Here is a 288,358-nt window from a genome sequence, read left to right on the forward strand (position 1 = left end):
TTCAAATAACATAGCTGAATAAACCTTCACCATGACAGAGGAAGAGTAAGCATGGCTTAAAAACATGCAGTGTTGGCCTTGCCATGCCCTTGCTGACATGAAATGTCTCTCCTTCCATGGCGCTGCAGTGGACCATTGCATAGAAGATGAGCGTTAGCAGCAACAGCACCAGGGAGCCCCTGTTGGTGCTTTGGAAAACTCTAGTGATGCTGCTGTAGGTATGTGCCAGTCAGTTACTCCTAAAGCAGCTGTGATGAGGCAAGACAGGTTGTCTTAAATGCTGGAGGGCTGAAAGATCTGCAGTATTTGCAGTCCCTCCTCAACAGTGCATGAGGTAGCAGTCTGATGGTGTCCTTGGTGATGCTTCAAGATCTGTAGGTAATCCACTTGTACAGTGCTAAATACAAAATAATTCTTTTGCTAGGGCTGTGAAATTGCTTTTCAACTCTGTTATTAGCTCAGTGTTTACCATTTGACCAGAACAAAACTAAGAGCAATAAACTACTGTTGAAGTTCAGTACAAGTTTGCAGTTAACTTTGGTTTCAGTGAGCTCTTTACTTGTGGGGAAATCTTAAATGAGTATCTCTTACCTCCACAGCTATTGTGAGCAGATTGTTCCTTCACCTGTTATTCTGTGGAGACATGCTCTTTAGTACGATGCTTTTATGGAGTTGTATGGACTGAGAAAGGCCCAGTGTGGGCTTAAATCTAGAGTGAACAGGACGTGAGACACACACAATGCTTTGTTAGACTTGACTTTATTTGTTTTGTGAGATTCTCCAGTGCATATTACTTTGCTGGCTTGCTTATATGCTTTTTAAAAATAAAGGTTCAGAAGGAGCTAGTTCTTTTCTGAGATGAGAGGTAGGGCTCTGTAGAAAAATATGGCAGGGACTCCCTGAGGCTTTCTGAATTTCTGAGGCTTTCAGTAAAAACAGGTTTGAACCTAACCAAGCTGGGGCTTGGTGGGCTTCTCTTTCTGTGAAACGGCAGTTTCTCTTTAAGTCAGAAAAGGAAGCCGCCTTGTGCTGAGATTTCTGGCAGTTCATCATGGTTCCAAGTTGATGTTGCAAAGCTAATGTAAGAGTTGCTTCAAATGCACTCCATATCTGGAGATTATTGTGAGGGTGAGAGGAAGATAATGTTTCCTAATATAGATGTACTCAAACTTTTGTTACTTTTTGTAAAGTCTTGAAAAGTGGTCTGCAAAATTAAAACAAGAGACCACATTAAAACAACTACATTGTCCCTGTTTTCAGTGTGCCACACTGCAGTGGAGAGGGAAAGGATGAAGCTTCTTTAATGCTATATCAAAGTTGTCTTGATGCTTCTCCAGATCAAAGTAAAGGCACTTGCTTTTGTGTGAGATATTGTTTCTTCCTCCAAGATGAGCGCTGCCAGGAGATAATTAAGTTTTCTGAGACATACAGAAGTTATTTTTAATATATACCTATTCTCACCAAATGTGTCAAAGCATGCTCCATTATTTCAGTATTATATAAATCTGGGAATCTTTTGGTCATTGTAATTGCTCTCTAATTATGCCCATATTGCAATTCCTTATTATTTTGTCAGTGCTGCTTCAATCTTCCTCTGAAATAAGTCTTCAGTAGCTTCCTAATTGTAAATGGAGTTGCCAGTTTCACTTGTTCATTGGTTTGTTTCTTCCTTTAGCAATGTTAAATCCACAAGGAATTCATAAGCGCTTCACCCTCCAGGTGACTAGAAAAGCAATAATCTCTTTCCTGGATGAGAGTTTGTTTTACTCCTGTTTTGAAGAGTTAAGGAAGGTTGCACTACTGCCAAATGCTTTCATTGTCAACAAAGATTTGTCTTTCACTGTAGAGGTGGGTCATCTTGAGTGCATCTCACCTGATAATTTCCTTCTCTTCCCAGTCATCTTGATCATCTCCATTACCTGTGGTGGCTAGGTGCTTTATTCTAAACAGTATTTAGAGTATCCAGTGGGAATCTGTCAGACTAAAATGCAGAGGCCATTGGACTAAACAACATATCAGTGATCCAGTTAAATTCTCTAAAATATTCCAAAGACAGATTGTCTTGATACTTAGGCATATAACAGCGCAGATAAACACCAAGGAGTATTTTCAGCAACACAGAAGAGTAAGTGTATTGTCACCAGTGCAATCAATAGGTGTTAAGTGCCTAAAACCCCTAGAAATCTGTCTTTTCACGTGGGATTTAAAGCCACAGTAGGAGAAACTGTTACAAATGAAGTGGAGCACTTACTGCAGCCTTCCTATCCAAGAAATATGGTCCCTGTACAGGTTATCTATTGAAGTTAGTCTGAAGCGTCTGGGTGCAAAACACACATATAGGTTCATTTGGCTTTTGTTGCCTGTCCCCAGTTCCTTGTGGAAGTAAAAGAAGGTGGATAGGAAGATTTTCAATTTACTGAGACAGCATACCTGTCATCAAGTAACTGAAATAATATTTCATTTTACTTATGGCTTAAACCTTTTTTTTTTAAAAAAAAAAAAAACAAAACACAAACATCTTTATGTTTTGGAAGGTTTTATTCCTGGAACCATGGAATATTTTAGGTTGAAAGGGTGGTCATCAAGTCCAACCTCCTGCTTCAAGCAGGGTAACTTCAACATTTTGAAGCTCTCTACAGATGAAGATTGCGCAGCCTGTCTGGGCCCCTGTTTCTGTGCTTCACCAATCTCACTGAAAACTTTGCCTGCTGCGACTTGTGTCTGTTGCTTCTCATCCATTCTCTGTGCACCTCTGAGACAAGTCTAGCTCTACCTTCTGCATATCCCCCTTCCATGCATAGAGGAATATTAAACAGAAGCAAGCAGATATTGAATGGGAATAATCCTCAGCTTAGAGCGATTAGACATTTCTTTGATTTAAACAGAAACTGAATGCTACAACATTCATACTAATATCACAAATGTGTTTGAAGTTAACAGATTGAGGAAGTGCATTTGGTGAATTCCCAATGTTCTTCTCCTAAAAGCATCTGCTGCCAAACACTGTCAGGTGTGCTATACACGAGGTAGTGGGCCTCTGATCTGACTACTTTTAGCACTTTTCATGTTCCTAAATGTACATGATGGAATGATGTAAAAGGCATCAAGAAGCTGGGGGGTTGCTTTAAATTTCCCTCAGCTCCCACCCTGCCACCTGTGACCAAAATTTATTGTTGAAATATGGACGTTACCCTAGTTGGTGAAGAATGTCTCTGGTTTCAGACCTTCAGTTAATAGTGTTTCCTGCAGAAGAAAAATCAGTTTGCTTATAAATAAGGAAATGTAGAGAGCGAGATGGATTCTTTGGTAAAACTGCAGTTCTTTATGCTAAGGTAGTAAAAAATTGTAAATAAAACTTCACTGACAGATAGTTAGTAGAGGAAGTGTACTTCTACTATTATCATTGTGCTTTCTTCATAACTCACCACAATTCTTCCTAAGTGACAGAATAGAAAAAACATAGAGAATCCAGCAGGATCTACATGACCACATTGATGAAAAATATTAGCTATATGTACTTTTAAAAGTAACATTAGAAAGACTGTATAGGATTAATGTTATAAACATCTTGCCTTAACTGATTTATTAAGATGTGTTCTCATTTTGTAATCACGCTTTGTAAAGCTGATGTCAGCTGATGATTTTTTTTGTTTGTTTGTTTGTTTTTCCCCACAACCCTTAAAAATAAGCATATGAGGATCCCTTTAAAATGCAGGATGCGCTTCTCAAAGCAGCTCTTGCACATAGATCTGGCAGCAGCTGAGTGGGTCTCCCTGAGAAGCAGAACAGTGCAGTGAAAAGACTACTGACGTCTAGATGAGATGCATAAAGCCAGCTGGTGAAGGATTCATGCTGAGTTATCAACAGTAAGGAAGAAAATATTCTTTTTTAACAATAAAATATGAAAGTCTAGCTGTCTAGGAGCCAGAGTACATATTCAAGCCCTCTGAAACCTCAGGGCAGGTTATTACATCCACCGGCAGAGATCAGAATTTCAAAATGTGGTCCCAACACTTGTGGAAAGGCAAAGATGGTTCCTCATGTTAAAAGCAGTAACGTGTGACCGTCACTCGGCAGGCACGCTTGCTGCGGCTCAGCCTGAAGCCTAGGGTTGCTGGAGTGGGAGAGGGCTTGGTCCAGGCAGGCGATAGGTGTTGCAGTGCCATGTTGCCATCAGCAAACAGTTGCATCCCATGAAATTGCTTTTGATGTGTGGTGGGTAGGCTGGAGCAGGAGCATCCCATTCAGAGGCATCCATGGGTGTTGAAACAGGAGCACCAGTCATCTGCAGCTTGAGATGAGTAAAATGGACCAGGATGAGGTACAGGAACGCAAAAGAGGCAGAGAAAGGAGAGCAGCTCTGTTGAAGAGCAGGTGTTATGACAAAGGTTACAGTGCCAGCGAGTTCAGAGCACTCTAACCAGTGAGTCGCAAAGGTAGAATAAAGGAATTTGATTTTTTTTTTTTAGGTAAACTTTGTGTGATTATTAAAGAGCTGAAGGTAGCAGTAAGATGTTCGGAGGGGAAAAAAATGGTCTATGAAAGTAAGATGTAGAAAGCATGACAACTTAAAAACTTAAATATTTGTTGTAGCATATAAATGATTTCTCCCTAAAGACAGCAAAATATCTTATATTGAAGGAAATTACTCTGATGTCATGTTTTGACTACATACACTTTTCTTTAACATGCCCTAATGGCCTAAAAAGTATATCCTGAAATTTTTGCCTACTGCTTTGGTGTTTCACCATGCTAGCAGCCATCTATTCCTTCATGGACAAAACAAAGATGCACTGAACTGTAATAGTGCAGCTAATTTTGATGCAACGTTGGCATTGATTAGATTTGTTCAACATGCTGCCTGCCTAGGCACACATAGCTTGGGTTGTAATTTGAGGTGCATTTGGTTATAGCATCAGATAATTTTGAAGGTGTTTGTGGCCAAGGGGAAAATACAGTGGGTGTTTTGGCGGTCATCTTGGGAACTGGCTGTGCTGGCTTGCAAGCCTGAGAGAGATGAGAAGGAAAAAATGGACTGAGCCCTCAATTCAACTGAGTGTTCAATGGCTCTGGGTAGGGGGAGTTTATTTGCTTGTTTTTCAAATATGCCTGAGTCATGGGTGAACTTGGTTCTTTTAGATTTTGCTCTTTCAGGTTAGATTTGGGTAAGTTTAAATAAAATTTCTGTAGAGAAAAATGTTGTGAAGGTCTGGTTACCTGTCTTGATTATAAAAGCACGTCAGTACTGGAACAGAAATGGCCTCAGAAAACATGCCTCTATTATCTTGCTTTAAAACTTTTAGGTCTTGGAATTAAAATGTGTTATAATAACTTGGATTAAGGCAGGGGAAAAATCATGCTTGTTACGTGCAAAACATGCCTCCCCACAAAAACAAGAGAGCAAGTAACATGGAGTCCTTCCCAAGGCCGGGTTGTGCAGGCACACTCGCAGTGTGCAGATAGTGCTCAAGCTGCAACACAAGCCAGCTTGTTGGTTTTCTGCTGGGCTGATTTTTTTGTTGTTGCTCTCTTTTCTTTTTTTTTCTTCTTTTTTTCTGTACTTGGAGAAGAAAATGTGTCTCTTGTGACTGATTTCAGTGGTGTGGCTGGGGATGTACATAGAAAGTGACATCCATGTGCTTTCCAGAATAGACTTTACTTTTTAAAGTAAAGAGTAAATAGACTTTACTTTTACTCGGTCTCCAGAAAGATGAAAATATGCCCTTAGGTAGCTTTGTAACAAGCAGACAGATATTAAAACTTCACTTGTTTTCACTTTTATTGTTTACATCTGATTGTTGTATTATTCTCGTGTGAATCATTTTTATATCATGTCAAATTATAAAACATAGGAATTATTAATACCTCTTGCTTACATTGACTTATAAGGCTGGACATGTAGACACCTCGGTTTGCCTATCTTGTTGAGTATCTAACTGGTTTATTCTCATGATATTGAGAACTTGATCAGGTTTTGATGGTTTTCTCTTTAAGGTTTTTTAAGATTTTTTTCTATCTCCCCAACCATGTGCCATCCGATTGCTTGCAACTATGAGAAAGAGTTTAAGCACAGATATTGAGGACTTGAAAGAAAGTATCTTGTCAAAGCAGGGGATATGCTAAACATGAGATCTTAGGGATATATGCCCCGAACGAGTCTTGAAGTAAAATATTAATTTATTTTTTTTCAACTGACTGTCCAGTTCAGTAACAGCCCAGAAGCACTTGCTGGAATTGAATTAATTAGGTATATGTTTTATCATACAAAAAATTCTCAGGATTTTTAAGCAAACTTATCTTAATCTGGATAAATACCTGTCTAGGTCTGGAGCGGATGCCTGACTTTGGTACCCGACTGTGTTTGCTGTTTGTTGTACGCAATACTGGCAGTTCCTATTCTTATTTGTCACTTTTGGATGAACTGCATCAAATTCACAGTTCAGTTTGCTAAACCAATTGTCTTCTTGATTAAATGTGTGCTAGAAATACGTGTTTGAGTGCTCTTGGCTTTGGCATGTGAACTGATTGGAACAAGCTGCAGAAGAAGTGTGCCACTTGGAGACTGATAAGAAAAGCAAATTTTCCATTTGATTTGACTTTGAGAACCAAATTAATCTATATTTACTGCGTGGTGTTGTAATGCAGTACAGTTAACCAGAACAAGCAAAGTTGGGGTTTTTTTTGATATTAATATTTTCTGTAAGTATTAATTTTAAATACATCATATTTTGAAAAATATCTGACCATCACTAGCTCCACCATAGTTGCCACATAGCAATGGTCTTCTGTTTGCTGATTCAAGAGCTCATATGTACGAGATAGTCATTAAGCCCCCAATTTTGTTGTAATTTCAAACCAGATGGTGCTTCACACTGAAATTACCTCTTGCATTGACCGCCAGTGAAATTACAAGGAACTTGGCAAGTAGTTCAATGAACTGCTTCAAAAACATCTGCAGACTGGCACATGTGGACCACTCCTATCTCACCATACTGAAACATTGTTTGTTGGTTTTAGTCAAAATTTCCAGGCATGACTGTATAGACTTAATTTTTTTTGTACAGTGAAATCAAACATCTGCTTTGTGAATCCACATAACAGGTCAGCACAGGGAGGCTGCTATGCTGTTAATTCACTCCCTGGTTAGTGCACGTTAATCCCCCATGTAAGCAAGCCCGCACTTAAGCTCATTTCAATGTAAATCGTTTCCACAAGATGAGCTTGCATCCGAGACCAAAATCAGAGCATAAACAAGGCTTTAGATACTCTTATATCCACCTAATGCCAATAATACCATCATTTCTGAATTTGATCCATTATTTTCTACCCCTTCCCATTGAACAAGACCTGCCCTTGCCCTCCTGGTTTTTGACCACGATTTTTTGTTTCTGCATTGGAATTTTTATTAATCTCACCAGCTGGAAAGCAGAAACAGATGTCTCTAATTATTTGGACATTGTCTTATCACTAAAAATCAAATTATAAAAGTTTTCGTAGAATAACTTTCCTCCTCTGCTAAGTTTTCCATCTTTATTTTGGGAGCAATATGCCCAGTTTAATTTTATGTCTGGTGCCTGCTTCCTTTGGAAGCCAGTTGAGGGACAGCTGTTAATTGTTTATTCTCCATTTGCCTGTAGATCTGTTAGTTACCCTGCCAGGAAAGCCCTCCAAGCAGCCACATAGGCGACAGTATTTTAATGTTGTATTCATATCACATATAAGGGTAAGGCCACATCATGGCTTATGTGAGTTGTCAGGTCCAACATCTCACAGGGTCAAAACGCAAGGGATTGTAGGATTAATCCAGAAGGAGCCAAACAAAGCGAGTACAGGATAGGCAAGTATGCCAGAAGCTGGCCCTGCTGCAATTACTGGCATCTTCACAGGCTGCTCGTTTACATTTCTATCTTTGAGTGAAACAATCAGATTGTTCTGAAGGGTGCCTTTAAAATATTCACTTAGGAAACAGATGTGTTTGCAGCAGAGTGCTTGGCATTCTGTCCCAGGACCACAAAGGGAGGGAGGCTAAGCCAGCCTGGGGGAAAAATGGACAGGTGAACACATCTCATGTGAGCCCTTGAAAACTCACTTCACCCATTACAGATGCAATATATTTGTTGAATAAAATGTAATGTCTTCCTTCATTATCTTAAATCACATCATTAAAGAGAAGGAGCCAGGCTGTAGCTTATACACAACAGGCTTTTCATTCTACATTGTGTCTGCAATGATACTGAGCACCCATAAACACGATTTATGGAGACAGATGTGCTGAATCCAGGGCAGCGTGCATCACCATGGCAGCGTGAAACAGCTGGAGCTGGTGGAGCATCTCGCAACACGACTTTTAACTTCGTAAGGTTTCCGATTGCATTCTCAGGGACTCTAAGTTTACTGCTAATAAAACGGAAATGAATAGCTTCAAGTATAACTGCACAGTGTATTCTAACAGTTAGAGACCAGTGGCATGAGATGGATACAAATCCATGCTTTGCTATTCCTAAAAGACAAGACCCTTCCACTAGTATAAACTGATTTTTTGCTGATTCATACCAGCAGTCATTGACCATCCGTCATTTTGGTGCTAAAAGAGGCTAATACAGATGTAACCCAGTAAGACACAACAGTGACTATACCAAGTGCATCCTGCTGTACTTAGCTCTGTCCTGGTTGCCAAGTCATCAGTAAAGATTTGTAACAGTTTTATGGGTTTTCTTGAGTCAGAAAGAAACACAGCAACTTGAAATATTCTCCTGTAGTTTGATTTTATTCTTATTACTCGAGAGAAACTAAAAGTAAGAAAATACGCATAGAGCAGTAACAGCTTTTGAGAATATGAGCAAAACACAACTTCTCATCAGAGTTTGTCACCAATCTTATAATTTTTTTTCTTATTTCTAGTCCTCATCTTCAACTACAATAAAATATTTACATTATCAAGTATTTAGCTTGTTAATTGAAATTACCAAAAAAAGCTAGCTTCTCAGAGGTGGTATGAGAAGAAAAGAGAAAAAGCTTATATTCTGTGAAGGGCATAAAGCCTTGATGATATTGTTTGCCTCCAATTGAGTGTTATTCTGTTCTCAGAAAGGATCTGTGTTAGAAAAGCAGCATTTGTTCAACAGAGCAGATCTTAAATCCTCAATCTTAAGAGTATTTAAATCTTTCTTCAAGTTTTCTATTGTGAAATTATGCCAAATTAGTGAAATTGATTATGTAACTAAAATGAAGCATAAAAATGTCTTTGATTACCTTGCAGCCATTTGTACTGGTTTAGCCTATTTTATTTAGAAAATTCCCACTAGTTTAATGAAAAAAAATATAAATTGAGATATTCTGTTGAAATACATACACACACACGTAGATCTGAACATTTGTTGTCTTAGATCCAAATTACAGCATTATAAATGGTTTTCTGTCTTTATCAGCTTGCCACATTTCATACAGCCGGATGCCTGCTACATCCTCCTGTCTCAGGGTAACACCAACAGAATGAATAAGTAGCTGTCTTTTCTTTCAGATCTTAGAGTTATTCTTACTGCTGTTAACATCGCAGCAAAAGTGGCCGTGGTATTTTATGAACTCCCCTAGAGGCAAGATCCTTTCTTCAAAGCCTGTGTAATCTAAACATCCTTCACTTGAGCTTCTTGCTGAGATTGTAGGCTCTGTGTAATACCCAGTATTTATTGCCTTCCAAATTCCACTCTGTAAGCATCAATACTTTATATTTCACCCAGTTTTGCCAGAAAACTGTAATCTGAGTTTACAAATGTGTCACGTGAGACATTTTTCAGCTTTTGACACAGCTTACCACCTGTAACCCAATAAACGAGGCCAAAACGTCCAAGACAGCTTCTCTTCAGCGGAGAGATAAGGCAAGATACCTTTGGGTGTGAAATTCATAGTCCATTTCTCAAATGAGTTTCAGCAACAGTGAGTTCCCATATGATGAAGTAGAGCATAATGCTTATGACAGGCAAGTACTACTTGCCCTGAATTACAACATCTATATGATACTCCTCCTCCATAGAATAACCCTCTATATAGGGGTAACTCCTGAGCATGCCTAACAGATAAACTGGAAAGGAAGAAAAAAAAGCCTCCTTTTCCTTTCTCCTCAGTTTAGCCTCATTGGTATGCATTGCCAGAAACGAGGCAGGATTCCAATTTAGTGCATGTATGCTGTTAAGAATATTAGGTTTGGGAAGAGGAAAGGAGTTTATTGCGGCTAATTTGCGTGCCCAGGCAGCCCCTCTCTGGAGGCACGGCGTGTCAGTGCCTGGTGCCACCGAACAGCCACGTGGTGTTGCTTTGCTGTGCCACCTTCTCATGCGCTGCCTGCTCTTACGCTGCCTTTCACAGCTTCTTCAAGGGTAAATGCTTCTCAGGGTGATGTTTTTTCTTACTGCCTAATCACTGGGAATGGCAGTGACAGCCCCCTGGTGCAGCCAGTACCAGCAGACTCTCCCTTTCCTTTCTTTCTACTTTCGCAAGGATGTTATGTTTGGTGAAGTGTCACATTGGCGGTAGCCATCCTATCACAGGTAAAGCCTGTCAGGCTACGGAGAAAGCTTGAAAAAAACTTTTCACCTCGAAGCCGTAGATTTTATGTCATTTACAACATCACTTCAAGCCCAGGAGCTTTGCTGTCACCATTTCTGCTCCTGACCTGCTCTTTTGCGGGTGCTGCAGGCATGCTGTGCATCTCGCCGGGCACTCTCTATTGCCAAACACCACCGGCCCCGGGGAGTACCCCAGTGGGATTGCAAGGGTAAGGGGATAATGCCCACAGCCAGGCCTGTTCTACAAGGGAGGAGCTGTATTGCGTGCACTTCTAGATGAGCGAGGAATAACAGAAGATGGAAAGGAGAAGCAGCAGTATGGAAGATTAGGAGCTAGCAACAGGGGAGTGGTGGGGAAAGACTGTTCTCATCATTTTCAAATAGCCACTTAAATGCTACCACTGGGGCAAGAGTTATCGTCTTGAACCTGTTCTGTCACCCAGCTCCTCTCCCACAGGCCAAAATCAGCCCTGTCCCACACCCTGCACATCACTGAGCGTCGCAGCGGCGAAGCGTGGCGATGAGGAGCAGGTCCTCAGCGGTGACAAGGTGCCATACCTTTGACTGACCTGTCCTGATCTGACCGCGTGTGTGAGCACTCTGCGTGGCTGCTGCTGACTTGGTAAATAAGAAACTCCATCGGGCACTTTGGATTCTTCTCGTTGATAACGCTAATGAGAGCTGAGTGGATTAGCTGTAGGCTGTCCTGCTGCTGAATTTAGCCAGTGATAAATCTGAATTTATTTAAAAAAAAAAAAAAAGTAGAGAATTGGTGGGGTTTTATTCATGTGCTGAAGATAAAGGGCAGTGAAAGAGGTCAAGGCTATTTAATGTATTGGTGCCTATACAGGCAATGCTCCTGCTGCTCCTCTGGTCTCCTACCTTTTCCAGGGGGAATTCCAAGGTTTTGCAGCACTGTAAGTCAATGGATAGGGAGCTTGGGGAGACCTGGGGTATTTCATGTGGTATCTGTGCTCCTAATAAAACCAAAGTATGATGGGCTATTCCTTGTTGAACTTAAGTTTGTGTTGTCAGCTAGCTCTGCACCCCAAAGTGCAGTAGTTACCCAGCGCAAGTTTCGTGCTAGCACATCTTTGCCTTTTCCACATCACCATTGTAACTCCCTTAATATTTTTTCTAGTTTTTCTTCATTGTTTGGTTGTTCGTTTGCTTGGGTTTTTTTTAATACAACCCTGTACTGTTAAATAAAGTAATGAAGGCTGTTTGGGGGAAACTTGATAGCAGAGGATATGAAAAGAGTGCAGAGATGTGTATTTGATTTGCATGAACGGTGGAAGCAAGTGCTGTGCCTTCCTTCAATAGGCTGAGCATGTGTCCCCATGTGATAAGCATCCTGAATAGGCTAAGTTCTCTTTTTTCTCTATTTTCCATGCAGAATTTGAACATGGGCACCCAACTGCACGCTGTGACCAAGGCAGAGATCCCCGACTACGTCCTTTACACCGTAGGAACGTGTGTGCTCATCATCGGCTCCATTGGCATCATCGGAAACCTCCTAGTTCTCTATGCGTTTTACAGGTACAAAAATTAATTTTACAGTTCATCTGACTGGCCTTGAGGTTCACGTGTGCCTGTGTGCAGATGTTCTGCACTTGTTTCCTCTTGGATTAAACCTCCAATTAAAGGCTGATAGCAACAAATGAGAGGAGAAGTGCAACCCCCCCCACATGCATTCACGCACATCACTGGTAACCTCAGTGTAAATTCCTCATGTTTTAAGGAATGAAAGAAAAGAGGAAAATAAATACCTTGTTCTGTAAACAATTCCACTTGAAAGTTTAAAGAAGAGTTTAATACTTTTAAAATAGATAGAAACCACAGTCTCCCTCTTGCAGACTTCTTCACTAACCTTGTAGAATTTGCAGAAATACTTGACAAAAACTGACGTTCTTCCCAGCAACCCAGATGTCCTGGAAGGACCAAGAAAGCAATGAGCTACATGAAATGAGCTCATGCCATCAGTGTATTCCCTGCTTCAGGCAGATCACAGGATTTGTCAGTTTGTGTGCTCTCTTGGCCTCTGTCAGTGTAATAGACAGCTAAAGCTACTGCACGTAGAGTACGCAAAAATCTCATGGAAAAAAAATAAATAGCCACCTTCTGCTCCACATTGTGATGCTGGATTTCTGAATCCTCTTGCTCACTGCTTGCTGTCATCATGCATGGTGACGCAGAGGAGGGGGCTAACAGTGCTAGAAGCACTGGTGGGGTAATGAACCACGTGTTAGTTTCTTATTCTTAAACATTTAAGATGAATAAATTAGTTTAGTTGTTTTGAATAACTAAACTGAATTAACTGGCTTTTAATATGAGACACTGAATTCCCTGCAGCTGTAGATACCTTCATGATTTTTGAAATGCAGTGCAAGCTCTCCATTTTTATTGAAATTTGTTTGGTTTAGTTGATGTAATAAAAGCACTAAATTGTCGAAGTAGGAAAATCTCTGTAGGCAGATAAGCACCTGTGAAGGTGTGAACTCTGCAGCCCCTCTCACCCAGCTGTTGCAGGCAGTTATGATACTCAAGATTTTGTTTGAATTGCAGCAGCATTGAGATTAATTTCTCAATTTCTTTGTCAGTATTTATTAATATGAAGAATGAAATTCATGTTAGCTGCAAGTAACTCAGAGAAGCTTAGAAGGTCAACTTTCTACACTGAAGGAAGCATTTGGGTGAAAAGAAACAACTACTTCAAACTATTGAGAGTTACTGTATTCAGGTTCCAAGAACAAAGCTATTCATAAAATCCTGCTCCCTTCCCATGACTCACAGAGAGTGCCAAGTCATCTCTTTTTGTATTATATGTACCTGACACTGTGAAAAGCCCTGAATTCAAACTCCATCAAAGCTGTTTACTTGGCCACGCAACCAATACAGTGGTTTACATTGAGGGACCACTAGTTCAGTGTTACACCTTCTGAGTATAGCCCTCAAAAGTGGCAGTAAATTTGGGTCAGCTGACCTCACAAATTATTGTAATTTTCCTAGTGGGACATAAGCTTTGATAGGAGTAACAAAGGCATGTTCTACAAAAAAAAAAACCCCAAACAAAACAAAACAGTAAAAGTGAGAGGCCCTTTATCATGTTACCAGTATCTTTATTTCTCTTAGCCAGAGCCAAGCGTAGTCTTGAATACCAGCTGAAAGTTTCCGAGAGGTTGAAATGCCAGATACCCCTAAGAAGTGAGACTACGTTAGGTGGTGAGATGCGGGGGGAAAAAAACCTGAAAGTGATGTTTGTTTTCTTCAGATAAACTTTGCTTGCAGACTGGTGGCTGCTTTCACCCTCCTTGTTGCGATGTTTAACGTTGCCTGTTCATCGGCAGCTGAGTGCTTTTGTTCTCTCTTACGAGGTGTATATGAACAAAAGTATTGTTTTCAAATCTCTGTGTGTGCTCTGCTTGTGCCGTAGCGCTTTGCAAAGGATCATTTTGTTAGTGGTAATATGTGGTGACTCTTCAGATCAGCAGCTTTTAAAAATTCACCAAAAGCAGGTCCTTCGGCTCTGTAACCTGCTTCAGATCCTGGTCTTGTGTAGCGCAGGACACGCTCAGTGTTACTGCTCTTATAGGCAACTGCTCTTCTCCTGAACAAATCCATATTTTTCAAGACAGCTGGAATTCTCCTAAGTTTGAAGAGGAAACAATCCCTTTTATCCCCCTGCCGTTGTCAGTCACCATTTTGAAATGACTACATGTGTAGCTGCAGTAATTGACTGATGATTTGCAATCGATTGACTGTAAGTAACCACTGATTCCAACCTGGATAGTATTTGTTTATAGTAGTAAGCGAAGTTATAAATATAACTGTTCACTTTGTCTATTTAAAATCACATATTTCTCATGTTTTTAAGCAACAAGAAGTTGAGGACACCTCAAAACTACTTTATAATGAATTTGGCTGTGAGTGACTTCCTGATGTCGGCTTCTCAGGCACCCATGTGCTTTGTCAACAGCTTGCACAGAGAGTGGATACTTGGAGATATAGGTACTTTTCAACACCAATTCCTACCTCACCAACTCTACACTGTCTGCAGCCTATTTTAGCAGAAACAGTCTTGGCTTATGCCCTGGAGACAGCAGCACAAGACTCTTGAGCAACAACCCAGGTTCTTGACATCATTAGTTAGCATGATGGCATATGTTTTTGTGTTATAGGTTTGATTCTTTCATCTGGCTTATTTTGGAAAGAAAGGAGTCAACATCAGCATGTAATCATGTAACCCTTTAGCTTGTAAGGTCAGATGCTATGGCTGAAGATGGGTAGAAAAGTTTTATTACATCGTAAATATTTTTTTCTGTGTTAGTTAGAGGGAGTTAATGTTTTTATTTAGAAATGCATGTTGATATCCGTTAGCATGTTTCTAAGAATCTTGTATTTAATTAAGAGATTTAAATAACGATAGTCAGTTGAGGACTCTGCAAATCTAAGCTCCTTTCTCTCCCACTGCAAGAAATAAAAACTGATGCATGCTCCAACTATAGCTGAAATGTGAGTATAGCAAGTTCCTTGGAAAGCTCAATGCTCTGCTTGGTACTGCTCATCAGATCATTGGGTGAAAATTTGCGCCAAGTAGCGGTTGTGTATTGGTGGAGCAAGCCCAGAGACCATGTATTATTTAGCAGCACAGAAGGGGCTCTTCTTTAGTTTGAGGATGTTTTTAGTCTTGCTCATCCCCTTAGATAAAATCAGTGTAGATTATCATGCTGCCACAAATGAAGCAATTGAATTGGGTTGAGTGGGATTTGGTCCTTAATTGCAGGTTACTTGTAAAGACTCTAGAAGAAATCTGCTTTAAGGTTGAATCTGGTATTTCGACTGCCTCCCGTTTCCAGTGGGCTGTTGTCTATAACTGCATGGGGTGATGCAAGATCTCAGAAAATGAACGATCATTTGACACAGGTTTCTGAATCAAAATAGGGACAGTGTAACTCTGCAAATTCTCATCTGCTAGCACAGGCCTGAATGCAAAGAGGGGGGAGAAAAGAAAAAACTCTTTCATGTAAAAACTGTCAGAATTTCTAAAGTGCTGCTGCTAAATACAGGAGCTGGAGCTATGTTTTACAGCTGGTCTTTTAACCATCAAATTTAAATGACTCCAACATTTTTAAGCCACATAAACCAAAAAGTAATTTTTCAAAACATCCATTTGTCATTAGCAGACGGATGTCTGCTGCAGCCTGTTAAGATCAATATATCGGGCAACAGTCCAGGAAAATGTAACTTTAATTAGATTGAATTTTCTTTGAGGCAGTTTTCCATTGACAAAAGGTTCCCAATTGCAGCCTGCAATGGAGAGTAGGATTTGTTAAATACATGTGTTTGTGTTTTGTCAATATTTGTGGGGTTTTTTTTTCTAATAAATTCTTAACAATTACGAAATAGGCTAAGAAAATCCTTAATTCTCTTAATAGCAGAGAAGTCCTGAGCTAGGAAAAAATAGGAGGTTCATTATGTCAGGCTCTGAGAGAAAATGTGCGTCTTTTAAGAAAATCCCTGACTTTGCCATTTTCTGCTTTAGGCTGTGACTTGTATGCTTTCTGTGGGGCACTTTTCGGAATAACCTCCATGATGACTTTATTAGCTATTTCTGTTGACCGTTACCTTGTGATCACTAAGCCCCTACGATCCATACAGTGGACTTCAAAGAAACGCACCATGCAGATCATCGCTGTCGTGTGGCTGTACTCGCTGGGATGGAGTGTGGCTCCACTCCTCGGGTGGAGTATGTTGTCTACTTTCTCTCTTCTTACGTTCCCTACATAGTCTGCTTTTGCCTTGTTTAGGGTATGAAAAAGTGAGTCATTTGATAAGTTCTCAGTTTGATAAGTTCTCTAGCCACCAGCTGACGACTTGTTGTCACACTGTATATCTGCACTTATTGTAGTGCAGATACCCTCTTCCTCCCTACTCCCAGGTTGTATTAGAATCATAGAATCATAGAATCGTTAGGGCTGGAAGGGACCTTCAAAGGTCATCTAGTCCAACCCCCCTGCAAGGAACAGGGATATCTCCAACTAGATCAGGTTGCTCAGGGCCTCATCCAACCGGGCCTTGAACGTCTCCAGGGATGGAGCATCCACCACCTCTCTGGGCAACCTGTTCCAGTGTTCTACAACTCTCATGGTAAAAAATTTTTTCCTAATATCCAACCTGAATCTACCTCGCTCTATTTTAAAACCATTACCCCTTGTCCTATCACAACTGGCCCTCCTGAACAGCCTCTCCCCATCTTTCTTGTAGGCCCCCTTGAGGTACTGGAAGACCGCTATAAGGTCACCCCGGAGCCTCCTCTTCTCCAGGCTGAACAGCCCCAACTCTTTCAGCCTGTCCTCATAGGAAAGGTGCTCCAGCCCTCTTATCATCTTTGTGGCCCTCCTCTGGACCCTCTCCAACTGGTCCATGTCCTTCTTATGTTGGGGACTCCAGAACTGGACGCAATACTCCAAGTGAGGTCTCACGAGGGCAGAGTAGAGGGGGAGAATCACCTCCCTCGACCTGCTGGCCACGCTCCTCTTGATGCAGCCCAGGACGCGGTTGGCTTTCTGGGCCGCAAGAGCACATTGCCGGCTCATATTGAGCTTCTCGTCCACCAGTACTCCCAAGTCCTTCTCCTCAGGGCTGCTCACGATCCATTCTCCACCCAGTCTGTAATTGTGCCTGGGATTGCCATGACCCAGATGTAGGACCTTGCACTTGGCCTGGTTAAACTTCATGAGGTTGGTACGGGCCCACCTCTCCAGCCTGTCGAGGTCCCTCTGGATGGCATCCCTCCCTTCCAGCGTGTCGACGGCACCACACAGCTTGGTGTCATCGGCGAACTTGCTGAGGGTGCACTCCATGCCACTGTCCACGTCACCGACAAAGATGTTGAAGAGGGCCGGGCCCAACACTGACCCCTGAGGGACGCCACTCGTGACCGGTCTCCACATGGACATCGAGCCGTTGACCACTACTCTCTGAGTACGGCCATTGAGCCAATTCCTTATCCACCGAGTGGTTCATCCATCAAACCCATGCCTCTCTAGTTTAGAGAGAAGAATGTCGTGCGGAAACATATTGTAGATGTAGTATTAGCTGGTTTTGAGAGTCTGGCAGTCAAGACCTCCTCTCCACATGTGCACTCGCTTTCTCAGACCACAAGTATAATATGGCCAGCATAGCTCTTGAAGACTATATATACAGTACGGGGTTTATTTTAAGTGCTTAGTTGTTGAATCAGCAGCTGTGCAATCTTTAGGTGTATGTGTAAATAAAGCATTCCATGTATTTTGCAGGTTCCTATGTGCCTGAGGGCTTGATGATATCCTGTACATGGGACTACGTAACCTACTCCCCTGCAAACAGAAGTTACACCATGATTTTATGTTGCTCTGTTTTTTTTATTCCCCTGATAATAATATTCCATTGCTATTTATTTATGTTCCTGGCCATAAGACGTACTGGCAGGTAAGTAATGGAGTTGAAATACAAAAATCTCTCTTTTCTAGTATTAGAAGGTTTTCTCAATTTCTTCAGCTGCAGAAAAATCTGAATCAAAAATTAATCTGAATTGAAATTGGAGATAAAGTGGCAGTTCATTAATAACTGTAACTGGAGAAATATTTTTCCAATATAAAAACTGGAATGGATGTATGCATTTTGGAGTAGGGAAAGAAGTCTCTGGTGGGTCTAATCTTATCCCAGAGTGTGGTAATTAATAGTTTATCAGATAATTTGATAGTTTGGATTACTCATGTGTCAGACTTGCAATACCAGGAACACGGTCCCTGTGCATTCGTTTCAGCACAATTTTCAGCACCAAGGGGTGACAAATAGCCTGTAGCAATGGAGGCATCATCTGCCTTTGAACTGCTCTGTAAACATAGCAGTCCTCATATTTTTCGACAGTTTTGTTTAAGGCAGGCATCCCAGAAAACCTTGCGGTTCACTCAAGCATCACAATTTCACACACAATATCTGACTATGCTTATTAGGACACTTTTTTTCCCAAATTCTTGCTCTATATTTGAAATAAAAAATCAGCAGGGTGTTAGATCTGTGAAGTAATTTCATTCTGTCAGTTATTCTTCTCCTAATGAGCACGACTTATCTTTGGTCTGATCCAACACCAGCCGGAGCTGTGAGTCCTTCCTGCTGCTCGCAGTGTCATCAGCTCCGATGACTTTACACTGCACCAACCTGCAGGCACTTGTTGAAGTAATTTGGCTTTGCAAGGCTAAATTCTGGTCTTACAAGCATATTTAGCTGTATGCCTAAATTGAAGTTCTGACTGAACTCTGTTCTTGGTTCTCACTATGCTTTGTGTATGGCCACAAGATTTTTCTATGCCTTTTGCTCACTAATACTGTAAACTCATTTTATGAGTGTGTTCACAGAGCACCTGGAAGCAATTTGTTACCCTCCTGGCTGGTAATTTCTGTCTTCAGCCTGAAATATATCTTAATTTACACTGATATGTGAATATTGTTACTTCTATGCTAAACTATGTAAAATGCTAGACCATATAAAACTGTTTTTTGAATAAATTGTGGGGTGTTTGTCTGATGTGAGAAGAGAATTTGATGGGACGTTTATTAACAAAAGTATTAGAACTGCCTGTTGTACTCTCCCTTTAAAAAAAACTCTTATCCAGTGAATAAATCTTCAAGGGGAAAAAAAAGTCCCTGTAAGCGTTTGGGGCCAGGTTCCTCAGAACAGTCAGGGTATTCCAGTACGTATTATCTTGTGAGCTGGAATTTCTGCAAACTGTTTCTCCCTTGAAAAGGAAAAGGCATCAGATTTGAGTTTGCATCCAGCTGTGCCTTTGCTTGCTGCACCTCTGAGAACAACAAAGGGCAGAGGACACCAATTTCTTCACGCTTCAAACCCGAAACACTCCTCCTGTCAGGATAAGGACATGGTGGTCCTGTCCCATAGTCCCAGGAGTTCTTCTGTCTCAATCCCACAGGCAGATGAAGCTCAAACCAAAGCGTCTGGGACCATTTTACTACATTAATTACCTTTTAGAGTTTCCAAATATCAGAGGACAAAAGAACAGTTAGAGCAGAGAAAGATGAAATCTGCTTCATTTTGCATGTTGCTGAGAATGCATTGCTCTTTCACCCTCCTGCTGACATATCTGTATTTTTAACACCTCACAGAGATGTTCAAAAACTGGGGTCCTGCAGCCGGAAATCCTATCTCTCTCAGTCCATGAAGAATGAGTGGAAACTGGCAAAAATTGCTTTTGTGGTCATCATTGTGTTTGTCTTGTCCTGGTCTCCATATGCTTGTGTCACCTTGATTGCCTGGGCAGGGTAGGTAGAAACATAATCTAAAAAGCATGGATTATTCTGAAATATAAATATGTGTTATTTTTACCCACAAGAAACAGATCTCCCTTTTGAAAGGCTTTTAAATAGTTATTACAATAGAAGTGATATTGTTTGCTTCACTATATCCTTGTGGATAAATCCAGGAAAGGGATTATTCGTCCATGTGTTTTAAAATTATTATGACTTTCTATCTGCATTTTTGGTATACATTGTTTCCTCATTGTTGCTTCCTCCATACACTGCTGCCTCTGACAGAGGGCAGAAAAGAGGTTAAATTCCCACATCTCCACCCCTGAGCTCCTGTCTTCCTGCAACCACTCTCCGCTCCAAAGGGACCTGTTGTCTTCTCATTACATGTTCTTGATTCCAAGGTCAGGTTGGGCAGGGCTTTGAGCAACCTCACCTAGTGAAAGACGTCTCTGCCCATGGCAGGGGAGGTTGGATTAGACGATCTTTAAAGGTCCATTCTGACTCAAATCATTCTGTGATTCTATGATATTGGTTATGATTATCCTGCACAACGTTGATCACGTGTGCAGGATAATGTGACTGTGGGACCTTAAGAGGAAAATATTGATTTCAAACCACTTCCAGTCCTCTCTTCCTTCTGCAGCATTTGCAACTGAGTCATTGACATGGCTGTTGCTGCTGAAAGATTTTTAGGTTCAATTCTGATTTCTTTTTTATCATCATTCCATTTTTCAAGATGGTTACAAATGGAATTGTTTTGGGTTTTTTTTGCCTAGCATAGAAACAGAGAAGGTGGCTCTTTGTGTTCCTGGTCATGCTCAAATAGATAACTAATTAATTGCATGTTTTTCATCTTCTCCAAATGAATGAAACCAAGTACACACTGCCAAATGCAAGCCTTTCATCAGAGCAAAGACTGCATTTGAATGAATTAACATTTCAGGGGTATTTCTTATCAAGAGATCACAGCACAAAAACAGTCAAAAAGAGTAATATGCTTTAGTAATTGAGTATTAATGCATGGCATAACTGCATGTAATGTTTTTGCTTTGTTTTAGTCGAGGCAACACCCTAACACCATATTCTAAATCTGTGCCAGCAGTTATTGCCAAAGCTTCTGCAATCTACAACCCCATCATCTATGCAATAATTCACCCAAGATACAGGTACAGTAAACTTATAGGTATGTGTATAACTGTTCATGCAAATGTGTTTTTTACAATGGACAAACCACCCCCATTCCTTCAGGCTCACCTTGTGCAGCGCGTGCTTGTGCCCTGACCGCCCCGTGATGGAATCCAGGTGGTCAGACCCAGCACTGTGTCCACCTGGTACAGGGCAGCCCAAACTGCACGTGGAGCTCCAGAAGTGGCCTCAGGGGTGGCCAACAGAGGGGAATGGTCCTTCCCTTCACTTTCCTTTCCCCTTACAACCCAGTTCTGTCTTGTGGAGCCTCACAACACTGTGACTGACCATAGGAGGAGACAGTGCTCAGGGTTATCTTTTGCCATATCAGGGTCATTTGCTAAATAGTGCTCTCTGATTAATAGACCCCATCCAGCGAGGCTCAAAAATCGCATCATCACCAATTTCAGAAGCTATACATGCGTATGTTTGAAGTTTGGTTTTCTGAAGCACTTAAGTTATTCTCTTCAGTACTAATGTAAACAAGTTGCGGGTCTTTGAGAGAAGTTCTGTGAGGAGTAAACAGCATTTTCATAGAAGTTCTGTGCACAGCAAGAGCTGTAGAAAGCCATAATCGAGACAGAGATCCCTGCAAATGAGAGAGGTTTTCCAATACTGCTTTTTCAGTAGCAGGCTTGCTAACTTGGGTCAACGAGTTTTTGCCTTCAAAAAATACAGCAGATGCTTCTGAAATACTCTGAGTAAAGAAGTCTCTTCTGAAGGTTGTTTTCATATTTGTTTCATTTAGTCATTTCAGGGAAAAGACTTTCCATTCTCTACCTTTTTAAAAAATATTATCTTTGACTTAAGTTTGACACTACACTAACAGGGTTCATTTGGCAAAATGTAATGTTGATCACTTCTCTGAAACTGCAGATATGAAATATTTCTGAACCTATGCCTTCATAAGCAAATTATACTACGCTTTAATTCTATTTGTTATTACAGATGTTAATTACTGTGCATTTTAAAACAGAACACTGTGGCAACCCAGCAGAATTTCACTAACAAAATCTCAAACATTATTCAGTCTCAATAAGCTGCATGGTTAGCCGATCTTTGGTGCCTTTTTATTTCCTTCTCAAGTCTCTCACAGCCAGTGAATGAGTTTCTGAGCTGAAAGGTATGAATTCTGCTTTATATCTTGGCCCTCTGACTGCAGTAAGGTAAGGGGTAGAGAGCATAAAGATAACTTGTTCCCAACGAGTAGATGATTAGAAAGGTAACAATGTGTTGCACAAAAAGATTTCCATACTGTCGCGCTGATGAGAAACCTACAACACTAAGTGAATATAATGATAATCTAATATACCATAATAGACACTTCTTCAAAGAATCAGAAACATTTCCTTCTGCAGAAGAAGGTCCATTATCATCTCCTTTAATAACTTCTTTGAAGCATCCTTATTGGTCTCCAGAGACCAGCTCAGCCTTCCCCAACATTTAGGAACTCACAGCAGTATACTTGAAAGAACCTATACCTCGCGCAGAAGATACAGCTCAGAGCTTGTAATTTCCTCGTGTACCTGTAGATGTGTTTTTGAAACATTAGCATTGAAAAATACTTTATTATATAAAAGAAGACATGCCTGTTACAGAACTGCTATTCAGCATATCTCTAGATTTTTGTGCAAGTCTTTCAAAGCATATCTACCACAAAGGGACGCTATGTCAAAAGTTTGGACGAAACACAGGGATGCTGTGGTGATAAATATGATAAATGTATAAATGCCACTAGATGGCAGCGTTAGGCGTCAGTATGAGGTTTGTCTCACCCAAAAAGTGGAAAAGCTGCTAAACTACATTGTCTGAAAACTAGGATTTGGGAGCTGGAAATTGAATTCGTTGTTTGAATGTCTGATAAATGATGATGTGATTGTAAGAATAGTTGAAGTTTCTCAGAAGGCTGGTGGAAATACACCCAGAAATGGTGAAAACGTGTATTTTGTTTGAAAATGTCTGCTATCGTAAGCAATACCGTTTTGCATCCTTAAAAACCTTGAGTCCATTTTATTTTTTGAAGGTTGCAGAGCATTTTAATTTAGAATAGGAGAATGACTAGTCTCTGATGGCTGGCAGAAGTTGAACGAGAAGTTTTGCATGGCTGGCTGACACATTATCAACATGGTGTTTTTTTCTGATCCAAAGCCACTGTGTTCAGTGATTTCTTATATTATTTTTGCAAGGTCAAGTGAGTGTTTTCAAAGCAGATACTATATAGTGAGCTGCTTTGATTAATCTTTTTCTTAACAACATCGGCTTTTCTAAGTAAAACTGTACTAAGAAAAAGGCTGGAGTCCACAACAAGATTTCAGACACTCTCTTAAAAAGTGTTTTGTTTTATTTTTCCCCTGCTTCCTCATTTGTATTTCTAGACATATCAACAGGAGAAGTGTTTATGGAGTTGTTGTGAAGACATTTAATAGACTTGGGAGTCATCCAGTCAGGAAAAGAAGTAATATTGGGTCCCTCATGATGAATCAAGCGTGCAGTTTTAAAACTGAAAAAGCAGCTACAGTACACTAGCAAGTCAGCTGGTGAAAATATGTTGGCCGAATCAATTTTGCTTGAAGAGTGAATAATGAATATGTATGTAAAGATAGGTTTTCTGGATAATTTCCAAATCTTCTAATAATTCAAGTTATGCCTTGAAAGTAATATATTCAATGACGGATAAACGGGCCAGCCTGTTCAGGCCCAAGACTTAAGGGTTTAGGCAGGGGATTAATTGCCATTTTGTATTGGAACTACTGAACCAAGTTAAATCTAAGTTATTTTCCAAATCTTTATAGAAAGAGGCGTGTAGATATCAGGATGTAAAGAGTTCAGATATGGCTCAAACCAGTGATGTACCACTACCATAGCAAGATGCTTTTTCGCACAGAGAGTTGCTGTCACTGCGTCTTAACACCCCAGCAAATCAGATCAGTCTTTTTGTGGGATTTCGTTACCTTAAGCAATGAAAAAGTAAAAAGGTGCATTACAATGATTGTAAATGAAAATATTATGTTGTGGTTTAGTCCAGCTGGCAACTAAGCACCACACAGTCGCTTACTCACTCCTACCCCTTGGTGGGCTGGAGAGGAGAAAATACAGCAAAAGGCTCAAGGGTCAAGACAAGGACAAGGAGGGATCGCCCACCAATTATGGTCACAGGCAAAACAGGCTCCACTTGAGGACAAATCAGTTCAATTTGTTACCAATCATATCAGAGAGGATAATGAGAAAAAATGCCAGGTTTTAAGAACACCTTCATCGACCCCTTCCCTCCTTCCCAGGCTCAGCTTTTCTCCTGATTTATCTACCTCCTCCCCCAGCAGCATAGGGGGACAGGAATGGGGGTTGCAGTCAGTTGGTCACACGCTGTTCCGGCCGCTCCTTTTTCCTCAGGGAGAGGACTCTTCACACTCTTCCCCTGCTCCAGCGTGGTGTTCCTTCCCACGGGAGACGGGTCTCCACGAACTTCTCTGACATGAGTCCCTCCCACAGGCTGCAGTTCTTCACGAACCACTCCAGCGTGGGTCCCTCTTTTTGGCAGCTGCTTTTTCAGCACCAGCCTGAGGTCTTCAATATGAAAACAAACTTACAGGGGCTTGGTATTTTCTCATGCCCTGTAAATTCTTGCCGATCCTCAAAACTTTTCATTTTCTTCACAACATTAGTGTTTTTGGTTTTGTTTTTTTTTTTTTTTTTATCCAATACTATGCAGGCAGCCTCCTGCACTCCTAAGGAGCTCTGTGGGGCTCTGCCAGCTCAGCGGCAGGCATCTCAGCAAAATCAGGAATGATGGTGTGGGCAGAAAGCTTTCTTCAGTCCTTGTCTCCACTGTAGGCACAGAGCTGCTTGTTTGGTAGTCTTTGAAATTAGAGAGGAAAGACATGCAGAAGTCTGGTATTCTGAGAGTGGTGATGGTGCCAGATCTTGGGGGTTGGTGGTGGTGAGTTGGGGTTTTTTGATTGTTTTTTCTCGTTTGTTTGTTTGGATTGGCAAACTAGTAAGCCCATCTTGCAGTTCCAGAACCAGGTTTCTGAGATTTTAACATATGTGATCTTTTCTGAGAACAGAAATGATGATTTAAAACGTACTAGTTATTCAACAAACCTGGTAACTATAGGAGCAAAGATTTTGCAATATACATACACTTGACTTGCACCTCAGTGTAAAGTCAATATACTACCGTCATCCACTGATCCGTAGGTCTCGCCTATCAGTTGTTCTCCATACATCTTGTTGCTACCTCGCTTGTTGACTTCTTCATTTAGTTTTGTGCCAGTATTAGCTTCATCTGCTGGGATGAAATAATGGATTTGGAGGCAGTGGGGAGGTGTTATACCAAATGCATCACCCTGCCACTCCTTGGTGGCAGTGAGAAGCAGACCAGCTGGCATCGTTCAAGGGAGGCTCTTGGGGACTTCTGCTTCATGGCGGGGCAGGGCTGGGGCCAGAAATAAGGGACTCACACAACCTTTACTGAGATTATTATTTAATGAATAAGGCAGGTTTTAAGTTCTTTGGGGTCTGGATCACCCTTCTCCTCTGTACTTGTACAGGGTGTTAATTTCCGATAGGAATTTACAGGAGCTGCTGCGATACAAATAAACAGCAATATCTGATTCTTCTAGCCCTCTCCTCCTTCCTTTTTTCCACTCTTCCTGCGCCTTTGCACAGAGAAGGCCTGAAAGTTTTCTGTGTCAACTTTTTAATTAAATCAAAAGCAACTGTGCTCTTCAAGATGTTTTCAATTCTTACTACTTTTCCATGCAGCTCATCCATATGTGTTTTGATTCGAGGCCCAGAAGCCACCTGCTATTTTCCTTTCAGCCTGTTAAGTAGTTTCCACTAGATGCACCATGCTGTTTCCATGTAGTCTTTAAGACCTCCTCAATCAAAACGGAAGGCGTGCTGAGGTTATGGAAAGAGACAGTACTTTCACCACATGATTTTCAAAGCCGCGTCATCAATGTGCCATTTGTTTTTTCTTCGCCATTTTTCTTTCAGAAAAACCATCCACAATGCTGTTCCCTGCTTGAGGTTCCTAATACGAATATCGAAGAACGACCTCCTGAGAGGCTCCATAAATGAATCGTCCTTCAGGACCTCTCTCTCCAGCCATCAGTCTCTCACTGGCAGGACCAAGAGCACTTGCGTTTCGTCAGTTTCCACTGGAGAAGTTGTAAGTCTTTTCTTGTTTCCATGAAGAAGAGTGAGTATAATGTTTCTCTGACTCCCAAGATAAGTGTCTCTATAAATACATATTAAAAATTAGAGAATGAAAAAGAGGGGGGAGGTAGCTAAATTTTTGGGGGTCATGCGAGGTCGTTTCTGCAAAACCTTTCTGAGACATCATGCACGATGATGTCTGATCAGAAAAAGCATCTGGACCAGCATATCTGCATGATTCAGATGCTTATTGGAACATGAATGTTCAGGTTAAGTCTTTAATGTGAACTAAAAAGAGTCATTGTCAGGCATTTCCTATGTGCTGTATATAATACCCACCCTTTGCTACATAATTCAGTTTCTGGTGGAGCCTGGATGACAGGAAAACAGTCTCCCATCCAGAGTTTTCTAACCTATCCAAAGCTGTCTTATTATTCCAAAAGGAAGTCCATTTTCTGTAAGACAGGAGAGTTTTTGATTTGTTTCCGTGGATTTTAACCATGAGGAGTGGAAGACTCCTGCACCTGGAGTGAGGTGGGGTGTTTTGTAAGCAACATACCCCAAGTCTCGGTAAGGCTGGTGGTCGGACTGACGCATAGTGTGAAGAAGCACTTGCCTACAGCATGGAGTCTTTTCCTAGGGAAACGTCACAGGTTAGAAACTGGAGACATGTAACCTACCGGTTTGTGTTATGTTCGAGGTGAAAAAAGGTGAAGTGAGCCCTTTCTCTCCTTCCCAACCAAGCAGAATTAAATGGAAATCAGGTCTCATGGCAGTAGGATTGAGGGAGTCAGAAATAAAAAAATCCCTTGGGACTCTTCACAGCCCCTCTCGGCATGACCTTGCCTGCTCTCTAAGTCACAAGAAGCCAGCGTTGCCTGCAGAGGTGCGGGGAAGGCAGCTCCTGGGGCAGGGATGGCAGGATGGCAGGGGCTGGGCTGGGGCTGGCCCTCCTGGCGACAGCTTGGGTATATGACACCTCCCAGAGTGACGGCTGCCATTGGTAACCTTTCACGAAGGTATAAATCACTGTGACAGACTGAGTGGCAAACATTTGGCTCTTCTCCTGAGCCAGGTGGCAGGGATCTGAGCAAGGATGGCGCTCGATTATTTGCATGCTGTAACCTGCAGGCTGCTTTCAGGGTGCTGTCGCTTAGAGTTGGGCCAGGGAGCTCAGTTTCAATGAAATTGTAACTGCATTGAGTGTTTTTTGGGAAGACTGGGGCCCTTGATTTGGAAATGAATCTAGGACCACCAGGAAAACCAGCACGAGCAGTGCGCCATTCTTGAACAACGTAATTTTGCACTGAAGTTTCTGCTGGAGAATGGAAGTTGTTCCTTTCAGACAACAGCACCAGGGAGACGTCTGAACTCTTTCGTGGCAGACAGACAGTGAAGCAAACACACCTGAGCGAAAAATGCACTGTTCACTGGGAAACCAAGCAGTCCCAGCCAATGCTAGCACAGGGCCCAGGGTACTGACACAAAATTCAGACCTTCTGGCTGTGACATCAAAAAACAGAACAAAAAACCCACTCTAAGCGCCCGAGGGGAAGGCTCACTGCCTGATCCCTAAGGAAACAAAAATTATTCCATTACAAAAGACGGGTTACTTTGCCTCTATTTTGCATTAACTATGCAGCTGCATCAGGTAGACTTCCAGTTCAAATGACTAATTGTTCGTTACTGGGGAGCTTCAACCATACAGCTTGTGAAGTTGTGAACTGTCTGGGGACAAGGATCCTCTTCCACTTGTGACTGTGTATCAAGTATCCCAGCAGCATTCCCACCTACCAGTAGACAGCCTACAGGTTACTGTATTACAGACAAGTAATAATTATGACAATTAAAGATCATGAAATCACTTAAATGAGGCGTGTTTTGTCATTCAAAATTAGCAGATGTTTAAATACTATGCAATGGAAAAGCTACTTTTCAGGAGAGACCTGGTCTAGAAGTGACAAGCTTTTTCTATAGTGTTTCGTAAAATATGTCTAGCATGGAATTTCTTTTAAAATAAAACAATAAATAGAAGAGTGAAAGGCCTCAGCCTAGGCGAAGCCTTTTTTAGCTTACTGTTGTTCAGATTTGAGCCCAGGTGAGTTTGAAGTGTGTGGTGGGACTCTTGTGGAGTGTGCCACTGCTATAACACACCACATAGCATGAGGATTCCCAGATTTGCTTGCCTAGGCTCTCATAGTCTTCAGGGTGTGGGGGACACTTTCATGTTTATCTGGTTGCTGCTGTATTAGGGCAAAAGACCTTAATGAGATAGGGGAAAAAAAGAGTGACTCACTTTGTGCGGGCTATGAAATTTAGCGTTTGTCTTGACGCTTGAAGATACAAATAAATGCATAAATATTTCTGTTGCAATGTAAATGAAAATGAGATAATCTATCCTGCTGATTTAATTCCATTCACAGACCACTGATTACTCAATGATGCATGAAAATATCAACTCTGATGATTTCATAAACTGTAAAATACCCAGATCATCCTTGCAATATGAGGTTAGTATATGCAACATGTCTATATCTTATCGTTAAAAAAAAAAAAAAGTATATTTTATTTGGAATTTCTTAATAGCTTGAGCAAACAGCACACCCACACATATCTGTATCCCCCTTGAGATGATGGGGAGGACTACTTGTCTGCTTATGCTGTGCTTCATTCACTGGTTGTAGATGGCTTGTGTAGCGATGTGGAAATAGATTGACATAGTTTAAAATGGGGAGGCTCCTCATTTACTTATTTCCTACCTTTTTTGCCCCTTTTACCCTTTAATTTTCCTTGACTTAAAGTTTATTCCTAAATTCTCTCCTCATTACTCCTTTGTTTGATGTCAAATTAGATAATTTCTGCTGAATCACCCATCCTTTTCCAAGCAGCTTTCTGTTCTTCACTGTTGGTCACTACTTGGTTTTGGTTCATTGGGGTTAGCAGGTTATTGTGTGTGTGTGATTGGGATTGCTGTTTAAAGAGATGGGATAATGCAGATAAAAGGCTTCAGTCTTTGGCACAACTTCGGCTTAGGATTCTCAAATAAAACACCTGCTGTTGGCAATGCTCAGCACCGTGTTGTGCTGGGTTGATGCAGCCAAAGGTACTTGTTCTTGGGGCCACTGACAGCTCAGTGCAGCTGTACAGATTTTAGCTGAAACAGCAGGTGCTGAAATAAAAGCTAAGCACGATGACTCTCGCATGACAGCAGCACTGAGTGAAATTTTGGAATGCTCCAATAAAGTACAAACGAGCAAGAATGACACCATCAACACTGTAAAAGATGCGTCTGTTGCCACCAACGTTTTCTTCTATGTGTTATGTACATGTTAGTGTAGGGAGCCAGCAAATTCATGACTCACATAAAGTTGTATTTACAGTATAATTCTACAAGGGAGGAGAAATAGACAGGTGGCAAGATATAGATGTATGAGCAAGGTGATGCAGTGGAATTATGCGCTAGCTTCCCACTTGTGTGGAGCCCTACCTATCTATCTATCTGTATCTAAAAGCTGGTATGGAAAATCGCGGAATGATCTCATCACTGATACTCAATCAAAAAGTCACCACAAAGTTAGGGATGATGGATGGCCGCTGCCCAAGTCTGTAAATGGAATGGCATGGTTGCAATGCTGTGATTGTACTCCATTACTGGCATGCTCTTGGAAAACTAGTGTGGAGTCCACCCATTGCCTCCCATCCACTGTTGACAGTTCGGAGAAGCAGCAAGATCATGGGGCTTGAGAAGCCCCTGGTGTCCTAAGTATCCAGCTGGGATGTATACAAATGTGGGTTTGGGCCTGTGCATGTCCATGTTTTTGTACCAACTGATGGTCTCACAGAATGCTGTAAGCCATATTAAACATGTTGGTTGTACTTGCTCCCATCTTGAGACTTCAGGTACTATGCAGCTATAAGCATTGCACAAGCAATGAGATAAAAAAAGTGAAAAATATCTTGGTGAAAAGAGATTAAACAATTTTTCATTATTTCAAACATTTTTTCATTCAGAAAAATATTCCAGGGTAAGTGACAAGTTTAAAATTCAAGCCTCTCCCCAGGAAAGTTTTGAGTGTGAGACCTGTGTTGTAACAGCTCTAGTTTTCTGTAAGCGTGCATGGTTTCTTCTACAGTTTGAGAACTTTGAGAATTTGAGAAAGGATATAACTTTGTGTAATCCTTCATCATTTGTGATTAGACCTGGAGTGATGTAGATCTTGACCCTGTAGAGCCAGCTCATAAGAAACTGCAGCCTCGCCGAAGTCATTCTTTCTCAACAAGTGTGAAACAAGAGAAGAGAGACCTGCTCCCAAAGACTTGCAGCTATGATGCAGCAACTGCAGAAAAGGTAAGGAAAAAGTCACTGCTGGGAGCTCTCCATTTTATTGTTAATCTTGCTACAGTATGTCATCTCTGGAATAATAATTCAGCCTTTATACTGATCTCTTTCATCTGTAGGCTTTATTTATACTGATTCCAATGTCCTCTTCAGCCTTGCTGTTCTTTCTTTTTTTTTTTTTTTGTGACTAATTAGAATGTCAATAATGCCTTACAAACTTTTTTTACTGATTTGTTGCCTGTTTTTGGAAAGCCAGCATCCGCCCATAGCTCTAAAGCTGCATTAAAGCAGTCAGTAGCATCAAATGTAAGAAGTTGACTTGTTTGCATGTTTGTCTACCCCAGCTCCGGTTCCTCCCATCCTGACCCTCGTGTCTACATTGTGGCAGCCTCCTTTTATTAAAAAGTCAGGGCTGCAAAATGGAGTTCGACGTGATAGAAGCCACCCTTTTTTATCTTTTCAGTGTATATTAAAATGTTTTATTTTTGTTGAGGGGGAAGACGAGAAAGAAACTCCTATTTCTCCCTAAGTGTGGGAGAATCTGGCAGCTGCCACCCTTCCCCCACTGAAAGAGGAGATGGTGAGTACTCAGCGCATCTTCTGTGGATGCATCACAGTCCTTGCCCAAACCCCTGAGGTTTGGTGTCATGTGGCTGAAGAGCACTCAGTTCCCTGAGGAACTGCTGAGGGTGGGAGCAGTAGGTGACCCATGAGCCAGCTTCTGCCAGATCCGCATCAGCAGTTTCAAAACAAATATTTGTACGAGTGGCACTATGTCAAGCATTTATTGGTGTTGCATTTTCAAGAAAAGAAAGGACTTGCAACCCCCTGCCTGTGGCTGGACTGAGTAGTACCCACTTTTTGATGGAGGCACCTTTTCATGGGGTTACTCTAGTGTGTGTAACCAAACACGCACACCTTGGGCAGCTACAGCATCTGCTTCTGTCCCCTGTGCTCCCTTCCAGCTCTGAGGCTAATTGTCTAGAGACATCATAGTTTAAAGCAGGAGCTGTTCTGGAAATTTCCAGCCATCCGATGACCTGGCTCCTGCATGCATCTGCCCTGTCTTCTTTCATGTGTGTCTTCTTAAGATGAAGTCCTAAGCAACGTTGATCTTTTCCTATAACTGCTGTGAATAATATTGAGGGAAAAATAATGGCTTCAAACATAGTGTCAGGCAACATGGGCTCAAATGTACTACCCACCTCTGCTGCCCTCCATCAGTAGCCCAGTGTGTTCAAAGTTGTAGGTGAGTGGAAAAGGCAACAGATTGTCTCCAGGTGCTGGAGAACCACCGGCTTTTGATCTCACAAGGAAGTAGAAGGAAAATAAATCTAAGGTAGTTGCATAAAAGTGTTCAGCAATACAATAAATATTTCTGAATTCTGCAATTTAGTAACTCTGTAGCCCCAAAAAAAGCTCAGACACTATACTTCATCTTTGAAAGATGTCTGTTGGATTATTTTTGTAAACGACCTTTAAACAGAGTACCTTCATGTGGAGACTTTCAGTGGTGTTCACTGAGATGTGTGGAGTTTATTTACATTGAGTATTCAAAGCCTTATTTGCCTTTCTCAATGTTTTGAGCAAAGATTCCTGTGTGATGTGAAGCTCCTTCATGTGTTAGCTAAACGCATGAATATTCATTCTATCAGAATAAATATTTATTTGTCAAGCTCAATTAGAGTGCTTCACTATAAGGCCACCCATTTATCCTTAAAAAAAAACCCAACCAATGCTAAAGAAACCCCACTGCATTTTTAGATATTTATAATAAGGTTTTAATAACATTACTGGATTGTGTATGACTGCATTCCAGTTACGGCACTTTCAAAAATGCTCGTTTATGGAAATGCAAGTGTGAATTTGGTGAAGGATCATGTAATTTTTTGATTTAACAAAATATTTTTTTTTAGGAAAAGAATCTTACACTTCTTTTGCTTTCTTTAAGACGACAATCTCAACAACATCTGAAAAATTTATGTACCTCTAAATTCTTTTCACTGGCTGAGAACAGGTCTGCTTAATGCACAGTTGCAGATGGGTTGTCAAAAAAGAAAAATCATCCCTCTAGTGAAAGTAAAAAAGCCAATCAGTGTCCTGGGCTCGGTGCTTTCCAGAGTGTAGAAACACACAGGAGTTTTCTGTGCTGCGATGAAGTGATGATCTAGCCCCACGACTTATTGCAGCTAGTTAGAATGGTAATAGACTTGGTGTAGACTGACACCTGGAAACCTGCTGTGGCAGTGAAGAGGTCTTTTTGGAAGCTTTAAAATGTAGGCACATATTATGAGAATAAGATAGGTTTCAAAGGACAGTTGCCAAGTGGGCTCTGTGCATCCAGGTTTTGTCAAGGGAATTACCCGGCATGAAAACTACAAAAGAAACCCAACTTGGAAGTGGTGTCCTACCCTCTAAGCCATATCCAAAAGAAACTTGTTCTTCCGCTGTGCTAAAAACAGCACTTGAAGCGGGGAGAAGTGGTTTTAGGTTTTGGGGTTTTTTTGTTTTATTTTTGTCGTTGTCTTGGAAGAACACACTTTTCTTCTCTGTCAGGTTGATTTAAACCACTTTTTTTTTTTTTTTAGCACGTTGTGCTTCCCTCCACTTGAGTAGGTACAGCAGCTGGAGAAATCACTATCAATAGGGGTTGGTAAATAATTCCTCTTTATGGAATAGAATTACACAACGCTTCAATATATTCTACTATCTAATTTTAAACCCAGACTGACAGAGAGGGGAATAGGAGGAGAGAGAGAGACTAAAAATTCAGATTTTTAATTAAAAAAAAAATGCGAGAAATAAACATTTGGGGTTGTTTTTCTGTAAAATTCGACTAGACCTGCGATATGCAATAACATCTTCTGCCAAGCTACTTGCTAAGACTGAGATGACCCCTAAATCTTAAAAAAAAAAAAAACAAAACATAAAAAAATAAAAATATCTTCCCTATTTGAGTTAAGGAACCATTTAATTTGTTAGGCAATATCACAGGCTACAGACAAGGTAGAGACAAAGGGAGACAAGATTTCAGCCCCTGCTGGGTTGTAATCGTGCTAGAATCTGGTCTAATGTTTTTAAAAGATATTTCAGCACCAAACCCCTATAAATCCATGGGAATTATACCTGAATGCTTGAAGAAGACTAAAGTTGAATTAATGAGGTTAATGACTAGAACAGGAATATCTGCAATAGAGGAAAAATTTTACAACGCTACTACGGGAAACTCAAGCTATGGAGAGACTCAGTGTAACTAATTCATACACTTTACAACCGTATTAAGAGAAATATATAGAACTATAACTCAGAAAGATGTGTTATAGCAATAAAGCTTAGTCGTACCCTGAGCTCCATTAGGTTTCATGGGAATACACATAATAATGAAGTAAAAACTGTATTTTACTTTAATTGTGGATTTTTTTCCCCCCAGGAAGGAGAGACTTCTAACTTCTCTCTATATCTGGCACAGTGATTTTATAACCTTAACTGTCATTTTCTAAAGCAAGCTGAAATTGATTGCTCGTGCCTTCCATTGCAGCTGTATTTAAATATTAACTAACACTTTCAAAGCTTTTACTTCATTTACTCTGGTTATGGAAAGGTCACAGGGGAGTTGCCATCAGGGTCAAGTTAGAAATCAGATTTCACTCAAAATAGGCAGATGGGAAATGGTTAACAAAGCAAAAGCACAGCCACTGTTTTTACCTTCTTTCTTGGTGGAAGTACTGTCCAAACTATGAAAGCAAAGCCGCCCACTACCCTGAGGCAGTATCAGGAGCCATTTAGAGACACCATGATAGAGATTGTCACAAGGATGATGAAATTTTAGGCAAAGAAAGAATACAGTGTGCTGGAGTCTTATCTGAGATCTTTTCCATGAGAGAGAGAGAAGTACAATTATCCAGTACCTTGAGATATGTTAAAAGTGGAGGTTTGTGGGTTTTTTTAAACATAAAATAAGTCAGATACAGGAATGGGTTTTTCTTTGCTGCTTTTTTCCTTTTGGTGTCTGCTGATATTTGAGCATGTCTTCTTTCGCTTCATCTAACATCCTGCTTTCCAAACTGTAGATGTTAACACATCCTGGTTTTCCCTCTTTCTAGTCAGTGATTCAACTGTTTAGAAAATATGACTGGTGACTCAAAGAGTGACTTGTGGTAGTGAATATTTCAAATACTGGTTTCCATAGTCCTATGCTGTATGACACTAAAGCTTATGTCTCTGCTCCAGGTTTCGCTTTCCTCCAGCTGTTTGGAGAAGGTGCTTGGGCAGTCAGTCCCACACAATCCCCCGGCAACACTCGTGGCCAGCTCCCTAAAAGCAGCTTCTCTGCCTGTTGGTTTGAATAACAGCTGTGTCAGCAGAGGAGGAAACTCAGATTCATCGCAGACTGCAACTCAAGAAGGTCATGTTAATGGAGTCCTGGGCTCTGTTATTAGCAATATAGTCCCTCGCATCATCATCATTCCTACCTCAGAGACTGACCTATTTCGAGAGGAACTTGAAGAGGAAGAGACTGAATTATTCCACTTTCGTGACAAAAAAGGCAATCTGCTGGACTTGGAAGGGCTTAGCTCGTCCACAGAGTTCCTTGAAGCTGTTGAGAAATTTCTATCATAAGTTTGTCAAAACAAAAACTTTCCGGTAATTATTTTCTTGGCATCCGCTCCACTTAATTATACCAAATAACCGAAGCCTTGTGGGTTAGATCATCAGACTTTTTTGTATGTTCATACAGTAGTCACTAGGCAGGCTTCAGATTTATCTTTGTCCAGACCAGCTCGGGCATGGAAACAGGCATTCAGATTGTGCTGCAGGAAATGAGCAGTGGAAGATCTGGCAGCACGATTGAGTGGCATCAGTTGAGTCGGCTGCCTGCTTCGTGAGGCCGATTTGTAACCACAGATGGAGATGCCAGCAGAAGGAAAAATGACTGAGCGACATCAGAGGCAGCTGCTGAATGTTTCTGCTACCTGTGCGTGAAATGGCATTCCTTTTTTGGCAGATTTTCTTCTTGATTGCCACAAGGCCACAGCTTCCCCCAGCTCTGACAGTAACGCGGACGGCTAGATGATACAAACTAACTTTTAATCTAATTATTTTCGGTGTTGGTTTTGGTTTTTCCATGTTTTGTTGTTTGTTTTTGTTTTTTTTTTAAATAGGCAGCTTGCTAAAAGTAAATAGACAAACTGATGGTGTAACTGGGAAGTGACTGCTTGCTTTTAAAGTTTAGTGCTAAAAGTCTGGATTTTACCTCAGCTTTAGTACAATCACCTGAATGTCAAATGCAAGGTGCTGTACGCTAGAACATATATTGCTACCTGTAAAAGCACTTAGAGCACCTTCAGAGCTACAGTCTTGGTTATACATGTATGGACCCTAACGAGTCTGTGATTAAAATCGTGAACTTTCACAGTTGGCTCGACAAGTCTTTGATAAAAATAAAACCTTGGCTGCTGTCTTGCTGTCACTTGTCTCTTCGGAAGAGATTGTTCTCCCCTCCTCCTCTAAAATGACCAAGCAAATGTCTTCTCTTACAGATCACTTACCGGAGGCCTTCGGAGCACGTAAAACATTATCTTGGGGAGAAAACTCCACTGTATTGTGCTGTGGGCTACAGAACCTGCAGTCACATTGTTATCTGTGGTTACTGATTGCGCGTATTTTATCTGTGCCTCGCATTATGGCTCAGGCTCGCAAGACCGTCCTAGAATTTTATTCCTAACTGCATTCTTCCTTTCATTACCCATTTTCCTTTTTTGTAACATGTTCTCCTCCACATCCTCCCTTTCAGTCTCTGACCTTCAAATGTAGACAACCAGTTGAACTATATTGTTCTCCACATAATACCAGTATATCCCAGTAGAAAGCAGGAATTTCTCTGGATATAATAGTTAAAATATGTGGTCCGTTGAGTCTAGTCGCATTCAGACATCCAACAAGCATCTGGACGTGAGAGTTTATGTTCATCGTCTTGGTTTATTCTCTTGACTGTATCCTAGATTGTGCAGAGACCACTGAGAGCATTTCCAAGCTTTGTGCATATGCTGGCTGATCTTGAGAAATAATTTCTCTTTTCCTGTTTTCCTGATGCAAAAAACAGATGGAAAGATGGAAAGCATAGAAGTAATTTTTTTTATTAGTTTTTTATTACAAAAGAAAATAACACAATCTTGTTTGCCACAAACTAGACAGGAACACCACTAAAGAACAAGCTAAAACCCAAAGCAGCACAGGAGAGAGAGACGAATGCCTCCAAACTTGCAGACCTGAGGCTTTGCAGGGTGTCAGTGTGGCAGACCTTTGAGAGGACTGAGACACCTGCTTTTGGTATAGGCTATGCTCTTTTTAGGAAAAAAACAACTCTGGTGAATCTGCTGAGACAGGCTGCCTGTTGCAATGCTAACACTCTTAATGCTGCTATTATTTGAGGCACTCTGCAGTCTAGAGACCATCAGAAACAAGGTCAACATACCTCCTTACCTTGTAGGGAAAGAGGGGAAAGGGGTGACGAAGCCACATCATGCAGGTGGTTGTTTGCAAGCAGCCCTGGTGCTGGGGGCTGGTGCTCAGTCGGGGCAGTGCCACGCTGCGGTACGCACAGCCGGGCTGCCGAAGGCTGCAACCCACCAGGTGCCAGGTTTTCTGCCAGGGCCAGTCATTATGCCAAGGTCATCTGCAATCGGCTCGATGTTTCCAAAGGCAATTCCTCCATTCGAGGACTGGCGCGTTGAGCAGGCAGGATGGGTAGCTGCTGGGGACTGGGACGGGGACGTGCTCGCCTGCAGCTCCTCAGTGCCAGGCTTTCATCCAGTGCGTGGTTTTGGCCACACTGAGTAATCAAATGTTAATTAAATACAACATTTATGGAAAATGAGGGAGGTTTAACCCTAGGCTAAACATACTATCTTGCCATCTCTGGTTCTTTTCTTTTTTTTTTTTTCTGAACCTGTCCTCTCTAATTTAGTGTTTTGTTGGGTTTTTTTCCTTCTGTTAACGCTGCAGTCAGTGACTTTACTTCTTGCATTTAATATCCTCAGCTGGTGTATATCTTTTTTTCTTGAGCCAGATGTTGGGAAGTAACTGTTCTTGTAAGTCTTCCAAGAATATACCTGACTTTTACCGTTGTAATTACTCTAAATAACAATAGGAAAATGCATTTGGTGTTCCAAGATATAAAAGCATGCCCTGGAGTGGATTTGCACTCAGATGTTGACAGACTTGTACTAATAAGACTGTAGACAGGATATTGCCATAGTTTCCAATGGGATGAAGAAAGTAAGACCTAAAGTAAGTCAACAAACTCTTCTGTATCCAGATAAAGTTTTGTCTTCTACTTGTTAGCCTACAAGATGACTTTCCAGTGATCTCTTGCATATGTCCTGGTACTAATAAAGTGTCTCATAAAACTAGTGGTCTTGAGGTATGTGCAGAGAAGTGTTTCACTTTTATACTGTTGGTGTAACATATTATTAGTACCATTGCTTCTGAAGCTAATGTCAAGATTACTGTTTACTTCAACTGATGTAAGCTAGAATGCCAAATGAGATAGCGGTAGAGAGATAAAACAAACGTTTATGAAATAGCAGCTAGACTTATTACATTCACTGTGAGATTTTTGCAGACACATCAGTGTCAGAGTAAATGAATCTTAAACTGACTACCACAATGCAGAAAAATTTTGCAAACTTCTCTGTTGCCACGTTAGAATAGATGGCACATAAAAATATACAATATTAACTGTTGCTTCCCATTTCACAAAGGAGTGTATTAGTTCACTCGAATGGAATAAAAAATTCTCAGGAGTTAAACTGAACTATTCATTGTTTGTTTTTCTTACTTAATCATTAATCCCCAGAGCCAGGAGGAGGAATGAAAAAGTTGAGTTAAAGCTTTTGAAACCTGTGCTCTGATCCCGTGGATTATAAGGTACATATATAACTTTATTTACATGAGCTGGTCCTTTCAAGTTGTTTAGACTGTGCACGTGCAACCAAGCACTTGCCCACTTGAGTGCAGAGCATCTGAAATTAGAGTTCACCCACTCAGTAAATCTGAAGTTGCTCAGCAACTTTTGAAACAGGATCACTTCAACTGGGATGTCAGGAATCAGCTCAGCAAAATTGAAAAAAAAAATAACTAAAGTCAATACATTAAAACTGTGGCAGAAGTCTTTGATCTTTGTCCTAAATCTGAATGGCAGTTAACCAGCAATTGTTTATTTCTGCTAAATCTTTGTATAGCACAGTTACAGGATATGTACCAGTTTTCATGAGTAACAGAAAGCTCAGACCACAAGTGTAAACATTTTCTTTTACCATGAACAATGAATCTCTGTTTTACGGTTAAATCAACGGTTAGATAAAGGTCTCAAATAAGAAGGAAAAAATACTTGAATCTTAATGAATCTTGCTGCCTTGAGTTGTTATGAAGCAGGACCTATACCACTTTCTTCCAGAAAGCTCATTCAGTCCCCAGACATCCACCCATTTTCCTCCTTTCAGGAGACACCCCTGAACAAGAAAACCTTCCACTCTCCTGTCTGAAAAGCGTTTGTGTTCTAATGTGACAGGTGATGCACAAAACTGGAAAATATTTGGAGATAAATATCGTCTTTTTTTTAAATTTCCTTACTCTCTCTCTCCTCTCCTCTTTTTTTACAGCTGCTCTTTACTGATTCCTTCTGTAGATTATCCTTGCTATTTTTTGTCTGGTTCTTTCACAAATACATGAAAGCCATGCAAGCTAGTGGGGGGCTGTGTATTATGCAATGTTTTAAGTGTGGACTCCTTTCTCACATAGGAGTAGATCAAAATTGACTGTGGTGCTTCAGTTCAGCAAGTGCATGTACCAGGTAAACTGCAGGATAAGTTTGGACAAGGTGGAAGCAGCTGAGATGTAGCTATCCCTCCTGGATCATCTCAACACAAGCTGGTGGTTATTTCTTGCTTTTCATCTCACCCATAGCCTCAGTCTATACATCAGTGTTCTGGGTGCACACCTGGAATGGACAAGTATTTAAGTTTCTGGTGCTGGGATGCTTTTATTGTGCCTGTCACATTTACCTGTGTATTAACATATACTACAGCTTACTAAGATTTTGAATGCCTGTCCATATATTTCACTTCCTCTATGACATGTCTGGGTTGCACTCATGTCTGCACTCTGGTTGCACTTGTTAGTGCTGCAGGTGGTAGCAGGACATGAAAAGCTAACTGCAAAATGTCAAAGTCAAGTGTAAATCCACTGTTACTAATTCTCCCTTGTGCCAGCATGGGGATATATCTGCTTGTCAGCAATCCTAATGCTAATATGTCATGGTAAAATTTCCAGAGAGGAAATTTTGGTTTGAGTCTTATACAATACACTGAAATCTTAATTCTGAAATTTTCACTTTTTATTTGTGGTTGTGTATTATGTAGACATTTTATTTAAAATGTTAGATGTCTTCTTCACCTTAGACCAAAGCTTCATAAGACCTTTGTCATCTTCAGGACCTTGTGCTGGACTGAACAAGCCAAAGACATAGGCAATAGCACGTGAGGAGATGGGCTGCTGCTGTTACGAGCAGTGCATGGTCCTTAGTGTGATGAGCCCCAGTTCTTTTCCTCCATGTCAAGGAGCAGGTTTGATCCCCGTGGAACAATCAGACACGTGTGCTAGTGGGTGCAAGTGCAAATGTTTTTTTCCAGAAATTTATAGGCAACTAAGTGTGGGTAGGTTTTCATGGGGACAGTAGAAGATATCTCCCTAGAGTTTCTCCTTGCCAAATTTCAGGTTCCTTTCCACTCTAAGCAGGTGGTAAAGCTCTTGAAAGAAACAGATGGATGTATTTAACGTTAACAAGTAATTTTCCACGGGTGTGCTCTTGGAAACAAATGATTCCTATTTCCTGAGATGGAGAAAAAAAAATCCAGCCCAGAGCAGACTATAAGTGTGGAAAATGTGAGACTGAACACATTCGAGTTCGGTAAATGTAAAATGAATTAAACCAGCAGCTTATAGTGAAAATTGTTGAGCCACCAGGAGTGCAGCACAACGGCCAACTCTGTCTTCATAAAAGATGTAAAAAGCTGTATCCAACCAGCTAATACACCCCAGTCTTTTTTGTCTGTCCCTATCTACAGACAACCCAACAAAAAGGAAGTTGGAGCCACTGGTAGCTTTGTCACTCTTGGGTCACTGTCACCAGACTTGACCATCTGGGCACCAGCATGTGGAGGAAAGGGGGATGAAAAGTTTCTGTTATGAGAGCAAACTTAATTCGCCTTGGTAAATCCAGCAGAAGAAGACTGAAGGGGATACGACTGCTATCTTTACACGTCTGGGGAGGAAAATGGACTGTTCAAGTGAAGTGTCAATTTTGGCACAGGAATAAGTTAGCATAAACTATCTGTGAATTAATGAATTCTCAAAAGTACATGTTCGGGGTATTTTTGAGCCTGGGGCATGTGCGTTGTGGGGAGACAAAAGAAACAACTGTGTTTTTTCCTGAGTTTGAGCATCATACAAGCCAGGCCGGCCGGTTGTAGCCCCAGTGGCAGCCGTCAGCGGCCAGTCTCAGACACCAATTGCATCATGAGAATAATAATAAATTTTTTGAAAGCGTAAATACCAACAGAAACAAATCCTGGTATTAAGAATGTCTTTAAATGACTAATTTGCTGACAGTTTAAAACAGGCTGGGGTTGTTTTGAGTGTTAGCACATGGTGACTGTCAGGAGAGTGCACAAGGCAGGAGTCCTGCAGAAATGCAGCAAATTTCCTGATGATGTACAGACTCCGAGCAAGTAACTGCTTCCAATTTGCCGAGGGGAAAAATTGCCGAGCTACCAGTAGGATCTCTGTCATCCTTTTTGCAGACTTTAGTGGAAAAATTGCCTGTCCCCTAAGGTATTTTGCAATATGGAAATAACTTGAGCTTCAGCTGCCTGGAAGGGCTGAGCCTGCGCTTTGTTGTATTTCCCTCCTTGCCGTCATGCTGCCTAAAAGCCACACGCTTTTCTGGGGCTGGGAGTTGAGCTGGTTTGGCCTTCTCCTCCTGGCCCCAAATTGTGTTTACAATTGCAGTGTAGCTTAAGACCTTATTTTGCAATATTGGAGAGTCCAGCAGCAAGTGCAGAACTCCCTGACAGGTTCTCAGGGCTCTCTGCTGTGTGCCTTGTCCTCCCAGCCTCTAGTCTACCAGATGTGCCAGTCTGCGAGGCCACCGGAAATGGGCAAGTAAAAAGAAGCCTTCTGTGGTTTTCGTGGTTGCGCTATGTTGCCTATTTTGGGAGTGACTGGTTGTTTTTTAATTTCTTTCTTTCTTTTTTTCTTGTGGACGCCTTGGCACGCATCCCTGCTGGCATAGGATGCTCCCTCAGAAAGCCTTTGTTTTTGTGCTACTCTGGATTTATTTTCCCTGCTTGATGATTTTTCCTGGAACAGCTTCTGAGCAATGCTGAAGGTGCCTGGCAGACGGTCGTTCACGGCTGGGTTGTCGTGCCACACTCTGGTGCTGCTGATGCACCGAGACATTTGCTTTTGGGTGAAGCTCTTTCTGTCCAGCAAGAATTAGCAACTAAGATTTCCAGAGGAGAAACTCCCATGGCACGTTTCCTTTTCGACTGAGGTGCTGTTTTCAAACTTGTGGAAGAGAAGGGCTGAAAATGGAAAATTTGGAGGGTGGTTTCAACCACCTCACAAAGTCTGCTGGTTTGAATCTCTCTTCTCAACATGCTTCTGTTTCAGAAAAGGCTCTTGTGCACTGCTGGAATGTCATCGGTGTTAAAATACAGAAAACTCTGATACCACAGGCTACAGAGAAATCACCGGTTTCATTAAACCAAGAAAAAAAAAAAAGAAGAAAACCAGTTTGTAGGTGGGAATCAATAGACATGTCAAGATAAAGTGCAGGTAGTAAAGAAGTTTCCTCTGTGGTACTCCTAAAGTCCTGGCCTGGACTCCGACAGACACACAGAAGCTCAGGATGGGTGATAGCAATCACTCAAACAAGCCAGACTCTAGAATAATCATGAAACTGGGTAAAAAGCAGAGGACTACCATAGTGAATTTTCATGAGTCTTGACCTCTTTTTAAGCCTTGTTCTCCAGTCTGAATAGACAGAAACACATTTTTTTTGGACAGAAAAATGAAAAAAAAAAAATCATACAGACTCAGACCGTGGGTCCAGTTGACTTAATATCCTGTCTCCAGCAGTAACCAGCAACTGGTGTCCAGGAAGAGAAGCAAAACAGGTACCGACAGTTTCCTGATATGCTCTCCCAGCCTTCAGCAGTTCTATGCCAGAAATTGTATTTAATAAGCCTTCATAGACCTTTCTTTCTTCCACAGATTTATTGAATTGCTTGTGGGGCTCATGAGAAAGCCTAACTACCAAAACATCTAGTGGGCTCTGTGGTTTAATTGTGATTTACATGAAACAGAGCCTCCCTTTGCTTGTTTTGAAGCAATGCCTGGTAACTGCATTCGGTGCCATCCAGTTCTCGTAGGGTATAAGAGAGTAGATGATCGCTGCCTGGTGGGCACCTTCCCTGGAGCCCCACTGGGGTTACATCATCTCCACTGATGGTCCCCTCTCCCAGCTGGAGGGTCCCACTCCATTCACCTGAACCCAGGAGCTCCATCCCATCAGCACAGCAGCATAGTGAAGCCACTGGATATCACGGGCCAACTGCAAAGCTGCTTTGGTTGCTCATCCCAGGAGGAGGTCCTGGGTCATTTGTCCTTGCCCCTGGACACCCTGGTCTGGACCCTTGCCCGCTCCTCTATCACCTTGGTGTGCCCCTTTCCTCTGCTTGCTCTTCCGACAACATTGCTGAGAAGTTGGGAAAAAGTCTGAAAAACTTGGAGAGGAGATGTGATGTGCTTGCAGTTAAAGAGCATATACAAAATATTTACAGACTATTTAAGCAGTTGGCAAGCACTTAGGGGAATAACTTATCAACAGGCTGTCTCCCAGCTCTTCTGGGAGAGAGTAAGACGTAATTATTCTCATTTAACATCAGCAGAGGCTGGGGAGTAGCATGAGCATGTGCCCAGACGATAGCAGCACTGTGGCAGTCTCCTCCTCTCCCCAGCCCAAGCCCAGACGCTAGACCTTTCACCTTCCGTGACTGCAGCACATGGTCAAAATCACTAAAATACTTGGGTTTCAGCTGTAGGTGTTACATCGAAAATCCAAACCAAACCCCGAGGTCCAAACAATGCAACAACCGTGAAGTTGGATCTCAACTGGAATCCAAATTTGGCCATTTAATATTTCTACCTCTATAATACGGTGGATTTCAATCATGGATTCAAACACACAGCTGGAATTGTCACCAACGTGTAAGCCTGGGACGCACTTTAGGACATATGACTAAATAGCAGGCACTGGATTAATATTATCCTCACTCCTTCATCTGGTATGCCTCATGGTAGTAGCCAGAAAATAATATAAAAATGGTATTTCTAAGGGCAAGCTTTCCAAGCCTTCTCTCCCAAAGAATATAACTTTTTTTAATAACCCCTTTGGAAAAAGTGTTGCCCACACTTCCTTTCCAGCCTGTAGGATGTTTTTCTTTTTTGCATAGTAACTGAACTTTCTAGTCTCAATGCTATAAAACATTGGCAATGACAGTGAAAGTCCCAGCATCTTGTGAGCATGCTGCATGGGATGTCCTGTTACAAAACCAGTATTACACTGATACTGTCTTTGAAACGAAACAGCTGGGGGTGGTGAAAGGATGAGGACACGCAGCACGTCTGCATGAGTGTCCTCAAACTGCCCTGGCAAAGCAGGAGAAACGTTGTCATCCCCAGTGCCTGTCCTGCCTCCACCAGCGTGGTGTGCCCTGCCAGAGCCACCACTGCAGGCAAGCGTCCCCTCCCTTAGGGTCACAAACAGGTGGATGAAGAAAAGCCTGGGTCTATTTTTGGTGCAGCAAACCCCCAAAATACAAAAGGTAAGCGGCTATAAGCCCTGGCTGGTTTTGTGCAGCCCGGAGCGGCTGGGAGCATGGGATGCTTCGGCAGAAGGAGTTTGTCTCCCCAGAGCTGGGACACGGAGCAGTGACTTTCCAGGGGCAGCCTCTGGTCCATTCCTTTTGACTAATAACTTCTGAAATTATTTTCTCTGTCTTTCTGCTGCAGCCCATGGAGAAACCAGCATTGCTTCATCATGCGTGACCCTTGCTTCCCTTTGCTGATGGGGCTCGCAGGGCTCACCCAAACATAAGCGGGTCAGTCAAGTCTTTCCTCCCGCAGCCTGGACGGGGAGAAAGGCAGGGGGAGGCAGCTCTATTTTTAGCTGCCTGAGACATGCAGACCTCATGGTGATGGGGGGCAGAAAATTACATAATAAGTCACACTAAGATTTGCTATTTAAGTCTATCTGGTCTCTTCCTTATCTCAAGTGCTGTACTAGCAGTTCCCTCTCCGAATGCCCGTGATCAAAATATAACACGTTTTCCAGGAATTCATTACATGAAGTAATGGCCTATTTAATGAACGGCTCTTCTCCATACGCTGTTCTCCCCTGGCTAATGCTTCTAGCTAATACTTCCAGAGGCTGCTGTGGTGGGTATATTAATGTCACCCAGATCCATCACAGCCCCACAACCTAAACCATGAGATGAGCAAAAGAGAGTCATTAAGCACTAGGAAAGGGGTCTTGCCTTTGAGCAGATGGTTTGTTTGCAATTGGTTATTGCATCCACCCCGGTGCTGCCACCCCGAGCGAGGGACAATGTTTTACATCAAAAATGCACCTTAAAAATCCTTTCAGTCGATAACTTCAGCTTCTGTAGCCAATATGTCCTGGGTGCTTTCATGCTGCTATGACCCAAAAGGCACCCACCTGTGCATCATGTGGCTGCCTGCAAAGGCAGCCTGGGGAGGCAGGACCTTGGGCTTAGTCTCTTCCCTTCCACAACAAGGGTATTTCAGGTATTTTCAAATTTTCTTATGATCAGTTTAGGGATTTTGTATCATGCCTAAACCCCTGGCTATGTCCCACTGAGCCCCTCTCTTCACAAAGTTTGTCATGGGTATCTCCACACCTACTTCATGGGGGTTTTTTTGCCAGTAAGAACACCTTTTCCCAGTTACACTGACAGCAAAAGAAGGGAGCAGTGAAAGCAAGGAGGCTGTTTTCTAGAAAAAGGAGAAGGGAAGCTGTAAGACCCTTTCGTGGCATTATCCAGAGAAAAGCCACATACGTTCCTGTAATTTGAAGCAGCAATATCTTATAAAAATATAGCCTTTTACTCTCGTGCTGCTCTAAAGCAGTCAGAGGAAACAAGCTGATTAAAACCAAGGCAGCGGCCTGCAGCTCCCAGGAATGTCCTCTGGCACATGCCACAGGGGTGCTCTTGGATTTCGGGTGACGCAGAGGCTATATCCAGCTCCCGGGGAACCGGGGTGAATGGAAACACTTCTCGGCGCATTAGTAACGAAGGGCTAGGCTCCAGTCACCTGAAGGCGAGCAGTTGGTTGGCAGTTTGGGGAGAAACCAGAAACGCTCGCTGCAAAGGTGTCTGTTGTGTTACACATGAACCGCGATAGATTTCCAAAGAAGTGGACGAAAGGTCTATCTATTTTTACATAGCGGAGTGACAGTGTTAGGTGTCTGCGGCAATATTTAGTCCAAAGGAAAGTGAAATTGAATCTGAATGACATAATGCGAAAGTGGCTGGCAAAGCCCGGTCCAGAGGGAAAGCAGGAGGGTCATTGCCTTCTAAAATTTAATTTTTAAGATGAACATGCAACGGAACTGAAAGCTATGATATCGCTAAAACCTACTGCATAGTGGAGGCACGCTGTTTTGAGGGGAGACGTGCATTTTGAAGCATGAAATGTATGAAGCAAGAAGTGAGAGAGAAAATTTTCGTGGTGTGAGCTGAAATTTGGAAAAGTTGCATAGAAGAGAGCAGCAAGTGGGAACACATTGGAAAGAAGCAAGTGCAGAATAAAGGGAGGCAGTGTGAAAACTGCCTAAAACTGGCACAGCAGGGTAACTTAGAAAATAACTCACAGTCGGTTTCAGCTCTTGAGCCTTTCTTTCAGATACTTCTCTGCTACAGCTCTGCCACTGTGGCAGGTGTCTTGAGTTAACATCAGGCAACACCAGAGTGATTTTGCTCCCCCTTACAAATTGGGGCTGGGAGGGACACTCCTGCAAAGAAAGAGTTTGAGGAAATGGCTCTGAGTCAGGTAATGTGTCTTTTTATTCCTCTGAGTTCCTATGAGAAATAAGTAATGGAATATTTCAATGTGAACAAAATAAGATGTGACAAGTGAGAAATGCTTCAAGTATACTGCAAAGAAAGATCCAAAAGAAGACATAAATTCGAGGGAGCAGGTAATGGGATTGCAGACAGCATCCCTTCAGCAGATAGTAGTCTAAGGACGTGCCTGCCAGTGTGGCCTTTAAACGCTGTGCACGTATATAAACATATATATATATGCTTAACTGATGCAATAAGGGAGAATTTGTTGGAGGGGTTGATTTCTCCATGGTACTCTGTCTGGCTGAGCAGCACAATGTACGTCACTTTTCCCATGGACTGGTGGTTGTCACAGCCCTGCCACCCCTGGCAACCCCTTTGTGATGGCCCAATGCAGGCAGCAAGGGGAGCCCAGAGGCATGGGAACCTCTGCCGTTCCCCTGCTTACCCAGGCTCTGATTTGTGCTGTGTCTCACACCTTCCTCCTCCCAGCATGGGTTTATTTCCCCAAGGCCCAGCAAAAATGATGCTAATATGTTAAAGGGCTATTTTCCCAGGAGAAAATCTTCAGTACATGTCTGTAGTTAAGCCCCTTGTCTGTTGTACAAGAGGCATCTATGGGATTTCTCAGCTGGTTTTATTAGTGTTGGAAATACTGAAGAAGTGTAGTGCTTTTTTCAGTCTCGGAAACTCATAAGCCACAACTATGAGGCCTGGAAAAAAACCCTCTAGCACTGTTTCCCAGTCTATCCTTGCAGCCCTTGCTACTTTGTTACACCTGGATGTTATTTATTTACATCCAGATTCGAAAATGCTTGCTGTTTGTTACCAGATGAAAATAAAATAGTCAATTACTGGAGATGCAAGTGATCGGTGAATTTAATTTCTTCTACAAAAATCACTGCTGATGCTAACTTTTGCTGCAGCCAGCAAGAAGTACAGAACCGGCTTCTAACAACCTTGTTGGTACAAAGCAGCTTGGGAGAAAATTATAATGAAAATTATTAAATCCTATAAATAAGGAAAAATACATTTTTTCTGTTGTAGCTTTGAAAGTTTGCCTTTGAAATACTAATAGTAATACAGGAAGACACTAACAGGTCCATAACTGTGAGATGTACAGGCAAATTAACCTTTAATCAAGACACTCCTTGCTTGTCGTGCTCTGCACTTCAGCAATCGATGCGCTTTGCCAAGGCTGCCTTGGCACTTACGGTGCTGTTACCGTGTTATAGCTGGTGTTAGCACATGGTTGCAATGGTACCAATGGGAAGCATGCTGGCAGTGATGAGGAGGTGACAAAGGGCAGGTAAATGAGATAGACAAAATGTATAAGAAGATAGAAAGGATATTCTGCTGCTCCATTTGTCTGCTATCAAGAGCTGATTCTTCAGTGCATTAAAAATTCCCAGTCTGATCAGTATTCATGGCCACTCATCATGCTGCTAGAAGATAATGGATGAGATAGCAGCAGGAGCTGCTATTAAAACAGTAGGTGTAGAAAATGTAACCATTAATAATAGTTACTCACTTTTCCACTGATTGCTTTCGGAGTCTTTTCTGGGAGATACTGCAGATCACCATTAGCTGTCTTCAGAGATACAAGGGAGTTTATCAAAAGAAGAGCTATCTGCTAATCGAAGAGCATTCAGTCTTCTCAAAACATGTTTTTTAAGTAGTGCTTGTCACTCTACTCCTAGTTTCCTGTGCTCTGACCTGCAGAATCATAGAATGGTTTGGGTTGGAAGAGACCTCAAAGGTCGTCTCGTTCCAAACCCCCTGCCATGGGCAGGGAAACCCTCCACTATACCAGGTTGCCCAAAGCCTCATCCAACCTGGCCTTGAACACCTCCAGGGATGGGGCATCTACAGCTTCTCTGGGAACCTGCTCCAGTGCCTCACCACCCCCTGAGTGAAAAATTTCTTCTTTATATCCAATATAAATCTGCCCTCTTTCAGTTTAAAGCCATCGCCCCTTGTCCTATCACTACATGCCCTTGTGAAAAGTCCCTCTCCAGCTTTCCTGTAGGCCCCCTTCAGGTATTGGAAGGCTGCAATAAGATCACCCCGGAGCCTTCTCTTCTCCAGGATGAACAGCCTCAACTCTCTCAGCCTGTCTTCAGAGCAGAAGTGTTCCAGCCCTCGGATCATCTTCGTGGCCCTCCTCTGGACCCGCTCCAGCAGCTCCATGTCCTTCTTGTGTTGGGGACTCCAGAGCTGAACACAGTATTCCAGGTGGGGTCTCACGAGAGCAGAGTAGAGGGGCAGAATCACCTCCCTCGACCTGCTGGCCACGCATCTTTTGATGCAGCCCAGGATACGGTTGGCTTTCTGGGCTGCCAGCGCACATTGCCAGCTCATGTTGAGCTTCTCATCCACCAGCACTCCCAAGTCCTTTTCCTCAGGGCTGCTCTCAATCCATCCTCCGCCCAGCCTGTACTTGTGCTTGGGATTGCCCCGACCCACGTGCAGGACCTTGCACTTGGCCTTGTTGAACTTCATGAGGTTCTCACAGGCCCACCTCTCCAGCCTGTCAAGGTCCCTCTGGATGGCATCCCTTCCCTCCAGCGTGTCCACAACACCACACAACTTGGTGTCATCTGCAAACTTGCTGAGGGTGCACTCGATCCCACTGTCCATGTGACCAACAAAGATGCTAAATAGCACTGGTCCCAGTACTGACACCTGAGGAACGCCACTCGTCACTGGCCTCCACTTGGACATTGAACTGTTGACCACAAGTCTTTGAGTGTGACCATCCAGTCAATTCCTTATCCACCGAGTGGTCCATCCATCAAAACCATTTCTTTCCAGTTTAGAGACAAGGATGTCATGTGGGACAGTATCAAATGCTTTGGATAAATCCAGGTAGACTATGTCAGTTGCTCTTCCCCTATCCATCAACGCTGTAACCTCATCATAGAAGGCCACCAAATTAGGCAGGATTTGCCCTTAGTGAAGCCATGTTGGCTGTCACCAATCACCTCCTTATTTTCTCTGTGCCTTAGCACAGTCGCCAGGAGGATCTGCTCCATGATGTTGCCGGGCACAGAGGTGAGACTGACTGGCCTGTAGTTCCCTGGGTCTTCTTTTTTCCCCTTTTTAAAGATGGGGGATATATTTCCCCTTTTCTAGTCACTGGGAACTTCACCAGATTGCCACGAATTCTCAAATATGATGGATAGTGGCTTAGCAACTTCATCTGCCATTTCCCTCAGGACCCGCGAATGCATCTCATCAGGTCCCATGGACTTGTCCACCTTCAGGTTCTTTAGATGGTCTCAAACCTGATCTTCTCCTACAGTGGGTGGTTCTTCATTCTCCCAGTCCCTGTCTTTGCCTTCTGTGACTTGGGCTGTGCCACTGGAGCTATTGCCAGTGAAGACTGAGGCAAAGAAGTCATCACCGATGAAGAACCGATAGCTGCTGTGCACCCTAAATGCAAATAGAGCACAAGCAAGAAAAAGTTGGAATCAAATTGCTGATTCTGTGCTGTGGTCTTTCAGGATGATTTTTTTTTTTTTTTTTTTTTTTAATATAAGCTATTATTCAAGCATGTTGCCCAAAGAGAAGCAATGTTTCCTTGGGGATTACCAAAGCCCCCTTCTTTTCCATTTTTAACTGGTAAAAATGGAAACATTGCTCCGTGAGTGTCTCAGTATCCCATCTGTTACCTAAAGCTGAGAGATGGAGGAACTGGAGGTCAAAGTTTGAGTTCAGCTTCCTGTGAGAAAGCAGAGCCGAGATTCCTTAAACATGTTAAAGCTTTGCTTTATATGGATTGTTTGTATCCCAGTTCTCATGAAATACTTCTAAAGGAACTATTTACATCTTAAAAGCGTTCTTCCTTGGTTTCCATGCTTCCTTACTGAAGGTAACAGAGTCAACTCCATCTATGGCTTGGCAGTTCTCCCTTTTTCTCGTTTTTCCTTTTGCTGTTTTCCAATGCTTTCCTAAAGATAGCCAAATTTTGAAAAGCTGCAGCATAACAAAGCAAACTGATGGAGAAGGATCTCTGGGCCGCATAGCAGAGTGAAGGGGGTGAGCAGGAGGAAAGAATGCAATAGAAAATCCAGCCTTTTCTGCTTTGATGGAAAACAAAGACGAAGAATCTCTTCAGAATAGAGTTTTCTCCATTCCTTTTTTTTTTTTTTTTGGTGAAAAAATGGAATAAAAGAAGAAACCTAAAAATTAAATTCTGTGGCCAGCTCTGGTCCTGGTCCATAACATCTCAGCCTCCTTAGAGATTGATCAAGAGCAAATTGAGGGGCAGTCTTAAAATGTTGATGGCCTTGCATGATTCAAGCAGCTGAACTAAGCTGCCTGGTTATGTTTTTGCAATATATTACATACAGCATTGAATACTCAATGGCTATTTGCCTAATGAAAAGAAAATGGAGAACACATGGACCAGATTAATGGGGAAAAAAATGGGCTGTTTTTTCTTTTTCTTCTACTGGCTTGGTTCCACCTATTTTGATGGAGGTATTAATAATTTATGTTACCACGCAACACATGTAGCTAGCAGAGTAAGACTAAGGTAAAAGAACAATGGTCTTTTCAAGTGTACAGGACAGTTTTCGGCAGGAAGGAGAGCTTAAGAAAATAGTAGAGGGGAATGCATTCACTAAAATTGTGCCTAAAGTTTGCTTTTCTCTGCAATACGAAAGAAATGAGCAGGTACAGCATCCCCATCTCGCTCCTCTGCTATCTAGGAGGTGAGACCCTGGAGCCTCTCCTCTTCAGAGAAGGGCTCCAGGGTACCTGGCTGCCAAGGAGGAGCTGTACATTGCAGGGATGGGAGCTCTGGAGGGAGGTATTTCTTTCATTTAAATGGCAAAAATAGAAAAGCTACACTGAACCTTTCAGTTTTGGTTTGCTCAGCTATGAAAAAAGACAGAGCATGACTCATGGGTTGTTAATTGCCATTGATGGGTAAACAAGAAAGAACCCAATCTGGCTGAGTTATTCGCAATTATTTTTTTTCTTCTCAGTTCACTTGATCTGGAAATCAGTGAGACTCAATAAATAGAAAGCCATGAGGTTATCATTCACAGAGTTGCTTTTCCTGGTAGAACTACGCTTTAAATCAGCAGGACTGTCAACCCCCTGACACGGCCAGGCTGTAAATACTCAGTCATCGCTTCACTCAGGGTGCAAGGGAGTGGTGAGAAAGGAATGACCAAAAGCTTTCCCAGAAATATGCTGCCCTGAGGATTCATTTGTTAAATAGAGGCTGTGCCAATGCCTTGCTCTGCCAGTCTTGTACCTCTATTGAAATGTCTCTGCTGATTTATTCTCAGCATCTGCATTCCCTCGTGTGAATTCTGTATCTTTCTTCATTTGCCTATAGACCTAGGCAGAATTTTACAGGATGTTGTGTGCAACGGTGCAAGGCAAAGACAAATTTGCTCTCTCCCCTTTTCAGCTAGTCTCAGTGCTCTTCTCTTATGCTCTAAAAACATGTTGGCTTCTGTGGGTTTATTTTTTTTTATTTTTAAAAAAGTTTGTAAAGCTTTATCCACTGCCTGTAACTCTGCAGGAATCAGTCCGGGTACTGGTCTTTTGCGATGCATGTGACTGGTCCTGTTTGTTTGGGCTGGCATCTGAGGATTAAGAGATTTGGGAAAACTTGTTCACTCTTTCATTCTTTCATGATCCTCTTAGTCACTTTGGCTGGTTTTCTGCCTGCCCGAAGGAGGGAGATGGAAACAAAGATGTGTGACTTGTTACACTGTGCTCCTCATAACCAGCAAAACCTTCCACTTGTCACTCAACAGGAACCAGCAGGACTCCTGTATGACAGGCTCGCACCCCATCTGGATTTTTCCTAGCTGTGCTTTTGGACTTCATATCATAATATTGATGTTGAGTACTTCACATCAGCTGAAAAGTCTGACTCCAGATTTTTTTCTACTGCGCTATCATACAGCTGCTAAATCAGCCCTGTCAGGAAACACAGTTGTATACCTGCTGCTAAAAATGGTCACTGCTAATTTCATTATAGCTGCTTCTTCAAACCAGTAAAAAGAGAAGTTCCTATTCTCAGGCTCATTATACACCTACAGTCAGAAGTCCATTCCTCCTGTTGAAGACCAGTAGAAACCACTTCTTGCACCTCCAGTGGTTTTTATCATCTGATGTTGTTACGGGTTTACAGCAAACATAGTCAACTTGGAAGTTGTGTGGTACTGTATCTCAGGCTGCGACGTGCTTTTAATGCAAATAAACCTCCTTGCACAAACATCCTCTAGAAGAATCAGTTAGCAGGTTGCTGTGACAGTGGCAAAGCCTGTAACCGATGGGGTTTTGCGTTTTGTCAACAGATGTGAATTTCTTGAGGTTCGGTCTCCTTCCTGCTGACACGACGGCAGCGAAGTGTTTTGAGTAGCTATTCTTCATGAACATAGCTGTGGAAAAGGGAGCCCTTAGGCCTCAACCACAGCTTCACCCATGGATGGGTTCTCCTCCCAAGGCCACCCGTGGGAGGAAAGGCTTCTTGGGTACCCGTTAAAGAAGTCTTCTCAACTGTTTTTTGGGAAAACACTAGGTGTCATCAGTGAGGTTTCTTTTTCCAGCAGTAACAACTGCATTTGAGAACCCACAGCAATGCTGTTGACAGAGGAGTTGCCCAGGATCTTGATGCGTTTTTACCGGAAAGCCAGGAAGAGTCTCCGAAATCCCCGTCTCAGACAAGTCTAGCCAAGAGTTCAGGTTGTCCAGTAAAAACCATGTCAGGATTAGGTTTGATTTTTAAGTGCATAGAAGGCTATTTTTTAAAGCCTACTTTTACGAAGAATGAAAACATTATTAAAATACCAAGTGAAATAAAATTTTTCCTTTATTTGCTTTTCAGTTATCAGTTAGATCTTATTGAGGTGCTTTTTTTTTTTTTTCTGTTTCTCTCTGTTGCTCTGTCTTTTTTCTGCACGAATCTCTCCCTGTTGCAGTACTGTGTCCCTAAAATAAAATGGAAATTACCTTGTCATTCAGAGAGGCTATTTTCTGTCATTGAGACGTGAACAGCAGTGCATCTGCACAGCTCAGCCTCCTGGTCTGAGAGGAACTTTCTGTCCCCAGAGAAGGCAGGAACTCACTAAAAAACTGATAAAAAAAAAACAAACAAAAAAACCCATAAAAATCACAAGGAGAACAGAGACAAATGTGAGGAGCTGAAGCTGCCCCAACAACTTTCAAAGAGGTTAAAACTCCTCAGGCAGGAAAAAAAATCTCGTCTTGTCTCTGCTGTGAGTTCACTGTCCCCTGCTGAGTCTTCCAAAGCTCAGAGAAATAAAAAGGCTTTTTATGACCACAAGGAGGAGGCTGCTTTTTTAATTCTCGATAATGATCCTTCCTCTTTTTCTTTCCCTCCTGGTCACCTCTGGTGCTAAGAGTACAAGGATGGAGGTGGCAGCCAGAAAGAAACAAACTCCAGAAAGACAAAAGTCATTTTATCTCTTTTCCACTTCTTTTCCTAGACATGTATGTATGTTATTCATACTAAATAGAAGAGGTTTTTTTAGTACACTCTAGGTAGCTAGGATTTTTATTTTCTTTTTTTGAGATCCACTCTCTGAGCTGCTAGGAATGAGAGAGTTTCATCTGTTTGTGTTTAGGGATTAAACTCACCACAGATGCTCCAAATCCTCAATTAAATTATTGCAGGTGTCAGCTGTAGTGGCACTAGAGACTTCCAAATCCTGGCACCCACGCAGTCTAGCCATAATTTAGGTTCGAAAACCTCTGTAACATCACACTCCACAAGAGACCTGGTGCTCTGGGCTAGAAGAAAATCCTTTTGCCTCCCCTACCAGCTTTGGCAATATCTCAGACGCCCTCCACAAAAGGAGTGTGGCTCAAGTGGTAGCACCTATAAAACTAAGATCTATACTTATGCTAGATACATTTTAGCTTCTATGAAATTAACACAGACTCTCTTCACAGAGCCTGAAAAGTAACCTATGGCCTCGTCCAGTTCCCCTTAGCTGACTGGCACAAATCCTGGATTAGACAGTAAGAATACACTTAACTCACGAAAAAAAACAAGAAGCCATTCAGGAAATTGCAGCACATGAGGAATTAGCCGTAAGTAGAGGAGATGGCAGCATCTGTGGGAGAGAATGCTGCCATAAATAGAAACTGGCAAAATAAAGCTTAGAGAGTTGCAAATGATAAAATAGCTTTCTGTTACAGCTAAGCAGAGAAGCCGGTTTTGAGTTGACCCCATTAGGAAAAGGACCGCCATGTAGAACAGTGCTAGCTAACATGACCCTGTGTCACGCTCTGCAGTTAGCATCCAGTTTCCGCAGCTACATCCAAACTAAAATGGTTTCCAAACAGCAGTTTTTCCTCCCCATTTGAGTACATTTTGGGAGAAGGTCAGTGGATTCTCCTACTGGCGAAGGAGAGATTGGAAAAAATCATGCTTCGCTGTTCACATTTTGTCCTCTGTTGTAGAGCTGGCCATTTTTCCAGTTCTCTGCTTCTGATTCAGCTCTCAAAATAGTCCTTAACTAACAATGTGCCTCATGAATCACTCTTAAAACAAGAGATGCACAAAAACTGCTGTGGACCTATACGGGATGCATTAGCTCAGCCCTTTCTCAGCTGCTTTTTTTTCTTTTAATTTAGCTGGAATAAACTTTTTTTGAATTTCTATTGCTCTGAACTCTCTGTCTACAGGGATGACAGGGTTGCCTCTCACTTCGGTGCCCCAGCTGGAGAACAACAGACAGTGGAGTGAATTCAACAAATCACCTACAAACCCCATGATATCTTCTCCTTCAACTTCTCATTCAGCACTAGGTTTAGAGGCTTTGTTTCTCTGATTTTCATCTGCTTCCCCATCTTCAGCCTATTTCCCTTTCTCCCCTCTATGTTGTTTCCATCCTTGTGAAACTGCCTCCTCTAGCATTTAAAAACAAAAGAGAAAAAGCTAAAAGCCCTGTGGCATGATCCTTCTCCTTTCTTGCCATTTTTCTGGTAAGCAATTCCTACTTCTAAAGAAGGAAGTGTTCATATTCACTCCTTTGCCGTTGTTCTTCTGCTCCTGCTGAGATATGCTGAGGTTGTTCCTTTAGGTGCAGCTTTACTCATCTGCAGAGGAAAGAAGGCAGTCAGCTACCTTTAAAGGTGCTCAAGATCCATTTTTGAGGAACACTTATGGGGAAAAGAGAGGATTTTGTTCAATCCTTTTTTCACCAGACCCTAGGGCTAATGGTGAGACCTTAGGAAGAGATCATTGTCCTTTGGAAGAGGGCTCATAACTTCATGTCAGCAGAGTAACTCTACTGAGTCCCCTTCATATCTTAAAATGAATATTTTCCTTGCTTTTACTGTAACCCTCAGGAAATTTATGGATATACACATCCATGGCCTAAACATACTTTTGAGTGGAATTGAAAGATGAGGGCGGGCAAAGGGATAAACACTCAGACCCCAGGAGATGTTTTTTAAAGCACCGAGGCTCTACAACTATCTTTCCATCAAACTCCTTTCGTCACTTGGATAGGCTATTATTAGAATAAAGGTACACAAATTCTTCTGGGTCTGTTACGTAAAGGCTGCTAATAAATCTTGTTGAGTTCCTTGCTGGCCAAAGCCATTTCTCAGCAGAGCAATATCATTATTGACCTGGTGGTTGTTGACTAGGTGTCTGGCAGTCTGAAGTGGGAGTAAAATGCTGCCCTTCTGCTGTGGGATGATTTGCCATTTGCTGTGGGGATGTGTCCAAATGAACGTGCGAGCAGCAAATGGAGACTCACACCCCCTGCCTACGCACGAGCTTAGATCAAGGAGCAAAACTACCCCCAGTTTGTATATAAATAGAATTGTATATAAAAACCCAACACCGTTAGCTTACACAAATTGTGTATGCCAATCATTCTAAAAATTCTTTCCAAGCAAGCAAATCCTCCATAATTCTGAGAGATAATCAAATACAATGTCTTGTGGTCACTTTACACCTTTGATGACCTCATTAAAGCATGCCAGTGCTTTGCCAAAATCCATGACTCTGTTTGCAAACTTTAGCTCTTGCAGAAAGTTTGTGCACCTGATGTAATGTTACTTTTATTAAAACTCCTCCTTGTCTTAGTTCCTCCTCTTAATTTAGCTAGGGTCAAGCCAGGTTTCTAGCCATTGGAATAAAGTTGAATGTGAAGAATGATCACTGCTGGAACGAGATGTATACTGCATCTTGTTCTTAGCTAAAGAAAGTGATACTTCCCAAAGATATGGGGAAAAAGAAAAGTCATAAAGTAATACTCTATGCCTGATATTTCCAGTGTTTCAAGGATTAAAGATTATGTTCAATATCACAAATTTTTAAGGCAAAGTAAAAATATAAAATTATTCAAGGCCATTCCCCTCTGAAAATAGCTGTCCTCCAAAACCAATTTAAGTGTATAAAGGGCAAGTGTGTATTATTATTCCTGATAATGGATGCAATAGGTTGTAGTTTTATCGATGCCTGCAATCTGAATGGTACCAAAGCATTTCACACGGTATTTGTCAGACTTTTTGTCTTAGCCTTAACAATCCGAATTCACCGATGAGTAACCGCGAGTTTCTGCTGGGAAGTTACAAGGCTGTGTGGACAGAGGCACTCCTGGTTTTGCTTCTAAAGAGCAAACCCGCATCACAACTGGTAGTAGACTCCAACACTCTGTCAATGTCAACATGTGAAGGGAGATGTTTAAGGGAGCGAAACGCTCCCTAAGGCCAAAGGGACCAAGTCACAGTTCACAAGCCACATCCAGCCATGAAGAGGCTGGCCAGCATCACTAAAGGCGCAGGCTGAAACAAACAGCCAAAACTGTTTCACAGATTCAGTAGTTTTTCTTTCTGATTGAGAATGAGGAGGTAGCAGTAAGTTTGACGGGTCAGGCTGCTTTTATCTGGAGGAAACTGAAGATGTTTCAGAAACTACACTTAAGTCAAGAATTTCATCTGAGGGTGAGAAGAGGATCTACCTATATTCAAGCAGGTGGAGAACTTCCAATGCATTTTCTTTAAATTTGATTTCTCCTACAGCAAGCCAGCTTATGTTACACAGCCTTGTCCACCGCTTTCGTATTCTGCTCATACCACATAGTCTTTTGCAAACAGACCAAATGCTATCCAGAAAAATCAGTGAGGTTGCCTTGTCCCAGCTGCTCTGAAGTTTGCTCCAGGATGTTAGTCCTCTGCTGGCTGCAAGGCTGCCAATGTCCAGCCTTAATTTATTCCGCCCTCTCACTGGGTTAAGAATACCCCCCCTAGTTATTTATCATCGAAAAGAAGAAAACAGATTTTCTGCATTAGCACAGCCAATGAGATGTGTACTACTTTCCATTTCAAAACTTGCCCTGAGTAACTCCGCACAAAGCCCTCCTGCAGCCCCATACGGACATTCTCAATGCTGTTACAAAGACTCGTGTGCTTCTTTGAAATTTTCCATTTGGGAGTTTCTTACCAACTTTCCGTTTTTTGTAGACATCCCCATTTCCTGCAGTTTGTTTAACAGCTTCCCAAGCAGTCCTAGATCTGATGCTTTCCTGAAGCACTGGGAGAGAAAATCTACTTCATTTCTGTAGTCTAGCAAAAGGAACTCTTCAATCCAGAAGAGCTAGGGAGCAAGTCCTACAGCACCTATTTTTAGCCAACATGCTTCATTTTGTCCTGTCTTTCATTGACATCTGTATCTGCCTCCATTGTACGAAAAACTTCTTTACAGTCCTACATAATTCTGGGCTTGCAATAACTATACGTGGCTGTTAAGCTTACCTTTTCCCCCACACATTTGCTCTTAAGTCAGACCTTACTAACATGATCTCAAGCGACTGATTACAATCCCAGCCTGCTAGAGATGCCCACAATTTTGGTAGTCACAGTTTGGTGTGCCCACCTCGCCCAAGGCTGCTTCAGCCCCAGCAGCCGTCTCTGGTGATGAGAGCTGTCCAGGATGATGTGGGGACCTGCCTCTGGGATCAGTGGTGCAACTATGCAGGGATTAAGACATTCCTAAACCAGCTGATTTCCTAGTAAATCACTCATCAGGTTAGCCAGAACACGTAAGTTGTGCAGATGAGCTGCCTAAATTGTTGCAGAGATAAGCAAGGCAGGGTGAGTGAAGTTATGCAAAAGTCTGGCTAGACAGACCCAAAAAAAGAAAAAAAACATAAGCCCACACCCTCTGTCTGGTGATCGTGATGGCTGAACAACAATGGAAACGCGTTTATTTGCCAAAAAAGAGCTTCTCTCCTCCTTACAAGGAGCTGTGTACATTCATCCTTGTCTTTGTGGTCCTCTCAGGCACTTGCATCTCCTGTGACTGGAATGAAAGGCTGGTCAAAATTCGTCACTGGAATGAAATGCGAGTTTCCTGCCATTACTTGTCCTTTACCTCTTCCTTTCTCCCTGAAAAGGTAAGGAGGTGGTTCACTGCAGAAGGGTTTGTTTGCTTTATGAGGCGTTTCAAGCAGAGCGCCCGAGGCTGTCAGGGTAACGCTGCTGCGGATTGTTCTCAGCAGTCAAGTTCTGATTTGTGCAAGAAGGAAAAAAGTAATTTCTCATGCTGTTTTCCTTCTTCTAAATAGAGCTGGTTAGAAGCTTTTTTTTTTTTTTTTTTTTTTTGCGAAAGCTTTGGTAAGACATGGAAAACATGCTCTGTTCTCTCTGTTTGTAATTGACTCCTCTCATTTTTTTCTTCTAACAGCAGCTGTTTTGAAGTAAGTCTGATTAGCCCGCTCCTAGAACATATTTTGGCTTATGACATTTTAAAGTTTTCTATGGTATGTATGTACTGCATCCACGATGCATTATTTTCTTAAATCTATCATAAATTTTTTTTCTTCTGCCCTTCCTGTCAACTAAACAGAGATAACTGAATCTGGATGTAAATTTTATGGGTGGAGAGGGAAGGAAAAGAGGAGGTGGAGGGGGAAGGAGCAGCAAATTGTTTTGCAAAAAGCCTCTGGGCAGGAGCCATGCTTTTGTTTGAAAACAGAGATATATACCCAGTGACTGCTAGTGTTAAAAATAACATAATGGTAACAATCTATGAGAAGGCCTAAGTTATAGGTCACATAACTAGTAAGGCAAAGCTCTTATGGCTCCTAAGTGCTCTTTCCAACATGTTTGGTTCATGCTGTCTCAGTTCACACACTTTGTGGGATGGGGGAAACAAGCCTATAGAGGCTCATCTGGTAATTCTTGTATGTTTTTCTCTTTCCCCCAAAAATTGTCACGAATACACTGGATAGTCCACTGAGAATCAGGAATTGAGGTTAGGTGAGCATTGCTGCCCTGCTGGAGCCAGCCTGGGAGCAGGCTGGGGTGAGAATGGGAGAGCAACCCACCTTGGAGAGGGCTCCGCACTGAGGGTCTGGGTCGTGCCCAGCGGAGCAAAGCTTTTCGAGGAGATTGTTCCCTGCTAGGCTAGAAGAGGTGGAAACTCTGCCCACAAAAGAGAGGTGTAACTATTTTTATAAGTGCTTGTGCTTGCACTTCCCTGGATTATTCAGATACTGCAACGATGAATGCGGTAACGCAAGTTACTCCGCTACTCCAGTGTTGCAAGCTATGTGAGGTAATACAGAAATATTTCATTCATTTCCAGGGACCAGTTTGCTGGCCCTTTTCCAGCTGTACTGTAAACTTGCAAAACTGATGGATCAGTTTCCCAAGAGTCTTTATTACCAAGACTTCTGACTTCTCAGCAACTGGAACAGCCTTGTAAACTATTCAGACCATGCAAGATGCTTAAAATAATCTTACAATTAGTGTTCCCTAGGGTTTTGTGCTGGGTATCTTTTCCCAAAGACTCTTTTCTGTCATATTTAGCACAGGAGAATTGGATGTGACTCTCCTGGGGCTTATCTCTGTCAACAGGAAAAGGGCACTTTTGAATGAAATTAAGTGCTACCACTCCCTTCCTCAAAGGCAAAAAGCGCTGTAATGAGTGGAGCACAAGTTATGTCTCGGGTCCATTTGACAAATCCCAACCTATGGGATGACTTGGATCTGCTTCCGATGAGGCTTAGCATAAATATGTGTATAACTGAGTTTCAAACATAGTTCTGCTTATGAATTAAACTATACGAAACACTGTTAATTTGACTTTTGTCATAGAAAATCCAAACTGGTGAGTGCTTCATGTCTCTCTCAGCTGTTCTGCTTTGCTGTCCCTGGCCCTCTGTGTCATTCAGACAACCGGTTCCTGAGTGAGGCAGTCTTCTGTTTGATGGTGTGCAGAGCACAAACCAGGTACATCATCATTACACATGGGATACAGGATTTTTTTTTTTTTAAAAAGGGTTATGTTTAGAGTGATTCTGGTTTTGAAAGTTGAAACAATATGTAGACATATAATAATAATATGTATATAACATTAATGCTCTACTTATAACTTCTTTTTTAACCAAAAAGTAAAAAAAAAACCCAACAAACATTGCCCGTGCATGCTTCTGGATGATAAAAGCTATGTCCTTCCCCTTCAGTTTCAGCCAAATAAAAATAAAATGGGAGCAAAAGAGCCACTTTGTTCCCCAGCCCTGCCCCCGGGTGTATAAATAGCAGACGTCCCTGCACCCGGGTGGCTGCTGAAGTGCCTCTCATTCCAGAGATCTTTGGCCACCCTCTTATCAAAACAGAAAGGCTGACTTCACTCCCGCTCTCCGCTGATTGATTTCATGCTGGAAACAGGTAACAGGACAGCTTCCATTGTCCTTGAATTAGCCACCTACTTCCAGAGGTCAAATAAACATGCTGAAGGTCCAGGAACTCACTTCAGCTAATTGCTGCCAAAAATTCCTTCTCCACGAAATAAGCAGGAGCTGGAGCGGTCCTGGGTGACAAATGTTCTCCAGAGAGGCGGACAGAAACCATCCCGGGCAGGCTAACAAGGGGTATCGAGCTACAGGGCTGGGGAAGAGGTGAAATGAGAGACAAAGCCCAGTGCCAATTTTAAACTTAGGAACTGGAGCCACAGAAAGTTTCTACTTGATTTTAATAGGAGTTTCAGTCATGCTGGACTTGGTGGAGCTGAGCAGCAGCATCAGGATAAGGCTGATTCAATCTCAGTGCTCAGGAGGCCCAGCTTTACACTGGGCACTGGCACGGCCCTTTACTTGCTGAAAGTTTTCTATCAGCATCAACATTTGCTATTGGCTTTCTGCTTTTGTATTTTTCAGAAATAATACGAGTTTAGAGGCAATGGGCAGTGGCTAAAACTTTTCACTCTTCCCCTTTCCATTTACTTTTTTTTTTCCTTCCATTTTCCTTCTAGCTGTTGCTTTAATCAGTCTATAATATATGTTCATATCACGTAGCACAGACACCGCGGCTACTGCTGTGCACCCTGGGTCACGCATTTGACATGTACGCCGTGCCGAAGATGATTGATGCCACCCTCCTGTCACTGTCATATTTTCTTCAAAATGAAAGCTTAGAGAACGAGGGGATTGTATTGCTGTGTTTTAGAGGATTGTCCTCATACAAAGCAAAGGAAAGTGCAGGCCAGTGCCCGGCTAATAGATTGTGGACACTTCACACTCCTCCAAAGTACTGTCAGCCCCTCTTTATCCCTGGATTGATTAATCTGACTACATGTCCCACCTGTAGCTGCACAGATGCTGCAGACTGCACGAGGCGGCACATAAAGCCAACTGCATTAGGTCCTGCTTCACTTGCAGTTGTTTATATATTGTCTGTCCTGTACAGGAACTGCCTTATATGTTTTTCCATAGGTGGATACAGTAAATAAGGTCTTGGAAAACAACCCAGATACCCACAGTTTGGATTTATCCATGTTAGGCCACCACCTTGCTGATGAGAAGCATGGATGAGACTTATTTGCCTCCCAACAACAGCTTTTTCTTTCTTTGTCTCTTTCCTTAATCTGTGTAAGAGAATTTTTTAGCCTTGCTTTAACAAACCTAAAAAAAAGGTCTAAAATTCTGTTTTCCCCATCTTTCTTTTGTTTCCTGTCCTGTTTTGGAACAAACTGCCATTAAGACGGCCGAGTTCTCTGCTTCTGCTGCCTCGCCAACATTGGCATGGTAACGTTTTGTATCTAAGACTTGGTGAAACTTCTCTAGATTTTAATACTGGCGCTCTCCGTTTCCTTCTTCACTCAGAACTCTGAGTGGCCTTTGGCTCCTGCTGGCTTCGGCCCGAGCATCACTACAGATAGCGCTTGCAGCACTTCTGCACTTTCCTCCCAGCACTCCCGGCTTCTTGGGCTTGCCAAGGGCAGCTCGTGTCAGACCGACCTCACAGCTTTCTTCATCACTGCAATTATAAACTATAGGAATGTGTCAGATCCCACTTGTCTGGGCTTTAGGACAGCATCTGAAGTCCCACTCAAATCCTTATGCTGCTGAAGGCCATCATTTTTATGCAAGGTGAGCAGGAAGACCACAGCAGCTAATACTGCCACAAAAAGTTCTAGGCAGAAAGGTAGTTAATGGAATTTATGGTCATACATATATATAATTATATAAATAGATGGTTATAAAATTAAAACATCTTAGAATTATTCTGCTTAATGTTTTCATCAGTAAACTAGGCACAAAGACTACAAGTCTGCTGATGACATTTGTGGATGACAAAAAGTTGGGAGGCGCTATCAGGAGGGAGGAAGATCTGAAAACTGTTATGGGAAGAACAAAAATGCAATGAAGTCAAATTCAGAAGCATATATGACAAAAGCACATATATGGAGATTACTTATTGGTAAGCTGAAAACGCAAGAAAAGTAGTAAAAAAATAATCAACTGGGCAGCTCTCTGATACCTCCAGAGCAGTGGTATGATTTTTTTTGGAGAAGAAGGAAATGTCATTCTGGGACATGTCAAACGAGATGGAAACACTAAGTCCATTACAGAAGATGACATTGGTAAGGTGTCCTCAGGACGCTATGTATGATTTTGATGTCTCATGTCCAAGGAAAATACAAATCTGAACAGGTGTAAAGAAGGGCTACTGAGATCACCAGGAGTGCCACAATCTTTCCTTACAAATGGAGGCAAGGCAAGGAAAATGAAGGTTGACAGGGGATATGGTTTCCATCTAAAAATACCCGGGAGTGAAACAGAGGGGAGGGAGAAAACTATTTAAACTTGTTTGTGACTAAACTTAGTCTGGAAATAAGATGCAGGTTGCTGGCCACTAAAACAAATAGAGGCGAGGACAGCCTTCCGATGGGAACAGCTGGGACCAGAAAAGCGCAAGCGCTTTTGAGATGTGAATTCGATTGGGAAGAAACACTATAGCACCTCGAGAGGGAAAGGCTTGAGCTTGGTGACACTTCATGTTTGTGTGACGCCTGGATCCACCCAGGGAGTGCACAGAGAGGTGACAGCTTCTGACTGCCAACTAGGAGATGCAGGATGCTCTTAGGTGCCTACGATCCCTTCCGTCTCTCCTGCTCTTCTTGATTTACGTAGGGTGTTTCAGTCAAAAACACTGGCACAGCACGGGTTTCGTTCTTCTGCTGGCAACATCAGATCTATGTGGCAACCAGCCTTGCAAAGCCAACAAGGAACTGGCATTTTCACAAACAGCAAGGGGGATATAAATCATGGTAACGTAATTCACACATAAATACACCGCTGCTGTATGTAAATTTGGTCCAAATTCTTAAAATGTATAAATATGGGCTTCTCTGGTGGTGTGGTTTTTTTTTCTCCCCCTTCTCCTCCGTCAGTAAAGATTAGATGTATTTTATTTACTGTGGGAATAGCTATTAGTTGCTTTAACATTTTTTGTGGGCAGCAGCTAAAATACGATCTCCTTGGCTTGTTCTCAGATCTTACTGCTCTCATGGCTGATTTCATTATTATTATTTTTTCCTGCAGAAGTATAACTTTAGAGGTGGTTACAAAGGCCTACCATGGTTTCTCTGCATGCAGAGGTTTTCATATGGATTTACCTAAATAGTTACAAAATCCAGGTCAGTTAAGTCAACACAACAGGAAACCTGTGTTTATTTATTTTTTAAATGCTTGTAAATGTATCGTTAGACCTGTCGATGCCCCGGAATTTCACTCGTTTGGACTACCCTGATTTTTGTATCGGTTCAGTTACGTGAACTGCTGAAGTGATTTGACCTGAAGGTGCCACAGGGTCGGGGTGGCCGAGCCCTGAACGGCATCTACCGAGTGCCTCTGCCCGAGCTGCAGAACAGCCCTGTCTTGTGAAAAGGCTGTGTGGATGAGCCGTGCCTGTGTGAATTCGTGGTGCCGGTAGGAATAACACGGGGGAACTGCTTTCTCTCCTCCTGCAACGTCTGCCCAGACCCGTGTGCCGGGCTGCTCCCGACCCGCCAGGCAAAGCACTCCTCGTGCCACAGCTTGCACCCGCTCCCTCCCTGGCTAAGGCAATATATTACATAAAAGATTATAGGTGAAGCTGCGCCTCCTCTCCTGTGACATTAATTAATATAAATAACTGCAAGGATCACTCTGAAAGTTTGGCCGTTTACCTGCCAAACCCTGCTTAATTGGTGTTCGCGGTGTATGTCAAATGTAGCTCAAAGACATCACTGGGCAAGCCCTTCCTGTGCAGATGATGGGCTGTGATTAAACCACACCAACCCACAGATTTCTGCATTAACCGTTCCCTGCCGTTAAGGAAAAGGAAATTTAAGCAGGCGGCCTGCTTCAAGAGGTAAGAGCACGGATGATTGAAGGTGTTACTCTTGTAACATGCTTGGCTCTGTCAAGAATGGGAAATACGAAGTCTGATTATTTTTTATTATTATTTTTACTTCCCATGCATTGCTGTGGTTGAAGAAGCAGAAAGGGCTATGTCAGGCCAGGCTAGGGTAATCCGGTAGTTAGGAGCTGCACAGGAATTTGGAAGAACTGGTTTCAATTCTTTATCTGACAGTTGGTTCCTCGCACGTATAAATGTTTATTGCTGCTGGTCACCATCTGTAAAATGAGGCTAATGCTTCACAGCAGGGCTGAGGATGAAGCTGTCCAGGCTGTGATGTACTGAGAAGCTTCAGATTGGTTTCTGTCTCTAAACCAGACCATGTTTAATGTGATAAGTATGTAACCTGGAGTTCCTCAAAAGGCTTCTCGTGTTCTCTTGAATTAAAAGATTTATTTGCTGTTTCATCGATTTAAACTCATGGGGAGGAAATGTTTAACCTGTAGAACAGGTGGTGGCCTCCACATAGGTGGTCTTTCTTTTACCTGAGAAGGAGAGAATAAACCAGATTTGCCTAGTTTACAGCTCCTTGATGAATGACCAGGCTCCAGATGGGTCTGCTAGGTCGCTACAAAGGAGTCCAGTCATAACATATACTTATTTCCTTTGTTTACACAATTTACCAAGATTCTGGAGGACATCATAAATAAGGAGTATTTTATCAGTAAACATAACTTTTTCTTTAAAAAGAAGAGTACTAATAAAGAAAAATTAGAGGAGGCTTGATAAGATAAAATGAAGAATAAATCAGGATACAAAAAAAAAGACCATAAATCCATTTATAAAATTGAGAGCTTTAACGGCTAACTATCTACAATGAGAAGACCAACGCTGTTAACATTTCAATCTGATGAAAGCCACAGGCTTAAAAACCAGCCTGACTACCGGCACGGGAAGTGAATTGCAGGCAGGGAGGACGACAGCTACAGAATTGAGGAGCAGTAATGAGAGAAAATGTGCTTGGTGGAAAAAATAGGCTGATGAAAAGTGAAGATGGCAGCAGAGCCAGAGGAAGAACAGGGCTCTAAGAGGAGAAAAAAAAAGGAGATGACAAGTGAGAGTAAACTTGACTATGTAGATTTTATGGCTGGCGAAGCTGACCTGAAATGAATCAAGCAGGCATAGGTGCCCATCTGGCCAGATCCTGACCCCTGGCCAGCTGCTTTATGCCCCACCACCGGCTCCTTTCCCCCGAGGATGTCTTTCGGCTCACTGGAGTTATTGTGGTGGGTAGAATGTATGCGAGAGGATGTAATTCAGCACTTCGTATCTTTCCAAACCAGGGACAGGAAACAGAATAAAAAAACACAAACACAACACAAAACACAAAACAAAAAGAAAAAGAAAAGCGCTCTGTGATACAGTTCAAGGCAATTTGGGCTTCACTGTGACCTGAGCATAACAGCTTATGCTCTGTAGCTGTCGAAAGCCGACTGCAGCCCCTGCTTCTCAGAAACTCCTAGAACACATCTAATTAATTTTCTTATTTGGCCAGAGAGTTACCTTGGTACAGGAAATAAGCTGCGAGGCTATAGACAGCATTCACGTTAACCTCTTTAGATAGAGGATTACTTTATGCTGAACTCCAGCGACAAGCTGACTGTAAATAAACATTTGCATTAGTTTTACCTCTGGAAGAAAAGCAGAAGCAAAAGTAGTGCAGTAAAAGCACAGCTCAGCAGTTCAGTGCCTTGGCACACTGAAAGCTGATGTTAGATTAACTGCTGCTTAATTGAGAATCATTTTACTGTGCGTTGTTAATCTGTTCATAATTTATGGGCTGCTTTTTCAATTTACGAGTGCCTTTTTTGCACTTCAGGACCGCAGGTGATATTCTGTGTCAGAGTTTTGCAGTGCCCATTATCTGGCACCTAAGGCATTTCATTAGCATTTAAACAAGACCTAAGCGCCTGAGTAATTTTCAGATAGGCTGTATCTGCATGGCTTGCTGACTACCACATTTAATTAATTTCCAGACTTCTACCTTGCTTGTTCAGAGGGAAAAATGCAAGCTCTGTCTAAAATACAGTGATGGTAAGAAGAACAGGTGGGCCACAGTCCTGGCTGCTGCTGAGCTTTCTTGCTATCTCTTATTCCCCTATTCAGCTCTAATGAAAAGATTTTTCTCAAAGAGGAAAATATTTAAAAAGTGACCAAGAATGGAGAGATCTCGAACTAATGAGTGGCCTCTAATTTCTGTGCTCTGTCTCTGGAGGCAAAGACAAACAGATTGATTTGTCACAAACTGATCACGCTGCAGAAAAGCGACGATGGACTTAAAAGACGAGACCATCAGCTTGGAACTGGCCTGGGTGCAATGGGTGAGTATGGTGCAGAGCACAGGCGTTCTCCTCAAGGGTGAAACTTACTGCAACACCTACCAGCAAAAGTCTCTCTGCAAGTTCTCTTTCAGTCCTGATGAATGAACATAACGTGGTCTTGAGACGCTGCATGTGCAGATAGCTCAGGCAAGCTACTCCTCCAGCAAGAAAAGCTGAAGGCTTTTGGAGAACTGAAGCTGAAAAGGATGTCTTTCACTAACGTGGCTAGCCAGCATTCTGGGCTAAGGCCGCAGGCTGTGCGCTCTGGCGAGCTGAGAGCAGATCGCTACCCAAGCAGTGAGCACAGGGACACGCTGACCTTGGAGATGTCACGTGAGTCACGCTGGGGAGTGGGGTCCTGGAGCTTTTTCTACTCTAATAAATAAAACAGCATGGGAGTGACCTAAGGCCCTTGTGACACAATGAAAAATCCTTGTGTTGGGGAGTTTTTACCTTCATGAATTAAAATCATGTGAGAGAGTCTGTGTGTTCAATGGGGATTTTTAGTTTTGCCTGATTAGAGATACTTAATGGGAAAAGAGAGGAGTAAAGAAGAAAGTTTTCTGAAAGAGTCGTTTGGCTACATTAATGCAGGGTTTAAATGCTTTTATTTTTGAGATGCATTTGGCCTAGTCACAGCAACTGAGAACACAGCTCAGCAGGACGATGTTAAAATACCCCTATTAAAGTTCACGTAACTAGTACTCGCAAGACTGGGCTGGCCCCAGTTTCATGCACACCCATGCACCTGGAACTTGGGTCTCCTGCCCCAGCATCACCTTCAGCCTGGGGGGCTCCCGTTCGGGGGTGCCTGGGTGAGCACAGGCACAGCGGGGCTGTACTTCGGCTCAGGGCCTGTTTAGGTGACAACTGAAGTGAGGGACAGTCCAGGACACTCCTAAATGTGGACAGAGGCACTAGGCAGGGCCATCCATGATAAGGACTGCGCGTTTTGTCTGCTGGTGATAAGAATTTAAAGCTTTCTTCTGCACTCTTTCTCTACTGGAAATCTATGCTTGAAGATGGGAGTGATCCTTCGAACCGTAGCGCTAACGGTACTGTTAATTGGATGCACGTTTCTTTCACAGCCACTTCTATTTGCACTGACTCCTAACGAATGTGAAGCATGCCAGGAACCTCCAGCCTCACCTGGCTGTGCGGTGCAGCTGAACGCCAAACCGAAGCGCTATCGCTTCCCCCTTGCCCCGTCCCCCCCGGCTGCGGGCAGCGGCAGCGCCGGGCGCTGCCCCCCGCCAGACCGGCCCGCTTCGCACGCAGCGAGCTGCGGGATCGCCAAACTCGTCGTCTCCGTGTTAAATAAGCATTCTACCCGCAGGCGAGCGTACCGTATAACGCGCGCTCATCAAGCGCCTCCTTAGAACCAGTTTGATTTCTTGCACCCACTCCTACGGAAAGGCTGTGCCAGAAACCTCCCTTTCCTCCTTACCGGACCCTTATTAATTCCTGAGCTGAATTTATTCACAGTCACTTTACAGCCATTTGTTCTCGTGCCAGCGCTGTTTTTTAGCTTGAACGGCTCTTCTGCTTCACTGGTGTTCCTCGCTTCGTTGTCAGGAGGCGACTATCTCCCTGCCACTCCGCATGCTACTCCACGCTAAATAAACCAAACTCCTTCTCTTTTGGTAAGGTCCAGCTCTGCCGCAGGCGGCCCCTGCAGCCGTAGCAGCGTAGGTGGGGCTGTATGGAAGAGATCGTACATTTGATACAGTGGGGGCTGCCTGGGGGGCACCCTTTTTGGGGCCGGGCCCCTTTGCTTCCCCCTTCCCTCCCCTCCCGTCCGGCACAGCAGCCCCTTCCCTCAGGCAGCGGCACACGGAGACCCGGCGCCCCCTCCCCGCTCGCCCTTGCGTTTCACAGGTGCGCCTTGATTATTTCTGCGTAAAGCAAAGCGGGGAAAAGGGTGCATTTCTCTAGTACAAAAAAATAAATAAAAAAAAAATCCGTCCGGGTTCCCGGAACCGTCCGGGAACGGTGCTTTTGAGTCTTTTCAGCTCCTGCTCCGCGCTCCGCGCCGCACCCCCATCCCGACCGGATCCGTCCCGTCCCGTGGCTGCCGGGCTGGGCTGGGCCGGGCCAGGGGAGGAGGGGCGGCGGCGGACGGAAGTGAAAACAAGACCGGGGGGACGGGGCCGCCGCCTCGCAGACGCTCCGCGGGTGTCCTCGCCTCTCTGCGCCGCACCGCCGGGGTGAGTGGCTGCCCAGCTGCGGCGTGGAGGGAGGGGGGGGGGGGGGGGGGAAGCGTAAAAAAAAAAAAAAAGGGGGGAGAGGGGAGCAAAAAGTCAATAAGTCGGGCGGGGTTTTTTAAAGCTTTATAGTGCTTTTCTTTTTTTTTTTTTTTTTTTTTTTTTTTTTTTTTTTTAAGCGGAGAGTGCGGTTTGTCGTGGTCTGGGCAGGGTAGGGCCGGGGCTGTCGGCGGTGCCCCGCTGGTCGGGGGCAGCTCGGGGCCCGGGTGTCGCGGCGGGCAGTGCCCGGCGGCGGGGGCAGCGCCTCGGGGCGCCCGTGAGGCGCCTCGTCCCTTGGCTTGCAGGGCACCTGTGGGGCTCCCTGTCCTGGGCCGAGCGTGCTGGGGGCCTGCGGAGCTCCTCGGGCACGGGGCTCGGAGGTGCCTTTGTCCCCAGGCTGTGCGGCACCCGTGGGGCTGCGCAGCGGGCTGCCCGTGGGCCTCCCTGAGGCTGGGTCTGGGGGGTGCCTTGGACTGGGACGGTGTGGGGCTGTTCTCCCGGCCAGCGGTAGCCGTGGGGCTCCTTGTCCTGGGGGCGCTTAGAGGGTGTCGGTGGAGGAGCTGGGCAAAGGGGGTGCTGGGGGGTACGGGGTCCTGTGTTGGCGCTGCCCCCCTTCCCCAGGCACAGCCACCTCTCCCGGGGGGCAGGAGGGCCCCGCTAGCCACCCCGGGCCCCTGGGGCTCTGTGCGCTGGTGGGAGTGGTAAAGGCGAGCGCTTCTGCCTGGATTTTGAAATTCCCCTTTCCAGAAGTAGATCCACCAAGCTTTTGATCATCTAACAGCAAGTTGCACAATTTCACCCTTAGCTGGTTTGCTTGCGCAACGTTCCCCACATGAAGCAGGGTTGGTGGGTTGCAGTACTTTCTCTTAGCTGTTGCTCTAGCATATTTTAAGAAAACTGTCAAATTACACTTTGAAGAGACCTTCTTTGTCTGCTCTTCCTCCCTGGTGTATCTGTAAGTCTGGAGATGCAGACACGGCAGAATCGAGTGGATGAGAAAGGAAAGATGAGTGATGCTGGGAGTGATGGATGGCATTTCAGCACGCAGTCTCTTCTCTGTTTGTAGTTGTTACAAAGGAAAAAGAACAGTATCCTTTTCTGATATAATATAATCTTTTCGTAGATCTGTTATTGTAACTAGCTGTTGGTTTTAAAAAAAAACAAACCCAGAAGTGCTACACAAGTGCTTCAGTTTTAGCTGGTAGGTAAAGCCTTCTGCCTGTGCTGAGACCTGCGTGTGTGCTGGTTGCTAGATGTGGTTTGCTTTTCTGCAGTCTCTAATTTATAGTGACCTGTCATGGCGGTGGGTTTCATTTAGAAGGAATGGCAAGAATTCACATCTTTACACGGCAAGAAATCTGTGACTAATTAAATCCTCTTTTTATAAGGAATTCAGTGCACAGAACCATTAGACAAATTGTAGTTCTTGCTTTAGTGGTGAGTCCTGCAAGAGTCCCAGCTCAACTCAGTGGAGGCTTTTTCTCTTTTTTTTTTTTTTTCCTTTTTTTTTCTCTTAATCCACATGAAAGCTCAGTGCTGTGAGCTTCTCCCTCTGTACTTTGGTGCTTGCTGAGAATTTTAAGGGTGGGTTGGGGCAGAGCTGCCCCTTAGCTGATGCCAACAGGCAGGGGCACGTCAGGAACTGCCCAGGCCCCTGTTACTAGCTCCGAATTCTGCTTCCTAATATATGTCTTGTCCTGTCCTGCCCAGTGCCAGCAGCCCCGTTGTGGTTACCTGAGTGGCCGTTGGTGTCAGTAAAAGTTTGCGATTTGATGTAGATTTCAGGTCTGAGCAGCGGATCTCTGTGGCTTGGGAAGGTGAACCCAGAAAGGTGTGTGTTACTGATGGCTTTCTCGGGAAGTGACAATAAATGTCCTGTTCTACCCCACTTTGAAGAGCTGCAAGACTGGGTGACTTTCACCAAAATCTGCCACTTCCAAAAAAAAAAAAACCAAAAAAACCCCCACGCATTTCACTGCAGTGTATGAACAGGTAAAAGCCAGCTTTGCGGAGAGCTTGCTGGGGTTGCAGCCCACTTGCTTCTGCTGGGTTGAAGGTCCACCTTAAATGTCCCTATAGGAGCGTGGAATCCGGCTGTGCCCCGGTGTAGTCTTACAGCAGCCCGCCCGGGTGTGCTCCTGCCTGGCTGCAGCCGTACAAAAATAGACAGGACCCACTACCTAAGATGTCATTGTAACGTCACTTATCTGAGGTGAAACTGAAGCCCTTGTCTTTGACACTGAACGGCGATTAAGTGCCTCGGTTGCCTTTTAAAGGTAATTTGTTGACCGTGTTTGTGGGGAGGGGAGGGAGGTGCTGGGGTTTTGCTGCCTCAGCCTCAAGTCGTGGCCCCGGGTGTTTCGCTGTAGTTCACAGCTTTCGTCTGGGGGTTGGTTTTAAGATCTGTTTCGTCTGTAGCATTGTTCTACCGATATGAAGTTATAGTATAAAAATAAAGATGTCACAGGGATTTCATTTTCTTCCGATTAACTTCGAAATTGTGATGATTTGACATCGTTTTGAAACTGTCAAGACATAATGGGTTTAGAAACAATCTTTGAGCTGATGACATGATGGCATATGATATTCATTTTGTTAAAAAGGAATGTGCCAGTAGTGCTAATTCCTTCCATACTTGGATTTAAGGGATGCTATCAATTCATGCTTGTCTCAACATTGACTTTTTTTAAGATGAGCTTTAATGCTGGTTGGTGGTTTGTTTTTTTTTTTTTGTCAAACATCTCAGCACCGGAAGTTTTCCAAGTCCCAAGTCCATGTTACCAGTTCCCTAGTCATGTTTCTTCCTAAACTATGGAGAAAAACAACAAGCGAGGAATAAAAGCACAAGTAATGACAGACCTGGTGTGGGTTTGTTTGTTTGTTTGTTTTTTTTCTATTTTTATACTATGGAGGAGAAGACAGACAAAGAAGGATTTCAGAATGGTAGACAGTGCCTTTTGTTTTTACCATCTTTAAATTAAAACTCTAATCCTCTTCTGCAGGCATCGGCTCTTGGATTTGATCCTTAAACACTAAACATCATGAGCAACTACAGCGTGTCTTTGGTTGGCCCAGCTCCTTGGGGTTTCAGACTTCAAGGGGGCAAGGATTTCAACATGCCCCTGTCTATCTCTCGGGTAAGTGCATCTGCCTCTTTGCTTGCATGTGGCTATCTCTTGTGCTGTGGCCAACCTGCAACCTTCAGACATGAGTATGCACAGATTACATTAATTACAGAGGCTGGGGCTCAACATGCCCTGTGGCGAGGAGAGCTGTTTGGAGGGAGGCAGCTGGGAAGATATATCTTCTTTGTTATCTGAAGACTTGGACAAAATTGTCTTAGGAAGGATGCGTTTGTTCGAAATGTTTTTATCTGCATTTATTTATGTGACAAGCAAAAGAAACTACCCTTGAATTCCCCTGCCTGCTTCTGCCCAGAAAATAGAGATGCAGAGGTTGGAGGCTGGCAGGAAACAGGCAATTTTCTGTGCAGGGCTGAGCCTGTGCAGCTCAAAGGGGAGGTGGTGGGGAAAAGTCACTCATGTTACCCTTGTTTATTCAGCAGCTCTTAGCAGCTTGAGGATCCTCTGGTGTCTGTTCTTGCAAATCCCACTAAAAAGGCACTTAAACGACAGTAGTTGTAGCCTGAGTGAACGTACCACTTTGTTGTGAGCTTTTTATAGAGTATGTGCTCTGAACTGATATTCCAAGGATTTCAGGAACTAAGTCAAAACAAATGTGATCTTTGTACCCAGGCACGATCTAACTAGTTTCCTACTTTGAAACCACATTTTCAGGGAAGACTTTTCTTTCAACATGGGCCAAGTTTCAAAGCCTTCCTCAGATGGATAAAGCACTTCATATATATATGTCCTTATATATAAAATATAGGGACAAACTTTGCAGTATTGGCTTTATAGGAGCATTGGAATCTCTGTATGAAGAAACTGGCCTTGATGGCTCTGTACCCCGGCACCTTTAAATTTGATTTGCAGCATTGGAGGCATTTATGTACAAATGACACCTTCTCTGTTGACAGCTCTCCTCCCCCTCCTGCATATTCATGTAGTTTAGTGACAAAGATGAATTATTTTTTACACCTGTTGGGATCGCAGAATTGATACTGCCCTGGGAGACAGAGCAGGTTTCTATTTGGGTTTATGCATCATGGCAATATTTTTAGCTGATCTCAACTAGCGATTCAAACTCTGCCAGTTCATTTAGACTTGGCTTATCCTATTCATCTGTGGATTTTGCTGGTGAAGTTAAAATACAGTTTGGCTCTGCAAAATTATTTTTGTATGGCTAAAACGGACTGGAGAGCTGTAGAAATGCCTGTGTACAGATGTAATAGCTAATACCTGAGCAAAAAAAGAGTTGAGAAGCAGTTTGTTCCCAAATTCGGGGGATTTTCAAGCTCAGCTGTAATTCAGTTTCTTGTGCAGGAGTAACCAGCTACTGAACTATTGAGAAATTTGAACTGGGGATGCGATAGTGCTCTTCTGATTTGACAGTGGAAGTCTTCTCGTGACAAGGATTTGCAAAAGCATAGGCTCTTGCCTGCATAGCGTGCCTGCCCATGGTACTGATGAGCAATTAAGTTTTGTAGGCTGTAAACTGTAGTAAACAACCAATTTTAGGAAACAGTAGCACTTTTGTGTAGGGGCCTCTGCTGTCTTGGAGATCTAGAGTGCAGCCCTGCTGTAAGCAGGGCTTCCCATCTAAAAGTTTCTAAAGAGAAAACATATGTTGAAATTATCCTAGACTACTACTTTATCACAGGAATCAAATATGCTGTCACACAGGGTAGCCTAGGGAAATTGGCCTAAATAGTTAGGTATAAAAGCCTCAGTTATGGGATTTGCTAATGACAAATGTCAGCACCCACAAGAGCAGAGCATAATAAAAGATGAGTGGGTTTAGAAATTTAATTTGTGCATGGGAGGGGGAAGCACAATATCCAATCCACATGTTGTACCTCAGCACTGCTGCTGAACTGCTGCTTCTTTCTTATTTGCAGTTAAGAGTATGCAAATATTAGACTGCCTGGTGCTTTTTTTTTTTTTTCCTTTGGATCAAAAAAGTGCTTAGTTCTGGTATGCCAATCAAGCTTTGGCCCATAGCTCGAAGAATTCAACGCCGTGTTCCTGGTATTCTAGAACAGCATGTACCATTCACCACCAGCTCCCACCCCACCCTTTCTTTTCCTGATGAAGCATAAATGCCTTCCTCTATCTGAAGACTGCTAATTAAATTATTTTAACAAAACAGTAATGAGACAGCAGAATTATGTTCTTTGGCAAGGAGGACTTTTTTTGGGTTTGTTTTGTTTGTAATTTGTCCTCTAGATGCTTGGGATGAATCTGGCTGCTTTGCTGAGGGCTAATTTCCTGCTGTAGTTTAAACTCCTTGAAATTAAGTTCAAATAAAGTACAGTTTATGAAGCACAGAAAATACACTGGTTTCTAAAGCTGTTTATCTGACAAACTGATCTCTCTTGCTAATGGTTTGAGCAAATTAAGAGCTCGTGTGGTTCCTTGGAGAAAGTTTTTACTAAGTCATTTGACTTCGTACAGAATACAGTTTAAATGGGTGTATTTCTTGTTGCCTCTATGAGGTAAAATGGGCCTGTTTTGTCTTCTTCAGCTAAATTCTTAATGTCAGTCAGTGCAAAGGTGCAACAAGTTGACATCAACACAGGAGTAAAAGTAACATTTGATTTTTATAAACTTGTGTGCTAGTTGCAACATCATAACCAATAGCAATGGTTATTGCAGGGTTATGTCAGTCACTTAATGTCTCTTTCTCAGTGCTTTAAAGTTGCTGCATGTACTTAACTTACGCAGCTGCACACATCTTGTGGTGAGTAAGGTATGTGACATTGGGAATACAGCTGTGTAGTTAGTGGTGTGGATCAGTACAACAGAAACACGTGCAATACTTGCGGTTACGTGTGCTTGTGTCTGGCTGGGTTTCGGCAGGGTGGCTCTTAGCCATCCTCTGTACCCTGCGAAGGCGCCTGCTGTTACAGGGGTCAGGAACTCAGCACCGGGAAGGTGATGCGTGGGGTGGGAGCGGTGACGGGAGCGCGGCGGTGGGGTATGGCTCCCTTGCCAAAGAAGGGTCAGTGGGGAGGAAGCTGCTCTAAAAGTAAAACAACTTGATCATTGCCCTTCAGCTGAGAATAAAGGGTGGGTTGAGGTGGTAGATCTACATCTTCTATTGACAACCAGCTGTTAAAGTGGCTCAGGCCACCACATATAACTTCACTGTAGGGCTTCCAGGCAGCTAATTCTGTAGCGGTACTTGTATAACAAGAGACTGCAGACTGTAACCGGTTAGCCTGCTGTGAAGAAGGTAGAAATTACTGGTGTGGATGTATGCAAGCATAGATTATTGCGAGATGCTGTTCTTACTTTTTCCTCACGGCATTGTACTTCAGTTAAAGAAGCAACTATTCTTATGCCTTCAAGAGCTATATTGTGATGCAAAACTGAAAAATGGAAAGCTAAAGCAAGTAAGAACAAATTACTGATATGCAAGGTTAATTACTTACTGGTAGCTGTAAAGTAGCTGTTGTAGGGAATGACTAAGATTCAGACTTTTTCCATATAGAAGAAGCAGCTTCCTGTCTGTCATATATGGAGACATGTGAAATGATATTTGCCATAATGCGGTTGTCTTCATATGAATGAACGGATTGCTTCTGAATCAACATAGACTACTGAAAAGGTAACTACTTGATAGGCATCTCCATCTCCACCTTGTAGATTTGAGAAGCATTGTCCAACCGCTTTGAGTGTTGGCTATGCTGCAAGAATTATATCATAGGTCCTGCTTACTTCTCAATTATTTCCAAATAAAATTTGTTTCCCAGTTGCAGGATGTTCTGCTAAACACCAACTGGGTCAAAAAAGTCTATTGAGCCAAAATAATTGAAGCTGAACTGTTTTGGTTTTAATTATGATTGCCAATAATATGGGATCTGGTGTTGCTGATATCCATGTAGGTGTATGGTGTTGGATAAATCCTACTGCTGCTTGTGATAAGTCCAGTTTGGGAGTAACATTGGTCTATATTCATTAGATCTTTGCCTTCTAGATTTGTTTGTGCAAGAGTGTTTCTTCCAATGGATTAGAATAAAGAAGTGCAGTTTGGGAGATAAAGTAATCCAAACACGCTGCTAGGTAGGATTCCTGGAGCAGCTTTTGGGCATGCTAAGTATTATATTTACAGAATTCGAGGTTACCGATATCTACAACATGTTGTTTACTTGCAACACAGCTTTTAAAACAATACGCACATCTTTAGAGTTTGAATTAACGTTATGTTTGTGTTACTTTTTTGGCAGTTGGTTAGTTCCCAATGCTTAATTAACATAAGGAGAATAAACTCGATAAGTATGACTGTAGCATTAGTAAGCATGACTGTAGCATTAGCAAAACTGCTCTCCTCTGCAGATTGAAATAAATTTGATTTTTGTACTGACAATTTAATCGTTATATTGTGATGATCTCTGAGAGGTTTAGACGTTTGTTCTGAATATATGCTTGAAATGTTTGTAGCCTATCAAAAGTTTTGTGGTGCGATCTCTAAACAGTGCTCATCTCTGTTTTAAGGCAGTATTTATCACTAGAAACAAGGAAATACTGAAGGGAAACTAGTTTGAACAGTAATGTGTAGCCTATGTGCAATAGGTACCCTTCCACCTAATGCAAAAACATAGGATATTTTTTTGTATTTAGAAGAAGTTTTATGTTCAATCCTGGTGGCAACTCTAGCCATTTTCCTTCAGAAGATGTTTCACTATTTGTCTTTCTCCTCCTGTAAGAATTGAGTGGAATATTGTCTTCTTCAAATGCTTGACCGGACTGATAGCTTTGTTTTTCTACTGTAACTTTCAATGTGTTCCTCCCCAAGCTTCTTCCTGCTTCACTGGTCACTTTGCCTCTTCAAAAAAACCCAAACCCAAAACAACCAACCAAAAAACAAACCCTCTTAGAAATGGCCCTTTCTTTTTGCAGTTCTTCAGTTTTCATTATTTTATCTGTTTCAATTATGTCTTTGTGTTGTTGTTGCAAGCTTATAGTTGGTGGGAGACTCATGATAATGAATGTCAGCAAGCAGTACACACAGGGAGTAGATGGAAGAGGAGCCTGCCTTGGGATGCAGTAGGGAATACATGTGCAGCACATCAGCTGCTTGATATTCATCCCACGTGAGCATACTGACATTCCTCATGCTGGTATCGGTAGGTCATTATCAGAAGAGCTGTCTCTTCTGCTCTCCTACTTTCCTTCCTTCCTCCCTTCCTGCCCAGGTACATAGGTGGTTGCCCAGCAAGTTGTCCAGGTGGATGGAACATGTGTGATTGGTTTTGCACAGTATTTGCTTATTCAGAGGTTTGGTCTTTAACCTTGTTCATATTTGGAAGCAAGCTATTTTAAAGTCATTAGCACCTGAGAAAATAATGAGAAGAGAATAAAGCAAAAATGATGCTTTGAATGGGCCGAGAGTACGTCAGCTTTGACTAGAGTCTGTCTGAGCCTTTTGCCCTTGTGTTTGTGTGAATTATTTTATTAAGCCCTATGTGTCGTTTTCAGTAAAATTAAATTTTGTGTAAGTATGAGCTAAGTTGTTGTAGTGGGAGACTGAGGAGATGGTCTTTCAAGCAGGCATGTGAAATAGGCGAGAAACACTGTCACAACTGCTGGCCTGGCCAGTGATAATTGTGTCGGTAACTTTATGCTTCATCCTGGAAGCTACTGAGAGCTACTAACTAAGCCCTAACTGGCAGCTGCTGGCATTGCTGTGCTGGTTTGATTTGCTACCGAGTTGTGATGATTTGCACAAAATACAGCTGAAGATGTATTTCCGCTGCTGGAACTTCCTGCGGCGGGGTCGGAGATACCGGCGAAGGTCACAGCGCTTACCTGCTGCTCCTGGGGCAATAAATGCTGCGTTTTACAGGAGCTGTCAGTGCTTATGAAATGAATGGGGTTAGCCAAGGCATGAAACAAGAAGTGTAAACTCTGTTCTGTTTAATTCTGTTTACAAGATGTGGTTCACTGAAAAAAAATACTGAGAATGACAAATGAGCTACCAGTGCCAAAGTCTGTGTGCTCTCTGCAGAGTCCTGAAGGAACAGAGGACTCAGTTCTTTAAGAACCAAGGGGAATACGGACTCCTAGATGCACAAGTGGTTTAATATGAGCAAGTTTTCTGAAAGTCCTAAGAGTGCTGGTTAGTGCTTCAGAGTTTGCACGGTTGCCTGCAGGCAACATCCTCCTTTAGAGAGCTCCTCAGTTGAACTTGGAGATGGAAAGAGGTCGGTTGTTACAGACGTAATTTCCCGATTGCCTCTTTTCCCACTGCTGTTTAACTTCTTTGTGCTGAAAATTGGGAAACAGGCTATGTTTCCGCTGACCATTTGTTTTCCTTCCCTTGTCTATTCTGCTATGTGGTTTAGAGCAAGGCAGACCATCACAGGAGTGGGATTGGGAAGAAGGGAGGATGTGGGGGAGATGAGGCAGAAGAAAAGGATCTGCATCTCATCTGTTCATGACCTTATTTGTCAGACAACCTCCTCAGACCAAGTAGGAAGCTAACTTATTTTAAAGTAGTTCCTCTACTGATGTCATTCCCCCAGAAGTGAAGCTGTCAATACTGGGGAAAAAAAGAACCAAAGAGCTTGTAGCTGAGGGTTATCTGATGTAATGTGTGAACATATTTTTTTTTTACGTTAAAAAATGCTAGTAACACTTTTTCCCCCTCATAAGTGACAGTTTAGTTATAGTATGAGGAATACAAGTGAAATATTTCATGATGGAAAAACTAAAGTATTTGTTTGCAGTGTCTGCTTCTCAAAGACAGATGTAGTGAAAAAATAAACTCTGATTAGATGTTTGGAGCAGATGCAAAATTGGCAATCCTTCCAGGGGCCAAAAAGCAGGACCATTTATTGAATACTGACTGAAAAAAAATTAGGCATGTTTTCTTTGCAAGTATCTAGCCCTGGAGGCCTGACAACTTCTGTCAACTTCCCCACCATTTGGAGATGCTATTTTTAGTGTAACTGTTTTTCTCATTATTCATTGGCCGATGGCTATCAGAAGGCATTGTGAGAAGAGACATGGTGGTGAAAGGTTTGTTTGTTTGGCTTTGGTATGGAGCCAGGAGATAACATTGTTGGCTTTTTTTTTTTTTTCATTTGTTTTGACTATTTAAGAATAGATTTCTTATGTTATCAATATAAGGGAAAGTGTGAGAGAAAACTGTTTTGTGTGCCTAAAGCAGTGGAAATATGGGAAAGGTGATATTCCTCCTGCCAGTGGTCAAAAATAAAAGAAATTGAGGCTGAGGTTTGTTTGAACAAATATGAGAAATAGAAATATGTTTCCTTCCATAGGCAGCTGTTACAAGAATAAGAGACAGCAGGAAAGGAGGCCACCGCTAAGACCGATGTTACATGAGTCTCTTACTGCCCTGAAGACTTGAGTCAGTCAAAGTAGAGAAAACATGATGAAAGTATCTGTTCAGGTTCCCTTACTATAAGAGGTCCTCAAGCTGGATTTGTGGAGAGAGGTACTATCTTTTCTTAGAAGAGTTGACATGAGTGGAAGAAACTGGCCACGAACTTTGAGCACAGGGTCCTTTTGAGGTGTGAGTAGCTTCAGTTACCCTGTTGACTTAAAGCCTTGCTTGTGTTAAGGAGTTTGTACTGTCCTGCTGCTCTGATGCGTGGTGCTGAAGACAGAGCTGATGGATAAGAGGCTGATCGTCACTAACTCCGCTGACCTGGTTTAAATGCAGACAAGCTACTGCTGTAAGTATCTTGATAGATGATTGTGGGCTATACAGGTCTAGATTAGGGCAATGATGGTCTTCTCAGACAAGTTTGCTGGTAGATCAGGTTTGTAATTATGTTCGCTTCCAGAAACTGTGCTTGAAAGAGTTTTCTTCAGGAGCATGGTCATGCTGATAATGCTGTGCTGTGACAATTCAGTCTCATCTTCTTAAAAGGAGGAAAAGAAAAAGATGATGTTAGGAGCTTGTGCTATGTTTGTTCTGCAAGAGCAGCCTCTCTGATGACTTGCTTAAAGCTAGATATATGTGGAAATGAAGTTCAGGGAAAAGTAGAAAAAGGCAACAGAGGAGGAGAGAAACAAAACGTGGATGCTGTTAGGTTTGGTACAGCTGTGAGGAGGGGCAGATGCTACTCCATGACTGGCTGCTACTCAAGCATCAGCCAGCTGCATATGCCTGTGGTCACTGAACACTTTTGCAGAACAGATGTAAGGTTTCAAGTTGGAGAATGAAGGACACCCTTACCAGACAGGCTGTAAAAAAAGTCTGGTTTAAATGACTTGCGTAACACTGCACAGGGGTATTACCACCCTCTTTTTCCGTTTCTCTGCTTCATTCATCACTCACCTTTCACACTGTCAGTTAATGGGATGATGTCCTCCACACAGTAGCTATTCACTTTTTGTTGCTTCAGGATACCGGTGCAATTCCCACCACATAGCCTTGTGTGTACCCAAGTAGAGAGGTAGTAGGCAGACAAAATAGCACGTTATAAATTGAAGACCATATGATGACGCGCACACTCAAAGTAGATGAGTAAGTGCCACACCAATGGGATATACTTAGTAATTTTGGTGTAAAGTATAGTTAGCAGCCACAGAGCACAAAGAGACTTCTGCTGTCAGTGCCTTGTTTTTACTTCACAGGGAAAATCATAGTCTTCAGTGTTTTACAATCCAGAGAACTTGGAGTGAAATTAATAATTCTGTGACACCTGGGTGACTGTTCTGCCTATATACTATCAAGCTTCAAGATGTACCAAGTGTTGAGTTCCTCAAACAGGCACTCAAAACAGGAAGATGCAATGTGTTCCTTAAAAGATTGGTGTTTTTTATTTTAATGTAGGGCAGGAAATTTCAAGTAGACTGTTCCATGACATTTTTCTATTATGCATTATTATTATTATTATTGTAATTTCTATCTCATTCTGAGTTAGTCTTGCATTAGAAACTTCAGCTTAAACAGTTAAGCTTAGTAGAAGTAAAAGCAAGAAAAAATGGCATCTGATAGTTGAAAGTATTTGAAAATATGAACTCTCGCAATCGTTGTCAGCTGTGCCTGTAACAAAGCCCTGAAGTAAGATGGAATGCCTTGTGTGAAGTCCCATAGGCTAGAAAGTGGATCTTGCCAGGTCTTTAGTGGTCCTGTTGGAAAGGTCAAATGGTTTGCATGTTAATTGGATATGAAAGAAATTTGGCTTACGCTGATCTATATTAAGGGATGACCTAATGCGGTATCTAGTTCTTTTCCTAACAAGCAATCGAACAATGTGAAGTACTTGCCACTTCAACAGAAGGCAACAGAAACATTTATTTTTGTGTTAATTATTTTGTTGTCCTTTTGAAGACTTAAATAGTGATTTAGATGCTAAACCTAGAATAATGTAGAGTGTATCAATTTCAGGACAGTAGAACTGTTTGTTAAGCTTTTGTGTTTATGAACCTAATTCGTTCATCTTTAGATATTCTTACACCCAAAATTTATTAAACCTGAGGAGAAAATGATCAAAGTGTCTCTGTTAAGTGTGATGTTGTATTGGTAGGAATAGCATTTAAGATTTTTGAAAAGAAATTCTGTAGAGCAAAGGCAAAATGCTGTAAACATGAAAAATGCAGGCATAAATAAAGATGTATTTTTGCTATTAAAAAAGATTCTATCACCTTGGTGGAAACTCTGGCTATGGAACATTTTTTTAAAAGTTCTAGTCAAAAAAGGCAGCTTTGCTGTGCAAACGCTTTGTCTGCTAGACAAGACCAGCTTTATCTCAAAGTTTGTAGTACATCTGCTACTAAAGCTTTTTCCTTCTAATGTACATCTTGTACATGACAAGCCAGGCATAGTTCTGAGTCCAATGCATCTAATGAGTGAAACTTTTCTTTCTTTCCGGTGAAGTAGAGGCCAAAATTACTGAGCTTTTTTTGAGAGGAGGGAGAGGCTCCCTTGCCAGTGATTTCTACCTCTTCTCTTTGCAGTTCTAGACTTAGCTTGGTGTTGTGAATGACATGGATAGGTAGAGTAATGGGATTGCTTGTCTCCAACTCACTCATGTATGTAAGCAATTCCTTCTGTACTGTTCTGTTTGTCATTACCCAATGTCTTTAAAAGGAGCGGGGGAGGAAAAAAAGCGAAACCAAAAAACAGTGGAGATCTACAAGCCAGAGAGCCTGTGGAAGTTGGGCTGGGCTTGCTTTTATTAGACTGATAGGAAAATGGAAGGCTTGTAAAGCTTTAAACATCAAAGACGTCTTGGTAGAGTAAATCCTCTTGTTTCCTGTTGGCTTTCTGCAGCTCCTCATTTCAGGAATGAAAAGGCATCCACCCAAATATGTATTCTGACAAGTAGAGTGTATTCAGCCCTCAGGGCACTGACTGGTTCTTTGTGAGAGACTGATCGTCATGGCTTGATCAAATGTAATGTAGATTGTGAAGGATCAGCCTCGTAAAGGAAGCAGCAGTCAGTGGTTGGAGAGCAGGAAACACTGCATCCTATCTGGCAGCCTGAGTTCCTGTCCTTTTTAAATTGTTTCTTAATGCACTGAGATGTGAGGGCAGAAAGAACCCCAAAACATTGGCAGTTCACTAAAATAGGAATAAGCTCGTGTAATACCTAATGCTTTTTTTTTTGTATGTGAATTATCTCCCACCCCTCTGTCAGTGGTAATCACTGGCTGAAGAATCACAGAATGTTAGGGATTGGAAGGGACCTCAAAGGATCATCTAGTCCAATCCCCCTGCTGGAGCAGGACCACCTAGATCAGTTCACACAAGAACGTGTCCAGGTGGGTTTTGAACATCTCCAGAGAAGGAGACTCCACAACCTCTCTGGGCAGCCTGTTCCAGTGTTCTGTTACCCTTACTGGGAAGAAGTTCTTCCTCATGTTTAAACAGAACCCCCTATGTTCCAGCTTAAATCCATTTCCCCTTGTCCTGTGATTGGATGCCACTGAGAAGAGCCTGGCTTCATTCTCATGGCAGTCACCATTTGCATATTTATAAACATTAATGACGTCCCCCTCAGTCTCCTCTTCTCCAAGCTAAAGAGACCCAGCTCCCTCAGCCTTTACTCATAAGGGAGATGCTCCACTCCCTTAATCATCTTCGTGGCCCTGCGCTGGACTTTCTCAAGCAGTTCCTTGTCCTTCTTGAACTGAGGGGCCCAGAACTGGACACGATATTCCAGATGCGGCCTCACCAGGGCAGAGTAGAGGGGGGGGGAGAACCTCTCTCGACCTTCTAACCACACCCCTTCTAATACACCCCAGGATGCCATTGGCCTACTTGGCCACAAGGGCACATTGCTGGCTCATGGTCATCCTGCTGTTCACCAGGACCCCCAGGTCCCTTTCCCCTGTGCTGTTCCCCAACAGTTCAGTCCCCTACTTGTACTGGTATATGGGGTTAACAAGGGTTAACAACAATAAGTTAACAACAAGAAGGTTGACAGAAGAAAACCTGTGCTTGCGTCTCCACGTTGGAGCTCCAAGTGAATTCCATGGATAAAACTCTTCTTCCATCAGTGCCCTAAGCAGGGATGGTAGGTGGGGCTGGTGCAGTGGAGGCTTGCTTAGCCCAGCTGGCTCAGCCGCGGGAGCTGGGGCCGCTGGCACAACGATGGGGGCAGGTACCTGGAGACAATACAGTCTAGAAGTGCCGATGCCAGACTTGCTAGGACATGTCTGTCAGTGCACTAAGCTGTGAAAACTGCCACTGAACGCTTATTAAATTACAGCTTTTGTCAGCTATGGATACAGTCTTATTCTCTCCCCTTTCCAGCTGTCATATTTTGGCAGGTGGCTATAAGCAAAAGTCATTGTATCAGGGGCTTATGCGAATCTCCTTTGAGAGGATATTCAATTTGTAAATTAAATTACTTTGCTGTTGTGCAGATTGAGTGTAATCCTGTAAGAACCCAAGCCTTGGTGCTGCAAAAACACTTGAGCAAATGTGTAGTTTTAGGAATATACGTTGTCTTCATAAGATGATTCTTGCTTAAGACTCAGCCTATGTTGATATGCTTTGCTGCTCAGCACCTTGCAGCGTTGGGTCTTCAGACTGTTACCAGAAGGAAGGAAACATTGACTTGCTTGGAGGAGTGTGTGGTTTAGCCCAGCCAGCAACTAAATGCCACACAGCTGCTTGCTCATCCTCCCCCACCCCTGGGGAATGGGGAAGAGAATTAAAGGGGAACAGGGAAGGAGACTGGTGAGTTGAGATAAGAACAACTTCGTAATAACATAAAATTAAAAGTAATAATGATAAAATAATAATATTATATGAATATATATGAAATGATAATAATACAGACAAACAAGAAATGCACAGTGTAATTGCTCACCACCTGGTCATCAACGCCTGTCCTGTTCTGGCAAATGATTCTGAAACAGATAAGCCCTGACACCACAATCCCAGATGAGTGAGAGGCCTGAAAGGGGAACAAGAGAGAGAGAGCACTCCGAGTCTGAGAGAGCCCTTCGAAGAGAGTCCCTGGACGAGCAAGAGCCCTCAGAAGAGCAAGAACTTCTTCCCAATCAAACCTCATCTATATACTGGGCATGACATTGCATGATATGGAATGCTCCATTGGCCAATTTGGCCCTCAATCCTAGTCTAAGTTCAAATCATAAGAGGAGTTGTGGATCCCTTGTCCCAGCCATGCTCCTCCCCAGCCTGTTGTGCTCCAGCACGCTGGCAAAAACACGGAAAGCTGAAAGGTTCTTACTGTCTCAGTACCAACTACAAACACCAGTGCACTATCAACTTTCTTCTCATAACAAATCCCATACTAAATCCAAATACAGAACTCTTCTAGCTGCTAAAAAGAAAAACTAACTCCATCCCAGTCAAAACCAGGACAAGGAAACAATTGACCTTTCCCAGCTAACTTTCTGCTTTCTCTCAAAGATGCATTAGCCCATGATTGTTAGCTATAGGAGAACTGGCTAGCAGAAATGTTTGTATGACATCCTGAGAGCTAGATTAGAAACAGACCTTTGACCAGCCACTCAATCTCCATCATTAAAACCAGAGGGCTAAATAAAGTGATTTAGTAGAATTTGGGGGTGAAGAGCCTTTATGTATTAGGTATGTGGTGGTGTTTTACTACCCCTTGCTCTGGACTTGCTGTAGAGATGTTCTTTGCAGCATGCAATTATTGCACTCTTAAGCTAGAGATTAGTACCTCAGAGCAGGTCCTTTTTTGAGTAGTTTTGTAAAACTCTCTTCTGAACTATTGACTAAAATAATTGAGCTTATGAACAAAGAATAGATGAGTTTTTTTCGACTGAAAGAATAAACTTTGTAAATATGTCCAGAAGTGCAAGTAATTATCAATGTGAAAACTTTGAGGTGGTTTCCTTGAGGTGTGCACTTAAGTCTTGGAGATGAATTCTTGCAATATCTCTCCAGATAAAAGTATCGCCATCCCTCGTATGCCCAAGGGAACGTGATGCTCTCTGGCTGGTTGAGCAACTCCTCTGTGAGAGCATTTTCTTCCATTGACACTTCTACACTTGAACTTTAAAATGTAGAAACTGCTGATTATTAAAACTTCAAATGACATTAATTTGTTTTGATACCTGACCCGATGAAAACTGCTGCCATTGCAGTTGACGGCCCAGATCAGTTTATAACTCTGTCCTGGATGGTGTGGGATTAAATAACTGGAAATTGCTCACAGGAAACTCTGATTACAGCAGTCAAAGCAAGGATTTAGGGCAAACCAGTCGGTGTTGATGCTTTACTTTGCAGCCTCCTGCTGTTGGAGCAGGCTAAACTGCTGGGGCTTTCCGCCCCCTCCCCCGCTTCCTCCTTGCAAATGTAAGGCACGCTTTTGGCATGGCGATGGAGACAGATGGGTGTAAGTACACGATTTTGGACGCTGTAGCCATTGACGTCAACTGGTTCCTGACCTCCAGGATGGAGTGCCTTGAGTGCTTTTGGTAAGTTCCAGTGCCTCCTCTGTCACTCCCTCACTGTGTGCACAACTCCTGTACTTGGTTTTATTGCATATCCTGATCTACGCCTGTTCAGTCAGCTCCGTAATTACCCCATTCCTGCTCCCTGACTTCTGTTGCTCTCTTTAGCAAAGAATGTTATCTCCAGGGTACCAAACAAGGTTTTGTAGAGATTCTCCTGTCCTACTTTGCCCTCATGATGATTATGTAGTACAAGTCAACCTTTATCCTACAGCATGGACTCATTCCCTTGAAAGAAACTCCATATGACTTGGAGGGGGGACTGAATATGGGGGAGACGTGAGACCTCAGTCCCTTATGAAGGAAAATATTATCCAGAATAAAGGGATAAAGATGAACTTTGTGGAATGCATAAGTGCTGTGCTTCAAGGGAAGCATACACTTGAGAGGGGTGGCATGCAAATAGTTTAGACTTAAATGCAATGACGTTTATGTAATATTAATATCAATTCTGGGAAACGTAATGCATAACAATGGTCATTATGAGTTAAGAAATACTGCACTTCATCATTTAAGATTGCTAACCACTCAAATTGAATCAGAGTTGGTTTTCTACTACTGATTTTTGAGTTTCTGCCAAATAGGCTTGAATCTTTCAATTTGTCACCTGTTTTTCTTTTAGCATGAAGAGGAAGGTGGTTTTGCAAGAACACAATTTGTATTGCCTTCAGTTTTTCCCCCTTACTTTCCTTCACCTGAGGACATCTGTCTTATTGCTGAAATAAGTCTACCAGGTGTTTTTGCTGTTAGTTGTCATTTAAGAGAAATGCTGTTCAGAAGCCATTATTATTTGTGGCATTACCAGGGTTTAGGGTTCAGAAAAGTGTATGATGGGATAAGAATGAAGGGAATAATAAGAGCTAGGTATCACACGCATGTGCACCCCCTCCCCCCTAAGCCCCACAAAACTATTAAAATCAAATATATAGAATATTTGCCAGGAAGCTCCAAATGACAAACAATGAAAGCTTTGGACTCTGTATACCAGATGGTATGAGTATTTACAAGGATATCTTGCCCTTGTTTTGAATTGCACAAGCATTGCATTGTAAGTCTATAACTATCCTTTTCCTTCCAGTTATTCCTTACTGTGCCAGTCCTTGCCAGACTGTAGTATGTCCTGGCTTTACTGTGCCGAGCACTGGGTTTCTGTTTAATCAGAAAAGCAAGGCTGTATGGCCTTACTGTACCTTATTGGTACAGTTGCAGGAAATGCTTCAGTATCAAGAAACAAGCTGCTCTTTTGTGCAGCAGAGAGCACTTGAGTAGCTCTGAGTTCTTGAGCAAGCATAGACACTGTCAGCAGCACAAGCATGCTTTGGGTTGCCAACTCAAAAAGCACAGCTGGCTTCTTCAGGAAAAATTCTGTAGCTGTTGTTACGTGGGAGGTGGTAAGATGGATCTAGAGGTGGCTTCTGGCTTTCAGTCTCCTGGCAGACACGTGACAACCCTGGGCATGTGGACTCAACTACAGTTTCTTGCTGCCTCATGTGTGGGGCTATCTTTTGGAGCCTGCCACAAGATCCCTGCTGCTCTCCCACCTTCATGGCAATGGGCCATTCTGATGAAGAAGAGTGCAGAAGAGCTTCGGTGTCACTTGCCCATGAAGCTGTTACAATGTGATAGGGCTAAACTGCTTTGTGAAGAAAGTAGCAACTTGCTCCGGTTGGTCTCTGTTTAGCAAAGTGCAGTCTAAAAGCGAAGTGTTGGTTAAAAACCACATAGAAGATACCATTTCGGCCATCCCCATCCCTTTTCTTCACACTGAGAGGAAGAGTAAAGGTTGAGTTGTTGTTGAAAGGCTTGAACTGAAATAGAGCCAAAATCCAAGTCATCAGAGGGGCCACACTGCAGTACAACAGAGCTGAGTCTGTTTTGCCAGTTGTCCCATAAGGAGGAGGAAGTGCTTTGAGAGCCTCCCCAATAACTCCAGCTGGACATTACTCAGGACCACCCGTAGCTGTCTTTGACCTCTTTTGCTGTCTTCCTGCATGCTGGAGTGATACTCCTAAAGCATCCCTTCCAAAGGGGCGTCCATGGGAAGATTGCTCTGGTCAAGATTATAGAGGAACCCAGAGTTGCTGTTGCTGGTGTTCTTTGAGTGTCACAGTAACAGTGAACTTTTGGGAGGGGTGTGGTAGGGGGTGCTGTTAAGCTCCCAGACCTTTGCATTGATGCGCTTTTATTGAAATCTGCATTCAATTTGAATCATTGAAATAATCCCTCAGTGTTGCATTGGAGATTCAAGAAAAGTTGAAAAACTCAGCGAAACCTCAGAGTCTATCTTGGCATTAAAATCGTGAGATTAAAAAACACTCCTTATTTCTAGGGCCTGACTCATGGGTTTTGAATGTGTGAGGGTGGCAGTGTTAGTTAGCTCCTATGGTCAAGTAGCATTATAAATATTTCAGGACTTTAGGGCACAGAGCTGTGCCAAATATTTTTCTTGTGTTTGTGGTTTGATTTTTTTTTTTTTTCCCTAATTCCCGAAACAAATTTTTGCATGTGTCTTATAACCTGGGTTGTGTGTGTAATTAAACAGACCTGTTAAGTCTCCAAGTTTATGAAAATGGTGCATCAAATCCAAGTATTTAAATTAATTATGTAGTGACCGAAGTGTTGCTGACTGTCTAAAAGCTGTTTTATTGGGCCATAGCATATGCAGTTTCATGTATTTGTGGTAGAAGAAAGTGAATTGCAGAGCAGCTGGCTTGCTAGAGGCCATCAGAAATAAATGGTACGTGGCATGTGTAGTAGAATTTGACCCTGTTAGGAAAACGAGTAGGGCAAAGTGGCTGGTTATTAATGGTGGCTCTAGCTTCTGGTGGCAGCACAGGCAAAGCAGAAAAAATGGGAGGGGGGAATCAAGTGGGATTTGAATAATTCTTCCTGCCTGCCAGGAAGTCCTCAGTGCTCTGAAACTCATTCAGCCAAGCCATAAATGAATTCTTCTCTGACAGATTGCACTCTGGGGGAGGTAATTTTCTATTAGCTTTCACGAGGCATTGCAAGTTGCTGCCAGCCCCGAGTGTTAAAGGGTGGAGGGGACTTTCAGTGGAGGTGTGTGGGAATGTCTTGCTTGGGACTTCATCAGACACTGGTGTTGCTCACCAGCCTGGGCTGCGGCACCAAGGATGCTGTTGCATCTTCCGCAGCCAGGAGGAAATGGCCTGCCTCTTGTAGGCAGGATCGGTACCTTGAGTTGATTAGTAATTAGTTCATTATATTCAACTCAATCCAGCTGGGTAATAATGACTGGATGCCATACACTGGGATGCAGGATGCTGTAGGCAAGAAGCAGGCATGTCACCTGCTGTGCTCTGGCATCACCTCTGGCAGTGTGGGGAGGAGTGGGTGGCTGGGAGCATTGGCCTCCTGAATTTCTTGGACGTGACTTGCCAGAAATGCTGAAAGAGGTCCCTCTGTGCTTTAGGATGAGAACCGAACTGCTGATTTGCTTTCTCTGATTACCGAATGTGCGCGTGTGAACAAGCTGCCCAGTGCCCTGTTCTGTGCTGTGCTGAAATAACGAGGTTGAGCGCTGTGGATGGCAAGTGATGTGTGGTGGATCTCTTCTGCCTGCAATATATCCAGATGCAAAAGATGGAAGATGAATACATACACTTATTTCTGTAATTTGGCCATCATGATCCATCACCATCCCGATATCTGTTGGAGGGACAACACAGCAGTGCATAAGCAGTCCAGGAGGTTCTTGGAATGCATTAATGATAACTTCCTTCTCCAAGTGATAGAGCAACCAACAAGGAGAGCTGCTATGCTGGACCTTGTTCTCACCAACTAGAAGGAGCTGGTGGGGAACGTGAAGCACAAGGGCAGCCGTGGTTGTAGTGACCATGAAATGGTGGAGGTCAAGATCCTTATGGAGAAGGAAGCACAGCAAGCTCACTACCCTGGATTTCAGGAGAGCAGACTTTGGCCTCCTCAGGGATCTGTTCAGTAGAGTACCATGGGAGAAAGCCTCGGAGGGAAGAGAGGCCCAGGAAAGGGGGCTAATGTTCAGGGATCACCTCCTCCAAGCTCAGAAGCGATACATCCCAACAAAGTAGTAGTCAGGCAAGCAAAAACACTAGGAGGCCTTCATGGTGCTCCTGGACAAACTCAAACACAAAATGGAAGCCTACAGACAATGGAAGCAAGGACGGGTAGCCTGGGAGGAATACAGAGAAATTGTCCAAGCAGCCAGAGGTCAGGTTAGGAAAGCTAAAGCCCTGATAGAGTTAAATCTGGCCAGAGACATTGAGTGCGACAAGAAAAGCTTCTATAGGTATGTCAGTCATAAGAGGAGGACTAGGGAAAACGTGGGCCCTCTCCGGAAGGCAAGGGGAGACCTGGTTACCCAGGATATGAAGAAGGCTGAGGTACTCCATAACTTCTTTGCCTCAGTCTTCACTGGCAAGTGCTCCAGCTGCACAGCCCGAGTCACAGAGTGCAAAGGCAGGGACTGGGAGAATGAAGAACCACCCACTGTAGGAGAAGATCAGGTTTGAGACTGTTTAAGGAACCTGAAGGGGCACAAGTCCATGGGACCTGATGAGATGCATCCGCGGGTCCTGAGGGAACAGGCAGATGAAGTTGCTAAACCGTTATCCATTGTATTTGAGAATTCGTGGCAGTCTGGTGAAGTTCTCACTGACTGGAAAAGAGGAAACATCTTTAAAAAAGGAAAAAAAGAAGATCCAGAGAACTACAGGCCAGTCAGTCTCACCTCTGTGCCCGGCAAGATCATGGAGCAGATCTTCCTGGAAACTATGTTAACACACATGGAAAATAAGGAGGTGATTGGTGACAGCCAACATGGCTTTGCTAAGGGCAAGTCATGCCTGACAAATTTGGTGGCCTTTTATGATGGGATTACAGCATTGGTGGATAAGGGAAGAGCAACTGACATCGTCTACTTGAACTTGTCTAAAGCATTTGACATTGTCTCGCACGACATCCTTGTCTCCAATTTAGAGATACATGAATTTTATGGATGGACCACTCAGTGGATAAGGAATTGGGTGAATGGTTACACTCAAAGAATTGCAGTCAATGGTTCATCCAGAGGGACCTTGACAGGCTGGAGAGGTGGGCCTGTGAGAACCTCATGAAGTTCAACAAGGCCAAGTGCAAGGTCGGGACAATCCCGAGCAGAAGTACAAGCTTGGCAGAGAATGGATTGAGAGCAGCCCTGAGGAGAAGGACTTGAGGGTGTTGGTGGATGAGAAGCTCAACATGAGCCGGCAATGTGCGCTGGCAGCCCAGAAAGCCAACCGTTTCCTGGGCTGCATCAAAAGGAGCGTGGCCAGCAGGTCGAGGGAGGTAATTCTGCCCCTCTACTCTGCTCTCATGAGACCCCACCTGGAATACTGCGTTCAGCTTTGGGGCCCCCAACACAAGAAGGACATGGAGCTATTGGAGCGGGTACAGAGGAGGGCCGCAAAGATAATCCAAAGGCTGGAGGACCTCTGCTATGAAGACAGGCTGAGAGAGTTGGGGTTGTTTGGCCTGGAGAAGAGAAGGCTCTGGGAAGACATCAGAGTGGTCTTCCAGTACTTAAAGGGAGCCTACAAGAAAGCTGGAGAGGGACTTTTTACAAGGGCATGTAGTGATAGGACAAGGGACAATGGATTTAAACTGAAAGAGGGCAGATTTAGATTGGATATAAGGAAGAAATTTTTCACTCAGAGGGTGGTGAGGCACTGGAGCAGGTTGCCCAGAGAAGTTGTAGATGCACCATCCCTGGAAGTGTTCAAGGCCAGGTTGGATGATGCTTCGAGCAACCTGGTGTAGTGGAAGGTTTCCCTGCCCCTGGCAGGGAAGTTGGAACTAGATGATCTTTGAGGTCCCTTCCAACCCTAACCATTCTATGATTCTGTGAGTGTACTGAATCCAAACTGCTGTACTATGTGGAATAAGCCTTTTAGTGAATAAAGCTTTGGGCTTCCTTTGTCCTTCAAGAGTTCCTGGACCAGCTTCACTGGTTTCTTCTGTCTTGAGGGAGAAAAGTCTTTAGCTAGTGAAAAACGTATATTACTCCAGAAAGCTTTTTTGCTTGTTGTTTTTGCTGCTTTTTCAACAAGTATGTGTTATGTGTGGGAAATCCTTGGAAGTAGGGGATGGCGCATGGCAGGCAAGATCTCGAGGAAATGTTGGAATAAGCAGATATGCGGTTAGTCGTAACCTGAACCTCTCTGGAAGACATATAGGAAATATACTGCTTGATTTATAAATTTGTAATACTTTTAAAAGGCATTAAATGTGCCTTTTAAAAGATGCTGGAAGAAGGTATGGAAAAGGTCTATATCATGTCGCATAAATATCTGGGCTGGGCCCAGTCGTTGTAAACTGTGTGGGATTGTAATGTAGGTAAACTCAACGATTTCTCTTCTGCAAAGGAGAAAGAATGATGTTTACAATATGTACCTTACATCTCCGTATGCTGTTGTTTAAAATGAGGAAACTGAGAGCAGAACGTAACTACTATGTAAGCACAGTACTCCACGGTTATCACTGGGACATAATTTCGGTTGTCTGTCTGTGTGTTCAACGCATTTACCTTGAAAACTGAATCTCAGTGTAAGAATGAGCTTTATATCATAAGTTAAACTAGCTTTTGGATTTCTAACCCTTTGTGGAAAAAAATGGAATTAATACATTCCCCTCGAGTGAAACTCTAACCTTAATGTCTTTTCCTTTCTTCATTTGGTTTGCTGTCTATATACAGGAATACGACAGCTGGCACGACGTCTCCTATTTGAATTGTGCCGTTTAGCGTTTCTGCAGCTGGATACGTGTGGAAAGCTGCACAGTGACAAGTCTGTTTCTCATACCTTTTGTAGTCTGTTTTTCATCAGATAGAAAAATGTTAATACCCCCTCAACTTTCCTCCTTTGGCTCACCCGGACAGTAATTTACTTGAGCATTTCCTGTATGTTGTCTCTGGGCACGGAACTCGTGCTTTACGTTGCAGATCTTCACCGGGGTGCTGCCTCACCCCCAAACTTCTTGGGACATTTCCTAGGACGCCCCACACTTGCATTCTGCAGCTAATTGGGATGGTGCAAACATGTGGAAGGGAATTTATCCTTAATCCAAAAGGGGATCTGAAGCGAAACTTGAAAGAATGCTTCACTTAGTGTTTTTATTGCAACGCTGTTAATGTTTCCTGTGTATTTTAGCAGAGTTTTATAAATTTCCTGGTCAAACAGAAGTCTGCTTGCAAAGAGTTACTGCTTAGAAAAGAAAAGCTTAGACAGTCGCGTTTTTTTCCACATGTTAAAATGCATTTTGATGCTAGTAAATGAATATTTTCATAAGTGATGAATAGAACTTTTGTTTTCAAGAGAATTTTCCTCACTTTTTTATGTGCTTTGGCTTCAGAAACCTACAGACAAATGAAGAATATGGCATAAAGCTGATTTGGCTGTTGAGTGAATATTTTGTATTTCTTCAGGCTGCATGAGGAATTCTGTATTGTTTGTGGGCAAATACCTGATTCTGGTCAACTCAGCTCATCGTGCTGTAGTATCTAAGCAGGTGCTGAATTTTGAGCTCTCAGACATGCAGGTATTGAGATCCGTTTGCACGGTCTGGAGAGGTCGCCTGCTGTAAGCAATCACTGTAATGATTTTACCTTCTACTCCATTTCTTCTTCACTTGGGCACTTAATGCTAACTCTGCAAGCATAAATAGTTCAGCTCAACAGATACAATTACAGCTTTCTCAGTGTGCCAACAGGCAGATTTGCTGCAATACAAAGAGGTTTTTTTGAGACGGAGCAGTGAGAAGCGCTGAAATGCTCCTTGGAGGTCCCACCTTCTGCAGATGGATGGGCACTGTCGTGATGATGGTGCCTGGAGGAAAAGAATGGAAACCTTCTTTTCTGATAGCAGATGGAGAGTCTTGTCTGAAAGTTTTACTTGGCTAAGGTGCTTTAACTGTTTATTTATTAAAAACATGCAGTGTTGAGTCCAGAACATCAACATTTTGCTGGTTTTTACTCAGTAAGAGTTTTTCTACTGAAGCCACATGTTGGGGTTTTTTAATATATTTTTATCTCTTCTTGCTTGAAAAGCTACTCTTTTTTTTTTTCCTTCCTTTATAGCAAAGCTGAAATAAGGAGGTTTTATCCTTGCAAATGCGCCTTGCCCTTCAATTTAACTGCTGGTTTTGAATGCTGCTGAAGCTGTAATTTGTTCCTGCTCTTGTCTCCTCTCCTCCAGTTCTTCTAAGACTTGGAGCTCTCCTCAGACCTCAAATATTTTCACATTGGGGAAAAAAATAAAATCTTTGACTATTTGAGCCAGCTACAAAAAAATAATAAAAATATGCAAGGACCAAAATACAAATGGCCACACCCCTGCGGGAGGATGAGGTGGTGTATTTCAACAAGTGCTTCTTCATTAGCAGTTCACTGAAAAAAAATTTACTTTGGTCCTCCTTAGAAAATGTTTTGAGTTATTAATGGACTGTGAAACTTTATTTAGGGCACTAATTTCTTTTGTCAAGAATGTCTTGAAGTTCTTCAAAAGCTAATTTGTAAGTTATTCTAAGGATTAAACAGACTCATGTTGATATAAGTAGGCTTTTATGTTTATTATGTTTTAATGTAGACATCAAAAATGTGTATGTCTCTCTGCATGTTTTATTTTAGTGCTGCAGAACGAGGAGGAGAGAGATGTTGCAACACTGAGTTTTTGTTCAAAATACAAGCTGACCTGCTGCCAGCAGGCTCTGGAAAGCTGTCATGCAAGGCTGAAAGGGAAATCAGTGATGGTTTCCTTAGTACAACTTTTTACTGATGCATACCAGCCCTGAAACAGAGATGGTAACAGATCTGCAGGGGTAATGCCTTTAAAAGATTTTCAGTGCAGCACTGTTACCAAAATCTTCAGGAGCAGTATATATTTATATTGTTCCTGAAGATTTGTGTGTGTGTGTATATATAAAGTGTGGGTTTGGTTTTGTTTTGTTTTGTGTTTTTTAAGGCAGAGCTGCTCAGTTTGGGGCAGATTCAGTTTCTGCAAGCATCCACTGCAACCCTTGGTCCATGATCAAAAAATTACCCCCAAGAAAAGCACTATCTGTGCTGGCACCTTCCTGGGGAGGGAGTAAGCTGTGACTCAGATCATATCCAGTAGGGCAGCTTCATTCGTGCAGCCATTTACTACGGTCTGACCCTTCTCCTTCCTGGTGGCATCGCAAAAAGTGGCAATTGCTAAATTGTCCCTGAATTTACTGGGAAAACCAACCTGGTTTGTGTGTTTTCAAGACCCTCTCTCACTGGGCTCTCAAACAAGGAGTGATAAGTTTCATTGCCAAATTAAATGCCACTTACAAATGAGTGGCAAAGGTCCCCTTTTCCTTTTCTCCCTTTGGTTGTTAACATTGTACATACCTGATGGGAGGCACAGTGTTTGTTATCTACCGGGTGAACCAGGGGTGGTCTGCAGCGTTTCGGTGTTTTGTTCTGTCTTCGTGTTGCCCTTTAACACGAAGCTCGTGTGCGGGTAATGCCATTGCTGTGGGACAGCCTGTCCCTCGTCCTGCCTGACCCGGGTTTATGTGCACGCCGCTGCTATGGGTGTCCCCAGCCCCTGGCACAGTGCCGGTGCTCTCCCTGCCCTACCTCTTCTGCCCTCTTGCATTTTCTTGTATCGCTGGCTGGAGCCCTTTGGGCTAAGTGTAGTTCAGGTGGATATCTGGATGCTTTTCTTATTTCTGCGTTGAAACGGGACGTCTGTTCATGGTTAGAAAGTAGTGAAGACTGAAGCTGTGAATCAGATGCAGAGTCTGTAAATCATAGTTAAATTCAGTTACAAGCTCAGTTTGTTTCACTTATTCACTGTAAATTTTATCCCTGTTCAGTCTGAGACCCTTTGCCAAGTACCTATGGCATTTTTCACTGCTGCGGGATACGGATTTGGCAGAAGCATTAACTAAATCTCGTAATTCTTAAAATTCTGAAGCTGCCTCTGTCTGCTCCGTTTCAGTAGAGGGCTGGAGATGAAGCAAAAGGTTCATTATAAAGCACAGCTGTAACATAATCTATAGGAAGCGTATTAAAGCGACGTGCCAGCTCGATGTGCCTTGGTTTTAAATAACTTGCATTCGTCTCCCCTGAGTACTAGATGAAAGTTTAGCCCCTCACTGAGCAGCCCACACTGCAGTTGGAGCTTGCTGTTCAACACGTAGGCTCTGGGGTGTCTGTGTCCATTTTTGGAGGCTTTCCCCTGTCACTCGCTCCTCCATTTCTTGTTTTTAATCAGACTCGTGTTTTGTTTTTTAAAACCAAACTAAAGTCACAACTCTGGAGACAAAGCTCTCCTTTCCTATGCCATATCTATCTGTAGATAAATAACCGTGAGCCTTTTCATTCCTGTTACTTACCACCCTACTGTCTTTGGTATCACTAAATTAGGCAAGAGTGGTTTTTATTTTTACTTCAAGGTGTTTCATCAAACAAAAGTTGGTATTGCCCCAACACTGCCATGCCCCTGACCTCATATACCACCCCCAGCCCCTATGCTACCGCCACTGTTCTTCCATTAGTGTGCTATGCTAAAACAGCAGAAAAATAGACTTTGTTTTCATTTTTGCTGGATAATACTGTCAGTTTTTCAAGTAGTGTTAGAGGTATGTGTATGCTAAAAATCAAGTTTCTGGGACAGCTACCTGGAATCACAGGGCTTTGTGTTATTAAATTGTCAAGTTTAATTATATAAGCTGCAATTCTTGTTTTGTTTTGGTGAGTTTTGCCTAATTCCACCCCAGGAACATAAGAGTTTCTGCAGCACCTGTGCTGGGAAATTAACTTTCACTTGTTACTGGCCCAAGTTAGATTCTGTGATACAAAGGATGATGCTGTGCAGCGCATCTGACTAGTAAGGCTTCACTCAACGGGTATTTACTTCTTCTCATACCTTCCTTTTCTTCATCTTCCTGTGCATCCTTTTGTATGCAGTGATCTGGGTTGCCCTCTCCTCTCAGAGCTGTGATTAACAGACTCTGATGAATGTGACAGGTTATGTTGTTTTCCAGCAGATTGCACTTGATTGCTGTTGTTCCAACCTGCCCCTTCTGCTGTTGAGTTGCTACATCAGCCTCATACTGCTCAAGATGATGAAAACCAGCCTGCCTGTGTCTGCTCTGCAACAGGGGGAGGAGTGGCAGCTACTTTATGCTCAGTGTGCACTGTGTGTTTAGGAAGCGCATGTGACAGTAATGGAGAAGACAGGAGGTCTGGTGTAACCTCAGGCAGGTTAATCACTATACGTGTCGACATTTGAAGGCAAGCTTTCAGCTGCGTCGGGATTTTCATACGTCTGCTTGATATTTGTTTTAGTTTTTGTTTGCATTAGTATCTTGGTCTAGTCTGGAAAAAAAAGAAAGATCATGTTCTGCTTTTAGCTTTGTTTATTCAGAAAAGATGTCTCTTCCTCCTTAATTTAATAGGAATGTGGAAGAAACTCTCCCCTGGTGCATGTTATGCTTCTGTCATTTTTATTTGAATTTTATATGCTTTCAATTCTCAAAGGCTTGAGCTTCCTCCATTCCATTTAAGCACTTTAGATTGAAGGAGTGAACTCAGTTTGCTCATGCATCTATCTGAAGGGCTTGAAATGTAACTTCTTCAGCAGTTGACTTAGTGGTATTGTGCTCTTCAATATGAGTCATTGCTACAAGATATTTTGCTGCCAGTGCTGGTCTTTCCCTTGGCACATTTTAGTTTGTTTAGTTAATGAGAGAAGTACTTCGAGGTAATTAAATGCTTTGTGAACTTCATGTTGGTGAGAATTTTCCATAAATGGGAGGCCGAAGTCCTCCAGGTGCTCCAGGGCGGCAAAATACCCAGAGGCACCGAGAGTGGCTGGGCTGTTAGCTTCTGGGGACGCCATCTGAATCTGGAAGTTAGCGGGGCAAACACCTGGGACAGAGACTTGGAAGTCACCAGGTGACTGGTCCTAATGTGAGATGGTAATTACTTTTGTGACTGACGCAGAGTTGCATTTGGCCAGCAACTCCTGCTCAGGCTGACAAATATCCATTCATTGCTACATAAGTGACTTCTTACACTAGTGGTAGTAGTGGAAGCTCACCCACATGCACACACAGACAAGGGAGGGTAGGACTGACCCAGTTACTGCTGCTCTTGTCAATGAGCATCCTAGTGAGGGTGCTGAAGTACCCATATCTGTCATCCTCCTCTTTGTCTGCTTACCAAGTTCATGTGTTTATTCGGAAATGTTTGCAAGACTCTGACTTCTCCCCTTCCCACAAGTCCTGGTTTGGATGCTGCTATTTCCCAGTCGTTAGGAATACATGCTGCAACATGCTGCTCTCGGTGTGTGGCCCTGGAGGAGACTATTTTGCCTTCTGCTTTACTGGTATGAACACTGAGCCTTTTGTATTGAACTCTTCAGGAGTGCAGTTATTAGTGCAGTCACTGTCTCTAGACTATGGTGTGAGGTAGAAGAATTTTAGGGGATTCTTGCATTGTGGGGGAGGGTTAAGTATTAAATTAATTGGTCTTGCTAATATCGGGCCCAAACTTTGCATAACATCAACTGTTTTATCATAAATTTTTTCATAGAATCATAGAATGGTTTGGCTTGGAAGGGACCTTAAAGATCATCTAGTTCCAGCTCCCTTGCTGTGGGCAGGGACACCTTCCACTACATCAGGTTGCTCAAAATCCAACAAATTCATGTCTCTTCAATTTAGAGACAAGGATGTCATGCAGGACAGTGTCAAGTGCTTTTATGTGGTAAGGAACTGAATTCCAGGTTAAAACGGCAAATGCTGTGTTAGTTCATGCTTCAAGTAATATACATATTCGAAGAAGGAACTTCAATATCTTCATTTGACCTAATTGCCTCACCAGGTCACAGGTGTCCTTATGTGAATGGGAAAAGAGAAAAACCTGTAAAGCCATACTGACCTAGTGTTCCTCTCACCTCGTTTGTGAGTGGGAATGAAGGTATGTTTCTGATAAGATATTTTAGTTCCAAGGTTTCCAGCTTTATTCATTTTCCTGCTTTGATCATGCCTGTTGTCCCCTCTCACTTGTATAGTTTGCTTTCGTTCTTCATCTCTACTCTCAAACAGCAGAAAAATAGGTACTTTTGTAATCTGCAAGACAACTTGAATGCCAAGTCTCTTCTAAGAGAGGCTGTATTTTATCTATGGTGAAATATTGGCCCTGTTGAACTACTAAATAGTAACTTTGTTGGTGCATTCTTTGGTTTTGGTCAAGAAGAGATTGTGGAAGATGTTCGTCTACTTCTTCAGTTCTTAAGCTCACATGACTGTTGTTTGAGTTGGTGACTTGTAGCAAGGTGCATAGAGATCAGAATACAACGGTGTACAAAAAGGTATTATGTCCTTCTCCAGCTGGTGCCTGAAGGGTTTTAAATACAACCTTACTGGAAGGCTGGAGGAAAAAGAAAACGTGTCTCCAACGATATTGCAGGCCTTTCTTGTTCAGGATTCAGTTCTCACTCCAAGAAGTTGCAAGACTCCTACTGATATTAGTAGGAGTTTAGCTTGCATGTGATTGTTCCAGGTTAGCTTGACTTATTTTATGTAAGTGAAAAAAAACTTCAAAGTGAGAATTTATGCATATTAAAATCATCTCAGTATCCAATTCTAGTAAGGATATGTCTTCGTATTTTTTGTTGCCATGTCAGTGCTAATGCCTTTCTTCAAAATTCTTATCACAGTGTGCTCTTGTTCTTATTAATGTATAAAACCACTATATTCTCAGCATACCCAAACCCAGACTTTGGCTGCTATAATTGTGCTAAGTTGCCGTTTAAATCTAGCAGCTTAGAAGACAGAAAAAACATCCCTGTGCACCCTGGAAAAGCAAACCTTTTAGTGGATTAGAGATATGGGCTGTAACTGAGCACTAGGGAGATGTGTGAAATGCTTCCAGACTGCTCGGGGAACTCGGAGACATATGCTGTAAATCTAGGGCCTCCCTTTGGTAGGCCACGTAATTTTAAGACATCTGATGCCTTCTAATAGGTGGCTAGAGAGGAATGTATGAAGCTGTTAATTTCAAGAAAGGCAGGATGGATGGCTGTGTGAAGAGCTCGGGTCCTTCTGTAGCTTTTTCATTGTCCCACTGAACCCATTTGGCTTTTAGAAACCGGTTCAATAAAAATGATGTATTTATGAGGAAAAAGCTTTCCCCTAAAATTGGTTTGTTAAATGGGCAGTAAATATGTAAATGGTGCATTTTAAGATCGGAGTGACGTGACCCTTGATGTCACCAGCTTGTATGACATGAGGACATTGCTTGCCAAAGGTTGCTGGCTGCACATTAAGTCTCACTTTCTGCTTCTCCGAGTGTGGTTATTCCTGCCTTCCGCCTGCAGAAGCAAGACCGGGGATGATATTGCTGTTTGGTGATTGACGAAGTGCACCCTGAAGGGTGATCTTGGTGGGAAGCCATCGAATCCTTCTGGTTCTGGCCAGCTTGGTTCTACAATAGCCTTTGAGTAACACATCTTATCCTGCCTGGTGATGTTTAGGGAGAAGGCAAATGGACAGGACTGAAATATTTCTACCTTTTTTTTTTTTTTACGTTCCCATAAACTAAAGGTGGAGCCTCAGCAATTTTGGAAACTGTTTGCGTTCCCTGTCTCACCTCAGTGTATAGGGATGGTTTTTCTCAGTTGGGTTCCTCCCTGCACCCCGAGATTTGCAGCTAAAAGTTGGTTTCTTTTGTCTTGAAGAGCTGTTTTGCAAACATTGTGCACTGCTACTCAACAGAGTCTTATATCCCACTGAAGTGAGTTACGTGCTCGTGTGTCTTGTTAAATCATGGTTTTGAACGTTAGTCACAGCTGATGGATGCATCTTGCTGCTAGCTGTGGGGAAGGAGCGGATGCTGCGGAGGCTTGCAATGAAGGCTTGCTCTGCCATCCTCCCCATGTTGGGCAACCAGGCGCTGACGACATCTGCGTGGCAGCACTGCACTTGCCAGCAGACCCAGCTGTGGTAAGCCTCCAAGCAGGAAGAAATGAGAAGGCAGAGTAACTCTGCCAGGACAGTTCTCCTGCCCTGCTTTCCAAGACATTTCTTAGATGTTCTTGTTTTTTTTTTTTTTCTAGATAGATGAAGAGATATTTGTTACTTTTGAGAGGCTGTGTTAGTTGAGTAATTTTTATTGGATTCGTACTGATGTGGAGAATCTCTTGTGAGGATAAGCTTTCAGCAGTGAACATACCTGATGATTTATTCTGAATGCCTTTTCAATTTGAAAATATCTTTCCCATCTTTCTTCTGCCAAAGGGTATGTAATCACTCTCCCAGCTTTCACCAGAGCTTTGCTAGTGAGTGGCCTGCACAAACTTGAGGAATACAAAATTCAGTAACATGTAGGGTAGTACAGTGAGACAGAAAGAACAAGTCATTGTGGCTGTCATCAAAGTAGTGGTCAAAAATTGTATTATTATAAGGGCCAGAAACTTTGCTCTTCATTTGGTATAGTTGATGCAGAATTCAAGCAAAAACAACCTGAAAAAAAACAATCTGATTTTAATTTACTTATTTATAAAACTCTTCCAAGTGTTATTTCCACCAGTTTTAGAAATAATAAAATTACTTATAGAATCTGTTTGAAATCTAGCAGGAATCTTCCTACAGTAAGATTTTTTTTTTCTTGTTGTTGTCAAATACTCAATAAAAAACGCTGAAGTGACATGCTTAAGAAGAAATTGCATGGATTTAGCAGGCGTGAACGTAGGCTCTATCATAATGTTTATCAAAAGCCTCCTGCTTGTGTGACAGTCAGGCTTTTATTCCTAAATAGCTTCGGAGGTATTCAAGAGGCTGTATGTGGGTCTTAGAGGTTATGGGAAGAGTGTAAATCACGTGGAGGTCAGTGACTCCTATGTGAGTGATCAATATTTTGTACTGTTATCAGCAATAATAAAAACAAACAAATAAAAAACCCAAACCTGCAGTCTTTCTGTACTGTCTGTCTTGGATTAAGTTGGAGAAATGAATGGATACTGGGTTTTGGTGTTGCACTGTTTAACCTGGAATTGTTTTCTGGTTTTGTCTGTAACCAACAGTGCATATTGGATTTTTTTTCAGAATGCTAAAGCAGTCTTGTTTGTAGTCCTAAAGTTTAAGACCCAGCTGTGGTAAACGATTTAAGTTTTTATTTCCTTAGATGTGATAATAATGAGGTAGAGTAGAGTTTACAATGAATATTTAGGGTGGATTTCTTTTTCTGTGTCTTAATTTTGAAATGCTCTGGGTGTAGTTTTGGTAGTTTAGAGCTCAGAGATCAAGACATGCAAATTTGGGGGAAGGGGAGAGAAAAAAAAGGGATTTTTTTTTTTTTTTTTTTTTAAATAAAAGCTCACCAGAGAGCTAACTTGCCTATCAGGCTGTATTTTATGGGATTTCTCTGAAAGCCCAGGCTTTGAACAGCCGGACACCTAACCACTGTGCAGTGATAGACTGAGAGCAAGTGACAGACTGTTGCGGAGAGTAAATCTGAAAGATTGAGTTTTCTTCATTGGTTTTTCTAAGCTATTTGATGATCAGCTGTATTCTTTGTTTAGTTGTGTGTGTAACTTTTGGGTATCCAGACGTCCAAGTAAGAAAACACATGTTGTGGCATAACTCAGACTGTAGATTATTCTGATTAGCTATTGCTATACAACTCTCAGCAGCGAAGCTCAGAAGACACTTAAAATACAGGAGCAAGGAACTCAGATGAAGTTCATAGTGACAACAAGGACACTAGCATTTTCCTCTCTGGAGCTTTAGTAAGGAAGTTTCATGTGGGTTTACATTTAGTTTTAAATGTCTGCAATGCATTTGGCAATTGAATGGTAAAGAGAATTTACTTAAAATGAGGGTCTTCATTTTGCAGTGAAAGTATTTGTCCTGAATAGATTGCAATTTTCTCTGGACAAGTCCTTTTGTCATGTGCTGCCTAAAAAAATGCCGATAATCTTCATGTGGTCTTGTCATACAGGTCCCCAGCAGAGAGGACGAATGCATTTTTATTTATATAGATCTGTGTGTGTGTGTAAAATATTTACACATAAATATTTACTTAAAGTATATATGTGTATAACATCATCTGTAGTAATACATCCAGTGTTTTAAATACATATATAAATAAATTTTTATATAAAACACCCACACCTGGAACTGTGTAAACAAATAATCTGAAAATCAAGTAAACTAAACCAATGCCATGAGTGTATATATATATGTAATTTAGAAATGGAAAATTAAATTTGAAGTTGTTATATTCTCATGAGCTTTATTAGCTTGCAACAAAGATTTTTGTATCTTAGCTATAAACAGCTGGTATGAATTTATTAAACAATGTACAACTGCTTTAAAATATGTTTCTTGTTTTCTCAGAGTTTTTTATTGGGCTTTTTTCTGCAGTATTTTATGCTTTGGGGTTTTAGCCAATAAGTGTCTGGCTTAAAATAAATGTCTGCTGTAATATTCCCTTGACGTATAAAAGGCAAGATATCCACTAGGATTTACTCATGTCTCCTGTGTCTGTTTTATTTCTTTGTGCTAGAAGTTTGCATTGCACTAATCCTGAGGAGTTCTCTCTCCATTGCATTGAATGAAGGCACATACATACAGTTCTGTGCTTTCGTTGATCTGGAGTGGGTCTCAGCACATCAATGTATTAGCCGTACTTGGTTTAATTGTTACTTTCCGTGCACTTCAGAGCATGCTTATTTATCTGAGCTGAGCTGTTGTCTTTCACATGTGTAAGGTTGCCTTTTTCTTCCACATTACCAAAAGAACGTGCCATAAGCATTAGGGCCCTTATACTTCAAATGAGAACCCTCCATTGATGAAGCACAGTTGAGTTGGAGAAGCTTCTGCACCTTTATGCATTTCTTCTGCACTCTCTCCTTGGGTGGTGAGCTGCATGGTCAAAGGAGAGCTGGCAGAAGCGTAGCTCTGAGTCCTCAGCCTTTTAGGCTGCTGGTTATAATGCTAACAGAATTTGTTCACTTTTTTTCTTTTAATATTCGACTCCTAAATGTGGCAAAACTTTCTGTGGGGAGTGGATGTGGTGGGATCCCATTGCTACACTTGGGTTTCACCTCGAAACTGGACTTTTGCTACAGCTTTTGCAGAGTGCCAGTTTGGGATAGCATTCAGGTGAGCTTTGCTCCCTGGACCGATGACTTGTGCCAAAAGCAATACTCGCAGTGCCTGAACTTGCCTCCATTTTCCTCTTTACTTATGTGGTGCAGCTTATCATTATCTCAGTTCTTTGAAGCAAGCAGGTTGTTTCCTACATGTTTATGCATGCCTAGTTTGTTTCTGGGTAGAAGAAAGTGAAACAACGGCTGGTATATCATGAGAGATTCAATTTGTAGTAGCGTTCTCTTGTCACTGGCTGTTAGTTTTTGTCAGATGAGTTTTTGGTTCACGCTTCCCCACTTAAGTCTTTGTAGCTTTCACATGCAGAATTGCTTCATTAGTTGCATTTCCTTCTTACTGCTGTCATGTACAAGGCTCTTCTTTTTCCTGTGAGAGTAACTCTAAGGCAAAAATAATCAGTACCTTCCAATTATACAGCGTAACATATTATTCTATTTGTATTCCTAAATGGGATGTTCTGGAAAGCATGGGATGACTGCATCACGTTTGATGCAGGAAAGGCATTTCGTATTAAGAGGAACTAAATCATAGACCATGAAAACCTTACGAAAAGAAAATGACACCTATTTGGCCACTAAGGTTATTAAGGAGATGGATGTTCAGTTGGTGGAATTAATTTTATCATCTGTAAATGAATAAAAATAATCCAGTTTGGAAAGAGGGAAAGTACATCATTATATGCCCTGCAGACATCTTCGTATGTATGGCCTTTACAGTATGGAAATGAATTTCTTTGGAAGAAGCTGAGCTGAGTCCCTTTTGCCACTTCACACTGAAGCGCCATTAGAGAAAACTCACTCTTTGTTTTGGGTTAGTTCAGGAGACCTAGTGATAAAACTTGCTAACTTTTGAAACTGTCTATTCCAAAAGAGACAGACATTTAAACTTCTGTTCTGATGCAAATCACGTGGCTCCTAAGGTGATGCCTCCCCATCAGTCCCAAGTATTTGCGTGCTTTGGGTGTGGAGTTAATTGGTGTTGGCCATTAAAATAAATCCAACCCTGTGACTGGAAGAGAGACTCTACTGACTTGCAGCTCCCAAGAGCTAAAGCAGCTGTACAAAGTTTATGTTGTGTTCCTAGCTACATTTTCATTCTGTTTCCTCTTTCTGTCTCTCTGAGAAATTAAGTAGGCAGTAATTTTTACCCACTGGCATATAGTCTCCCAGGGAGAAATCTGGATTAGTTCTGTAAACTCTCTGAACAGAAGAATAATCTTCAGAGAGAAGACAGCCAGTTAAAATAAATAGGGCTCTAAGGCACGCCGGCAGCTCGAGAACACGGCTGAGCTCCTTGAGAGCAGGCTTAGTGAAAGCTACTAATTTAAGGTCTTAAATATCTGCAGACATTCTGGCACTCGACTGTAAATTATTTTCCATCACTTAAGTATTTGGAAAACATTTTCTTTTTGAATTGCCACGTTCTTCTTGCAAATGTGATTTTTAGCCACAATGTCTGAATTATTTTGCCTTAGTCCTTTTGACAACTCGTTTTTTGATATTCTGACTTTATTTCTTCTCCAAATCAGAACATTAGTCATCTATGCATCTATCTAATTAGTCATTAGAGTATGCATTGTCCAATCTTGGTGACAATCTTTTCTCTTCTTTCTCTTCAATCCTTCAAGTGGCCTGGAAAAGCAAGAGCAGATGTTTAGGCTTGTTAGATGCCAATAGAGGTACACTTGCATGGAGTGGTTTCTTTATTCCTCCTGCAAAGTGAGCGTGAATTTTGACTCATCTTAATAATCCTTTGAATTCCAATTTTAACTTGTATGTCAGTACATGAAAAAAGTTTAAGCTACAAGTAAAATATATCAAATGTATCAGAATTTATTGCTGCGTGTGTGGTTAACTGCTTCCATTCCGTATGGGCAAGTTCAAAAACAGTGATCATCCCTTCTACCAACTGCCACTGGATTTGCAGTGATGATGCTCTATTGATGTTATGTCAAAAATTAAAGCTGAAGGCACCTTTTGTGAAGTTGTTTGTCTCTGCTTCCTTATGTCCTGCAGGGGTTGGGCTGTCACAAGGGAAGGGGGAGAGGTAGCAGAGATGAAACCTGCTCATGGAAGAGTAGAGCTGCAAGGAAACCATGATAGTCAAACTGTGACAAGTGAGAGATGGCACCAGCTAATAACCCTTCTGGCATCAGCAGGTGGAAACTGTTCCTGCTTATTAACAACCTTATTAGCCTGCATCAGCCCAATTGTGTGTAAGAGTAACTAACACTGCGTAGTGCTTCACTTCTGCTTTTAGCAGCTAATGTCCTCTCATGCTCCTCTGTAGGTGCATAGCTCCGTGTTTGGTGCATGCAGGGATGGATAGTGTGATGGATGTGTGTGTAACGCTTTACTTAAAGTGCAAAAGCAAGTTAAAATTTTTTCTTTGTGGAGGCCATTAGATAAATATTAAGAGCTGAAATACAGTAAGAGAAAAATGTTAAGAAGAAAAGAGACTGTTGAAATTGTGTATTTTTTTCCTAAAAGCTGTGAACCCACAGGCATGCTCAGCCATGTTTGTGCAGAGGGAAAGCTCAAACTTTGTGTTGGGCTTTGTTTGGTATAATTTCTGAATGTGGGGCTACAGGGATATGTGGTACAATTGCATTAAAATGGATGTTGTTGTCAGGGTTAGTGCTGAGAATAAGTAGCAGAACTGAGAATGAAATGCAAGAGATGGTTTTGTGGGTTCTTCGCTGGTGAAATGCCTGAATGCCTGTGGGCTTTCCCCATCCTTTTCCCGTGGGCTGCGATGAGTCAAAGGGCTGATTTGGGTCTGCTGCAGCCAAGCCACTGCTGCACCGCAGCGAGGGAGCTGCTGTGTGGAGGGAAAGGGATGAAACAAAGCTGGAGGACAGGCTGGGAGGTGTAGGTAGCCCTCTGGCTGGGGCTAGTATGGTATCTGCTGTTGGGGTCCACTGCCAGACTGAAGTACGGTGGGTTGATACTTTGCCTTATACTTTTTTTTTTTCCCTCCTTAAATGTTATCTTTAATAATTATTGGCATGCTGTGCACATCTTAGATTACAGCTTTATAGATCAATCTGGTAGCACCTTTAAAGCTATGGGGAGAAAAAGAGTTATTGGAGAAAAGTTATTGGGCTCTCCTTCTGTGGAGATGTTCAAAACCCGCCTGGATGCGTTCTTGTGTGATCTGATCTAGGTGGTCCTGCTCAGGCAGGGGGATTGGACTAGATGATCCTTTGAGGTCCCTTCCAATCCCTAACATTCTGTGATTCTGTGAAAAGGAGGGAAATGAAAATTTACAGGAGCATGTGGGAGTATGGCCTCGCAGAGTGAGGTGAGGGCGGAGTTTCCTATTGGTGATATGTAGCAAAATACTCTGGTAATCAAAAGGACTTTTTGACCTAAGCTAATTTTGATCCCTGCTTGGTTTGGGGAGAACCTTCAACTTATTTGCAGGACTGCCTCATAATCCCTTTTATAGCTGATTGTGTCAGCGGTTTCCACTGCAAACGCTGCATTAGGGTTCTTATAACTCAGCTGTATAAATTTGATCTGGACTTTAAAATTGGCATGTACGTTCTTGATTTGGAAGCAAGTATCGTGGCTGGATGGCTAATCTGTTGGCTATGCGAATAATATTGCTGTAGTAAAGGCTATGAGGAATATGATACAGCTCTCAGTTTCCATTGAGCACAGAGGAAGCTGCTTTGCCACAAAGAGCAGGTGTTCTTGTGTCTCTTTTTCTTTTTTTTTTTTTTTTTTTTTTCCATGCAGAAGTGGTAAGCTAGATCCCAAGTGTCCCAAACCTGTGAACAGTGCAGAGCCTAAGTTGGGTTTTTGCTTCCTCTTGGCAGGGAAGGAGGTGAGGGAGGGCTCTGGCGAGCTGCCCTGTTAGGTAGGGTGCAGTGGAGCACAGTGATACCATATTTGAGCTCGTGGTGTTCCCATGTCAGAGCCGAGTATGTCGTGCCACTGCCTCTGCGGGTCGCGTGGTGCTGGGGCCACCCCTCTGGAGGCAGGTCAGACACGCATGATTCGTGTGATGTACAGAGCATAAGTGTGCCTCTCCTTGTGTTTCGGGGCGAGGTTGTGTTCTCCAAAAATACAGTAAGGGCTGCTTCTCCAAGCTTGCAGCAACTCACTGAAGGGATGTTTTCTAGCGTACTTTGAGCTCTACGTGTGTTTGAGAGGATGCTGTTAATACTGGCTGTTGGTGCAAGGTGGTACTTTGGTCAGGTGAAATGAGGCTAGGCATAAACAAGCTGGCAACAGATAATGAGTGTTAATATTTGCAGAAGAGGTATTATAGCAGGGAGGCGAAGTCCTTGTGGATTGAACATCTGTGTGAAAAGGCAGAGCATTGTTTGATAAAAGAGAGGTTGCCTGATTGCTTGTTTTGTGATTCTGCAAAGTTCTCCTGTGATGTTCTTTCTGTATGCAGGTGTGTTGTGTTTTGTTTTTTTTCGTTATTTAAAAAACTTAAATACAGGAAAGGATGTAGACTGAAAGAGAAGCGACAGTGGTAGGCATACAAAGATCATTGTTTGGTTGACTTCTGCTTTGATTATGCATGTCTTTAACCCGAATTGCTATAGCCAACCATGTATCAGAAATGCTCGAGGGGTAAAAATCAAGCTGAAGGGATTTCACATAGCCCAGGGAGTTTTAAATTAGCAGCCATGAATTATGCTCTGAGAGAAAGTTGCAGATGACATTGAAGGATGCTTGTGTGCTGGGGGGACCATTATTTACTGTCAGACTATGAAACAGTTTCTTTGGAAGAGTGGTTGTGAGGCACTATCGTGCAAGTCAGTTGCAGCTAAGATTCGTTCAAGGCAGGCGACATGGAAAAGATAAAAGGCAGCTTCCATCTCTAGTCAGAGACCTTTGTCTTATGAGTAACTGCAATTTAACTACCTCATTTATTCCTGCATAAAGGCTAAATAATGGCGTTTCAGAGAGGAGATGCTTGTCAAATTTTCTCCTCAGTCATGTGAAGAAAAATAGATGGTTATATGTTAATTAGAAATGAGTTAAGCTACAAATTACATTGATTCAGAGATAGACGCATATGTATGTGCACACATGCAGTTTTCCTGGAAAGGAGCCTTTAAAATATCTCATTACAGCTTGATAGTAAATAGTAAAAAAAGCTATTTTTCTTGCTATTTTTTAAAATGTTGATTATTGCAAAATTGAAATAATAGGCTGGCTAAAATTTACCTCAAGAAAACAGTTGTATTCGAGTGTGTTTTGGGCTGTTTCCTTTTAAAAACCTGAGGCATAGAACTATGTTGAGATCACTTGTTATGCTGCTGCTTTTGAAGTTCATCCTGGATCAAGAACTGGTTTACTTTTGTTTTATCTCCATTTGGAACGTATATTAGAACAATATTTGCAGTTTTAGAATCCTAGTGTTTAAAACAAGAAAAACAAAATTTTTTTTTATCAAACCAAACTGAAATCTAATATTAGATGGGTGATTTTATTTATGTTTATTAGAAAGCTTCCTGAGCATCTCTGGATGGCATAGGCTAGCTTTTGGCTTTCAGCCATGAAGCTGGGTGCTGCTGAGGGGCCGAAAAGAGGTTTGCTGCTGGGGGCTGTGGGAGTGATTGGCCTCAGCAGGTGCCTGATCATGAAATGTCTCTCCTGCTTGCCTCCCCCTCTGTCTCCAAATGAGCTACCCAGAGTATAGAGACATGGAACTTAGTAGGAGGAAACATTTCTGGTTTGGCCATTTTATAACTTTAAAGTCTGCTGGTTAACATCGGGGGGCAAAAAAAGTCCCACTTTTTATAGCTATATTTCATGCTTGATTTTAAAAACTTGCCTCATACTGTAAACACAGAATTAGATCTATCAAGGATTTGAAGAATATTTGTGATGCTTAGAAGTTAGTTGGATTCATGGGTAGACAGTTTTGTAATTTTAATGCTATACTCTTCTGTGCATGTCTTGTTGCATTGATTCCAATTGTTTGTGTGTGTATGTTTAACAAAAGTATGTTTTAAGGATATACTTTTTTCTACTAGGAAAATAAAAATGTTAGGAGGGTTTTTTTGTCCGTCAGTTTACTAGTCGTTTGTTATTTAGGTATAGGTAATACTGTAGTTCATCAGTGACTGAGGCCAGATAATTTTACTAAGCTAAGGTTAAATTTGCAGTTAAAGAATGAAATCACTCGTATAGGACAAAAAAAGAAGTATAAAAGTAGTGATGATTTATAAATACAATTTCAAAATTTCCTATATATTAGCACCTACATATTTTTATGTTTTCTACATCTGTCGAATTTTTCAAAATCTAGGTGAAAAAGTGAAATAAATGGAGCTAGTTTCCATTGTGACAAGGAATATGGGGAACATTTCTTTCAGTTTTGGTTTGAATATGTACACGGTTTTGCATACATAATTCCAAGTATGTATATGAATTTATTTTTTTGTAATGGTAATGCATAGAGTTTAAATATTGTCAAAATTGAGGCTTCTGGAGTATAAATATGTCTGAAATAGGGAAGAGATCCTTAATTATTTCAAGTGTTCTAATTTCTCCTGCTGTATTCAGTGTAGATGTTTGTTCTTATATGACTCTTCTTGTGATTATATTTTTCTTCCATCTGTGGTAAAACTCTGCCTTTGCAGCTTCAGTCCCACTTCGTTCCGGGAGCTTCACAAGCCAAGGTTGCTGGCTGATGCTCTCAGGGAAGACTAGTGTTCCGTCTGAGTTTTCCTACAATTACCAACCTCACTTCTCTTCGTTAGATCTCTTATCCGAAATCAGTGTTACTTGGAAGTCTTACTCACTGTATCTAGGTGAGGAGATTACTGTTCTGGCATCCCTCTGCACGTGCAGGTCTTCACACTCTTGTCCAGTAATTCGTTCGTTCAGATCTGCCTGTGACACCCTCTCTCTAAGGCAGATTCAGTCCTCTGCCTGTGTGACAGGTCTGGTGGACATAGCCAGGGACTCATCACGCTTCTCGGGACCTGCCTGCTTTTTACCTCTGTCTCCAGGGTGCATTTTCCAGCCATATTTTTCAGGCATTTTCAGCTGAAATGATTTTACAGCTGTCTTCCATGTGTACTCACAAAGAGTTTCATCCCCAGTAGGCAACAGTTTGAGTGACTTCTTCAAAGTCAGGTGATTACTTGTGGATTGTTGTGTGTTGGCCACTGGAATCAAACAAAAAAGTGATATTTTTTTTGTTGGTTTTAATTAATTTGTTTTATTTTATACTTCTTTGGATGGTAAGGCCCTTCCATGAAAGTAGTCACCCTGCAGCCTGCTTTTGAAGTCTTACTGCTGAATGTATATACGTTGCTTTTTTTGGTCATGAATTACAATGCGTGAACATCGTGAGCTTTTGCGTACATTCGGGGAAAGCTAGATTTTTATTCACTTCAGCAGTCCAATCACAAAGCACAGCGATCCATTTGACCTTTAGCTTTTAGGGCCCTTACGTTCCTTTCCCTTTTCCAGACCTTGCTGACAAATGTCAGCATGCCGTAACGTATCGGTTTAGGGATCTGTTTATGGCAGGTTCCACCACTCATCCAAAGATTTGAGGAGCTTCCCTATAAATAGCTATGCTGGTCATAGCTTTCTATATGCTTGTAAGGTTCCCTGATCTGTGTTTTATAGTAACCAAGAACTCAGAATTTGGGTGTGAACACCAAATTTTGGAGAAATTTTGGCCTAGTTGTTGAAGCCTTTTGTAAAAGGATGCACTGTGCAAGCTGTAATTCTGATGACTTTAGCAAGTCAAGAAGTTTTTTCTGAAACTTGTGCATCTCCTTTTTCCTTTGTTTTCTACTTTTCTTCCTTGCGCAGGACTTGTTCTGCTAACTTTCCCTTGTTACCAGCCTTGGGTAACATTACTCTGTTGACCTATAATGCTGAGGGACTGGCCACTGTTTTGAATCTGAGAGATGACAAGTCTTCTTACATCTCAGGACTCTCCTTTCACCAGAATAATGTATTTGATAGGTTTAACACCAAATGGAAGGATTTTTCTGGTTTTGTTTGAATTTTTGGCTATCGTTTTTACTTGCTGAAGATTACTACTGCAGATGTCTGTGAGACATAGATTGATGTTGAAAAATGTCAGTCATGATCCACTGAATATGAAATTTCCTGCTTTCAGTCTATATGTTGTCAAATTATACATTTTTAGAGTATTGCATTTGCATTTGTCTTGTAGCATTAGGCAAGACTTTTTCCTCTGTCAAAATATTTGTCTTCAGATGCTGTCCAATATGCGTGTCACAGCTGTCATGTATTATAGTCTCGGAGATTTTAGGAAAGCCTTAAACATATCAGGTAGGGTGATGGGACACTTTTCATGGGTGTAATAACAAGTGACTGTTCATACACAAACAGTTTTCGAGACCTAGCCTCACTTCTGTTGGAGAAGTGAATGATGTGGAGACTGGTGACCGTGCTTTGTGGTTGGCTGTTGTGAAAAGGAACCACAAGGAACCCAAACTACTTGGTCCCTACTGAATGAACTAAAACAGAGGCAGTTAAAAAAAAAAAAAAACGACAAAAAAACAAACAAACAAATGAAAGCCTCCCTTCTTCCTCCCTTTGAGCAGTTGCTTACTAGAGCATGATTGTGGCCCAAGGTGAACTCCATTTTTGGAAATGAAGATGAAGTAATTCTGCTGTTTGCAGCACCTCCCTAAAATGTAGCACCTTTTTCAAGGAACAGGTTCATGCTTGCAGGCAAAGGAAAGAGTTGTGAGGTTTTGTATGCACAGCACAAGCAGCTACAACTTCTCTGCCTTAAGACAGGAAATACATCTGGAAACAAGAAGGAATTTGGACCATCCAGGACTGCTCTCTGCAGCCAGCTATAAAGTGATCAGCAGATTAAGGACCAGAGATACAAATCAGTGCATAGATCTTACCATGTGTTGCTTTATTTCTATTTCTTTTCTTTGGAATGAATCTAGTTGAAATTCAGTGGCATCAGTTGAAAAGATTAATTTATTGTTCAATCAAGGTCAATAATGTGAACTTTACGAAGTTTTCTGTTGCAAGACTATTTCATTCAAGTGAACCAAAGGCAATTAAGCTGAACTTTGCCAATGACCTTGATCAAAGAGGCAGACTGCTTGAGAGACATTTCTTATTCTGGTCTGAATATAGTGTGGGTCGCTGGGGGCTATAAACCTACTGAGAGAAAGGCAAAACAAAGTCTTGTAATGGATCTGTCTGTGATGTTGAACTTTTGACTTGCTAGTAGTTGGCAGCTGGGGAAAGTCAGCTTCACTGTTAATGAAGTCTTCTGTGCATGTGACCAGTCATGGACAAATACATAAACTTTGAAGAGCTTATTCAGGTGGAAAATCCAGAATGGAAAAAGCTGGTTTACAGCCTTCTTCTCGCCTTTTGTGAGAAAAATGTCATATATGAAGAGATAACAGGCTGCAACTTGGCATACAGGAAACTGTGTGTGCCTATCCCTGCTTGCATCTCTTGCTGCATGTGCACAACTTCCAGCCAGTAAAGTAAAAGTGGAGTTTGATTTGGAAAAAAAGGCGATACCGTGCAATACTTTTCCTGTCATTCAAGTGAAAGGAGAATTTTTTGTTTTTTCTTTCCATGAAAGAGCACTGCGAGTAAGATATTGTGGTCCTGGGTTCAGGGAATATAGACATAAACCATCCAAGATTTTCATTTACCGTTCTTGTGATATTTCAGCTGAACGACGGTGGCAAGGCAGCGCGAGCACACGTGGGGATAGGTGATGTGGTTCTCACCATTGATGGGATAAGTACGGATGGAATGACTCATCTAGAAGCACAAAACAAGATCAAGGCGTGTACAGGCAATTTGAACATGACTCTGCAAAGGTAAGATACCTTTTTTTTTTTTTTTTTTAAAGTCACTTATCGTTTTAACAGTTGTTTGGAAGATAAAAACATCTAAGTTGTTTGGCAAAGTGCATGGACGTAAGTGGCCACAGTTGAAAGATAATGTTGCTGTAGCCTGAAATGTGTCTTGATTTATAGCATTTTAGAAAACTTGTTAATTATGTGAGTCAACAAAGATGTTTTCCAACTTTCTGTTGCCTGCTCTACATTGAATGAAGTCTAGCTCCTCTTCCTTTTGAACCAGGAGTTTTCTTAACACTCGTTTGATTAAAACCAGGTCTTTATCCAGTCTCTTTCTCTCCCCCTCCCCTGATTGACTAAAGGCACTTCTTTTTTTGGGTCAAGTCCTGCATCATCATTTTTATTGGCAAACAGAATGATGGATTTATTTAAACAGTCAACCCCTGAGTTATATGGGTGAGAATACTACAACTCAGAGCCACGGAGAGATGTTTCCCGAAGTGCTACTACTGTTTCACAAAGTAGCAGCCTCCCTTCACTAATGGCAGAATCCACTATAGAAGTTACAGCTTGGTCCGTCTCTGCATTCCTGAAATGTACAGTTTATTGAATTTCAGCATACCGCTGTTACCCTGGGACTACGCTTTGGGAGGAGCTGGAAGAAGGGAGCAGGATGCTCATGTGCAGGTTATTGGAACTGAAGCAGGAAGAGCAGCAGCACAAGCAAGAATTTCCTTCGAGCTCGTAAAAGTCTCCCAGGGCTAAATATTGGCTTTTATTAGAGTACTGCTATTTTTGTTCAATGATGTGAGTGAGCATCTTGGAGAAGGATTGGCCTTTGAAGCCACTGCATTGAGAACCATCTTTTCTTGTTATCAAAGAAAACAACAGCATTTGTACTCTGTGATCGCTGTTTGTGCCTGCCTTCAGCAGTGCAAAGTTCCTCCATGAGGGTTGGTTGAGGCCCATAGCAGTATCTCTTCACCAGTTACTACCTTTTCTGGCAAGTTATCCTACTGTTAATGAAAGGACCACCTCTCTCTGAGAGTTTGTTGATATAAGAATAAAAGATGCAACGTCGTTGCAGGTCTGACAAACGTCCAGCTCTCCAGGGTGGTGGTACTTGTTCCCAGCCCTACATGACGTATAATTGAGCGATTGTGACTGCTTTCTTTTCTCAGAGGCTACAGTTCAGCCCTGCTTGTTGTTTCTTGTTTTTCCTGTTGTCCTGCTGTACTTTGGTCCTTAGCTACCCTTAATAAGGAATTCCCTTTGCTCAGCCTCTGAGGAAAGGAGTATCTTGTGGCGTGGTGCATGCCTAGGGCATCTTCTCAAGTGAAACTTGTAAAGTTGGCATTAAATGTTTCTTGATGAAACAGAGGTATTATACCAGCTCATCAGAAGAATCACCATTGTGTCTAGTGTGTCACTTGTTTTTCTGTCTCCCAACAAGGCAGGCAGGCTGTTTAGAAATGTGCTTTCCAGGAGCCCACTGAGTCACTCCAGCAGGCAGCTGGGAGCGTAGGGGTTTGGCCCACTTTCTCATGTCACCATAAATTGATGGGCAGGGTTAATATCAGATATAGGAAAGGAATAGCAGGTGTGTCGTGGTCAGGCAATAACTTGTTTGAGGCTGCTTCTGGTTGGGTGCAGGGATGAGTGGTTTGAAAATGGAATTAATCATGAGTTAGCCTGGTCCCCTCCTGTTCTCACCCTTCCTACCTAGCGTAACATCTGACTCACCAGCACTGGCTACCTGACAGCTGAAGACTAAGTCAGGATCAGACTAGCAGAGATCAAAGGAATAGCCTCGGTCCCAGCATCTTGGGGTGGGAGAGATGTCCTCTCTTGCAGCTCTATAGGTCTGCAGTCCCATGGTCTCAGCTGTTTCTAATTCTGCCTGGATCCTGTGAAACCAAAGCTGTAGACAGTGCTCTCCCAGCTCCTCTGCCTGTGGAAACTTCCTTGCTCTGATTGCTGTTTAGCAGGAGATTTGCTTCAGTTGTTTATTTGTTCTTTATAGCCTGGAAGAAAGTGCTTCTCGGAGTCAGACTGGCTCATGCTAACTGCAGATGCTGAATGCCCATGGGAAGGATGGGTTGAGAGTACAAACGGGGTGGCAAGATAAGCCATTTTAATATTGATGGATCTCCATAATTATATTCTTCTGTTCCTGCTTCTTCTCCCAAAACAAAACCAAACTAAATAAAATATTTTGAGCTGTTATTGTTCACATGCAAGATTAAAGATATGCTGTCAATGTGAAACAATGTCAGCCTTCCAAATGTGAGTTGGTGCCATAGACAGGAAAATCTAAGACTTATCTAATATTGGTTTTACTGCTTTTGATTATCTTTATGGGTTCATATGCTTCTCTGAGCTTTTGCCTGCTTCCACACTGACTACTGGTAGCTTGAACTACAATGCAAGAATGCTGAGGTTAGTCTTGAGAGAGTATATAAATTCCTAGATGCTGCCCTAGTTTGCTGCTGCTTTAAAGGAACACAGCACAGTGGTCACTTGGTTAATGGTGTTGCTTTGAGGTCGAAGAAAATTGGAAGAGCATTATGGCTTGAGCTAATGGCTTTTGCACTGTGAGTGTGTCTGTGTGGCATTTTATGGAAGATAGGAAAGAACTCAGTTTGATCAGATTAGTTGTAGGAACCAGAATATATTTTGTAAGTTCATTTTGGCACGTTTTTGGTGGTAGCACTGAGTGACTTTTTTTTCATGATGAATTGTAAGAAGTACTAAGCACCCATCTATGGATGCCTGCTTTACTCTTGAATCTGTGTCAAATTGTAACTGATCATGTGGAAATTAATATAGTGGCACAGACTTAAGCGTAATGTGAAGGTACTGACTATATGGGGTAAAACAGCTGGGTATGCCACCAGCCTCATGGCATGTCAGATGTGGGGCTGGCTGTGCTGTTTGCTAGGAAGGGACTAACCAAAATAATCAGTAGTTTTCTGAAAAAGAACCAGAGTCTTGCTTTGGCTCTTTAAGGGTTGGTTTTGTGTGTGTTGTGAGCATCAAAATGATAGTTGGTAGAAAGCAGTGATATGCCCTAGAGATTACTAGTCCAGTGAACCTGAGTGGGTCCAATCTGAGGTTGATGGGCTCCAGTGTTCCTGTTCACATGGTGGCTGGGGCATGGTGACAGCTTGCCTTTAAAAAGATATGGAGGAAACTTTGTGAGTCTATGTGGCAAAGGCGTAAGAGGAAATTCTTTATGATCAGCTTCCTTATTATAAATATTTTAACTTGATACAGTTTTATACTGTTGGTCAGGTTTTCACCTGACTTCCTCTCTATGTGCCAAGTGGAAGAAAATAAAATTGAGAGAAACAAAGTAAAGGGCAAGAAGTAGCTTGCCTGGGGGGTTGGAAGTGGTATTTAAAGCAATGCCTTCAAAAGTTTTACTTATAGGTTTAAAGCAGTGTATTTATGGAGGCAGATGTGCATCCTCTTGTGGAAAAACAATTTAGATATTTTGTAACTTCTAAATGAATGTTGGCAAAATATTTGAAAGGAGAATAAAAGCTTCTTTTCTTGTGTAAGGCAGTATTGCATGTTGGTTTTTTAAATATAGAGTTGTTCTCTCCCTCAGGAAGGAATTACAACTGTCACAATTGCAAGTCCCTTTCACTTGGAAATTACTTAAATACAAATAGATAAAATTGTCGTTGCCAGCCATGTACAGTGGTAGATGCCCAACATTTGCATGTGCTGGCAAGTATTTTCAGGTATATATCTTTAGAATTAATTTGTTTTGTAAACAAGTCTCACCGTTTATTAGGAAGATTATAATTTTTAACTTGTGTAGTAAAAATTTTTTGTGTGTGTGTTATTTGCTCATTTTTTGTATTAGATATGGTTTAAAAAATCTGGGGGATGTGTTTTCGTCTTTTCATAACATGTAATTTTATCTTCTTGATAGTTTATTGTTTTTTTAAAGGTTAAATGCATTACATAGGGAGCTTTTTCTTTGTATGTGTCCCTCCCTCCCTGAGACCTTGCTCTTTTGCACCCCAGTATTTTATTTTTCAGTTAAAGCTCTTTCCTGGTTCCCATGAGGCCAGATGGAAACCAGATGCTTGCTTTTTGGATATGTTTTCAAGTTCAGTAACTTAGCATGGACTTAAATAAATCTGTAAGTTCCTGAACAGCTAAGAGCCACCACCTATTTTTTAAATATTGATTTTGGGGACTGTTTCTCCAGACTCCTGTCTTAATGATTCTTTGGAAGTGAGAAAGATAAAGAATTGTGTATTTCTTCCTTTAGGAGATCATGATACTCAACAAAACTTCTGGAAAAAATGTCAATGAGCAATACAAGAATGGGGGTGGGGGAAATATACTGAAAAGCCTGGAAAGTTGGGTGTGGGATTTTTTGCTTCTATAATATAGAAATTATTTACCTCTTTATTTTGTAAAACAGATCTGTACAGCTATAGTGTGCTTTGTAAAGGAATTTCTTTCACCTGTCCTTACAAATTTATTCATTTAGGACAAAAGGCATTGGGATCACTAGGCTTTGGAAGTGAAAGGAGGATTCTCAAGGCTGTTTACCTCTCTCTTGCTCTATTGAAGAGTGTCAGAAACCTTTTTGGGTGCTGTAGGTCAGCAGTCAGCAGTTATTACAATTCTGCTTCCAGCTCTTTCAATGGATGACTTAATGGATTTTTGCAAATGAACATGAGTGTTACAAAGCAGTAGATGAATTTCTATGGTGGCTATGAGTTTTGGTTTGTGGGTTTTTTTGTTTGTTTGTGTTTTGTTTTGTTTTCTGTAAACCTTTTAAAAGCACAGAGTTGCCCAAGAGTCACAGGTGTGGCTAGGGTCTGCTGGATATTTTTGATGTCCATGTTGACAGGACTCAGAGCCAAAATTCACATGAGCCTTAAACCTGTGTTCTACAGTTGGTAAACTCAAGTGTTAAAAACCGTGACATTTACTTTATCTGCCTGCCTGAATATGAATCTTTATCATACCATTCTCCCTCATCTTTATGGTTTTGCTTTCAGGAAACGTGAAGTCTAGACTTCTAGCTTAAGAACAGTTGAAATGCCTGTGATTTAAGATGGGGAAATAGGGAAAAAGCATTCTGGATCAATTTATTTCTATTTTCTAAGGTCGTTTTTCAAGTTATCCGTTTCAGAAATGGTTGTCTGCAGTAAGACTAGCCCGATATGCTTTTTACTCATTATTTTTATTGTTCCCAGTCTTGCTTTTGTTCTAAAACAATATAATGATATTACCATTTACTGTGTTGAGATCTCTGCTCTGCTTTGGAAATGTACAGGAAGAAGAGCATTTTACTGTGTGAGGAATGTGTGTTCTGACAAAATGTGTGGACAAAATGGATGATCTTGTTCCCATTTTGAACATGGGAAAGTGAGATGCCTTGATGTAGAGCAGGTTTTAAGAGACTGAAGTTTTTGCTCCTCAGGTGTTGAAGTGTTCACCTGGTGTAGGTTAGCTGTAAACTATTTAATTTCACAAAAATGAATACCAGCAGTGGGGGGAATGGCACTGCAGATCTCAAGAGCTAGCCTTAGTCACTGTTACAGGGGGATCCGAAGTCCTAAAGTTTAAAAGTTTAAGTTGTCTCTATAGACAGGTGAGAAAATAGTTTAACTGCTAAATAAAATGGCAGGAGAGGCTATTATAAGGAAAAGAAAAGAAGAGGAGCAAGCAAAAGAATGCAAGTATAGAAAGGATTTCAAACTATTAGCATACAGGCTTCACTTTAGATGATGGTTAAAACTCATGCTTTCAGGTTTATGAGTCATGAGTTCCTTGGGGTGGATATTTTGTTTTCATAAACCATATAAGGATGAGCTTTAAGAAAGCTATGATAAGAATGCATTCGGAAGTCTTATTTTTCTCTAGCGTTGGTTTACTAGTCATCATCATTTCCCTTACATAGGCATTTTGACTTCAGTTTTGTTCTTCAGTGATCTGTTTTTTTTAGCATATAGAAGAAGGTTGTCCTGTGCAGGTTGACCATAGGCAATAAACTGGTTGAAAGCATCATGACTTCTGAGTAATTTTTTCTAAACCTGAAAACAATTTTTTGCTGGAATTATTTTTCTGTAATATTAATTCTTGTGTAACTCTTCTTTCAAGGATGTCAAAACTGAGTGTTGATTGATTAAGGAAATAAGCACCATTGTCCCTTTTTAATTGAGAGAGTTGAGAAACAGAAAAAATTACCAAACTCAGGAGAGGTCATATGGCTAGGAATATGTTAACTGTATATTTGTAGTTTAGCTGCTAGTCAAAACCTTAGGCAACTTATTCCTCAATCTAGATTGTCATCCTCAATCATTAATGTTTAGTTTTCAGTAATTATGCCTGAAAACAAACTGGCTGGAAAATGGTGCCTCCCAAACAGAGGTTCACTCCTCTTATTTAGCCATGTCACTAAGCTTTGAGATGTTGGTTATTCCAGGTGGCTCACTCAGTGGAGGCGCATATAGCCCTGCGAGACTTTAAATGTTCCTTTTGAGCTTTCTGTTATTGACCACAGACATTTCCAAAAGTTTTAGTAGAAAACACTTAACATATTTCTGATCTGTTGCTGATCCTAAACGAGATGGCCTCCTCTCTGTCAAATGCCAGTGTTTCAGCAACTTGAAGCCTTAAAGCTCTCTGGTTGACTTTTTGGGGTTTTTTTAGAGAAAAAGAATCAGTTGTCAAAGTTTTCAGTAGCCTATAAGCTCAAAGCAGTGGAGGTCTGGGGAATGAATTTGCCTGGCTTAATGATGCAGGTATGGATCTGCCTTGCTCCTCTGTGTATTAAAATTCCGGAGTCTCTTTTGGTTTGTTTTATTGTGTTATTTTTATGGAATTGTGTGGAAAAGTGTTTCCGAAGAAGCATTCATATTTCAAAGCCAAATATGCAGAAATAGCAAAATGTATAATAGAAGAGTCTTCATTAAAAACTAAAATATATTTCTCACAGCTGCAGAAGAGAGCCTACATGACTAGGCAAGGAAAGCAACAAGGCAAAGCAAAGTAGTATGTCCCTCAGAGTACATTGGTTAAAAGTATCTGGTGACTTATTCTGTAGCGCCTCTCATGATCTCGGAATTCTCTATTTCAGCAGCACTCAACTCACGTGTTTTCAGAAATTTTTGAGGGAGTAGGAGGGGAGGAGAGCCGTGCCAGCAGGGCTGGAATGAGAGGGTCAGCCTGGAAGGGAGGTAGGTATGAATATTCGTATAGATTACTGGCACTGGATTGGGAGCGGTTTTCATTATGGAAATGCAAAGGACCGTGTGTGCATCTGGTGTGGGGCTGCCAGGCCCTTGTCCTGCCTGCTTTGTGGTTTGCTCCGTGGTGTGAGGTTGTTGAACGAGACCGAGGAGAAGTGTTGTGCAGAGCTGGGGCTTGCCTGGTGGCCGATGGAGATGCTTGGTACGTAGCTTGTTGAGGAAGAGGTAACGCGAGGTTGTGTGCCTTGCAGCATGAAAATCGCCAAGTGCTTGTGTCAGCCTGACCTTTGGGTCTGGAGGTAACCTCACCTGCAGGACCAGCACTGCTGTGCAACATACAGTAACCACATGCTGCTGAGGAGGTCACTTTTAATCTGCACATTTGCACAATCCGTTTCTGAGCCAGTGTTTCTTTGAAGTAAAGGCTACGAACTCTGTGCAGACTCTTCAAATTCTTGTGAGCTTTGTAAATGCCAGCTTCAGGACTTTGAGGTGAGGCATTGCTGGTCTGGAGCCTGGCAGATTTCACCTCTCTGTTGGCTCTGCTGGTGGTGTCCTACTGAAGATGTCCTTCTCTCCTCAGAGTGTGGTGCTGTGCCTTCCCAGACCGCGTCCAAGACCGTGGCTGCTGTCGTGTGCCTAAGGCTCAGGATGACAGCTGAAGCCTTTCAGTCTTGCAGCCTTCCATCTTCAAAGGAGCTTTTCTAAAGCTGAAAGGGTTTTGCCTGTGGCTTTTTGTGCTGTACATTGCAGTGCAAGCGAGTTAGCTGAAGTCCTCGTGATTTATCAGGCTTTGAAATTAATCGACATTGGGTAAAAAGTTGTCCAAAGAAGTCAAAACTATAGAAGATGCTGGTTTCTTCTTTGTATACAAAGGTGTCTTGATGCGTAAGTATACGTGCGCTTTTTTTTTTTGTAACTGAAGGTAAGATAGGAAGCTTATGCTCCTAAATTAGCAGCTGAGCAGGTTTTGCTAGCTGAGCCATGCCTGTGGAAAGCCTGCCCACAAACTAAATAAATGGAAGGGTACAACTCTCGCTCCAGCTGGAATTCGAAATCTTTTGTTGCGCACAGCATTTTGCTGCACGCCAGCTAGCAATTAGATGAACCACCAAACATGCTGCAGCTAAGCGAACCTGCCAAACTAAAGACTTGCCTTGAAGTTCAAAGGAGAGTTGCTGGGATGAAAATGGAAGATTGCAGGGTAAAAAGGGAGTTCAGCGACTTTTGCAGGATTATACCTACCCATCTGCCAGGAGAAGGGGCTGGAGCGAGGGCTAGTTAAGGAATAGCAGCCTTCCCCACGTTATGTACCTTAGAGCCTTCCTGGGGATCTTTGGAGCTGCAAGAGATTTGCAAGAGATTTGTAAAGGCCGTTCAGTTTCTTGAGTTTCATACAGTATATAGCGTAGGAACATAAATACAGCAGTAGATATAGTTAGTGAACAATGCCAGGTGCCGAAAGTAGATCGTTATTTACTGACTGTCAAAATGTTTCCTTCAACTTTAAAGAGATTTTTTCACTTTAATTTCAGTTACATTTCCACCCCACCCCCTTCCCACCCCCCTCCCATTAATACCACCACAGGTAACAAAAAGGCAAAGAAAATGAAGCATTTGATGCAGCCCAGGATACAGTTGGCTTTCTGGGCATTACAGCAATTGCAGTGAATTTACCATTATGCTTTTGGGGTTTTGTCTATATACTGTATCATGGTGGTCAGAACCAGAGGGCAGTCAGATTAGGAGGACATTTCAAAACTCCACCTTCATTTGTATGAAAATAAACAGGCCATCACGAAGTAATTGCGTCTCGCAAGCTGGGAGTCTATAAGTCAATTCGGGATAAATTTTCAGGGTTCCTACCCTGGTAGTCCAAGTCCACAACAGAATAAGGGTTGGTCAATTGAGAGGCTGCTTGGGAGGATAGGTCAGAGGTTATATCAGCAAAGCCTTATAATCAGCTGGATGGAAAATGAGGTGGGGCATCACTAGTTTTGAAGGGTAGTGAGTGCTTATGGGAGGAGGTTTGCAAGTCTTGTGTAATCTCAGAGTACTTCACTGAAAATGGAGAAAGTGTTGGATCGCAGAAATTCCCTCCTGTTTGCAATGAATCCAAGTGGTAACTAAAGGGTCTTAACTGGTCGTCTTGCTTTTTTACCTTAACCAGTGAGAAACACCTTTGCTTTGTACAAGCTGTTGGGTAGCAGACATCTGACAAATACTGCAAAATCTAATTCTGAACTTTGTCTCTTAATTTGTGTTTTTAAAAAAAATTGCTTCTTTTCAGACAGGGAAGCAAAGATTATTTTTTTTTTTTTAGAAAAACGTGAAATAAGTGATTTTACTGACCCTATGGATGTTTGCTGTAAGGTCTGAAACTGTGTATATCTTTCAGATATGTTGAGACTAGCCAAAGAACAAACGTTTATTTATTCAAATATAATTTGCCTGACACATTGCACTTGAGTGGGAAATATCTGGAAATTAGAGCATCTTACTTCATCTCAGCATGTGCTGTACGGATAATATGCCTCAGTATGCGAGGTGAGGACCAGTTTGCAGTACTCTGTCTAGTGGGTAAAAGATGAGTTAATGATCATCTGCTGCTTGTGAATTTAAAATAACTTTCTGCAATACCAATAGCTTTCTCCTCTCTTTCAGAACTTGAAAAAGCTGAATTGAAGGAGTATCTTTGTAGGCAGTAGGGAATCGCCTAATGCATCCCACGTGGTTCGATTTATATGTTCTTGAACTAACACTTGCAAGCTGAAATTTAATACAGAAAATGTGTCTAGGTTGATTGTGGTGGTAAACTAGTGTTACTAGGATTCTGGCCGCTGTCGAACGGTAATCTGCAGGTTGCAAACTCCTCAAGTTAGTTTTGCGTCTCTTTTAAGTTGATTTATATTCCAGGTGTTGAAAAGCCTTTTCATTGCTATTGAAGAGTGGAAGCAGAATGTGCAATACATGTTCAAATGTTCCCACTTTGAAGAAGTGCAACTCTTCCTAAGCAATCTTTAATAGCATAGATGCTTCTAAGTAGTACATTGAATTTATTTCCAAAACATTATGTATAGGTATTTTAGGAATGCAGGAACAAAACTAAGCAAATCTTAGTTATAGAAACCTAAAAAATCTCTTGAAAACCACAGGAGTTAATTTTGCTATTAGTATCTAGGTAATGTGCAATAAAGCTTCAATTTAACAGGGAGAAGTGCCAACTTTCCCCCTTGCAAGAGGGGAAAGTGTTTACTTTCTGATGGTGCAACACCAAACCAGCCTTTCTGTAGTCATCATATCCCAGGTGCTTGGGGCTACCCCACCATTTTCAAGACCTGTAATGGCTGTAGAAGTTCACTCTGTGCAATTTTTATTTTTCCTTGTATCTTCTTCTCACACAGATGATTGTTTGGGTATGGAGGTTTTTTGTTGGTTTTTTTTTGTTTGTTTTTGTTTTTTTTGTAGGGGTGAGTTGTTTTTTGGTGTTTGTTTTTGGTTTGTTTGTTGTTTTTTTTTCCCCTGAAAAGGCAGAAATTGAGCCTTTGAATACTTCAGATTTTGATGACTGATAGGCAAGCAATATTGTTTGCTGTTACTGTGATTTCCTGGTTAAGGCCTGCTTTTTAGTTATTCTGAGGAAAAGATTCATAGCTGTGTTCCAGGAAGCTCTTTTAGTAACTATTTTTCTCCCTTTTATAAATAATCCTCAGAGGAGAGTGTAGGAGTTTTTTTCTTTAATGAGTTATGAGTTACAGCAAGCCATCAGAAAAGTGGTGTTCTTAGAATTTTGTTATGTTTTGTTTCATTTGAAGTGATCTTCATGGAGTATTATTCTCCAGGAGACCTTTGATGCAATTCTGGCTTTCATTTCCTTATTTTCTACTGAACTTCCATGGTATTTATGGTGACAGTCACTGATACTCCATAAGCACTCTAGCATAATGTAGCAAAATGTTTTTTTGTTTCTCTAGTAATATTACCTACTGTGTGCGGCAGCTAATTACAGGGTTTTTTTAAAGATATTGTATTACTTGCAAAATGTTTTCCATTAGTGATCTTGATATTTCAGGTGTTATTTTATTTGTCAGACTGATTTAGTGGTTAAGTGTAGGTTTTAAATTCATGATTTCTACTTCCATTTCTGGATTTGCAGCAGGCTTGGTTTGGCTTCAATGTTTTACTTCCTAAAACTAGAACTTTCCTCTTTTTCTTATACAGATAACTTTTATCTATTGTTCACACGGTCAAATCTCATCTTGCTTGATAGCTGTTGAGGCTTTGAGGACTTAAATAGAAGATACTACGAAAAATAAAGTATCATGATCATTAAATCAAGACTGACTTCTACCCATCGTTTTTGTTTAGTTCCTTGTGAATTAAAGTGTCTGTGTTCTCCCCCAAATATTTTCTTGTTGTTAAGAACCTATAGGCAAATATTGACGGTTTTACTTATTTTTACATTTTGGTGATGATGTAAATCTGCCTTGAACTCTTAAATAATATTTAGGTTTTGGTGTGCACACAGGTAGGAAACATCTCATCAGGAAGTCAATCAAGAAAAAATGAAAAGCAAGGTGCACTCTTGGGTACCCTGGTGGAAAACACACTGTAGAGTTTCATTGCCCTGTAAAATAGACCTGAGAGTTTCATCTTTTAATGCTGCTGTTAGTTCAATATTAGAAGTAAAATCTGGCTTTGCCTGATGGTTGAATAATGAAGAGCTGTGTATGTATTGATTTTTGCATCCCACCACCACCTCATGTTTCCCCATGGGACGTGTTTTGGCCTGAGCCTGAAAAATAATAGAATTGAAAACGTGTAGGAACGGCTTTGTCTTACAGGAGTGTATTGGATCAATGAACCTGTTAGTCTGGTATCCAGACCTGTTGTGGCTGGTATCTGATGATTCAGCAGAGGAGGCCAGGGTGAGAAGCAAACCATGTCTTTGTAACCCCTGTGTGATGGTGAGAACCTGGGTGCTTATGCAAGAGATGTAGGTTTGATTATCATAAACATTTGTAACTAATAATTAAATTGGGGTCTTACAGGTGTTGTTTCGTATATCTATCACAATGACTCTTGTCCCAGATGGGCTGACAACATCAAGGTGTTTGTGCTGTGTGCAGATGAAAAGTATTTTCTCACATTGTGGTTTTGATTTTGTGTTTGGGTTTTTTTTGCCTTTTTTTTTTAATTGCACTTTCCTCTAGCTTTGTGCACAGTGTACCCTCATTTTCACCTAATGCACAGTGAGTTATGCAAGGAAAATTGTTAATTTTCTTTACCAGCTTCTATGAACCTTTTCTGCTTTTGGCATGGTCTGCAGCAGATCTGAGCCTTTGTCAGCTTTGTAGTTTGAGGTCTGAACCAGGAATTCTTGAGGATTCACCTGACAGTTCAGTTTAGTCACAGATGAATCCTCATTTCCCCACCTCACCCCTCAAAAAAATCCACTTTGTTTTTGCAGTTACTCGTGCACATTCTTTCATTTATGAACATGCAGCAATTTCTGGTCTTGAAAGGACTTTGGTCCTCAGTTGGGGCAGAGCCCCAGAGGACAAGCTTTCTGCCTGACCTCATGGCGCTTCTGGTGAAGGCCTTCTGTGTTTGAGCCTCTGCCCCAAAAGTGCTTGGAAACAAAAGTTTCCCTTCCTTCCTGTGATGAGTAAGTAGGTTTGAGAGACCCTACCTCAACTTCACAAACGCTTTGAACTGCCCTTTTAACCTGCTGTGTTTGTTTTGTGTTTGCTCCACAATCCTCCTCTGTCTTGCACATGGCCTGACATCAGCAGCTGCTGCCGGAGATGCCAGATCCTCGCTCTCCCCAGTCCTGAGGCAACTGATCAATACAAGGGGAGTGTTTGATGCTGCCAGTTTCAGGGAGCTCTGAGAAGTGGAAATGGCATTTTGATTACAAAGATGCAAAGGGAGAATAGCAGGAGGGAAACAATTGCTAGAAAGAATATGTTTCAAAGAACAAGGAGGCTTTTAAGGAAAGCTAGAGTAACTTTTAGCAGAAGAAGGAAAAGAAATAGTAAACATGGGGGAAAAAATGGTGAAAATAATGTGGCACATCCTCAGCACAGAGATGTTACTGTTGGCTCATATCACTGCAGTATTTGTCTCCTGCAAAAGTGTAAGATGATAACTTGCCTTTGCTTCTGATCCATGAGGGTTTAAAAAGAAAAAGAAAAACAAAACAAACAGAAGCAATAAATGTACAGGGATGAAATAATAAGAAAGTTATTGCAAATATCTCAAGAACACTTTGGATAGTAATTTCCCCACTTAAAAATTGGACAAGTTTGCTCATCTGCCTTAGATGCTCAAAACAGAACTCATGTAGCTGCAATGAGAGAGTTGTGCCTATTTGAACCAGAACTGAACCTGGATTCATTTATATATTTATTTGTTTACTTAATGATATCTTTTATAAACTGAGTAAATGATTCTTATTTTTGCTTATTTTCTCAGTTTAGGCTTAATTGCACTTGATGCTAACAAATGTTTGGTGCATACTTCGGAAAACGTTGGCGCAAGTTTAGGCTTTAGCTTTTTTCCAGCATTGCTGTAGACTCTGTAAGCCGAGCAGAGTCTGTCTATTATAATAAATTTGTAAACGATTTCAATCTCTCTTGCATTTAAATTCACAACAGATTTATATGCTTTCATATTTTGGAATCTTCAATATTCCTCTTAATGCCTTACAACTTTTAAGCTTATAATATCTGCAGAGTATTTTCTCCACAGTTTTGTCAAGCTTTAATTTCCTAACATTTCTAATTCTTACCAAGGTATAATTAAAATATTACTTAAAAAAAAACCCAAACCATACCAAAACCCCCTGAAGGTTTTAGAAGTTAGTTTTATGTGGGCGTAGCTGAGCATGAAATCTTCCAAAATAAAAATGGTGAAATTTGAGAGGCTAGAAGCCGTTGTCTGAAACACACACAAACTTCAGAGAGAATTTATGTCAGCAGGTCAGACTGTTTTGCAGCTGGTGTTTGACGTTGCTTTCTGTTTAGAATAAAGTCTTCACCAGTCAATTAAATGGGTTTTCTGAGTGGCATTTGTTTTGGGGGACTTGCTTTTTTTTTGCCTGGTCTGTTGTTTGTGTTTAAGCTATGACTGATTGCTGCTGTACAAGAGAGAACATCTTGGCAGAGGGAAGGGATTATGGAAATAGCGTGAGCTTTGGCAGAGAGGACTTCTAACACTCACTCAACATCTTTTGGAGGGAAAATGACCAAACCCAGGGTAGTTAGTCTATTGACCATATAGTAACCTTTCTAACTACTAAGCTTCTATGCAAAAAATGGAATGTAGAGTGCATTCTTAAAATGTATTAGAGTTTAGGAAGCCAAGGTTTTAATGAGCACAGTGACTTCAGAGATAACTAATGCTTCTCGATTACTAACAGATTATTTTTGCTTTACATACAAAGCCACTCCACGTGAGCAGACTATAATTTTCAGTGACACATGGTGTCACTAAAATACACGTACTGTGCTAAGTACAATGTATAACAGTTTTTGCAAGTACCAAAACGTGTAATATTTTCCAAGGCCCCTCAAGTACTGAAATTTGTAAGTGTGCCTGCTGTCGATAGTGATCCTGGAGTCCCTTGGCCGAAAGAGTTGCCAGTTACCTCCTTTCCAAGTTTCGAAAGGAAGGTGATGGCTCGGCAAACCAGTCATTTTCCATGAAGTCTTGTTAACTCATAAGAGACCACACCTCATTAAGTGAATTCTGGGACTAACACTAACATGTTGCATCTCTTGGAGCTGCCTTCAAAGGAGCAATGTTGAATATTTAAATTATAAAAATAGTACAATTGTAGGGTATTTTTTTTTTAATCTATTATACTTGACTGAAGGGAGCTTTCCTGAAGCAGAAAGCTCCTACACCAATTTGAATGAGCTGGAGCAAGGGCAGACTGAAGTTCCTTTCATGGTGGGGCTGCCAGACTCAGGTGGCACAGTGCTGTGAATGGATGTCTTGAGCTTACGTGGAAGTTGAGACAAAATCGAGTTTCAGAACAACTCAGGCAAACAATACTGTTATTTAAAAAAAAAAAAAGACAAAATTAATATTAAATACCAGTTATCACATAGAAGGTATTTTGACAGGAAATGGGACTGGGGAGAAGAGAATTACATGTCTCATGTCAGTGCAGATTGCTTCCTGGATTTCCTAGCCACCTGTGTGAAAAGCTGTTAGGGCTGGGTTTCTTTTAGGATCCAGATAAATTTCAGAACTAACATTTCAAATTAAGGAATAAAATCTATGGGTCTTTTTTTTTTTTTTTTTAACAAAACCAAACGATCCTTACTTACAGTAGCTCTTGAAGTTTGGTATTTTAGTGCCACACAATGTAGCTTTTGCAAATAAAGAACAAATACTGCTTACAGGTTCTGTTATGCATAATGGAGAAAGATAAGTGGAGGTCATGCCAGGGCTAAAATTCATAACATATCAATTCAATGTTATTGTTGATCATTTCAAAGGAGAGGGGTGGAAAAAAGGTTGGAGAAATCAGAACTACGTTTCATGTAGTCCTAAAGTGGTATGATCTGGTAGATTAATCTCGGTAGGAAGGATGGATTCCTAACTTACATGTGTTTATTTTTGTGTTAGAAATAACAAATGCATTTTGGAATAAAATACAGTTATAAAGTTTTGAATTTCTCTTGATATGGAGAAAAAAGGGTTCTTTGTTTAATGAGAAGGACTTCATCTGCCTTTAAAGGTAGTGGAGCCTGAGGCATTTAGCAACCTTCCTGGAGAAACAATACCTTGCAGGGCTGGACTTGAACTGTTTCTGCTATAAGCCAGTAATTAGCAGACACAGCACATCTTTGATCAAAATCTGAGTAAAGGACACTGTGAAACTATTCCTTTTGGTTTTTGCTACACCTTTAGTTTTGATTATGGATATTTTTCTTGGCTGACATTGCTTCCCCCCCCCCCCCCCATACACACTTTTTTGCTCCCAATACATTAGCACTAGAGAATGTCTCCCTGTTAAGATGAGGTATCATGAATAGCTGCACACTGTGGGTGAGGCTAAAAGGAAGTTTGAGGGTGAGCTGGAGTAATTGCGAACATTAGATATCTACTCTTCACTACTCTATTTATTGTATAATTCACCAAATGATTTTATTCTTAAAAAATGCTGAGAATTCATCTTATCCTTCTCATGACACACCATGTTGCTGCTGTTTGGTTTTGTGTTTTTTGAACACCACGGAAGACGCCTCTCATCATGAGTCACCAAATCATTAAGTTACCTCTTGACGTTTTCCGCATTTTTCCTTTTTTGTCTCTGTCTGTCATTCTGAGTGGAGTGGTTTTTTGGTGAGGTTTTTTTGTGTGGTTGTTTTTTTTTTTTTTTTTTTTTTTTTTTTACTGTTCTTCCTAAAGAGAATCTGTCAGGCTTCACTATTGCCTATTCAGGTAAAAATGTGGAAATGAAGGTAAAGTACATGCCATTAATGGTCTAATACTATTCCCTGCTTTAGGTCACTGTAGATTGCTAATGCTTAGGCAGGGAGGCAAAAGGAAAAACTGGTAGAAATGGGCAGGACCCAAAGATGATTGAGTTTCTGCAATGTGGAAGTGTTTCAGTGTGACAGTAGGGAGCTCTTGTGGTCACGATCGTTTTGAGCTCTCTGCACCTCTGGGGCTGGTCAAGCCTGCAGGAAAGACTTGGATAGGCAAGGATCAGCCCTGGTGAGAATTCTCCAAAAATCAGGCTTTGTGCATGTGGCTACTGCAACTGGACGCTGCTGGAGGGAAGAAGACCGTGGAATGTCATGTGAAGAGAATAGAAGGTGACTATGGTTTGATTTCCAAACCATGGTGTCTGACCCAAGCTTTGTTTAACTACACAGAACATTTTTCAGGACTGTGAAGAGATGGTTTCTCATTTTCGCATGAGACCGCAGAAATGTTAAGCCTTCCACAGGTCAGTGATGTATTTTTCTCCTTGTTCGTGGATGTTTCCTCTTGGAGATAGCCGTTGGCTCAAGAAAAATAATACTGGTCCGTCATCTGCTTAACATAAATGTCTTATTAAGAAAAGATGTCTGGACAGCTGAGGTTTTCATCTTTGTCCAAAGAGATCGCCCAAGAAGTACAGTTCACAGTGCAGAGACCAATGTTTCGCATCACAAATTCCCTAGATCCAAGTGAAATGCATGCCTAAAAACTGTTGTAGGAAGCAGCTGAGACCCATGACTTTTTTCCCCTGAAAAAATGCCTTCAAGTAGTAGACTATGGAGTGGCACTCATCACCATGGCTGACCAGGGCAGTGTCCTTTACTAAAACAATACAATACTATATACTATAACAATAATTTGCAGGATCCAATTAACATGCAACTGTTTGTAGCAAATGTTTTCTGCAGTCAGTGAGCCAATGCTTTCAGAGTGCTTTTATTTCAGGTAAATAATTTAAATGTTGTCCCCAACACCATTCTCAAATATCAAATTTTCTTGCTAATGCCTTTGAAAGAGCGTGTAGGTTCTCCTGTATGAGTGGTGGTGATTTGCCATTCACAATCTGAGGTGAAACTTTTTTACCCTTTTCTGTTTGACCTGTGAAACCCATCCAATACCTTTTGGAATTTCAAAGGCTCATTATCTGGCATTTAAATTGTAGTGCCATTGACCTTGCACATTTATTTTAAGCAGCCTCCATAGTTATTGAGGGAAAGATTTAAGGAAACAATGTGAAGTTGGCCACAGTTTATCTTCACTTCTTAAAATAACACAGATACCCCAGAGAGTGGTGTGATCTTTAGTGACATTTTAATTCTGTTGGCACACTTTGAAATAGCCAGCTGGGGCATAACAGTTAGTCTACAGTTTTGAAGCCTTGCAGATGCCATCTAATTGCCAAACTTTTGAGTAGAAAAATAATGCATTTATATATAGATTAAACACACAGTGATCAGAAGTGCCTCACAACGCATGCCAGTAATTGTGAACAGCTGCATTAGAGCAATGCAGCTGTTAAAACTCCTCCACAATACATGTATTTGTCTGATCCAAATATTACTCACGGGTATATCTGTATGCTTTTTTCTTGACGATACAGAGAATTATTTGGGATGCATTCATTTGAGGAAATCAGTCCTTGATTTTACTCTATCAAGGGAGTGAAAGGTGTAAGTAGACTCACAGACGTTTAAAAAAATAATCCAACCCCTTTCTCACAGCAAAACGAACTGTGTCTTTGCCCCGGGGATCTTTGCTTTGGGGTCTGAAAACAAATATTGCTGTAACAAAGTTGTATACTGCTTATGCATATGGCGTCTAATATTTTGCAGTGCTACCTCCTCACAAGCTTTAGCTGTATTAGCAAAACACACAGTGCTGCTACAAAAATACATAATCCTCTATTTCAGCTTGATTACTGTTGTTTTTATACTGTGTTTGGCTGCTCATTACTCTGAAGGGGGAAAAAATGCCTGGCCAAATCCTGAGACACTTTAGAAGGGAGTAGGTGAGAATATTGAAGGGCAAGGCACTCGGATGTGTCAACATAAGGTGTCTGTGTCCGTGTGTTAGGACAGTTCTCTGGCCCTTTTCCATGGAGTCAGTAATCTAGGCTCTGTGAGGCATTTGTTAAAAGAAGTAACTATAAGTTTAGACATGGAAGATGGTTTTGGGTTTGGGTGTTTTTTTTTTTTTTTCGTAAAAGAATTGCTCCTCTCTTAGTGGGTAATAAATTACTTCTCAAATTTTGCCCACCCTGTTTTTGTGCCAGCTACAGTCATTGAGTTAGAGCAAGCCCAGCCTATATGGGCAATCTGAAAGATTTACCACGTTTGATTCACTGAAAAAATGAGAACCTGTAGATTTTATGTATTTATACAGGCAGAGGTCCTTGTTTTGTACTTGTTACTTTAGTTTAAAAGCATTAAATGTTGGATGATTAATTAAAGATGAAAAAAATGAAATTGACTTAATCACACCATAACAAACCAGTAGCAAAGTGGAGACAAGAATCCTGGGGGTGCTCTAGCCTCTTCTAGCACACCAGTGCGTAGCTGCAAAAATAATTGGTAGTAACAGCTAATGTTATTCTGTGTCTGTTGCTGAGGCATGCTTTGTGCCAGTGAGCATTTGAGGACTGGAACATAAAGTTGAAGAAATTTTTTCACCATGATGGAAACCAGTGTTGTCATCATCGTTGTCATCGTGCTGTCTATGTCTTGTTTTTCCCTTAGGGTTTTTATTAGAGGGAAGCCTTCAGCAGCCTCTGATTCAACTACAAAAAGTTATGTCATAAAAGGGAAATCAAGAGCAAAACTGTCAAGGTCTCAAACTAGGAAATACAGAGGGAGCCTGTGTGTTGAGGAGCTTCACTTTGGAAGTCTGATGTGCTTCATGTGTACCCTAATTTCCTAAGGAATACAGCAGCACAAATTAGATTTTGACTGTGTTATGAATTTACAAAGAGCCTGATGAAAAAATTCTTAAGGCTGGTAGAACCGTGCTGTTTGTAGTACTTTGGGACACCGATGAATATTTTTTTTTCTTCCCTATATTAGTTATGTAAAGAAAAGCCTTAGCAGAAAGATATCAGAAAGTCAAGAAAATGATGACTCTCTGCAAACATCAGGCAAAACTTTCTTGCTGCTGCTTTTGAGTCTCCAATGCTAGTGTTAAGTCAAATGTCCATTGAATTCAATAGTTTAATGAGACTGCCAGAAAGATAGCAAGCTTGAATAATAGCTGTTTGACCCAGGTCCAAAAGTTTTCTGATCAAAAAGTTTCTAAAGCGCTGTTGGTTTATTTCCCAGAACCTGAAGTAGCCTTGGGATTTGGCAGTCGCTTGGCAGTCATGCGTGAGCGGTGCTGCTTCCTGTGCTCCTGGCCAAGTCCAGATAAATGGAAAAGCTTGCATTTTGGAAAGTTGAAACTTCTCTTAGAATGTGATTCTTCTTACCTGTGAATTTGAATAGTATGTGAATATATTTGAGAGTGAAACTTTTGTCCGCCTTTTCAGAAAATATGGGGGTTTGTATTTGATGTATCTGGATTGTATGACATGCTTAATGGCATTTATTTCAAATCTTTTGAAAATTTCTGTAGTCTTCCTCCTGTTATCCTAATGTTAAGAATGGGAAAAAAAGTAATTTTTACTGTGTTTTCTCTATTATGGGTTCAAAGTCTGGTACTGTACAGGCAGCTTACCTGACCCAATGATGCCCAAGTCCATCCTGCCTCAGTCTGCTGTGTAATCTGCGTCATTTTTTCCCTTCATAAATACTCTTTATCTCATTGTTTGGGTGCCACAAGCGATGTTACTTGTCTTTGTTTACACTTTTGTGTTTCAAATACAGAATATGCTCCACACCTGTCACTTTCCTTTGAAAAGCACATGCGTGGTTTATGATGCTAACTTGCAGGCATTCTTTAATTATAAAATGGTATGTGATGATCTGTCAAGGGACAGTTGTCTCTAAACGGATTAAAAGAAGATTACATGGTTTAAAAATGGGCTCTGCCTTTCATATGCTGAAAATAGTTCAAATTAGCTTGAACTGGTTAAATAGTGTGAGTGTTTAGTACCAATGCAGGTAACCATTTAGTTTCTCAATTTCAGAAAGTAACTTTTTAATCTCTGTGAATGTGGGATGTAAAGAATAGCAAAAAAAAATCCAAGGTAAATGTGTGAACTGACCAGTGTTGTTAGGTAAACTGTTCCTAAGTATCAGCCCACAGGAAAAAATAAAACCTGTCCTCTGCCATGCGAGATCATCTCTCAGCTGTTGAGAATCAAAATTGCCGTGCCCTGACTCATCAATAGGGCTCTTACTACTTTCCTCTGGTAGAGTGGAATGAGAATAAATTAATGATTGGCTGTTTGGAAAATACACATCTTCCTGAAAGATAGCAGTAGTATCACGAAAGTGTAACAGTGTAGGAGAGATGGGATTTTTTTATAGTGCTGGGAAAAGCAGGCAGGTTTTCAGGTATACAGGACTTTCTAGAGGTCTGAATCAAAGCAAAATACAAGTTGGGAGCTACCGCTGCTAATTTGACTAGATATGTATCTGTTACACTGCCTAACTGAAAGGTAAGTGGTAGCTGCAGAGTCAAGCATCTATCAATAGCTAAATTCCACAGCTGCGCTGTTTTGGGGGCTTTTTTTCACCCAGTTTTTGAAGAATTACTGCCTTTGAAAAATTCCAGGGTATTGTCAGTAGAAAGTCATGTCTGTGGCACAGAACCGCAAAGCCCCGTGAGGTAACAAAAACACATGTTGTGCCTCGAACATTGCTCACTTGCTTTCGTCTTGCCTCATAGCCAAAGTAATGCTTGCAGCATTGTGAAAAATCTCATGGCGTTTTGTGACCTGGGATGTTTTGCATCAGTGATTAGTTGCCCACAAAAGCAGTTAATTGCTTCATATGCTGTGAGCCTGCTGTGAATGTTATCCCCTAAGTATCTTGAGCTGAGAAGGGTAAAATTTAGCTACTTTTCTAAAGGTAAGCTGTGGGAAGGGAAAACTCTTCAGTTATCTGTATCAGTCTGAGTCAGATGGGATTATTAACTTCTCCCTTCTTTCACAGTTGTTGCCAGTGACAGAAGAGTTATCACAGTGTTTTATGTACCTTTACTTAATCAGTGTTAGTTTCCTGTTTAGTTGGTTCCTTGTCCACTGTATTAACTATTTGAGATTACTGCTGCTTTTGGATCTTTCTTGCCTAGTTCTTGCAGTAAACAAAATAACTTCCAGCTACAGCTTGTACTCTGGCAGTTGCTCCTTGAATTTCTCTTTCCTTAAAGGTGTGGCAAGACCTGTTGGCCAACGTAACTTTGGGTCTTCTAGATGCAAGAGTTGGAGGTTTCCTTATAAGACTTCTTTCAGATTGAAGTTGTTAGATATCTAAAGCTATAGTAGACAGTCATATTGAGACATAAATAGCTTTTCTCAGCATTAGACTTGCAAAACATGCTACTAAGCCAGTGACCTTAAATATATAAACATATAAACAATACATGGAAATGATAAAGGAAACAAAAGCAAGGACCTGCAGTGGAAAAGTTAACTTCTGGCAAGTGCATGTTCATTAAATTGATCCTGTAATAATACTGTAATGTGTTTGTAGTGCTTCAGCTCTGCTGTCCACAGCCGCCACCACCACCAGTGGTGATGTTCCCTTTGGGGACAGCCTGGGGGAGCCCCTCTAAACACACCTGCCACAACAAAGACTGGTGCCAGGTACATACTGGCTGCAGTGTCCCTGTGGTGGAAAGGTCCGTAGTCATCCTGGTGGCAGCTTGCCAGCCAGTCCCGGGGCTTGTGCGCCTCGAGGGTGGATGTTCATCCCTTGCTGCTGAGATGGTATAGGAGGGAGGAAAGAGGTGTCTGAGGGGCTGGATAGGAAAGAAAATTTTCTCGTTTGGTGGTGGGTCATGCTCAGGAGTCAGACAAAAGCTTAATGGTGTTCCGACCTTAATTGGAAAGAATTAAAATGGTAGCATATCCTATTAAACCAGCCGAGTTCATCCTTTTAAATATATTTATCATGTTTCTTTATTAGTGACTTCTGCCATGTCCCGGGCTTTTGTGGACCAGCCCCAGGCTCAGTGATTTTCCTGACAGCCATGCAGTTGCGGCAGGCTCTCTGCATGTCTTCGTCGTTGAGATGACATCAGCTCCAAACACCACAGATGAAAATTCAGAAGTTGTAGGATTAGGTTGCTTGTATTGTTCCCATGTCATTGTAAGTCACTAAGAAGTGGGAAGTGTGAGGAAGTAGCTGGGATTTGGCCAAAGGCGCCTGAGCAGTGCTTCTGGGGTCTGGGTAGGTGACACTGCCTCCCATGCTGGTGACCTAGTAGAAGGACGTGGCTGCTTTTTGTTGTTGTGGCCTGACACCTTGGAAACAGTTTTCATCTCATTTGGTTAACTATGCTTCCACTACATTTCTCAGTTTTTTTTCCAAGCCATGGATGGGTGAGCTGTTCGTAGAGGAGAGATGTGCTTAGCTCCCATAAGGAGTAAAATATAATAATCTAATGGCTCTCTAAATTGCCAGATTCTTCATTTGAGAGAAAAAAAAAATATATAAATGATCATTCCCAAGCATGTATTTAAGGGGGAAAAAATAAAAATCTCGAATAAGGATATGTTGGGGAATGAGGAGCTGTTGTCATGAAATTCCAGTTAAAATAGATATGACTGCACTTTCAAGCTTGTTTGGGCTATGTTTTAGACACAGGAGGTAATTTAAACATTAGTCACCATATTGTGGAAAGCACTGGAAAAAATAATTTAGTGTTTAGTGTTGAATCTCTTAAATTATAACCTAGATTTGATGACAGACTGAAAGTCAGCATGAAGTTGAGCATTTTTTTTTGAGGGTTTTTGAGTACTGACTAGACTGCGAGTCAGACCTGTGCTTTTCATTAAGCTGGCAGTTTTTAAAAGATAGCTTGCTGTGTTAGAATTAGTATCTAACAGGCACTTCGAAAGAAAATCGAATGCATAAATTCCACTTTATTAAAAGCCCAGGTATAGTTGTTTTGTCTTGTTATTTGCACTTAAGTGTTATGTGGATACTGTTACTTGGCAAGACAGTTTTAGGAAAGCTTAAAGAAAAAAAAATCAATTTATAACATGACATAATTGGTAGAATTGACTACCATCACTGAATATAATGTATAAGGAGGTCCTATATAGAAGACGTTAGTTTCCCTATCACTTGTGAGTGTCCAAGCAGTGAGAAGATGGGATTCCTGCCTACCAAACTTGACCATTTAGACATGCAGAGCTACCACTTGTATGTAAGCTGCTTTGTAACTTTTCTGGGACAACTGGCAGTGATCTGCTGTACAGGATTGTAAGGCACCAGCCGTACTTGGTACTGGGGGTACTTTAGCTGTTTGGGGTCTGACCAGGGAAGCCATGGGCAGGCATGGGCAGATGTGCCCCCTAGTCCAGTGATGGTTGTAGGCGTGGGCTCTCCAGGTTTCTAAACCTTCTACCTTCATGGGAGCAAGAAGCATGTTTTTAAGTCTCTGGCAGTCAGAAGGTAAGTGAGATAAATTCCACAGTAATTTTTTCTTAGCTTTTTGTTTGGTTTTTGGTTTTGCTATAATAGAATAAAATATTATCTGCCTGCACTTAAACTCTCTTTACTAATGCATTTGGTAGGGTTGCCACAGACCACAGGAATGAGACTATGAGCAGTGGTTGCCTTTGGGAGGTCTTGGAAACAATTAATTCTCTGTGGGTAGGAATAGCAAAGCAGAGGGCAGCTTGTTTCTCTCCTAAAATGTCAGCACTGTTTATTTTAACACATAATGATGAAATCCCAAACCTTATTTAAATTTAAGAAGACAGACCTATGTTTGGTTTGGCCAACTATCAAATAGCCAGTAAAGCAAGAACATATTTTTTTCTTGCTTTTACCTGACCTAGTGCTTCGTCATAATCTAGTGTGCTGAGGGAGTGCACAATGTGAGGGTGTAAAGGTGTTATGGAGTGTATACCAAATGTAAGATGCTGACATGCATACTGTAGTGATTCTCCCCCTTTAAACTTACTGAAAATGTAGGATCTGTTGAGAGTGACTCGTGCGCTAATATTCCCAGGTTAAATATAAGGAAGTAAGATGTTAAGTGTTATCTCGAGGTTTTATTCTGTCAAGAAATAAGTACCGATATTCTTAGCATACTCTGTTAAATATACCTCATCAAAGGGCATGAAGCCCAAAAGATGTAAGCTCCTTAAAGGTAGTCCATTTGACTAAAGAGTTTCTTTTCTGTGATTTCAGATACAAATGGAGCATCCGCAGAAACTCGTGTCAATGTTTTCTTAATGCTGAGACAACTGTGTCTCACACTGTTTGTATTTTAAAGTCTGAATTATCACAAGTTTACTGCCTGTACTTTTAGGACGAGGAGAAATAATGCATTTTTAATGTATTCTTACATTTTTAATGTAAGAATTAGTTTGCAGAATGAGATGTTCATACAAAGACTCCTGGAGATGCGTGGTATCCGAAATGCCATTATGCATCCCAAATCTCTGGTTTGAAGTTGCCATTTGCTCTCTTAAGCGGCAGCACTGAAGTGCATTGTTTGGTTGTAATTAACATTTCCATATTTGCCATAATTTGATATGTTCAACTAAATGAAAACTAGCATAATAAACTGGAACAAAGAGAATGACTGAAGAAATAAAATGTTGACAGCCATCTGTAGGTATGTCAGCAAGCACAATGATAGATTTGAAAACATTACCTTGTTTCTTAAGGAGAAAAAAAATAATAATCTTCTGCAATGACTGCAACAGGTTCCAGTTCTCACTGAGTAGTGTTAGTGATAATTTTGCTACCTCTGCTTTGCCAGGCATTGGGTTGTGCAGAGGTTTGCAGTCTCTAGGCCACAGGTGCTTGTCCTGGCAAGATTGCTGAAGCGCTGATTTGCCGACTGCTGTCGCTCAAGGCAGCGTGTACGTTTCTTCAAAGCTGTGGGAAATGTAGTTGTCATATTGGTGTATGTAAGGCAGCCGTTTCTGATGGTGTATAAGTTGCAACAAGAAGCGAGCATAAGAATGCTTTTGCTTTTCTATTGTCAGCCAGAGCAGGGTTGGTAAGAAATGAATTATATCTGTGAGAGAGAAAGGGCTTGGGTCTAAGGAAAAAAGAAATATATTTGGATTGTTCTTTTTTCTGTGCTTTAAATTACATCTGCATTTGTTTTCATTCAGATAACCCCTAGTGAAAGTCATGGCTTGTTATATATGTTAAACGTTTTCTGCTTGTCATCTTTTTTCATGAGCTGGCTAATTTATGAAAACCAAATGCGTTTAGCTTTCTGCCCTCTCGACTGGCTGCTCTCTAGAAATGAAATGAAAGCAAGTGAACAGTACTGCAGACTACAATGGCAAAATCACTAAAAGATCAGGTTTTCAGAAGGAAAGCCTGACCAGTGGATTTTCAGGGATACGCATCTGCTGCCAGAAACTGTATCCTGATTGATTAGCTAGGATAAAGGAGTTAGTTTTGAAAATGAAAGGGGTGGGAAAAATTTCTTCCTTTTACAAAAGTTGAGTTCAGAACAACAAATAAAATTTTGTGGAAAATCTTCCAGCCTTGACTTCATTTCAGCAACGAAGGTTTTGCGATTTCTTCTTGTATCTCATGCTAGAGTTTATGAGCAATCCTTCAAGTTACAGAGGTACAAAAACCCCAAACATAACACCTACGTTAATACTGGTATTGCGTGCTCCCCTTGTTTATAGAGAGGTTCATAAGCACAGTTACCTCCGTGTGATTTTTCCATTGAGTTCGGCATCTGCTTTTGAAGTTATGAATATGATATAGTGCCTAAGGGGCAGAAGGACTGGGGATGATGGGACTTTAAATGGAGTTCAGAGGAGAGATGAATCTGAAATATCTTTTGGATTTTTAAGTTCAATGAAGCTTTTGGGATATATTGGCTGAGGGTTTGGGCCTCTGTTGTGTGGTTGTATGCACAGGACAGCTGAGACTTGTACAGAAAATGCTACTTTGCATTGAATTTACTTCCATGATGCTAATTATTGATATTACAGTGCTTTTGTTGATGATCGGTCTTTGGAGATGATATGTCAAATCGTACTCATTGCAGAAGCATGAAATATTGTAGCTTTATCTTTAATAATGGGTTTTTCCAGTCATTGGTAGTTATAGAAGAGTTCCTATGCCATTCTATGATTCTCTTGAATTGCTTGTGCTTCTTTTTTTTGATGGGTGAAATAGTTGGAAAGGGAATGAATAAAAGGAGAATTTGAAGAATGAATAGCTTTTTCTAAGCATGTTGCTTACAGTGAAAACTGGACTAATTCATTTTCCTAATAAGGCTGTGCTGGAAGTTGGAATGTTTTGAATTGCATTAAATGTCAGAAAAATATTCATTGGAGAGGAACAGCTTATGGCATGTTTAGAGAGCAAATTTGATCATGTTTGGTCGAAACAAACTGTGTACACAGGCTAAATATAGCTTCTTTTTTTTTTTTTTTTCTGAAAGAAAAAACGGTTTGGTTGGAGAAGCCTGTGCAAAAACTTCATGCGCTTTCATTTTCGTTATTATGCTGTCAGTAAGTGATGGCTGCTGCCTCTATTTTTGTTGTCTATAATAATTCATAAGCAGTTCAAAACTGTAACCATTTGCCAAGGTCTTTTGCATGCACTGTTTATAATAAGCATTTATACGGAGCTTTTATGTCTTTGCTTTGTTTGTATGTTATTGAAAACATTGTGTAAACCAATATACTGAACTGCTGGTTTTAAATCATTCAGAAAATATCTTGCTTCAAGCCATCCTGCTCTTCTAGTAAGCAGTAACAGGGCAAGTGTGTCATGTCATTTTGAAAGCCTTTATCATCAGTTATTCATACATTCATCATGACCAAACTAGCATGAAATCCTAATGTATTTAGGCAAGCAAAGTGCTAATAGCTACGAAAATGTTCGAGATGCTGCAGTTTAATTATTGTGGGGTTTTTCTTGTGGGTTGTTTTTTTTTTTTTGCTATGCAATTTGGTAGTATCTATCAAAATCCTAAGGGAAAAAGAGCTCTGAAGGAAGCATTTTCTTAAATGTATGTGTTGGACGTGTTTTCCTTTTCAGTTTGAAGTGTGTCCTTCCTTTTGTACTGTCTTGTCTAACCACCATGCATTCTTCACATTCAGATCTTGGTGGCTCATTTTGCTGGGTGAGCGTTTTCTTTATATGATGTGGGATAAATCACTGATTTCAGTCTGATTATGGTCTGAAGTCAAAAAGGCCAAGTTAAACTGTTTGAAGTATGTCTAGGACACACAAATTTATGTCCTTGTTTCAAGTATGTTTGGAGGAAATAAAATAGTGTTATGCTATCTGACTCCAATGTTAACTGAAACACTTCCAATGTTCTTTTATCAAGCCTTTTTTTTTTTCACTCTTTTTTTAATTTTCTTCCTTTTCTATGGTATTTTTGAAGATGAATTTTGAGGAGTATGTCTTCAGATCATCTGGAAATAGTGATTTGAAATCACTTTTGCCCAGTGCTGTAGTGATGAATGCAGAGCAATCTCACTCATTACAAACTCAAAGTTGATTATTTTGTAAAAACAAAACAATTTAAATAGATTCCTTTTATGAGATGGAAACTTCAAGGTCCAGCATTAGGAAAGAGAAGTGTTTTTTTTCTCAAGCATGAAATATGGTAGTTGACTTGAATAATGAATGTCTTTCTACTTCTTACTGTTAGATCAGCTTAATAAATGCACAAAACATTCCAAGTTACTTTATTAAAAAATGTATACCTAAGATATGGAGTGAGATGCATGTTTCTTTCTAACTCTGATCTTAAAAAAGAAAGAAAAGTTTCCATATGCATTAGCAGTTTTTTTCCTTCTTGTTGCTTTTGTTGCTGCAAATTGACAACTCTGCAATTAGGAGTGATTAATGATGCACCCCAGCGCTCCGGAGGGCGGAAGGTCAGCAGGTCAGCCTTCTCCTAGGCTGCACGCTCTGTGGGAAAAGGGAGAATGGACCCGTTCCTCAGAGCGGACAAAACCGTCTCTCTGTTGAGAATTACTGTTGATGTGGACATAATGTGTGTCAGCAGCGATGCACAAATGGTGAAGGCGAAGTGCGGAACATGATCTCCCCCCCCCCCCCCCCCCTTTCCTTCCCCCCCCCCCCTTTCCTTCCCCCCCCCCCTTTCCTTCCCCCCCCCCTTTCCTTCCCCCCCTTTCCTTTCCCCCCCCTTTCCTTTCCCCCCCCTTTCCTTTCCCCCCCCTTTCCTTTCCCCCCCCTTTCCTTTCCCCCCTTTCCTTTTTCCCCCCTTTCCTTTTTCTTCCCCCCTTTCCTTTTCCTTCCCCCCTTTTCCTTTTCCTTCCCCCCTTTCCTTTTCCTTCCCCCCTTTCCTTTTCCTTCCCCCCTTTCCTTTTCCTTCCCCCCTTTCCTTTTCCTTCCCCCCTTTCCTTTTCCTTCCCCCCTTTCCTTTTCCTTCCCCCCTTTCCTTTTCCTTCCCCCCTTTCCTTTTCCTTCCCCCCTTTCCTTTTCCTTCCCCCCTTTCCTTTTCCTTCCCCCCTTTCCTTTTCCTTCCCCCCTTTCCTTTTCCTTCCCCCCCTTTCCTTTTCCTTCCCCCCTTTCCTTTTTTTTTTTCATTCCCCCCCCTTTCCTTTTTTTCCCCTCTTTTTGTACTTTTTTTTTTTTTCTGCCAAAACAGCATGTGGATTAGATGTATCTCCCCTTTTGTAAGTTAGCTACTGAACCTGCAGCAGAATTGCTGTTGCTGGGATCTGATGAGCCCTGAGGGCAAAACGGCTTTGAGGGAAGGAGTAAACATTTTGAACATGATTAGTAAAAAAAAAAACAAACAAAAAACCAAACCCAAATAAAAATACTGACCCAAAAGAACCAAAACAGGAGTTGTTAGATGGGCCAAGCATTCCTCATTCAAATCTATCTCTCCATGTTTTCCTGGTATAAAATAGAAAAGCTGTTTTTATATAATCGGAGTGTTTTAATTAAGTTGTAACCTCTGTTAGCTGATCTCCAATTAAACGAACCTTTTTCCCCCTCTGTGGCAAATTATCTTTCGGAAGACGAGTATCCGGTTTCAGTTCTTCAAAATCCTATTTAGAACATTCATCGGAAATTGGGGCTGGGTGATTTCAGGCAGGATATGATTGCTGGGTTGTGGATCATTAAGGGTGCCAGCTTTTCTGAGCAGCTACCAAATATGGCCAGAAACGTTTTGAAATGTGGCAGGAAGCCACTTTTCTACTGAAAGAGCAAAAAAAGACTCAAGTGCATCAGCAGCAATGTTTGCAGACAAAATATCAGTGTGCCAGATTATTTTTGTTTGTTTCTTTTTTGAAGTTTTGTCTATGTGTGTGGTTTTGCACATATGAATGTGCAAATCTGAAAAACAACCCCAATTGAGTGAGATGCCTTTACCCTGTAACATGTTGCCAGTTCACATTAGGTATAACAAAATCTGTCAATTCTTCCTCTTCTTCATCCTTTCCATTGAGATACTTCCTTTCCTTCCCACCACCCCACAGTATTTTCAATGCACCCATTGTTTGGAAGAGGTTTTTTTGCCATCTACTTTGGAGTTCAAGTGACATTAACCTTACCTTTGAAGACCAAAGACTGCAAAAAGTTTCTGTATTATTTAACTTGCTAAATCCTTCAGAAGGACTTTTGTTGTTCTAAAAGGAAGCTTTCTGTTTTAAACCTGAATAAAGGTTATGCACTGTTTAAAAATAAAATTTAGCTAACCCGAGCTTTTGAGTTACATGAATAGTTTCTTATGAAAGGATGGAAAAAAATAAGCAAATTGAAGCTGAAGTCTCCTAACTGGTGATATGGTCTTATGAATTTGTAAATCAAGTAGTACTTGATGATAGATGCTAGAGTTCCTAATGTTGTACCAGGATAAATTCATCCAGTTTGGTTTAGCGTTTTCCTTGTATTAACAACAATGTTGTGGGTTTAACTTGAATACTTCTTGTTTCCTTTAGAGGAAGCAAAATGAGATATTTTATATACGTGTGGGTTGACTTGGTGAGTTGGAAAAGGGAAATGCTTAAACATTGAAGAACTTGATTCTTACAATTATGTGTATGTTTTTCCTCTTCCAGAGTGAGTTCTGTACCAAAACCTGATCTTATTCATGTACCAAAGGTATGTTCATCATCACAACCAAGAACTGTAGCATGTAGCACTAACTGTTACCCATCTGTCAAACCCAGTTGTTGATAAGCACTGTCATTCAAACTTTCCTTTCAATATAACATGCTTGATTTCCATGTGTTACATTGAGTATTGCAGCATTTGAATCTTGAGTGATTCCCCTCCTCCCTCAAAAATATATAAATTGAGAGATTTGGAAAAAAAAAAAAAAAGAGAATAAATGTTATTTTCCATCTCTTGGAACATTTATTTAGAAAGATATTGCTAAAGGTCTTCCTCTATCCCTAAGAAAGAAACAGTAGTAGGGTTTTTTTGGTGGGGGGGATTTTTTTTTATTATTTTTTATGTTGTTTTGATTAGGTTTTAATGGGCACTGAAATCTTCCTTTGTATTTGAAATAAGCTTATCTAAATATTAGAGTTTCAGAGAACAATTTCCTCACTTTCCTTAGAGCCCTGGGGAATTATTTGTTCTCGAGTTCTTCTAATCTTATGTTCTCAAGCAAGTTTTAACCCCCTCTTTTTGATAAGAAGGCTATTTGCAAACCTGAAGATCCTTACAAATGGCCTTTACTTGAAAATCCTCTCCAATAGGATTTTATATATATGTATATATCATATAGTAATATACTATATAAATAATATATAGTATATTACTGGTCTGCTGACCGTGATTTGAAAAGCCACAGTTTGGGAACCACCACGTTAAAACGTAACTCCCAGAAAAAAAAAAAAACAACACATTTTTTGAGTGTTTTGATCTGACAAGGGTCTATGAAAACGTTGGGGCACATTGATGGAGTGCAACTGGGAAAGCTCACTGAGTCCCGAAGCACCGGCCTCTAATAAAAGAGCTCCAGGGCTCTGGTTCTGCTCTTCAGGCCCGTATCAACAGATCGGTATATGCAGTGTGTACGTGTACAGCGCACATGCCGTTTGTGTATGGGGAACGTGCATATCTCGAATTGGGTTTGAGAGGTGGAATGTGGATTTTTATTAAAAACACTAATTTTTTCCACATGAGTTACCGAGTGGGTTTTGCAATAGAGTGGTTCTTCGGTTTGCCTTGAATTTGATTTGTGGGGTGTCTGTTTTGGATATGATGAGAGGAGTTAGCATCGTGGGATTTCCTATCCATTGTGCATGCTTGGACTATTCCCTTTCCTAGAACTCATGGCTCATTGTTTTTTTCATACGTTTCATGGCTGCAGTCTCGGTAAAGCTTGCTTCTGGGCTTCTTCCTTTCACGCTAGGCAGATCATCTCCCCTGAGAGCAGCGAAAATACCTGCCGAGGAATGTGCATGCGTTTGGCGTGGTTTTGTGTGTTTCTTTTTTTGTTTTTCATCTCACATAGGGAGAACCTGCAGAAGTAGTTAAGCCTGTGCCCATTGCCTCTGCTGTCGCACCCAAAGTCACTGCCACGGCCAGCGTGGCTTACAATAAGACACCGAGGCCGTTTGGAGCTGTAACCTCCTCCAAAGTCACCTCCATCCCATCACCGTCCTCCGCCTTCACCCCGGCCCAGGCGACGGCGGCGGCGGCAGCTCCGGCTGCTGCCCCGGCACCGTTTGCCGGTCCCGGGCTGCATGTTAACGCCATGCCTAACGCTGAGCAGTGGCCACCGGCGCCAAACGCAGCTAAACCCGCGGTTACTGTCCCACGGCAGCCCGCCGCCGCGCACAATGCCGCCTCCGCCGCCCGCGGCGCCCAGGACGGAGCCGAGGGGCCGCGACGAGGATTCGGAGAAAACCAGGGGGAGAGTAAACAGCAAAATGGGTAGGTGGGATTTATTTTTTTGCTGTGAGGGTCTTTCCTCACAGGAAAAAAGCTGGGCTTGTTTAAGGGCTAAATAAAACACAGCTTGGAGGAGTCGTTTAAGGCTCAGAAGCGGAACTGTGAGGAAGGACTCGCATCTCAAGAGGGATGCTTCGAAGGGCCAAGAGAGGCTTTCCATGATGATTTTTCTCAAAAGTGAATTTACATCAGTTCATGGAGTCTCACAGCTAAACTGAATCAGGCCACAAATACTTTACGTGATGGGTCGTATCACGATGTGTTCTGCACCTTACGACAAGCCCGGTATTAATTTTGATGTCCGTGTCTCACTGTATATTTTGACTCCCGATACGGCAACTGAAAGCAGCAGGCACTCAAAAATGCAAAGCGGTCTGTCAAGAAGGATCAGCAGGTGTTGCAATGGCTGGGAATGAGATGCTCTGAAAGACCAACCATGGCCCTGGCAGGACCAGGGGAGAAAGGTCCCAGAAGGGAGACAAAGAGTCAGATATCACATTACTTCTCTGCACCACGCATGAGAAACTTTGCACAGGCAAGGAAGCTGGCAGGGTTAAGCAGGTTTTTTTCAGCATTAGAATATAAATCCCTCAACTTAAATGTTACCTTTACCCTAAAGGGGCAACACAGATTTAAAATTGGAGTAATTTTTGTATTCAAATAATCATTTATGTTAAAGTAGATAGTGGAGACCTAACACTTAAGGGACTGCAAGGCTGTATAAAAGTCTTCTACTATTTTTGGTGTAGCATCTGCACTAGTAAACAATAGGTTTGTAAATTAAACGGGACCTGGCAGCAATCCCGGGCACTCGAACCTGCACTGCTGCCCTGTTTCAGTGGCACACTTTTGGCTGAGGCTGCCTTGGACTCTCCCAGAAATTCCTGGGCAGGGCTCAGGAGCTGCAGTGCCCCAGAGACTAGTTCCCTTCGGACAGAGGAGGAGGCTGGGTGTGAGCAATCCCATGCCAGGTGGCCTCTGTATTCAGCAGCAGTGTCCGGTGGATTGAATTCAGTAATAAAAAGGGCAGAAGGGGAACTGTAGTTTTCTCATCAATCTTAAAAGCGTAAAACCTGTGCTTCAAACCTAAAAGCTGTGGTTACTATTTCCCATCCCTTAAAGGAAAGGGGCTGGAGAAATAGGCCTAGTATCTCTCTCTTCTGATATTCTCTCAGTATATAAAGTATACAAAGAACCCTACACAAAGGTAAATGTCCGCATCAACTAAAATACTGAATAAATTACTGAATAAATTACAGTTTAAGTCGAGTTTTTCATGGAGGGGAAAAACTTCTTTAGATACCTATTCCCTTTATATTGCAGTACAAATAATTTTCCATATGTGGACTCATGTAATGCAGTCCATATGCATTTTATATCACACCGTTGTTATGGTAACTTCCAGCCCTTTCTTAAACAGCTGATGGCAGGAGTCCACACTGCTTAGAAGTGGGATGAAATCTGGAGATCCCAAGGACTCCTCCATGCTCATAGACTTGTTGAATGCACTTTGGCAAACTGTCCCTATCTTTCCAGGAATGCCGTTTTAGCAAATGCTGTGCAAGGACTACTCGAAAGCAGCAATTAGTACTGAAAAAGATGAACAATAGCAACAAAATTAAGTCTCCTGGGAGGAAGTGCTGCAGGCGTAGAGTGAGCACTTGACAATCAAGATAGGATGACTGGGCGAGCGCTGTTACCTGCCCTGCCTTATGGTTAGGGGATGAATAACACCGACTGCAGAGTATCACAGCTGACAAGTGGAGAAATCTCTGTCTCACTGCCAGCCTGGCAGATCTAGTTTGGGAAAGCTTGAAGACATTTAGAGCTGTAGAAACCTACTTTATTTTACCATCTTTCTTAGAACAGTGTGTTTAGACTGTCTAACTGTCTTGCAGTTGTAAAGTAGAAAACAAAAACAACCAATTAAAAACCCCTAAAGTGTTTATGTTGGTCTGCCACTACTACACTGCTTATTTAGTTTTACTTGGAAAAGTTACATTTCTGCAATGATGCTTAACTATCTCCCCATTTAAAATGGAACCAATGGCATTTATGAAATATCAGAAACATTGACGTTTAGAACAATTGATCAGCCTGAAATAAGTTCCATTTTGCTTCTGTGTTTTGTGTTATTCATTTTCTCAAAAAAATAAAAAGTCTACTTCTGTCTTGTTCATTGGTAGCACTGCTGAGCAAATGCAGTTCTTCAGACATGCACCTTGTCGTACTCAATTTCCTCCCTTCCTTCTGACTCTCCTCAAACTGCATTCGGTATATAAACTATTCACCTTCACTTCAGGATGGGGAAGGAAGTTTTGTTTCCCTTGTTTAATCCTGGCTTAGAAAGAAAGCAATTTGCCTTCACTAGGCTGTGTGCAATTACATTTTTATCAAGAACTTCTTGCCAATTCTTGCATGAGAACGTGCCTGCTGCTTAAAACAGGTAAGATGTCCACAGAGTTCACTCAGTTTAAGCTCAACTGGGCTACATTTTTCCCTTGTAGGTTCTCTTGATGATTGTAAGTTTGACTTACATGATGTATGGCTTTACCAGAGCTTGGATTTGGAAACTCCTGTAATATTTCAAGAAGCAAAGAATGTATTAACACATCAAATACTTTTTTTCCCTTGCAGATAACAACAGTGACAAAGTTAGTATCGACAGCACTGGAGTTGAATTATGGTCGTTTTTCCTGTTGGAATAACCAGCATGTATTCTTGTTTTGCAAAATTATAACTCTTACAGAGTTTTATATTTAAATTTTGCAAAACAGCTTCAGCTTTTCTTAGTAACTCCTTAGTGTAGTAATTGGTTTTGTCTGCATTGGACATGATGTGATCTTGCTTTTCACTGTGTTAAATTTTGCAGCTTATTTTATTCCACAAAACATTTATGTTATGTTTGTGTTCATTGATAAATCCTTGACGCATCTATGGCTAGTTGGTGTAAGTAATACAACTAGTGAATGGTGAAATACAGTATAAAGGCAAAAAATGATTTGAAGACTATTGTATAAAGGGCTAGATACTGAATCCACGCAACAAAAATAAGAGCGATATCCATATACTGGGATTCGTACATGTTAGAGATTATAAATATGGCTGAGGTTTTATTGGCTTGTCTTTTCTCCCCTTGCCTCGAGGCTGAGTTAAGGGAGAGCCTCTCTCGTTGGATTTTCTTTTGTCTCTGGCACCACCTTGTTGCCTCAATGAGTCATTACCAGTAGATGCAAGTCCTGAAAAAGGGACCAGTAAGATCCACAAGAGAAGTCAGCAGAATGTTTTGTTTGTATTGCTACTTTCAACAAACGTAAAAGACTACTTATTTCCCTGTGGTAGTTGCAGTCAACTGCATGTAAATAATTACATTTCCATGTAGTTCCACGTCTTTAATTACTGTTTTAATTTTCAGATTTTATTTTTGCTATTAACTATTTTGATGCTTTACTTCATTTTTCTCTGTACTACTTATACTCCATCCTGGAAATACTTTTGTCTTTGATTCTATACCCTTCCCTCTTTTAGTAACCTTGGTACATGATACCCATACTTCACTAATGCTGTGTCAGTAAATTCAATCTTTTGCTGTAACTTTGTATGATACCTTTCACAACATTCTTTCAAGTATTAAGTATTCTTTTAAGCTTAAGTATTTACTAATGCGTTCCATTGAATGAGCCTAATTCTTACTTGTTGACAATTAATAACTTACATCATTCTCATTCATATTTTCCACCTTTCTTTAACAGAAATACTTTATTAAAAATAAAATTAAAAATACAGTGAGTAAGTAGTGGCAGAAATAGAAGTTATTTTTAAAGATTTTTTTTGTTTGGTTCTTTGTTTTTTTTTTTTAATTATTGTTAGAATTGGTATGTCTTAGAAGCTACTTTTGCACAGTTAACCTCCTGTAAATTATGGAAAAAATAAATGTATGTTTAAAGGGTGTTCAAGATTAATGCTTTGGGATAACAAATATAGAATTTAGGAGTAATATATATAGTATGAATCTTCTGCTTCCTTTTCTTAGACTGATCAGTATCATTACATGTTCTTTGCATCAGTTACTGAAAGGAAAGCTTTAAAGTCCTGTATTTTTACAAGTCTGCTAGTGCAGGGATCGACAATAGAATGTGGGTTACTGTGAGGAAAATTTCCAGATGAAATGATCGCCCATTTTTTTGACTTTCAGAGAGGGTATGGAGCATCAACATCTCCACATTATGCTCCAGAACATTGCTACCTATGCTTTCAAGCAGCCTGGTTCTGATCCAGGCTTTGCCAAGTGCAAAAGACTTGGCGTGTGCTGGGTGGCCTTTCTGCACAGCTGGTGCTTTACCTCCTGGGAACCAAGGGGAGAATTTGTTGAGGGACACCTGATCCAAACTAAGTAGGCTACCCTCCTTTACCAAAACAAATTCCCCTCTAATCTCTGTAAGGAAATTGCTGTGGGTTTAATTTAAATTTAAGAATAGGGGTTTTGTGCTGCGTTTTTGATAGTAGAATGAGAGTAGCACTATTAACTGGATTTCAGTGCCCTTTCCCACAAAACTAATTCAATAGAATAAGTAGCTGCACTTCTGTTTCAACTTTCTGACTTTATTTCTTGTTTTCTGTTTCTCCTTTTCCTATTTATGCTGGGAATCCTTTCTGTTGCTGTCTTATTCTGTCATCTCCAAGGAAAAACCCACCCAAACGGTAAAGTTTTAAACATGTACACGCCTTGATAATACTGCCTTTTACTGTTCCAAATATTGCAGCGGTGAAACAAGCAAAAATATTTCAGTCACGTTAGAGTGCTTATAAAGCTGTGTTTGGTTCAGAGAACTAAATCTGTGTTCAGAAGTGCCTGTAGAGCTCACTTGCACATCTGCATCCAAATGCAGAAGCTGCCTTTAAACGGTGTGAAAAGTCACAGTTCTGCCCGTGTCTTTGTAAGTACCCCAACCCAGGCTGTCTCTGAAGCTTTTCGCTCACTGCTCTCTTCTTTCCTTGACACAGCCCCCCACGGAAGCACATTGTGGATACCTATACAGAGTTTTACCACACACCCACCCACAGCGATGCCAGCAAGAAGCGACTGATTGAAGACACCGAAGACTGGCATCCCCGGACAGGCACCACCCAGTCCCGCTCTTTCCGCATCCTTGCCCAAATCACCGGCACTGATCATAGTGAGTAGTTTGCTGTAAACAAAATAAAAGTAATCATAGAATGGTTTGGGTTGGAAGGGACCTTAAAGATCATCTAGTTCCAATCCCCCTGCCACAGGTAGAAACACCTTCCATTAGATCAGGTTGCTCAAAGCCTCATCCAACCTGGCCTTGAACACTTCCAGGGATGGGGAAGCCACAACTTCTCTGCGCAACCTGTTTCAGTGCCTCACCACCCTCATTGTAAAAAAAAATAAAAATCTTCCTTAGATCTAACCAAAATCTGCTCTCTTTCAGTTTAAAGCCATTGCCCCTTGTCCTATCACTACATGTCCTTGTAAAAAGCCCCTCTCCAGCTTTCTTGTGGGCCCCCTTTAGGTACTGGAAGGCTGCGAGAAGGTCTCCCCAGAGTCTTTTCCAGGCTGAACAACCCCAACTCAGCCTGTCTTTAGAGGATAGGTGCTCCTGTGAAGGTGAAAAGGCCACAGATAGGTGTTTTTAAAAGCTGGGGGGAAGGGTGGCAAGAAATAGTAAAAGGATTCAGTCACATCTCTTGCATTTCCCCTCATGGATAATAAATCTAGCAGGCAGAATTTTGGTGAGCTCTTGGAAAGAAAAAAAATTTGAGAAGACTATAGTAGGAAAATATTTATGTAAAACTCCTGCAATTGCTAAATAGCTTAGGACTTATACGTTACTGGACATGACTCCTGATTGAGTTGACTGTTAATATATGTATTCTAGATAAATCTTAAAATTTCCATTTCTACTCCCAAAGATGTTGGCAGATATATATTTGTTGTTTCTTTCCACTCCTGTATCACCAAAATGGTGACATTCCTCTTGAAATTTAATGGTCCAGAAAAATTAAGGCCTTTACAGGCATATAGAAAATCTTTGACAGTCATACAAAGGTATGTGATCTGCAATGATTTAACCAATCAGAAGTGTAAATCCCTAGCTCCTGAGTTTATTCCCAGGGCATCTTTCCGTCCTTTGCTTATGCTATGGTGTTGTGATTGCATGTACTGTGGACTAGAACAGATGATGCAGAGAAGGTCATTCCCAGTCATATAATTTTATGGTAAAACTTCAATTTCATATTACACTGTCAGTTATAATTCATTGACTGAGATCTGTAATGCTGTGTAAAAGCCATCAGAAGTGCCATCAGGAGATTTGAGCTCAGTCGTGTTCAGACTGAGGCAGCTAATGTAGAGGTGATTATTTCATTCTTCTGCTTTTCACAGCTAGTGCTACAATAAAGCAGGCAGTGAGGAAATCAGGCCCCCTCCCCAGGGGCAGATTTTATTAAATTAACTATCGATTCTTTGACAGAATTACTCTAGAAGCCAATGATAACATCTCCCCAAATAGGGATTATTGTCCATATGTGATAAATATTCTGAACTTGGACAGTTACCTGATTGTTTTGTGGTCCTGCATCGCACTAGCCTGTTAATGGATCATTGTCTATCTTTGGATTCTCTTATTTAATCCTTGTAAGGGCAGAATATGAGACCTGAACTTCAAATAACATGTCATCCAGTACTGATGAATTAATAGTGTTGACAAATACTATAAAAAAAAGTGACAGCTACTAGATTTGCCAAGCTTAAAATCAGGCCTGGGAATTTACATTATCCCACGTGCGGTCCTCTAGCACCTTGATGGGTCACAGCCTGGCTGCAAACAGATGCTTGGATTATCACCTGATGTAAACCCACTGGATGTTCATCCAAAAGAAATGCTTCCCCACTTCCCTTCATCTTCCCTTCCTTAACTCACCTTTCTCAATGCCAATATGGAGAGTGGACCAAGGGAAAGGGCAGAGACCAGCAGAGCCACCTTTCAGCAATCCTGCTGGTGAAGGGGCTCTCGAAGTTTATAGATACACCTCATTTCCATTGGGGCGTATTTCGAATTGAGGACTCCTAACGAGCCTTGTTTTAATTTCCTGCTGTGTTGAGTGCATTGGCACAGGGGAGAATCTCAGTGTACAGTGCCTTTAGTGCCTTAGAAAATAAAAACTTTCTGTTTTCTTGCAGTGAAAGAACCAGAACATGAAGCTGCAAAGAAGACTAAGTGAGTTGATGTTTTACATTTTTATTATTTTAATACTTTGCATGTCTTAATTCTTAACTGATAGTGTTTGGTGCATTTGTGTGACATCTGGTTGTTTTTAAAATGTTGCTTCATTTTTTGCCTTCTACTTAAGCATGTAAAAATCAAGATCTCTTTCTCCATAGACCGACCTTTTTAAGTCTGTTGGTGCAGTCCAGTATTAATGTTTGTGTAAGCGTTTGAGATTTTTTGTAAACTTGGACGGATTTGGTTTTCTGTACAAGGTCAGCTTGTCAACCTGTTTTCCTTTTCCTAAATCTAACCAAGCATTTTTGATTTGCGAGTGTGGATCAAATTGCAAGGCATAGCTGGAAAGTATTACTGTTCTGGACTGTGAACGAGGGTCAGGTGTCTCCTTGCTTTGGCACAAGTGTTGCTCAAAATCAAGACCAACCAGTGGCTAAATCTAGTGGTTCTTGCAGTCAGTGGGAGTTTTTCTACTGACTTTGCCTAACACTGGATCCAAGTTTTTGACAGAGAGGAAGGTAATGTGCGGATAGGGATGCTGCATGGAGATGGCATGCTCTCTTGTGAAACTGCTTAAGACAAACTTTCTTTCCTTCTTTCTTTCTTTCTTTCTTATTTTTCTTTTATCACTTCTTTCCACAGGGAAAAGGTTCCCATCCACGTCTTTAGCCCCAAATATACAAAATTACGTGACTGGCACCATGAAGTCTCAGCACGTGTTCTTAATGTCCAGTGATTTTACCCAAGTTGCAAAAGCAAAATACAAACGCTTCCTTCCTTTCTTCTTTTCCATCTGCTTTGAAAAAAAAACAAAACAAAACACCAAAAAACCAAAAAAAAACCACCAAACTTGTTTCACCAGCCTTACTGCAAGAGAAATTCTAGCCTTTTCTATACTTTTCTAACACTTTCCTACTGATGTGTAAAAAATGAGATGAAAATGTTTTTGTGCTAATCCCTGGTTGATAAAAAATACTTATTTAAAATAGAACAACTTGGGTGACTGAATCTCCCAATGTGGGGGAGGAGATGGCTGTTGCAGTTCTTTTTTTGCCTTAAAGGAGTCATTTGCATTGCTGAGTTTGAGTTACTGTAGGTTGTTAGAAAGCAGAAAGTTATAAACAAAGGAATAAGAAATCGTATTACTTTGATCTTTGGAGCTGGGGGAGGAAGATGAAGAGGGACTGTATGCACTTATTTCAAACTATTGTACTTACCAGAACAATTATCTTGGGTGTCACTAGGTTTTCAGGAGGTCAATCAGAGTGGTTGTAAATGTTTTACAAAGTAGAGCAAGATGGCAGACTGCTTTAAGCAAATAATAAATAAATAAATAAATATTTTGATGTTGTGAATCGAAGTGCAAGCTCAATATAAAGATACTGCTGCTTAAACTACTAATATGTTCGTATTGTGGAACACTTAGAAAAAATTGAGCAGAATGTAGCTGTGTACCTGTAAGAGTTTCAACACATCCTCTAACAAGAACGAGATAAGACGGTAGTATTTATTTATTACAGAGTAAAGCTCATAGGCTTTCTTGTGTTTATAAAAGCTTCATGGCCCTATGGTTCTCCTGTAAAATAATGTATTATAGTAGCTACACATTCATTAATTTATGCTTTCTGAAGCTTGAAGAGTATTTTAATAAAAGTTGCTTTTATCTTAGCTCTGTCTGTTTTTCTTTTGAGTCTCTCAGACTCCTTGAATAGTCTTCGCATTCATGGAGCTGTAATTTCTTTGCACCTTCACAGATTATAGTAAGAGAAACAATTAAATCCCTGCTGTGTAGGAGAAACAATCTGAGTTCTACAAAGCCGTCACAGTAGTAAAGTTCCTGATCATGTTAGAAATGGGGTATGTGTGTTGTCAAGATCTGCAGAAATCAAAAAATGATTGACAATTTGGAGGGCTACAGGAGTAAGAATTCTACTAAGTAAAACTCACTCTCGGCTTTTGCCACGCTTATTGAATCAGAGAAGTTTCAAACCTCAAAGGCGAATTGTAGAGCACATGTAAAAGCCCAATCCTTCGTAACTGCTTAATGAGAACCATTGCGATTGTCTTGTAGTTTGTGCAGCTGACCTACATGCTTTTCTGATGGAATTGGTCCTCTGAACACATCGATGTCCACTGCAAGTGCTTCTGCAGACTTGAGGGGGTTGGGGTTTCTATTGCACAACCTGGAAAGTTGCTTTAGAAACATTTTAAGCTTGTGTTTCCTTTTCAGATGGTTTCTACTGCAATGCAGTACAGCAGTAGCTTATGGTATTTGTCATTTTGTCTTTAGGAAAAGCCAAACAGAAAATGGAGACTTCAGGTAATAGCCAAGTTATCTAACACTAACAGTCACTGATGTGGATGCCTAACAATGCACAGCATAAAGTACAATTAGAATTGCACTGGTAGTGATGGACCAAGGCATATCACATCTTACACACCTTTTGGGTTAACTCCTTAGGGACAGTAGGAATAATTTCACTGAAGACTGTTTTGATGAGAAGTGCCAATCAGTTTGATTTCACCCCTCTATCACATAACTTGGTAGTGAGTACTGTGTCACGAAACCCAAGCGTGTTGCTTAGTGCACATACACTACAATATAATCATTTGATAGAGTACCATGTGTTAAAGTAGGAATGTGAAGTAATGTATTAAAATTGTTTTGCTGGATTTAAACAATCTTTTTATGAATGGAAAGGAATACAGGAGTTTCAGAGGACATCAGTGCAATGAAAACTATGAAAGATTATCACTTAGACTCTGTAAACTTTTCTTCATAAGGGCAGAATGGTTTGACCTTCAAGTATTTTTATGTTGTGGAGATGTCCCCAGGGAATGAGAATATCTTCACATGGATATTTAACTTACCATTATGTTTGTTTATCTTAACAGCTCTTATCCCTTTTGAAGGATGAGTTACTTTAGTGAGAAATGGAAGAAAAAGCCTCTCTAAATAATCCAAAGTATAGAAGTGTCTATTTTGATTAAATTTAAGCATAGATACTAATAGAGTCTATCTATTGAGGATATGAGAAGAGTTTGTTTGAGAAAGTCTACCAAAATTATTAGTTTCCAATAAATTCATAGTAAAAAATCACTAGTTCCAAAAATATTTTATGAATGTGTGAAACTAATTTAATTTACGGCTTTAAAAAGTCATCTCTTTGCCCAATATCCCCATTGCACAACACTTGTTGACATTAAATTTTGGTCTTTGTTACTGTTTCCACAATGGACTACTTTTCCATTTGCATGTGAATAACATGCCCTAGCTCATGTCCGATTCCCAGCATACATCTGATCTTTGAAAAAACGTTCCAAGTGTTTTTTCGTATAACTGAATAAGGCTACATTTAAGAGATCACCTAGGAGGATGAATAAGACAAACAATGAATTAGAAACTTCTCTTCTATCAGTAATCTACAGCTAAATATCTCAATTTAATAGTATTCAACTTTTCAGGTAGGCATTGTTCAAGACGAATGCCCAGTATTTTATTATTGTTTTTATGACTCGCCCACGAGGGATTTTTATGTGGATAAAATAGATTTTTATTTTTTTTTATTTTCAACAGCTGGAAGGGCAGGAAATAGAAAGCCCTCACTGAAATGTGTAAATTACAACTCTTAAACCAGTTACTTAAAGCTTAGAAAGGCAAAGTCTAACCTTTATGTAAAGTTGTATGTGTTTCAGTAACTGATTGGTTCTAAATCTGCAGCACTCTGTTGCCAAGTATGTTTTAGATGTTCACTGTTAACCATCTCCTTTCGAGCAACCAGGTACAGATTTGATTTTGGCCTTAACTTGTAGAGAGTTGTCCTGAGTGAAGGTGTGTCTGGATTTTCTAAATTTGTAGTTTAGCTAATCTATAGCCACTGGAAAACATTTGTCCCGCTCTTGGTCAGTCCTGAAACCACCTGTCATAAATCATGTATTTGTCTTTTTTCCCCCCTGTGTCATAAATATCTGTAAAGCATACTGGCGGATCTACCTAACGGAGCAGGAGCCCAGGATACCTGTGTTAATCAGAATAAAAACGCCATAGCTACCCAGACTTTGGAGGTGCCATCTGTACCAGAATTCCCATCCACACCTTTACCACCTATGAGGTCTGCTCCCTGGTCGTTCCTAAGTCTATTCAATAATTTTTAGTACTTAAGGCTCCCTACTTTATAAGATACTTAATTCTGCATACTAATATATATGTGTATATATATATTATTAAAAAAAAAAGGCAGCAATGCCTACTCCTGTGACTAATTTCGCCTGCTCAAAACTTGTGATTGTGATTTCTCTCTACCTCATAGTTTACTTTTATTTTTGTGTATTAATGAGATGTCTGATGGATGCTTTTCTTCAAGTAGAGGGCTTTAAGACAACGTTTTCTAGATTTTTTTTTTTTTTTACCTATCACAACTGAAAACAAGAAAGGATATGAAAAAATATTGAGAAATATATAGTCTAACCTTCACAAAACTAACACCCTAAAAAGTTGCAGCAAAAAGTATATAAAGCTTTGGGAGTGAATCCCATTAGTGCTTTTGTCTGTTTCTTTTCCAGTATTTTCTAAAAGTTTTCCATCACATAATGTAGTACTAAATATATGTGTTTCATCTTTATAAATGTAAAATACTACTTGGGTTTCTGAGTTTATAAGCAGCAGGACACTTCTCAACCTTCATTAAGAGCATGACACTTTGTAAGAGTATTGTGCCTTATTTTATCCTCCTTTTTGTATTTTGCTGTAAACTCCATGGGGGTTTTTTTGGGTATTGTGTTTTGGTTGCTTTTTTTTGTGTGTGTTTTTTTTTTTTTTTTTCCCAATTTACTAACACTTTCATGCACAGCGTCTCCTGTTCAACATACTATTTCAATGTGGATTAAAAATCTCTTTCTCTGTGTATCTCCATTTGATTTTATTACTGTGAATGGAGTGAAAACGATGCTAGACCAGAACCTACAGCCGTTCTTTTGCCGATAGCAGAGTCGTCCCCTGGCAGCGTCCCCTCTCCCAGGCTTTCTGAACACACTGCTGCAGCAGCTCCTGGGAGGTAAATCACGCAGAGAGGGTTTCGATTCAGTTAATGATCTATCTGTATGTTGGTTTAGCCTAGATTTGTGTGTTTTGAGGGAGAGAGGGTTGTCTTTCATTCATTTAAAATAAACTTTATTAATCTGCCATGGCTAGAGATTTTCCTGGAAATAGTAGGAGGGGGAAGGAGAAAAGAAATTAAATAAAGCTGAGCAGATTCATGAACAGTCTCATGGATACCAGATAAAATAAGAGAGAATATTTAGTGTGTGTCAGTATATTGTCAGTGGGTGTTCGCCCTGTCACCTGGATGGAGTAACTTTTCAGAGATCTCAACAACTCAAAAACAAATTCAGATTTCTTCAACACACAGAAAAGTGCCTTTGAAAATATAAAAACTTTTTTTTTTTTTAAGTGGATTATTTAGTTCATAACACTGTGCTGTGCTGTGATCCAGTCAAAGAAAACTAGATGATTTTCTGGCAAATTGCCTGTTACTGGCCTTGGATAGTTTCACTGGCACTTGGCAGATTGGTGACGTTTTAGAGGTCATTATGGGTACTAGACAGCGACAGTAATTTGGAAGGTTACGATGACATTATTGAAGGTCAATAACATTTTCTGATGGTTTGTGTTTCATAGCGAGGAGTGTTGTGGGTTTTTTTTTTAATTGCAGGTAGCTAATGTTCATTACACATGCACAAGCATGAAGTTATTACATGAAACAAAGCTGTTCCTTTAAAAATACGAATTGAAAGAACGCCTGGTCCTGCCAGGCCCCTAGACAGAGGCTTGTCCTTGTGAGAAGCATACAGAAGTATACTATTTCCCATACCTATGTGGTCTTTCTGCAAATAGGCATCTGTATACTAAGATTTGAGATTGACAGTGTCCCCTTTAAAGCAATAGTTTCCACCAACTGAAGAGAGATGAGGTGAAACCTCAAAACAAAATAGAGTCTGTTTTGCTACAGTGTCTGGGAGAAGAGGGTACCTTCATGAGCTAGCATGAGATTAGTCAGGAAGGGATGATGGGTGATGATACAGGTTTGCTTGAACAGCAGGCCAGCACCCTCATGGTAACCTGTGGTTTGAGCCAATGCAGAAAAGATTTGGTTGTGATGGTTTCAGTAGCGTGTTCTCTTAAATTGTGGGAAGCAGATGGGGTGAGTAGTTATGAGTCACCAAAGATGAAAAATACACACAAAAGGTGTATGGCAATACCTTTTTTGTTAAGCAGAAAACCTGGGATGAAAAAGGCAGGGGGAAAAGTACTCCTTCAATAATTGATTTTCATGCCTACCAATGAGACTCTAGTATGAATACACCTACTGAGCTGCGGATGCCTTTCAGATAGTGCTACAACTACTGTATTCTGAGTACCAAGGAGTTCTTTCTAAATCCTACCTCTTGATCTGTGTCCCGGGAAAGAAATTTAAATCTACTCCAACTCAAGACTGTGGTGGGTTAGGCTGCTCCGGCAACTATACCCTACACAGTCCCCTCTCACCCTCCCACCCCCCAGGGATGAGGGAGAGAATCAGAGGAAAAAAAAAAAAAGAGACCCAAGGGTTGAGATAAGAACAATTTACTACTACCGCTACCAATATATATATATATACAGATATGTACAAGGATAAACATATGCAAATGAGTGATGTACAGTATAATTGCTCACCACCCCTTGACCGAGGCCCGTCTCGTTACGAAGCTGCAATCCCAAAACAGATAAAGTCGATACCGCAATCCCGGATGAATGGGAGGCCCCGAGACAGAGAGCGAGAGAGAGAAAAAAAACACTCTGAGAGCCCGAAAGTGACAGTCCCGAAAGGGCAAAAGCCCTTCTTTCCGGCTGACCCTCACTTTTATACTGGGCATGACGCTGCATGATATGGAATACTAATTGGCCAATTTGGCCCTCAGTCTTAAGTTCAGGTACAAATCGTAAGGAGAGTCGTGGACCCCTTGTCCCAGCTATACTCCCCCCTTATCGTGTTGTGCTCCTGCACACTGGCAAGAACCCGGCAGGCTGAAAAGTCCTTGAGACCTCAGTGCCAACTATAAACATCAGTGCACTATCAGCATTCTTCTCAGAGCGAGCCTCTGAGTAAAACCAAAACACGGAGCTCTTCTAGCTGCTAAAAAGAAAAGCTAATCCTGTCCCAGCTAAAACCAGGACAAAGACCTATGGCTCTAAGTTTGTTATTTGGCAAAATTAACCTAGCAAGAGAGCGGCTTTGAAAGGAACCGCAGGAAGTTGGAAAGGACAGCTACGTTCATGGTGGTTCAGGATGAGAGCTGAAGTGTTTATACAAATAGTCAATAAAGTAGATGGTGAGTATTTTCTACTCAAGAAGGGCAGAAATCTGAGCAGCTTGTGCAGAGCTATAGAAAGAAGGATTAGCATTGAGCGTGGGAAGGAAAATGTAAATTATTTGACGAGGCTATGTAGTCTTGATTCTTTCCTGAAATGAGACATCATCAGTGTAGCAACTGTATTTGGTGTTTTGTTACTGAGCTGATGTCTCTGCTTTTATAACCCTCTTTTGGGGGAAATACACCCAGAGCTGAATTCCAAAACCCCTTTTTCATAAAATGACAGCTATCAGAAATCCGTATGGAACAATTGGTGCGTGCCATGTCAGACTTTTAGTAAAGCAGAATTGGGCCATCCAAAGGTCAGTAGATTTGCTTTTGTGACTAATGCCCCGCATTTGTTGTCCATGACTGGCATAGGTCTTTATTTTCCTAATGGGGTCCATCTTTTCTTGGCTGAGGCTCTCTGATTTGTACCATCCACTACTGAACCAAGAAGGAGAAAGTGCTTGCTGTGAAATGTGTGAAGGATCTGGATTTGATTACTGGATTAAAGTTAAGTTCGCTGCTTATAAGGCAGACTTCATAATATAGAGCATAATGCTTTTTTTATTGTAGTTTTAGTTATTTATTGAAAGCCCGAAGTAGTCATATGGCAATATAGCCTACTACTGTAATTTATAGTGTATTATTACTCAATATCATATAGGCAATAACAGTAAAATATTTAAAAGCCTTTCCAGAAAATTGCAAAAAGTCATCTTAAAAAGTCATCCTGGCAACTTTAGACCATGTAAACCACAGAATCCAGCACTTCCTGAGAAATACATAACTAATGTAAAGCAGATCCAGTGCCAGCAAGTCTCTAGATTGCTCTTTTATATACATGCTTTTTACAGTCATACACACCTACTTTTATCTTTTCTTTTAATGGAATTATTCCTGATAGTCATAAATACAAAGACTTAATATTAAATAATAGGTATTAATCCAGATTGTTGTTGTGTGCTTTCTGATTAGTGGACCGCCAAGAATATTCTCTGCAGACATTGCAATCTCTCAGAGTAATTTCTTATTCCTTTTCTAGCTACTGCCAAAGCAAGTGAAAAATGGAAATACAATGAGTATGTGTAAGATTTGGAGTCAGCCTGCTCTCCCTTTGGAGCATGTACCCAGTATGATTTATTCCTCTTCTCTTCGCCTTCTTCAAGGCCCTTTTTATGACTAGTAAGGCTTCACAAAGATGCTGTATGAAGTTTTAGAGAACTTGAGGGCAACTCCAGGAAAGGGTGTAACCTGTGCATACAGATATTTTGTTGGATTTGTGAATTGTTGTAACTACTGCTGTACTCTCCTCAACTCAACCAGATCTTCTTTTTGGCGGGTTTGGCATTTCTATGTCAATTTTCCTAAATGACTTCCTTTGGTTGTAATCATCATGGAAAAGGGAATTTGCAAAAACAGATGTTGCTCATTTAGTTGACAAATGAACGTCAGGCTGGGGAGAAGAGGAGGTCTCAGACTGACCAAACTAAACCTGTCAGATCTTTTATGGTTGTCTTGACTTGGTGACAAGCCAGAGAAAGTAAAATATGGGGAAAAAATCTTGCTTTCCTGTGGTGAATGCTACTTGTCCTTCTACTTTCTTTTACTTCAGAGAACTTTTGTTTGAGAACCCTTTGGAAGCCTTACCCAAGTGTGCACCTCATCCCCCTGCAATTGTTCAGGTTTTAAATGCCAGCAGCCAAGTAGCCACAGTGTCTAAAGTGTCATCTTCTTATACTAGGTAGAGTTTCTGATGTACTGATTGTGCTCTTGTTCAAGTTTTGTTGTCTATTTTTTGAGTAACTACTTTGAACTACCCGAATAATTTGGTTTTGTAGTTAAACAAGCCTGGTTCTAAGCTCTCAAGCTTTGGCTGTAGAAGTGCCCCAAAGAACCAGTTTCGGCATGATCTGATTCCTAGGAGATGAGTATTTGATTCCTAAGGAAGAAAAAAAATAGCCCTCGTGTGCTACTCACTCCTTCTTACAAAAGATGCAAGAACACCAGCTAGAAAGAGTTATCTGTTACTGTTTGGTATTTTATATGTCAAATGAGAGATTTCTTCTCCATATGTTTTCTCGTTGTAATTACTTGTGAAATTAACATCAACCAGGAAAGTAACTGTGGAGTTGCCTGCTCCAGTTGCAGCAAGTGTTTTGACAGTTGGTAAAGCACCTCCTCTTCCCGCGAAGTGCACCGTGGCCACGCAGACCTCTGAGCCTCCCCTGCCCGCCACCGTGGCCCAGCGGCCGCCTTCTGCAGCTCCACCAGTGGAAATGGCCCTCGGGCCACCTCCCGCTCCTGCCAGGTACATCCGAGCCAGCTGCCTTAAGAAGGCACGATCTGAAACTGTAATTTTACATGCGGTTTCACCTGATTTTTAATTTTTTTTTTTTTTGATGATGATGTTATCAAGATGGAGCAACTTACAGGTGTCTCCTGACCCTCACGCTGCTCTGGAAATTTGCATAGCAATTAGAAATCTGAGTAGCTTTTAGACAAAAGTTAGAAAAATAATTCAAAAGTCAAAGTGGCCCATAGATGGATGTGGAGAAACCAGTGTACGAGTGGGAGATTCAGCTGGAAGGTGACTTTGTTGTCAAAAATTGGTGACACGGGGTGAATATATGGTGTTGAAGTGTGGAAGAAGGTTTTTGGGGGAAGGCACAGCAGAGTGTGTGTAATGCTTTGATAGTCCATGTTTTATTCACCTGGCATTCAAAGGTTAATTACCCTTGCTATAAAATGTGTGGTTTTGAGTTGTCCAATAGCTTGAAGTCTTTGGAGGAGAATAGAAGCATTAACTTGTGTAGTGATGGGTCATCCAGAGCATAGTGTTTACCAACAAGGAAAGAAAGTGCTTCCCTTGGTAATTAACATACCAGGATATTAAATCATACCTGTTCTTTTAAAAGCTCTCCTTACCAATAAAAAAAAAAATAAATTAACAACTCCTGAAGTTTAGTTAGCATTGCCAGAGGTGTAATAAGTGTTTGATTAATGACTTTTCTTCTCTTGCTGCTTTTGAGCAGGCATGAAGCATCTCTGCCTACTTGTGAAACAAATGCTTTCAATAAAATCTCAAGCTGTCAGTCTAAATCATCTGTAAGTCATACAAGGTAAATCTTCTAAGGTATATCTACAGCAGACTGCTAGGTGTAAGCGAGGTTTTCAAGCAGCACTTTTGCATTTAAATCAGAGAAGTGGTGTATAGTTGTGTGTTTAGAGTGTTTTGTTCACTTCTGAAATTATTTAAAAAAATGCACAGCAATTCTGTGAATAATCTTGAGATTTTAAAGTAAAGCCTGGGTTATGGATTCACCATTGTAGAAACAATTTTGGAGCCAGCATTTTTTTTTTCTTTTTTTTTTTTCTTTTTTTTTTTTCTTTTACCACCCTCAGTGAAAAATTTCTTCCTTATATCTAATCGAAATCTCCCCTCTCAGTTTAAATCCATTTCCCCTTGTCCTATCACTACACGCCCTTGTAAAAAGTCCCTCTCCAGCTTTCCCGTAGGCCCCCTTCAGGTACTGGAAAGCTGCTATAAGATCACCCCGGAGCCTTCTCTTCTCCAGGCTGAACAGCCCCAACTCTCTCAGCCTGTCTTCATAGCAGAGGTGCTCCAGCCCTCAGATCATCTTCATGGCCCTCCTCTGGACCCGCTCCAGTAGCTCCATGTCCTTCTTGTGCTGGGGACTCCAGAGCTGAACACAGTATTCCAGGTGGGGTCTCACAAGAGCTGAGTAGAGGGGCAGAGTCACCTTCCTCAACCTGCTGGCCACGCTCCTTTTGATGCAGCCCAGGATACGATTTGCTTTCTGGGCTGCCAGCGCACATTGCCGGCTCATGTTGAGCTTCTCATCCACCAGCACTCCCAAGTCCTTTTCCTCAGGGCTGCTCTCAATCCATTCTCTGCCCAGCCTGTACTTGTGCTTGGGATTGCCCCGACCCACATGCAGGACCTTGCACTTGGCCTTGTTGAACTTCATGAGGTTCTCACAGGCCCACCTCTCCAGCCTGTCAAGGTCCCTCTGGATGGCATCCCTTCCCTCCAGCATGTCCACAACACCACACAACTTGGTGTCATCTGCAAACTTGCTGAGGGTGCACTCGATCCCACTGTCCATGTGACCAACAAAGATGTTAAATAGCACTGGTCCCAGTACTGACCCCTGAGGAACACCACTCGTCACTGGCCTCCACTTGGACATTGAACCATTAATCACCAAATATTTCCAAGTTTTCCATGTTTATTATTTATTATTATAAAGAGGAGAAGCTAAATGATCTTCAGGGCTCTTTCTGTCAGCACCATGATCCATGTGGAATGTTCTGGGCCCTGGGTTGGTGGGAATGATCCAGGGGTGCAAGGCAGAGTCTGGAATGGGGAATTTGAAGCCTGATAGATGCTGTCTTGATGAGGGGAAAGTTTTATTTGTGGGTGAAATCAAAATTGCTGTTTTCTATATTAGTATTCAAGTGGCTAACACATTTCCCTGATGTTTCTCTGAACTGGGAACCTACAGTCACGTAACTTTCCAGTGGTTAATGTAGTCCAGCATTGTACTGTGTCTCTTTCAATCTTTCCTGCTTTCTCTGTTTTTTCCTCTGTTGGCTTAAAGCTTCAGTGCTGGAAAAGTACTGCTGAAAAATCCTTTGGGAAGTCTGCCCCAGTTTGGACCTGCTCCTCTTCCCATTCTTTCTCCTTTGAAGCAGAGATCAAAAATTAAGAGTATGGCTGCTGCTGCTGTGTCTGCTGCTGTTGCTGTCCGGGCCAGGTAGACATCAACTTTAAAAGAAACATTTTATAGCTTGCTTTAAGAAAGTTCAAGCTCACACAAGAATAATCAGTCCCTGGTAGGATTGCAGAATCAGCTCTTTCTCAATAGCATGGTGGGCAAGTCATTAAGTGTACGTCCAAGGCTCCCATGCCCTATTTTTAGCTTATCTCCAGACTGCTGCTCTGCATCTTGGTGAGTAATTCTACCTTTCTGATCCTCATCATATGTTTTGCAGTTCAGTCAGTAAACTAACTAAATAACAATTGTGTTACACGGGTGACAAAGAATAATTTGCATATTTGAGTAACTTTTGGATACCTGAAGACAATGACTCTCCGAGTTCCATCTAAATCTTTACTGCATTGCTTTTTATAAAGGCTTACTTAGACCAGTGGTCTCAAGTTTTTCAATCACACATTTGTATCAATAGAAAATTTTTGAGCACACAATGTATGTATATTTAAATATTTCTAAATTTTGTAAGTGTCCTAAGGTACTAATATATTGTGTACATTATAAAACATACATAAAAAGAGAAATTAAACGAGGATGAGAAGAAGCTGAAACAAACTCTATTTTCACAATATTTTCTATTTTATTTTATTACTGGTAAAAATAAAATGAAATAAGTGTCTTCTCACACCTGAATGGCTTGTCTTGTGCACCCCCTGCAGTGTGCAACCTCCACTTTGGGGACTCCTTATTTAGCCATAATTTCTACATCAGTTATCCTAGGTTCAGTTTCTCCATACTGCTACAGAACTTACAGGCTTTCCATGAGGGTTTTTAGTGGCCCAAACCAACTTGAACTTTGGTCATCTAGTTTGTTTACGTGATCTTTTTAAATGCTTGCTAGACTCTCCGAACCTAGTGTCTACCGCTCGCTCTTGGATGCCCTGCTCATCACACCTGTCACTAAGCCTCCTCTGCAGGCCATCGGGCCCTCCAGGAAGTCCACGAGTGCTCTGGAGTTGCAAAAGAGCAAGAGGTATTGTCCAAGTGCAGTGCATGGATGACACTTAGGACTCACAAGAAACTGATTTCTCCTTCAAAGCCTATTTCTGTTGTCTGCACACTTGAAGCAATCTGCCTCTTGCGGTTTTTGGCATGAGGTCACCAACCCCAAATGCTACTGGTTTCACGTCTTTGCAGAACTAATCTGCACCCTGGTTGTGCCGATGGTGTTTGTGCAAGTCCACCATACTAAGCAAAGGTTTCCTCACCCTTCTGAGATGCAATGTGCTGCTTGTGTTGTGTCACGAAATCGGAGGGAGGCACCATCACTTTAAATAGCCAACTGGAGAACAAACAAGATACTCTGGCTTGAAACCTCTACCCAAGTGAATTATTTGCAACAGTTCCTTGGGCAAGTAAGCGGCATGTTAGGCTCGGAGCGTGCTCTGGGAACAAAGAGCTGCTATTTTTCAAAGCTGCTTTTTCATGTATAAAATCAAATAACTGGCCTGCAGTGCAGCAAATAACTTTATTTAACACTTACTCGCTGTCTAGGCCCTTTGTTCCAGTGCTGGTTCTGTTCAGTGCACAGGACTTTTTGTTCTCGTTTCCTGCCCGCAGCGATGCTGCACTCACTTCTGTGAAAAGCTGCGTTTATCTAATTGACTTCAGCCTCAAAGGCAGAAATCTGGTGATATTACAGGACAGTATGTATGAAGTTATGCTAAGGAAGAAATAATTTGTGAGTTTTCATGTGCTTATTTGCATTTTCACAAGTATAAAACTGTTCTAGAGATAAGGCCCAATTATAAGTAGAGCTGAGATCCACTTGCTGTAGCAACTTCTGTTGAGTGAGAAGTATTAGTTCTTGCCCTCCTGTTTCATGGCTTCCAAGGTGACCTCAGTCACTCGAAAAGGCTGAAGTACCCCTAACTTTTGGGAAGAGAAATGCTAGTTATTAGACACAGACAATCTTAAGTTGTATCAAACTTACCAACGTTGTGGCACATCCACTTTAAAAAGAAAAAAAAAAAAATTAACAGAATTGTAGTGATTCAGCACAAGCTTAAATACCAGTTTTCTGAATGATATTTAGGAAGAAATCTTTTAATGTGCACATCAAAGGGAAAATGCTTCCAGGAGTTCTGATGTCTGTGCGTCACAGGTGAAGTCCAGGATGTGCTGCCAGCAAGGCTGTATTCTCTAGCTGTGGGGTTTGTTTGCTGATAGAGCTGTCAATGGCAGTGAAAGTTAATTCCCTGATGTCCCTTTTCTTTTTTCCTTCACTCACTAATGTGCAGTGTTTATGGCAAACACTGCAGATGAAGGTAGATTGTTACAAGAATGGAAATGCTCCCGTTCCTGACTCTGAAACTGACTTTTATGTTTAGCCATCATTTACTCATCACGCTGGGAGAACCTCTCCTGCTTTTAGAGATGCAAACACTTATTTCTGCTAGAAGGTCAAAATTTCTAAACTGACTCCATTCAATTGCTGTCCCTTATGAGTACGTAGGACTGCCCGTTGGGAAAGGCAGCAAGCAATGGAGAACTTCTTTCATCCCACTGTAACTGAAGTGCGCTTTTCGAGGTTTTTCTCCGTTTTACTCTCCTGATTGGCAGAGCTGGGGAAAAACACCCTGGGGAGCTAGGAGGTATACTGGGAGTACAGAGACAGCAGCGAAACTATATGAGCCTGCCCAAAAGACCTTGTTGGTGTTGGATATGTCAAGATTGAAAGGTTTGAAATAAACATCCACAGATTACTAGGATTTTTTTATATTATTTCTAAATTTGTGAAAATCGATTTTTCTTTTAACCTATTGCAATAGCCAGGTTTTTGAGCTCAGATTGCACACAGGCTGTGGCATAAGGTCATACAGGAAGCGTATGATTTTTCAGGCTGTTACGGACATTCCAAACAGAATATGACCTACAATTTGAGAATGTAATGTAGTAGTACTGTAAGTCTAAGAACGTTATGCATAAACTGCATTTTTTTCAGGATTCCTCCAGTAAGGAGGAAGAGGTTGCTGTTAGATGAAGCAATAGAAATAAAGCTTTATGCTGCCTCATCCTAGTGGAAAAAGGAGCACAGCCTCAGTGTATGGATTGAGAAACATTTAGGAAGGAGAGATAAGAAAAGATAAATTATGCTTACAATTTACTGTCAGTAAGGACTTATTGTCATTTCAGTTCAACAAAGATCAGGCAAAACCAATCAATTATGTCAGGAAAAAAAAAGAAAAATATAATAGATTTGAGAGAAATGTACCAATGAGTGTGAAAAACTAGGTATTAAACTGTCTTTGCATTAATGTCAACCTAATGATGTAATACATTAATATAATGCTAAAAAATTATTTTAAACAGCAGCTCACTTCATCCCACAACATAGTAGTTGGTGAGGAAAGAGAGCTGAAATCTTATGTCCCATACTGAAGAGATGAGTATATGACATTGTATGGTAGAATAACTTGTTCAGAAAACATCTAGCTCAAGCAAGAAAGCCAACCAATAAGCTTAAACATCTTTGAGTTTTGTGTTTTACAGCTCTATCTTGCGTAACTTTCATGAAAAGGTAATGAATCTATTTTACCAAGGTAGCTTAGGCTTGTTTGCATTGTCTCTGGAGAAAAACTCAAGAAGGTTGTAGCTATAACAAAAGCAGGGGTTAGGTTTTGTTCTGCAGTAGGGTTGCTCCAGAAATATTTCCCTTTTATCTCTCTCACTTCACTGACTCTGTTCCAAAGCTGGCTGTCTTAAACTGCTCTGTACTGCTTAGCTGCCAGAGAATTTGACCTTTTTCTGACTTAATATCTGCTATTAACTGGCCTGAAGTGGGTGCTGAGTGTTCATACATTTTCTTCCCCTACCAGACTCCTCAGAAATTGAGGTGGGGTTTTTTTGTATAACAGCCATGCAATCTTTCACTAAGCTGAGAGTTCATACTGATGGCACCAGAATAACCTTAAGTTTATAGGGGTTTGTGTTTTTTAACAAACTACATATATGCAGTAAAGGAAATGATGTATTTAATATCTTCCATTTACAAGAATTGGAGCTCTGCCCTAAAATTAAATCGCATGGCAAAAAAGCTGTGAAGTTTTGGGAGACGCTAGCAAGAATGGACACTGACATGCCTTTTATTTTATCTACCTGGCACTATGCCATGTACAGTTTCTTGAAAAGAGGGTAGTCTGGCCTTGTGACATAAAGGCTGGTGTTGACTCTTAAGAGGATACTTACTCTGAAAGATGCTTTGAATTGTTGCTGTGTAGAGCATGGCTTACGGAAAGGTTACAGACGCCCTCGCCGTAACTTGATATGGAAATACCTCCACCCACACGGCTTTTTCTGCTCTTTATTATTTCATTTTGCATTTTCTTTCTTGCGAGTTATTGGAACGCTACTAGGTTAACATGAAGCATAAATACCATTTTGAAAAGCTGACTGAGACCATGGGCTTGCAGTAGGGGTGGGAGAAAGGTCAGCATTCAGTATTTCTTATCTTCTGTTTCTCTATTATTGCACCTTGCAAAAAGGTGGATGTATTTCCCCTTCCATAGAGTCTTGTCATCATTCTCATACCTGGCTTTTTCTAATATCCTATACATGTCTTTAGCTAACATGTATTTTGATACTGTGCAAAATACATCATGATGTGTACAACTTAAACAACATAGCTTAAAACAAGAAATCGAAATCTGAGATTCAAGTTTATCTCGGCTGTGCTAATACCTTTCTGTAAAGCTTAGGAGAAGCATCTGTGTTACAGTTTACTTGGTCTTAGGGCAGACAAATTGTTCTTTCCTTCCTTTGAAGTAGCAAAGTTTCTTTAATACCAATGTTTCAAAAAGTTCATATTAAAAGTTTCAGATTTTGTTGTGGTTTTTTTTTTCCCCGCCCCCTTCAGCGCTGTATCAAGCGCTATGTGTATTTTAGAAGCCATTTATTCATGTTTGTGCCACGTGCTCGATGCCTGTTTGGGGTTAACAGACAACCAACAGGCAGCAATGCGTGATGCAAGGGAAGTCTTACTGTCTTAAACTATTTTGGTTTTAGAAGCCATAAAGCAGAGACAAGGCTATCATATTCCACTTGGTTGTGCCAGAAACTGAGAACAGTGATTTGCTCACGTCTTTTTTTTTTTTTTTTTTTTGTCTTAAAAGATTTAGTGTTCTTAAGGGAAAATAACTTCACAGAATTGCTGGCCATCTGAAGAAAGCATTTACAGACTGTGTCTTAGACACTATATGACCTCTCCTGTCAGCAAGCTTCCTTAGACCACAAGGGACTTATTCCTGACACACAGTCATTCTGGACAACAAATGGGAGTTAAAATATTATTTATAATCCAGAGAACTATTAGGAAAATACTGATGTACCAGACTGAGCTTGGGGCTCAAGTGATGGTGTTTACAGATGGATGACCTGGTATCTTGGGCGTGCATGAGGAAAAAGTCTGCCCAGACCTCTTGAACCTTCTTGGGAAAGTCTGAGAGACTTGGCCCTTGTTACCGTTTTAATGGTGTTAGAAGCTACACGATGACAAGCTGTATTTCATTTTCAGTTAGGACCAAACTGTTCAGTTAGCTTCTCCTTTAGCTAATAACAACAGGACACATGGTTATCTTCTCTAAAGTGTGTGTGAAGAAATTCTAAGCAGCATTATATAGGAGTTTCCATGGAAGGATGGAGGCAGTTTTAGGCGTCTATTGCCCCTGATATGTGTTTTTCTTCCCTTCTGGGGAGGGGCGGGGTGGGGTGGATATCAAAACCTCTAACATTCAAAAGGATTTTCTAGTACAAATTTCTTAAAATGCCTCTGAAATGTGTTCAGCCTGGTCTTGATGCACCTGAATTTGGGAAGGAAGGGGGTGTGGTATGGATGCAAATATCCCAGAGTGGTCTCTGAAAAACTGATGCGTATTTTATGTGTGACCTTCCCCGCACGTTCTTTGCCCCTCACTCCTCTGTAGCATCCAAGAAGCTCTCAGCACCACCTTCAGCAATTCAACAGTCATCTGGCAAATGTCTTTTTTCCTCCCTGTCCTTCCACCAAAACACAGGGTGTAATACAGTGTTTGGTATTTGGGGAGGAAGGTGAGGAGGAATAGCAGAGGAATTACTTACTTTTTAGTCTATTCTGCCTGTTTCCGCAGTGCTTTTGTTGATCAGGAGGGAGTAAGTCTGAGGAGCCTGTTGTGAGGTCTGCATAAAGTTTGCACCGACACTGAAGCTCTATATGTGTCCCCAGGTCTCAGACTGGCCCTCTATAAAGTTTTTTCTTTTCCATACATGCCCTTTCTCTGATAGAATAGGGCTCCACTGTGCAGTAGGAGTTGTTCTCCATGGAAATTCAAGAGAGTTGTGTCATGTATAAGCTAGCCTATGTCAAAGATAGAGAGGTGTTTTCGACTTGCTTCTTTGCTGGACCTTTTTCTTCAGCTGTTTTTGCAACGTTTCCCTTGTAACCCAATTCCAGGATTATTTTGATTAATCTTCCCATAACTTACTAATTAAACACATCGTGGGTTTTCAAGACACAAGACACTGTCTGAGCCAGTCTGTCTCACTTTCTGCTGTTCCTTCATTCTTGCAGTGTTGAAACCCCTTGCCCAAAGCTTGACAGCAGAGCATTCACGTCTTGCAAGCGACATCGTCTTTCTTGAAATGAATGTGACTCTTAGTTGTATTAGTTTTCATCATAGAAAACTTTCAAAAATTAAATAATACATATATATATGTAAATATTCATCAGGTGGAGAAGGAATAATTTAAGAGTTATGAGACAGAGTTAAAAGGTTAAAGCTTGAGTTAGAAGGTAGACTTGTCCTTAGTAACAGTACAAGTGTTTTGACATCAAAATGTGCTTGACCTGAACATGACCTATGAGTATCATCTGGGAAATCTGAGAAAGCTACTCAAGCAGAACTCGGTAAATACATAAAGTTTATTATTTCTCTTTCAGTTTTCTAGTGGTGACACTGAAAAGCAGATAGGAGCTCTCTTCCATAACCTATTCCTTTTCTTGAATTTCTGTGTATATTTTTGTTTCTTCAAACCGTGTATTTTCTAGGTAACGAATCTTGGGTCGTCATTGTACAATATCCTCGTGAGTTACAAAATACTAGTAGGGCTAATTGTGAGTATTGTACAGCCGCTTTGTAGAAGGTAAGTGTGCTTCTGAAAAGATATGTAGCTATATTTATTAAAGAAGGATAAAAATGTTTGGAGTTTGAGTGTTTCTCAGTGTAGAAGATCATAAAGTAGAATGTTGAGGAATTAATTTTGAAGCATGAATTTGAAGAAGTTTAGCGCTTGAAAGGTTGAGTATCTCCAGGGTGCAGCACTTCTTTGAAAGTGAGACAAAGATGGATCTATCTTTCTTTCTCTCTATGGAGAACACCACACATGCACTCCTGGGCAACTGTGTGATTAGAGGCTGTAATTTAGGAAAACTGGTGCGTGTGCTATTTCCTTCAGCCCATCTCAGATGGGCAGTATAACACTGGAGTCTCTCCAAGCTGCAGTAGCAGCCTGCTTGTTAAATTAACAGGCTGTAGTGCCAGCTCGAGTTCATTCAACTCTTGCTTGAAAGAAGCAGGCACAAAGTACAAAGAGTGTCCAAGACCTGTCAGAAGTTTTGCCCTGAGGCCAACATGATCCACTCTGTCAGAGTGACAGCTTTGAGCTTTTCTCTTGGGAAACTTCTCTCTAGGATAGGCTTCTGGCACGTAAATCACCAGAGGTGGTCAACAATCACAGGTGGTTTTATAGCTGAGTTTATCATTGTCTTTTGGTTTGGAGTCATTAGGATTCACCTTTTCAGTCTTTTCATTTTCTAAACGAAAGCCTATATGTCTCCAATAATCTGTTGCTTCGGGAACCAGCGTGCCATGTCATGCATCAGCCTCAGCATTAAACCATGAAAATGGCAATGGTGGAAGTACGAATTGGCATTGCAACTAGGCTTGTGGCTAGTGTCGGTGTCCTTCCTTGCCTATACTGCAAGGCAAGTATAAGGCTGCAGTTTGCCAGCAGCACACCTCAGCCATTTCTACATTTTTCTGTCCTTATTCTGCCTGAAGGATACTCCTTTTGCTTGTCTTACATCTGGTTTTGCTAGTGTAAAGACAGCTGCTGGCTCAGCAAGATTTTCTTATTTATGAGTGACAGATAATTTGTATGATTTACGATTTATATGTTCCAGACAAAGGCAGTAAAGAGGAGCGAGACTTGAAAAATGATTCGACAAGTGATGATGAGTCTTTTAGATGGAGAAGCAGGAAACTTTCTTTTTTTAGGACCAACAATGTTTTCAGGAATTCTTAAAGTTGTAATGGGGCTCTGACCTGGAGTGGGTTTGATGGGCTATGTGTCAAATGTACTCAACAATATAGAAGGATATTTCTGTGACACTGAAGTCGCAGACACGTGCTTTTTTCATAGTGGAAGCCAATCCCAAACTACTTTGTCATCAACTACTGAACGTGCTACTTAATGTCAGAGAACGTCTTCTTATCTTTTTTCTTTCAGTCTGCAACTGCAGCTTTTACGCAGACATCCCTGCTGTCTCGCAATCTGTTGTTAAAAAGACTTATATCCTAAGCCTTTAAGGAGTCTGACATGTACTTTATATGCCTCCATTTGCACTATACACATGCCCTTAAATATCTTCTAACATCCGAACGTAACAGAATGCAAGGTCTCACTTTGTGCTTCGCTGGGCTTGTGCACGCTGCATATAGCAAATCCATCAGAGCGTCAATTCAGCACAGCTACCACTGTTATCAAAATGCAGTAGCTGTTACTCATTAAACTGGGCATTCAGATATATTCTCTAAACTGTGATTCTTTTTTATCCCTTACCCAGAAAAAGATTCTGAATACATCAATTATTAACCCTGTAAATCTAGAGACAAAAACAGTCAAGGTTGTGAACTTGTGTCTTGGCCTCACGGTGTGTTCAAGTTCTTGCACGTTGTTTGGGCAAGGCAATATTGTGCATGTGCGATACCTGCAAAGTGAAAATAGCTCAAGGATTTTAACTTTTTGAACTTGGCACAATCTGTAATTCTGTGAATGACCCTGATATGCATGTGTGCTGTAGATTTGGTTTTCTTCAATAGAGGAAGGAATGAACGCAAGGTTTCTAATGTGTTAACTGATGAGTTTCCAGATAGAACAAAATATGTATTTGGAATTGTTTTGGCTTTATTTCGCAATGTTTTTGAATTCATTTCCTGTCTTTGTGAGCCTCTTGGTTTGCAAATGACCTTCATTAGCAGTTACTCCTCTACTTTGAAGATTTTTAATGAAAATATTTGTTTTCAGCTTCCCAAAGGCAAATATCCATACAAATACTGTTACACTGCATAAAAATTTTGTTATGATAACTCTTATTCTCAAACAGCCTCTGGAAATGAGAAATGAAAAATTTTCTTGCTGGCAATGTAATTAGTGGCTACCTACACTCTACATGAACTATGATCAAGTGCAGTTTGTATCATGTGTGTTTTTGAACAGCTAAAAGAGTTATGCTAGCCCTTAAAATATAAAAGCATCTGTAAACTTCTCTAAAGAGGCAATATAAAATATTGTGCATGTCGTTTCATGAATGAGGAAACTTACAGCTTTTTTAAAATAATCAATTGGAGGAGCAGTGGCCCATAGAAGAAAATTGCATGTAATTAAGTCACTTTTAGATTGATGGTTTTTATTAACATCTACAAGTATAATCTGACTGTATGAGTATTTGCCTACTCTCCAAGAAAAAAAAAAGTATTGAAAAAGTGTGGGAGTGTACCAAATTAACAGTAAGGGTTCTGCTTTAACCTGTGTCACACCAACACTTAAATATTTTAGATGGAAATTGTAACAGTATTTAGTTGTCTAGATTGACTTTTGACAGAAATTACTCAAGTGTCCAGTTCTAAAAAATGGTTTAAAAACGTAACTTGCACAGTGTTGTCCTGGGGCGATCACAGAGTAGTGGGTGCTGCTCTGTTGCACCAGGATGCAGGGATATCGCTCCCCATCTGTGTTTCACAAATGGTCTTGTTCTAGCAAGAAATGCGTTTTATTTTTTCCTCCCTTGTTTCTGAACAGCGATTTCCCGGAGGCTACCCAGCCCGCCGCTTTTACGGCTGCCTCGGCAAGGAGCGTGCCTGCCTGCCAAGAAAACGTGGACGCGAGACCTGCTCCCGCCAGCACCCCATCTGCTGCTGCCCTCAAGCCAACGGGACCCCCGGGTGCTGCCAAGTACTCGGGCTGGCAGCCTGCAAACCAAGCAGGTAACTTTCAGTGAGGCTTTTTCTTCTTCGCTTAAAGACCTTTGGATAGCTCAGGAAAACATACTTCACCGCGGGTGTAAAAACAGCAGCCTTCAAATGGCTGTTTGTGTGTTTTGAGTACAGGACAGTTTGTTTAGAAAAGAGGAGAAGAAAAACAGCTTTAGCAGTTTTAGTAAACCAGTAGCCCTTTGTAAGTAGCCTCACTGATGTAATTGGTTTCACAAACAAGCGAAGTCAGATGTCTCCAAGCTCTACTGAAAGCATACATACCAATGGAATATATACACATCCCTCACAATTTCAACTTGGTGCTTCCTGTGTGACTGAAAATTCAACAGAGCATATTCCATGCCATTTCAGGGGTGGGAATATGAACAGACATGTTTTCCAAGTGGTCTTTTTTGAAGTAGATGTTAATTTTTTTAAAAAAAGAAAGTTAAAATAGACTGAAACATTAGAGTGGTTATGTATTTGACATTTGTAGGTTTTATTTGAGCAGGGTGCCAGAGTATTGCATAGCTTTGTGATACGGAGATTTGTTTAAAGGTGGATTCTTGCAAGGATAATTTGAATAGCTATTACCTTTGAATGTAGTTTGGTGAGTCTTATACCCTTAAAGCAGCACCAAAGTGTCTTATGTCTTGAAATAATGCAATTTTCTTTATGGATGCTGCTATGTTATAATCATATCTGTGTTAAGAAATGCTGTATGTGTAATTGTGTAACTATATTTTCTTAATATTACAGGTAGTGATTTTTTTAATGTAACTTGTTTCTTAAATTCAGTCAGTCTTTGGTGCTGAACTAAGCTTGAGTAGTAATTTCAAAGGATCTGGTAAATCTGTATTACTAATTAAGCTTTAACTGCAGATTTTTCTTGTATGAATGAGGCGAATATCCCTGATTCTCCTTCTGACAGGATCTAAGCATCCTGCCAGATCTTTTTTTTTTTTTTCTTTAGTTCTAATGTTAAGGTTTTCCCTCTTTAAAAGTATATCCAGTCCAGAAAAGGAACTACAGAGGCCCTGGCATAAAAATAAAGACAAAACACACATAAAACACATGGTGTTGATGCTATATGTTTTATAATGGCTTTGGCACGTCTGGCTAAATTACCGTTGTGCCTGGTAACAAATATATATATTTTATTTTGGACATGCAGTTCTGCTAGCAAGCCTCAAGATGGCAATACGCTATCATGGCTATACTTAACTGTCACATACTGAGCATACTCTTAAGAACAAGGTAAAGACTTATTTAAATTTAGATCAGGTTAATTCTTGCATTATTTCACTTCTTTGAGTTAGCTATCATTAGAGGAAAAAAAACCTCCAACTCTTTCAAAAGTCACATTTTTGGTATCACGTGTACTTAAGGCAAGCGTTTGTGGGAATATGATAATCCTGCATTTCTATAAGTGACTGTGCTACTTGTTCGGCATAACTCTTTTTGTGTCTCACCAAATGATAACTTTATTTCATTTGCACAGAAACCACCTGTCAACTTGGGGTTTTGGTGGTATCACACCCATTTGCCGTATGTTGGTAGGTGTTTCGTTGCCAAATCCTACTAGCGTGCTTTAGTATTAATATAAGTGTACTGTTTGAAATATGTTTCAGTTTTTGGTTTTGTTTTGTTTTTTTTTTTTTTATGATGGACAGATGAAGGAGAAAGATTTATAAGGATGAATTAAATTACACTTGATTACATACATCTCTGAAAATCTGTGCCCATAAACTGCTTAATATGAAAATCTCTTTTTTTCACATTAGAGGTACCAAATAGGTAGGTGAGGGGTAAAGCCAGCCAGAGAATTTCTGGTTGTGATGTTCCAGAATAGCTTACAAAAAACTTGGGAGATTCATACTGATAGAGAAGCTGGTGGAAGGCAATGATCGTGAGGATGTCAGCTCTGTGCTGCCTTGCTGTAGTGGCCTGGCATGTAGTGTTTAACTTCCAAAGAAGCAAAGTCATCACCTCTCTCCAGAAATAAAAACTGTAGGAGAGAGGGGCATTGAAAACTCAAAGTTTCCTAAAATGGGGAAGTGCAAAAATAAAAATATCCAAATTTTTGCCGTACCTGAGCTTACTCAGTAAGGCTGAAACCAGCAGTCTGACACGTAAAACTGTTTCAGTAGTTGAGTGTTTTGATAAAATTAGTCAGATGTTGAGGAAAAAGACTATAACCATTTCAGGGCATGTTTGGACTTCAGTAATTAATTCTGCTGTTTGTTTGCAGTCTGTGAGCATAAAGTGTTCTTTAAAGTAAAATTGCCAGAGTTTCACAGGCCAAACAAAATTTGGCTTTGTAGATCATAAGCCTGACAAAATTTTAAACAAACAAAAAAAACCCCTCCCTTTGAGCTGATTGATTTCATAGTTGAAGTCTAGCTTAGGAAATAATTAGAAGGAAGACATAATCTTATGTAAATCTGTGTACCAGTATGCTATTAATAGCAGAAACTTATTTGGAGTAGTTTTGTAGCTCTAATAGCACTCACCCTACTGATGAATATTGTGTATAACACCAAGTTGTTTCCATAGCAAAGCAGATATTTTGCAGGATTTTGTTGGTGTCTGGGGAAGCTATAATCTGCTGTTTGACGGCATGACATGAATATTACCAATGATTTTATTTATTAAGATGTCTGACTATACAGATAAGTCATTTGGTCAGACAGCATCTTGTAGTTCATTAGCTGGAATCTCCCTTTCTTGGATAGGCCACTGGAGAACACTCTTGTATTTTTTTTAATGAAAGTAGCATGATTTCTTTTTTGGATTATCATTTAGGTGTTTGGATATTTTTTTTGTTGGTGTTTTTTTGGTTTTGTTTCGAGATTGTACATTTATGCCTAAAGGTGTCAGATAGTTTTTTTTTGGAACTGAGGTATGGTCTCCGTTAATCTCTATTTCACGACCTGGCAAGAAAAAGCGGAGGAAAAAGGTGGTCTCAAATGAATGGCTGAGGCAGTGAACCTGGAGATGCTTCAGGCACTGGGTTTCTCTGTACAGAAGTCAATTGTGATCCAAATGATCTCACAGTGATAGCACCCTTCAAGCTGAACTGTCCTCATCTGCTTGTTGGAGGGCAAATGTGGGGTAACCACAAATGCTACTACACTAGTTACCCACTGTGAAGGTAACAGAGGTTTTATCCCTCTCTGGAATAAAATCCTGATACTACAGGATTCTTCAGTGGTTTGGTAGAAGAAATAAGGAATGGCTGCCTCATGCCTGCTTATAAAGCATGAGGAAGAAGCCAGATAAGCAGGATAAAAGCCTGGCTTGTCAAACAAATGAAAAAAAAAGTCTGATCTTTCAAGCATTGAGTGCACAAAGAGTTGAAAATGCAGAGCAGGTGGGGTGTGCATATAGTGCAGTGGTGGCACCTGCCTGGGCAGAGGTTTCCAAATAATGCAATTGCTATCAGCCTCTCTTGTCTGTATTATTGATTTTTTTTAATTGCTGAAATAAGCCAAATTGTGGCTGTTGCTGTCTGCTAATTGTACCATCTAGAATTTATGATAGTTCTCATTTCATTTTTGTTGAGCTATGACGTTCTGTTCACCCACTAGAGGCAGAAGCTTTTTACAAGATTATGTTCAATTTCAAAAAAAATTGGCCACAACATCCTAGCTACCCTACGTTCATGTAGCGTTGCTCACTTCCAAGGAACCTCAAAGCATTTAACAGTCTCAGTACTACGTGCAAGCACACGATGCACGCACAGGAATGGCTCTCACCCACTACTGCCATGCAGCCACTTCTTGGGTGAAACGTAACAGCTGCTTGTCAGCATGCTGTAACACTCTGCGGCATCTTGAAAGGAAGTGAATAGCACCGTGGCAAATTGAAACTGCTGGGACAATTTAAGAAAGTATAATTACCCAATAAATGCAGTTACACAAACTGGCGTTGGGCCAGGAGACGAGCTGTTCTTGCGGGAAGTGTGGCAGGATCTGCGATGGTCAGAAGCAGTCAGGACTTCCAACGTTACATTTCTCACGCAAAATCCCCTCCTCTTTCCCACCATCTTCTAAATGCTCTTGTCGGAGGGCCAGCTGCTGGTGTGGCGGGGACCAGCGAGGCTGGGTGCCAGGCACAGCGCTGCCAGCACCGCATCCTGCCTTCCCAAGCAGAGGCTGGGCAGGCAGCATCCTGCTTTGCTCGCGAGGGTCTGGCAGGATGGCAGGGGTCCTGTGGTGAGCTGGTATAGCTGTTGGCCCGAAAAGCTGCTTCGCTGCTTGGAGAGGAGGGCTTCATTGCAATCGATGACCTTCGTTCCTCCTGGGCTTGCCGGCTGAATGTGTGAATAGGATGGGGAGGGTTTGCGATGGAAGTGTCCGAAGCTTGCAGTTTAAGCGACCAGTTACCTGTGTGTGCCAACTTCCTTATTCCCAGAGTCTCTCAGCCTGATACCACTGGGATGTATAATCCCCTTCCAGTAGAGCTGCTCGGGAATGTCAGCATGTTCTGCAATACCCACAACTGTCAGTTGCCTAATCCCAAGCCAGCACATGTGTTAAGCACATGCTTTCTTCAGCAGAGGGAACACACTTGGAAGCTGACTTGTAAGCATAGAAAAAGTGCTCCCTAGGCCAACTTTGTTTGAAAAATTTGGCTATTTACTTGCAGTTGTTTTCATGTGTTTGGTAGACTTGCATTTACCGTCTCTGGAGTTATCTGTAGCGTGCTGTCGTGCTGCATTTTTTTTTTTTTTCCCATATCCTATCTCCTTGATAATATTAGAACTTTAAAAGGAGAAGAAAATACAAGCTTGCTCCGAGGTGTGATTTGACATCCTATCCTGTGTATACTGAAGTTTGGGTCTTTGCCTCCTTCCTTGCAACTTATTCTGTAGAGGTTTGCTAAGGAAAATGGGGCAAAAAATACAGACCATATCAGACTGGAGAGTTTGGCCATAATGTCAAACAATATGAAGCTGGGGAGAGGGAGGAAGACACTGAGGCTTATTGTGCTCTCGCAAAATGCTTGTCCTGCCAGTAAGGCCTTGCTCACGGTCCGTGAAGGGATGGACTGCAGCACTTTCCATCCTTGTCACCTTTTTTTTTTCTGTGTGTCCTAGTTTTAGCTGGGACAGTTAGCTCTTCTTTTTAGCAGCTAGAAGAGCTCCGTGTTTTGGTTTTACTCAGAGGCTCACTCTGAGAAGAACGCTGATAACAAGCTGCCAAGGACTTTTCAGTGTGCCGGAGTGCAGAAACACGGTGGGATAAGGGGGGAGCATAGTTGGGACAAGGGGGACACGATTCCCCTTGTGATTTGTGGTGGAACTTAAGATTGAGGGCCAAACTGGCCAACTAGTATTCCATATCATGCAGCGTCATGCCCAGTATAAAAGTGAGGGGCAGCCGGACAGAAGGGCTTTTGCGCTTTGGCTCTTTTGCTCTTTTGCGCTTGCTGCGCTTTTGCTCTATTGTTTTTCTTTCTTTTTCTTTCTTTTTCTTTCTCTCCCAGTACTCCCGCTCTTGGAGTACTCTCTCTCTGCCCCTCTCTATTTCGGGGCCTTGCGTTCGTCCGGGATTGCAGCTTCCGGACGAGATGGGCTTCGCATACAAGGGGGTGGTGAGCATCTACACTGTGTGTTAAATCATCTGTATTAAATTGTTCTTATCTCAACCCACGGGTTTCCCGTTTCTCCTTTAATTCTCTCCCTCATTCCTGGGGGACAGGGAGTGACCGGCTGTGTGGGAGGGTTCAGCCTAACCCACAACACTGTGTTTCATTTTAATTACTCCAGCCCCTGTCTCAGTTCTGTTGACCTTACAGGCCACCGTGACTGAGTGAGTTAAGTTGATGGACCATTGGCTTTGGGACTACTTTTGCATGGAAAATGCAACTGAACTATTTCATCAGCATCGCCTTGTTCATAAAGTTCTGCGATTTCGTTTTAAGGGCCCTCTCATCCCAATTTGTTTCCTTTGTAGAACAGGCAATTAAAGATAGGACTAATTATTATAGAGGCTCAAGGGGCTACATGCCCAGTGAGGACCATGGTCTGAACTTAGGGAAGAAACTGGAGTAATACTACAAGTTGTTAAGGCAAATCCTTTTATTGTTGGTAAGGCCTCTGCTAGATACAGTCCCAAAATATAAACAGTTCCAGTATTTTTCACTGAAAAAATGTTGTTAAAGATTGCTTCTCCACAATGCAGTCACCATTCATAAAAACAGAAAGCCTTATCCATAAAAGTGGTATGATTGACAGGTCAAAACACAAAAGCTTCCTGATCCTGGTGTGTGGACTGTTATTCTTATTAATTTTTCATCTAATCTAAATGATTATATCGTCATGTGACAGCAAACCACAAAAATTTATTCTTACAAGTTAAGTAATGTGAAGTCACTTAGCCAAGCAAAACCCATTGTGAAACCAGAGTAATTTATAAACGTCAACCTTAATTTGATGGTAGTATGAAATTGTAACTCCTGCAGACATGGTGAAAAAATTACTATGTTTCTGAAACTTGAATGTTTATATTTAAGAAGGAGCAGATCATAGTAATGATGCAGAAATGTACCACCTACTTGTTGGAGACAGAATGAACTGGTGTACCTCACTACGGGATCTGCTGAACAGAAACTCAGCTTTCTGTTACAAAGATGACCTTTGACAATTTGCCTGTGATTTGATGTTGCTAAATTCATGTGCTATTGCACCTAACTGTGCACTTAAACTAATTGCATACATAAATCAGATAGATGCATGTTTCTTTCTCTAGTCATTTAAACAGAGGTGAAGAGATTGTTTGTCTCTGGTTATTTCACACTCCTTGAGTGGGAATGTTCACCGACTTGCAAAATTAGATGCGCGTTGGTTTTGATTTCTTAAGAAACAACGAGCCTGTTGTCACAGACTGGCTCGCCAGATCAATCTCCTTTCATTCGCTAGCACCAGCTCAGAGCAGTGGTGTGTCCTGGTCAGACGTACAGGTGTAGGACATCCAAGAAATATGCCTAATACTTGTTCCACAAATGAAAAGTCATTATTCCTCTGGTAATTTCGTTCTTATTACCATTCAATGTTAAATGTCAGCTCCATGAAACTAGCAGATAATATGTGTGTGAGTGAGAGAGAGTGGACAGTCATGGTTCTCTGCAGGCAGAGTCAAGCTGTCGAGGTCTGAACAGCAACTGAAAGTGAGGGAGGCAAAGATGTCTGCAGAAAGCTACCAAATGGGTTTCTAAACTGTCACTCCAGAGAAATGAAACACTATTGCACAGGTCTTCATTTTCTCATTCTCCTCAAGGCATGTGTTCAGTAAAAGCGATGCCAGTTGTGCCAAATTTGTGACGGTATGTGATGTAACAAATCACAAGGAGACAGGCTGAGCGAGCCCAAACCACCATGCGCATTTTAATTAAGATGCTTTACAGCTAATTTAGCCGGAGCCTTTCCAGTTGAAAGGCTGGTTGCTAGCAGGAACTAGCCCCTCGAGTTGCAGGGGTTGTTGAAATTGGGCCAGGGTGGCACCTGTTGTGATTTTCCACGGGGTGCATACCAGCCTTCACCGACATTTAAAGACATGATAATGGTTTAATCCTTCCCGTTCTGCCCTTCATCAGCAGCGAGGGTTTAGCTCTGCGCTTCCAAGTCTCCATAAGAAACAAAAGGAGAACTGCTGAACAGAGAAGTTTGGTGGGGGGTTTTTGTGGGTTTTGGTTTGTTGGTTTGGTTTTTTTTTTTCCTCCCCTCTTGCTTATCCTGTAGCTTTCTCCATCGAACTTGTGTGATTTCACATGGGCCTGGGAGTGGATGGGGTGTTATATATGGCTAATGTAACGAGCTGACAGCCAAGCTTTTCAGACACGTTGCTTCATCCAGCCATCTGTTTGGTTTGGAGGGGAGAAACAGGAAGATTTCTTACTGTACAGATATATTAAGAAAAGCCAGAAAATTGGACATATGAAGCTTTATATCTTCCATTTATAATACAGTAGTTTGATAGCAGTGTATAAATCACTGAGTTAGAACACTTTAAAATGAAGTTCTGGCACTCCCACTGCTTAAAGTAGCATTGTTATTTATAGATATTACACGAAGTCTGATGTTATGTTTAAGTGAGCGTTAAACAGTTCAGGCTGTTGTATTGTTGCTACGCACCGGAGAACCTCTGTCAAAGTGACTTTGGCACCGCTGTGTATCCGCCTTTCTGCTTTTGTCTTCCAAACCTTTCACCAGTGTTTGCAGTTATCCATGTGCTCAGCGATGGAACAGCCTATTGTTAGTCTAACGAGGGCAAAGTCACAGTGGGATTTTTGAAAAAGACAAAAAGCCAGTTCTTTACCTTGCCTAAAACTTTGTTAAATATTAAACTAGCCATACCAAGGAGTTTAGTGAAAGCAAACACTGAGAGTTTGCTAAACTTAAAGCTAATAAAATAGAAAGTTAGTAGTCAGGTACAGAGTGTTTTCTGTTTTAAACAAGCCAGCTATGACAATACACAAGTGCAAATCAGCAGTGCTTTAGAAGGTTTAATTAAAGAGAGCGAAGGTGAAGTGAAACCTGCAGAACTCTGAAATTTGGCCACAGAGATCTTTTAATGACTTGCAGAGAACACAAACCTCTCTGGCACTCAGGGTAGAATAGCTCCTGGTGGGGTGTATAATTCTTATAAATTATTTCTTTTATTTATTTATTGTATTTACTTCTTATAATTTAGAACTCTTCAGAGCACCTGCAAAAGTTGCTGTGCTCTGTCCCATTTCAAGCAACGAAGGTGATGCTCAGAAAATATGTGGTGAGATTATGTTGTGAAGTAGCTGGAGTTGTTTCCTTTTCCATCTCCACGTGGTTATCGTTCACAATTGAAAAACGTGCGTGCACCTTGCCAGATCTAGAGTACCGGCGCACCTCACCAGCACTATTTGAGAAAAGAGTTGTTGATGGGATCCAAAATCATATATATAAAATATAAAAAGCAAAGGATAAAGCCCAAACCACAGGAGAGCTCAGACCGATTGCCAAGAGTTGAGAGGTCTTTGCTTAGACTGAGTGTGATAATTTGTACCTACCTTGTTGTTACTGATGTGCCCTGGTAAAAGCTTCTTATTGCAAGAAAAAACACCTGCATAAGTTTTCCAGGCCTGATGTTTTTAAGTCGTGTGGTTGTGTTTCAATCTGAAAGGTTTCTGAGGGGAATAGGGAAGGGAAAGGAGAGGAGGAGAATGTGGGAACTCTGAGAGTGTTCCCTTCCTCTGCTTGCAGAAGGACCGTCTTGTCCAGCACAGGAGTTGACTTGCTCTTGAAGTAGAAGTGATAGTTGGGAAACACTGATGTTTGTTCTAAACAAGAAAACAGACTTAATATTTTAAATTCTGTAGCTACAAGAAGTGGAATATTGTTGGAAAAAAATACTGAGAATTTATGTGGATTTTAAGTAGGGAAATAATAGTGTGTAAAAAACACACAAAAATACCACCACCAATAGAAAAATGTGCCGTGGGTTGCAGTGGAAGTAATGAACCTTTGCTAAAATTACTGGAGTGTTAAAGACCTTTCTGGCCTATGGAAAGACACAAGTAGGCAATAAAAGCTGTCCTCAGGCTAGTGTTCAGATGGGAATGAGGAAGATAAAAGACCGAGGTAAAGCAAGCAGTGAGAAAGGGAGAATGATCTATGGTGGAAAAAAAAAAAAAATAGCAGAACAAGTGTAGAAGGTTTACAAAGAAACCAGTATAATAAATGTGGTGGAATAGCTATTACTGTACTTTACTGGTGTATTTTCTTTATTAAGAGTATGGATCTAAAGGCAATGGAAGCAGACTGACTCCTCTTCTTTAGGATGAAAAATCTGAACTGGAAGAAACCTGAGTCTACTTCAGAACAGGCATAGATGGGAATAATGCTGTGTAAGACCAACAAGGTATTAATGTGAATGTGAGCAAAGAGAAAAATACTCCTTGAGAGGATGCTGCGGGGACAGATTGTAAGCATAGGCAGGGAGCTTCCTGGCTTTACACTGGCCTCGAGAGATGAAAGAAGAGAACATTTAATAAATGCCTCAAGGCCTTGCTTTTCAAGAATTTTTGAGCAGAAGGCAACCTTTTCTGTCTTAGTTCTCAGCTGCTGATGGCTTCTGCGGTCATCAATTAGATATTGTTCCCATCATAGTAGACCAAATAGTGACATATCTTTACAAATGGCAGTCAAAAAGCCTTTTAGAACTTAGTTTTTGTCCAGTATCCAAAAATATGCTGACAAATATAGACGTATCTGAAGGCTTAGGCTTATTTGTTGTTGCCCTTACTCTGTTCGCACTGTGGTTGTGATCCCATGGAAGTTCTGCATCTGCTGGATGTCGGTGTTGAACTTGAGTTCACTGATTTCAGTGGAAGTGGAGTGGGTCCGTTTGCCTTCACTGGTCCTTCAACACCTAATGCCCAGCTTGGTTTTGCTTAGGTCACATCTCTTGCTTAACACAGTACTAATTTGAGTGGGTTATAGTATGGTTCACTTAAGAGATTTTTTTTTTTTTTTTTTAACATAGAGTCATTAATAAACTGAAGTTATTTCCCAAACTGATGGACTATCTCCTCCTCTCCTTTTTTAGTGCTTTGAATAGCTCAGAAATGACTGATTTGTCTAACAATTCTGAGAGAAATTTTATGTAGACAAATCCTATTCCTGGTTAGTAGTAATTCTAAAGTTGGGTAGTGTTCAGAAAAGCCATCATTCATAAAAACAGCATTAATGAAAGTTGTAATGTGACCAAAGAAAAGGGAATAATTGTGGTGTTCTTACTTTTTTTCCCTTTAAGCAAGCAGAAGGACTTCTTTTAACTACACAGTGCAAACAAGAGCTAGCCTGTGCGTCTGAATGCGCTTTGCCATTCAGCAGGTAAACAGAAATTTGCAATATGCTAGAAGCCACACTCCAGTTTGATTTATGGCAAAAGCAATCTTCAAACAGATTTGGTTTTAGTGTGTATTTTTGTCTTCTTGTGAAACACGACCTGAAAATTAGAAGGCCATGTGTGATGACAGAGGAGGAAAGTGCTATTAATCAAAACCACTTTTGTTCATGTCTTCAAAGCCTTTCTGCCACCTTTTCCATTTTTATCTGTTCCTGTGTTTTCAGTTTAGCAGACATTTGTAATCCAAAATGAATCACAGTAGCAGAGTGACTTGTTCAAGATCAAGTGCTTTTATTCCTAAATACTTTCTACTCAGGAATGCTGAATGTTTCTAGAATCAAGATGTTATTTTTTTGAGAAATGGCAAATTAATTAATTATACATTAAATATAATCAATAGGCTTATGTTTAAAAAAAGAACAAAAACACAACCAAAAAAACCCGGATGAACTGGTATACTTTTTGATGCTTCAGATAAAGAGAAGGATCCAAAAATATGTCAGTCTTGAAATGACCTGATTTGAGAATATTTGATGAACCAGCCAGTTAGACAAAACAAGATATATGACTTTATTGCTTCTTCATGCAGAGAAAGAGTAAGCAAAAGCAGCTATTGAGCCCATATCGGTGGATTAATACCAAGTATAATTAACAGTACAAAAGTGTTAGTGTTAAAAAGGATTTCTCTTCCAGCTGTATTGCCTTAGCCTACAAATACACATGAGTAGAGGAGGCTTTTATGAACTAAAGTTCACTGTATTGTTTTGATTAAATTGTGCAGTGTGTGGCTATCTCAACTCTGTAAATAGCAAGGGATTGGCAATTCTGTTGAATTTTCTGTGTATTCACTGTCGCTTAAATTTATCTTCTCCGTGAATTATTATGCCACTTCTATTTGAGCAGGGAATGCAATTTTTTACCTGAAAGGTGTTTGCAACTTTCCTGTAGGGCAGAGGCTGATCAGCATTACGTTAAGGGAGGTAGTGATACGCTGTTTTTAATCTTTTTCTTGGAAGTTGATATGAAGGATGAGGGAGGAAGGCTAGCACAAAGAATAACAGCTCCACAAACTAGAGTTTGTGCAAAGCTACGTACCGATGCCCTGACCTTGTATTAGAGCGCTGCATCCTTGCAACAGAAGCATCATCCTGCGCTGTCGGACATCTCTGTCGTTGCTTGGTTGTTTTCTCCAAGCTTTCACTCAGATCTTAATTTCACTTTTTGATTTACAAGGTTTAGTGCGGCTGCACTAAAGCCAGGACACTGAGTAAACACTCACGGTTTCTCTTGCCTGTGATTACAAACAAAAGGCTATGGAAATGTAGGGGTTTTTAGTGTACTTGAAAAAGAAAAAGAATTCTCCACTTGACAGGAATAACTGCTCCCATAAACTTGTGTTGCTGTAGCGTGTATGTTACCAAGGTACATATACCAATAGGGGAGAAAGAAAAGCAGAGAACTGTTTGTTTCTTCATTACCCTTAGCAACAGTATCATCTGTGTCTTTCATTTTTGTAAATGCTTTTTTCATACCCCGTAGAAGCACGTCTATTCTACAACTCTAAAAACCTGAGCATAAATAGAAGTGTGTGGATGTATACATTCTGAAAGTGTCAGGTTTTTTATTTCAGTGTCATAACTTTTATAAAGAGGATATGAACATGACCTTTGGAGTGCTTCAGATTGATAGTATCAAGTGATGTAGACTAGTGTTTAAATTTGATTTAGAAATAAATGTTTTCCTTACACAGTACTGTAAGTTCCTGTACATGTACATGCCCCGTCCCTGGCAGTGTTCAAGGCCAGGTTGGATGAGGCTTTGGGCAACCTAGTGTGGTGGAGGATTTCTGTGCCCATGGCAGAGGGGCTGGAACTAGATGATCTTTAAGGTCCCTTCCAACCCTAACCATTCTATGATTCTATGTTTGTCATAGTTTAAACCCAGTTGGCAACTAAGACCCACCCAGCCACTTGCTTGCTCTCTACCTGTTGGAATGGGGGAGAGAATCGGAAGAGTAAAAGTGACAAAACTCGGGGGTTGAAATAAAGACAGTTTTAACAGGTAAAGCAAAAGCCACACATGCAAACAGAGCAAAACAATGAATTCATTCACTGCTTCCCATTGGCAGGCAGGTGTTCAGCCATCTCCAGGAAAGCAGGACTCCATCATGCATAACGGTTACTTGGGAAGGCAAATGCCATCACTCCGAATATCCCCCTTTCCTTCTTCTTCCCCACAGCTTTTATATACTGAGCATGAGGTCATATAGTCAGGGATATCTCTTTGGTCAGTTGGGTCAGCTGTCCCAGCTGTGTCCCCTTCTCAGCTTCTTGTGCACCTTGAGCCTACTCGCTGGTGCGGTGGGGTGAGAAGCAGAAAGGGCCTTGACTCTGTGTAAGCACTGCTCAGCAGTAACCAAAACATTCCTGTGGTATCAACGCTGTTTCCATCATAAATCCAAACCATAGCCCCATAGTAGCTACTGTGAAGAAAATTAACTCTACCTCAGCCAAAACCAGCACATGTTGTATTGAACGCGTACTCTTGTTTAATCTGTTAGTAATGATGTGTGATCTATTGTAGTCACTGTAAAATGTTTTGAGTAGGTATATCATGTTCTCCTGTCTCTGTCTGTACACTGGTATTCTTGGCTTCAGTTTTTGTATCTAAAGCAAAACAATGCCTTCACAGGTTGTATATTCTTTCACCTAACTTCTTTAGTATGTTGAAATTTGCCCACCACTTCTACAAGTTAGCCAAAACCATTCTGTGTTCTTTCACAGACATTTCATAAAGTAGGTAGGACTTATTTGGTGGAGGACAAGGTGATAAATGCTTTTTAGTTTGTTCCTTTAAGCAGGCAGGTATACCCTGGACAAAGATGTTAGGCAAATGTTGCTGGTTGCTTGTATTTCAAAATAATTTACTTGGTACTGAAAGATGGTCTTCTAAATGCTTTTGGCACTCTTTCCTCAGCTCCTGCCAGTGGATGGACATCAAACAGCATTAAACCACCTGGAACAACTGCCCCGAGTGAAAAATCTGCCACAGCACCTCAGCTAAATGAGCAAGACACGTTGGTTCAGAGGGCAGAACATATTCCAGCGGGAAAGCGTACTCCCATGTGTGCACACTGTAACCAAGTCATTAGGTTTGTATCTATTCATCCTACAGGCCCTCTGACAGAAGGAACTTGTTTTGCTTTGGTGGCTTTTGATTCCTTAGTCACAAGTGTTTTAAGGCTTGTTTCGATGATGCAGAACACTGTTTTCATGCATGGTTTATCTAAAAAAACTGAGAATGAGAGTAATGACGGAGGAAAAACATTGTGAACTGCTAACAGTCACAGCCTTACAACCTGTTTTACAGAGAACCAGAAAGTTGGGTGGAGCAGAGCGAAAGTAAAACCAAAGAAAAATAAGCAAGTTATTTTTGACTTATACGCCCATTCCAATAAAATTGAGAAGATTAGCTAGTTGGAAACCAATCAGAAGGTACAGTCTTATAAAGATCAGCTTGTCACAAATGTTGATTTATAAACCAGAATTTCTAATTGACAAGAAGAAAAATAGCAGACTCCGTCTGTATAAGAAAAGCAAGGAATAGAGGTTTAACAATTGATGGGACTGGATTCGTAATAATTTCCTACAATGTTAGATTTCAAGCTCTCTGGCTTTTGGGTATTATGGTGGCTAGTCTCCTTGACTTGTATGATATAGGTAGAAAAGATTAAGCAACACAAATGAGTTTAAGCTAAATAAATTCTGCAGAGCCCCTAAGATATCCTATCATTAGCCAGAATTTCGAATGGAGGAAGAATTGAATCTGGGTTCAGTCAGTGATTTCTGACAATTAATCATGGTTGTCTCATCCAGGGAACTGTAATCACTTTTCATGTCAGTGTGCAAATCATCCCAATTTTCTTCTACCTTGCATTTTATTTCTTCTCTAAAATAGAGATTTTGTGGGATTATTGGAAGAAATGTATTCTTTTAAAGTACTTTTTTCTTACTTGTTCAGTCATCTGTGTTGTTGAACTACAAGGGAAAAGGAACGTGTTGTAATATTTCTTTTTTATTCTCCTGTGTCCTATGTTTTCAGTGAACAAAATAGGAGACCCTGCACCGTGTTTCACCACAGTTAGAGAGACTTGTTTGATTAGAAAACACGAGTTCTGAAAAATGAGAAGCTCTATGAGCTGTGTAAATTTCATTCAGTATAGTAGAAAATCAGCCTTTCCACCATGGCTTTTTGCAGCCTCTTGAGCCCTGACTTGGATTCTGCATCAGAAGATGCAGCTAACTCAAATCACTTATCTCTAGGGGTCAATTGAGTCCAGCTTCTTTCCTTCCATTAGATTTCTGTTCTGATCATTCATCACCAGTTGGTTAATATTGGATTAATTTTAGAGGACTCTTCAATAACTGATCTGTAATGTTTTGGAGGAGTTTTTTCTTACTTCCATTGTATATGTCAAGGAAATAAAAATATATGATCTGAATCCCCTTGAAGCAGTAGAAAAAACTTATACAAATTCCCAAATAGGTGCACATCTCTTTTAATCCAGATTTTTTGCTTCACTGCAAAATGGAAGATTAGTATCAAAAAGGTCTACACACTTTTGAGAAGAGATTCACCTGTTTCGTTGAATGGTTTGGCCTGTATAATCATCCTGCCTGTCTTTAGTAGTCTGATCTTTTTCTTCCCTCCACTTTGCGTCTAGTAAATAATATGCAAGCAACCATACACTTTCCTTTTTGTTACTATTTCAGTTAAAAATTAAAACTGAACGTAGCAAATCCACTGTACGTTCCATCTTTCATTCAAGAAACTTCAGTGCCTTTTACAGCACCTGTGGTTTGGCAGGGTTCGCTGGTGCTCTGTGCCGTGGGGTCTTGCAGCACAGTCCGCAGATGTCTCCTGAACAGGCAGCGTCGCCTCTCAGCCCTTAAATCACTTGCTGCTACTCCCTGCTTTCCCACTTTGCTCTCCTTTAAAAAGGAGATGAGCTGCCACCCTGGAAGTAGGGGAGCTATTGGACCATGGAGCAACATTTGCTCCTTAATGGCTGCATGAGGAGAAACTTAGGACTCCTACTTGACAGTGCTTAAGCCATTGTCACCTATTGAAAGTGACACCCCTTCATGAGTAGTAACTGATACTCACGTCTAACTTCTTTGTCATTTGCTGGTGGTGTTTAAACCCTTATATTTCTTAGTGTGTTAAATGCCACCTCAATTATTAAAAGCAAGCATTGTTTCATTTAAGGATGAGTTGACGTGCATTAATCAATGCCAAACATGCTTCCTCTTCACCACATACAGTGGATTTGGAAGGTTGCAATGGCATTTTGAATTCAAGTTTTAGCATAATTACAGTTCTTGCTCTTAGTGGTAGCATTACCTATGAAAAGGGAGGAGGAGGATCAAGTGACATTGCATTGTACATCTCTTTTAAAGCCAAAATGCGTTGTAGGGTTGGTTACTTTACACTCAGGCATAGAATAACCGTGGCTGGTTGAGCCAAAGCCATTTCTTAGAGACATCTTATAACTTTTTAATATATCTTTAATTATTCATAACAGTGGTTGTCTGGAGATTCCAGTTTTTTCCAGAGCTTCATTAAGTAAGCTTTTCTTTCCATGTCTAAAAGAATCAAAGCTGGAAGCAAACTAAATTTCCCATCATCTACTTGCTGTGGTGGTCTGACAAACTTCTGACATTTCCTGATGAAGACTTCGGGTTGCCGGACAGTTTTACCAAGTGCTACAATGCAGAGTTGGCTCTCCCTTTGAAGTCCAAATGAGGTTTCCTTGAATCTCCGTTGAGAACATACTCTTTGGCATGTCTGCTTTTGCGTGATGATTTGACTTTGACACCTTTTCATACAGCTTAATTGGTTTTAAAGGGAAAGGGAAAAAGTATGAATGGGGCTCCCCGTCAGCATCTCCTATACAGAAATTATATATTGTGGCATGTTCAAGTGAGGGGAAAAAGAAACTTCTCAGAGTGCAGAGTGCTGTGTGGTTAACTGTAAAGTGAGTGGCCTACTTAGCTGATGTAGAAATCCTTTTTTGATGTCTTTGCCACCAAATTTCAGGTCTGGCTTGCTATTGTAATAAAAGCCACATGAGAAGCTAGCTCATTGATATACTAATACATCCTGACCATACTGATAAAGGGGAAAGATAGTGACTTACACTTGTATTCCATGTATGTTATTTACTACTTTTTCCAATTTTCCCCTGTGTCATTGCGATGCGTGGGACCCAGATGTTTTAGATGGCTACCAGACTTATGTATCTGGTGATCCTTCGGGGCGTAAGATTCTGCAAATATTGTTGTGAATACATCAGAATCTCTTAAAAAAAAAAAAAAAAAAGAAAAAAAGAAAAGAAAATTAAATTACAACTATTTGCCTCCATCTGTGAGTTTGAGTCTTGTGGTTTGGATGGTGATGTCAGAAATTTGTTCAGAAATCCTGAGCACGTCAAAGCGGCCTGGGATAGAGATGCATTCATAGCCAACTTGCTAGTTGGATCATGTCATATCTTTGCATGGAAGGAACATGGGGTTTTAGCATCACCTTTAAAAATATCTTCTAGTTGACAAGACACATGTGGAATTTTTTCATTGTTTTCTGTTTTTAAATGAGGAAGGAAGGATGAAGCCATCTGCAGCCATCTTCATAGCATTTCATGCCGTAGGTTGCGTGAGTGTGGGTGTGCAGCCTCCTTTCTTAAATTGGGGCTTTAAACTCTTTTTTAAATTAATACGTCAAATTAATACTTTTCATTACTGGAAGCTATTGTTTCAGTCACAAAAATATGCAGAGACCAGGAACACCTCCAAGTTCTGAATATCACGTTTTAGTGTATTTTGCGTGGCAGGTGTGTTTTTTCTTTTTTTTTCCTTTCTTCCATGTGCTTTGGGGTAGCTTTTAAGTCGCTGGTATCATTAAGCTGCCACGTCAGCTTGACATGTTTAAACTACAGCCTGATTAAAAGTAAAATTATATTTAGAAAGCGCTCTTCTGGACATGTGTGTGCAGGGAGCCAGCCCGCTAATGGAACACCTCGGAGACATTGTGCAGGGCACAGCCACAGCTGTCTGGGGACTTTGGGAAAGAAACTCTGTAGATGCACTCTCAGGCTGTTCCCCATCTGTCTGGGTTCCTGCGTGCTGTCCTGAATGACTGAACCTCAACATGTCAAAGCTGTAAACTCTGGAGAGCTAAACGCAGCAGATGTTGTTAAAATTCCTTCCCTTCCCGTCACTAGCATACTTGCTTTCCATTGCAGAGCTAACCGAGCCTATCGTTTCAGTGCAGATGGCCAGAAACTCAATCCTACCTGGGGCTGGGAGAGCCTCCTCGGTGTCAGCCCCGTGTTAATGAATCTGTTAAATTAGCCTGTGCTGACACGGTGCGCTGAGAGCACTTTGTTGTACATAAGGGCTTGTATTGTTTGATCGGTACATAACTGAAAGGGCATTGATGGAGAAAGGTGCTTGTAGGGCGGCAGGAGGGTATCAGGTTAGGGCAGTGTTTGCACTGCTCAGGCATCCGCTGGGAGTGGGGGGCCGGAGACCTGCACTCGACCTCGGCTCCCTCCTTAAAGGGCTACGAGCTGCTCTCCAGGAGCCCTTTTTCACTGCTTGCTTTTCAATAACCAGATGTGAAAAGAAAAACTGTTGCAGATTAAATATGTTCCTCATCTCAGAAGGTGTGTGATTTGTCCTAAATCTGTTCGAGTCCCTTATTTTTGACTTCTCATCCTGTTGAAAATGCATAGTATCTTCTGAGAAAACATAGAAGAGAAAGGAAAATAAATACCCCCTACTCTCAATGAAGTTGCCCTCTGTTCGCTTATATTCCCGTTTTACAGTTAGTACAACCCTGGAAACATGCTGAGGTGTTTTTCTTCTCTATTGCTGTTGCTTTGTTCATATGAGAATCTTATCTTAACAAAAATATTCTTGTAGCTTACTCGATTTAAAGAAAAAAAAAGTGTAGCAACAGCATAGTGATAATAGTACCTCACACTTTTTTCGGTGAAGTATTAGGTCAGAAAAAAGGGATGCATTACTGAAAGAATGGCATCTCTATTGGTATTGCAAAACCAGCCAATCTGGTGAGGGAGATGAACCACAAAGTTCACCTGAAACCTAAATGCTGCAAGGTTGAGTGTTGGTGGGACCTAGAAAGCACCTTATTAAAGTAAATAAGTTCATTAAAGAAATTAGCATGCTGAATATGTTTTCCAGTGAATATAGATACGATGGCATATGCCTGGGATTTATGAGTTACTAACTGAGAAGTTTTTGTGGGCTGAGAATTGAACAGTTTCATGCTTTCTATTAACCGTGTTGCATTAGCCGGACAAATACTATAAAAACATCATTACATTGTGTTTGCAAATAGTAGAAGAGGCTTTGTATTTTGAGAAAATGGTCATATTTTAACTAACTTCTGCAGGGGGGAGAAAACCCCAGAGAAACTGACAAAAGAAAAAACAACAAAACAACTGAGATAGGTTATCCTGTAACAACTTTGTTGGATAAGGACCATGATTGAATTTTTGTCTCTCAAGAAACTGGTATTATTGGCTCTTAATGGAGTCAAGTCTACTTGAACATTTGTGGCCTCAACAAAATTGCACGCTGAAAGAGCTGATTGCATCACTGAGTCAAATATCTCTTTGCAATAGATTGAAATAGTTGGGAACATAGAGAACATCATTGTCCTCCTCCTTTTCCCTAGTAGCCACTTCAGCACTGTATTTGATGTAGTTCTAAAATAAGATTTCTGAAATGTGGTGAAGCAAAGAGAGTTAGTGTTTATTGTGGTCAGGTGTTTCTGGGACATAGTTTGGTGGGAATAGATACAGTCAACACTTGATGCTTTCTTAGAGCCTGTAGGAGGAAAGAGAGATGGAGCAATATAAGTTTGTGACCAGTGTAATTCTGGCACAGAGGTATCGCAGGTTAAGCCTATCGACAGTTTTTGCAGGAGCTAACCCAGTGGCATTTGCTGACAAAATCTCTTTCTAATCAGAGGACCCTTCTTGGTGGCTTTGGGGAAGTCTTGGCATCCAGAGGAGTTTAACTGCGCTCATTGCAAAACCTCCATGGCTTACATTGGATTTGTGGAAGAGAAAGGAGCGCTGTATTGCGAGGTCTGCTATGAGAAATTCTTCGCCCCTGAGTGTTCAAAGTGCCAGAGGAAGATCCTTGGGGTAAGTGACCAGCAAGTGGCCTGTTTTTCAGTGGGAACAATAACCCCAGTGTTCATTTCTCTGTAATGAAATTCCCTTTTATCTGGCCAGCCTGCATTCCTCCAAACATATTCTGATGTTCCTTTTCAGCTCCCATCACATACAGAATATGTTTTTGGCTCTTCTAATGTTGAGCTTTTACAGTCTTTTTGAAAAAAGGTGCTGTAGTCTCCTTGGCTCTTCCAAGTTCAGCTCCTGTTTTCATGAAGCTGTTCTGTAGCTGTTGTGATTACTAGATTTTCATGAGCAAAATGCTTTCAGTTGGCAGCTTTTTGCAAAATTGGAGGGGGAAGGGGGCGGGGAGAAAAATAAATAATCCTCCTTAGCTAAGCTGAGCGCTGGGGAACACGCTCGTTGGCAGGATGTGAAGTACTGAAATATTCCCAGTGGTAATGTAGATAGAGAGACGCATTATCCGACTCAGCACTAATATTGCTAATTTGAGCCCGCCAGCTGATCGTCCGCTGCTTTACTGCAGACAGCAATGTGTCTGGACTCTTGTGTAACTGGGGTCACGCAGGGCTCTGGCAGCACAATTCACGAGTCATATTTGGCACTATAGCGTCTTCCAAAACAACACAGAGTAGTCATAATTTTCGATGTGACGTCTTCTGATTAACTGTTCACAGACTTGAGGAGATGTCAGAGATGTTGCTTTTCTTATTTCAGGGGGCTGTTGTGAGTGAGATCCTAATTAAAATGGAAAAAGTGAACAAATGGGTTGTTATATCTGCCCAGCTCTACGTTGAACCTCCCAAAAAATGAAACTTTGCTTGTGACAAATAAGGAGAATTGCCATAAATAAAGCACCTCATTAAGTTTAACATCAGCAGAAATGGCATGCACAACCTGTTTTCAAAGTAGCAGTAGGAAACAAAGTATTCTTGAAACAAATCAAGTGTGGAGCTGTGGTTGCTGCAATCTAGTCATCACATCAAAATAATGTGTTAATAACACTTTTTCTAATCCCCACAGGAAGTAATAAATGCTTTGAAACAAACTTGGCACGTTTCCTGCTTCGTGTGTGTGGCCTGTCATAACCCCATCCGCAATAATGTCTTCCACTTAGAAGACGGCGATCCCTACTGTGAGACGGGTAAGAAGCAACAGTTTCCTGAGGCTGTGCAGGGAAGCAGAGCTTAGAGGTTAGAAAAAATAATAATTCCTTTTCCTCAAGCTTCCCTTCAGAAGAAGCATCCCAGCAAATTCGGGTAACTTTGATATGTCAATTCAAAGCAGCAACGAATGCTGTAGACACTTTGAGTTCGCAGCCGGAGGAATTGGTGAGAATTTCCTTGTTGGCTTCAGCAGGAGAAGGCTTCTTGTCGCGGGTTTTACTTGGTGTTCCTGTTAAGCCTTCAGCTGTATGTATCAGCGATACAGCAAAGTGTGGATTTTAGGGTGACTTTCTGGTCAGCTTTAAAATTATCTGCAGTTTATGTAAATCTGCTTATTTGCTAAACAAGCAAATGCCAGTGGAGTAATTAATGTGTTTTACTCTGAATAGCCTTATTCACAGCCGGGAGGCAACTTCCAACAGTAAGCAGTCTGCCCGGGAAGTTTTTTGCAGGATCAGGGATAACATCTGTTGAACATAAGCTTGGGATAAAAAAAGACAGGCTGTCAGGGGAAAAATACAGTGATATGATTACAGCACTTGAAAGCCTGGCGAGCAATATTACGTGAAAGGTGTGGCTTAGAAGTTCAGAGGGATTCTCGTTTGGTTTTCAGCACTTCCAGCTAATTGTATCTTTTTGATTAATATGAACAGTTTTTATTTATGTTCGTTTCCTAGTTTGCTGAAAACTTTCCACGTACCCTTCTGGTCTAGGGAAGTGATAGATAGTATTTGTGGAACAATTCCCACAAAATGGAAAAGAAACAAAGTTGTATCAAACCAGTCTATTTTTACACTGCATGCTGTTTACTTCCATGTTAGAATCGTAAGTAGGACCTTTTCTGGGTTTTTCCTTCTACTGTACGGAGTACTGTAGTTTAACCAGAGGTGGAAGTGAATTGAGCAGGAAGAGATTTAGCATGAAATCCTAGTGACCTGTTTGGAGCTAGTATTTCCTTCTGGTTGATCCCACAGTTGTTCGCAGTGGGTGCCATTGAGAGTGCTGGGTACTGAAAGGATGAGGAAAGCAGGCAAAGTTGATCCAAAATTTCTCTGTCAGAGCAGCTTTAATGAGGTGTTGGCAGATACAAAAGGACACAGTAGGTTATTGCTAAGTCAGTGACACAAGTAGGGTAACATGTGGCTCCTATTGAATTCATGGAGCAGCAGAGGAAACGGATATACGAGCAGCATCCTCCAGTGTGACAGCACGGTGAAATTTCATCCTGAAGCAATCTGAAGCCCCTAATCTTGAAACCATCTGATGATTCAAAAATAGTACTGGAGGAATCAATAACTCCCCTTTGGGTGGAAAGCTCGTGGCCGGGTTGGTTCTGCTAGTATTGAATTCTTGTTCCTGCCACCAGATGACCCATATGTTGTGCGGTGCATTGATTTGCGCTACTGTTACGACTCCGGTGCACAAATGCTCACTTTTCTATCCTGTGAGCAGAAAACACTGGGATAAAACATCAGGAGTATTACACTTTTCACAAAGTTTATTTCTGAGCTAGAAAGCTGCTAGCACAAATTAATGTAGACACGTTCTGTAAGGTGTTATTGGCAGTGATACGTTGTAATGGCTCTGGCTCTCTAACTAGATGTTAATTTGAGATATTCATTCTCCAAAGACTTTCAGTCCAGCTGGAGTTAAGAGCCTATGACTAATTTTAAAGAAATAAGGAGTAAATGTCCTTGCCAACTTTCCTTCTTCTGAATGCAAAGAAGGGTTGTAATTTTAAATCTGTATTTGAAATTATAACAGCATCAGCTATTAGTATTAAGGGGGCTTGATCTGCAAAACGTTCTGGTTTTGGATGTCGATGCTGAAATTAAATTAGAAGTGCAGATGTCTACAACTTTGATTTTGTTTTAAGTGCAGAGTTAGTAACCTAGTTTTGAAAATGCCGTGTGCAGGAAGCATTGATATGTGACTGTATGGGAAGTCTGCCTTGGAAGACTTCTGTGGTATCGCAATTCAAGCATGCAAAAGCAAAAGAAAGCTAATGCCCTTCATTCTGCCTTATCTATTGCCCTTTCTTCAGAAGAAAAGCCAATAAACTTATCAACACAAACCACAGGCCAGCTTACAAAAGGCTTTAACTACTGGCACCAGGAAGATATCAGTAAAAGATTCTGTATGAACACGAATACAAAGAGCTGAAGCAGTGTGGTCATGGGACCATGTTCTTCAGGGGCTTTGGACCAAGGTGTTCTACCATTTGACGTTTTTGTTGTCTTTCTTCTGCTTAAACACTTGCAAATTCATGCCAGTAGTGTGGATTAATGAAGGCCAATGGTGAAGCTGTTTCTTGCCACTGGCAGCCATCAAGGCCTTTACTTCTCCAAAGCACTTACGTTCCCCGTCCTGCTGAGATGCCTCCTAAGATGATGCTTTTTAAGGTCATCATACAAAACGCTATCTTACTAAACCAAAACAGGACCGACTCTTCCCTTGTGCTTGACACATTGATAAGCCTCTGTTGGCTCTCTGCAGCAAGCATTAGAGCTTCAGCAGATCTGTATAATCTTGTAGAGACGCAAAATCTCCTTGTACCCTACTTGCCACTCCTTATAAGGCTCCTTGAAAACAATCCCTGACATGTAATTTCTCTGTCAGAGCCCCAGAGCATTACTATTAAGGATGGAGTCCAAAGCTTCATTGTGGTTGTCACTCTGTACTTCATCTTATGAAGATGTAATGTTGCATGACGTTATGTATTTGGCATGGCAGGGTGCTGATCACAAATTCTCTCATGTTGTAGCACTAATGCTGTTGTCTTCTGTGCAGGAAAAAAACATTTCCTTCTCAGAATGGGGGTATTTGAGAGTTGAAATAAGTGGAAAAGACCAGACAACTTGGGGTGAAATTTAGGTCTGCACAGGTGGGCAGCGGAGGGCTGTGATGACTTGCAGCCTCTGAGATGGCTCTGTGCACAGAGAAGCAAGTGTTACGCACTGAGACTGTGGGGATGGGAGTGGGTGTCAGTGCCTCCCACCCAGCTTTTATATGTGTATTTTATCCTGCTAGTTTGCCCTGCTCTCTCTCTTTCACACTCTGGAGTCGGGGAATACGAACAGTTTGATGCCCTTTGTTTTGGTCCCTTCTCGCTGAGGCGGCTGGAGGAGCTTTTCTCTGCTGACACCAGGGGAGCCTCCAGAGGCACCAAGTCAATCCAGTGCCTAAAAAATGAATGGTGTGAATACCCTCCAGTGATTCCAGTCACTAATAACCATCTTGACACCCTACTGATGCTTGTTGTTAAATGCAATAAACATTGCCTAAAGCCTCTGGTTTGGTTTTGGTTTGGGTTTTGGGGCTTTTTTTTTAAAAGCCATGTAATAAATCTCGGTGACTAGGAAACTGTTCTGACTTGATCCCAATTGCTAGACTCTGCTTAGCACAGAAGCCTAATGATTGTGTGATTTTGTGCGGTGCAGTCTGGGGCAGAGGTAGGCAGGAGTTTGCCCACTGAGGAGGTCTGTTGTGTGAAATGCCTGGGTGTGCTTTCCAAGCAGAGCTAAAGAGAACGTAAAAAGCATGTGGAGCCCACACGGGTGCTCTGCAGGGAGTGCTTTCTCCCCCACCCTCGAGCTCACTATTGATCTTAAGGAAACGAAACATCAGGAAGATGGAGGCATTGCTCACTTGAAAGGATAAAGAAGGGGATGAGAGCTGAATTAGTGAGGAAAGGAGGGAATCCTCCAATCTTTCAATCTAGGAGCTTTTTGTTCAGTATCCAGTATTATAAAACTGGACAAGTGCAAACCCACTGCCATTGAAAGAAAAGCACAACGATTTTGAAGGGTCAGTCTCGCTTTTCTGCATATGCTTCATCTTCAAAATCTGTTTGTGTCTGCTTGCAGATTACTATGCTCTCTTCGGGACTATGTGCCATGGCTGTGAATTCCCTATCGAAGCTGGAGACAGGTTTCTTGAAGCTCTGGGCCACACTTGGCACGACACTTGCTTTGTATGCTCGGTAAGTAAAGCTGGCCGGCGTTTTAAACAAACCCATGTCAGCCATGCTCGTGCCAGCCTGACCGATACGGCAGTTAACAGCTACAGCCTTTTTCAGTCCTTCGAGCCCAAACAAAAAGCACTTTCCCAGTTACTCAGAAGGTGTGTTGCTATTGTGAGCCTCTGGCACCGGTCCAGAGGAGTTGCCTGGATCGCAGCCATGTGTCCTCCTAGTATTTAACCCTTGATGTTTACTTCCTCGGAGCAAGATTTGAAGGCCATGAAGGAACAGGCTGCGTTTCTAAAGTATCAACAGTGTGTTTGACACTGTAGCCAAAGTATCACCTGCTATGAAGACAGGCGCAGAGAGTTGGAGCTGTTCAGCCTGGAGAAGAGAAGGCTCCGGGGTGATCTTATTGCAGCTTTCCAGTACTTAAAGGGAGCCTACAGGAAAGCTGGGGAGGGACTTTTTACAAGGGCGTGTAGTGATAGGACATGGGGAAATGGATTTAAACTGAAAGAGGGCAGAATTAGATTAGATATAAGGAAAAAATTCTTCACTCTGAGGGTGATGAGGCACTGGAACAAGTTGCTCAGAGAAGTTGTATATGCCCCATTCCTGGAAATGTTAAGACCAGGTTGGATGAGGCTTTGGGCAACCTGGTGTAGTGGAGGGTGTCCCTGCCCATGGGGAGGGATTGGAACTAGATCATCTTTGAGGTCTCTTCCAACCCGAATCATTCTATGATTCTATGATAATGTTTTATGACCAAAAAGACAAAGCTTCAATCCTCATGATGGGGTATTTTTTTTCAAATGCTGAACCTGACTCTAGTCCCAGTTAAGGACCCATTGACTTAAAGAAAGGAAGGTTATGCTTACATCAACCATTATATTACATCTAAAAGAGTATCCCTGAGTAAAAGATAATAACTCTTTTTTTTTTTTTGACTGTATTTGTGCATAGTGCAATGCCATGATTTGGCATTCTGAATAAAGTATGGTGTAATTCATCCCTCTGAATTGGGTGATGTTTTCTTTTTTATCCTATTTCAGATATGTAGTGACAGTTTGGAGGGTCAAACTTTCTTCTCCAAGAAGGACAAGCCACTGTGCAAGAAACACGCTCACTCCATCAACATCTGATGCTTGGAGCTCATCTAGTGTAACAAATGTACTGAGCAGAAAGAAAGGTTAAAATGTCCCTGTTCAATAATTGGTTAAAATTATTTATATATGGGTGTTTTTTTTTAAAAAGGAAGAGGAATGTGGAAACTTGCGGAGTGTTTCCAAACTAATTTTTAGAGTGTTTATCAGTTAGGGTTTTGCTTCATAAAAATGTAGGAATCAAGAATTACGTCCAAGCCAAACGATTAGAGTGCCTTTACCTCTATACTTGGCATGTTATTGCATTGGTTTCATGATTTTATGACCACATTTTTATCTGTTTCAGTATGAGGAGTGAAATATCTATAAAAATAAACACCTGATGTTAGAAGTCTTAGTTTTGCTGCTATTCAACAAATAAAAGGAGATTGGCTTCAGCAATCCAGATCACTTTATTGCGCTGATGGTTTTTAAAGTGTGTCTAGAAGTATTGTAGCTAAACTCCATTAAAAGGAACTCAAAGCAAAGATAAGATTACACGGAATATATACTTCAACAACTGCTATTTTCACCTGATACTCATACACATGGAGCCTCCTGCACAATTACACATACCTCTGCCTTTGGCAGTTAAATCTCTGATGGATCTGCAAAGGACAGAGATTTTTACAAAGCAGTTAAATGGAGTGGTGGCTATGCTGATGAAAAAGAGTAGTTTCGAAGATGCCGCTTAAAAGAAAACATAAATGAGATACTGTTCTTCAACTCATGTACTACCAGAACACTAGCCAAAAAACCCTGTGTTTGACAGGATGGAAATGTCAGATCAGATCTTAAAAATAAGGGAATGGGGAGTTATACTCGTGTATTCACAGTTCAGGTTTTAGATAGTTTTAAGTGCCTTGGAAAGGGGAGATTGCATTGAATCTGCAGGTAACTGTTTTATATCCAGAATGTGAGACTCTGGTGTTGAACGAGGGAAACTGCTGAAGTGCAACTGAGGACATTGTTTCTCTCTCAGTACATTCTTTACCGTGTAGCTCATGAATATGTATATTGGTGGCGTGCCAGGTAGTGTACTGAAAACTTATTTTCTTGCTCGGCTGTTAACGATTTTTATTAGTTTAGGTTTTATTTCTCTCTTTTCTTCCAGATGTAAGGAATATATTGTTGAATAATATAATGTCGAGTTAGGCAGCTCAGTATCTCGCAGTTCTTGCGAGGGAGGAGAGAGACTATGCTGTCCCTATGCATTTACTGCGAGCCAGGAGACGTAGCCGATTCTGCGGCTTGATGGGAATTTCGCCTCCAAACAGAGAGTCAGTGTAAGACCTGTGCACCAGCTAAGTCCCACTTCACTTCCAATTAGGGTTTCAGTGGTACGGAGCAATTGTGGGCAGATAGGGAAAAGGTGGTGACCCTCTGCATGAGGTGCATTTCGCACCACAGAGTTGCACCACAGAGAAGAGGGCCCTCTCGGGGCCAGACCGCATTCCTGAAGGGAAGTTGAATTTACATGCTGTTTGATTCAAATGGGATGTCAGAGCTCAATTGTTAGTCCTTAGTGCTCTTTCGAGTAGACATTAAAAATAACTGTTTACTGGTTTTGTTGTTGTGTGGGGTTTGGATTTTTTTTTTTTTTTTTTTTTTTTTTTACTGATATAAAGGACAGGTTTATCCATAAAACCATGGGGAAAATCACAAAAAAAAAAAATGCTGTGGTCGAGTAAAGCAATTGTGACAGGGAACGTCAATAAAAAAGAGGGAAAGCAAGCCAAAATTGCTGTACTGAAATACAAAAAGATATTTGGCTTTCTTATTAATTCAGCAAGACAGGTTCAGATTGTGGGCTGTTTCACTTTATTTCCTGAAGTTGTTTTTCTTCCTTACTGCCACGTTTCTTTTTTAACTTTTGGTGGTACGGAACAAATGGCATAAAGCTTTTAAAAATGTTTACAGTCTTTTAAGAGTACCCTTTTGTGAGTTTGGCTGAAAATCAGAAGGGTAGAATCAGACTAGACAAGATATGGTAATATGGGAGCCAGGTTGCTTTTGAAATTAGGTGGGATATATAGAGATACGAGACCTAGAGACTAGGTTTCCGTGGAGCTGTATTGCACATGCGTGAGGAAAGAAGATGGGAATGCACAGGATAAGGCGCTCAGTAATTTCTGCAATTCAAACCTCACTATTTTAAAGTAGGATAGAAACTTTTCAGTTTCTCACTGTCCTCAAAATCAAATTGAATTGTTTCATTTCATAATTTTAATTGGAATTATATTTCTTAGTCCATATGCTCTAGGGTTTGAAATTTTACAGTTGTTAATGAATTTGAGGAAAAAAGGCCTGGAAGGCTCCAATAATACTGCTTCATTTAACTGCTTTGCCTTTTAATTTCTAGTTTTATCTATTTGTTTAAAAGTTAAAAGGAAGCATAGAGTCACTGATACATAATGAATATTTAATGGCTCTACCAAATTATATAAATCAACTAAAAGGAACATAATTTTTATCATTATTTTATTAAGTGAGATTTTAGTAGAGCACTTTATAATAATGCCATATATCTCACTGAATATTTATTACCTTTTTTTTTGTTTAGGACTATTTCATACTGGTATCTTTGTATTTTGTTTTATTTGTAAGCCTGCATATTTACTTCTGGAATCTTTTGAGGTGTGTATGTGTATGTATTTATATATACTTCTCTATACATGCACACACATGCATGTATATTGAGAGATATGTATATATGCACATATACAGCCATATATTTGACTGCAGACTTGACATAGCAAAAATCAGCACCGTTCCATCATGGTTTGGGGATTCCATGAGATTCCGAACTATTTTTCATACAACACATGTATAGCATTCACATTTTGAGGGAATGATAGAAAGTCAGGAGAGACGTGTTAGTAACCTAACTACTGTAGATTTTTGCATGCATTTTCAATCAGTGATTATTTTTCTTCCAAAACTGTGCCTGTAAGAGAATAGAGTTTAACTCTGTTTGAAGGTGGAAGGTCTTTGTAAGTGAATAATTGAATCATAATGACAGTTTCAGTATATTGTAACTAAATAATTCAGAATTATGTGTAAATATAAATGCTTAATATAACAATGCAATAAACTTAATAGCAAAAGTTGACTTGTGGTTCGTGTGTTGGTCTTTTCAGTTGTGTACCTCCTTCTTCATGGGGCTACTCGTGTTGTCTAGCCATACGAGTGGCTTTGCAAACAGGAGTAAGAAAGGGAACTAAATCAATTTACTGATTACTTGTTGGAATTTTTTTTTTCATTTTTTTATGCTAAACATCCAGCTGTTAAGTCATGGTGATTTCTTTGCTTGTTTTTATAGTCTTGGGTATCAAATTTTGCAAATTTCACATTTGCAAATTTAATTGTAATTAAAATACAAACCAAACAAATAAACCCAACACAAAACCCAAGCTCTCTATCTCTCCCCAGTTGTTTTGTGGTTGTTGGATGTTTTCTTTTTCTAAATCATAGTCAGTAAAAGAAAGTCATGATTGTGCACATAAATAGATATCATTTGAGTTGCTCGTTGTTCGGTGTCTTGGAGGTTTGCTTTAGAGAAAATGACCTGGAGTTCCTGGTGGACACCAAGTTGACCATGAGCCAGTGATGTCCCCTTTGCAACAAGGAAGACCATCAGCCTCCTGGGCTCCATTAGACAAAGCATTGCCAGTAGATTGAGGGAGATGATCCTTTTCTTCTCTGCTTAGCCTTGATGAGACACATCTGGAGTGCTGGACCCGGTGCTGATCTCACCAGTACGAGAGACATAGACGTACTGGAGTGAAGAGCCAGGAAGATGATAAAGGGCTTTTTGGAGCATTTGTCATACAAGGAAAGACTGAGAGAGCTGGTACTGTTCAGCCTTGAGAAGAGAGGGCTCAGGAGGGATCTCATCCATGTGTACAAATACCTTGAGGGAGGAGTAAAGAAGATGAAGCCAGACTCGGCTCAGCGATATATAGTGGCAGGACAACTGTGAGGATGGTCAAGAGATGGCCAGCACAGAGAGATTGTGGAGTCTCTGTTCTTGAAGATACTCAAAACACGACTGGACACGGCCCTTGGACTAGTGTCCAAGGGTCCCTTCATCTCCCAAGATCTCTTCCAACCTCAGCGAGTTTCTGATTCTCCACCTTTTCTCAAAATGGAGTAAAAGATGGAAATATGCTATCGAACACTGTAAAATATGTCACAATGTAAAACTCAATATTGGCCAATTACTATTTATTTGCTCTCTTTACTTCATTCTACTGCCCAACTAGAATAATTTGCAATTCTTGTTTAAAGTGTCTGATATTTTTCCTAAGATGAGACTGTTTGAGGAAATACTGCCTGCTCTGGAAAGCATTATCTGATACTGTACTTAGCCTTGGCACACAGCAGTCTCTGCTTTCACCACGAGATACTTAACCATCTACTATAACATGGCCAATTACTTCATGATAATGCTGGCCTGGTAAGACTCTCCTTAGCTGAGTATCTCTTAACTAGGCAAATGCACTGTTGTTTTCTACCTTTGTTTACACAAGCAAAGCAAAACACTGCACACAGCTATATAAAATTTAGAGGTAAATTTACAGAAAACTTGCCTCCCCTTCAATGTTTAGGCTATGAAGGAGACAAACGAAAGTCTATTTGCAAACAGTATATTAAACTCCAGAAGCCAAACTTTTAAAGGCATCAAGTCTGCATTTGACATTTTAATGGCAAAAGTTTGGTTTCTATCAATCACAACGTCATCTAACATTAAAATGCACCGACAAAAAAAAGAGATCTGTCATTCATTCATTAAGAGACTGTAATCCAGTGTAAGATTTATAGGCTTAAAACTCAACGGTGTGTTTTCACAATAAATCCACTTTCACTGCTCAGCACAGAACAAATCTCTCTGTCACTCAAAATGTTTGCTGGTCAAAATGCCCTATATGAGCTCTTCAAAGGATTTCTCACAAAATTGCATATAAATCCTTTTACCAGTAAAGGCTTAATTTAGGTTCGAGTTTTTACTTTCTCAGGACATTGGTTAATATCTTGTGCTCAGACAAGATCTTGGTTATATCAGAAACACGTAGGCCCTAATTTATTATTAGCAGTCTGGTGTTAATTAGGGGGAATTACCAGAAATAGTTTGCTTGATGGAAATTTATTATGGGATCACACTTTACTGATGGCAAAATAGGAGTCACTGAAAGAGTGCAGCTCCTTCTCATAACCAACTAATTAATAAGGTGTCAAAATTCCTCTGAGAAGGGTTTGGTCCTAACTATGGGAACCTCACAGAGCAAATGGTTCCTATGCAGTATTTAAAATTTAAAAGAGGAAAGGAGGAGAAAAAGCTGCCCAGTAGAACGCTCAAAAATGGTATGGCTTTTTCTTGAATTTATGGAAGAAAAGATTTAGCTGTGTTTCTAAGCTCATTAAAGAATTGCTTTTCCCAAGCAGGAGAACAACAGCTAGTTTATAATCTTGTTTGGTATGCTTGAACTGGGATTTCAGTTTTAATTGTGTGTACTGCACACTACAGCTTGTAATTTTATGAATCGGGCTTATAATGAGCTTTTATATTGCTCTTTATTGCCGCGCCTAAAGGTCTTTTTTGTTATCATTTACTGTGAAAGTTGAGTTTGGCGTAGATAGGAAACGTGTTGATAACTGAAAAATAGGACAAAGTCACATCTCTGATAAAATCTAACATGTATATGGAAGTTTGGGGATAGAAAATCACTGTCTGTTTTTAGGGGTCTCATGAAAATTTTGCTTGTGTCAGAAAGGCATGCTATAATAAGATGGAGTGCAAGCAAAAATGTCTCCAATGAAATTTAGAATCACCTTACTAAAATTTACCCGTGGTTGATTTGGGAAAATATTTTCCGTAAGATTTTTTTCCAAAAAATTTAAGCTAGTAAGGTATGCAATTTGTAATAAAGTGCTTTTGTATTTGCACTGGAAATATCTTAAAATCTTTAAAAATATCCAACTTTTGGGGTATGTTTTAAAGGGTTTCTGAAACTAAGGATTGTGTCGTTGTGCTCTGAATAATACTCACACTTTCCATAGGATCACAGTTATTTCCTTTTCAGTAGTCATGCCTTCACTTTTTCTTGCTGCTGGGCAGTGCCATTGTTTGTTTTAAAGTATTTCAGTACAAGATCAGGTGTGTCCCTTATTTCTCTTTGTGATGCATCAATGAAATGTCAAATGTTCCTTTGGTAAATATAAACTTGAGCTAAATTTTGGCACACTTTGCCAAGCGTCAAATTTTCCCACCCAGAAGTTTCCGCTGGAAAAATAACTCAAGATACTAGACCAAAGCAGTAATTATATCCCACATAAACTCCTCCTTTCCCTTGAAATCCATCAAGCAAAAGGGAAACGATGAATATAAGTGTAGGGCAAAATTCCTTGATAACCTAAGCAGCTACAGCCTCACTGATTTCAACATATTCCCCTACAAATAAAAAATTACTGATATCAAACATACATCAATTTTATGCCTCTATTTGCCTAATGAGTGAGATCAGAATTAAATTAAGGATTTGGGCCCTTGTTTCTAGCAGGATTTCCATTAAGTGTCAGAAATCTACTTGAAGGAATGCTCTAGTCTGGTAGATGACAGAACAGTTGCGTATCGCTCTACCCAGAGACAGAAACATCACGGCAAGAAAAAACACTGCTTCCTAACAGTGTATTTCATTTCTCAAGTCTCAGATGTCCAGTGTCTCTAGACAAACCATAACAGGTTAGGGAAGAAAGTGAAAATCTGTACCTGATGCTAATTTGTCTGCTCTAACACCTTTCTGAGTCAATGGAATTCAATTGAATTATTATACACGACAAACTATAAACTTTGGTTTAAATTCACTTCAATTATTGAAATCATTGATCATGACACATAAGCAATCACTTACCCTCTCCTGCTGTGTACAAAGAATACATTTTATAGGGCAGACCTTTTAAAAAAAAATAGAGGGCCTGCTTGTCTTTGTATGTTCTCAGTCTGTGCCTGTTGTTGGAGACAAGGAAGGGGTATAAAATGGAGCATGTTAAAATCTACAGCATCTCGGGCCCAGTCTTGGATTCATCATACTTGGCTTTAAGCAACCTAAGTGCAGTTGATCTGCTGTGTGACTTCTTTTTCCTCCTTGTGGCACCCACTGACAACCAGTAGAGGATTCCTGGGAAATTCTGAGCAGTGGTATCTGGAAAAGTAAAAAGATCATGCTTTCTCTGGAATAATTCAGCGTATATAGAATCATAGAATCATAGAATCGTTAGGGCTGGAAGGGACCTTCAAAGGTCATCTAGTCCAACCCCCCTGCAAGGAACAGGGATATCTCCAACTAGATCAGGTTGCTCAGGGCCTCATCCAACCGGGCCTTGAACGTCTCCAGGGATGGAGCATCCACCACCTCTCTGGGCAACCTGTTCCAGTGTTCTACAACTCTCATGGTAAAAATTTTTTCCTAATATCCAACCTGAATCTACCTCCCTCTATTTTAAAACCATTACCCCTTGTCCTATCACAACTGGCCCTCCTGAACAGCCTCTCCCCATCTTTCTTGTAGGCCCCCTTGAGGTACTGGAAGACCGCTATAAGGTCACCCCGGAGCCTCCTCTTCTCCAGGCTGAACAGCCCCAACTCTTTCAGCCTGTCCTCATAGGAAAGGTGCTCCAGCCCTCTTATCATCTTCGTGGCCCTCCTCTGGACCCTCTCCAACTGGTCCATGTCCTTCTTATGTTGGGGACTCCAGAACTGGACGCAATACTCCAAGTGAGGTCTCACAAGGGCAGAGTAGAGGGGGAGAATCACCTCCCTTGACCTGCTGGCCACGCTCCTCTTGATGCAGCCCAGGACGCGGTTGGCCTTCTGGGCCGCAAGAGCACATTGCCGGCTCATATTGAGCTTCTCGTCCACCAGTACTCCCAAGTCCTTCTCCTCAGGGCTGCTCACAATCCATTCTCCGCCCAGTCTGTATTTGTGCCTGGGATTGCCATGACCCAGATGTAGGACCTTGCACTTGGCCTGGTTAAACTTCATGAGGTTGGTACGGGCCCACCTCTCCAGCCTGTCGAGGTCCCTCTGGATGGCATCCCTCCCTTCCAGCGTGTCGACGGCACCACACAGCTTGGTGTCATCGGCGAACTTGCTGAGGGTGCACTCCATGCCACTGTCCACGTCACCGACAAAGATGTTGAAGAGGGCCGGGCCCAACACGGACCCCTGAGGGACGCCACTCGTGACCGGTCTCCACATGGACATCGAGCCGTTGACCACTACTCTCTGAGTATGGCCATTGAGCCAATTCCTTATCCACCGAGTGGTCCATCCATCAAACCCATGCCTCTCTAGTTTAGAGAGAAGAATGTTGTGCGGGACAGTGTTAAAAGCTTTGCACAAGTCCAGGTAGATGACATCCGTTGGTCGACCCTTGTCCACCGATGTTGTCACCCCATCATAAAAGGCCACCAAGTTGGTCAGGCACGATCTGCCTTTGGTGAAGCCATGTTGGCTGTCACCCACCACCTCCTTGCTCTCCATGTGCCTTAGCATGGTTCCCAGGAGAATCTGCTCCATGACCTTGCCAGGCACAGAGGTGAGGCTGACCGGCCTGTAGTTGCCCGGGTCCTCCTTGTTCCCCTTTTTAAAAATGGGGGTTATGTTCCCTCTCTTCCAGTCATCGGGGACCTCGCCAGACCGCCACGACTTCTCAAATACAATGGCCAGTGGCTTGGCAACTTCATCCGCCAGTTCCTTCAGGACCCGCGGATGGATCTCATCAGGTCCCATGGACTTGTGCACCTTCAAGTTCCTCAGATGTTCCCGAACCTGCTCTTCAAGTACAGTGGGCGGTGGTTCATCCTCACAGTCCCTGCTAGTTCTTTCCACAGCTTGGGCAGTAAGACAAGAGGCTTTATCAGTGAAGACTGAGGCAAAAAATTCATTGAGTACCTCAGCCTTCTCTATGTCGCGGGTGACCAGAGCACCAGTATCCTTCCGGAGGGGGCCTACATTCTCCTTGGACTTCCTTTTGTCCCCTACATACCTATAGAAGCTTTTCTTATTGCTTTTTATATCCCTTGCCAAATTCAATTCCTTCAGGGCTTTAGCCTTCCTCACCTGATCCCTGGTCACTCGCACAACTTCTCTGTATTCCTCCCAGGCTATCTGTCTCCGCTTCCACCCTCTGTAGGCTAACCTCTTCATTTTCAGTTGGTCCAGGAGCTCCTTGCTCATCCACGCAGGCCTCCTGGTCTTTTTGCCCGACTTGTTCTTCATCGGGATGCACCTCTGCTGAGCTTGGAGGAGGTGCTCCTTGAATGTGGACCAACTTTCCTGGGCCCCTCGTCCCTCCAGGGCCGCCTCCCACGGCACTTTGCCCATCAAGTCCTTGAAGAGGCCGAAGTCCGCCTTCTTAAAGTCTAGGGTACAGAGTTTGCTGAATGGTTTCCTTGCTGCCCCATGGATCTTGAACTCCACCGTGTCGTGGTCACTGCAGCCAAGGCTGTCCTTAAGTTTCACCTCACCCACCAGTCCCTCCCTGTTGGTGAGCACAAGGTCGAGCATGGCACCCCTCCTTGTCGGCTCCTCTATCACCTGCAGGAGGAAGTTGTCATCCACGCATTCCAGGAACCTCCTGGACTGCCTGTGCCCTGCTGTATTGTCTCTCCAACAGATGTCAGGGTGGTTGAAGTCCCCCATGAGGACCAGGGCTTGTGACAGATCTAAACCAGTACTACAATAAGACTGCACTCTGTCTTTAAATCCTGTGTGTTTTTCCTTTTTTATTTATTTCCCAAATAAGTGGCTAATCAACTGTTTTTTTCCCACTTTTAATAGAACTCATCTCATACTGGGATAGAAGTTCCCTCTACAATATTTAGAGAGAGGTTATTTTTTGATACTTTCCTTTTTCATTCATTATAAGAGGATGTCTGTGTTGTCTTGGTGGAGATCACTTTCTGAGGACACTTTGGTGAAGTCTATGATGCTCTTCTACAAAAATCAGCAGTAACATATTCTCTTGGTTAGATTTTGTCCATTACAAAGTCTCCAGAGCTTTTGCATAAGCTTCCTAATACCATATTCATCTTTCTAGAAAGTGACATGATTGTAGCAGGAGAATTAGATATCTTGTATTTTTCTGCTCAATGACAATTAGTATTTGAGGATTGTGGTGTATTGTAGGAGCATTAGATGGCTAGTTAGACAATGTTACAGTACCACTGTGAAACGGAGAGTCGTAATTTGAAATGTGATGGGATAGATCTGTGTGCTGGTTTTGTCTGGGATGGAGTTAATTTTCTTTACAGTAGCTAGTATGGGGCTATGGTTTGGATTTGTGCTGAAAACAGTGTCCATAGCAGAGGGGTGTTTTGGTTACTGCTGAGCAGTGCTTACACAGAGTCAAGGCCCTTTCTGCTCCTCACCCCACCCCACCAGCGATGAGGCTGAGGGTGCACAAGAAGCTGAGAAGGGGACACAGCTGGGACAGCTGACCCAACTGACCAAAGAAATATCCCTGACCGTATGACCTCATGCTCAGTATGTAAAGCTGCAGGAAGAAGAAGGAAGGGGGGACGTTCAGAGCGATGGTGTTTGTCTTCCCAAGTGCCTGTTACGCGTGATGGATCCCTGCTTTCCTGGAGATAGCTGAACACCTGCCTGCCCATGGGAAGCAGAGAATGAATTCCTTCTTTTGCTCTGCTTGGGTGCACAACTTTTGCTTCACCTGTAAAACTGTCTTTATCTCAACCCCCGAGTTTTGTCACTTTTACTTTTCCGATTCTCTCCCCCCTCCCACTAGGGAGGAGTGAGCGAGCGGCTGTGTGGGGCTTGGTTGCCCACTGGGGTTAAACCATGATGATGTGGTAATCGTAGCTGTGTTTTTCAAAAAGAGACAAGCAGGTAGCATTACTGTTTACTTGAGGTGTCCTGTAGATGGTGTTATACTGTCTCTATAGTTTATGAATACATTGGTAATATATGTTAAATATTGGAATATTGTTTCATATCAAAGACTAAGCTATGGGCAGTTTCTTATGCTCAGGAATTAAAGGTAGTAATCACACCTAATTCCAGCACTTAAGCTATTAACATGGACATTTTTTTCTACAGGAAATTAGCCTGTCAATACGTATTTTAAAATATAGATATAGTCTGAAAAAGAATCAGCTTTGATATTTTTATAGCATTGTGGTCTGTAATGAGCTAATACACTGAAAAAGGATGTATCACTTCAAAATCTGTAAAGTGGTTTCAGTGAACTTCGTTTAAAAAAAAATCACCAAAAGTTTTTTGCAGTTACTTGGATCTTAATCATTTCATATTTTCTTTCAGACAGGAGGAGACTGAGCTGCTTCCAAATCCCAGAAGGGGATTTTTCTTCTTTTTCCCCAGAAGAGCAATCAGTGAACGTGGACCAGTGCTGACCACTAACCCAGTGTGCTTTGCCTTGCACTGACCACAAACTAAGTCTCCTTCAGAAAAGGCAAAATTTCTCCAGAGCTTCTGTGCCTTTGGGCGCGGGCGGGAGCTCAGTCTTCACTTCTTGTAGCTACAGCCCTGCGCACACAAAGGGTGCAAACAGTGAAAGGAAAACCAATGTACGGGAGCTGTGGATTATCACCTGCATCTGCGCTCCAGCTCCTTTCCTTGGATAGATCCTGATGCTGCAGAGATCTTGGCAGAAGCAGCCAGCCAGGCCAGTTTGTCCCAACAAATGGCCCTGCTCGCCGTCTCTCTGCTGTTCATCTCCCATCCTTCCACCCAGCAGTACCCTGGTGACACTGAGCCTTTGCTCTCCCACATCCAGAGAGCCAAAAATACATCTTTAGAGGTTTATGTATAGGTTAGATTTTTAAATTAATTTAAGTTCAGGGCTAATCACTGTTGAATGCAAGAGTGAGCCTACTCTATCAGTATGTGTATGAGTTAACATACACATAAATTATTAGTTTTTCAGGGCATGTTGAGAGAACAGTCTCATCTTTTCCTGACAGAAGTTTGTAGAATCAACCAGGATGGAAATTAGCACTCTAAATTAACTGCTTCAAATATTAACAGTGTTTGCTATTCCGTCCTTCATGTCTTCCAATCTTACACAGTAAGCTCTTGCCTTACTCCTGGAAGGGAGAAAAGGTGTGCTGGGCAACAATTTTTAGTTGTGCTTTCAGTTACCTTAGAGACAGAAGGGAAAAGCGAGCTGCAGCAGAGGCCAGGAGACAGGGTATGGTATCCTTTCCCAACACAAGAAGAACATGGAGCTACTGGAACGAGTCCAGAGGAGGGCCACGAAGATGATCCAAGGGCTGGAGCACCTCTGCTATGAAGACAGGCTGAGAGAGTTGGGGCTGTTCAGCCTGGAGAAGAGAAGGCTCCAGGGTGATCTTATAGCAGCTTTCCAGTACCTAAAGGGGGCCTACAGGAAAGCTGGAGAGGGACTTTTTCGTCCGTTGTTTCTTGTCAGAGATTCAGGAGAATGTAGCCTAAAACAGGAAGATGGTTTGGGAAGGGCAAGGTAAAACAGCAGGCAGGAGCTGAGAATGCTCCTAGGAGAGGTGTAGACCTTGCAGCCTCATGGGAGGGACCTTTTCTCCCCTCTCTGTTCTGCATTTATATTCATCACCAAATTGTGTGCATTTTTTTTCTGCTGGCTTCTTTCTTTGAGGTCAAATAGCTTTTTCATCCTCACAATGTACTTGGGAGCCCAAACAAATATATTTTTGTCATCAGCTGATCCTGGGCTACCCAGAGCCTGAAGTGAGTGTTGTTTAACGTTACCAGTGCTGGCTGCTGCTTCAGATTGCACCATCCTGTGTTGTCTGTAGGCAGCAGCCCTATCTCAAATTCCCCCAAAGCTTTGCTTCTCTGAACTTCTTCCAGCTCCTGGCGTGGCCACATCTCTAAAGTCCATGTGGAAATTTTGCAGAGCAGCTCTGTGAGAGGGGAATGCACCTCGAGCTGCTGCAGGCCTTGTGCAGTACCACAACACGCAGGGGATGAAATGGACTGGAAAATCTCATCTAATCATTAAAATTAAGGTTTTTTACCTATTGCTGTGTGCAAAGTTGGAGCTGCTGTTCTCCACATGCTGTTTAAAACGCTGTGTGACGGAGCACTGAGCGTCCAGGCTAACCACGTGCCCGGTGCGAGTGGCATCCAGCTGCGCTGGGAGCTGATGAATTTCTGGAAGTGATTTGCCATGGCTCATGGTTAAACAAATCCATTGCTCCTTCTGGTCCATGGATTATGTACCTCGTCCAAAACTATCCCAGTGCATAGATTTCATATCCTCCTCTATGTCAGCCAGAGATGAATAACTGTACGAGGATCCGCAGAGCTAATCCACAGTCTCATACTCTGCTTTGTCATTTTTGTTAGTGCCGCCTTGTTTGGAGTTCCTGTCCATCTGGAAGAGCTCCCTAGCCCTTCATCTCCCACCTGCTTCCAGCTCCAGCAGTATTTGCAGCCAGGTGGGCAGGGAGGGGGGAGCCAGAACAACAATGGTCTGTCTGCTGGGAGCCAGCTTGTGCCACGGCCAGTGGCAGGGCTGCTGGTTACCTGCTCCAACTGCTGTCTGAAATGGCTGTGGGCTGCTAGGTACCAGCTATGGTTTGATGGAGCGGATGGTGGATGGTTGATGAGGATGCCGGAAGGGTGAAACACCTCACCTCTCACAGCCCTGGGTGTCCCTCGCCTTGGCCAGGCTGGTGCCCTGGACCATGGATGGAGGAAGCCTCCAGGAGCTCTTACTTTCCTCTCCTTGCCTGGATTTCTTTCTCCTGGGGTCTGTCCAGCCCCAACTGGCTCTCATGAGGCAAGGTAGGGATGGTGGCCTAAAGAGCACACGGGATGAACCTGCACCACATTTTAATGTACAAAACGTTTTCCGTGTCTGGGAGTGAAAGGCATAGCTTAGCCCATATAAGTGTATTTAATCATAGAGGAAATGAAAAAAAAACACAAACCCAAATGTTTAGCCATCGGTGTGTTATAGAATCATAGAATCATAGAATGGTTAGGGTTGGAAGGGACCTCAAAGATCATCTAGTTCCGAACCCCCTGCCATGGGCAGGGAAACCCTCCACTACACCAGGTTGCCCAAAGCTTCATGCAACCTGGCCTTGAACACTTCCAGGGATGGGGCATCCACAACTTCTCTGGGCAACCCGTTCCAGTACCTCACCACCCTCAATGTAAAGAATTTCTTTCTTATATCTAATGTAAATCTGCCCTCTTTCAGTTTAAATCCATTGCCCCTTGTCCTATCGCTACACGCCCTTGTAAAAAGTCCCTCTCCAGCTTTCCTGTAGGCCCCCTTTAGGTACTGGAAGGCTGCTATAAGATCACCCTGGAGCCTTCTCTTCTCCAGGCTGAACAGCCCCAACTCTCTCAGCCTGTCTTCATAGCAGAGGTGCTCCAGCCCTCTGATCATCGTCGTGGCCCTCCTCTGGACTCGTTCCAGTAGCTCCATGTCATTTTTGTGTTGGAGACTCCAGAGCTGAACACAGTATTCCAGGTGGGTTCTCACGAGAGCTGAGTAGAGGGGCAGAATCACTTCCCTCGACCTGCTGGCCACACTCCTTTTGATACAGCCCAGGATACGGTTGGCTTTCTGGGCTGCCAGCGCACATTGCCAGCTCATGCTGAGCTTCTCATCCACCAGCACTCCCAAGTCCTTTTCCTCAGGGCTGCTCTCAATCCACTTTCCGCCCAGTCTGTACTTGTGCTTGGGATTGCCCCGACCCACATGCAGGACCTTGCACTTGGCCTTGTTGAACTTCATTAGGTTCTCTGTTATTCACAAATAGACTTGGTAATGTGACTGTGTTAGATGAGCAAAACACGACCCATGGTAAAGGCTGTTTTCTTTTTCTTATTATACATAGATTGATGTTTACAAACGATAACTTAAAAAAAGATAAATGGATTATTTCCATTTTGCTTTTGATTCGTCAGCTCTCTGGAGGGTTGTTCATCGAGTCCCAGTATCGTTGAAAATTAGGATCCGCATCTCAGCCAAAGTGTGCCATGAGGGGAGCAGGGATGCTGCCTTTAGGAGGTGCTCTCATTTTATTGTGTTGGACTGTACTGAAGGAAAGTGGATTCCTATGGAAATTGAGCGTACAGTCAGGTAATCACAAGTCTATCCGAAGGGGACTGAATTGGCGCTATTTGCTTCCTAACTTTGGAGTCCTGGACTTTTCAACCTTTCTGATGTTCTTTTAATGAAATATAATCTGTACAGCCAAGGCACATGCTGGTGGGGTGTTTATATCGCTGGTCAGGTGTTTATATCAATTCTCTGACCTGGTTCAAAGCTCAAACTCTTCAGAGGTTTAGAGTGTAAAAATAAATCCAAGGGAGGATTTATTAATAGACAAAGACTAGGCACAACAGTCAATGATACGACCTGAGTAGTGCAATGTCTATATGGTGGGAGTGTGTGTGTGTGTGTCTGTGTGCACACAGTTACAGAAATGAAGGCCTCTATAGCGAAAGACACACTGAGCATCCTCTTAATTTTTTCCCCCTCTAGGAATAGATCATACTATGCAGCAAATGACACACCAGGAAAGGGCTGGTATATCAAGCTCCTGTAATAAGCAGAAATGAAGTTGTTTTAAAATCTACCAGAGGTTTTGGGCAAGCACAATTCAAATATTCATGTTTAAGTTAAAGACTTGATACACTAGATATGAACACAAAAAGCTAGAGCAAAACTTGTACAGCTGAAGCAGAGGCTAATTGCACAGCCTTTTTTGCAAATGGAAATTCTAAGTAAGAAATTAAATACTTTTCTGATTAATTTAATAAAAATCATCCTGTTATATTACTAGATTCTTAACTGTTGGCCAGAGGAGGAGATGCATGGAAGAAAAGGAACTGATGATATTGGAGAAGTGATGCTGGCTGTTCAAGCAAAGTGGGATCAAAGAGGAGATTGCTTTCAGGTGAGGTAAGCTAAATATTTTCCTTTTTCTTTTTCTATTTTTTTCCCCTCACAGCTTAGACAGAAGCGTTAGCTTCATTTTTCTCCTAAGATAAATTAGGCAGAGATATTAAGCAAACTGTTTATTTTGTATTAATTCCAGTCGATCTGGCTTTAATTATCTTTCTTTTGTCATGGTTGTCATATGGATAATACTATGCAGATGTATGCAAAGAATAGAAAACCTTATGCTCTGACTCATGAAGACAATGAACATAAAACTCAACCTGCAGCCCTTCTCTCATTCTTGGTCATTTGTTCTGCATGGATAAGCTCCATTACAGCCATCTGTGCAGCCTTTGGACCTGGGATCTGGACGCAGGGAAATGCCCATAGGAATAAAGCAGAGACTGCAGGTAGCACAACACTTGTTGCAAACCGTTGTTCAGTGCCTGGAACCAGCAAAGCCTTGACACACGTGTTTCCTCTTAAGCATGTAAGAAGTCCCCTTGAGGAGAAGTGCTTTATTAGGCTTTGATTTTAAGCAGTCTGTTGCAGATATCTTTAGAATAATATTTTTAAGGCAAGTTTATCAATGTTTATATTCCTAACCTTTTATTTATTACTTTTTTGAAAATGAGCAGGCTACTTCTCTTCCTTGCAGGCTCAGACAAGGTGCACACTTCCTAAGCTGCTAGTGTTTGTGATTTTATGTTGAGGGCGGGATTTATCAAAACGATTCACGGCATTATTGTTATTCTGCGTGGCTGAATTTGTGGATGGTAACAAGTTTAAGGAATCTTGAATCAGTGCAATTACTTATGTGAGTCTAGGTCCAGTGTGAATCTTCTCCTGAAAGTTACGGCTGCCTAAGAGCCAGCAGTGGCAATTTTTAATTCTGGATCAGTGACATATTTAGTATTTGACATGTTTTATGTTTGCACAGCTAAAAATAGCTGCAGTCGTTGGGACTGTGCTATCCCGCTGCTTCCCAGGTCCGTATCCACAGGCTGTGCACCTTGCAGTGTAACAAAGCCATCCTCAAGTCAACAGCACTGACGTCTCAGATCTTGTTGTATGGAGGTCTAAGATGTCAAGCCTAAAACATGTCACTGATCCGGGATTGGGCAGATACCAGCTAAGGGAGAAGATTTATGCTGGAACTGGAGGAGGAAGTAGATATTTATAGATGCTGTGAAGAGAAAAGAAGCCATTCAAAGCTGGTCAGGTTGGAGTCTGGTGCAGACAAGGGGGGAACCATGCCCCGATGGTGCGGGGCTCTACAGAGCTCAGCGACAATCGCCACTGGGCTCAGCCTAGATGACTAAAACAGGTAACCGCTGCGTTTTTTTAGGAGAAAGCAGCTGCTGTTTTTCTAGAGGGTATTTTAAAGCGCTTCACGTTTTGTCAAAGTTTCCCCACTTGCATTGGAGAGGTTTTCTATGTGTCGTGTCTTTTGGCTTTGTTCATCAGCCTGCCCACGGCTGGAGCAGTTTCCCTTCTGCAGTGCCATGGAGGAGCCAAAAGCAGTGCTGTGGAAATGAGTCCAACAAAATGTCAAAACAAGTTGTATGCAGATAGTGCCAAGCAGCCATTTACCTGTCGGGAATTACAGGTGATAGACCACCTTCGTGTGGGAGAGTTGGCTTTAACATTTAAAAGCCCCTGTGAGAATTACACTGTGTGCAAGAAACACGTCGCCTGCAGTTTTACAAGTGAGCCTCAGGTGCCCCAAATCCACCGGAGCACAATAAGAAATAAAAGGTTTACAGAGGAATTTAATTCAGTGGCAAATAACTCTAACAAACCAGATATCCCAGAGCTTGCTGGGATAACTTGCCAACTTTGGCATAAAAATCTTTGAATAATAATTTGGCATAATAATCTTTGAAGGATATGGATATCTTCAAAGCAACTAGGCTCCGTAGCTGTGCTTCCTAATTCATGTCCACCCAAGGTAAGACCAGCCCCATCACATTTATCGCCCGCCTAAAAGCGCAAGGAAAACGCACGCGGTGCTCTGTAAAAGGGAGAGGAGACAGTAAATGTTTGCATTGTTACACAGCTTGTGTTACAGATGTTGTCCAAGCCTTCTAAACTCCTCTTCAGAAATGAGATAGCATTACAGTGCATTTGACAGGGAATATTTAAGAAGAACTGAAGTGAAATTATTTAATTGTAAAGGCTGGAACTTTTTTTTTAAAAAAAAAAAAACAACCCAAAAGCCATAGAATTGAAAGGGGTATGGTGATTCTTTTTGAAGAGACTGCAGGTAAAATTGCTATATAAAATTATATTCTATTACATTTGCTCAGAATTTGGAGCTTCTGTAATTTATACTGTCTGTGTAACTTATAAATGTCAGACTCTTTCCCGGCAGATTTCACCTGTAATATATTTAATGTATGGCACTTATGCTTGGCCAAAATTACCCTTCCTAAATAAGTTTCAGCAGGGATTTACAGCCCTTGTTACAAGAATAGTTCATGCTGGCATGTGGTGTGAGTTTACCCAAGTGGACTGAGATGAAGGGAAGCGTTACCTCAGATCTTGATATGACTATTTACCCATCTGTGTAGTTCTCCTTTGAATATTACCAGGATAGGAAATAAAGAATGGCTTCAAAATGTCAGTGTCTTTAATTAAAAAGTAAACAAATCAGTGAAATCTGAAGCTAATATTACGAGGGGAAATAAAAATAGGAACGAAAGCATAGGTAAGGACTTTGATATGATTAGTCAAATGCTAGTGAAGCCAAAACTCAGGCTCTGAGGGTATTTCGTGGGAAGCAGTTGAAGTGCTCGCTGCACTGCTTGCTTGCCAGGTGCTGGGATTGTCAGCAGGGCTAAGACTGGTTTGGGGTAGGTTTGGTTTTTTTCTGAAATGCTAAAATTGAGAAGTTGGAATGAGAGAGGTGGTTGGGATGTGTGTGACAGCTTCCGGGCTCCCTGTCTGTCTGTCTTTGGCAGAAAAAGAACCAAAAAGGAGCATGTCCACTTCCTTAAATTTTGAATTTTGTGTCTCCTTACCACAGCCTGCCTGGGCAGCAGAGGCTGAAACCAAAACCTCATCCATGATATTACTGGTGCGTTCCCAGCCTCACCAATTGCTACGAACTAGGAAAGCGGGGCAGATGGGAGAAGCCTAGTTACGATTGCCATTTCGGTGATGGGCATTTCAGTCCTGTTCTCTTGGCTGCATCCCGGGCTGCGGAAGCAGGACCAGGAGCCCTCCACTCCCTGCACCCGCCGCTGCCTCCTGCACCTCACGCCAGGGCGGCTGTCCCTGCCTGCAGCTCCGGGCCAAAGAAAATATGCCCCAAAAGGCAGAAAGGTTAGCTCATCTGTTGCTTATAGCCTGCAGTCTTTGTTCATCACGGCTACTGTATCGGAGTTTTCTTGGAATATGTAGTTATAAACAGTAATGGGAGTTCTCAGAAATATCATTTCAACTCTGTACTTGTAACAGATGTCAGCGCGTTCGGGCTCTGATGGCAGTTTCCAACCTTGCCCTCATCTTTGAGGAGCCCTGCTTCCTTCCTCCCCACAGACAAAAGACGTTGGGCTGTAAAATGCAGGGGGCAGTGATCCGGCAGGGGAATGAGGTTTGTCGTACGTGTTTCAATGCTTGTCACATCTCCCAGGAGATGCTCGTTAGCCAATTCGAAGTGACCGCGTTTGCGTGCAACACCAAAGGACAAACGTGCCCTTGAAGTGATCAGCCTGTAAACATTCCATGCTAGTCCAAGGGAAAGGATGACTTTTTTGTTTTTTTGATAGAGAATGGAAAGTAAAATGGGTTTGATGGGAGTTTTTCTGAAAGCAAACCAATTAACAGAGAAAAAGTTCTTTATTTAGAAAACGTCGTTGGCTATTCAAGAATAGAAAAATGGGAATTGAAAGGGATATCACACTTCAATTTTAACTAGCAGTTTGCAGTCACTTTCTTTGGATATCCTCTTTCCTAGCTGATATTTCCTCTGATTTATTCCACTGCAGAAGTGGATCATTTCAGTGAGTTTTATGTAAGTCCACTTGGCTCTTTTACAGTTCTCTGCATGTTTCAATATATTCCACTGTTAAAAATTTTAAAAGTAGGTGGGGAAAGAGGAAATTTCTGGTTAATATATAACAATTTCTGAAGTCAATGTGCCTGGACTGAATTTTTCAGGGCATTTTTCCAGACATCTAGTGATGTCAGAAAATAAAAATAGCCAACTAGCTATTTTTCTACAAACTCTACAAACTCTACTTTCCTACAAACTCCTCTGCAACCCAGCAGAAGTTTCATGGCCCTAATCAGGTCCTTTTCTACTATCATTGCGGAGAAACTGAAAAAAACTATCACAGGCACACTGGAAAAATAGAAGTTCTGTATAAAACTGTCATAGATGATGAAATCTGCTACAGCAGAAAGAGTTGAAATTAGCATGTGATCTTTTTGGTAATATCAGAACAATTGTGGTTGACCAAATGGTCTAGCTGAGCTTTGCTTGTGAGAATACTGGAAACTTCAGCTGAGCATTTGTACTCATTTTCAGTTAGCCACAGGAAGGTCAACAATCTCACCACAGACACGGTCTGTGCCATTATTATTGCTATTACACATGCTGTGGACAAATAAAGGTATATCTGGAACCAGCATACGCAATCCCAGGGGTTTCAGGTAAGTTCTCATCCAATCGATGAAAGAAAAATCTTGGATTTGAAAAAAAAACTACTTATTTTCGAATATGCATATTTCAGATCATAAATAAGAAAAGCCTCACGTTTATAATTTTTATAGAGTTCAACTAATATAAAATTAAATGTATTAAAAATGGAAATAGAAGATCTGAGATGGCAATGTTTTTCAATTATTTTTAATTCTCTGGCTTTTGAGGAAATGTAGTAAGAGGATGTACATCTTAAAAAGAGTGTAACTTGTGGGTTTGCCCATGAGATTTATGGCATTGTATTTAAAGAATGTCTATCTTATTGGGGTATCAGGTTGCCCCAAGAGGTTGTGTAGTCTCTATTCTTGAAGGTTTTTGAGACCTAGCTGAATAGAACCCTGAGCTACCTGGTTTGACCCCACTTAGAGTAGGAGGTTAGGCTAGATACCTTCCCAGGTCCCTTCCAAACTGAATTATCCTGTGATGCTATCAAGCAGACAAAGAAGGATGATTTTTTATTTCACACTTTAGGCAAAATTTTGTGCTTTTGTGTCTGAGAAACGCTTTGCTTGATGGAAAGCAAGGACTTAACTGGATTCATATATAATTTTACACAATTTCCAGGAAATGTTGCTGAAAGTATCATATCAAACCACCTTCCATTTCATTTATAGCCTTCTATGATTTTAGGTGTGAATGAAAATATTACAAAATGTGGAAGTTAAATAAATGACGAAACACAAGAGCAGTTAACGACTGAGTAGCTTGGCAAATGAAGTAACAGGATAGTGTGAACTATATTAGCTTAGTAGGTTGAGCTGCGCATATTGTTGATAATACTGTGTGCGGGACGAATGTTATGGGGTCTGTAGTTATTGCTAAAGCAGAAGAGCCGATCTAGAATAATTCTGGGACCACCTCATTCATCCCACCTATGATTTATGCCAACTGCCAAATGTTCTCTGAGAAATAAAGACTCGTGTCTTTATTTATTCTTATTCTTGGTTTGAATGATAAGACAATATCTGTGCTGCAAATCCTTATTATAGGATTTTTCTGTCAATTACCTTGTGTTATTATTACTTGTACATATTTCTGATAATATACCTGAAGAAAAATGGATGTATAAGAGACTGAATAAGAAATCTTATGCTTGTGCCATTCATAATATTTCAAACTCTTCAGTAAAATATTATTTCGATTGGCCAAAGCTGTTAGAATAAGCATAGGGAAGAGGCTCTATATTCTTGCCGCCATGTGTGCATAAATCTTGTTTTAACCTGACTGCAGCTCTACATAGTAACGTTCATGGAAAACTCCACAAAGGTAACGTGCCTCATATTAGCTTAGCAGCTGAAAGATGAGTAAATTCAACAGCAAGGGAAAAATGAAATTAAGTAAAGGGAAACATCGGCCAAGTCTTTAGTGATTCAAAGTCACTTAGACCTCAGCTGTTTTGGGTTTGAACACAAGAAAATGAAACTACATGGGCTTTATGTGAAATCTCTTCCATCTGGTTCAAACAGGAAGCCAAACGTTTTGTCGTCTGGTTAGCTATGAATTTTTCAAACATGTTTTTCATAGATTCATTCTGAGTTTATTGTGATGCCTTCCAGAGGTCACGGTAGAAGTCACTGTAAATAGATTAAATTACCTTTCTTGTACAAAGAGAGGAGTGTATACAGTCACTGGAGTAATCCCAGTCTACTGACTTCCCAACCTTTTGTGGTTGTTTCAAATAGCAAAATGAAAATCTTCATCTGCATTTCTTTTGCCTTTGGGTTTTTCAAGCAAATAATCAATTTTCCCTTCACCTGCACAGAGCTATCCAAATCCTCCTATTTCATGATACTGATTCATTTTTTAATACTGAAACTAAAAGTATCCAAACTAAGGTAAAGTCGGGGTAACTCCAGGAGATGTTTTATGTCTTTTGGGTCCTTAAAAAGTCAGCTGACTTGAGAATACCATGACAGAAGAGCCCCTTGTCATCTTCCTAGAGGTTAAATCCAATGGACTGCAATTCAAATGTGGCAGAGGTTGGCGTGTTGTGGGCTCTTGTTGGCATTTAGTAGAGCATGTGAAATTTTGATGAAAGATTAACAGTCTTTACAAGGAAGATGAGAAGCAGAGAAGATAGACTAGGAAGCTTGAAGGAAAAAATAACTTGGATTCTTATTGTTTGCCTATAATTAGTTAATGATCAGAGTCTGTCCTGTCTCTTCTGGCCACATAAAGAGATACTAGAGCAGATACATTCAAAAAGTTTGAAGTGTGCATTACTGCACCTAGACTTATGTATAGTATTAAAAATGAAAGTGTTATGATTTAGAAAGAGGTAGACCTAGATTTAGGTACAGAACGGCACCCAGAATTGATGGTAGCACTAGACATAAAGTTTACTTTTGAGAAAGAATTTGCAATAGGTGTCATTTTAGTGGTTGATTCTGAGATTAGGTTTTCACCTTATGAATTCACTGCAGAAGAGATGGAGAAATATATATACATATCTCTTTTTTTTTTAGCTGTAAATCAGTTCTGAAATAAAATAAGAAATACTTGTTTCTAAGTTCGATCTCTGTCATTTGCAGAACTCAAAAAAAAATCCATGTCCCAGGACTGTTCAATGCTCAGAATAAATTGCTTTTGGGACTGTGAGACACTCCTTTGCATTTGCCTGTGGAAGGAAACTTGCTCAAATGCTAGAGGTAAAAATAATGCAGAAAAGGAAAGAGAGTTTTTTGTTTTATACGTGATTCATGTTTCTTAAAGTAACATTGGAATGTACTCTGAAGTTTTTAAATTTCAGAGAAAGTCTAAAGATTTACATTATTGAATAGATATGGGCAGAGTGCTTACTGATTGTATCATGTCCCTGCCAAATTATCATATAGGTTCTAACTCCCATATCAAGTGTGCTTGTGGGTATAAATATATATATGTAAAATATGTACATTTATATATGTGTGTGCATGGGTTTCTGTAAGATGAAACAGCCTATATACTTTTTCCTGGGTTATGCCCAGCACATTTATTTAATTATTCAGCGAGGACATACACTACCAAGTTCTTGGAACTTTTTCTTTTATTTCTTTTTCTTTGCAAAAGCTTTGATACTTTTTGGCACTGGTTCATATAGTCAGTAGAGTACATTTAATGGGCCAAAGGCATTTTTATTACCTTTGAAATGTTTAACAGAGTTTCTGTATAATTTCTCAACATGTTCTATTTGTTTATTTCTGTATATTTTTGGTATAAAGAGGTAACATTGTGGTGTTAGGTTTTATTACCTTGGCACTGTCATCATTAAAGATGTATCAATCCTTCCATTATGCACCCACATATTTAGGGGCTTATATTCTGGACATGGAACTTCATTTCCAGTGGGTGTCCTGATACTAATGCCCCAATAAGATGCAAATCATGATTTTCTTTAATTCAGTTTACAAGAAATTGGTTTGGCAACTTTTAAATAGCACAAAATCTGGTTTGAGACCTTTTTTTCACAAGTGCAATAGAAAAAATATAGGTTTTGTCTGAACAGTTAAGGGATAGATCCATCATTTCTCAGACACTTCATTATCTTAGTTATTATGGGACATAGTTTGAGACAAGACTGAAGGTTCAGGCTCCAGAAGTGACATTCAGTTACTGAATAGCTTAGCTTTACTTTTACCATGATGTGAGAAACACAAGTGGACTGGACACTAAATGTAAAGGAATAGCTGTTTCATATGAAACAGATGAAAATTGTAGTGAACAGAATCTGGATTTTCTCATATATTACAAATAGAGAAAATAGTACGCATTTCGTCTTTTGAGTTTAAAATAACGGCAACATATTAGTCACTAAAATCAAATGCATTGTCTGCTTTTCTGTTAGCACCACTGATTATTTCTTTGCTTTTACGTGTGGGTATTCTGCGATTTAAATATTCTGATTTGTACTTGATTCAATGTAGGTTTTTGAAGAGTATCTATCCGTAATTAGGACTTGGTTATAAAATCAATAAGAAGGAGCTGCACTGAAGCGTTGGTTGCTTGTATTCAGAAGTCAGATATCAATATCTGGGTTTTGTAAGTAATTCAGTGAGTGTGAGGGTAGTAGACCACCTTCTAGACATCTGGTGGGTGGCAACACAAGCACTTTTTTACTGCCCGAGTTCCAGTCTGTTGCATAGCTCCATAGAAAGAAACGATTCGTGGTTAAAACAACTGAGAGTCAGATTTCATTTCTGACTCTGCTGAGCTTTACCTTTCAATAGGCAAGGGGGCAGCTGCAGCAACAAGCTCCTCTGCATTTGGAATCTCTTTCTCACCACTGTGTGTATATTGCAAGGAATATTTTTTTTCCTTTTTTGTCAAATAAGACACAGCAAGAGGCCAGCAGCACTGTTATCCTGTAGTCTGCAAGTCCTCCTCCCAAATGGTGCTGAGAAGGTGGAGTTCTGCAGATGCAGAAAAACAGCAGATCTGCAGTTTGACCCTAGACTGTTTCACCTCCTCTTTTATCATATGCAGAACACAGAGGTTCAAACAGATGCTAGTAAGTTCAGTGGTTGAGTCTAATGCTACACCAAAATGATAAATACAGCAACTATATTACGGAGCCCAGCACATGAAACATGCAGGGCCAGTGTCTGGGTACTGGCATCCAAATGGTCCAAAGGTTCCCAGGAGTTCAAAGTAGAGTCAAAATCCAGTTTTGTTTTCAGTTCTACAGACAAGACCCATCAGTGATTTCAAGTTCAGTCCTGTTCCCAAATATGAGATAACTCATAAAAAACATCAAGTATATCCATTACATTTTAGATGCTTAAAGATGGCACAAAAATATCATTCCAGAAGTGGCAGTGCATGTCATTAATGTACATGCAGCATATATAACTTTTATGAACATGTGTGTAGATGTACAGAGAAATACAAACATATATAGACTTGCAAAAAGTTAGGAGTGGAGGTAGAACGGTGTAGGAGACCACTATATAGTGCAGCTTAGTTTGCAGAATGAAGCATCACTTCTACATCTGTTCTAGGAGAAGCTGATGGAAAATAAGTAGGTTGCAATCAATTACTCATACTACTTGATATCCTGAACTGATGGGAGATGAGTAAGAACAGCACCAACTACTTTTTTCCCTGCTAAGCATTTACCCTTCACATCTTTAGTCAAACACCATCCCTTCTGGAGTAGCACAGAGCCTTGTTCCACACAAGAATTAGCTTCCCCATGAAGCTGTGGGGCAGTGCACAGCCAAGAAGCAGCTCAGAGGCTCCTCCTGTTTGTTGCTGGTCCTTGCCTTAGGAACAGCTATAATGTTTGCCTGTCCTTGCATGCTTGGGATCTGCAGTGTGGAATATAATGGTTCATAAATCACAGCATATCAACTTTTGCTGATTGTTTAACTGCCGGACCCAAAAGCCACGTGCTGTTGACGAAGAGCCAGTCTGAGCCCGGGCAAGTGAAAGAAGCCATCAGGTTCCTGCTGACATTTGGAATCTGCAGTCTCAGAAACGGTCATTTTTAATGCATGACTGAAAGCCTTATTTCAATTAGGGGTCTGTGCCATTGGCTACCAGCTGTGATGCTGTGGAGTTTGCTGTGACAGGGTACTCCCTTTTCCCAGACCAGAGTCTCCACTCAGTCTCTTGACAGTCTGCCAAGCTTTGCAACTGGAATGTGTGAAGTTCAGTTTAGAAACAGTTTCTTTCCATCATTCGTGCCTGTTTTGATCTAGTATGTGAAACAGGTTTCTACTTTTCTTAGAGGATTCTTGTTCATTCTTGGCAGATTTAAATACATTATATAATCTAGCGGCATCAGATGTCTGCCTAGCAATGAGTTGCAGATGCCTCTCCTGAGATACAGGATCTCTTGCTTCAGCTATGCATTGGTGACTTGATAGCCACCACTATATAACCAGAGTGGTGGCAACAAAGACATCATGAATTTGATACAACCAAAACCAGATGTAACGGACTCTGAAGAGACGTGATAGAGAACTGGCCTCCCACACCTTAAGAATGACAGGGAAAGCATTTGTCCTGGCACAACCACACTGTCGTGGTAGTAATCCTTTCCTGCCTAAGCACAACTTCTGACTATCCTCCCCGAGGATAGTCATAGCTATTGTCAGAATTAGTGTGGCTTCTCCATTTACACACTGCTGTGCTGTGAGCAGATTCTGTCTGGCTGATGTACTGCTGAAGCATGTCACACAGCTCCTCTTGTGGCTAATCTACCAAGGATGACCACTTATCCAAGCTGATGGATGAGTTCCTTTCATTTGAGGGGCTTTGAGACTCTAGTCTCGGCTTTCGTTCCCACTGTTGGCACAATGAGAAAGAAGTTACAGGTGGTAATGCTCATGGGGTTGCCAACTGCTGTGCACTTCAGAAACTTGGAAAGAACTTCTGAGAAAACTGGCATGACGTATTTTCCATCTTTTTTTTCTTTTTTTTTTTCTTCACAATAATCTACAAAAGACAGCTGTCTGCTACTACTAACAGCAAGCAGTGCAGTGGCAAAGGCCATTAAACAGCTTCGGAACCTCCATTCAAAAGTGCTCTGGAAAAGCTGGCTAAGCTGCTACTAGACTGGAGGTACTTGATCTCTCTAGGAGCTTTCCTGTTTGGTGTTAAATTCTCCAGGTGCCTAGGGTTGTACCTCTAAACATTTCACCCTGATCTTCACAGGGCTGAGTAACCCAGCTGTTAGCATGGAAGTGAAACACATCAAGATGTTTAAACAGTGCATTTTTCACCTGGTGTCCTCAGGAACAGTTGATCTTGTAGCATAGGTGCTCCCAAAATGGAGCATAGTTGTTGTCTGTACAAGCCAGTTCAAATGAGTACACAAGTCTGAATGGAGCTGGCAGGTTTTGCCATCGGCAGTGGCACCTACTCCCATACATGGTCATTCCCTCAAAAAAACCTAAACAAAATAAAAGAAAACAACAACAACAAAACAAAATAAAACTAACAAACAAACAAACAAAAATCCAAAAATCAAACAATAAAAAGCCCCACTAGTGGTTTTACCCAGTTGTAGGCATTCTCAGAAAATGCCTGACACATACTGAAAGGATTAGGTTCCTCACAAAATGAAGTCACAGCTGCCACTGCCTTTTAAAACATAGCTGGAGGAAGAGAAAAAGGCCTTCGTTTCCATAATAGCATCTTAGTTAGATTATTCACGAAGCGAGAGGATGCCTTTGTTTCTTCCTATACGGAAAGGAATCCAAGGTTAGGAGGTCCCATCTCTGAAAAGCATCCTAGAGCACATGCTATAGGTCTTCATGTTTTGTTTCAGTTTAATTTGCTTTTGGGTAGAATGAAAATAATAATGCCAGATTCATTGGGCCAGATGAGATGTGTGACTTCTATACCCTACAGAGCAGAGCTTCAACATGTGAAAAGACCTGGTTTCTCACCTCATTATCCCAGATCATTTGTGTATTCACAGCAATCAGTTGGACAAGTTGCACGAGTGAGTCCTTCAATGTGTAGGTGGGCCTACACCTTCCTCCTTCCCTCTCCAATCTGTCTTTGAACGTTGAATGAATGGAGTCCTACTTAAGGTGGCTACCTTTTAAGTAAAGGATTATAACTGGGATGAGACCACTTGATCCTCTGAGCTTCCTTCTTCCGTTGGGTCTCAGCTGCTTTCACTCCAGCTCTGACACGCAAACTCTCTCGCTCCATGGTGAGGTACAGGTGCTAGCATACTTGATACAGGGCTTGTTGTCCCATGGAGCTTTACAGAACAAAGTCCTTCGCTGTGTCCCTAGTTATCTAGCTCAGCTGGTAGATGTCTGTCCCTGAATCATATCCTGGAATAGAGTTCCTGATGCCCTAAGGGTGTAACCATGGTGAGAAGAAAGGGTCTTTCTTCTTATTCCATCACCGCATTTTGCAGAGGCAGGCATACATTAACCCTTAGCTTTGTATACCAATCTTTATCAACAGTTCTTCAAGTAGATGTTAGCGTGTGACAGATTGACTACAGACAGTCCTATAACCAATCCTCACTAAATTATTTGCAGGTTTCTCTTGTAGATCAACAGTTGGCAAGAAGTTTTCCAAACCTGACTAATGTATTTTATCCATTGTCTTGAGGATAATAAATGGAAGAACATCTGTACTTAATACTTTTCTGCCTTTCAGAAATTCTCCGCATTCCACAGATGTGAAATGAGATCCTTCATAAGTGAACAGTGCTTTTGAATTTCTTTCACAGCTAAAGAGGTTAATAACCCAACAACCAAAAGGAAACCACTTGGAAGACAAGGCTTCTTTGGCTATTACATGAAGCAATTAAATTTAATAATAGTGATAGCTGTATAAAAGAACCTGATGTATTGGTCATAATTTTTCTGATGGAAAACCAGTATTAAGGGATCTAAATGTGATACTGATACATATTGTGTTAGATCATTGGATATGCATGTAGCAACTACCAGAGGATTTTATAGGTCTCAGCTGGTGATTCCCACTCTGGTTATTAAGGATGCTCGGAGTTTTTGTTTCAGATAACCCCAATTGTCAAGATTGTCAAGAGCAAGTTGAACAAACCTTGATTGGCAGACATGAGGGACAAACTGGAATGAAATAAATTATATAAACCTCAGCCAGCTAATTCATCACAAATGGAAAAGCAGGAGATGTTTGGATGTGGAATTCTGTGCTCGGGGTGGGTCAATTCTTGCCTTGAGACAGAGGACATGTTGTAAAGGGTGCTTTTAATTGTTTTTAAGACCGTATGCTAAGATTACTCATTAATAATTGAATTTTTTCAATCTCATTTCCAGGTAACAGTTGTTGAGTCATAAAGTGGAGCAGAAAAATCAATTTACCACAACACTTTCATAGACCAGCTTGTGCTCCTTACCATATGTGAAAGACAGCAAGCAGATCACCCTGTGCAATGTGCACCAGTTTCAGCATACACTGAGACTTAATTTTTGGCATAGGGTAAGTCTGCATGCTCAAAGGTGAGGACGTTTTGTTGCTGTTGCCCAAACATTCTTAGAGGGTTTAGCCAAAGAGTTTTGGCCAAGGTATAATTGTGTATAGCCTTTGATTCAGATAATGAATCTGCGTTGTAGTAATTTACAAGGGACTGCGTGAACACTCTCTCTCTCTCGAGAATGAGAGTTTCCTCTCTATTCTTCCACTGTGGAAGATGAAACAGGGGATTCAACTAGTAAAGGCTAGATAGCAACACGTGGCCTCATCAGCATGTGCTGAGATCTCCTCACACAATCCCCACTGAATTTCCAAATCTGGCAAATTACTCTGTTTGCTTCCCGCCAAGTTGCTGACTTGACGGGAGATTTTCCAGGACTCCTCACCTATCTGGCTGATTTGAAATTGAGAAGGGTTTTTCTTCTGAGGCCAATGGCTCCATACTTTGCTGGGCTAAAGTCCTTGCCTCAGGAGTTGTCAAACTGTGAGGACACCAGTGATGTTGTAAACTACACATCGTAACAGTACAAAAGGAAGCTGCTAAGTTAAGTCACCATGTGGCCAGATTTTCTTAGAGTATCTTTATCTGAAGGCCTTGGCTTCAAGAAACATCATTAGGCATATTAGTAGCCCCAGATTTTCCATTTCTCACATATAGCTGGTGTTCTTATCAAAGATCTATTTCACATGTATCAAAAACGTTGTTTGGTCTATATCAGAATTTTTCAATATTTTTGACATTGTTGAACCAGTCGCAACCAGTCAGTGTTCTTTCAAGTCACAATAAGGACCTTTTCAGAGATTATGCTTATTTCAGATCAGTGCTTATGAAGTTGCTTTTTGTGTTATCCCTTTGTGATCCCCTAGAAGTAATTCTCCACTCTTCTGGGTTGAAAAATACTTATCTGCATGTATCGCTGCACTGGGTTGGGTGTGCTCTTTTTATCAGGAATAAACAATCTTGGGGAATGAATAAGCTGTCATAAGCAGCTTTGGAAACAAAGAGCAAAGTCAGGGAAAGTGCAGAGCTATGAAGGTTCTTTTTGTCAATGCTCATATTCATGGTTCATAAAAATCTAATTCAGAATGTTAATTTACTAAAAAAAAAAATAAATAATCCATTCAAACACTGTGCATTTGTCACTTGTGAGGCAGATGCTGACAATCCTGGTATTGTCCTGTCTTGCAGTCCAAGAAAAATTAACTTTTATCTTACGAAAAATTATTTTATGTACCTAAAATATTTAAATGTTTTGGGTGGAGGGCGTGTTAGTAATGCTTTGTGATATTACAGAGTTAGCACGGCTATCTGTCCCTTGATGGTTTCACGTTCATTCTGAACAGATACGAAGAACATAGGAGCAATGCCTCTGATGCTGAGGTTATGGTAAGACAAACTTCCAAATGACAGTGAATTCAAAGTAAGATTCCTGTCACATATTTCTTATTTGTTAGCATGTTTGTATGCAAAAGACCAGAGCTCTTTTTGTCCAAGTCCTGTGCTAACACGTGCAGAGTGTCCCTTACTCAACGAATTTATCCCCTGAACACAGAAGACAGATGAGCGGGAGGGGAAACGGGCGCACAGTAATGGAAGTGCTTTGGCCAAGCTGTGCAGCAGCCACTGCTGGAGCTTACCACAGCATCCAATTTGCCTGACTGAAAAAGCAAAGCTGTTGGCCTTTCCTGAAGAAATCACCTTTAACTTAAGCCAAATATTTATTTAGGTTGATTTCCTTATCTGGAGATTTTTATTTTATATAGCCAGGAGGTTCAATGACGTGACTGCAGAAGAGGATCTGAAAGTTTTCTGATGTTTTATGCTGTCGTGGATGGTTCTGGTAGCACATGCTAGTAGCTAGGATGAGAGAGAGAGACAAAGGGTTTCAGGGGCATCAAACATTGAAACAGTTGGTTTTTGCCAGAAAAGGACAACAGAAAATGCTATCAGTGCTAGATTTTTTTTTCTTTAAATCTATCCTACTAAATTTTATGGCAAAATACAAACTGCATGGTCTGACCTTTTATATATTATTCAGCAATGTTTTCTTACCCTTTGCTCCCTAAGAGCCTTGTAAGTCAAATAAAGCACTTTGGCACAGTGGAATTACTGAAGTTCACTACAAGCGGAAAATAAAATGGGAACATTTCACAAACAGTGATGGCCTACAAAATGGCAAGAAAGGAAAATATAGGCAGCTGATCCGGGCAGGTGATCCACTCCCTGTTCTTGCTCCCAAATCTGTCAAAAGATCTGCCATACAAGAGTCTTCAGGCAGGCACCTAGGAACAGCTTTTGGCTCGTCATTAGCCCAGCTTGTACAGTGTTGGGTTTGACATTTCTGGGAGAGGTATAAGGGTTCGAGGGGCACCAGGAGATCTCTGCATGTGTGGGGAAAGATATTTCTTCCTCACTTTTGCAAGCAACCAGACAAAGCTTTGAAGCCTCAAAGCCATTAGAGCGCAGCCTACAGAAAGATGAGTCATCTGCACCACATGGAGAGTTTTCTAACCACAAAAGGCAGGTCTTTGAACAGGCTGAAGAGACCTCTGGCCAGTCAGTCCCATAGAGTTATAAATCCTGTCCGAAACATGTGCAGGTGCTCCCTATTGAAGTTTCAGGCAATGTCCTGCAATAGTCCCCGGAGCAGAGGAACTGAAAGGGAAGGAGCTTCAGAGGAGGAGTGGTAGCCCAAGCTAAGCGAAGAACTGTTTTGTTTGTCATTTTGCCCAAGGTTTATAATTGAAAGAAAAAGCTTTGACCTGTAAGGAACCCTGGGTGTGGTGGACAGTGCTTCCTGGGCTGAGGGAAACAGGCAAGCTGCCCTCTCAGCTGCCTCGGGCATAGGTGAAAAAATACATGTTCTCTGGCTGAAAAGTGATTATGATGGGAAATATTTGGGATGGACTCAACGATTTTCAGGATTACTCAGGTGCTTTTGTTTTAAGGTTTCAGAAAAACTGTTCTTAAGAGCTGCAGGAATAATCCTATGCAATAAAAGTTGCTGATGCTTTGGGACAAGCAAGATTTTAATCAGAAGCATTAAATTTTCTAAATTTAGAAGAAGCAAAACCTAGCACGGCAGAGTCCATTGGTGAGGTGACATGTCATTTGCTGAAATGTGCAAATCCTAACAAGTGAAGATGGTACAACTTGAAAGGCTACAGAAATGAAGCATCTTAATACGCTGGCAACATGCTGCGTAGAGTGTACGGAATGAGGCGGAGCGTGTTTGAGAGCACATGGAGGTGCCTGTGCCAACGTGCATACTTTCTACTGGACAAAAGTGCAGGCTTTATATTGATGAGCATGAAAATCCCCATCCAGATAGGTAAGCAGCAAATGATATTGGTCTTAATAATACGGCTGTAATGATTGTTTCTATCTTTTGTGCTGAAGACCTTTTTTTCCTTCCATCGAAAAAGCTCAAGTCCTTTCTTTAGGCCGGGGTGTGTGAGTTTTATGCACCCCCCGCAATTTCTTAAGGGAAACATATGTGTTTTTTTCTTTAAGTAATCCGTATTGAAATACACACCCAAATCATTCCTCAAAAGAGTGAGAGCTTTCCAAAACAGCCTGAAACTTAATTCAGCATGATGGAGTCTCCCTTAAATAGGAGCATTTTGGAAGGGCTGTAGCATTCCCTTTTTTTTTTTTTTGTGTTGTGGGTTTTTTTTTTGCATGATACTCCTGATAAAACATGCAAGATTTTGTGGTACTCAAGCTCAGAAAATCCAACATCACACATCTCACAGAGAAGAGCACCTTGTGCATACGGAGGAATATGTCTATGCAAAATTTCTTATGGGCTTCCCAGCAAGAAGGAATTTTAATCTGTACATGCTGTACACTCTCTTCATCATTATTTCACAGTATAACCTTGCTTTCTTTTTACAGTCCAGCCGTTCCTCTTTCAGCTGCTTGAATTCAGCATTTTCCTTTGTCCCCACAGCCAGACCCAAGTTTACATCCTGGCTGGTATGTTGCTTTCTTAATGAATGTGCTCAGAGGACAGACGACACCCTCTTCTTAATTCCCAACACAGCATATCATTTGAGAGTTTGAAATCTATCTAATCTAGACTTTTCCAAAATGCCCATGTTTATAATGATTGAGCAGCACCCCTGGAAAACTTCTGCCATTATATAATCACTAAGTTAGCTGGAAAAGCTATTTTGTGAGTGTCTCATCAGCATTTTGATCGTAGGTGGATTTCTGTAACAGTTGTTCTGCTCTAAACCTGCTTGCGTGTGGGCTTCACCCAGAGAGGTAAATGGAAAGTAGACAGTAATTTACCTGACCAAATGGTTGCTACCTCTTTTCCTGCCTGTCCTGCATCCCACCTGTGGCCATTGGAATCATCTGGGATGGGAACTTTCTGTTTATGAGGATTTATTGTCTCCTTATTCACAGTGTCTGGTCATGCTGCCTGTCCCATCTATGCTACTTGGAAGAACAGGAGGACATTTATATTCCAAAGCGTCTCTTACAAAGACAGAAGGAAGTAAGCTGTGAATGCATCCATACACTACTTTTCACCAGGGAGATGAGTGATACATTTCTTAAGAGCATATGACTTGTTTATGGCCTGCTCCGACATGCACGCTTTCTGTGTAGAACGACCCTGGCTCAGAAAGTACCTTTATTTAAAATAACATAATTTATTAGCTGAGCTATGGCTGACAACAATCTATTCCCTGTTTTAGCCAGATTTTAAAACTTCATTGAACTCCACTGCATGTAGCCATCTCCTGCTGCTGTTGTCTCACTTCGGAGAGTGTGGGAGATGCTTCAGGATAGCTTACATGGACGCTATGATAGCACCGAAGAAACATCGTTAAAATTTGTGAAAGGCATTGCTTTAATCCAGAAGACAATAGAAACATCTTACAAATGGTAAGCATCTGGTCCAAAGGACAAACATTTCATTATCATGACTGGGAACTGTGAAAGGAGAGTCCATTTTAGTAGTTCTCAGCAGTACTTTTTTTTTCTGGTAAACGTAGCGTATATTTATGGAATAGCTTTGTCTTTCAAGGGATCAGTATAACTCTGATGAGGCTTATGTCTGCAAAAAGAGAATTTCATTAGGGAATTTGAAGACAGTAGTATCCATTATTATGAACAGTAATGTTTCATGGTTAGGTGCCTTTATATATATGCTAATTAGCAATATGTGACAGTCTTTTGCTTAGTCAACTGATCCTGAGAGTAATCTCATCATTTTCTCATGATTTAACAAGGAATTGGAATCCTAAACAGTGGTAAAATGCATTCAAAAGTATTTGACCTTGACCAAATCACAGCTTTTAGTTTAATTTGTATTTTCATTCCCTCTAGAGGTTTCATAAACCACAGAAACTGGCCATGAGTTTTGTACCTGCTATAACGTACTGCTTGGTGCTATTTGGAATTTGTCTTGTGTCTTTTGTGAGACACCCAAGCATATTTATGCCGGTGTACCGAGCACAGTCTATTTCCTTCACTGCTCCAGTATAAAGTGCCTATTGCTTTTAAATTCAGTGGCTTTCAGAACACTTTAACAGAATACATTTTCTTGAAAAGAAAAAGAGAGGAAGTCAATAGTGTCTTGCGTTTACTTGTTTGTACCTCAGTCGTAGTTGGAGATGCTGTCTGTAGACTGTCCTCAGCTTTCACCAGCCAGGGCAAATTAAGGGAGATAGCTTTTTCCTGGGACCTTGAGAGAGTCTCAACTTCTGTTGTTTGCATTTATGGCACATAGTTTTCATGTGCAAAATAAAAAATTGAGGAACGAGCTCCAGTCTTGCAGCAATCTTGTGAGCTTCCCAACTCTTACCAATCTGCTCTCTGTCGAGGCTTGAGCATGCTAATAACCCTTAATTGCTCAGAGAGGCCCCACCTGGGACCTCCACCCACACATCCTACCCAGGTGACCAGGGGCTCTATTTAAGGTCAGGTCTGAACACCTTCTACTTCCCTCAGAGGGTTTGCCAACCCTTGTCTTCAGACCTGTCTCCTGCTGCTCCTGCCTAGCCTTCCAGACTTGGCTTACCTCTTGTTATGTCCAGGGCTATCAAAGGATCTGACTCTGCTCATTGTGTTCAGGTACTGTGGGGAGACAGGGTCCTCATGGGTGAGGGCATGGCTAGTGCTGGGGTTGCGCTTGCTCCCCCTTGCACTGAGCAGCCCCTCTTGCTGTTCCCTGACACTACAGCCTTGCAGTTCAGTGTCCTTCATTGTAGTGGGGCAAGGATGAGACAAAGCATAATTGAACAGTACCTAAAAGCAATTCGTGCTTTAAAGAGGCTGTTTGTCCACCCAGTGAGCATGTGTGTGGATGTGGCCCAGTCCTCTGGCCTTCACCTGGGCTTTCCATGGGTAATGTGGATGATTTCACACTAATGAGCTTGTATAAAAGTTGTATTTGTTTCATATGTTGGTGTATGACGTGAAAATTTTGAAAGGTTATTCTGAAGTGTGATACCTTTGCTCCTGTTTGCCATTCTCAGTAGTCATTAATTTGGGGTGAAAGAGGAGAGAAGGAAGGGCTAGGTGGGGAACTTGTCACCTCCAGCCTTGATCCCAGAGTGGAAGAGTGATTGGCTTTTGCCTGTGCTGAGACTAGCTGAGTGGGTAAATGCTGATTAATGTGACTTCTCGTCAGAAACATGATGGCATAACAAGTTAGCACAAACTAGCCAGATCTCAAAATTCTTGAATGTGAGAATTGGGAAGTAAGGATATGAATTTAGAATGGGATTTGACTGCCTGCTCCTGTCTTTTTGGTCAAACTGAACTTTGACCCATTTCAAAATATCCCAAAGACAATGTTTTGCATTATAGATGTAGAACATTTGCATGTTGCTTCCCTGAGTAAAAATGAAGATAACCTCACCAGAGCATCCCCCTTGTGCAATCTTCTACGCAACTCTTGCATCTTTGCTTGCTGCCTAATACACTTTCAAAATCCTAATGGCTGGACATCTTTCTGTATTCAGATGAGTACAGACTGTTAGACATGTGTTGTTGGCTTGTTTCTTGCTTGTTCCCCTCTCCCCCGCTGCTGTTTCCTTGCCATAAAGTAGTTGTCGGATTTTTTTTCCTTACACAGACTGTTTAATTCATGTTTTCTTTCATCTGGAATCTCAAGGCCTTTGATTCACATTTGCTCTTTGCTTTTGGTGTATGGAAAAAGCTTAATACATACTTGGCTCTAATAGTTGTACAAATTAAAACACCGGTAAGAAACAGAAATATTTTAAACCAACCTCATCCCAGTGTGTTTAAGGATTTCGGTTACTAACAGCTATGGATTGCAAAAACCCCTCGTTATCTGTATTTTGTTACTAGATGTTAAAAGAATAGAATCAGCAATAGTTTATTTGCTTGCTGGGTGACACTGAGCATGAGAGAAAGCTGAGGTTTGCTTCCAAAGGATTCTTGGGAAGTGACTTTGAAACACAGCTTAAAGGGTAATTGCTTTTCCATCATAAAATTTTTAAAGGAGAGTGATTTTCCAGGTGTTTGATAAACACTCGGTTAAATAATATGTCTGAAGTCAAATGCTCAATGAAAACCTGTGTTCGGAAAATAACAATTGTAAAGAGAGAGGAAAAAACCCAGCTACTCCAATGGCATAGCACCTCACCCAGAAAGAATGTGAGAGGCTCTAATCAAAGAGTTACAGGGATCCAGCATTTACCCGTTGTTGACTGCATCCAGAGGGGAGCCGAGATGCAATAGCAACCACTTTAAATGTTATGGCTAAGATATTAATGGATTAATTTATCTTTTCTTTCTTTAACACTGTTCACAAAAATAATTTCAAACTGCAAAATGCTTGTAGCTTTCCCCAGTCTGACGAGAAAAAGTCAAAGCCAAATACACTCTGGATAAATAAGGCCACATTTTTAAATGCTTTCTCTGTAACGTGCCACTACCTTTAAACAGCATCTCAGAGGAGTAGTAGTGTTCCTATGTCATGACAGTTAAAAGTATGGAAGGAATGCTGGTATTTTAATAATAGGAGCGTTCTTCAACTTCCACTTCAATGGCTGTTTTGGTTGTGGAGTTGTTTCTTTCCGATAATCGTTTGGGTTTTCTCCCCCTTTTCAAAAAAATAAAATGAATCCATACCATGCTGTATCTCTGTCTCCGGATTTACAACTGCATGTATCTGTGATTTCTAAAACTTTGAAGGGTTAACGCTTTCTCCCACAAGGGTATCTGTTTTCAGTAGTAAAATAAAAGTCTGTGGGAGGCAGTGAAGGACACAACCAAGTCAACAAGGCAATCTTTTCTTGTCTTCAATATTTACATCCTCTGAGCTCTACCTCGTGTGATCAGTGCTGTCTGTGCTCAGTATAAAGGTGTCCACTGAGGCATGCTCATGCCAGCCCTTGGTACTGCCTCCCTTCCACTTGAATCCCCCACACAGTGTTTCAGTGGGGCTCAGACACTGCCCTCAACTTCCCATCTGTTACCTAAACCCTACTAGGGCTACTCCAGCACAAGAGTCTATGGGCCAAAAAGGTCTGAGCAGGAAGGGATTTGTAGGCTGCGTTTCAGTATTGTAGGACACTTTCTCGAACTGGCAGGAGCTGATGCTCTGCAATATAATTGCTTTTTCACCTTGGTAACTAGAAGTAAAATATAGAGATCACCTATATTTTATCTTTGTGAAGGATGTCGATGAAAGGGACTGTGCCTCACGTGCTACTGCTTTTGATTATTATTATTACAAAAATAGTAATGGGAAAAGGTTTAAAGAGGATTTCTGTAACTCTAATGCAAGAATGGTTGTATTTCACTAGCAGCAGTTCCTTCTCTGTATTATGCTCCTGTGAATGCAGGATGCTGCCTAAATGCTTACAAGTAGCTTGCATGTGTTTATCAGAGTTGATAACCAAACCTTCATAAACTTTTAATCTGCCTAAACAAAATAGAATAAACATTAGATTTAGATGATGTCACCATATTGGTAGCAGGGGAAGAGAGAAACATGTTTACTTGATATGTCTTGTTTTACCCAAAACCCACGAGGAAGGTAGTAGATCATCACTGCACAAGAGTATATGGTCATTAGAGCCTGCAGAAAGCTGCTCAAGGTGAAATAGGTTGGTCAGAATGAAGGAGAGCATAGGATGAAGGCAAATAAACCTACTAGCGTGCACAGAAATGATTTGTTGCTGGAAAAATAGTTCCTAGAGTAGCAGCTCCTCCCCTCTTGCTCTGCTTCCAGTGCAGCATCATGATATGCAATGATACAATTAGCTGTGTCCTCCATGCACGGTTTGAGAGATGCCTCTGATCTGCTGAATAAAAGATTAATGCAAACATTTAGGAATAGGGACTGCCAGCGTTTACGTGCAGCAAGTGTATGCCCATCTGCAACTTTTATCTGCTAAGACATATTTAGGGCTCTGGGGGAGTTTTACTCTTGACATCCTGGCACTGTAAGGAGACCGTTTTCAGTTTCATTATATTCTTATTATGAAATAAGAGCCATCTATTATAAGTGGCTTTATAGCTAAGCACTACACTGAGAATTTAAAAAAATCCCACTTTATTTTCCATCAGACAAATGTCCTATTTGTTTTTTTTTTTTTGACTTGAGTCTTGGAACGCAGCAGGAATCCAGTTTGTGTGTAGTGTCGTCCTGCTTCTTACAGAGTTTGGATAATTCCACTAGTTCTTCTTTCAATTGTTATCTACACCAACAACTATAACGTTGCTTGTAGTATTCAATTACTCTATGGTCCCGAATTTGAAGCAATTTCTTTGCGTGGCTTTTGGTAAATGTAAGCTATTTCAGTTTCCCTGCTTATGTCTGTCAATAAAACTCCCTAAACCTAAGCAGTGCCCTAACAACATGGCTGGGACACATGGTCCCATCTCCAGTAGCCTTTATCAAGGACATAATGGTATGGGGATCTTCCCATCTGAGCTGCAATATGTTTCAGGAGAGTGGTTGGGATAAAAGTTGCTAGTGGGAAGCTCAGGATCTCTCTCACAAGAAGTCTGGAGTAGGACAGGGAAATTTTCCCTGGTTCCTCTTGAAGTTGTTCTGTTGCTGTATATGAAGTAGCTGGACTGACTGGGCCAGAAAAAGAAAGACAGGCTCTCCAACCTCTAGTTGAAAGCTTCAGCTGGAGAGCAAAGGGTCCTTTCTCCAATGAATTTTTTTCAGTTTTTCTTTTTCTTTTCTCTTACTGTAATTGGATATTGGAAATTGCATGTAAGTGGTGATTATTTTTTTGGTTGCTACTTTAATAGTATTTACCTCTGGGTTGTTTGGTTACCATTTTTATGACTGAAAATTGGTTTTAAAGTTTTCTCTTTCCTCCTAATAACATTATGATATTTAAGTCCTTTTATTATCTTTATTTTAGAAGAGAAACTGCAATAGCAGGATTTGGCCCAAATGACTAGCTTTCCAAAGTTCAATATGCAGCTAGTCCCAGAGCCAGCTGGGGAGGAGGAAATATATTATGTCGAATACTTTAAACCTGAGTGGTGTGAAGGCATGGCAAAGCTGGGAGTGGGGAGGAGACGTGGTGGGTGATTCCTGGATGCATAAGCTGTTTTAACTATTTTCTTGTCCAGAAATTTCTGGAGTTTTTTTAATTAGAAACTGAAGACAAACTTTCTTATTTTCTGGATGTTGTACCCATTGGGTTTCACCTGATGCAGTGCTCTGTCACTAACTATCAAAAGTCTGACTCCTTGGAGCCTCATCAGGAGAAAGCCAAGATACTAAACTGCTGAAAATCATCTCTGCATTGCAGAAGAGAGCAGCAGCCCAATGGATTATGTGACATGGCAGATCTTGAAAGCATAGCACATCAAGGAAGGAAGGAGTGCCATAACTGCAAGGGTATTTAGCTGTTATTTTTAGAGTTGTTTGACTGACAGATCACCATGCAACAGTGATGTGTATGGGGAGAGCTAGTGAAATAGTGCTAGAGATGGTTATAGTCTGATGTAACTCCAGTGTGATGACAATTTCCTGGCTCTTAGTGGTGTTTTATCCCTGACATGCAATGTTCTACATGTCAGCTTTCTTTTGTTTTCCATGGCTTGTTTCTCTTTGCTTTCCACACCATACAACAGAGAACAAATGAAAAGGATCCTTTCATGAGAGAATGAATGCCTTTTGTATTTCACATGTTCCAGTTTGGGTATAGGAGAAACGCACTGTACAGTTGGGCCTGTGGTTGGTGAAATGGGTATCCAACAAATAAAAGGACACCTAATTTAAATCAAAGTGAGTTCCTGTTCCTTTCCACTGGGAGAATGAAACAGCCTCTCAGCAGGGACTTCTCTGTGGTGGGTGGGTAACTGGTGTAGAAATCACTCCTTTTCTTACTCCCATTTTCCAGATCAAGCCTGACATGCTTAGAAAAGGCAAAACATGTCCAAAGGAAGATCTCAGTAAAGAAGTGTGCCTTCTTCTATACAGGCTCTGCTGACTTCATCAAGCTTCCACCAGGGTCTCCTCTCCACATAGTAATTCTGTAGCTTGCTGGATGGAAGTAAACCAGCTTAAACAATTTTCTTCCAAGAACTTCCTATGGCTGCTTCAAGATAGAGCCTTTATCCTTGTTTTGATGTCTTAAGGTATACCTAGATCTGTCATTCTGCAAAAGGCTGAATTTCATCTCCTGTGACAACACAGCTGCATTCAGGGAGAACTGCTGTTGTTACTGCATTAAGTTGGTCAGCTTATGCTCTCCAGAAAGCCCATCCTTTTTCAAGAGTTTAAATCCAAGAGGAAATTCCACTAATATCAAATAACATTACAGTATAGGAAGAATAAGAATATTTATATGTATACACCCTATATAGAAATAGCAAAAAGTAAATATAAAAATCATACTTATGTGAGTCCTAAACTAAGGAGTTGCAAGAGGAAGAAAATACATAAAATATACTCCATAGTAATGAAATGAAATTAATACTGTAAAAGAATGATGACAGACTTGCTTTTAATTAAAATAACACCTGTTGGATTAAGTTTCAAAGAAGTGATCAAAGAAAACACTGTAGCACAAAACAAGGCACACAGTAAGTGTTTAGTAGATCAAAACATTTAAAAATGTCCGAGAGAAGTATGAGATGTAAAAGGGGAAAAAAATCGGGGATTATGTTGGGATTATACTGAAATTTGACTAAAGGATCAGCACTGCTGAACAAATAACATTACATTAAACTAATTAGAGTTCAGAATATGAAATTGTTAAAGTTTGCTATCTCAGCTGTTTCTTTAAACTGGAAAAGGGATTAATCCATATTATAAAAATAGTTAGTGGTTCAGAGGGCAGAAGCTATGAAATGCTGCTGAAGGTTGGAAAAACAATAACAAAATCCACGAAGAAGTGGAGTCTGAAGTCCCAGTCTTTGGAACCCTTAGGCAAGTGAAGAGCTCTTCATGCGAGTCCATTCACTGGACTCGGGTGCACCGCTGCCATCAGCAAGGTGTACATGGGTGCTTTGGGATGTACCCTAAATCCAGGATTTTTTGTCTGCATTTTAAGACTGAGCAGTTTAGCTGAAGTTAAAAACATTACAGGCAACAGATTTCTTTTTAATCAGAGGGCGTTCTTCCCTGCTGTTACTATCCTAGAGACAGTCTTTTTTTTTTACTTTTAAATTTCCTCTAAAGACTTCTGCACTGTAAACTCTCTTATTTAGTAAAGATGTCTAGTGTTCAGTTCTGATGGCTTTCAAGCCCCACTTAAATCAATAAGGATTGCGAATGCCAGAAATTCGTAAGAGGGGGACTCTGGCACATTGAAACTTGTGGAGGATGTTATGGCTGACTGCTGGCTCCTCTTGCTGGTGAAAGATGCGGAGGCAGGCAGCCAGCTGCTCTCCCCAGGAGGGAGTTAGTCCCTGGATCTCAGTTTGGGAACGGCTGTCTTAAATAATTTTGTTCAAGTACAGTTCCTTTTATGTTCTTTCCAGTTCTCTGTCCCTCTTGCAATTACCATTTCACATGGGAAGCATGTACCCTTTCTTCTTGTTCCTCTTTTTATCGATGGGCTGTCAGTGTTTTACTCCTGTTGTAATACACACTCGAACACATATATGTACATATGCATCCTATGGCAGAGTGAGGTAACAAGGAGTATATTTGATCTTAACAAGAAGTATATTTGATCTTAAGTGTCTAGAGTTTGCCAAGCAAATATGAAATAAGACTGCTGCATATAAATAAGCATAAATTGAGTCTGTAGATAACTTTTGGATCAACTCTTGTCCATTAAAATGCATTTTACTTGGTTTTTTTTAATGAGTGTACTACAAGAGTCATTGGGTAGGTGATCAGTATACCCGATAAATAAAAGCATTTCTGACAGAGTGTATGTGGTAATTATCTCTTTCCTAAGTCATTTTCTAGCTGGCTGACAGAGCTCTTTCATATTCTGTTTATCACAGTTTAAGGACTGATTTGAAAATCACAGCACTGCACTACAGACACTATACTCCAGCAAACAGATGGTGGAGAACCATCAGCTATAATCCACGAGTAAATAAAGACAAACGAAGTTTGGTATTGAGTTTTGAAGATGAGGTGTAATCTTGTTATAGAACTGTAAGAAAGGCATGAAATATTGTATTATCCTGCCTGTAGAGTAAAGAGCAAACTATTTAGATAATACTATTTTTTCTGCATTACTAGAACCTGCCAACTTTGGTACATAGGAAAATCATAATGTCTGATCAGCAGTTGGGAAAATGGGAATAAATTGGTTGCATGTGTGTGCTTTTTCTTTGTGAAATATGTAGGGCCACTGAATGACAAACAGACTTGGTAAAGTTGTTTACCAAGGAAAAGCAACGCACAAAGCGCAGAGCCATGGAGCTCTTCGCAAGACAGAAAGAGAATACTACTGTTTTGGAAAGAGACAGAGCATTCACCTCTAGAATAGAAAGGATTATGTTGCCTTTTCTAAACATAGACAAAAGGTGAAGAGATCATACAATATTTGTTTTTCCACAGGATGGTTTATTTGCATGTGTTTAGGCAGGGATTCTGAAGGAACTGCAGAGGAGTAGTGCAGCGCTCAACACTTTGAGGTCAGAAAGGTGAAAGCATGCTGAAAACTTTGCCAGGAGGCTCAAACATTTTTGTGGTTTCATCTGTTTACCTTTGCAATGATAGAAGATTTAGACAATTACCAAACAATCTCCAACAGTGTCTTGTTCGGAAATACTACATCTCTCTTTTGGTATTGTCACCGGGAGCTCAATGTTTTTGAGTGTTTTCATTCAAGTGTTGTTATAATCAGGTCTGATATAACTATGAGTTAGAGAATGGTGGCTGGAGTGATCCAGATAAAAGAGATTAGCTGGAGGTTGTGGAGAGAAGAGGGAAACTGTCATGTCCTTGTTAGAGCTCAGTCCAGGACTGCATAGTTTCTGTGGCTGCTGATTCATCGCAGCTCAGAAGGGCATGCGTTTGCAAAGATTTGCCATATGTTTGCAAGGAAATTGTTAAATAACTCGCTCCTTTCGGGCTGCACACCGGCATTGGGAGTGCTGTAGCATAAATTCTTCATTTTCACATACTCAGTAGATATTTAATTATTTTTGTGCTTCAAAGGCGACCATGCTTTTCAATCTCTGAGTTTGGCAGTGTGAAGCAAAGGTGTTCATAATTCCTCTTTTCTCATTGCCAACTGTTTCACTTTATAGCACTTTTAAATTCTGTTACACCTTCCTTTTGTCCCCTTTCTACTTATTTTTATGTCTTCTCTTCCCTTTCATCCCTCTATTTATTACTTCCTGAAGGTGTTTTTTTCTGAGTTCTCTGTTTTCTAGGTTTCTCTTGCTGGTGCAGAATGGGGTAGTAATTCAGCTGTTTTCCAGAAGAGCCAGTACTTGTATTTATCTCAGTCTTTTCTTGTTTGTCTGCAGGAGGCAAACCAGAAGAGTGAAACAAATTAAAAAGTGAAGTATCTCAACTAATTAACAAGTGAAGTATCTCTGCTGAGAGGGAAACATGAGGCTCACAATAAACAATATACCTGTGTTATAATGAGCTGTGGCTAGGATACAGGCCAAAAAAAGTATGGAGCATGAAGTGCACAAGGAGAACTTGCATACACAGATTTCACAAAAGAGCAGTCCAGGAATCTTGCTGGAACAAGCTTTCTCCTAGTTTTTACAGCATTTCCAAGTTTGCCTCAGCTAGTAATAAGTCTTTCTCCACTTCTGTCTCTAGTATTGACTGAGGCACATGTAAAGGAAACAAAAAACCATGCCTACAGAGGTGGAGAAAGTCTAGGTTTGGGCCTAAGAACAGAGAGAGATGCAGTGGAAGAAGCTGCTGCTCTTTTGTTCTCCCCTCAATGTAGCTGCCCCAAAATATTGACGGAATATTCTGCAAATTAAATGTTCTGAGTCAAAGGTGGGGGATAGGCTAGCTTCTGCGTATGTGAAGATAACAATTTATCAACCCTCTTGGAGAGTAAGAGAGAATATTGACTTCTCTTGAGAGTGAGAAGTTTTAATTAGATGAGGTTATGGTAATGTCTGCACCACCAGCAAGCTCAGTAGATTTGCCATCTGAAACAGCTGGTGCTGGGGACCTGGTGCTCAGGCCACTGCGTTCAAAGTGGCTGTGGCCTCCCCTCGCACACGGGATGCCCGTCGGCCTCAAAGCGTGTTAGATGTGCTCCCGGGATACATCCTCTGGCTTGTTGTCTGTGGTCTGTGCACCAAAGCTGTTTCACAACTGCTTCCATGTGCACTCCTGATGCGCACTAAAAGGCTAATGTAGTCATACCTCAAATATTCCTATTTTAAATTCACTTTTTTTCTCAGAAGTCACAAATTTGAACGTGTTATAGTGGACTAAATTGTGGTCACGGACTTCTAATATGATAACCTGGACTGCTGATCTGTTGTTTTCTTTAATCAGTCATAGAAAAGAAGGAAGCAGTAACAAAACAATACTGAGATTGAAAACCCTGGGCTGAGTTTTCTATCGTGCCTGTAAGGCAGCGCGGGACGGTACCGGCCTGCCGGTGAGATGGAGCACAAGTTGCAGCAGGAGGATCTACGGTGGGGCTGCGGTGCAGCCTACGCTTCGCAGTAAATTATTGCCGGCGCTAAAAAAGCCACACGGCTTTATTGGCGACTCATTTTTCAATCGGCCGTTCCCACGCTGTCCGTTTTATCTCGGTGGTTAATTTAATCCCGACAGCGAATGGCCTCGCTTCTCTTAAATCTCCCCGCCTCGCCAGCCAAGCGCGGGGGCACTGGGCCGGGTGCGTGGGAGGACGCGGCGGCCGGTTACTTGGCTGGCGATCACTGAACGAGGGTAACCGGCCCGCTAAGCCCCGGCCCCGGGGCGCGGCCGGCCCCCGTGGGTGACCGGGCGTCCCCTCAGGTGGCGGCGGCGGCCGGGAGGCGGCAGCTCCGCGCCGGCCGCCCGCGGAGAGGGGCGGGAGGAGGCGGCGGCGGCCAGTCCTCCGCTGGCTGTCCGGGTGTGCGATCACTAGTGGGAGCTGGAGAGGGCGAGAGGAGGGGAAGAAAAGCCCAAACCACCTCGAACCGAAGTACAGAGGCTGCGAGCCGGGCGGGAAGGGGTGTTCGGAGCGCGGCGGAGACGCAGCCCCGCGGAGCCCGCCAGCCTCCGCAGCCGGTAAGGACGCCGGGGCCCGGTGGGGAGCGGGGGTTTTGCCGCGGCTGGCGGCCGGGCACCTGCGCGGCCGGAGCTGCCCGGGGCGGAGGAGAGGTCCCGGCAGCCTCGGGTGGCCCCGGCTTGGTGCCCGCCTAAGCGAGGGGAGCGCCCCGAAGCTCACCGGCGCCTTCCAGCCCAGCGCTGGGGCTCTGCTCGCCCTGGCCGGGCTGCTCGGCGAGCTGCGCAGCGGACTGGCTTCCCCTCCCGTCCCGTCCCATGAGCAGCATCGAGCGTTCCCTTTAGGCTGCTGCTAACTTAGGGCAGCGCAAGAAGCGGCGGTGGGATATGGTATGTGCGTCGCCTGAGCTAAGGGGCTGGTAGGGAGCTGTGGGAGCGTCTCTCTTCAGTCACAGGCTGCACGTTGGTACGAGATCTCCTTCCTTGCACGCCAGAAGCTGGCGATTAATCTTCAGTAAGCGCTCCCGAAGTGCGCTTTAAAATCACAACGCCAGTCTGTCGAGGTACGTCTTATGGAGGACTCCGTGAATCTTTGGGAAGCGGTAACCTCTCGCACGGCGGTACGGTGTTGTTAACTGATGGGCTTCGTCGCTTGTGATGGACTGATGTGAACTCTGATGTGCCAGTCAGATCATAGCACTCCATATTTTTTTTTTGGTGATGGTGTTCAGAAACAGTGTTTGGCTACTTGATGTAAGAATCTGATGAATGTAAATTACAGAAAGTGTCACTTTTTAGGAGGCTTTTGTGGATAAAACCAAAGGTCTGTCTAGCGTCCTGGGTCTGACAGTGCAAAAAGCGATGCCTGGGGGATGTGAAAATAAGGCAGGTGTAAGGATGGTTCTCCAGAAGGCTCTTTCAGCATGCAATCGTTTGCAGCTTGCATGCTTCCTGAGGGAGAACTTGTGTCCTTATAGTCCTCACTGATTTTTTTTTTTTTTCCCCTTCCCTGAACTGCTCTGCTTGCCCCTTGACACTCTGTAAACTCTTAGCATCTGCAGCATGCTGTGGCAAGGAATTTCATAGCTTTAACTTTATGCTGTGTCAAACACCACACCCTTTTATTTTGAACTTGTATTTGATAGCACCTATGTCTTGCATAGAGACTGTGCAGACTTGGTCCCTATTCTTCTCTGTCCCACTCATGCTTCTATAAACTTCCAGTGTTTCCTTTGTTGTCTCCTTCTAAGGCTGAAATGCTCTTTTCTGCTTCATTTAAAGTTTTGAAGTTTACCTTAAGAGAAGGGAAACGAGTACAGCCATCAATATTTTCTGAGAATGGATCATTTTGAACGACAAGCGTGTTAAAATGAGGATGTTAAAAGCTACAGTCTCTGGGAGTAACTCATGGAGGCAGTGTACATTAATTTGACAGAGTAGCTACCATATGATTGCCTACAGAGGACAAAATCGCCTCTGTCTGACAACTAGCGAGCAGCTTACGGCACCTCTTACTCCTGCTTTCTTTTCCTGGCAAAGGCTGCATGCACAGGGAGTGGATTTCTTTAGAGTTTTTTAAAAGCAACCAAAAAAAAAATCAAAGCAGAATTTTGCTGTTAGTGTGATGTGATGAATTCATAATCTGCTTGTAAGTAGATTCCATGGTTCATGTGTTGAAATTCTGTGTTGTTATGAAACAGTTTTGCAGTTATTTCAAAATAAGGAATCCATCACAGTAAATACAACCTAAGGGCCTTGACTGCCTTCCCACGACCTAGTACCCTGCTTGGCTTCGGCTGAGCTGCTCTTGATTGACACTTGTGCAATCAAGGAAAAAAAAAAAACAAACTCAGGCCTTTGGGGTAGCTGTATCTGTACCTGTCTGTATTTGTGTGTGTGCATCCCTGACCTAGCAGTCCTTCCTGTGGGTCAGTGCACTGAGCGCTCTGGCTTCAAGTTAGTGCTTAAGTACATGCTTAATTCTCAGGGTACGAGCAGGTCCATTTTAATTGGTGCACTTGTGTAATTAAAGTGATGCATGTGCTGAGGTCGTTGCTGCAGTGAGGCTGGAGCACTCACTGCTTTGCAGAATCAAGCCCTCGGGTCTTGAAACGCTCTTTTAAAGAGCTTTGGTTGGTAATGATGTAAACTGACAGATTCACAAAGGCTGTTCCCAGCGTCTTGTCTTTCTTGCCTGTTTCCGTCATTCTTCTCTGTGTATTGTTTTCTAGAAAACAAGAGTTTCAAAACGTAAGACATAATATCTGTTGCCAGGTGCAAGGCAGCAATGAGAGGAAGTCTGATGCTCAGGTGGGAAATGATGTGTTACTGCTCCCAAGAAATAAGATTAACTTTTTTTTCCTAGATGGCTATTTAATAGCTGCTCTGTTTTTCAACCACTGATCGCTTGCCATTGACTACAAAGCACTTACCTAGACTGTAAATCCTGTGGGAAGGGACTGCTTTGATTCATCTTATGAACGCGATACCTGATGCAGTGTGCTGGGGGGAGTGAAGGAGAGTCTCTGGGTCCAGCCTAAATGCTGCTGCCTACAACAGCCCTTGCAAGTAGTTTACACTTTCAGATAGAATATAGGACAAGCCAGAAGAGTCTCTAAAAACTTGTGACGGGTATTTTTTCCTGACCTTAGGGTAGTTGCAAGGATAGAAGAGCATATAAAGCAACATGGTTGTCTTGGTTGTCATTGCTCGGCATAAGAAGATGGTGAGGATTTATAGATATGTCAGTATTTGACTCGTACATGCCAAAATGATCTAGATTGTTATGCTGTAAATACCAAAGATATTGAACAGAAACAAATTAGTTAGATCTATTGGTAGTACCCTGTAAAATGAACTATGAAATATATCTTAGACTTATTACCATTTGGATTTTGGTTCCTTTTCAGAAGATACGAGCTCCTATTTTTAAATTGTCTCGAATAAACTGATAATGTTGCTGCCGATAGGCAAAATTTGGAGGAAACTGATTAGAAAACTGCAGTTTGGTCTAAAGTTCTCACATGTCAAACGGATTTCTTCACGAGTGCATGTTTCAGACCCAGCTTGCTTCTGATATGCACTTTCCTCTTGCTGTTTTGTGTCTGGTTGAGGTAGCAAAAATGTAACAAGGGTTATATGATAAGGTCTTCAAAAAGCCTACAAATTGTAACATTCCGATGGTATCTATGAATCCTATCATGCTTTACATCAACAACTTGTTCTTTTGAGTGCATTGAAAGGAGGAAAGAATTATCTGTTACAGATTCTGTGAGGGCTGGACTTTTTTGTAGTAAGGAAATTGTTTTGAGGTAACTAGAATACTTGAAAAAGTAGTGTTTGATTACATTATACCATTTTTTTTCCATACATTACATTACTGAGTTTACTTTGCTCTGCTCAAAATGTCAACGCCTCATCAAGCTGTAAAGAAATTCCTACGTGATCAATTATCCTTTACGATCGGTTCACGCCGCGCTGTGCGCGCACACCCAGGTGTGCGTGCTCACCTGGACAGCACACACAGAGAGGTGCGTGTGTCTGTGTGTCTCTGGTGTACAGGCAGAATTGTTCTTGTGCACGGAATATGTTGCAGGGTTTTGATGAGAAGCAAAACCCAAGGAAACCTCTTGGTCCCCGCTAGCCAAGCGGTAAGTCCCTGCTGGAGCCTTGCTCTTCCCGGGGTCGCTGATGGGGCCGTATTCTCAGCCCAGCTGCCTGCTTTCCTGCCACTTGTCAGGGCGAGTATCTTCTATGCCTCCAAACCTACGTCAGATTTGGTTGTAATTGGCCAATAGGCTCCAAACTTTAATATTAGAGAGGGTCTGGCAGATGTGTTTATCCACAGATAAGCAAGTCTAAACATTTCCTTGGGAAAGTAGGCAGGAAGAGTTGTTTTCTGTTGGAGTCTGGATGTGAAGCCAGTCCTCATCTGGTGGTGCAGTGGCCGGCTGGGAGGACGTTTTCAGGGAAGTTGTGATTACGGTTTTGAGGCCCATATAGTTGGTATTTGGAGTCGTCTGTGGCGGCTTGTGGGACTGCAGATACAGGTCCACAGAGCTTGAGGAAACTCATGAACCACTGAACGTATTGAAGAGAAGGGACTTGGGGTGGTGATGTGGGTGCAGGGAGAATGTCACTGAGCACAGGTTCCCCCTTTACGTGTTCCAGAAGGATGTTCCGCATGTACCCAGGTCTCAGGAATATTCTTCCTCTGAAGCTGATTTTGTTACATGTTGAAAATTAATTCAGTGCTAAAGTCAAAATACATTGCTACAAACCTTTACACTTTGGTGTCATTAGGTCAAAGACTGTAGTTTCACAGACCAGGACGAATGAAGGCACGTATTTAAAATGGCCTTTCTTTAAAACTACTGCTTATATCCTAACACAGACATAAATGTTGCTGTTTTTCTGAAACAAAAGCAAATATTGTTTAGTATTCTGAAAAATGGCGTGTGTAAAGCCTAAAATACAAAATGAGTTGTATATAAGAAATATTTACAAAGCATCCACTTAAAAGAAAAGTTTTTAAAAGGTTGTTATTCAAGACTTATTCCCTGAAGGTATAAACGTATTTGCTCATGCATAACTTCACTGAGGAATACTTATGTGGATAAAATTACGCACTTGCAGGTTTGTAGAATCAAGACCATAATTAACTTTAGGTTAATTTCCCCCTCTTCCTAATTAAAAACACACAGGTCAATTAAGGATCAAATGAGACTTTACCTTTGTGATTATCTTCCTTGGCAGAAATAGCTGTTCTGATAAATATTTCAATTTCAGTATAATCTGACCTTTTGTCCAACTTGCTTCCTTTATTCTTACCAATTTTGTCCAAGGAAAAATAGTTGTATTTAAAACTAACTATGAAAAGGTGAAATCTCAAAGCATGTATTTTGGGCACTTGTTTATTTTTTTTGGAAAAAAAAAACATGGTGGGTGAAATAATACATTTAATCACCTTGGATTGATAACATGTATTTGAACAGAGTTTGGCTAGTTTGTTTTTCTCTCTCTTAAGAACACAAATACAGCTTCATTTGTAATTGGATAGTTAAACACAATTTTCTTCATGTATCTGCCAATTTCTCTCTCCCCGTTAGGAGTGATGATGAAATGATATCTACAATTGTTGCACACAGAGTACAGTGCAGAGGGTGTAGGTGTACGTACAGGCTAAATCTTTGCTATTCACATTTGCTTCAGAGCCTGTTGATTGTAGGCTCTGTATGTACATGAGAAGATTTGAAAAAGGCAAACAAATTCTTGCTTCTGTGCCAGATGTATGGCAAAGTCAGGACAGTGCAACGGAGATAAGGTTAATTAGCTATTTGTGTTTGCTACTGAAGTTGGTTGAATGTGTGTGTTTTTTTTTTTTCTCTAACTGGGAATTTCTCTTCAGGCATAACTATCCGGTAGAGTTTGTTAAAATGAATATAGCAAGACTTTTGTAGCCTGCAGAAATACAATTAAGGGTGTGCAAGCATCAGAGACTTCCTCATTCGTAGGCAAGTCTTGTAGGGTCTTGTCCTTCTGAAGAATGGAAGAGGAGAAACTCTTAGTGCTGAGCAGGGTCCTTTTGCTTCAAGGAGATGCCACAGGATTGGTCCCTAACGTCTCTGTCTCTTGGTTCCTGTCCAGTGGGGCGCAGACACAAGTACCCCTTATAAAATGCTTTGAGACTCTGGGTCAAGAGTGAGGTCAGTCCAGTGCTGTTGCCGTTGATGGACAGAGCGAGACTTCAGTCACTCAGAAGACTGCTTAGTGCTTTCATCTTTAAAAACATTAATGTGTCTTGTCTTTTTCCTTTCTTCATGAGCGTTCCTAGGCAGGCGTTCAGGGCTGCTACACTCAGCACTTTGCAGCTATTATGAATCACAGAATCACGGTGAAACTTTGAACCTGTGTTGTGTTTAGGGTTTAAAATACCAGGATTATTTCTGTTTGGGAGATGGTAAGAAGTGCTTTGACTTGAGATTGCTGGTCTGATTTCTGTGTTCAAACTACAGTCCACCGAGCTCGGTGGTTTTTGCGGGGCACCCATCACTGTCACATGAAGTGAGCTTCTTACGATGGGAAACATTCTTCCCACAGATTTTAATCTCCTTTCTCAAGTTTGCCTTGGCACAGATATAATCTCTTTACTATGGCTAAAGAGCAAACCCGTTTTCCTCTAGAATTTTGGCATTAATTGGAAATAGATGGTAAACTCTGGGGGTTTATCTAGGGGTTAACTCTATGTACAAAGGGAATATAAGTGGTTCTTGCCAGTGGTAAGTGAGCAGTAATGGCATCATGTGGATGCAAATTTGTATTTTATGGAAGGAACAGGATTTTTTTTTTTCTCCTGACAGCCGTTGAAGCAGCAGGCAGATCCATATTTGCACATTTGAAGAGGAGGATGAGTACAGTTTTAACTTGAAGATAATTAATTTTTCTTTGATAACCATGTATCACAGCAGTTTAGGCTTGTCTGTTTCCCTTGTGCTTCTTCCACAAGCAAGTCAGAACCACAAACCGCCCCCCCCCCCCCCCCCCCCCAAAGAATTGTTTCCAATGGGATTACACAGCATTGTTGGTCTGGTCGGTGTAATAGGGATGCTGCTGATTGAGGACCTTCAGAAATCAATAGTTTATTTTCTTTCATTTTTAATTGGAGTAATCTCTTAACTTTTTTACTCAGAAACCCATTGACAGGGCATAATCAAGCTTCTCTGTAACTGAATTATGGAATTTTTGAGGACTGTTTCGTTTTGAGTGAAAATTTGCTCTCCTGACAAGAACTGACATGTGATCTGAACAACGCAAGCACTGTGTTTTGAACTCATGGAATTTTCTTATGACTTGCTGTTTTTAAGGTTTTGTGGAAGTTATTTGTTATTTGAGAATCAGTGTTTTAATTCTAAAAACAAAAACAAAGCAACACAAAGAATAGTTTCTAGTCCTCTTGGTTGTAAACATTATTCTTATTTTTTGAGGCTTGAATATAGGGTTTTTTGACTGTGTATGTGCATAACACCATTGGATTTACTTAACCTAGAGTTTCATTTGTGCATAAATGTTTTGCTAGCTAGCTTTCTGCAAAAGAGTAGATTTCGTACTTTGTGCAGAACTAAATTTTTCTAATTCACCTTGCCAGTTTAGGCAACGTGACTTGGAATGGTGTGAAGAAATGAGAGCCTGTCGAAAGGGTTTGATCTATTTTTATACTGCCCTTCTGCTCTCAAATGCTGCACATGTATTTGAAATTATTAATCCCAATGTCATTTATTTCCTTAGTAGTATTTCAGCTGTTTCTGTAAACCATTCTTGGCATTTCTTTTCTCTCACTGCAACTTTAATAAAAACCTGAAACTGTGTGACTCTACTTTTGCAAATGGATGTATTCTTACAGGTTTAGTCATTGATGCTAAATCTTTTTAGGAGTTGGTGGGGCCTTTGCACACAGGCAGGAGTTGTCTTATGTATGGAAATGCTTTTTGCAATTCTTTTAATGTTAGTCATACTAAAATACTGGACTTGGCTCAAGGTGAAAAATAAACTGTAAATAGTCTGATTGACCAAAAGCAGTGATGTTAAGGATAAATTAGTGATTTCAAAGACGAGTTAAGCTTTTAGATAGTGCTTTGCTGTAAAATTAAGGATCTAAATGAGCAGTCATTTGGGGAATTGTTGGAGCTTTTGAGGAGCTGCTGTGCCAAGCTCTTCTTGTTATCCTTCTTGCTGGAAGACAAGGTCCTCAGCACTCTCAGTAGGTGGTGGGAACATGCCTGGTCTGCATCAGTGCAAAGACACCTTCCTTGTTTTGTCTTTTCCCCAGCTGTGATGTGAGATAACCTCGCTCACTGTCTTCACTGGAGGGTTGCCTCACTTTCCTTGAAGTGTGATGTGGCTTAGCTGGCTGACACTGAAATGAACAGTTGAAGATGCTCCCTTTCTTAGCAATTAATTTATTTTCTCTGTGACTCCAGAATAAGCAATACACTCAAATGGTATTTGATAGATGTCAAAGGCTAGAAATGGACAGGTTTTGGGTTTTTTTTTGGTGTGCAACCAATATCCTAAAAAATACATGTTTTTTTAATTGAAAATAGCGGAAGGCAATACCCATGAGGTAGAGAAGATCCAAACACAGTGATACCAAAAGAGGTACTGCAAAGTTACCTCGTTTGATTTTGGCCTTGTGAAGAGGCTAACTGATAGTAATGGTATAACATGCAGAGCTTAACGCGTTACGAGTAGGTGCGCTGGTCCTGGGTGCTCAGATCCCCGCTGGGCTGGGGTGACCGAATGTAGCTTCAGCACCCTGAAACAAATCCCGCGGGTGGTGTGGAGGTGTGGCCGAAGGGGAGTGCTGTCAGCCTGACCCTGAGGAGAGAAAGCACAGGGAAGTCTGCAGAGGAAGGGCAGAACTCTTACCACTTCTGCTTCTCACGTTGGCTGAGGACAGAAGGGACAGGTTACTTCAGGCAGTAGCTGTCTATATGTTCTATAAACGGTTAGAGATCAGAGCAAACATTGGGAAGGATTATAATAAAACCCTTGAAGGATGTCCACAGCTATTCCTGTTTTCATTCCAGGCTCTGGTGTTGACCCTTTCATTTCGTCTGCGCTTTAAAGGGTAGATGTCACAGCTATAATGTAGAAAATGTAGCCATCATTTAATGAATTGCATGTTGTGGTTTGGTATGTGTGTTTGTTGTTTTTTATCTGCATAGGTCATTTAACTTAAAACAGTATAGTCTGAAATAGTAAAATCAAGCTTAAGTTGGCATATTGGTCCAGTGGAAAATAAATAATCTGTCCTCTAAATGGCATTACTGTCCCAGGGGGAGCAGTTGCAAACCCAGACAAATCTTTCCTGGGTGACCACTGGCTGATCGTCACTGTTTTGGCAGTTTGTTGGCTTGATTTCAAAGCATGCACATGCATCTCTGGTGCTTGTTAACTTCTTTGAGCAGTATGAATATTCAGCACCTTTAAAAATTAAATAATTAGGGTTCTTAGTTTTAATTCAAATTTTTAAGGCCTTTGAACTATCCCAGGTGACAATTTGTCTTTTCGGAGGAAGCATGCTAAATTACAGGTGATTTTTCACTTTCTAGCAGATGTTGATCCAGTCACCTGTTCTCTCTAGATGCAAGAATGGACTAAGCAGTGGCTTTTCTTTTTCTGGGGACTGCAAACTATCACAGAATAGTTGCTAGCAGCTTTAAACTACATCTTAAACTGCTTGCAGTCTGTAAGCCGTATCATCAAATAAGGAGAGGTGGTGGGGAGTGAATAATAAATGTATGTCAAGAATTGTGGGACGCTTTCTGCCCAGAACAACCTTTTCTGGATCTCATCATCCCATCTGTGTTTTCCCGAAGGTATGTAAGGAGAAGCGTCACAGCAGGGGCTGTATTCTCGCAAAGGCCAGTATCTGAGAGAGGGTAATTAGGGTGGTTTTTGATCCCGCTGCAAGGCACTGCCCAGTCTACAGCATGGACAAATCTATGCGCTAATCTTTGAACGAGGAAGGAAACGGTGTGGTGGTGGTGGCAGTACCGCGTGCTTTTGGGAGGGGTGGGGAAGCAGCTCTGGGCTGCAGCACAAGGGATGCATGTGTGAAGTCATTAATCTCGGGGATTTGCCGTGTGTTTTTTTGGGGTTTTTTTTGAGGTTTTTTTTCCTACAGCCTTTCAGCCCACACACAGCTTTTGGCTACGGGCACGGCGTTTTCCAGCAGACGGCCTATTGCACAGGAAGGCGAGGATGGTGTCGGAGACTTTCTGAGCGTGCTGATGTAGTCAGTCCTGTCGCGTGTGTCCTTCAATTCTGTAGGAACTGAGTATGCGACTGTAAACTTAGGATGTCTTTGCTTTTCCTTTTATTTTCTTTATTGTCCTCAGATATGGATAAAAGTATAGCTCCGACAGAACATAGGGCTGGACAAGGAGGATAATTAGTGCAGGTTTGGCCACCTCCCCTGTTCCCCCTTTTAAAGCAGGAAAACAGGTTGGCTATAGAAACAGAAGAGCTGCTAAGTGTTTGTTCAACTGCAAAACAAGGATCAGTTTATGCTCTTGAGAGCCCTTTAGGTTTTGTTAATCTATGCAAGCCAAGATTTAGATATGTAATGAGATAAACAGCTGTTTTTGCAGTTAAAACTGGTACTAATGTCCTTTAAAAGACTGTTCCTTCTCTAGTTATCTGAATTCTGTAATGTCAGGAAAATACACCACAGCTGACAGGATAAAGTCAAAGGTTTTTATTGCCATGAGGGTGTACAATTAGGGGGATGCAAGCATAGGTTTTTGCAGACAGCTGTTGTGTACTACAATATAGGCTGTTGCATGCACTTTTAAAACAGAGGTGTCCACGTTAAAATACAATAATTTCTTTGTGATGTTTCTTCCATAAAACTCTTAAAGAGAAAATTTGTAAATGAATTGTTGGGTTTTTTTAAATGTTTATGTATTTAGTTTAAATATTTTACTGTGGTTTGTTACATTAGCACTCCAAGAGTGAAATTATATTATCTAAATTGAAAGAAATAATAAAACCCAATGTAAATCTTGCAAAAAACCTTTTAAAATAATTTCATTTAAGTATAATTAGAATATCTTAAAAGATGTTGCAAAGAACTTTAATTCACTAGTGAAAACGAAAATAAATGGGCTGTCTATTTAATGAATGAAATAATGAATTGATGGAGACTGTGCTGCTGTTTCTGTAACAAATGCAAATGTTATTTCCGTTTAAGTGACTTTACCTCCCCTTCTTCCTGCACTATTTCAGTTCTCTTCCAGCTGCTAACCTCTTTTGTCCCTTCCCATCCCCCAGTTCCCTTTATCTGGACTGTATTCCTCCCCAAAGAAAAGCAGGCAACTGCTGTGCCTGTTGTCAAATAAGACAGTGTCAAAATTTTCAGCTGCTAATATTGTTTAGAGGATTTTCCTTTGTGTAGTATGAAAACTTTTGTTGAGCATTAGCTTAGTGTCAGTAATCGTGGCATGTAATGATAATACTCTCCAGTCAGCTGATAAATGTTTGTAGCAGCTGTTTTACATGTTCATTCATCAAGAAGGGTTCTTGACACAGGGATGGAATATAACTTTAATTCTTGCTTAAATTGTACCATATACAAATAATACGATCCTGTTCATCAGGGAATGCATGCTAGAAGTATTGTAAGGTGCACAAAAGATACAGGAGTGTATGTCAAACATCAGAACATTCTTCTTCCGTGCACTTTTGTTGAAATGATCTTGTACACTCTTGTTTCTGCAGTTTTGTGGCTTGCTTAGTTCTTTGCACTTGAGTCTATGCATGCATTGATGCTTCCTGATACGAATTTGGGAAGTTTGAAGAAACCTTTTGGCATTAGTGCTGCTTCTGTCCATCTTTCTGGGGTGATGAGTCTGCTCTGCTTTATCTTTTAGAATCCTGGATGTATCAGCATCTAGATCAAGGAGATGACCAGAGCACATGACAGCTCATGCTCAAGGAAAAGACTAGTGCCCTCAATTGTCCCATTACCATTGAAGATGTGACCGGATTGCATATGTAACCTTGGTGGTGAAACTTCCATTGGTATCAGTTGTCCTTGCTGGTTCTGACTTAATAGATTATCATTGTGGGGAATGCCTCCAAAATCCTGCTTGACAGTTTCATGCAGTGCATGCTCAAAACCAGTCTTTGCACAGTAGGAGTTAGCCTATTTTCTGTCTTTTGGCATGGTAGGACTAACAATGGCAGTCACTTGTGCCCATTGTTTGAAGCCAAAAAAAAAAAGGGCAGCAAAATAAAACATTCTGCTTCTTTGAGAAGTGTAGAGAGGCCTCATTTATTTGTAGCAGTCTTCAGGTAGTTTGACATAGAGTCAATCTCCTATGGCACAGAGAAGAGTCATGTGGGCTTTACCACAGTCGTTTTCCTTAGTCCTGTGGGCTTTACCACAGTCGTTTTCCTTTTTAATCAAGATTTTGAGGCACTTGTGCTTCCTTTTGGTCTGCTTTTGAAAGTAACGCTTGGGCTGGATCCTCAGTTGCTTCTCTGAGCTCTTTTTACCGAGTTTTTTCAATAAACGCAGATTCCGCGACTACTACATTTTGCTGATGGGCTGGCATTTGCAAAGCCTGTGAACCGTGCCCATGTAAGCTTTCTTCGTTCTTTGAGCAGTACCATTCCATCAGTAATTTTAATATAGTGTATATATAAACCATCCTGGAGATGGTTTCCACGGGTGTTATTCTCTGTCTTATCTTTTAAATTGCAGTGTGTTTTTTTCGTGCGGTCCATCTGATACTATAATTGTCCAGGAAACAGGGCCTCACGCTAGTGAGAATACAAGTCATGTTGAGCTCTTTGCTTTGAGAGTGTCTCAATAGACTCCTGTCTTCCTTGAGTGCTGAGATTTTTTCAAACCCTTACTTTTTTGTCATGTCATGTAAAGATTTAAAATTTCTTTTAAACATCTGGTCATAACATTTCTTTGAGGAAGGTTTGCTCTCAAAATAGTACTTCTTGAAACCATTGTATGCTTTCTGTAGGTGATCGTCAACATCTGCTGAGGCCAGCTGACCAACTGACTGACTAACAAGATTAATATGTTTGTTACTCCTTGCATATGTCCATTTTTTTTTCTCATATTTTTCAAATAAAGCTTGGTATTGCTTAGTCTTTTTGAATTCTAGATAATTACAGATCTGCATAAGTCAGCTTAACTTAAGTTATTTTTTTGATTACTCAATTTTTGTGAGCAGAGACATCATCAGTGCTCAGAAAATCCCCCAACGGGATCTCAGTTCATATTACTAGCTGACATTTGTTAGAATGTTTTTCCTCTCTCTTGGTGTGTTTAGCATGGTCCCCAGGAAGTTGAGGAATCTAATCTGAACTGAGAATTCATAGTGAGAGGTGTGAGTGGCAAGTTAGTAAATGCATCGTTTGGACATAGTAGACTAACGAAGATGATGTGCAATTCAGCTGACCTTACAGATAAGTCTAGGGAATCATGCCACACGTGGAATTCAAGTGTACCATCTCTGTCCTTTGACACTTGTACTAACTCCAACATAATACTTGCTGTGTCAGTTGATGTAGGAAATCCAGAATGGGATTAGATTTCCATAACCTTAAGGTAACTGATGTACGTTTCCAGTAGGTCCTTTGCTCACTGAAGTAAAACAAGGAGCTGCGCTAAACTATACTTGGTAGATGCCATCAGAAGATTGCTAATATGTGAAGTGTCTCTTCGAAATAGTATACATGCATAAGATTTCACAAAAAACTTCAATCAAAATTGCCGTAATTGTATACATAAAAGCAATAGTAGTGGACAATCAAAACTGATACGTCTAAGTTGATTTCATTTCTATGACCATCTTGAGAAAGGTTCAACTGAGTTACTTGGATAAACCTATCTGGCAGAAATTATGCCTCTTCCAGTGTTATGATGGACTGCTCCCTAAAGCCTCATTAGCAGGCTGATAAACACAGAGCAGAAGACACGATTGTGGAATTCATGGTGCAGTCCTGCATTCAGGATGGAAGAACTTTGCTTTTATCTCCTCTATGCTGAATTTCATGGTAGTTGTGTCTTCTAGGGTATTCCCTTCTGTTAGATTTAATTTAAGTGGGCTGGGTGGTTGAATATTTACTGGAGAGAAGAACCAAAGAGGTGGTAAATAAGAAAGATCAGGATTGTAAGTCTTATATTTTTAGGAAAGCAGGCTATGATATGGACTGTGTGGATAGTTTGTTTAAAAAATGTCAGGACAGAACTTTAGCAAACAACTTTTAACCTATCAGATGTGTCTGTGTAAATGTGGGACCATCTCTTTGTCTCATCGGAATTTCATTTTGACTATTGGGGTCCTTACAGCTGAGCTTGTGGGGTGCTGCCATCTTACTGTCACTCAGAGAAGGTGAATTTGAGGGTGACGGGCACTGGGAGATACTGACAAATTGGGACTTTTCATATTGAAAATTTAACAGAACTAGCAGTTTAGTTGATCTTTGGCTAAACTTGTTTATTCAGATTTAAGGTCTGGTCCTTAAACTTGGCCCTGTAGCCATCAGTTAGAAGGTTGCCCTTGTGTTCAGCAGCAGGAGGAAGGGGTGCTTGACATGATGCAGACGTTATGCTCATGAGTTACAAGGAAAGAATGGCAATAGATGATATGAAATGTCTGAAATGAAAGCAACAGATGATTCCGTTTGGTTCAGAATGACCCTGCCAAAAGAGGCAAATGACATCACAAACTGGAAGGTCGTTGTTTCTTAATGGATTTTATAAAATATGTTTTTATCCAAAAAATACACTGAGAAACTCGAATGATGATGATGAATAAACCACTTTAAGCTCATGGGAAACAAGCATCCTTAGCTATTCAGAAGTCTTCAGAACTGCTGATAGGAAGGAAATCTAATCCATCTTAATGGATATAATCAAATTCCTCACTCTGCTACTGTCAGGAACGTGCATATGGTGTATTTTTCAGGGTCCTATTCCACTTGACCAAAAAGTCTGAAAATATAGAAATTACACAAGTTTATTTGGTTATTTCTACAGACCTTGAGAGAGGGCAGTGTCATTTGTTCCCCTTATTTTCCCTTAATCAGCTTTTTCCAGTTACAGTTCTTCTATTGTCAGCTGTGGAAATGAATCACAATAGAAGCTGCAATATAAAAAGTTAATAATTTTTTTGGTTAGATTGTGCAAATTGCTGTAGCTATGGGTAAAGTACTCTGTGTAGCTTCCCATTTTAAAACACAGCAAAACTTAGCGTCTGAATAATTCTAGCGACCCTTCCCGTTTATGACACAGAAGTTGTTGGAGTGCATCTTCTTGCCTTCTAACACTTTCCCGTGGGTGGAGAGCAGCCGGCGGTTTATTCTTCCACAGATGCCCACTTTTGTTTTCAGAAAATTAGCTCCTTTTTCTGCTTTTTTCTGCTATGTTCTGAATCCACTTCTGAGATGGAGGTGGAGACATCAGAACTCCTCCACTCCAAAGAAGTGTCACCTAGTAGCGGGGTATGGGAAGCTCTCCCACCTCCATCTTTGCCCTCGCTGAGAATAAGAGGTGTAATTGTGGGGAACGAGTTTGTGTTTTTAAAGAGCATCAGTCACCTTCAGACCCTTTTTCTGTTCCCTATAGCATTTATTGGTTTTGCGTGCTTGAACTATTTTTGTGAGGTGTTTTTCATTGCTTGAAGGCATCGCTTTGACACCTTAATTGTCATCTTTTTTTCAATCTGATATGTCGTCAACTATTCATCTCTCCTTATAAATCCATTTCTTCAGTCCTTAAGCATCTTTTTGTTCTTATTCTCTGAACTCTCCAATTTTTTTGTGCTTCTGTAGTGTCAGGTACTAGGCTGGTGCTGCTCAGTGATGGTCAGACTTTCCGACTGTATTACAGTGTTTGATGGTGTAAGCTATGTACAGATAGAGCTCATCTAGGAGGACGTTTACCTCCTCTCCATGGAGTTCAGTGTGACTGTATTGAAGTCTACTGGCTTTTCTTTCCTTAGTTGCAAAACCCTAGCAGTTTGTGGATTGCAGTTAGTAAAAGCACAATTTCCACTCACCAGTTTTAAAATAATTTTCATTTTCACTGGTTATACTGTAGTTTTGCAGTTTGTTAGCTGTGAAAATAACATTTACTTTGGACCTTAATCGTATTAATTTTCATGCATGACTTTAAGTGAAATATTGACTAAATTCCTTTTTCCCCCTTAGGAGATGGCTCAGGATGAGTGTTTAAAAATAGTCTGAAGAGCAAGGAAATAAGTTAGATATTTAAACCAGAGCAATTCCATTAGCAATTTTTTTTTCATTTTGATAAATTACTTTTCCGCTGTGTTCATCAAGCATTGACCTTGAACGCAGTAACCTGCTCAAACTCCTTTTTGTTGTGGCGTGTTTACGTACCGTGCCCCCCACCCCGTATTTCCATGTTGTGTTCGCAACTAGTTGCTTTAAGCAAACGCCGCTGCATGCACGCAAGAGTTTGACTGTCTCGTGAGTTTCGGCCATTTTTCCATGGGCAAGGTGTTTTTTGCAAGGAGCAGATTCAGGTGGTCCCGTTCTCTGTGTGTACTTTAACACCTGCTAAATACATGGCCCTGAGCTTGACGCAGATTACGTTATTTTACTCCGTTTTGCAGAGAAGTTGCATTTAGTTTAGCATCAGATGCTTTATCTGCATTGCTGACCGCTTCAGGAAAGCAAGCAGTGCTTTTGCAGAAGAACCTGCTGTGGCTCAGGATGGATGCGGACAGGGATGCTGGCTCAGCGGAGCGACGGTGTGAGTGCACGGACAGCTTGTGGGGCTGGCCAAACGCTTCGTGCATTTATGAATTCTCTGGGAGGGTCTGTAGGCAAGAGATAAGAGATGACCTTTAGTTACAGCAGTATGTCAGGCACATCTCATGTATGCAAAGCAGTTTTGTCGTTGCGTAACTTCAGATACGTTGTCTTGCAGGTTTATCTTTGTCTTGGTAAGGCGCTTTTTATCCAGTTCTCTGGCCTCTGATTTTCCACAGCTTCAAAAAATGATGCATTCTCTAATGGACTAGCTGTTACAAGAGGTTTATTGTGGATGTGAAAGTGTGTCTCATACAACTTGAGCATATCCAGAGCAAATTGTATTTCAAACGCTGGCTTTGCTCTCTTGTCAGTGGACTCCAGCTGTTCTGCTGGACACTGTTTTTTATCATTGTGCTGGACTACAGGGTACAAGTGTTGAGACTACAGATGCTTTTATCTAGTATAAATTTTCAAAGAGTTTCACTGTTGGCATTTTACATTGCTCAACCTTATTCTCTTTTATGCTTTCTATATAATATAAATGGAAATCACTGGCTAGAGAATCATGCTTAGCAGCTGGTTAGACTCTATATTTCTTTCAAGATCTTGTGTGAAACTTCAAAGTTTACATCGACTTACAGGAAAAATAACGCTCAAGTATCAAAGGGAGAAATGAGCAGAGTACTTGATAAATGTTGGTGCTGGTTTGAGTGCTTCCATGTTGCCCTGAACACAGCTCACTTATTTCTTTAGAACATGCGCTGATATTTATATTACCTTTCTCCATGATCCTTTCTAAAGGATTTTTGTCTATTTAAGAAAAAAAAAAACCACCAAACAACCCAAAAACCAGCAGTGGAAAAGTTTAAAATTAGGTTTTAAATGTGCATGAGGTGGAGGTGTATCTTGATTTTTTTTTTTGCTGTTTTTCAGAGTTCACTTATGAACTGCCTTTAATCTACTGAAGGAAATGAAGATGTTTATATTATGTCATTGGGCTCTCATTAGTTGCTTGCTTGTTTTTCAATAGGACCATAATTTCATTTGGCAAGCCGAAACTTTGTCTTACCACCCCTTTACCTCTGTCTCTGTTTGCAAAACCCAAGGAAGTCTTTGTTTGAACATTGTTTCAAAGCAAAACAAGAAACCCCTAGACAAAATAATGCAACTCCCACTCTCTAGGTTGCTAGGAAAGGCTTAGCACTGTGTGTGCAGTGTTCTGGGGAGTCTTTGGCTCGCTCAGTGTTGCAACCCCACCAACACCAGAGCAGCCAGGTGAAAGCAGCCACGGGCTTGGGGGCATGGTGAGTCAGAGCTCCACCAGCTTCCAGGTTGGCTTGAGAACACTAGTGGAGAATATTTGGATAAAATCAAAATGAAATCTTCTTGTTTAAGGACTACAGAGGAGAGAAACTTTTAAAATCGTTATTATGATTTATGAGCTATTAGTAAATGTGATTCACCCATGAATTTGGGAATTAGTACTCCTCTGAAGTTTAAAGGCATTATGTGAGTTTGTAATTCATTTGAAGGCAGGTTACTAAGAATAATAGCTAAGCTGGAAGCTTAGGCTCTCACACCTTAACTGCCAGTGAAGTCCTTGTTTATTATCTATCTTTCTTACTAGGTTTTCTAATGGCCCATTCTGACAGGGAACACTGTGTCTGGGTCTTTCCATTTGATTGTCATCTTTCTATGTCGTTGCATGGGTAACTGGAGTTCATCTCGCTTAACTCTAATTCTCTAGCATTTCTCTGTACTCAGTGGTGGGAGATGGACCCTCCTGAAGGTGATTTGGTTTGTCCTATCCTAACATTAAGGTGTTTTAAATCAGAGCAATGAACGTTTGTAAATCCAGGGTCCTTTTCCTTGAGGTATCAAAGCAATGCTAGGGCTTGTAGATGAATACATGTGAGAGATAAATTAAGCCTTTTTTTAAATGAAATACTTATTTGATCTCTGTAAGACTGCCACACCTTTTTATTTAATTTTTTAGGAATGGTTTGAGATGCAGATGTTAATCTATGCCTTCTACTAGCATTTAGACCCCCCACCCTCAAAATAAGCTTTTGAGATTAATTCCTTCCACCTTTCTTGAGGAATCCTAATTAGGAGCAGACTGCTCCACCAGAAGCTACCCATGCTCTGGGCTTCCCTTTCAGTCATTCCTGGCAGTAGACCAGTGAGACTTCCTGGGTCACTTTCCAGTTCTCTGCCTTTTCATCTGGTATATAATTCCTTTTGCAACAGTAGAGAGTTTCTTCTCCTAAAGGCTGAATGCCTGCTTTCTGTTTCTCCTGGGTGCAAGGGTGTTTTCCGATGTGCGCTGTGGAGCTGTGAGGACCTCTGTTTTCATTTCCAACCTGAACATCATCACAGCGGGTTCGTGCGCTATGTTTGACATTGCTCATAGCATAAATGCTGTTTTTTCCTCTCTGCTATTTGTGCCTTCCCGCCTCTGCCTTGATGTACTGGTAGACAGCAATCAAGTGCCCTCTCAGCCTCTGTTTTGCTAAGGTATGTTAGCCAAGATAGGCAAAGCTATTGTTGCTCTTCACGTGTGTTTTCACACATTATTTGTTTCTTGGCAGATATAGCTGCAGCAAGGCACTAAGTGGGAAGGTCTGTAGTGACATCTGGTTGTGGGTTAACCCCGGGGGGCAGCTTGGCCCCACACAACTACTCACTGCCCACCCCAGCAGGGTGAGGAGAGAATGGAAGGACAAAAGCGAGCAAACATGTAGGCTGAGATGAAGATAGTTTAATAAGTCAAGCAAAAGCTGCGTGTGCAAGCAAAGCACAACAAGGAATTCATTCACCGCTTCCCATGGGCAAGCAGGTGTTCAGCCATCCCCAGGAAAGCAGGGCTCAGTCACGCATAACAGGTACTTGGAAAGACAAACACCATCACTCTGAACGTTCCCCCTTCCTCCTTCTTCCCTGTAGCTTTATATACTGAGCATGACGTCATATGGTCAGGGATATCCCTTTGGTCAGTTGAGCTCAGCTGTCCCAGCTGTGTCCCCTCTCAGCCTCTTGCACACCCCCAGCCTCCTCACTGGCAGGGCTGTCTGAGGAGCAGAAAAGGCCTTGATGCTGCGTAAGCACTGCTCAGCAATACCTAAAACATCCTGGTGTTACCAACACTGGTTTCAGCAAAAATCCAAAACACAGTACCATAGGAGCTACTCTGAAGAAATTAACTTTATCCCAGCAAAGCCAGTATGCGTTTCTTCATCAGTAGGGTAGGGAATGTGAGTGGGGCTAGTGCAGACAAGGGCAAGGAAATGCAAAACGAAGATTTGATCTATTTTCCATGACCAGTGTCCTCTGTCCAGGGACAAATCAGAAGATTTCTGTGTACCCCCCCAAAGGTAATTGGTCTATATGTATGTGTGTCCACATTATTGAAATTCCAGTGGTACCAGCGCAGGACTCAGTGTTTTGTGGTGTGACAGTGACCCTTGACCATGGGGAGTGGCTGTAGTGAGACTTCCCAGCAGAACACGTCCTGGTTTTACCTGTTTTGTGGTGGTGTTTTTTTCTCCCTCTGGTCAGTCTGATTCAGTATTCACCTTCTCCCATCATAATCAAGAGCATGTCTCGGGGTCAGGAACACCTTTGCCTGAGATAAGAGTAGCTCCTTGACTAGATGCTACTGAGAACAATTCTATGGTGGCAGCTCTAAATAATGTAAAAACTTTCTCATGTCAATTTATTATAAGTTGTCTGCAGCTAGACAATCCATTTGTTTTCTCAGAAGTTTCATGCTTCTAGATACCTGACATGTCACACTGCGTATTTGCTTCCTATTGCAACCCTCAACCATAGGGTCTAGCTTGCAAAGTACATGGGCCCAGATTCTCCACTGAGCCCAACTTCTGAGCTTAACTAAAGCGACTGTAGGTAAAAGACAGACTAGTTAGAATGGAACTACATAATATCATGGTATCAAATAATATTTGATAAACTCTGAATCCTTCCTGGTACTCCTAACACAATAGTATTGAGATGTTATGGACTACTGTAATAATATTGAACTTTTTGGGCAATGGGACTAGTGTTGTGAGTAGCATGGTACTCTCAACTAGTAATTCTGGTATTGCCCACGGGAAAACTGAGATGCCTGTCACAGAGAAGTGGTAGCTGGAGAGGGGCATAAAAGATGGCTTTAGTGGGAGTGTGAGATGTGTTTTTTCTTCCCGCAATTCAAGTGTTTGCTTCTCCCTGTATAGCTCCCTGGATTGTTTTTCACCATCCTTTTATAATCTGATTTTTTTTCTTTTCTAGAGCATAATTTTGAAGATTAAATATTAATTTTCTGGTATTTCCATTGTGAAGCATCTTCCACCATGCTTCCCTGTGGAGAATGAATGCTTGTAACAGTGTCTGAATCCAGCCTTGATGCACTGTACCTGCTGTCACCTAAGTAAATGAATTATTCATAACTTATATGGTACTTTCCTGAGAGCGGTATACTTGAAAGCAATGTCTGTAATATAATGTGTCGTTATTCCAGAGCTCTGAAAATATGTCCTTTTATACTTCTCCTTAGTAGTACAGTTTATGTGATGTGGAAACTATTTTCTAACACGTGTGCCTGAGCAGTGAGGCCTTTGTTAGATCCAATTAGAATTTCTCCCTTGATAGAGTGTGAGGCTCTAAAGCGGTGTTATGCTTGGCCACAGACAAAATTAATCCAGTCAGTTGGGACTCTCAACATCAACCTTCTGCGATCTCAAGGTATAGAACCACTGATATATATGTTTACGTTCAGCAAATCCAGCATTCAGTGCAAGGGGCCATAGCCAAGCCACTTGTCTGGCGTAGTGTGCGACGTGTCAGCGCATTTCAGAATTATTACGTGCTTATGAGCTACTGTACAAAAACACTTTCCCCCACAAAGTGGTGTAGCTCCTCTCCTGGTGGTGAAGAGGGTTTCTCATTTGTGTCTTTTTTATTTTTTTGAGAGTGATGAACCTGCCGTATGCTATATTCATGAAGACACTTAATAGTGTTTAAGAAAACCTTATGTATTTTCTGTTTCTTTTCTACTGTAAATCGTTAATTTTAAAAAAATCCACCAAACATTTTGTTGATTTCCAACGTTTATGTTTGTTTCAGTAAGTGTTTATTATGGGGCTTAGCGTTATAAAGGATTATTTGAGAAACTTAGCTTTAGTTTGTGTGTTAAGCACACTGATATCAGATGAAGTAAAACACTTTCAAGTATCCCTGATTGTTTTTTTTCTCCCCGTGTAGTTCCTATCCTAAAATCTGGGAATGGAGAGTTAGTTGCTGTTGATTCTTTGCTATAGCAAGAATTATGAACATGACTTAAATCTAATCCAAATTTCTGGTTTTCCTGGGAGTTTACACAAAGGCTGGAACTGTTTAAGCAGATTGTGGTCCTGCAGAAATCTCCGTGAGCATCAAAATAACCCATCAGCTTCTTCAGACATGCCAATGCTTTTAAACTGAACCATTGTTTTACTGGTTAACTGTGCTCTTCAAGCATTGCAAATCCATATCCCTCCATGGCTGGAAGTGGTATCTCACCCTTGGTGTTCTCCTAGGTCTGGCTTTTCTTGGCATTCAGTGGCTTTTGCGGGTGCTTACGCTGACTGGAGAGCCCTCATTACCCTCTGGACACTTCAGACAGCTGTTGCAGAGTGAGGTCAGGTCCCATCCCTGGACAAAGTTTGTACTTATCCTGCAGGCCTGCTTGTACTGATATGGCATAGAATAGCCATGAGTGAGGTAGAAAGTACCCTCTGAGGAGCAGTTCAGTGGAAAACTCTGGAGAGAGGTAATGGTATTGCTCAGCACTGGGTCATGCAACTTGGGAGATATACTGAATAAAAGGTTAGGTGCTGTGTCTCAGCAACGTTCAGCTGCAAAAGGGTTTCCAAACCGGAGTGGTCAGCAGCTACCTGAGGCTTTCACCAGGTGTCATTTTTGCATCAGATCAGCTTGGCTGGGATGCAGGGCTCCTGGCATGGGGGTAGGTCGTCCTCCCGTTCCAGTTCAGGCCAATATGGAGTTTGTTTGCCACCGGCCAGTTCCCATATCAAAGCCAATGTTTTTCAAAGGTGCCTTTAGAAACAGCAAAAAGCAGGCTCTCCATGTTTTCCACCATAAAGGATGCTTTTGTAGTTACAGCGAGGGGTCAGAAACCTTGTTTTGATTTCTACATTGTTTTCTTCTCTTCTGAATATGCATGAGTAGTAGAAACATTTCTTTTTCTGAGACTGTAGTCCTGTTCTTACCCTGCCTACCATGTTCCAAATGCTGGAGAGGTGGGCCCGTACCAACCTCATGAAGTTTAACCAGGCCAAATGCAAGGTCCTACATCTGGGTCGTGGCAATCCCAGGCATAAATACAGACTGGGTGGTGATTGGATCGAGAGCAGCCCTGAGGAGAAGGACTTGGGAGTACTGGTGGACGAGAAGCTCAATATGAGCCGGCAATGTGCTCTTGCGGCCCAGAAGGCCAACCGCATCCTGGGCTGCATCAAGAGGAGTGTGGCCAGCAGGTCGAGGGAGGTGATTCTCCCCCTCTACTCTGCCCTTGTGAGACCTCACTTGGAGTACTGCGTCCAGTTCTGGAGCCCCCAACATAAGAAGGACATGGACCAGTTGGAGAGGGTCCAGAGGAGGGCCACGAAGATGATAAGAGGGCTGGAGCACCTTTCCTATGAGGACAGGCTGAAAGAGTTGGGGCTGTTCAGCCTGGAGAAGAGGAGGCTCCGGGGTGACCTTATAGCGGTCTTCCAGTACCTCAAGGGGGCCTACAGGAAAGATGGGGAGAGGCTGTTCAGGAGGGCCAGTTATGATAGGACAAGGGGTAATGGTTTTAAAATAGAGGGAGGTAGGTTCAGGTTGGATATTAGGAAAAAGTTTTTTACTATGAGAGTGGTAGAACACTGGAACAGGTTGCCCAGAGAGGTGGTGGATGCTCCATCCCTGGAGACGTTCAAGGCCAGGTTGGACGAGGCCCTGAGCAACCTGATCTAGTTGGAGATATCCCTGTTCCTTGCAGGGGGGTTGGACTAGATGACCTTTGAAGGTCCCTTCCAGCCCTAACCATTCTATGATTCTATGATTCTATGCCTTTGGTGTTTCTTTAAGGAGAGTGGCTCCGTGGTGGTTCAGTCTTCCTCCTGGGCTGATGATGGTGGCTCATGCGCCTTTCAGTTGAAAAGTGCTCAGTCTCGAACTGCTTTTGTTCCAAAATCAGTGTGTGTGTGGGAAAGTTGAACCAATTCTGGGTGCCTGGGAATAACCCATTGTCAAGTTGTTCCTATTTGCTTCTAGTAGCTCCCAGAAGGAGCCAAATGCTGTACACTATATATAGGGAGCATGAGCCCTACCTTGAATGTAAGTCTAAAAGAGCCCCAAGTACAGTATACTAATATGTGATATCGAGTAGCAAAATGCATCTGAACAGGCACATATTTCAGTTATTTGCATAGCTATGATGGAATTATATTCTTGACACATTTGTTCATGTATGAACAGTTGCAGTGATGCCTTAAGTTTCCATTCTTCAAAGTTAAGGATGGTATTATCTTCAAAAATTGGACATAATACATTTTAGTTAGCTAGATGAAAGATACAATTGGTTGTAATTAATGACTTTGCTTTAAGTGAAAATTTGAGGGCTAGCAAATCTTAAGTTAGCTGTGTGGTTGCAGAGTGAAGCATCCAAATTGTATTCTGGATGTGTTTTGCATTGATCTGCTGGAATTCAGCTGGAGGAAAAGTTTTATATTGCCCTAAAAGAGTAATCAGCAGATGGCTAAGAAACTTACTAAAATATTAATTAATAAGTGTTCCTGAATTAACTGGTATATGCATGTTGGAAGTGTGTAACTGATCAAGCAGATGCTAATTTACGTATCATCAGTTGTGCCTTTTGTAGATAAATTTCAATATCTTCTTGCTCAAGAAGAGTTAATTTTCACAGAGCTGCTGAAAATATGCCCCTTTTGAATTTCATGAAGAAGCCTTTATGGTAACATTTTTCTTCAAGATATTATAAGATGGTTTATTTTACTGTCAGCTAAAACCATACGTTTTTATATACCTTAAATTATATACGATCTTACACTCAATTATTTGAGTGCATATAAGTTAAACAAAACACTTTCTGTAAGACTCAAGTATTAATTTTTATGAAGCAAAATTCTAGTATTGTGCCAAAACTAGTGCAAAAGTTACCAAGGCTGACAGCAACATAATTTTTAGACCTTTTTCTAACTAGAAATGTTTACAAATCTTGGGAGCAAAAGTAAAGTGGCATGGCCCTTACTGAAGAATCATAGAATGGCATAGGCTGGAGATCATCTAATCCAACCTCCCTGTCATGGGCAGGGATGCCTCTCAACTAGATCAGGCTACTCAAGGCTCTGTCCAACCTGGCCTTGAACACCTCCAGAGAGGGGGCATCCACAACTTCTCTGGGCAATTTATTCCAAAGCCTTACCACCCTCGTACTGAAGAATTTCTTCCTAAGATCTAATTTCAATCTTTTCTCCTTCAACTTAAACCCATTTCCCCTTGTCCTAGCAGTGGACACTCTTGTAAAAAGTCCCTCCCCAGCCTTCCTGTAGGTTCCCTTCAGGTATTGGAAGGCAGCTATTAGGTCCCCTTGAAGACTTCTCTTTTCAAGGCTGAACAATCCCAGCTCCCGCAACCTGTCCTTGTAGCAGAGGTGCTCCAGCCCCTGGATCATCTTTGTGGCCCTGCTCTGAACACGCTCCAACAGACCTATGTCTGTCTCATGGTGGGGACGCCAGAACTGGAAGCAGTATTCGAGGTGGGGTCTCACAAGAGCAGAGTAAATGGGGAGAATCACCTCTCTTGACCTGCTGACCACGCTTCTCTTGATACATCCCAGGATGCGGTTGTCATAATATTTCTTATGAAAAAAAAAGCACAAAACTAAGAAACAAACTTGTTATAACTTTCTAGCTTATTCCTGTAAAACATCTGTTCATAAAATACACTGTGTTATGAGGATAATTATTTTGTTAGCTTATGATTTTTCTGTACTGGCTTTACCTTTCCCTTTTGGGAATGTTAACCTGCTGTCTTGATTGTCGTCTTGTCACGTACAGCTGTCCTGCTGCGAATTGTCATTCTGTTTTGCTAAACGAGGAGCTAAATTGGTCCAAATCTGGTTTTTGCTTTGTTCTCAAGCCATGTTGTTCTCTTGATTCTCTTGCTTCATTCATAGCTCTGCCAAGCCCCACCAGCTCCGCATGCTGTAATGCTTAGCTTGCTTTCAGGCTTGCCACAAGTATACAGACACTTTGTTCACTGCCTCGCTCATCTCTTTCCTCACTTGTGCATAGCATAACTATATCTGTAAGCCCAATTATGATAAGCTTTTTGGATCATTGTAACAACTTTGATAAATTATACAATCATGTGACTCTGAGAAATCTATCCGACTGAAGACTAGTGGCCAGGTTATTGTTACAGAGGTAGGGTGACTCTTGGAATGTAAAACAGTTGTTGGAAAGCTTTTTGCATTTGACTTCCTTTGATTTTTTTTTAAATAATGCTTTTTATGAAGCGCAATTTATTTAAACATGAGTGTAAAAGGCAGAGTGTGAACGGTAGAGGAATTCTTTAGGCAGGATTGTATGAGCAATAAAGCCTAAACAGGAACAACTTAGTTCTTCCTGACCATGAACAATCTATCGTTTGGTCCTACTCCTATTTATTCAGTCAGTAATTGAATAGTTATGACTAACAAAGCACTGGTGTGCCTGACAGAGTGAAACCAGTCTTACTGGTGAGTATTTGTGAGTTTAGGTACCAGTTCTTCCTCTGAGCTGTAGTACTGGCCAGGAGTCCTATGGCTTTTTCCAGTTGCTATGGGAATTAATGTTGAAGTTTAAAAATACTCCCTGCATCCCGCATAAGTGCTTACTACCTTCCTGTGGCACTTGCTTCTAGCTCAGCATTTGTGAATGGCTCCAAAATTGATCATATTGCAAATGTTTCAAGGATGGAACTGGTCTGCTGATTTTTAATGGTACAGACCTCAGAGGAAGAACAAATAGTTTGTTTTTTTTTTTTTTAAAGGTGAACATTGCTTCACAGCTATTACTTTTGCCATCAGTTTGTGTTCATTTCTCTGTCTTAGGGAAAGCAGAAGAAATGTTTTTGAGCCATCTTAAATAACTGTGGTCTTAATTTCTAGTAGATTCACACAGTAATGTGGCTAATATACGTAATAAGCGTTTTCATGTATGGAGTATAATTTTTGTTTTCAGTTAAATTAGAGAGGCAGTAAGTACAGTAGAGTGCTGTGTATTTTTTTTGCAGAGTTTTTGACTGCATTTTGTTAGACAAATAAAAAGCAGATTTTACCTACCATTTTTTATGATTCATCTTGTGTTTTTAATCAGGCTCATAATTCCAAGGGCTAAAAGATTTTACAGGGTCAGAGCTTTTAACTTTACAGTGGCAAGGAAGGGAAATTTGTCTCCAACATGTTTAATTTGTATGTTTTAGTTTCTGTTTTATTGAATTGCTTAATGTTTGTTCACGTTTTGGGGGAATTGTATTGCATGGTGCACGTCCATGTCAAAGTGCTCAGGAGAGAAAAAAGGGAGGCATGCACTTGTTGGGAAGGGAGCTATAAACCACAGTTCTTTGGACATCATCTGCATAGTGTTGCACTGAAAGAAGCTTTGCACAAGCAGAAGAGCATAAGCACCTCTTTTTGGTAGACCTGTAGTGTTGTTTAGGGGGCAATGATGTTTCACATGAATGTTCCACTGTGTTTGCATCCACAGTGTGCTTGACTCATTGTGTTGGACTTGACTTCTGATAATGGTGAGGTGGTGGAGGTCTTGGCAACAGATCTCTTGAGACAAAGGACTGATGTCCAGGAGGAGGAATAAGGAGACAAGAAATAAGTGTTCAAACTGGTCTGTTTGGTACCTATAGAAATAGCCAGGGTACAGGAATGGATGGAATTCCCCTCAAGCGGTATATAAACTTAGAGGTTCGTTACCACCACATACTTCCCTTTTTCCTGAGTCTTCATGGAAAAGGCAAACACAGACTGAGAAAGTTAATGAGAAACCATTTGAAGGCCTCATTCTTCCAAAGCAGAAGGGAAGAAAGAACACTTTTTTTGCCTTTTCACATTGATTTCCTTCATGTTTCATGTTCAGGAAAGAGTATGTTCCACCACATCTGCTTCAGCCCTGGTTGAGAATTAGCCTTAAATTTTCCACTTCTGGACATATATTTTCCACTCAGTGTACGGTATTTAGCTGCATGCCATGACCTAAGAGCCCAGCCCAACTCTATTCAGGCAAGTCGTCGTACTGATGTTGGTATTAAGCATCAGGCACCAATTTACCAGTGCATAGCTGTCCAGTAAGTCTTCTGTGTGGAGCCATTGACAGTTGTCAGATACATTGTAGTGCCTACAATATGATGCTTAAGGACTTTTGGTTGAAGTCAGTTAAATGAGAACAGGGATCTTGCACACAACTATAACAGGACGGAACTTGGCGATCTTTGAAGTTTTAACTTTTCTGTTTCTTTTATTATCTTTTTCCACTTTTCGGGTTTTCTTGAACACTTCCCTTTGAAAACTGAATCTCAGGGTGTTTTTTTTCTGCTTCTCGTTTGTTTTCACTTTCATGTTCTGTGTTATCTTTTGTCTCTATCTTGTTAATCCACTGACCATGTGTCCTTACTAAAGTAGATTATTGTCAGTGCTTGTCCCATTTCTACCTGGAGAAGAGAAGGCTCAGGGGAGATCTCCTAGAAGCCTTCCAGTACCCGAAGGGGTCCTACAAGAAAGCTGGAGAGGGACTTTTTACAAGGGCGTGTAGTGATAGGACAGGGGGAAATGGCTTTAAACTGAAGGAGAGTAGATTTCAATTAGATCAAAGGAAGAAATTCTTCACTCTGAGGGTGGTGAAACACTGGAACAGGTCACCCAGAGAAGCTGTAGATGCCCCATCCCTGGAAGTGTTCAAGGCCAGGCTCGATGATGCTTTGAGCAACCTGATGTAGTGGAAGGTGTCCCTGCCCATGGCAGAGAGAGTTGGAACTAGATGATCTTTGAGGTCTCTTCCAAGCCAAACCATTCTATGATTCTCTCCTGATGCTTGTTAGGTGGATATAAAGCAATTAGAAACTTTAAGTATGGAAGCACTTTCTCCCACTTTGAGCATTTATATATAATCTCAGAAGTTTTTGTTTGTTTTTTAACAGTAGACCTTAAGAGTTTAAAATAAAAAGCCCGATAAAACAGATCAAAGATGCAACATTTATGAGAACTATGTATTGAAAGAGGCTTTTGAAAACTACCGTTTAAATTACTTTTTCTTTTGGGGCAACTGCAAAAGTACTTAATAACCTGATTTTGAACAACAGCTGAAAGGAAGTAAAAGAATTATAAGTATTTTCTTACTTTCCATTTGTTATGAAGAACAGTTAGTTGCTCTGCCAAGTCTCCTTTCAGTTCTGTTTAGTCCAAATAGCAGCCCAATAAATTTTCTATTGAAATGAAAATTTTCTATGTAAATACAAAAATTTATTTACATCTTGCATATTGATGTAAAGGAATGTTCTGCATATTCTAGCTTTATAAAACTTCAGTGCTACTAAAAGTATCCCTAGTGCAGCTCAAGGCAGTAAAGCTATGCCAGTATTTTTGAGGGCTGCAAACGTGGAGCATTTAGGAGAAGAAAACAAGGACATGTTGGATTAGTAGTCTGCTATGGTTTTGAAGAAGAATAAATGTTTGAACAACTTCCAAAAATGAACAACAGAGTAAAACGGGGCAGGATTGTCTTGATTAAAACAGGTTGAGATATGTGTCAGACTGGCGAATATGTTAAAGTCAGTAAGAATGTTTTTCACTGTCTGCTTTTGCAAGGAATATGTGTTGCTTTTGTGGTACATGCAGGTGTTATAGAGCCTCCTCAGAGTGCAAATGCAGCCTTGGCCTCACTTATGAACCACAGCTGTCTCAGCCCACCAGGTGGGCCAAGTGAGGAGTGCCAGGAGAACATCAGAATGAGACCAAGGGTTTGTTCTCCTGTGTGACCTCAACCCCATGTTGACATAAGCCAAAATTGACTGCAAATGGATTGTTCAGCACCTGTGGAGGTCAGCCTGTCTACTTTAGAAGTTCACTTCAGGGACTCAGTTTGAACAATCCAACTTGGCTTTATGTGGTGTGTGTGTTTGTTTATTTTTAATTAAAGAGTTTATTGAGGCCAAATAGTCTAGTTGTATAGAATCATAGAATGGTTAGAGTTGGAAGGGACCTTAAAGATCATCTAGTTCCAACCCCCCTGCCATGGGCAGGGACGCTCTTCACTACACCAGGTTGCCCAAAGCCTCATCCAGCCTGGCCTTGAACACTTCCAGGGATAGGGCATCTACAACTTCTCTGGGCAACCTGTTCCACTGCCTCACCACCCTCAGTGAAAAATTTCTTCCTTATATCTATATCTTCCTGTTCGATAGAGAAGTCATTCAGCTTGCACCACAGGCAGACAAATTTGAGTCTTTTTACAGTGAGAGAGATAAGAAGGATTTTATTCTAGTTTGTTTAGTTCGGCTTGGTTTTCAATGAGACCTAACAGAACTGAATATTGGATTCCAATCAAAAGATTTTAAGAATTGTATGTCTGAATTCCTTTGGAATTCTTAATATTTGGGTGTCTGGGATTTTTATTCTGGCGTTCATACTCTGTTCATTTCAGTGCGATTCAACTTCCCTGTAAGGGACAATATAAGCGCTTTGCAGATTTGCATGTAATCAGGTAGAAATGGAGTAGTTAAAATACAAGTTTCCCATTTGCTGAATTTGGTATCAACAGTCAGATTCCTAATCTGAGTAACCAGTTGTGGAAGCTCATGTGCAGCAAGCCAAGTTTTTCTGGTGTCTTTTGTCTTTCGATGCTTGTAGAGAAAAGTCATTCTCCCACCATTTATTTTGCTGGGCTAGTTTTGCTTAATATTTTTTATCTCCTTCTTTGAGAGCGGTTCTCCACTCCTGTAACATCCTGTAAGTCCTCCTCTGCCACTGGAGCCACTTCAGTTTTCTGAAGTGTAAACGGCCAGATTTTCATGTGCTGTTTCTGAAGTATAGTGGCACTAATGCTTTCCTATCTCTGTTGGACATGTGACTCCTGACGCCTTTTTGACAATACTCATTGGTAACAGATTGACTGTGACCTGCCAACATAATGCAGACACCTCAAAGGCAAATATGATCTCAAAATGTATTTTCCCTCCTCGAACTTTTCCAGATGATAAATAGCTTCATTTTCTGGTGCTTCCATGCACGTAGCCTTCCATTTTATGCTACAGGACTTCACGCTCAGGTATCTCAAATTTACTGATTAAATTCTGTGTGATATTCTACATAGTCCCTCTATGTGTTGGTTGTATCTCCTGATGATGTGTTAGAAGCTGGTTTTAGTAAAGTTCTGCTAGTTTGAGGTTTTTCCTTACTATAAGTTTATTGGTAAAAGTACCGAATAAAATGACTTTCTGAACAAATGTTTGTGGAAGTACCGTAATAATCTCCACATGGTGCATGCTTTCCCTTTTTAAAACTCCATAAGCTCATCAGTTCGTTCATACTGTTAATATGTACTTCAAGTTTCCCCCGCTGTTTCCAAGTTCACTAAAGAATTCTGTATATGTTGTGATATCATAGGCTTTACTGAAGGCCAGATAAATGATGTCTACTCACATTAAAAAAAAAAAATCAAGTTAGTCTGACGTTGTTCATTTTTATGGAAACGGAAATAGAAGTATATTTCTGTTTGCTTCCATCTCCTGTATTTTTTCCCCTCCCTCTCACTTCAGTAATTGTCCTAAAGCCTTGCATTCTGCTGGGATTTGGATAACTGGAGTTTCTTTGCCCAGATTGCATTTTTTCTTTCTCATGTTATGGGTATTATATTTGCTATTTTCCAATCAGATGGCACCACCCTCAACATCAGAGACCTATTAAAATATTTTCTTTAACACCTCCTGCTTCATGTGCCAGTGTTTCCAGAGCTCTGGGATGTAAATTATCTAGTCCTAACTTGAGTTTATTAAATTCTATTGAATTTTACTGTCACATTGGCTGTGTTTATTTTCACAACTATTAACTGATCTCAAAGAAAAAGATATTTTTTGCTTTATAAATTCCTGAATTAAAAACACATATTTGGTAATTCACATTCTCCAGAAATCTTGGAAATAAGCTGATAAACATTCTTTAAAACTGCTTGTAGAATTCACTGGCCTATTAATATTACCCGAGAAGCCATAAAAAGCACAAGCCAATTGACAGTAAAAGTAATGTACATTTCCCAGAAATTTAAAATCATAGGGTGAAGAGTCATTTGGCAGAAGAATGACCATTTTCCTCTGTGACTTTCAACTAAGTTTTGACTTTTGTTCAATCTGTTGCCTCTTGATGTTCCTTTAGTATAGGAGGAAGAAAATGGATGCCTTGAAATCTTCCACGTGGAGTTTTTCCTTTCATGTGTCTGACATTCCAGCCCATCAGAAATGTTGCTGTGCTTCCTGTTTCCTTTCTCCACTACACGTATTTCATCTCTGTGCCTCGATCTGTGTTTTGCTGTCATCTACTTTATAGTCTTTCCAGCTTCCCGCACAGTCTTCCAATCCTTGCCTGACTTCCCTTGTAGCTATCTTCCCCTTGTGCTATTCCTCAACATTTTAGGAAGTAGTTGCTTTGTATTTTCAACCATCTGCATTTTTAAAGTTTTTTACGATACTTTATCCTTTCCATAGGTCATCTAGTTGATTTAATTGTAAAAAAAAAAAAAAAAAAAAAAAATTACTTCGAACATAGTACTTCCTCGTTCTGTTGGACAACATTTTTTCTTCATCACTCAGGAACTTCGTCTGACTGTACCTGAATAACATTTATTCTCATCTTTTCCTTTAGGACCTGTGAATTGGTGCAACTTTTTTTGATGACTTGATGATTTTGAGTCCTTATTGCAGTAGTTCAGTTGCTAGTAGTGCTTCATATTGCCTAACAGGATCAGGAGTAGCAGAAAATGTACGACATTATTAGCAAAGCAGCTGTTGAGGTATAGATGTGTAGGTATAGAGCATTCCACAATTATGTATGGAGAGAGCCTTGTTTTCCTTTTTGGTGTGAAAGGAGGAAATTGTGCATTAGACCTGTCATTCAGGAGGTCCCTTCCAGTGCTGCTTTCCTATGAAAAGCCATGGTCAGCCATCACCTTGTCCAGAAACGTCCTCTCCAGGGTTACTCAAGTTACTGGCAGCATTGATTGGAGCACTTTCTATTTCTAACCGTCGGCAGCCAGTTTACGGCTGACTCTCTTTATGGGTGGACAATATGTGATTTAACACGTACTTTTCATTGCAGGACCACCCAACTATAACACTCAGAGGGAGAAAGCTCTGGTGCTTGACCGTGTTTTTATACGCTGTATTGATATGTATTGGCTGTGAGAGTATCTGGTTACACATTTGAGCACTCCCTAGCTGTTCTCTAATTGCTCCTGTTTTGCTCACGGCTGCTTAATGTGTAATCTTGACTGCTACAATGAACTCATATTAAGCAAGCTGCTGGGAACCTGTGCTCGACATTAAATGTACAGCTGGTACAGCTGTGGCTACTTCACTCTGCCACTGTGGAAGCTGCAAGTCTCGCCAAGGAGCAAGCTTGCCAGAGCGTTGACCTGTAAAGTGAGTTGCTTTAATATAAAGGCCGTGGAAAACACTCCAGCACATAGCTGCTCTAGTACAACTTGTCATGGTGTGAATGCGCTCCAGAAACCTTCTGATTCCCTCCTGTGCTGAGGGAGCTCTGCTTCTACTAAGGTTTGGTGAAAAGGGTTAGCAAGTGTGGAATGGAGTTACAATGGTCTAAATTGACTGCAGGGGTGTCTTTTTGTATTAACAGCAGTTTTCTCATCTTCTAGCCCCCTAAAGCAAGCATGCATTGATTTAGACAGCTCCTATTGCTGGTGGGGATAAAAACTCTTGCTGTACGAGTTGTATGTAAGGCCAAGAGTTGGATCTTTACCTCCTGTAAATGGACCGTTTCATCATCTGACCTGGTATTGCTGCAGCAAACCAGAGAGAAGTTACTGTGATGGTCCCAAACGCTGCTGGAGCCACTCATGCAGTCTGCTTGCCAAGGTGGCCAATAACGTATTTACTGTATGTATACTTTTTATATATGTATACTGTAAGTATACATAGCATAACATGTGCATGTGAATGATAGTGTATGTGCATGCTACACGCGTAGTTTAATAAGAAAGCAGGGGAAACAAGACATGAGGAGGAAAAACAGCTCAAGATAAGCCACTGCAGTGCAGGGTTGTTGCAGGACAGCTCTCTAACTGTGAGAAATCTGGCTTGAGCCCTTGCAGTCAGCCGTGGGGGTGTTGCCCATAGGACGAAAGCTCAGGAGCTGCCAAAACCAAGGGAGTTCTGATCATATTATAAAAGGCTACTTTTTGTTTCTAGAAGGGAGGGTGGCTGTTTGGGAACTATCTGAAGAAACTAGACTTGTACAGGGAGACAAGATCTGTGTAGGATGGCAAGGTCTTTCGAGTAGTCATCCCACACAGGTGTATTTCTCCTAATTTTGGGAGCTGATAATACCAAATTGCAAACTTCCTCTTGGAGCTGGGTAGGAGTCATGGCCCAAACTCTCAGATCCCAAGCTTGTAGTGGATTGCCATAAACAGGTTTTAGATTTACTAGCTTAGACAAAGTGCTTGCTGCTTGCTCAGCGGGACTTCAGTTACCAAGCAATTTTTAAGTTGAAATAGGAGTTTTCTTCTAGTAAAGCAAGAGGGTTAAATTCTTGATACAGTATTGGGGGCTTGTATACAGCGTATACTTGACATCAATCTTTTTTTCTAGAGGTGTCTTTGGATTATGAAGAAGTGTTTGTGAACTAGAGTAAACTCCAAACTGAAGACCTCTTTTTTCCCAGAACACTTCTGTGGAATCCTGTGTTTCACAAGATCTTCCTGAGTTTTTGAGTTGCTGTGTTTGAGTGGTGTATTGACTTTCATGCTTAAAGCATGTCTCAAGACCCTTCTTATTTCCCTGCTATGAATGTGTGGTGTTGCCTGACTGCTTGGTGTCTGTGAGATCGCTCTGCTCTACTTCAGAGTATGTATCTGTGATGTGTACGGGTTTGGATGTGATGATCTTTCCATTCTGTTTGGTGGTCTGCTCAGGAAAACAAGTTGATTGCAGTCATAAAAGTACGCTGTTCCAATTTGCAGACACAAAGCAAAGAAGCTTGATTTTATTTTATGTTTTTTTTTAATCTCCAAAAGCATGGCTTGTAACATGCACCTTTTCATAGCTACATCATGGCTTATGTATATATATTAAAAAACCACCCTAAATATTTTTTTATTTAAAGGTGTACTGTGCAGTTTCTGTAGACAGCTCTCTATAGTGTATTTAGAATAATAACACCTGAGCTACATGACTCAATTTCTTCCTCCTCTTAGTTTTTAAGGAACTTGGTGACGTAACGTAAAAATTTGTGTTGTTCATAGAGGAAAGAACAGCATTTTTACTAGAAATGAAAAATTTCAAGTGGAACATGTACAAAGATAAAATACCATTTGGAGGTTTAAGAACACATTCTGTGATTCTGACTTTTTTTGACGCAGACCACACAAGCACCTCACGAGTACTCTCTTCTCCATTGCAGTAGAGTAACTCGTACTGAGAGAAATCACATAGGTAGAGAAACACAAATTATTTATTTGAATAACCCTCTCTTTCAGTGCTTTCCTGAGAAGCCAGAAGACAGTGCCACATACTGTTGAAAACTTCTTTTACAACTAAAATACTTTGTAGTTGCTGGCAATGTCTACTTTTGAGTTAGTTTTTGCGGTCAAGGAAGGAGCCGGTTATTTTCCTTTTTTTATCTTTTAATAGCTTGGGACAGTTTTGGGACTCCTGTAATGGGTGCCGACAGGCACTGATTAGGGGCAGGAGCAGGGTCATGCCAACCTGCGTAGATACCCCCTGCGTATTTACGGGTAAGATTGACCGTATGCAGTTCTCCTTAGAATAAAGGTTGCATCATGGAGATTGCTGAGGTGAAGCAGAGGTTGAAAGGATATAGCAGATTTTTTCTTTTCCTGCTCCAGTTTTAATTTGTTAGCACACCTGCAGGTCTGGCATTTGTTTTGTTCTTTGCTTCTCCTCCTTTCAATATATAGAAATGGCTCACTGGAGGCAAGACTACCTCTAGTTTTATTCCCAGCTAACTTAACCCTGTGCTGCTGCCCGCCAACACCCACATCCCTGCACCCAGAAGCACACTCCGTCCTTTTTTTTCCCTCCTTGTTAGGTAGCTTGCAAGAGGGAATTGGTGAATGCTGATCTTGGAAATCTTTACAGAAAACACAAATATAACACATCTCTCATTTAAAAATGATTTTTAGTGTTTAAATACAAGTTCTTTATATCTACCCTTATAAGAGGAACATACTTTATCGTTCCACAGGGACAAAAGATGAAGAGCATGACATCTGGAAAGTTTGGTAATATAAATAAAAACAACTGGAAACAGATGGATAATGAGTAGCTTGTCTCCTACTACAAGCCTTCTTGTTTTAAGAAAATGCTAAATCTGTTTTAAGTACCTGACAGTATTTTAAAAAGGTCTTTCTGTATCACAGAGGAAGTTGATAATAAAGAAATAGAATTCTTCAGTTCTCTGTGGAGCTAGGATTTATTCACCCAGGTGAGTAAAAACAATGGGGCCAAATGTTTCAAATTCAGCTATTGAACCTTCAGTCTTTAGAAAAAACTGTTATAAAGATGAGAAATACACCATTTACGTAACAGAAAATTAAGTCTAGCCTCTAGAGTTGCAAGGACCAGTTGTACTAGTACTAATAATTACTCTCATAGTAAATATATTTAATATAATATTAGTATTAATTAAAATAATTACTTTTATAATTAATATTAGTAGCTTATTTACTTCTGTAATTATTAGGTTAAAATCCTTGTCCATCTGAATAAGAACTGAAAATTAACACTAATGGCACCAGTGTAAACACTGAATTGATAATAACTTATTGAGGATCATTTCAAATCATATGATGTGGTATCTGGAAGTTACAAACAGAAGGTGAACTAATAGCAAGAGCTAAATTATCCCTTCGCTTGCCATAGAAGATGTATTCTTTTCCAGAAATGCCAATTGATGTAGTTAAATAAAATATTACGCCTTTGATTTATTTGCTGTGATTCACAGTGTGCTTAATGCCACGATATGTTCTGGAATGCATGGCGAATGCTTTAGCAGAAGTAGGCAACTTGAATATTGAGTTTTTTTTCACTTTGCAACTTTCATAGATGAAGCCAAGGCAAAATCAAGGTTTTAAAAGTACATATTTGTGTTTCTTTCACAATTCTGTATCATTTATATGCATGTGTGACAGTTTTTCTGTGTGTACATTTACACAACAGGAAGGAAACAAAATGAAAAATCAATTTTAAAGAGTAAGGAATTATTAAAAATGAAATACAGTGATTTTGTGTTTGTGGGCTGAAATTTTCTGTATGCATGTTTTGAGAAGTGACCGGAACCAAACAGATTGTTCTCAAACACCGAACGATTCAGCCTGGCAATCATGTTTTGCTTTTTTTTTGGCTAACTAATAACAATAGTGGTGGCTGCTAAGAACAGTCGGGCTGACAGTGGGTCTCGGTCAGGAGCCTGTCCCTGATGGCGACTGTGGAGGATGTGCCATAGGGAGGACAAACAAGCCTGGCCCTGTCAGTGTCTGTTCCCCATTAACCCTCCCAGCACCCACCACTGCTGGGCCGCGGGTGTTAGAGATGACATCCCAGCCTCTTGCTTCCGAGCTTGCCTCGTCTCTTTTTGAACTCCAAATCTCCCACTACAGCCTCATCCAGCAACGAAGATGTTCACTACCCAGCCATGGAGAAAGGGCATTTTTGCCTGTCATAAGCCACCTACTTCAGTCCTAATTTCCTGCCTGATATCATTAATTGCTATCTAAATCACTGCCTTTGTCGCTTCTGTTTCTTAGAAAAACCTTGTCAGTGTGGCGCGCCTGCTGTAATGCTGCTGCGTGTCCATGTAGCGATATCTGGCCTGATTTTTTTTTTTGTAGTGGAGTTTCATCAGTGTAAAAGTGTAATATGGGATTGTAGACTATAGATGCATGGAGTTTGCGTCTCTGTACAATGAGGTAATGCTGTAACTGGAAGGTACTCTAAATCAAACCATATATGTTTAAGTATTCTGCAAAGAACAAAATTATGGGAAGTACTCTTACAGATGAGCAGGTCTCTTCTGAAAAATGAAATCTAAGAAGATACCAGATGGTTGCTTTTATTGGATCCATAAAATTACCGTATGAAATCTGGTTTTATAATTGCAGGTTGTACAGAAGTCTGAAAAACACCCATATGTTTTAAGGAACTAAATGTCTTAACAATGATCAGGGAATTTAAGATAAGCAGAGGTGAACAAGTCTAGCAGGTTTCCGTTTTCCCTTCTCAACAGATGTCTTTTGAAAACTGTGCTACTAAACTAATCTCTAGAGCCCAAAGACATTCTTGGGTTTACATCAGGAGTAACTGGAGGTGCTGTAGGCAATCACGGTGTTGCAGCTGCAAAGGTGGCTTGGTGACAAGGGCAGAGCACTGGCTTGAGCAGAGGCTGGCTGCAGCTGGCCAGGGTTGCTTTGCACCCACTGCTAGGTCAGAGATGGGATTGTAGGGAGAAGAGCTGGTGATTTGCTTGCTTTGATGGAATTCTGTGTGTTTTGGTGAAGACCATTGGTAGGGATTTGAGGTTTTGGATAAATTCATGTTTCAAAAGTGCTAATAACTGCATGTAAGTGTTTAATTTACTCACACCTCCCCCTTTCCTTCCTGGCAATAATTAGGATTAGAATGAAAGCAGTATAGCTAGTTCTCAGGTGGTTATTTTCTTTGTTTCGTATTGCACAAAGAAGTTCAGCATAGCAGAGT

The 288,358-nt window shown here is 41.3% G+C and overlaps 2 protein-coding genes across 2 annotated transcripts; both read left to right on the forward strand.

The window, feature by feature from the left end:
• Positions 1 to 11,967: 11,967 nt before the first annotated feature.
• Positions 11,968 to 35,174, forward strand: LOC104379571 (melanopsin). The gene is made up of 10 exons (XM_086611561.1): positions 11,968 to 12,101; positions 14,437 to 14,570; positions 16,105 to 16,308; positions 17,861 to 18,032; positions 19,727 to 19,882; positions 20,929 to 21,036; positions 26,054 to 26,228; positions 28,639 to 28,725; positions 30,414 to 30,563; positions 34,785 to 35,174. The coding sequence occupies exons 1-10, from the start codon at positions 11,968 to 11,970 to the stop codon at positions 35,172 to 35,174; spliced, it is 1,710 nt and encodes a 569-aa protein (XP_086467687.1).
• Positions 35,175 to 69,957: 34,783 nt separating this feature from the next.
• On the forward strand, positions 69,958 to 205,454 carry PDLIM5 (PDZ and LIM domain 5). Its single transcript, XM_086611322.1, has 21 exons — positions 69,958 to 69,992; positions 73,031 to 73,165; positions 114,946 to 115,097; positions 145,968 to 146,004; positions 147,368 to 147,789; positions 152,491 to 152,508; positions 152,812 to 152,984; positions 155,012 to 155,048; positions 157,345 to 157,374; positions 159,032 to 159,166; positions 159,992 to 160,108; positions 164,563 to 164,757; positions 165,482 to 165,568; positions 167,072 to 167,227; positions 168,087 to 168,218; positions 177,299 to 177,483; positions 191,337 to 191,511; positions 197,415 to 197,595; positions 198,610 to 198,730; positions 202,619 to 202,734; positions 203,769 to 205,454. Exons 2-21 carry the CDS (start codon positions 73,070 to 73,072, stop codon positions 203,856 to 203,858), a joined length of 2,655 nt encoding a protein of 884 aa, XP_086467448.1. The 5' UTR covers positions 69,958 to 69,992; positions 73,031 to 73,069; the 3' UTR covers positions 203,859 to 205,454.
• Positions 205,455 to 288,358: the final 82,904 nt, after the last annotated feature.

This window comes from Tauraco erythrolophus, chromosome 5, assembly GCF_009769465.1.
Source record: "Tauraco erythrolophus isolate bTauEry1 chromosome 5, bTauEry1.pri, whole genome shotgun sequence".
NCBI classification, from domain to species: Eukaryota; Metazoa; Chordata; class Aves; order Musophagiformes; family Musophagidae; genus Tauraco; species Tauraco erythrolophus.

Bases quoted from the DNA above. Each gene is read 5' to 3' on its own strand.
- LOC104379571 (XM_086611561.1), top strand. From the start codon at position 11,968: ATGGGCACCCAACTGCACGCTGTGACCAAGGCAGAGATCCCCGACTAC. The intron at 14,571-16,104 runs GTACTTTTCAAC...TTTCTGCTTTAG, and splicing joins GTGGATACTTGGAGATATAG to GCTGTGACTTGTATGCTTTC. The intron at 26,229-28,638 runs GTAAGTCTTTTC...TTCCATTCACAG, and splicing joins CAGTTTCCACTGGAGAAGTT to ACCACTGATTACTCAATGAT.
- PDLIM5 (XM_086611322.1), top strand. From the start codon at position 73,070: ATGAGCAACTACAGCGTGTCTTTGGTTGGCCCAGCTCCTTGGGGTTTC. The intron at 73,166-114,945 runs GTAAGTGCATCT...GTGATATTTCAG, and splicing joins TGCCCCTGTCTATCTCTCGG to CTGAACGACGGTGGCAAGGC. The intron at 157,375-159,031 runs GTAATAGCCAAG...ATATCTGTAAAG, and splicing joins ACAGAAAATGGAGACTTCAG to CATACTGGCGGATCTACCTA.